The following is a 288,358-nucleotide window of genomic DNA, read 5'->3' as shown; positions in this document are numbered from 1 at the left end:
TGCTCCATCCTCTCCATTCCCTGGCTGTACTACACAAGTACACGTCTTCCCATCTCTCAAGCTGGCCAAAGAAACAAAATTCAAAAGAGGCCCTGCCATTAAATTCACAGGACTCCATCGCCCCTGTCCCTGCACTTAAAGGTTCCTCCAATGTGCCGACAATGCAAACCACCCCACTTTCTACCCACCTCCTTGTAAATATCGGATCAATGGAATGGTTTGTAATGACGACATAGATTTCTGAATTTGTAGGTATTCCAAATGTTCTCAGTTAATGACCTAGAGAGGGCATTAAGTCATATAGATGGGATGATCCTGGGTTAACTGTTTATCTCTGCTGTTTGCTGATTTCAGCTGTAACTCTAGTAAGGATGCTGTAACCAGATTGGATATTAGGATTCCCACCCCTTGTTCAGTATGAAGTCTACAAGTGTGAATTTTAAACTTGGGCTCATGTAGATATTATCGATGGCCAAATAGCTAGTGGACAGTCACAGTTTAAGCCCACGCAGGAACAATAGCTGATTTAGTAAGGCAATGGATGAACTAGCATCTTTAATTTTGGAGATAGCAGAATGAAAATTGACCAGGTCGTTCCTTGGTAACTCCCCAATTACACTTTTGGATGCCTGTTTCTCCTTTGAACACTCTGCCCTGTTCCATTGCTCTCATCTCTCCTTTCAACCCATGTGTGTACTGGCCCTCGATCTCTCCCTCAGGGGCGAGATTCTCCATTGGCCGGCGCAAAATCGGGAAAGGCAATTGGGCGGAGCATCTGTTCTGACGCAAAAATCGCAGGACGTGCCATTTGACGCCAAATCGCAATGCTCCAGCACCTTGACAGCAGTGTCAATGCATTCTGGAACGTTCGTACAGTAGACACCATTTGATTATCATGAGTGGGCCCAACCCGGTATTCTCTGGGGCCTCCGCGATTTCCCACCTCCGATGGGCCGAGGTCCCGACGGTGTGGTTTACTTGTGCTTTTAAAAACCGTGAAACCGGCTTGGCTGCTGTTGAGGGAGAGAGAGGGGGTACGAAACGTGTCCAACATCGCCATAATTCGCTGACAGTTGTGCTGCTGGTCAGGGCCGGGGGGAGTAGTAGGGAGTGGCCAGGAGGTGGGCTGTGGGGTCGGGGTGGACGGGCATGGAACACCATTACCGCAGCCGGCATGGCAGCCATGCAGCTGCGCACACCACTAACAGCCCACTTTGAACTTAGTGCCACAGGTCACATAGGTGTCCCCCTTGGTGCCCTCTGGCTCCAGCTGACCCATCAGCTGTGTGGGCATGCTCCAGGACAAGCAGTGCCATATTGTTGGCTGGAATGAGTGTGTGTGGGTATTGTAATGTGTGTATGTGCGGCTGCAGCTTGTCAGCCTCCCAAGAGTCAATCACGAACCTAGCGAATCCTGCCCCATTTTTCATTGGAATCGATTGTGTTCCATGCGGCGCAGGTGCCAGCCCCTTAATGGCAGCGGAATTGTTCCAGGTGTGCTGCCAGTTTTTCTGTTGTGACAATACACGAATTCTGCATTGGCGTCAACACTTAGGGCGCGATTCTTCCGAGTCACGAAGACTCGGGAAGCTGGCGTCAAAAACGGGCGGGTTTGACGCCAGCCTCCGCCCCCCGACCGGGAACCGATTCAGCTCACCGGTCGGGGCTAACATCGCGCGGCCGTGAACTCCGGCATCGCAGGCTTAACGAATTTTGTTAGCCAGAGTTACCGACGGCTGACGCGTCAGATGACGTCAGCCGCGCATGCGCGGATTGGACGACTCCAACCCGCGCATGCGCGGATGACGTCATCCCGCATATGCGTGAAACCCGTGAATGGATACAGCGGGGCAGCGGAGGGAGAAAGAGTGCGCGGGGTAAGTACCCGCTGCCCACGATCGGTGCCCACCGATCGCGGGCCCATGGCACCCTTGGCACGGCCGTGGTACTGCCGTGCCAATCGGTGCCATGGTTCCCCAGATCGGGACTTTACGGCCGTTTTTACGAACGGTCAGACCAGGTGTGTTTTACGTTCATAAAAACGGCCGTAAAGGCCTTGGAAATCGGCCCATCGGCCAGGGGTGAATCGCTGCTCGCCGTAAAAAAACGGTGGGCAGCGATTCGTGTCGGGAGGCGGGCATGGGGTGGGGAGAATAGCGGGAGGGCGTCGGACCAGCGTGGCCGTAAAAATTTACGCCGCCCGCTATTCTCCGCCCCGTCGTGAGTGCGGAGAATCGCGCCCTTAGTCTCAGAAACAGGGAATAACACCCTTGGTCTTTCCTTGAGGTAGCCTCCCTCCTATCCTCCCTCAGCCTCGACACTCAGCAGATCGTCACCCTGGATGATTTCAAGCTGCATCATGTTGTGTATTCATGGTATTTCTAGTGGTTCCTCACTGCAGCCTTGCAGTGGAACAGGGGCACTTTAAGTGATGTCATTGGACATCATCGGCCATTTGCGCGGACAAATGGGCAGTGTAAAATAGCAGTCTGAAGTGTTAACATCATGTCGTGGCTCGAGACATATACTGGAGGCTTCTGGTCGTTAACAAGGGGGTTTATTGGTGAAAGGCAAAGGTAGTTAAGTAACAGGCACAGAACACTATACAACAGGTTTTAACACTTCGGCTCCTAGGTCCACACTGCCTGGGGTTCTGCTCCGAGAACCCCGCGCAAACTTGCTGGTGGCTGGGGTTTGCACACTCCTGCGAGGTTGTCCCTGAACCAGTCACGTGGTCTGTGGGGCCTGCCCCCTCAAAGGGACCACGCTATTGCATCCCTCCCCCCTTAAGTCCTTGATTACAACTACCCTAAAAACTATATACAGAAGTTACAAATGTTCACAAAGACAACAGGCGAGTTCATCAAAGGTCAATTGGTCCGAAGATCCCTGGGTACTCCCAGACCTCCATAGCCCAGTCACAGGCTCGGCACTCTTTTGGGCAATCAAGAGGTCAACAATTGGTGTTACCTCAGGAGGCACCACCTCAATGACAGGTGAACTGGCCTCAATAAGCACAACTGGTTGAGCAGAATCAGGAGCCCCCTTTGGCTGGGCAGAGTTACAGAGTGTTCTCGTCGCTAGCTGCACTTGTCGATGCCAAGTTGGGGGTCACCACCACTCGACTCCTCAAGTGGTCGACCTGCTTTCTTATGGACTTCTCGGTAACACTGACCCTGACTGGGCCGCAACCCACCCTTCTAACCAACGCTGGTTTAAAGCAACATTATGGACAAAAAAACGGGTCTCCCACTAGGAACAATCCGTCGCCCCTCTGATCTAACCGCTGACTCTTCTGGGAGGCCCCCTCCCTGACAAAATTAGAAACATAAAATCCAGTCGGGTTCTCAACCAATGGCCCATGAGAAGCTCGGTTGGTGTGACCTTCATGGTGAATTAGTTGTACAATAACAAAGAAGTAGTCAATCACTGGCAAAGTGGTTTATCAGATCACTTTCTCATGGCATTCTTGAAAGTTTGAATGGCCCTCTCAGCCGGACCATTCGTCGCTGGATGGTAGGGGGCTGTCCTCGTATGATGCATGCCATTTGCTCGCACAAAAGGAGCGGTTGAGGACTCTGGGTCTGTACTTATTGGAGTTTAGAAGGGTGAAGGGATGATCTTATTGAGACTTATAGGACACTGAGAGGCTGAGATAGAGTGGAGGTGAAGAGGATGTTTCCACTAGTAAGAAAAACTAGAACCGAGGGCACAACGTTTGACTGAAGGGACGATCCTTTAAAACTGGGATGAGGCGGGATTTCTTCAGCCAGAGGGTGGTGAATCTGTGGAATTCTTTGCTGCAGAAGGATGTGGAGGCCAAATCACTGAGTGTCTTTAACACAGAGATAGATAGGTTCTTGACTAATAAGGGGGCCAGAGGCTATGGAGAGAAGGCAGGAGAATGGTTGAATGGTTGGGGCAGACCCGATGAGCCAAATGGCCCAACTCTGCTCCTAATCTTATGGTCTTAAAAACCAGAAAATCGTAACTGGTGAAGGGGGAGCTATTCCAAAACAATTGACTCAGAAAAGGATTTACGGATCAGCTCATAATCATCAGCCATTGTCATCAGTCACCATGTGGAACATCGGTTAGCACTGTTGTCTCAGTGCCAAGGACCCTAGTCTAATTCAAAGTTGGGTGACTGTCTGTGTGGTGTTTGCACTTTCTCTTTGTGTCTGCAGGGGTTTCCTTCGGGTGACCCGGTTTTTTCCCCACAGTCCAAAGATATGCAGGTTTGGTGGATTGCCCTTTCTAAATTGTCCTTTAATGCCCAAAGGTTAGGTGGTGTTATGGGGTTACAGGGATAGGTCGGGGGAGTGGGCCTAGGTCGGGTGCACATTCAGAGAGTTGGTGTAGACTTAATGGGCTGAATGGCCTCCTTGCACTGTACGAATTCTCTGATTCTATTGCTGCTTGACTGATTAGTGGTAATAACGCTTTGGTTTTCAACATGAATTCTTGTGACAAAAGTTAGTGAATTCTTAAATTTTTCTAAGAGAATGATTACTCTGAGAGCCTCATAGGTCATTTCAACTCCCAACCTGCCTATCCACCTATTAAAATTGTTCTGCTAAACCCTTTCAAAGTGGGCCTCAGTAGGGTGCTCGTTCAGAGGGTCAGTGCAGACTCAATGTGCTGAATGGCCTCCTTCTGCACTGCAGAAATTCTACAGTTCTATTCTATTCAATATGCACCAGAATAATCTTTTTTACCTCAATGTAATCCTTATATGACCCCTCTGACAGGGAAACATCAACATCCTGAACCCAGTCTGTCAGTTTGCTTTGCATGAAAAATGTCCACCTCTCCTTTGGCCACTCCATTTGAGTTGCTATTTTCTCAAATACCGTGAAAAATGCCTCAACATCCTTTTCTTCAAATTATGATAAGGCCTGTACATATTTAAACATGTCCTCACGAGGATTTGGAATGGGAAGGATTACTGCTCCCTCTTGACTTTCCTCAGCTTCTGCCTTTTACTCCAACCTTTAATTTGATATTCTCTCTCTCTCTCTCTCTCTCTCTTGTTCCCTAACTTCCTTTACTGATCTTTCTATTTCTACATCAGGTTTCCTCACTTCAGTTTTCTTCTGAAAAGGTCATCTTTCTCCTTTCTTCATCTTTTTCTTGCATCCCCAGTGCTCGTGTGTGTGTGTGGGGCGGGGTGGGAGTGGGGAACCTTCAGGGGTGTTAGGGTTGTTTGGCGGGGCTGGGGGGGTCCAGGTCGGGGATTGACTCAGGGCCGGGGATGGTGTGTGTGAAGGACTTTGCGTCTGTGAGGTCTTCAAGCCATCTTTCAATATTGTAGAGACCGATATCAGGGGAACCACAGCTGTAGCCTACCTGTCTTACCAATCTCTCCCAGGACAGAGTCCTGCTGTGTTGTGTATTCACGGTATTTCTAGTATTTTTCACTAGCAGGCTTGCTGTGGAACAGGGACACTTTAATAATTATAATAATAATCATTATTGTTACAAGTAGGCTCACATTAACACTGCAATGAAGTTACTGTGATAAGCCCCTAGTCGCTACATTCCGGCGCCTGTTCGGGTACATGGGGGCAGAATTCAGAATGTCCAATTCACCTAACAGTACGTCTTTCGGGATTTGTGGGAGGAAACCGGAGACCCGGAGGAAACCCACGCAGACACAGGGAGAACGTGCAGAATTCACACAGACAGTGACCCAAGCCGGGAATCGAACCTGGAACCCTGGAGCTGTGAAGCAACAGTGATAACCACTGTGCTACCATGCCGCCCATATTTCTAAGTACTAACCAGGCCTGAGTCTGCTTAGCTTCCGAGATCAGACGAGATCGAGCGTTTTCAGACGAGTATGGCCTTCGGCATTAGGTTTCATAGGCTGGTCAGAATTCCTGCAGCCAAATGGAGAATAATTCATTTGAATTTTCTGAAACGCATTGAACTACGGTTATTTTTATTCTTTGTGGTTCATCATTCTTGCCATGGTAAGACCACTGACAACACTGGGACTATAGATAAAGCCAGGCTGCCTTTATGATAATGTGGAAGATCTCCCAAATGGCCACATGAATGCTGTGGTGATGTTGAATTCCAAAAGATCCCACGCCCTTTGAGAGAAACCACTCTCATTCTTGGAGAATCAACCATTTTTGATCTAAATCAGTGGGCGGGTATTTCCACCCTGCTGCCAGAGGGATCTTCTGATCACGCCAAAATCAGCGGCTTGCTGCAGCCGCCACGGGGTTACCTGCCATGACAGAGCCAGAATATCTCGGCCGGTGAGTCTTAGAAGACGTAAAACGAGTCAGATTTGCAGCATTCCCACTGGCTCAGCTGATAGTTCATTGGATAAATGTATCATCCGGCAATGCAGTTAGAAATACAAACAAGACGGACTCCAAACATTTCACCAATGTTGCCTGACCTGCTAAGTATTTCCAGCATCTTCATTTTTGCCTTTGTGTGAATGAGATTCCTCGTTCAATCCCACATCTGGGATTGAATACTCATTCAGCCATGGACGTAGGATCAGGGACAAGTGAGACCACAACTTCCCCGCTATCAGCTGACGTGCCAGTTTGCCGACATGTTCCCACCTCTGGACAATTTTGGACCAGGCTGTTTTGAGGATTGGAGTTGACTACTATCCACCAGAAGCAACAGGTAGATACTTAAACCAACTAAATGGCCAATTAGGGCCACTTTCGAATGCTGACTGAGATTTTCCAGTCAGCAAGGTGGCCCTCACCCCAGTGAGGCTGCAAACCAGCCAATGAACAGCAGCAGCTTCCCAGTGGCCTCGTGAGGTTTCCTATCCGCAATGACAATCTAACTGTACTGGCCATTTTCTATCTTTGTCTGTTTGAAATTTCTTCAGCGGATGCCTCCATATTTAGGTGCCCTCTCTTTCTCCTGCCTATATCAATAGCATCAACTTCTTATGATGGGGTTGCCGATCTTTCAGTGCTGGAGGGCCTCCGATTGGACGGCAAGCATGCCATCTGGCCACAAATTGTCCACCATGGGTTTCCTGGTGGTGAGGGGTGCATTCAACAGGAAACCCCGCTTCTAACGGCAGGATTAGAAGACCCCGCTGCCGGCCAATAGCCGGCTGCCTCCGTCACCGTGAACCCCGCCCAAGGAGTAAGATTTGGGAAAGAGAAAAGTAATTACAATTGCCATAATGTTTAAATTTGAAGTGGACAGTAAAAAATATGGACAGCACCGAACACTTCCCTTCACCTATTGATGATGACATTTTATGTGAAATATGGGTAATGTGTAATGAAACAGAATTTCTGGAACTAACATTAGATAAAATGGAGCTTTGGAAAAATGATCTCATCCTAACTAAGTGAAAATAAAGCTCGACTTTACTGTAACAGTGACTAAGGAGGGACGTATATTGGGCACAGCAACTGTTTACTTGAAACACAGAAATGTAAAAAGGGCCTTATTTTCTATTTCAAATGTTAAGCTTGAGGGGGTTTAAGAGACCGATCGTGTGACATGATTAGAGATAACCTCATCGGCCATTTGCCTTCTTTCTCCACAGATGCTGTCAGGCCTCCTAAGATTGTCCACTATTTTCTGCTTTTGTTTCAGATTCCAGCGATCCGCAGTTATTTGCTTTAATCTTAGGGCAGTCTAACATTGCAGCCTGTGGTGCTTACATCTTCAAATAAAGCTCTTTATTTGTTTGAACCTCTGAGGCCTGCAGACTTAATTTTAAAATCACCATACATCAGAGCTCTCCCTCTCCCCTGAATCCACAGACATCGAGGATATACATGACACGTTTATGCAACCTAGCTGAGTCATTTAACCCTTTAAGCCCCGAAAGCTTTGTTCCAAGGTGAGTATATTCTTCTGGAGAAGTGGTGCTCAAGACTGAATGAATGGGGTATGACCAAGGTTCGAGCCAACTGAAGCAAAGTTTGTTTCACTTTTAAATTCATACCTCACCTTGAGATAAAGACAAATGTTCAATTAGCCATTTTGGTTTTGAAAACTGTGCACTCGCTTTGAGTGATTTGAGTGCCTGGCCACTTTGTGTCTCACAATTAAGAAAATATTCCAATTTGTCTTTCAATGACCTCCCCATATTGAATGATGTCTTTCATAGTTTTTCCCACTCACTTTGTCTGTCCCTTTGCAAGTTCTTGTTCTCATCCACATAACTTACAATGTCTTCTCGCTTAGTGTCACCTGGAGGTTTGAATGTATGATTGTCGATTCCTTCATCGAGGAAAATATATATGTATATATATAATATGTATAAATGTATATGTGTGTGTTTGTGTTGGAAACTCTGTTATATCCTCTATTGCAAATTATAGAAACTCACAGCACAGAGGGAGGCCATTCAGCCCATTGTGCCTGTGCCAGCTAAGGAGCCATCCTTCTTCTGCATTGTTTGGCCCATGTTGTCATGGGCCAATAACCTGGTGTGAAGGTGGGATTACTCTGAGCATCTCAGCTGCTATTTCGCACGACTCACAGACACTCCTTTTACCTACTGATGCTCAGTCTCTCCCCGTTCTCTTACCCACAAAACAAAAAGTACATTGCAGATGCCTCCAAAGAGTTCAGAATGTTTTACAAGCACCACTAGCTCGCCAAAATAGTGGAAGTCCCATAATGTAATACAATTCCCCAAAACTTTCCCGTGTTTTCATATGTAGAATTCCTACAGTGCAGATGGTTGCCATTCGGCCCATCGAGTCTGCACCGACCATTGGAAAGAGCACTTTACTTAAGCCCACGTCTCAACCCTATCTCTGTGACCCCATCTAACTTTTTGGACACTAAGGGGTGATTTAGCAAGGCCAATCCACCAAACTTGCACATCTTTGGACTGTGTGAGGACATCGGAACAGCCAGAGGAAACCCACGCAGACACGGGGAGAAAGTGCAAACACCACACACCTGAGGCCGGAATTGAGCCCGGGTTCCCGGAGGTGTGAGGCAGCAGTGAGCCATCGTGCTATTGAGAGCAGCTGAGTGTCCCTGTAAATATCACTGGAAATAGCTGCCCACCAACATATACCACAAATGATTAGAGTGGGCAGATGGACAGAAACACAAATGGCTTTGATGGTTCTAACATTGGCAGCACACCCCAGTCACACAATGTGTTAACCTAATTTTGGTCTGAACTCTGGTCCTTAAATTGCGGCCGATCCAAAAATACGAATGGAGAAGTGACAAATTGTGAGCCAAAGTCCCATGCGGTTGTGATCCACGTTTAAAAGGAACAAAAAAAAACTTGAGCTGGGATTTGATGGCATCACCATTTGAACCAATTAAGTGACTCAAAATATTTTTGGAAAATAAATACATTTAGATTTTAATTGGTGGTGTTAGGATCTCTCAAAACTTTTGGCTTGAAATTCAAACGTTTCCCCCGTATTATTACTCCATCAACTGAGAAGGACTTGCTGGATGTTCTGCATGTGTATATTTTGAACATATATTGAAACAACAACAAGAATGTGACTTTTCTGCTGGGATTTTCCAGCTTTCCCACAATGTGTTTCCCAGCATAGGGGGCGGCTCACCGTTGACTGCCAGACTGGATCTTCTAGTCCCGCTGAGGTCTAACGTTTTGGTATGGTCCGCATGCTCTGACTCTAGTGTACCCCTACACGGGGGTTGCCATCAGTGGGACTGGAAGATCCCGCCAGCGAGGAGGGCCGGAAAATACCACCCATTAGGGCAGATGACCAGCATCTTGCTCAAAGAGGTGCGGTTTCAAGGATGTCCTTAAAGGAGGAGAGAGAGGTGGAAAGGTGAAGAAGTTTAAGGAGGGAATTACAGGTGAAGACACAATCCCTGAAGGAACTTGGGGAATGCAAAAGAGGCCGCTAAGGATATTTTCCATGCACACAGAAAGCAGTGTCCCTTCTCTGTGCAAAGGCATTTCTCAGCCTCTTTATCTGAATGACTCCCAAACAAGCTGGAGAATTAATTCTCACTTTTCACTTTTCTGTCAGGTAAATGTAAACTATATAAATTGTTACCAATTACTTAACCTACCATGAACTGCGTGCTTTATTTCAGAGAGACAGCCTGGATCAGATAAAATCAGACAAAGATTAACAACACGTGTGCATTTTTGTTTAGACTTGGTAATCCAAAACAGTGACTCTTTATAGAAAATGGGTTTTCTCAGTGGATAGATCCTTACTTAGTTTTCCAGATGATTTTGAACCGGGCTAAAAGAAAATGTTAATTTTGTTTTGGGCTTTGCTGGCAGGGTTTCCATATAAATGTCTGGGCCCTCCTGAGTATCCATCTTCTATATCAATCCCAACAAGTCGACCAGTCTTCTCTACGGCTTGACAACAATGGTAGTTAATGATCATCCTCGTCGAAGCCAAGTTAATATTTATAATGTCAGCACTTGCGTCAGTAAAACAAGTTGGCAGATTGGAAGGTGCTGGCTGTGGGGGAGAGGGGGTTGGGGGGGGGGGGGGGGGGGGGGGGGGGGGGGGGGGGACCCCCTGGCAGAGGCTGTAAAGCCTGTCAAAAATATAGTCATGACCTTCAGACCAGGAAACCTAATCAGATCAGGGACATATATTTGTTCCAATTCTATTCCTGCACCTCGCGGTGCATTGAAGCAGACGTTTGTTTGTTTCCATAGCGAGGGTATTCCTGGAACAGGTCGTTAATCTGTCGCCAGAGTCTATTAGCTTGAGGAACGCCACTCCAGATCAAGCGTGGCTGGCCAGGAGTCTCTCCTGTTCTTACCGCCGGCCATGTAACCCAAATTCCACAGAAACGGAAAATCTGTGTTCTTCCCCTTGCATTAAAGAATGTTTTTCTTAATTTACCTGCATTTAATTTCACCAATCTCAGGGTTTGGCTCACAAATCACGACCCACCTATCACCATAAAGAATATAATCTGTCTTTACATGGTGAGCACACAGCACTGCACATATGTATGCAGGTTCTATGTTACACTCCGACCTGAATCTCCTGCAGAATTATCTTCAAATTCTTCTGCCAGGCTCGATTTGGTTTGACAGTTGAGGGGCTGAAATTTGACATTTAATCTCATGACTCACTGAGCCAGTGTACTAGATGAATGATTCTCTTCAAGAGATGATGAGAATGAATTAGACCATTTCACAACATAAGGTTTACTCAGCTTTCAACAAAATTTCTCAACAAAACTTGACACCAGTGGTCGGATAATTGCTATTGCAGGAGACAATTCACAATTGAAACATTTCTTTTAAATGTGCAATGGAGTACAAGACTTTTCATTTGCTGATAATACTTAATACAAGTATTTATGCAACAAGAAATGAAACAAAGAGGCAACTCTGGCAGTCATTTTCTTTTCATACATTTGCTGTCATTTAATAAATTATTGGGGCGTTTAAGCGAACTGAAGTTAAAATCTGCTGAACGGCATGTTTGGCTGTAACGCTGAGAAACAACCAGCTATCCAACTGCAAGTTGCCATTTCTTTTGGCTCGGTATATTCTCTCCGCTTCAGCTGCACCTAGACTGATTTGAAAGGTTCCTCACAGATCAGGGCGCCATTTTGTCCAGCAGCCCCAATACTCCTCCCCGCACTTCAGGTCCCACCCACTCTTATGAACCCCCTCATCCCCAACCTTGGGAAGACCCCAGGGAACGATCCTCACCCCCCCCCCCCAAAACAAGGCAAGGCTGCCCTGAGCCTGGACTCTTGGCAATACCAACCTGGCACCCTGGCATTGCCAGTCTGGCACTTCCATGGTGCCAAGCTGGCAGTGCAAAACTGGCAGTGCCAAGGTGACCAGGTGCCGGATACCAGGTACTGTTCACCTGGTGGTCTCCAATGGCCTGGAACTTTGGCATGAAGAGCTATAGTGAGGTGGCTAGCATTTGGAAGAGGCTGAATACAGCTGAAGAGCCTTGTAAGGCCATGTATAGGGTGGTCAAGCTGAACATTACCACAAAACCACATCAACATATTTTGCTTCCATCTCCTTTCTGCAGCCAGATAAATTGAAACTAGGCAAAAGTCAATGAGAATACACCTTGGTAGTTGATAGGGGAGGAGGTCATTTTCTGAGGTGTTGGGGTGGGGATGATGAAGAATGTTGGTTGTCAATGGGGCTTGAGAGGGAAGGTATGACCAGTGATCGCAGGAATGAGGAGAGCGAAGCCACAATCGACAGGGAGGTTTTCTTAAGAGGCCCAGGGCTGCATCCGGTCCTTCCAGGCCCACAAGCTATTGTATGTCATTTTCCTGTGGAGTGAGTGGACAATTTGAATGCCCAGCTCCATTAAATAACTTATGCGTAGCCTGCTCGTAAACCTTTGGGCTGCTGCATGATCAAATAACAAGAAAGAACACAATCCACAAGGAGTTTTTTTAAAAGGTACTTTTACAGAACTTGTGCTGCAACTGATTTAAAGATATTATTGATGTATCTCACTTCTCCATGGTGTTATGGGAGCGGCGTTTGCAGAACCCCAAAATGTATCATGGAGTTCAGCCAACCTCTCCCTTTAATGCATTGTTGCTTTTGAAGCACACGGCTTAGTCTCCAGGTGTGGTATTATAATTATGGACACATGGGTTTTTAAACTCAAAACAATGTTTATTCCATGAATTCAACTTAACCTTTATAAATTAACATTGGATCATTTACCGCCCCTTACTCCAAAGATAATCCCGAAAATAGTACAACACTAAATAATCCCTCAAAATGTTCCTTCAAACCTCCCAAAGACTTAACACCTTTAACAACAGAAACACATCAGGTTAAAGACATTACTATTACGAGTTTAAATCACCCAAATGATTCAGAGATAGTCTTTTATGGCAGAGATCACAGCAAATCCAGCTCACTGCAAACATAGACACACACAAGCTCTTTTCCTCAAAACTGGCTTTGTCCTTTCAAACAGCTCACAGCAAACCAGCCAGGTACTTTTCAGCTGCTCTCTCAAACTGAAGCCAAAACACTGCAAAATGGCTGAGCTAAAAAACCCAGCTCCACCCACACTCTGACATCACTTCAGTAATATGAGCTGCTCCATTTCTTAAAGGTACATTGCTTAAACATCCATTTCTTAAAGGTACTCTCACATGACAATGGCAAGAAAATCAGATGCCTCAAAACCTATCGCCATTAAAATGACAATGGATGGGAATGTGACAGATTGGGTTTACATGTTAAATTTTTACATTTTAATCTATGACACCAAACCAGTTCCCATCTGTTTGGGGAGAGGGCAGTGTTAACATCAAGGCCTTGTGCTGACAGATGTAAAATGTCAGTAATGGCTGAACACTGAGGGCAGCACGGTAGCATGGGGGGTAGCACAATTGCTTCACAGCTCCAGGGTCCCAGGTTCAATTCCCGGCTTGGGTCACTGTCTGTGTGGTGTCTGCACGTTCTCCCCGTGTGTGCGTGTGTTTCCTCTGGGTGCTCCGGTTTCCTCCCACAGTTCAAAGATGTGAAGGTTAGGTGGATTGGCCATGCTAAATTGCCCTTAGTGTCCAAAATTGCCCTTAGTGTTGGGTGGGGTTACTGGGTTATGGGGATAGGGTGGAGGTGTGGGCTTGGGTAGGGTGCTTTTTCCAAGAGCCGGTGCAGACTCGATGGGCCGAATCGCCTCCTTCTGCACTGTAAATTCTTTGATTGTATGGCAATTATTTTCAAACTCAGGGTCACGACCCGTGAGAGGGTCGTGGGCGGTTGACAGGAGGGTGACGGTGCCATCGGTTGTGGCATTCCTGATCGCAGGAATAAGTGCCCGACGGCCGCTACCGGTTTTAAAAAATGGCGGCCACGACTGGCTTTCAGAATGCTGGCCATCCCATGCATGCATACCCGATCAGCAATGCGCATTCCCGGAGCAGATTATTTCAAAATTTGATCGAGTCTTCTCTCCAGAAGCAACAGCAGAGAGCAGGTCACGTACCCCGTACGCTGATGTCACATGCTCTGAACGTGAGGGAGATTACTCCATTTTGGGAGCTGCCAGCAGTGCCGCTGTGTTCTCCTGGGCCTCTGGTGAACAACCCATTAAGAAGAAGCTGAAACCAGGAACCAATCAGTATAAAGATGATTTCTTGTGATATGGGTTTATTAATTCATAGAATCATAGAATCCCTACAGTGCAGCAGGAGGTCCTTCGGGCTATCCCCCCCCCCCCCCCCCCCCCCCACCACCACCAATCCCCATAACCCCACACAATCTTTGGGCACCAAGGGGCAATTTATCATGGCCAATCCACCTAACCTGTACATCTTTGGACTGTGGTAGGAAATCGGAGCACTTGGAGGAAACCCACGCAGACACTGGGAGAACGTGCAAACTCCAAGAAACCCAGGTTCCTTGTGTTGTGAGGCAGCAGTGCTAACCATAGTGCCATTGTGCTGTCCTTGTGCCAATGCAAATCAAGATGCAAAGATCATGTGTGTTTTATGCAGAGAAGTATTGGCAAATGAAAGATTAAAACCCTTAAAAGGCATTTGAAGACCAAGCATGGCGAGCTTGAGGACAAACCTTTGGGGGTGAATTGTCTGCTGGCTGTATTCTCTGTTTCGCCGGCAGTGCTCCCACACCCGCCGGTTTCCCTGAGGTGCAGAATGGCCGTAATGGGAAATCCCATTGGCTGGTGGTGGGAACCGTGAACCCTGCTGCCGGAAAGGGTGTGTCGCCAAGGAACATGCAGCTGGGCAACCGTAGAATCCAGCCCATGATTTTTTTCAAGGGATGCAGTGAGAACTTAAATCATCAACTGAAGTCCTTAGCAGAAATATAACATTAAATGACAAAACAAGTGCGATCGTGAGCACCAAACAGGCTCACTTGTCACATTAAAAGTAAGCAAAAATGGTGGGGAGCAAAATTCAGGCGGCGTGGGTCATGAAGATCGGCCGACGTAGGTCGTGAAGGTCGGCCGGCGTGGGTCGTGAAGGTTGGCTGGCATGGGTCACGAAGGTTGTTGAGCGTGGGTCGTGAAGGCCGGCTGGCATGGGTCATGAAGGTCAGCCGGCATGGGTCACGAAGGTCGGTGAGCATGGGTCGTGAAGGCCAGCTGGCATGGGTCGTGAAGGTCGGCCGGCATGTGTCGCGAAGGTCAGCTGCCGTGGGTCGTGATATTTAGCCGGCGTGGGTTGCAAAGGTCAGCTGGCGTGGGTCCTGAAGGTTGGCCGGCTTGGGTCGCGAAGGTCGGCCGGCGTGGGTCGTGAAGGTGGGCTGGCGTGGGTCACGAGGGATGGCAGGTTGGTAAAAATGGGCCCTGGGCAAAAACATTTGAAGAACACGGCTTTTTGGCGTTCCCAATTGTAATGGCCGGGATTCTCCGAGCCTGCGCCGGGTCAGAGAACTGGCGGGGGCGCGGAAAATCCCCGTCATGCTGCTCCGACGCCGGGCCGCCGATTCTCCGGCGACCGGAGAATATGCAGCAATCGCGCCCCTGTGGCAATTCTGTGCGGGCGACTGGCCCAACCCCCGCCAGCGTGGTTTACATCTGGTACCACCCAGCGGGTGCTCGGACCCGTGGCTGCGGTGGCAGTCCTGGTGGGGGGGGGTGGGGGGGGGAATCTGACTCCAGGGGGCGCCTCAGCGGTGGCCAGGTCCACGATCAGGGACCACCAATTGGTGGGCCATTGCGATCTGGAGGGGACTTACCTTACTCTGCGCGGGCAAGTTTCCCACCGCGTGCATGCATGGACCCGCTTGCGGCTGCCGTGCGCATACGCGGCCTCGCGGTCTGGACTGCAGGGCCCTGCCAGCAGCCAGAGCTGCGAGACGCACGCCGGGGCCCTTCTAGCCTCCTGGAAAACAGAGAATCACCCCGGACTTTCGAGTGATTCTCGCCCGTTTTCTGGCAGGCATGAGGACTCAGTCCCCAAAAGGGAGAATCCCGACCAATAATCCTATGTGTATTTATATATCAGACCCATATTTGATTATGGCAATGTCAAAGAAATAATCATAGTATTAATAAAAGATTCAATATGAAAAGACTTGACATCTCAGCAATAAAGGTTAAAAAAATACTGTTCCCCTTCCCCCACAGGTGCATATTGGTTACCTAGGTGATATCAGATTTAATTTCTCATTGGTTCGAACAGAAAGTGGATCTTTTTCTAGATCTATTTGGCATATTGTCAAAAGAATTTACAAATTGAATTGATGTGTGCCGTTCCACTTGAAGTGATTGGGGACCTGAGCCTGCTAAGTTGTCACTGTATTGTAAATGTCTCCACTGGTGTATTGCACAAATTATCTGAAATTGCAATCACTGCTGTTACAATTAGACGGACAAGAGGAAAGATTAGACCTAAACTCAAAACTGCTCTGTAAAAATCTGAAGTGGTAATCGGCCCTTTTGAATATTGATCTTTTAATTTTTTTTCACTATTATTCAGAAAACTTTGATCCAATCTCACTTTGGGTTTCCCTGGGAGGAAGTGGCAGCGGCCGTCAGCTCGGGAAATGTCACCAGTGCCGTAAGCAGATCAACGGCCTCCACTGGGCCGCACAGGTGGGTTGGCACCGGTCCCCTGGTACCAGCCCCACCTGCCACCCCTCCCCCCCCTCTCTGTGAGAATGTGCCTGGCACCGCACCTGCCCAGCACCGTTCCGTGCCCCAGCCACCATGTCGAGCAATTCCACACACGCCGCCCCTCCCAATTCTCTCCACCCCACATACTCCAAACCCTCACATACTCCCCAGCCCGCCATATGCCCCATCTCCCACCACCACCAAAACCTCCCCAAAACGCCATGAGCGATGGGTGCAACCCTCTCTGTTTCCCTGCGGGAGATGTTGGCCGACAACAGATGGGAGAGGCCCCAGACAGGGGTTAGGGACATCAAAGTCCTGACCCCCCAATGAGGAACGTGCCCTGGAGATTGCGGGGGGTGACCAAGGACAGATCTGTCACTGACATAGTTGCTGTATGTCGCAGAGGTGAGGTTTCACCGGCCCCCCACCCAGGTGACCTGTCACACATGGGTTGTTAATGTCATGCGGAGTGATCTAGCCCTCCCTCTGACCACATGTCCAATCTACCGCAGGATCCTCATTCGTCAGTGCCAGCCCATCTGGGGTGGTTCCTCCCCCCACAGTTCCCACACTCCAGCCTCCCATGAGAACACCTCGGAGGGGAGAGTTGAGGACCGCATCATGTTTGCAGCACAGCTGACATCCCCACCCTGCACCAGGGCAGAGACACACCTCGGTGGGCAACATGACTGGGCAGGCTTCTGGACACATTCTGGTGAGCACCACACAGTTGTAGATGCACAACAGATGGAGGCAGGAACCCCCAGCTGAGACAGCAGTTGGAGATTCCAGGGCCCAGCTAGGTCCCAGTCCGATGCTGAGCCTCTGGACTAGGTTTATCCAGAGCTGATGCGGATGATAGGGTGCTGCCGTGATATTCAGAGGGTGATGTCAGTCACACTCCAGCAGGTCCATAGCCATCTGGAGGAGTCCCAGGGGGTACGGGTGCAGGAGATGATGCCAGCAATGTGTGGCACCGAGACCAACACTGCCAGGGTGACGACTGCAGTGGAGCGCATGGTGAACGATGTCAGCAGCACGAGTGGTAAAGTCCAAGGCGTGGTTAAGTCAGTGACGGCCATGGTTAAGCGCCTCAACAGCATGTCCCATACACTGGGGTGTGTCCCAGTCGCAGGTGAACCTTGATGAGGCGCTGAGGAGCATATCCCAGCCTCGGAAGGGCATGTCCGAGGCCCGTCAGAGCACAGCCCGGTCGCTGGGGATATATCCCAGTCTCAGATGGGCACAGCGGGGCACTGAGGAACATCACAGAGGGCATTGATACTGTGCTGCAGACATTGGGGAACCGTCAGCAGATAACACAGGGGCAGCCGGGGCTTAATCCAACTGCTTCTGTCCCGAGGTGAGCCCAAGGGCCCGATGGTTACTGACTGGGAAGACGGAGTATTGGGTGCCAACCCGGAGCCACCATATGGAGTGGTGGCAGTTCCCCTGAGATCCACCTCCCTGACAACAGTGCCTCGGAGTCAGCACCAGAAACAGGGTAGTATGCCTCGGAGTTAGAACCAGAAACAGGGTGGCACGACAGGGCATGTGCCGCCGGCAAGAGGGCCGGGTCCCTTCTGCACCGGGGCCTCCAGAGGACGGCTGCTGGGGCATCGAAGGCCATGAGACTGGGTAGGCAGCAGGCTGCCTCCACTTCTGATGTGCATCCTGGGGATACGCCTAGAGGCAGTGATAGAGCAGGTCTAGGATCACTGAGAGGGCACGAGGGGGAGGGGGGTTGGGGGTAAGCTGGAGGATGCGATGAGGGGGGTGGGGGAGAGATGGGGGGGATGGTGGGGCTGCACCATCATGGGATTGGGGCAGTTGGGGACACATGTATAGCATTACAAAATGTTGTACTTGAGAAATACGATGCCTCTGGCACTCTCTTCCACAATGCGGGCCGAACACCGATCCCCTGCCCCACCTCCCCCAGGTATAGTGGTCCTGGATGCCTCTTTCCTTCCCCCCTGCCACCCCCTTCCACATCACCTAGGCACACCACCTGCAGGTGCTGGGTGTGAGCGAGTACTTAGCGGGCAGGCAGGTGTCAGACTATGACATAGTTTGAGAAGCACCAGCGCTTATCACTCAGCGGATTATCATTACGCCCCTCCCCTCGACAGTGACCCGCTGACACAGTCCCATCGCCTTGGAGTGGTGTTGTACAGACCGTGGGAGGGTGGAACAGGTAGGAGGGGAAGGGGGCTGAGGAACGGGAGGGAGAAGGGAGAGGGGGAGGGAGAGGAGGAAGTGGGGGAGAGGGACGGGGAAGGGAAAGAGGGAAGGAAGGAGTTGGAGGGAATGCTGGGGGGAGGGGGAAAAGATAGACAAGGCCACGTCCTATAAGAAGCGGGCGTGGGTGAGTATCTATGGTCCTCCGAACTTGCTGGACCCTCGCCACTGCCGCCTGTCCTCCATCCTTCTGCAAGTCCTTCCCGGGCTCGTCCACCAGACCCTCCTGATCTAGCGCCTCCTCCTCCTCGGAGATGGTCACATGCTCCTCCCCCTCCACCTCTTGCGCATCGCCCCGCTGCTGTGCCAGTTTGTGAATGGCACAGCAGACCACCACAAAGCAGACGACCCTCTGGGGGGTGTACTGCAGGTCACCACCGGAGCGGCCCAGGCATCGGAACCACATTTTGAGCAATCCGTTGCACCACTCAATGACCTGGGTGGTCACATGGGCCTTGTTGTATCGGGCCTCCGCATTGGTCACCGGCCTTTTCACCGGCCTCATTAGCCACGTTCTCAGCGGGTGCCCCTTATCCACCAAGAGACAACCGGCCATCCTGGGATGATCCTTGAAGTGGCTCACGGTTGTCCAACTGCCCCAGGATGTAGCTGTCATGCACACTCCCTGGGAAGCGCGCACACACGTGCATGATCTTCATGTAATGGCCGTACATGGGTTGGACGTTCAGGGAGTGGAACCCCTTCCTGTTAATGTAAGGAACCCTGATGGCCCGCTGAGCACAAGGCGACATGTGTGCCATCTATTAGCTCCTGGACCTGGCACATCCTGTCGATAATGGAGAATCCTGCTGCCCGGGCACCTTGTTGGTCCTGGCCGATATCATATTTTATATAGTTCGCTGCCCAGACAAACATGGCATCCGTGACCTCAGGGTTGCAGTTGTGTGCTTTGCCTTGTGAAATGTTGCACAATTCCCCACTCAAGCCCTTAGTCAACAGAAGTTCAGGGCTGTGGTGACCTTGGCAGCCACCGGGATTGGGTATAGAACATAGACTATAGAACAGTACAGCACAAAACAGGCCCCTCAGCCCACGATGTTGCGTCGACCATTTATCCTAATCTAAGATCAACCTAACCTACACCCCTTCAATTTACTGCTGTCCATGTGCCTGTCTAAGAGTGTAGCCACCTAAGATGGACACTGGGCTACAAAATGGAGAACTGCTAAGGCTGCAGGGAGAAAACAGTCTTAGCAAAGACAAGCAGTTTGGAGAAGGCTAATTAGCATTCTGCACGTACAGAAACCAGTTTATGGCCAGGTGCAGAATCTCAGCTAAAGGTGTAAATGGCAACAACGATTTGCATAGTAATGAGGTGATCTAGATCCAGGCCCACACAATAGAAACATTTAGGTTTGAATGGATACTTTGAGTAGACGCCCAGACGAAACGGCACCATAAGTATCCATCACAAAGCACCATAGAGACCGCCCCACCCATCGAGAAGCGACCCTCAGATTGGGGGGTTTGGAAAATATCAATTGGGAGAAGACCCAATCGATATACAGCAGGTAGAGACCGCCCCGAAGAGGCACGGACTTTGGGGGGACCTATAAAAGTAGACCCCGCACATGGTCCGGTCTGTTGTTGCTCCGGCTTGCTGTTGTCTTGGCTCCGGCTCTCTGCTGTCTTCATCGCTTTGCTGATACATCGCATCCTGACTCCAGTTCCATCACCAGCCGTTGAGCCACCAGCCATCGAACTGTAAGTTTCACCACAACGATCGCTACGTGAGCCAGACTTGCTAGACCCTGACGACCTTTAACACTCTGAGAGTTGCAGACCAAGAACGGGACGAAGGCCTCGCTCCCTGACCTTGCCTGTTCCTGTTTAGATAAGTATTTTAGTCGTTTAGTTGAGAAGTAACTTAGTCTCTTTAGCGTATGCATGTGTATTTATTATATTTGTTATAATAAATATCAATCGTTCGAACTTACTAATCGGTGTACAGATTTATTACTTTGAACCTGACCTTGATATACTTGTGAGGTGTCTAAATATGGCACCTGGCGACTCCGAGCATAATTACATACACAGAGCTGTAGTAGTGTTAAGCACACGGCCTTTAAACGGAGGAGTGTTAATACACTCCAATAAAACACGTAATACACTCAAGTAAAACGTGCAACAAAGAGTCGCTTAAATGTCCCTAATGACTCTGACTTCACCAGCTTTGCTGGCAGTGCATTCCACACACCCACCACTCTCTGTGTAAAGAAACTACCTCTGACATCTCCCCTATACCTTCCTCCAATCACCTTAAAATTATATCCCCCTCGTGACAGCCATTTCCAACCTGGGGAAAAGTCTCTGGCTATCCACTCTATCCATAGCTCTCATCTTGCACACATCTATCAAGTCACCTCTCTGCCTTCTTCGCTCCAGTGAGAAAAGCCCTAGCTCCCTCAACCTTTCTTCTGTAAGACATGCCCTCCAGTCCAGGCAGCGTCCTGATAAATCGCCTCTGAACCCGCTCCAAAGCAATCACATCCTTCCTATATTGAGGCGACCAGAACTGGACACAATATTCCAAGTGTGGTCTAACCAGGGTTTTATAAAGCTGCAGCAAAACCTCACGGCTCTTAAAATTAATCCCCTATTAATGAAAGCCAACACACCATACGCCTGATTAACAACCCTATCAACCTGGGTGGCACTTTAGAGGGATCTATGTACGTGGACCCCAAGATCCCTCTGTTCCTCCACACTTCCAAGAATCCTGCCTTTAACCCTGAATTCAGCATTCAAATTCGACCTTCCAAAATTAATCACTTCACATTTATCAAGGTTGAACTCCATCTGCCCCGTCTCAGCCCAGCTCTGCATCCTGTCAATGTCCTGTTGTAACCTGCAACAACCCTCAACACTATCTGCAACTCCACCAACCTTCATGTCATCGACAAACTTACTAACACACCATTCCACTTCCTCATCCTCATTTATAAACCACTAAGAGCAGAGGTCAAAGAACAGGGCAGCACCGTAGCATTGTGGATAGCACAATTGCTTCACAGCTCCAGGGTCCCAGGTTCGATTCCTGGCTTGGGTCACTGTCTGTGCGGAGTCTGCACATCCTCCCCGTGTGTGCGTGGGATTCCTCCGGGTGCTCCGGTTTCCTCTCACAGTCCAAAGATGTGCAGGTTAGGTGGATTGGCCATGATAAATTGCCCTTAGTGTCCAAAATTGCCCTTAGTGTTGGGTGGGGTTACTGGGTTATGGGGATAGGGTGGAGGCATTGACCTCGGGTAGGGTGCTCTTTCCAAGAGCCGGTGCAGACCCGATGCCGAGTGGCCTCCTTCTGCATTGTAAATTCTAGGAAACAGATCCTTGCGGGACACCACTGGTCACCAACCTCCAGGAAGAATAGTTTCCTTCCACTACAACTCGCTGTCCTCTTTCGGCCAGCCAATTCTGTATCCAGACAGCCAAATTTCCCTGTATCCCATGTCCCCTGATTTTCTGAATGAGCGTACCATGGGGAACCATATCACTGCCTTACTGAAATCCATGTACACCACATCCACTGCCCGGCCTTCATCAATGTGTCTCGTCACATCCTCAAAGAATTCAATGAGGCTTGTGAGGCATGACCTGGCTCTCACAAAGCCATGTTGACTATCTTTAATCAAATTATGTTTTTCTAAATAATCATAAATACTATCTCTCAGAATTCTTTCCAATATTTTGCTCACCACAGACGTAAGACTGATGGGTCTGTAATTCCCAGAGATTTCCCTATTCCCTTTCTTGAACAGGGGAACAACATTCACCTCCCTCCAATCACCCGGTACTACTCCAGTGAATAGTGAGGATGCAAAGATCATCGGCAACGGCGCAGCAATCCCCTCCCTCGCTTTCCGTAGTAACCTTGGGTATATCCCGTCAGGTCCAGGGGACTTATCTATCCTGATGCTTTTCAAAATTTCAAGCACATTTTCCTTCTTGATATCAACCTGTTTGAGTCTATTAACCTGGTTCACACTGTTCTCCTGTCCCTCTCTCTCGTAAATACTGAAGCAAAGTATTCATTTAGGGCCTCCCCCATCTCTTCAGACTCGAGGCACAAGTTCCCTCCACTCTCCCTGATTGGCCCTACTCTCACACTGATTATCCTCTTATTTCTCACATAAGTGTAGAACGCCTTGGGGTTTTCCCTAAGAAAAGGAGATATCCTCCTTCTCCACATGGTGCCAAGTCCACGAGGACATGGCACAGGTGGCGCACCAGCTTCTTGTTGAGGCGGAGCCTCCTGTGGCACAAGCTGTCCGTCATCTTTGCAAAAGACCAACGACGCCTGTACACCTTGGGCCATAGCCAGCCTCACCCTCTGGGTCCCTCACTGGCCTGATGGTCGGCCGGTCCTCAGGGTGTGAGGAGGGGCCCTGCAAATGGGCTGCCATCTTGAGCCTCTGTCGACGCTTCTGCCGTCACCTTCTCCAGCGTCTGGCCACCTGGCCTGCCAGCAGCAACACGAGGGCGGCCTCTGTGTGGTCCAAGATGTCATTAATTCCGTATAATATCGGGAAGGAATTAGAGAGGGCGTGAGACTGACAACCAGCGAAGCCTTCCACCCCAGGGCCTTCCATTCCCCATTGCTCTCCACGACCCCCTTCACACATCTCCTGCCATCTGACACACGCAGCCCATACACCCCCGACTGTCGCGGGGATCCCTGCTCACCGGACCCCTCACCCTGTACCCCAGACACCTGCACGTGATGTTATCTAGACTGGATGGTGGTCCCCTCACTGGTACACACACCCACCCTCTGGTCGCTGAAATGTCCCTGGTGCTGGGGCCCAGCCCCTGGGTGTTCGGATGTTGGCCCCTGCATCCATGGTGTTGCCTCCCTCAGTTTCAGGCACAGTGTGCAGGCATCACGGTCTGATTGGGATGTTGGGCAATAACTCCCACTTGCTATATCGCACGCCTACTCACAGGGATCCACTTGGGATGCGTGATGTGCTCACTTAACTAGGATTACCGATTCCCAATTGGCAATAGCCTTCAGCCACACGGCCAGAGGCCTCCGCCTTCAGTGGGAGTTATGGGTGGTCGGTGGGACAGACAGGCAGGAGCTGGGGTCACCTCCGTAATGAGTACACACAATCCCAGGGCGTGGCATGACGATACTGCGGTTGCTGAGACACCCATTTCCCCTCTTCCCCCCTCCCCCGCAGGCCATGGGCGGCATCGCCTGGGCTCCGCATCTCCGGGCTCCGCACCCCCCCCACCCTATCCCCCCCCCACCCCATCCCCCCCCCCACCACCACCCCGCCCCCCCTCCCACCGATGGCAGCCCACCCCAACTGAAAGTGGCCCACCGGGAGCTACCCCAACCTTTCCTCTGAGCACCAGGGCAGTAACCAGAGTGCGGGCTCTTTGTCCCGTAGCAAAGATGGCCACTCACTTCCTCAGCCTCGAATCCCCATAGCAGCCCTTCCGCCAGCTTCATGTGTTTAAATAGGCGTATTAATCGATGCCTGCTTGATCACTTTCTGGGGAGATGGTTAGATCACTGAAGGCCATTAGATAGGGGGTTGCCCCCGTTAATTGTATGGAGATTGGACTTAAGCGGTGATTATTGGTTTCTCACCGCACTGTGGCGGGTTGCTGATTTTGCCAACAGGAGCGGGTCAGTTAGATCACAAACCTATTGCCGCCCACGCGGATCTCGTTTTTGGTCTCTCCCGCGATCTAACAGCCTCGTCACGCTCTCGCTGAAGCGCAGCGTGGTCATTAAATCACGCCCTTAATCTTTGAGTATAATGATTTAAACAGGACAGATTCTCCTAATCAGTTTTCTGACCTATGTCATGCTGCCCCAGACTTTTCCTCCACACGATATCTTGTCATTGATGTAATTTTCTTCATCACCAGAATGTAAACAGCCTTAAAACAAACAAAAAGTGATTGAGAGGTAATCTGAATCAAAGGTTTGGATTCTTTCCCAGTACCTTCTCCAAACAGAATTGCGAAACTGCACAACAGGCTGATATTAGAATCCCGAAGGCATTTGTCTAAAGTTAAAGATTAAACCATGTATTATGAGTGGGAGGGTGCAGTATCAGCTAATGAGTCAATGCTGTCCTTTCAATGTAATTTGTAAAGGCATGTAAGACAGATCTATAGCACAGAATTAAATTGAACATTTTTATGAAGTACTTTTTGCCTACTTACACGATTCTTGACTGTCTGGAACTGATCATTTTGCGCCCCTTCCTTACATCTCTAATAAATGAATAAAATTACTTTAAAAATTCAGAATACTGCTGTTGCCCATTTCATGTCTCACAGCAAATTCAGTGAAGTTGTGCTCCCAGAGTGCTCCCAGCACACTGAACAGGTTCATATAACAGAGAATTGGGTAAAAATGTTATAATATCATCTCACAAGACCATGGGCGCGATTCTCTGATCCAGCGGCTAAGTGTTGACACTGTCGTAAAAACCGGAGCATTTTACGACGGCGTGAACGGGCCGCTGTGAGTAGCGATTCTGGCCAGCAAACGGGGCTAGGACGGGGGTGGGGGGGTGGAGCGACCTATCTGCCGTTGGATAGGCGCGACGCATTAATGACGCTGGCCCAGGGGATCCGAAGGGGAGGCAGAGAGCACAGAGTCTCACTCTATGCAGACGATCTGCTCCTCTACATCTCGGACCCACAAAGCAGCATGGACGGAATCATCGCGCTCCTGAAAGAGTTTGGAGCCTTCTCGGGCTACAAACTCAACATGAGCAAAAGCGAGATCTTCCCAGTACACCAGCAAGGGGGGGGGCAAGCACTAAAGGGGCTGCCGTTCAAACAAGCCCGACATAAATTCCGCTACCTGGGGATCCAAATAGCCCATGACTGGAAAGGGATCCACAAATGGAACCTCACCAGCCTGGCGGAGGAAGTAAAAAAGGACCTGCAAAGATGGAACACACTCCCACTCTCCCTCGCAGGAAGAGTCCAGACGATCAAAATGAACGTATTGCCCAGGTTCCTCTTCCTGTTTAGATCCATTCCGAACTACATCCGCTAGGCCTTCTTCATAGCGCTGGACAAACTTATCATGGCGTTCGTATGGGGGGGTAAAAATGCTAGGATCCCAAAGAAGGTCCTACAGAGCAGGCCTCCTGCATGGGGACCTCCCTCCGGGCCCTTGCCATGGCAGCACTCCCATCCCCACCCAAAAAACACTCCAGCAGCCCAGTGGTGACAGCCACCCTCCAATCCTGGAACCAACTGCGGCAGCAATTTGGCCTGAATAAAATGTCGGACAAGGCTCCCATCTGCAACAACCATAGGTTCAAACCAGCACTGACTGACGCCACCTTCAAAAGGTGGAGACAGGACAGGGGGACACTGACAGTCAGGGACCTATACACGGACGACAGGATCGCAACACTGGACGAACTGACAGAGAAATTTCAGCTAGCTGGGGGAACAGGCTACGGTACCTGCAGCTCAAAAACTTCCTACGAAAGGAGACAAGGACGTACCCACAACCGCCACGACAGACACTACTGGAAGACCTACTGGATGCAAGTATCCTAGAGAAAGGGAACTGTAGTGACATGTATGGCCGACTGGTAGATAGGGACGACACCGTACTGGACGCAACAAGAAGGAAATGGGAGGACGACCTGGGGATGGAGATAGGGTGGGGACTCTGGAGCGAAGCACTGCATAGGGTCAACTCCACCTCCACGTGCGCAAGGCTCAGCCTGACGCAACTAAAAGTGGTACATAGAGCCCACTTAACGAGAAACCGTATGAGTAGGTTCTTCCCGGAGATGGAGGACAGATGTGAGCGGTGCCAAAGAGGCCCGGCCAACCACGCCCACATGTTCTGGTCTTGCCCCAGACTTGTGGAGTACTGGACAGCCTTCTTCGAGGCTATGTCCAAAGTGGTGGGGGTGAGGGTGGAGCCATGCCCGATAGTGGCGGTCTTCGGGGTTTCCGACCAGCCAGATCTATTCCTAGGGAGGAGGGCGGACGCCCTTGCCTTTGCCTCCCTGATCGCCCGCCGTAGAATCCTGTTTGGCTGGCGGTCAGCAGCAACGCCCAGAGCTGCAGACTGGCTGTCCGACCTCTCGGATTCTCTCCAAATGGAGAAAATCAAATTCGCCATCCGAGGGTCGGACGACGGCTTCCACAGAACGTGGGAGCCATTCATGCAATTGTTCCGGGACCTGTTTGTGGCCAACGTACAAGAGGAAGAATAGTCGGGGGAAGGTAGCCGGCGGGGAGGGGGGGGGCTACGGGCTCGTTACGGGGGTTTGATGGCTAGCTAAGGCCCAAAACCAAACTAAATAAATGCCAATAAACATGTTGGGGAATGTAAAATATGTATGCCGGCGAAAAGGGGGAGGCCACAGTTATTACTACGAAGATGCTCACCTGTAAATATATATGTTAATTTTTGCGTGTTCTTTTTTTTTTCTCTCTCTCTAACAATTTGTAATTTGTTCAATATAAAACATGAAAACTGAATAAAAAACATTTATTAAAAAAAAAAATGACGCTGGCCCACGTCGCTTAAGGTGCGCGAGCAACGCTCAGTCCCAAGACCTGTAAGATGGCCGCCGCCCGCAGTGCTGCCCAAGATTCAGGGACCACAACCATGACGCACTGTCGGACGTGGTGGGGGAGAGGAGGGCGGTCCTGTGCCCCTGGCGTGGACACCACAACCCGCTCAGCACTGTCCGGCGTATGTGGAGGGAGGTGGGCAATGCCATCAGCACCGTGGGGCACACCCCACATACCGGCGAACACTGCCGGAAGAAGATGCATGAGGGCAGGCAGGGTGAGTACACAGTGACACGCCCTTGGCACCACCCCCTCATACCACCCACACATGTGAAAGGTGCCCCCCCACCCTCCAGGGGGAAGGCGCAACCCCCGTCCTGACCCACATGGGCTGCACCCACCTATGCCTGGCATTTTGGCTGGGTGCCCCATGCTGCCATGCCATCATTTACCCAACATCTGCGCTGCCTGCGTCTGACCGCCTGACACTGATGTTTGATTCCCTCCTCCCCCCAGGATAAGTCTGCCCACAACCACAGGGAGCGGGAGAGAACCGGAGGGGGTCCACCTGTACTGCACCCCCTCACCATCCATGAGCAGAGGGCATTGGACCTCGCCGAGGACCGTGAGGTTGCCAGCTGTGAGGCCGGAGGCGAACCTGCAACTGAAACTCCCCCCGCTTGACTCCACCCCCCCTCACCCCAGGGCCCACTGCACCCCCTCACGCCATGCCCCACTGCACCCTCCCACCCCATGCCCCACTGTAACCCCTCACCCCATGCCCCACTGTACCCCCTTGCCCCATGCCTCACTGCACCCCCTCACCCCATGCCCCACTGTAACCCCTCACCCCATGCCCCACTGTAACCCCTCACCCCATGCCCCACTGTACCCCCTTGCCCCATGCCTCACTGCACCCCCTCACCCCATGCCCCACTGTACCACCTTGCCCCATGCCTCACTGCACCCCCTCACCCCATGCCCCATTGCACCCCCACCCCATGCCCCACTGTAACCCTTCACCCCATGCCCCACTGTACCCCCTTGCCCCATGCCTCACTGCACCCCCTCAACCCATGCCCCATTGCACCACCCACCCCATGCCCCACTGTAACCCCTCACCCCATGCCCCACTGTACCCCCTTGCCCCATGCCTCACTGCAGCCCCTAACTGCCATCCGCCTGTCTAATGCTGTCTTGTGTTTTACAGGACCAGCCGCCGGTAGTCCCGGACCGTCTGGCATTGCATGCCCACGGCCAGTGCCAAGCCCAGTGGCCCCCAGGGACGCATGCCATGGCGGGGAGGCCAGATGCCATGGAACCCTTCCACTGACACAGAGACCCAGGACACTGAGACCCAGAGACGGACACCCGGAACACCGAAAGCCAGGACACGGACACCCAGGACCCAGATGCACACGACACCGGGGACACTGACTCACAGAGTACTGACACCGGGGACACTGACTCACAGAGTACTGACACCCAGGGCACTGACTCACAGAGTACTGACACCCAGGGCACTGACTCACAGAGTACTGACACCCAGGGCACTGACTCACAGAGTACTGACACCCAGGGCACTGACTCACAGAGTACTGACACCCAGGGCACTGACTCACAGAGTACTGACACCCAGGGCACTGACTCACAGAGTACTGACACCCAGGGCACTGACTCACAGAGTACTGACACCCAGGGCACTGACTCACAGAGTACTGACACCCAGGACACTGACTCACAGAGTACTGACACCCAGGGCACTGACTCACAGAGTACTGACACCCAGGACACTGACACACAGAGTACTGACACCCAGGGCACTGACTCACAGAGTACTGACACCCAGGACACTGACTCACAGAGTACTGACACCCAGGGCACTGACTCACAGAGTACTGACACCGGGGACACTGACTCACAGAGTACTGGCACCCAGGACACTGACTCACAGAGTACTGACACCCAGGGCACTGACTCACAGAGTACTGACACCCAGGGCACTGACTCACAGAGTACTGACACCCAGGGCACTGACTCACAGAGTACTGACACCCAGGACACTGACTCACAGAGTACTGACACCCAGGACACTGACTCACAGAGTACTGACACCCAGGACACTGACTCACAGGGTACTGACACCCAGGGCACTGACTCACAGAGTACTGACACCCAGGACACTGACTCACAGAGTACTGACACCCAGGGCACTGACTCACAGAGTACTGACACCCAGGGCACTGACTCACAGAGTACTGACACCCAGGACACTGACTCACAGAGTACTGACACCCAGGGCACTGACTCACAGAGTACTGACACCCAGGGCACTGACTCACAGAGTACTGACACCCAGGGCACTGACTCACAGAGTACTGACACCCAGGGCACTGACTCACAGAGTACTGACACCCAGGGCACTGACTCACAGAGTACTGACACCCAGGGCACTGACTCACAGAGTACTGACACCCAGGACACTGACTCACAGAGTACTGACACCCAGGGCACTGACTCACAGAGTACTGACACCCAGGGCACTGACTCACAGAGTACTGACACCCAGGACACTGACTCACAGAGTACTGACACCCAGGGCACTGACTCACAGAGTACTGACACCCAGGGCACTGACCCACAGAGTACTGACACCGGGGACACTGACTCACAGAGTACTGGCACCCAGGACACTGACTCACAGAGTACTGACACCCAGGGCACTGACTCACAGAGTACTGACACCCAGGGCACTGACTCACAGAGTACTGACACCCAGGGCACTGACTCACAGAGTACTGACACCCAGGGCACTGACTCACAGAGTACTGACACCCAGGGCACTGACTCACAGAGTACTGACACCCAGGACACTGACTCACAGAGTACTGACACCGGGGACACTGACTCACAGAGTACTGGCACCCAGGACACTGACTCACAGAGTACTGACACCCAGGGCACTGACTCACAGAGTACTGACACCCAGGGCACTGACTCACAGAGTACTGACACCCAGGGCACTGACTCACAGAGTACTGACACCCAGGGCACTGACTCACAGAGTACTGACACCCAGGACACTGACTCACAGAGTACTGACACCCAGGACACTGACTCACAGAGTACTGACACCCAGGACACTGACTCACAGAGTACTGACACCGGGGACACTGACTCACAGAGTACTGACACCCAGGGCACTGACTCACAGAGTACTGACACCCAGGGCACTGACTCACAGAGTACTGACACCCAGGACACTGACTCACAGAGTACTGACACCCAGGGCACTGACTCACAGAGTACTGATACCCAGGGCACTGACTCACAGAGTACTGACACCCAGGAAACTGACTCACAGAGTACTGACACCCAGGGCACTGACTCACAGAGTACTGACACCCAGGGCACTGACTCACAGAGTACTGATACCCAGGACACTGACTCACAGAGTACTGACACCCAGGGCACTGACTCACAGAGTACTGATACCCAGGGCACTGACTCACAGAGTACTGACACCCAGGGCACTGACTCACAGAGTACTGATACCTAGGACACTGACTCACAGAGTACTGACACCCAGGGCACTGACTCACAGAGTACTGACACCCAGGACACTGACTCACAGAGTACTGACACCCAGGGCACTGACTCACAGAGTACTGACATCCAGGGCACTGACTCACAGAGTACTGACACCCAGGACACTGACTCACAGAGTACTGACACCCAGGGCACTGACTCACAGAGTACTGACACCCAGGACACTGACTCACAGAGTACTGACACCCAGGGCACTGACTCACAGAGTACTGACACCCAGGACACTGACTCACAGAGTACTGACACCCAGGGCACTGACTCACAGAGTACTGACACCCAGGACACTGACTCACAGAGTACTGACACCCAGGGCACTGACTCACAGAGTACTGACACCCAGGGCACAGACTCACAGAGTACTGGCACCCAGGGCACTGACTCACAGAGTACTGACACCCAGGGCACTGACTCACAGAGTACTGACACCCAGGACACTGACTCACAGAGTACTGACACCCAGGACACTGACTCACAGAGTACTGACACCCAGGGCACTGACTCACAGAGTACTGACACCCAGGGCACTGACTCACAGAGTACTGACACCCAGGGCACTGACTCACAGAGTACTGGCACCCAGGACACTGACTCACAGAGTACTGACACCCAGGGCACTGACTCACAGAGTACTGACACCCAGGGCACTGACTCACAGAGTACTGACACCGGGTACACTGACTCACAGAGTACTGACACCCAGGGCACTGACTCACAGAGTACTGACACCCAGGACACTGACTCACAGAGTACTGACACCCAGGGCACTGACTCACAGAGTACTGACACCCAGGGCACTGACTCACAGAGTACTGACACCCAGGGCACTGACTCACAGAGTACTGACACCCAGGACACTGACTCACAGAGTACTGACACCCAGGGCACTGACTCACAGAGTACTGGCACCCAGGGCACTGACTCACAGAGTACTGACACCCAGGACACTGACTCACAGAGTACTGACACCCAGGGCACTGACTCACAGAGTACTGATACCCAGGGCACTGACTCACAGAGTACTGACACCCAGGACACTGACTCACAGAGTACTGACACCCAGGACACTGACTCACAGAGTACTGACACCCAGGGCACTGACTCACAGAGTACTGACACCCAGGGCACTGACTCACAGAGTACTGACACCCAGGACACTGACTCACAGAGTACTGACACCCAGGACACTGACTCACAGAGTACTGACACCCAGGGCACTGACTCACAGAGTACTGACACCCAGGGCACTGACTCACAGAGTACTGACACCCAGGGCACTGACTCACAGAGTACTGACACCCAGGGCACTGACTCACAGAGTACTGACACCCAGGGCACTGACTCACAGAGTACTGGCACCCAGGACACTGACTCACAGAGTACTGATACCCAGGACACTGACTCACAGAGTACTGACACCCAGGGCACTGACTCACAGAGTACTGGCACCGAGGGCACTGACTCACAGAGTACTGGCACCCAGGGCACTGACTCACAGAGTACTGGCACCGAGGGCACTGACTCACAGAGTACTGGCACCCAGGGCACTGACTCACAGAGTACTGACACCCAGGGCACTGACTCACAGAGTACTGACACCCAGGGCACTGACTCACAGAGTACTGACACCCAGGGCACTGACTCACAGAGTACTGACACCCAGGGCACTGACTCACAAAGTACTGACACCCAGGGCACTGACTCACAGAGTACTGACACCCAGGGCACTGACTCACAGAGTACTGACACCCAGGGCACTGACTCACAGAGTACTGACACCCAGGGCACTGACTCACAGAGTACTGACACCCAGGGCACTGACTCACAGAGTACTGACACCCAGGGCACTGACTCACAGAGTACTGACACCCAGGGCACTGACTCACAGAGTACTGACACCCAGGGCACTGACTCACAGAGTACTGACACCCAGGACACTGACTCACAGAGTACTGGCACCCAGGACACTGACTCACAGAGTACTGACACCCAGGGCACTGACTCACAGAGTACTGACACCCAGGGCACTGACTCACAGAGTACTGACACCCAGGGCACTGACTCACAGAGTACTGGCACCCAGGACACTGACTCACAGAGTACTGACACCCAGGGCACTGACTCACAGAGTACTGACACCCAGGGCACTGACTCACAGAGTACTGACACCCAGGGCACTGACACCCAGGACACTGACTCACAGAGTACTGACACCCAGGGCACTGACTCACAGAGTACTGGCACCCAGGGCACTGACTCACAGAGTACTGGCACCCAGGGCACTGACTCACAGAGTACTGACACCCAGGACACTGACTAACAGAGTACTGGCACCCAGGACACTGACTCACAGAGTACTGACACCCAGGACACTGACTCACAGAGTACTGGCACCCAGGGCACTGACTCACAGAGTACTGACACCCAGGGCACTGACTCACAGAGTACTGACACCCAGGACACTGACTCACAGAGTACTGACACCCAGGGCACTGACTCACAGAGTACTGACACACAGGGCACTGACTCACAGAGTACTGGCACCCAGGACACTGACTCACAGAGTACTGACACCCAGGGCACTGACTCACAGAGTACTGACACCCAGGGCACTGACTCACAGAGTACTGACACCCAGGGCACTGACTCACAGAGTACTGACACCCAGGGCACTGACTCACAGAGTACTGACACCCAGGACACTGACTCACAGAGTACTGACACCCAGGGCACTGACTCACAAAGTACTGACACCCAGGACACTGACTCACAGAGTACTGACACCCAGGACACTGACTCACAGAGTACTGACACCCAGGGCACTGACTCACAGAGTACTGACACCCAGGGCACTGACTCACAGAGTACTGACACCCAGGGCACTGACTCACAGAGTACTGACACCCAGGGCACTGACTCACAGAGTACTGACACCCAGGGCACTGACTCACAGAGTACTGACACCAGGGCACTGACTCACAGAGTACTGACACCCAGGGCACTGACTCACAGAGTACTGGCACCCAGGGCACTGACTCACAGAGTACTGACACCCAGGGCACTGACTCACAGAGTACTGACACCCAGGGCACTGACTCACAGAGTACTGACATCCAGGACACTGACTCACAGAGTACTGACACCCAGGGCACTGACTCACAGAGTACTGACACCCAGGGCACTGACTCACAGAGTACTGACACCCAGGGCACTGACTCACAGAGTACTGACACCCAGGGCACTGACTCACAGAGGATTGACACACAGAGCACGGCAACCCAGAGGACTAACACATAGAGGATGGCAACCCAGAACAGATGGGGGCAAATCAGGGCCCATCGGGCCAGGGGTAAATGCAGGAGACCCCGGACATTGGCTCCGACGACGACCTTGGCTTCTCGGCACAGCTATCTCCCACACCCTCCACCATCACAGAGACTGTCACCTTGGTTGGGCACTTTAGTGATGAGCCTTCTGGGACACTGACTCCTGTGCACCACACAACCGTACCGGCACCACAGGTAGAGATAGGAGCAGCCGAGGGGCCGGATGGTCGGAGGGCAGCCCAGCTCCAGCAACCAGCTGCTGCCCAGACGGTTCCCGGGTTCCTAGACTTACCAGACCCACCCATACACCCGATGCAGTTAGACACCCAGGGACTAGACAATGGGCTGATGGCCGGCTTCCAGCAGCTGCAGACACAGGTGGAGGAGTCCATCCGCGTCCAGGAGCAGGGAGTGGTGCCAGTCATGGCTGCCACCCAGGACGACACCGCACGGGTGGCATCTGCGGTGGAGGCAATGGGGACAACAGTGTCGGCCATGGGTCAGGTTATGCAAGGCATGGGCTTCATGTGCATGCATCATCCATGGCCCAGGACAGGCTGCCCTCTCACAGGCAGCCATGTTCCAGAGCCAGCTGGACATCTCAGCCGCGCTCCTCAGTCTGGCCGAATCTCAGCAGGCCATCACTGAGAACATCGTCAGCATTGTCCAGGTGATGGCTCAGTCTCAGAAAGCCATTGTTGAGAGCATCAGTGGCATTGCCCAGGTGATGGCTCAGTCTCAGCAGGCCATCACTGAGAGCATCAGTGGCATTGCCCAGGTGATGGCTCAGTCTCAGAAAGCCATTGTTGAGAGCATCGGCGGCCTTGCCCAGATGCTGGATGGCGTCGCACAAACCCAGAGGGAGGTGGCGCAGTCCCAGACAGGATGGGCCACCCTGAGCTCCATCGCTGCTGACGTAAGGACCCTGGACGATACCCCAGCCGGCCTCCAGGACTGGCAGCACCAGGTGTCGGTGGTGCCTCGGGGCACCCCTGTCCCATCGAGAGACCCGGGGGCCACTGGGCACCCCGAGGGAGAAGGAGGGGCTGGGGCCCATGCCGGTGACTCCTGCAGGGGAGGTCCCAGAACACCACAGCACCTTGGACTCCCCCCGTTCCGTCCCTGGTGCATCCGGTGAGCCGCGGGCAGAACAGGGTGGCACCACGCCATCCAGGACACCCAAGGAGCAGGCTGGCCCATCCAAGCTGGGCTGCCCTAGGAAACCAACGCCAATGGGGAGCCAAGTCATGGGGCAGAGGTCTCAGCAGGCCGCCTCCACTCTTGCTGTACCGTCCGGGGAGGCACAGAGACGTAGTGGTCAGTCCCGTAAGGCCAGGAAGTTAGACACCTGGTAAGTTGGCACGGGTGCAGGGCACAGTTGAGTTATAGGGGCTAGGGCACGTGCATATTACCTTTCTAATTAAACTCACCGTTACACCAATGCAAGCTGCCTCTGTGATATGTCCAATGATGGCGGGGTCGGGTACGGGACTGAGTGCCACTGTGGTCGAGGGGTTAGGCAACTTGAGCCCCGGTGGGTGTAATGTGCGACCCCCCCAGACGTTCACGCCACCCCGCCCTCAGCGATTCGACAGGGCCATGTGATGGAGTGTCCAGCACACATACAGGGACCACCCAGGTGAAGGGCGTAACTGTGGCCATTACAGCTGACAGCTCACCGCACAGCGGGTTGTCATCATCCTCCATGGCAATGACCGTACCCGCTTCTACAAGTAACCGTGTGAGCCCAGCCCTTTGTGCCGCAGGTGGATTTGTAATGGAGGGGTGTTGTGCATGAAGTTGTGTGGGAGCTAAGGGTGGTGGGTGGTGGGGGGAGGGAGTGCGGCGATCAACGCCTCGTGTGCTCGCTGGCCAAGCCAGTGGCGTCGTGCAGCCTCCGTCCATATCCAGCCCCCATGTTGCATCGATTGCCCCCCCATTCCCTATCCTCCTCATCTGGAGAGGCGTGCCCTTCCTCGGGCTCCCTCTCTGCCTCCTCCTCCTCAGCCTCCAGCATACTGCCCCTCTGCTGGGCTATGTTGTGCAGGATGCAGCAGACCACAACGATGTGGCTGACCCGCTCCAATAGCTACTGCAGGGCCCATCCAGAGCGGCCGAGGCACCTGAAGCGCATCTTCAGCATTCCAAAACACCTATCAACCACACGCCTGGTCGCTGCATGGGCCTCATTGTAGCGGGTCTCCGCGTCGGCCTGTGGCCTCCATTTGGGCGCCATCAGCCATGACCGCAACCCTTGTCACCCAGCAACCAGCCCCTCAGCTGTCTCTCGACCATGTCGGGGATGAACGATTGTGCCAGCATAAACAAGTCATGTACACTGCCCGGGTACCGGGCGCAGACGTGCAGGATCTTCTTCTGGTGGTCACAGACCAGCTGAATGTTCATGGAGTAGGACCCCTTCCTGTTCATGAACACATCCCTGTTATCTGCTGGTGGCCACATGGCGACGTGCACCCCATCGATTGCCCCCTGTACCATGGGTATCCTGGCCACGGCAGCGAATCCCACTTACCGGGCATTCTGGTCCCAGGTAACTGGATGTAGCGGGCCACGATGTCATACAGGGCATCCGTCACTGCACGGATGCACCGGTGCACCGATGCCTGTGAGATGCCAGACAGATCCCCACTCACCGACTGGAACGATCCCGGGGCATAAAGGTTCAGGGCCACCATCACCTTGACGGCCACCGGGAGAGCATGTCCTCTCCAAGTTCCACGCGGTGCCAGGTGTGCCATCAGGTGGCAGATATGGGCGACGGTTCCCGGCTCATCCGGAATCGTCTCCTGCATGCCCTGTCCGGCAAGTCCTCGAAGGACATGCGGCGACGGTAGACACGAGGCGTCATCGGGGGCCTCCGCCGCCGTGGCACCACCTCCTCTACCTCTTCCACCTCCTCCTCCTCCTCCTCCTCATCCTCCTCATTCCCCCCCATCCACATCGGAATCCTCATCCTGTGCCTAGCCCTCGCCATTGTCCTCCTCCTCCGCCTTCTCCTGCGCCTGTTGGGCGGGCGGTCCTGCAGCCTGAGCAGGTGCCACCTGGCCCTCTGCAGCCCGTCCCTCTGCTGCAGCCGCCGCTGCTGCCGCCTCTCTGAGCGGCCTGCGCCGACGCTGCCAGAGGGCTGCATACAGGGCAGCAGCCCCCTCCATGGCGGCCAACATCGATGGCTGGTGCCCAAGCATTATGATCTGCAGGGGGTGGGGGTAGACAACAGGTTTAACCATGGCGCATGGCCCTCCTCCACAACCATATGTCATGGACTGCATAGCCGCTCTGATTGACCAGTTGCACCACGCTTGAGTCACCCGCACGCTTGCACACCCACCACTGGCCACACCCTCCTGTTGCCCGTCCCTCCTGATAGCGCCACCATTGGATGGCAATGCCCTCACTGGGGGGATGCCATGTGTGCGGCTCTCAACCTACCCGCAGGTGGGTGCTGTCAGCTGGGTGGCCCGCCCCCCGGGAGGGGGGTCTGGCACCCATCCGCGCGGCCGGGGACTTGCGCTTAGCCAGTGCCCAGGGTCAGTGCCCATCAGGGATTCCCAGAGAAATTTCCTTTCCTTTTCATTTTATTGATCTATTTTTGTTGTTTTGTTTGATATTTTTTCTTTAAACTGTGAATTTTGTTCATATTTTGGGGTAATTAAAGGAGCAGATTGGAGGAATTGGAGGGGTCCCATAATTTGGGAATGGAATTTATTTTTATTCCATTTTGTTGGGTAAAATTCTCCTTTTGGGAGACGACGGGTACAATCCAATGGCCAAGCTGCACCCAAAAAGCAGCTTATTGTGGTGCAGCATGGCTGTTAAAAGCCGGGAGACCATGCTCCCGGGAAATACCCGGCTTGCAATGCCTCGCGAGATCCAACACATTCACCTTTTGACAAATCTGCAAATTAAAGCGAGACAGCTAGTCTCACTCCAATGTGCAGATGCCCGAGGGACCTGAGGCTTTAGGATTCATCCTTTTTCTCCACAACTGGGGACCAGATGAATGGCATTTGTGTGTCTCTGCGGCGATATTTTTCAACGCCCAGATGGCCCTCGTGCAGCTACTCTAGGACCAGCTGGCGCATGCTGTGCGGGATCACGATGCGGTCTAGCTTCAGGAGAACCCCATCAACGACCGGCAGATCGTCTCGAACGTTGTAAAATTGTGGGCATTGGCCCTTGAGCCACCCGTCCGTCATTAGGTGCATGACACGCTGTAGTAGGGGGTCAGCCGCTGTCTCCCGGCGAATTTGTACCAGCCGTGCATCTGATGCTGGCAAGTGGGAGTCAGCGAACTGAACTTGAGCGTCGACCTGGCAAACGAACCCTTCGTGATCGCATGGAGTGGACCGACCTAGAGAGGGCGTCGGCAACGATAAGGTCTTTGCCAGGGGTACAAACGAGTTGGAAATCATACCTCCGGAGCTTGAGTAGGATGCGCTGGAGGCGAGGCATCATATCATTCAAGTCCTTTTGTATTATGTTGATGAGCGGACGTTGGCCGGTCTCAACAGTTAGTTGGGGAAGTCCATACACATAGTCGTGGAACTTCACGACACCGGTCTATTTGAACGTAGTGCTGTTCCGTGGGGGTCATTGCCCGTGACACATACGCAACGGGGGCCCATGACGAGGCCTCATCACGCTGCAGAAGCACGGCTCCAATGCCAGACTGACTGGCGTCCGTAGAGATTTTCGTTTCCTTAGCCGGATCAAAAAAAGCCAGCACTGGGGCCGTGGATAGCTTGGCCTTCAGTTCCCTCCACTCGGGCTCGTGGGCAGGGAGCCACTGGAAGTCCGTTGTCTTTCGGACCAGGTTCCTGAGAGCCGTGGTATGCAAGGCGAGGTTGGAAATAAACTTTCCTAGGAAATTTACCATGCCCAAGAACCGGAGGACCGCTTTCTTGTCCTCGGGCGTTTTCATGGAAGTGATAGCAGCAAATTTGTCCTCATCCGGCCGCACAGCCAAATGAGAAATATGGTCACCCAGGAATTTAATGTCCGACTTGCCGAAAGAGCATTTGGCTCTATTGAGGCGGAGGCCATGCTCGTGTATGCGCTTGAAGACGCGCTTGAGGTGGCTGATGTGCTGCTGTGGGGTGGTGGACCAGATTATTATGTCGTCGACATAAACACGGACGCCTTCGATAACTTCCATCATCTGTTCCATTATTCTGTGAAATACTTCGGACGCCGAATATGATGCCAAATGGCATTCGGTTGTAGCAGTATCTGCCAAACGGCGTATTGAATGTGCACAGCTTTCTGCTCGATTCATCCAGCTGGATTTGCCAGAAGCCTTTTGAGGCGTCGAGTTTTGTGAAGAGTTTGGCGTGGGCCATTTCACAAGTGAGTTCCTCACACGTGGGAATTGGGTAGTGCTCCCGCATGATATTCCAATTAAGATCCTTAGGATCTATGCAAATCCTTAGCTCACCGGACGGTTTTTTCACACAGACCATGGAACTCACCCAGTTGGTCGGTTCCGTGACCCTGGAGATGACCCCTTGGTCCTGGAGGTCCTGGAGCTGTTGCTTGAGGCAGTCCTTAAGGGGCGCTGGGACCCTGCGAGGTATGTGTACCACAGGCGTGGCGTTCGGCTTGAGTAGAATCTTGTATGTATACGGGAGAGTGCTCATGCCCTCAAAGACATTGTGGTACTGTTGGATGATGGAGTCGAGTTGCGCCCTGAAGTCGGTGTCAGGAGAGGCAGACGTCGCTGGGAGAGAGAGAGTGAACCCTCTGCACCAATTTCAGCAGCATACATGCCTGCACACCAAGCAAGGAGGCTTTCGAGGAGGCAACGATCTCAAAGGAGAGTACAGCTGTGTGAGCACGGTGTGTCACCTCGAGTTGGCAGGAGCCACTGGCAGCGATGGCATTTCCGTTGTGATCAAGCAGTTGGCATGCAGATGGCAGAATGGCAGGCTGGACATGAAGGCTGCGAAGGTCAGATGACGCAATGAGATTGGCGGAGGCACCAGTGTCCAGGCGGAACCTTACTGGGGACCGGTTGACCGTAAGGGTGGCACACCACTCATCATCCGGATCAATGCTGTGTATCGGAATGGGCTTGGTGCTGCGCTCAGGAGACATCCTGTGCCTGGTTATGATGCCGACTTGGAAAGGGGCTTGCAGGTCATCGCTGTCAAAGTCGGAGGACAGGTCTGGGACAGGCTTGTTGAGTGTGGGCTGAATGGCCCGGTCATCCCTGCGAGGCTGGCTGGATCTTCGGAAACTAGCAGGCTGAGTCAACCAGCATAAAGCAACATAGTGGCCAAGTTTGCCACACTGCAAATATCGTTGGGTCTTCGCGGGACATTGCCGCTTTAAGTAGGCGGAGCCACAGTTGCCGCACGGCGTTGCCTCTGCACGTTCGTTACACCACCGCGCATGCACGGTGCGATCTAGCGTGGTGCGCGCCTGCGCAGTACGTTCTTCGACATCGCCACGTTCGTTGCGTCCCAGCGCGGGAGCCCGCGAAAAGCGCGCAAAATGGCCGCCTTCGTCCAGGCTTAGGCCCTGGAGCGATTTGATGACCTGGACCCGTTCTGCCTCGTGGGGAGCTTGCCGCGCCATTTCAGTGGCCTGGTTGCGGGAATATCGCGTGGAGGCAGGCTCGTGGAACACGCAGGTCTCAATGGCAGTGGACAGGGTGAGCTGTTTGACCTTAAGAAGCTGCTGGCGAAAGGGCTCCGACTGCACACCAAAAACTATCTGGTTGCGTAACATGGAGTCAGAGGTGGACCCGTAGTTGCAAGACTGCGCAAGGACAAGGAGGTGGGTGATAAAGGACTGGAAAGGTTTGTCATTACCCTGTAAGCACTGCTGAAAGATATAGCGCTCATAGCTCTCGTTTACCTCGACCTCGCAGTGGCTGTCGAACTTTAGGAGGACCGTCTTGAACTTTGATTTATCTTCCCCGTCAGCGAAGGTGAGCGAGTTGAAGGCATGGTCCCCGGCTGTGGAGAGGAAGAGAGCAATCTTCCGTGCGTCCGAGTCAGTGTCCAGGTCCATGGCCTCGAGGTATAGCTGGAAGCGCTGTTTAAAAATCTTCCAGTTGGAGCCCAGGTTTCCGGTAATGCGAAGGGGCGGCAGCAGGCGAACGCTGTCCATACTGCAGGATGACTGAAGACTTGTGGAAGGCTGATCACTGGAAGGTAGGTCTCAGAAGTTCTAACATCCCTCAACTACTGGTACCATGAAGTGTTACGCACTGTGGACTCGTGAAGCAGACATATGCCACCAACACTGAAGAAGGTTCAACACTATTTTATTAACTCTTATAAAATACTAGACATACTATAACTGTGGGTTTACACAATGCTAGTTTAACTAGAGACCTGTGCCTGTCCGGACCAGTTGAATCACACAGCACGTGATGTGAGTTTGTACTGTACTTGATGAGCTCTTGTGCTTCTGAGAGGCAGCATCCAGAATAAGCGGGAAAAGTGATGCCCTCTGTCTTTATAGTGCGTGTGTTCTAACTGGTGATTGGCTGCAGTGTTTATGCATGTTGATTGATTCTAGTGTATGTCCATCAGTGTGTGTCTGCACCATGATATACTGGTGTATATTATGACATGAGGTGGAGAATTCTGCCTGTAATGCTAAGCTGATTAAATCTTCCTGGCCACTTCTGGTGTTGAGGTATGGAAGTACTTTTCTCTGCTGATGTTATAGTCCTGTTTGAAGTGGATTTAGATACTCACAACACAATACCTTGCGAGTGTAAATCCAGGGCACTAACTGCCCACAACTCACTGCAAAATTATTGCAAAATCGATCATCTGATTCAATGAAGTATAAAGTTAGGTGGGAAAAGAACGCATGCACATGGATGTAGTGTGCGATGTTAGGGAGAACATAAATCCCAGATTGGATAAAGCTAAGATGAACAATATTATTCTAGTTTTTGCAGTCTCAGGTAAAGCAACCATTCTCACTGTTGACCTCGAAGCAAGCTGCCCACCAGGCTGGTTTAGCACAGGGCTAAAGAGCTGGCTTTTAAAGCAGACCAAGGCAGGCCAGCAGCACGGTTCAATTCCCGTACCAGCCTCCCCAAACAGGTGCTGGAATGTGGCGACTGGGGGCTTTTCACAGTAACTTCAGTTGAAGCCTACTTGTAACAATAAGTGATTTTCATTTCACAAAGATCCATTTTTCTCAGGGGCGATATGGTGGTGCATTAGTTAGCACTGCTACCTCACGGCGCTGAGGACCCAGGTTCGATCCGGGTCCCGGGTCACTGTCCATGTGGAGTTTGCACATTCTCCCTGTGTTTGCATGGGTCTCGCCCCCACAACCCAAAATATGTGCAGGCTAGGTGTATTGGCCACTCTAAAAAATTGCCCCTTAATTGAGAAAAAAAGAATTGGATACTCCAAGTTTTTAAAAAACGACCCATTGTTGTCAGTGGCACAGACTTTCCCAACGTAACTTAAACCTAGCATCAAGTCAAAGTGATCTCCAGGTATCCAGCAACAGTGATGTCAGCAAATAGGGGAAGCAACCAATCACAATCAAGTATTCTCTCAGACAGCAAATCAGGAAGTTAAAAGCACTGAGTCACTTCACTTTGAATTTAAATTTTCTGACAGCAAAATAAATGATTGTGTTTCCAGAATAGTACGGAGGTTAGAATATCATTTTTTTTTAAATGTTAGAGTACCCAATTCATTTTTTCCAATTAAGGGGCAATTTAGCATGGCCAATCCACCTAGCTGCATATTTTTGGGTTGTGGGGGCGAAACCCACGCAAACACGGGGAGAATGTGCAAACTCCACACGGACAGTGACCCAGAATCGTACCTGGGACCTCAGCGCTGTGAGGCCGCAGTGCTAACCCACTGCGCCACCATGCTGCCCCAGGTTAGAATATCATAACCAAACTTATAAAAATACATATTTTAAAAATATGGAATATTTTTTGATCATAATGGAGAAATGTGATATTTCACAAATCTAAAATTAACTTCCCAGGGCCAGGGAACCTGTTTCACAGCAATTATGAAGTTAGTATGCCATTAAACATGTTACTGAACAAGATATTATTTTTTGCAGAATATTTCTTCCCGGCTGGGTCACTGTCTGTGCGGAGTCTGCACGTCCTCCCCGTGTGTGCGTGGGTTTCCTCCGGGTGCTCCGGTTTCCTCCCACAGTCCAAAGATGTGCGGGTTAGGTGGATTGGCCATGCTAAATTGCCCGTAGTGTCCTAAAAAAGTAAGGTTAGGGAGGGGGTTGTTGGGTTACGGGTACAGGGTGGATACGTGGGTTTGAGTAGGTTGATCATTGCTCGGCACAACATCGAGGGCTGAAGGGCCTGTTCTGTGCTGTACTGTTCTATGTTCTATTTTACAGCAAGACTAACAGTGTAAAAATTGAAGTTTTTGTCAATTCGCTGATTGCTTATGGATTGCACTTTAGGAGAGACGCGAATCACTGAAAGCAGCTTCAGGATTTCAGCATCATTCTGCACATATATAGAGTCCAGAAGTTGCTGTCAATTTCAGTAGCATTATGTTTCTGAACACTAACAGTTTTGCGGTCATTACTTCTGCAAAACTCAGGATAATATAATAAGTAAAGGGGAAGTATTAAATAAGTTTTAGTTGAGCTAAAGGAGGAGGATGTGCCAGGGTCTGACAGGCTGCAGGGAAAGGTGCAATGGAAGAACTGATGGAGATGCAAGAAATTAGACTTGGCAGAATGTGCTTTAGGAGTAGCTTAAAAGTAGAGAAGGAGGTGGCAAGGTGAGGTGAGAGTGGGGATTTGGTGAGGAAATTCCAGAGCATGGGCAGAGATTGCTGAAGGCATCAGCACCATTAGTTGGGTGATGAGAGGAGAAGGGGAGGTGCAGACGAATTAGAGGAAATAAACCATTGGGGTGGGGGGGGGATGCAGGGAGCGGGTGGAATGTAGGGGAGGTAACTTGCATTGCTGAAAATAGTTACAATGATAAGCAGGCGAGGCCTTGTGGGCATTTCAACATGTGGATGGCAACACTAGATTAAAATGTTATAGGCATTGTGGAAACGAAAACCAATGTAGGTTGGAAGAGTTGAAGTTTGCAGCTGAAGTAGATGGACACTGGAGAATAGGAGGACAGCAAGATGTAACTCACTCTAAAGGTGATGAAAACATGAAACACGTCAGCAGCAGTTGGATTGAGGCGGGACAGAGAAAGGTAATTTAACGGAGGTGTTACTAGGTAGTCCTTTGAGAGGGGATATGTAGTTAGAAATTGAGTTTACTATCAGATAGGACACTAAGGCTGTGAAGATTTTGGCTCCACCTGAGATAGTGGTATAGTTTGGCCCTGGTTGGAACATTGGAAGGAGTTTTAAACACGAAAATTGAGGGGTGGGTGGGGGGGGTTTGGAGCAGAAATTTAAAAATTCTGAACTCAGGCCCCAACCTGCCCGTCTCCACAGTTTGAGAGACAGGGCAAGAGGCAGATAGCCAAAGTGTTCACAGGAGGCAGATTATTGGTCAGTTACAGAGGTTCATGAGGATGGCAGCTTCAGATTTAATCTGTTTTACAGTCCAACCCTGTCTGGCCAGGTTTCCCAAGCCTCAGGAGACTCAACAGCTGTGGTAAGACATGAATAACTTGAGGAAGAAAGAAAGGTCCTTTATAACACTACTTGTGAGCCAGTTGCTCACCTGACCCCCAACTTGAATCGCCACAGATTACGCGATGAAACATAGGCCCCTAGGTCAGCAACACCCCACAACCTCAGATCAGGACTGGAATGCACCCCTCCCATCCACTTCTCTGCCTTGCAAGGATAGGATTAGCCCCCTGAGAATGAGAGCTCTCTCCCCCCCCCCCCCCCCCCACCCCTCACACCAGATTTGACCGCTACCTCCAGGATTGGGCCTTCTCCCCCAGGGGCTGGGATTGCACCTACTTGGGACTGCAGCCCTCTCCAGCATTCTCCCCACTTGACTAGATGCCTGGCCTGTTATTCAGGCTCCACTGTATGCAGAGAAACCTGAATGCCAGATTCCCCTACAGGTATATGGGATAAGAGTGAGGATGTGGAACTAACTGGATTGCTCTTTGAAAGGCATGGCACAGACTCAGTGGACCAAATGTCCTCTTCTGTGTTGTACTAATGGCAGCAAGGACAGAGACAATTGATCTGGTCTTCCTCGTGTTTAGCTGGAGGAAATTGAAGCTTTTCCGAGACTGGATACTTGACAAGCAATCTGACACCACAGTGTCATTGAAAGAATTATGAGAGATGGCTTTGAGGTAGATTAGGTGTTTAGGTGTTATGAACATACATAAAGAGAAGGCTTGAAAGCTGAATTATACTCTATCTTTATTGTCAGTGGTGTGTCAGGATGTCCCCATCCTGGCCCCATAATTGTCCCTTCAAGTTCAGCATAAAACGGACCACATCCAATTTTTCCTCAAGTGCAGAAGAGTAATAATTTGTTGATTTAAATTCTTTCCATATTCCAAACCACACAATGAAGCATCCTTCTTGGTTTGCTGGTGAACAGCAAGTTACAATGTAAACAGAGGGAGTCCTGTGACTTGTTTTGTTTTGTCTGTTATTGATCTATTCCCTGGAAGTGGTTAGGAGGGAGAGGTGGCCTCTGCCTAGCTTTCATTGTAACTTGTTGGGAAGGGAGCGATTCATAGACACATGTTCTTTGGGGTGATCCTTGTTCAAATCTCACAATGATCTAAGGAGCTTTCTGATCTCCCTAAGCTTGTGGCCTTTTTTATTTTCACCCTTTAGATTGAGAACATCTGAGATCCGGATGTTTGGAATTTTGAAAACAAAATGAATCCAATAGTGGCCCACCTCGCACATTACATCACCCACACTGGTGCCCTCTGGGTGGTTTTATTTAAAGACCGTACTGTCAAAAAACAAAATGTCAAAGGCACCTACATTTCAAACCTAAAATCGCAGCAGACTATCAGGCTGGCAGCAGAGAAAATGGGATGTCAAAATGTTACAGATCAACTACATAAACTAAGCTGAAACTGTTGATAAGAAGGCCCCGCTAAATTCATAGGCTTGGCAGTCAAGTCATTCTGAAAACAGAGCTGACTCCAGATGCACAATTATCTGATTGAAACATAATCTGATCCAAGTATAGCATTCCAACCTAAAATCGCTCTTATACCTATCATTATATACAACTCCTAATTCAGACATAACAATGACTCTGAGGCAATTCGTGTTCTTAGGGTTTGATACACAGGAGTCTGTCAATTCAATATATGTTAGATGCTTCGTGCGGGCTAACAGCTTCTTGTTAATTGGTTTGCACAGTGTTTGTAGCTCTTGTTGCAACTGTTGTTGAACATTATGACAACAAGTGAGACATTTTTTCTCGAGGTTCCCACAGGCCATATATGCAATTACGTCCCTTAATTGGAAGTTTGCAACCATTGCTCTGCATTGGTTGCTAGTCAGCATACAACAGTTAAGTCTGGGTGGCTCCCTGATCGAGTTATAGAGGAATTGCATTGGATTTTTCATGTAACCTGCAGCATGTTTCACTGGTGTTGCAGGCAGCGTGCCATTGGCTAGTGGCGGTCCTGCCAACAAGGTTTCCCATTCTATGCACCAATTCCCCAACTTCTGGGGAATTCTGGGGAATTCTAATTCCATTGGTCAGCACTTGGTCCGTAGCCTTGTATGCTATGACGTTTCAAATGCTTATCTAATGCTTCTTAAATGTACGGGCTGCTGCCTCTACCACCCTTTCAGGCAGATTCCCACCAGTAGGTGTGCAAAAACCCTCATCAGCAAATTGTAAGTGCAAAGACATTATGTGCAGTAATGGTGGCAGAAGGGGCCACATTGAGCATGTTTGATGGAAAAAGTAACAAGCTTCACGTAAAAGTTGCAAAAAGCAAATAAATCAAATGGGAAGATGATTAAAGGAAAAAGCATCCACGTGATAGAAAAAGGATGAGAGAAGAACCATGATTCACAGTCCGAAGATGAACCGTCAGTAAATGTATGAGCTATTGCTGTCACAAAAAATCGATATTGGATCACTCCATGATTGGCCGGCCAGCCAGTGAAAATGGAGATGGATGTTGGGGCAGCCATTTTGTTGATTTCAGAAACCGTTTAACAAGGAAAGCACTGAAATATTGCTCTGCAACCCTCAAAGATAGTGTTAAAAATACATACTTGGAGAAGTGGTTCTGTTGAGGGGCTATATTGATGTAACAGTGCAATTAAATGGCCAGACAGCACATTTGTCCCTGCACATAGTCAAAGAAAATTATCCAGCACTAATGGAAAGAACTTGGCTGGAAAAGATCAGATTAAATTGGGCCGAGGTAAATCTCATTGCAGATTCTGAATCAAGTCTACCCAACATCCAGCACCGTGGCACAGTGGTTAGCATTGCTGCCTACGGCGCTGAGGACCCGGGTTCGAATCCCGGCCCTGGGTCACTGTCCATGTGGAGTTTGCACGTTCTCCCCATGTCTGTTTGGGTTTCACCCCCACAGCCCAAAGCTGCGCAGGATAGGTGGATTACTCCTTAATTGGAAAAAATAATTGGGTACTCTAAATTTATTTTTTTTAAAGTCTGCCCAAAATCCTGAAGAAACATGCCATTGTCTTCAATGGTGAGCTGGGAAGCCTGAAGGATGTCTCAGTAAAGCTGAAGATCAAGGAAGAAAGTCAGGTGAGTGCAATACGCAATCAGATCTAAGCTAGAGGCAAAATTAGAGTGGCTGGACAGAATGGGAGTCCTTGAAAACTTGCTGTCAACAAGGTGGAACCCTTACTTTTAAGAAGCATTTAGATGAGCACGTGAAATGCTATAGCATACAAGGCCAAGGACCAAGTGCTGAATGGATGTGAGTGATTGAGCTGCACTGATCATACTTGTGATGAAAAAAAACCCAGATCTGTTCATATTTGTGTTGATTTTAAGGTCAGTATTAATCCTACTGTGTGAGGAACACAGCCCTCTGGCCTTGATTGATGACTTACTTGTTGGGCTGGCTGGAGGCCAACACTTCAACAAAATTGTCCTCAGCCAAGTGTATCTTCAAATGAACGTGGATCCAGATTCACAACAGTCCTTGGCAATTGTGACGCACAAAGAGTTATTTCAATATAAAAGACTACAATTTGGCATCACTTCCGCACCAGCGTATGGACCAAATTTTAAACGGATTAGACGGAGTGCAGTGTTGCTTAGATGATATCTTGGTTACTGGAAAGAATGAGGTAGAACATCGCCACAATTCAGATGCCACACTCCAGAGATTACAAGTTTATGGAATAAGAGTCTGAAAAGACAAAAGTGAATTTTTCCACTCTTCAATCAAACGTCAGGGAAATGTCATCGATGCCAAAGGACTGCATAAGTTGCCTTTGAAAGTCAAAGCCATTCCCGAGACACCCACACCTCAGAATGTGAACTAACTTCGACCTTTCTTAAGATTACATAATTATTATTCACGGTTTGTCCCTAATCTGGCCACTATTCTAAAAGACTTATACAATCTACTGTGTCAAAATAGAAAATGGACATGGGTGGACCAATGTAAGAGAGCATTTGTGAAATCCAAAGAGGCGCTACTCAAGTCAGATGTCCTGACATATTTTGATCCAAATTTACCTCTGCAACTGGCAAGTGACACATCAACTTATGAGGTTAGGGTGGTGGTTTCCCACATATGTCCACAGGACCTTGAATAAGGCCAAAAGTAATTATATTCAGATAGAGAAAGAAGCCCTAGGAATCATTTTTGTCATAAAATGATTCTATCAATTCCATGAAGGGAGGAAATTCACTCTATTGATGGACCATCTTCACTAACAACAATTCTTGGACCTCATACTGGGGTTCTATCAATGGCAGCGAGCAGGATGCAGAGGTGGGCATTGCTCATGTCAGCACACACAGGCATATATACTTGATCAAGTATTGCCAGTCAAAGCTTCATGGAAATGCAGATGGACTCTCTCAACTACCCTTACCCTTTCCCTTACCTTACATTCACCTGAGGAAGGAGCAGTGCTCCGAAAGCTGGTGTTTGAAATGAACATGTTGGACTTTAACCTGGTGTTGTAAGACTTCTTACTGTTACCAAATAGTTCATCGATAAGCAGTTCATGTGGAAACATTTTCTACTTTGAGCACGTAGATGTCACTCTGTAACCGCAGGACAGGAAACATACCGGTAATGATCCAGTACTGTCACGTCATACCATGCTGCTTCGAGGAAAGACTTCAGGAGTAAACTCTGAGTTAAAGCCATAATCCACTCGAAGACTTGAATTATCCATACAGGCAGGTTGTCTCCTCTGAAGAGTGAGAGCCATCATTCAACCCAGGGCCGGCTCAAGGTACCGGCAACTCGGGCAGTCGCCCGGGGCGCCATGTGCTAGGGGGCGCCATCAAGGAGTGCGGGTCCCGCGCATGCGCAGTTGGGCCGGTGCCAACCAGCGCATGCGCGGTGGCCGCCCTCCCTCAGGCCGCCCCGCACAAACATGGCGGATGGATCCAGGCTCGCCGGTGGTCACTCCGGCACCCCCCCTCGGGCCCCCTCCGCCCCCCCCTTCGCCCCCCCCCCCCCCCGCCCCGCCCCCCCGGCCCTGGCCCCCCCAGGCCCTGGCCCCCCCCAGGCCCCGCCTCCCCGGCCCCCTGGCCCCCCCGCCCCCCCCCCCCCCCCCCCCGAAGGGCGCCGAAGTTCAGCTTGCCCGGGGCGCCAGCAACCCTAGGGCCGGCGCTGATTCAACCCCTACTAAGAAAACCTGAATTAAATCAATTGCACAAAGCCACTGTGGTATTGTAAGGAAGAAGGAGATAGCCAGAAGCTATTTTTGATGCCCGGGGTTAGGTGCTGAAAATATGTTAGTCCCGCCATCACAGCAATCAGTCTGGTACACCTTCTCTGCACTCCCTCTATAGCAAGAACATACTTCCACGCAAGCCATCTCTCACCGCTTCAACCACACATAGATTCTTTACGATTCATCTCCTCATCATAAAGCTCTACATATCCCAAAAAAAGAGAAGTATGAAATCAGTGCACAGATAAAGTACAGGATTGAAAGATGAGCAGAGCTAGGGCTCACGAAAACGCAGCTACTCCCACACTCACATCACTTGACCTCCCCTACCAATTACTTTGAAACTATCCCCATACTCCACAACCCCCTGCTACCGGTTACTGACCACTTAGCTGAGGGAAATAGGTCCTTCTTATCCATTATCTAGGCATCTCATAACAACAAGCCATAAATAACAATGTTTCCAATGTTTCCTTGTAGCTAAAATTCTCATTCATGGAAACATGTTTGTAAATCTCCTATGTGCCCCTCTAGTGCTACCACTTGTGTAATCCTTTCTGTAATGTGCACACATTGTGGCCTAACCATTTTTAAAAATGTTCTGCATAACCTTCCTCCTCTTTTATCGTATGCCTTGGCTAATAAAGGAAAGTATCCCGTATGCCTCCTTAACCACCTTAGCAACCTCTCCTGCCACCTTCAGAGATTTGTGAACGTGACCACCAAGGTCCCCCTGTTTGTCCACAATTCTCAGTATCTAACTACTTATTTTGTATTTCTTGGTAAAGTTTGCCCTAGTAATGCATTACCTCACATTTCTCTGGGTCACATTCTATTTGCCACTTTTCTGCCTGCCTGACCAGTCCATTGATATTTTCCTGTCGTCTACAGCTTTCATCTCCATTATCAATCAGCCTATTTTTGTTTCACCTGCAAACTTCTCATTCATGCTCCCAAAATTTAACTCTGTGCCATCAATTTACCTTTGGATGCCAGCTTTGAGCTGCTGGAATGCTGTCTTCCAGCGATGTGACCTTGGGTTTTCCTGCCAAGCACTGAAGCTGTTCATTTTTGTTCCTGGAGGCCACATATTTGAGCATCAATTTTGTTGAACCAGTCCTGGTGACAATGCTCGAGCTTAATGGTGTGGGACAGGTAGCTAATACAGTTGACATTATCTCTTCAATTCTGCACAAGAAATTTGGCCTGTCCTCGAATGTTGCCAAAATAAAACTTGTAGATCAACCCACACCTGGTCAGCCAAATATTCCACCTCCCAAACAACAAACACATCTGGCAAGTCAACAAAAATCCTAGTGTACAGACCAGTTGTGGTCACCATGCTCCTGAACTGCAGTGAGACCAGGACTGTGCAGCAGTGATATATCAGGGTGCTAGAAAACTTCCATCAGCAATGTATCCACTGCAGTCTCCAAATCCATTCCCCAACCAATTTAAACAGTCTGGCACCACTTCAGTAGCAACAATGGTTATTATCCAACCCGCAATCCCTCACTCTCCCACTGCAATTAGCTTTCTATTTACCATTTGCTTCTTTGCTGTTCAATCTTATTGCAAACCCAGGTCACATGCACATTCCTTGCAACCCAATGTCATAATCAGAAAACAACTAACTCTCCTTCAAAGTACTCATCAGCACTTTTTGATCTTAAAGGGGCATTGCACAGAAGAAAATACTAGCAGGTGGATCACACCATCCAAATGCCTAAACATTCCAAATGAAACAGAAGCACACCTTCTCTAGGCATATCCTTTGTTTCTTTTCTTGCCCATCACCACTCAAACAAACCATTGTTTGCAGCAAATTACCCAGCCTTCAGAACAGCAACCACAACACCACAAAACCCTGCCAGGGTAATCTCTGCAAGACATGCCAGATCATCGACATGGACACCACCATTACACGTGGAACACCCACCCCACATGTACGCTGCGCATACTCGTGCGACTCGACCAATGTAGTCTACCTCATACGCTGCAGGAAAGGATGTCCCGAAGCGTGGTACATTGGCGAGACCATGCAGACACTGCGACAACGAATAAACGGGCATCGTGCGACTATCAACAGGCAGGACTGTTCCCTTCCAGTTGGGGAACACTTTCAGCAGTCAAGGACATTCAGCCTCTGATCTCCGGGTCAGCATTCTACAAGGAGGCCTTCAGGAGACGCGACAACGCAAAATTGCTGAGCAAAAACTTATAGCTAAGTTCCGCACGCATGAATGCGGACTCAACCGGGATCTGGGATCATGTCGCATTACATTCGGCCCCCACCAACAAGCCTGGACTTGCAGAGGCCTACCGACTGAACTGGCTTGGGACAATTCACACCTCTTTAACCTGGAGTTACCTCTCTCTCTGCATCTTTGATGATTTGATTGCCTGCAGGTGCTCGCATTCCGGGGCATCTCTGACTGTGTCTATATAAACATTTCTGGAACAAGCCTTTCCATTCACCTGAAGAAGGAGCCGTGCTCCGAAAGCTCGTGTTTGAAACAAACCTGTTGGGACTTAACCTGGTGTTGTAAGACTTCTTACTGTGCTCACCCCAGGTCCAACGCCGGCATCTCCACATCATGGCTAAAACAGTAAGGTTAAGGGGGAGTTGTTGGGTTACGGGTATAGGGTGGATACGTGAGTTTGAGTACAGTGATCATTGCTCGGCACAACATCGAGGGCCGAAGGGCCTGTTCTGTGCTGTACTGTTCTAAATCTAAATCTAAATCACCATTCCTTGAAGACTAACTCTTCAGTTTTCCATTGACAAAGTTTTCATTCTATATTTCATGTTTTCCACCCTATCAAGGACCTTCCTTTGGCCTGGTCCCATCCAACCCTTGCTCAAATGGTAGTACGTTTCTAACTTTTCTCAATTCCAATGAAACATCAACTTGAAATATTAACTTTCGCTCCCCACAGATGTTACCTAACCTGTGTATTTCCAGCATTTTGTTTCAATTAGCAATTTACATACACTCTGTTTTCCATATATCTTTTATATATACTTAATATAGATTTAAAAAATTCTCAGAACGTTCTGATTGTGTAAAGTGAAAACCCAATGGCAAAATTGGATAGCCCTTGAAAATGGGCATGGGGATTGTAACGCATATTAATCTGTACCTGTTCCTTCCACTGCAGGAACAGCGCAAACTGTATGATGCCTGAGCATTGAAATGCTTGTAGCATGCGGCCAGTGTGGGTGCGCTGTTGTGTGGTCACATGCCTGAACATGGGATGCAAAATCATGAGGTAGCACAGGTTAGGCTAACCTGTACTACTTAAAGGCAGACTGCACTTCTTAAAGAAGCAGCTCCCAGACGTCAGTCAAAAGGCCTTTGAAATTATACAGGAATGCTGTCCTTCAAAATGCTGTACTGCAGCACTGGAGGCCACAGTCCAGGCAGGAGACACACAGGAGGAAAGAGGTGCTCTATCCAAAGGGGACCAATTGGTTCTCTAGGCAGGCGCCGCAAAGGCAGTGGGAACAAATGGCTGTCGTGTGCAATGCCAGCAGTGTATCCCCGAGGACCTGGATGCAATGTCGTAAGAGGTTCAATGACCTCACATGAGTGGTCAAGGTCACCTTTAAAAATCACTTTCTACCAACAACAGCACTGGACTCACACATTGTGCGATTCACCACCATTCAATGCCTTTACAACTATCATCAATCTCTATCAACTAAGACATCTTTGGGTTATGAGGGTGAGATCCATGCAGACACGGGAGAATATGCAAACTCTACACGGACAGTGACCCCGGGATCAAATCCGGATATTCGGTGCCTTGAGGCAGCAGTGATAACAATTGCGCCACGTGCAGCCCCGAGTTTATGTATCATTAAGAGCAATGATTATGCCAACTGAAGGTTCACAGCTCTTCAGCCCCAGTGGCACCACTGAGTGCGGTGGTCTCTGCTGGTACTGCAGCCAGCCAAGACCAGCAACTATGGAAGAGGCTCCAGAGCCCAGGTAAGTGGAACAGGCTCCCTGATGTCCTGTTAGACAGGGCCTGGCGAGTTGGGGAGGAGGTCATTGGTGAGGATTGGGAAGGGTGTTTCAGAAGAACAGCCCTTGCCATGCAGGGGGATATCCATGGGCCACAGGATCCCTGATCAGGAGGGCAACCCACTCCAAACAAGCAGAGAGGATGCCAGCTTTTACTAGGTAGCCTCCCCGGCTGAAAAAGAGCCCCTCAGCCACTGGGTATTCAATCAGAAGCAGCATGGTGAGGCTTTTAAGTGACAATTAATTGGTCACTTTAGAGCCTCAATTGATCTCTGGGCAGGAAGGCCATCCTCAGCTTTCTCTGCCCTTGACATTAGTGGGGAGTCAGGAAGGCAATGGGCATTCCACCCTTGCCATCCCTCTCAATTCTTCAGATTCATCCCCCCACTTCCCAGCCCATTCTGTGGGCAGGATTAAATTCTGCCCAGTGTTCCTTCCTTTGTTTGATGTAGGAGAATTGCTCCCTGAAGAGCCTGGGTAACCTCCTGCTGAGAGTCCATCTCCCCCTCCCACTCCTCCTTCTCCCTCTTTGTGAAGGTTAACCTCTTCTCTCTGAACCCTCAGGTCATTCTCCCTATTATACTGCAGGGCCAAGGGGGGATGGAAACTATTGCGCCAAAGACTGGGTGGAAGTAGTCTCAACAGAAACCTTGAAGGGAGAGCTAAGATCTTCAACATGTGCCTCACTTCTCCCCTCAGACTTCACCAATTTTCCATAGTTATACAAGCCTCCAAACACTTCCACTAATGGACATAGCCAGTACTCATCAGTCAGCACCTAATCTGACAGTGGTTCATGATCCCTTTAAATAGATCTGGAGTGGGGTCCTGTTTGTAGACAGCACATGCTCAGCTGTGCAAAGTTAAGAGAGAGCATCAGCTAGAGTGTTAAGTTTGTAAATGGCATCTCTCGTGTCAAATCAGTGTTACACACTGACTACTTTGGCTCCTTTTGGTGCATGGTCCCAGGACCTGCACTAACAACCGACTAAAATGACATCTGACAGGGCCTATATAGAAATGTTCACAGGTAACATGTGTGGTGATATATATATAGGCTGTTACATAAAGGGTTAACAACTGGATCACAGAGTAAGACAACCACTAGACTGCAGCAGTAGATTCATGTATAAAAGTGTGAACCTGGAAGATCCTCCCTCTCTTCAAACCAGGAGTGACTAGACAGCAGTTAGAGAGATATATAGCTCAGTTAATTCTTATAGTTAAATACAGTTAATCCTTATTTTGATTTACTTTATTATCAGTGATATCTCTGAAGAGTTTTGAATTGAGAATTTTAAAAAGGGGCAGCACGGTAGCATGGTGGTTAGCATAAATGCTTCACAGCTCCAGGGTCCCAGGTTCGATTCCCGGCTGGGTCACTGTCTGTGCGGAGTCTGCACGTCCTCCCCGTGTGTGCGTGGGTTTCCTCCGGGTGCTCCGGTTTCCTCCCACAGTCCAAAGATGTGCGGGTTAGGTGGATTGGTCATGCTAAATTGCCCGTAGTGTCCTAAAAAGTAAGGTTAGGGGGGGGGGGTTGTTGGGTTACGGGTATAGGGTGGATACATGGGTTTGGGTAGGGTGATCATTGCTCGGCACAACATTGAGGGCCGAAGGGCCTGTTCTGTGCTGTACTGTTCTATGTCTATGTCTAAGAGTGAACAAACTCATTATTATTTAACTTGTTATTCATTAAACCTATTTTGGTTTGAATTGAAGACTGGGGGCGCGATTCTCCGCTGTCCACGACAGTCGGAGAATAGCGGGAGGGCCTTCCCGACATTTTTCCCGCCCTCCCGCTATTCTCCCCCCCCCCCCCCCCCCACGGCCGCCCCACGACACGAATCGCTGCTCGCCGTTTTTTACGGCGAACAGCGATTCTCCCCAGGCTGATGGGCCGAGTTCCCAGGCCTTTACGGCCGTTTTCACGAACGCAATCACACCTGCTCTCACCGTTCGTGAAAACGGCCGCAAAGTGCCGTCCCGGACAACCATGTCACCGATTGGCAGGGCCGCACCACAGCCGTGTCAAGGGTGGCATGGGCCTGCGATCGGTGGGCACCGATCGCGGGCAGCGGGTCCGATACCCGCGCACTATTTGTTCCTCCGCCGCCCCGCAGGATCAGTCCGCGGGGCAGCTGAGGGGCATAACGGCCCGCGCATGCGCGGGTTTGAAGCATCTGCGTGATGACGTCATCCGCGCATGCGCGGGTTGGAGCCGTCCAACCCGCGCATGCGCGGCTGACATCATCGTGCGCGTCAGCCACCGTGACGCTTGGCGCGCGGACTTAGCGACGGTCACTAAGCCCACGATGCCGTGCTTCACGGGGCCGCGCTGCTAGCCCTGCCCGGGGGGGAGAATCGGGTCCCGGGAAGGGGTGTGGAGACTGCCGTGAAACACGGCCAGTTTCACGGCAGCCTTTACGACTCGCCGCATTTGCGGAGAATTGCGCCCTTGGTGTTTCTGTGAAATCTAACCATCAGATCATTCTGGAAGTAAAGCAAAGAGTAACGACATATTACAAACAAGTAATATAACAACATGAGCATTTTTTTGGACGTGAATTAGCACCAATAGCACTGAAAATTTAGGCGCTACTCAGCCAAATTTTGTGACAGGTCTATTTAGTTAAATAATAATTAGTAATTTTTCTGAGATATAAGTGGAATTTTTTATAAATAATCCTGAGATCCCGTGATGCAAAATAACAATCCATGGTAAATTATAGTGGTTTATATATTTATTAAGATTCAGCCATATTCATAACTTCTAACATCTAAATATACAAAGGATTACAACAGTACTTGAAAAATCAACAGAGATATTGAAATTCATTTGAGAAATTTCTATATGGAAATACATTGTGACAGCAATATTTATTTGATGGTTCTCTGCTGTCCTACCTATTTAAATCCAATCAGTGCCACAACATTGGTGGAACAATGCAAGACAAGCAGTAACTGTGAATCCTATTCTGGCTGTCAGGAGACAACGTTCTATTTCACTCCTCAAGGTACATTTTAAAGCTTATAAGACTGCAGGTGGGACCATCTGTTTTTTCAACTGTTTAGAAAAATAAGTTCCTCCTAAGTTTGCAGAGTGGTGAGAAAGGCCAGCAAAGGTGCCTGCGTAATTTTAAAAACAACTTTTCTCACACAGCACAGGAGCCTAAACCCTAAGCGGTATGAGACATCTTATCTGAGGGCCGCTCACATCACTGTACTCTGTAATCAGATCGGAAACCAGAGGTATGGGGTCTTTTATGGGTGAGTTTGGATCCGGTGAGGTCAAAGTGTTAAAGTTCTGAATCCCGATTCATAATCTGCCTCCAAACCAGCCAGTTTTGCTTGTAATGAGGTGCATTATATTCATTTCCAAAACATTGATTGCAGCCAGAAGCATTTAAGTAATTCGCAATTACTTGCAGTGAAGGCAACAATATCCCTTTTCAAGAAATGCTATTCATTTTAACCTTACGAAATGCAAAGGCAACCAGTGCATTTTGACAAATGCACAAGAAAAGGTAAATCACCCTCAGCCTCGAGAACTGTCTCATCTTCTGTGTGGTAAACATTTTTGTAAACTAACAAGGACATCAGCTTGAAAGAGGGCAGCCATTTGAAATTGAAAGCTTTGGTTTTCTGCATATTTTTTCACTTTTGCAGATAATTGAGTGATGTCTCCATATTCCCAGTATGACTTCTGTAAAAAGTGGGCTGAATATAGATTAATGACAAACATTTCAACAAGCAGATGCTGTGTGAGTCTAATAGTTGAATAAGGTTTACTGAATAAAACATTCAATTGAATGTTCCTCTTACAGTGTAGAAATGTCCATCATCTATCTGTGTATGTATATATAAATATACATATTATACACACACATATATATATATTTATATACACACTATATATATATAATGCTATATATATATATATATATATATATGCACACACACACTATATATATAATATATATATATTATCTCTGTCTCTGTAGAATTTATATATAACATACATAACTCTATATAATCAAGGGCAGCACCGTGGCGCAGTGATTAGCAATGCTGCCTCATGGCACCGAGGACGCGGGTTTGATCTCGGCCCCAGATCACTGTTCGTGTGGAGTTTGCGCATTCTCCCCGTGTCTGCACGGGCCTTACCCCACAACCCAAAAAGAAGTGCAGAGTAGGTGAATTGGCCATGCAAAACTGCCCCTTAATTGGAAAAATGAAATGGGTACTCTAAATGTATTTATTTTTGAATTCCGTATAGTCGACTTCAAAGCTTACCAGTACGACAATGGAGTAGACTGATATCTCCTCCATTCCTCTGTTCCCTTTCAGTTTAATATTTATAAACTAAGGCATTGAAAGAAAAGTTACATTTGCACAGTAGTTACATTATTACTCACAATCTTGCTCCTATTGCCTTAGATGCTGGTGATGAACATCATAACAATGTTGAAATGTCAGGAACAGTCTAGCTGTGTGAGAAATGATGCTGTGCTTTGCAGCAAGTAAAATTTGATTGTATATCACCTCCACTGGAAGAAATAATAAATGCTGAACTACAAGCACAGCCATCTGGTGTTATGAGTCACATTTTCATGCAGGTTTTTATGACCTGCAGTTTTGGGTGTGAAACTTTGCTGCGATTTTATAGCATGTCACTTTCACAACTTTGTACCCTGACATGATAAACGCATTAGATTTTATGACATATACTTGTCTATTTCCCAGCAATAGTAAATCACTATTTCAATGTACCTGGTGGCTCAGGGCATACTTGTTCCTAGATACAATAAATAGCAATGCTGGCATTTTGAAAATCGATCTTACCTTGTGCATTATGACAACTGGTAACTGATTCAATGAAGAATGACTGCTGCAACACTAAAACCTCATCCATATCGCTTACGAAGCAGATCACCATAGCTGCTATTTTTGAGAAATAGGTGATCAGTTGCAACTATTGATTGTCTGTATTGGGCTTTTGATAGTGATATCTTGCTTAATTACTTATTTCCCAGCTTCCTAGTCCTGGACGCAGCATATTTTATTCACCGTTCGTTTTCAGTGCTGTGACATTGCCAGTGCTCATTGCTTTATTATTAAAAATATTATTTATCTGTCGACAGATTTTAGGTTTCAAGTCAATTCATTCTCTTCTGGATAACACATTTGAAAAAGCTCAGTTTCATCTTGATGGCTCCCAATTAAGAATTGAATATGAGTTTATCATTAGCTCTTCAGTTGCTGAGCTGTGCGGGCTAGGAATGTCCTAGTTTTGATCTTTGGTTTGTGGCGCATTGACTGATATCAGTTGGAACAGCAGTCAGGGTGCGAGAATTCCATCATTGCCCTTGGATTCAGGATTTGAAAATCGCCTAGACTTCATACTCCTGATTACTGTGAGGTTAAAGTTGATGTGACAGTTCACATTGATGAGGATAATGTTGCTCGTTCTGGGTGAGTGTGCTTTACACTCAATTTAGCTCTGTTTTATTCCTTAGCTCTAGAGTCGTCAGGTATCGTTAAGATACCGCCACAAGTTTCAAGTTCAAGTTCAGACCAATAACTCAATACACCAGTTAGTAAGTTCAAACAAGACACGTTTATTATAATACAGTTATCTACTAATTGTGCATATAAAACTACAAGACTAGGCTAATCCTACCACTAACAGGCCAATACTTATCTGGAATAAAGGAACTGCCGGATCAGGGAACAATGGCCTCTTGCTTTGTCCTGGATCCGCAGGCTTCCAGTCAGTGTGGACTAAAGGGGTCAGGAGTGTCTACTCTCGTAGCATGCGTTGCATGACACTTACTTGATGGCGGCTGCTGACCAGGCCTCTCCTTCTCAAGGTTCTTCGAGAGCTGCTAAGATGTTCTGCTGGGAGGGCCGGCTAAGAGAACTAATCAGTCCTGGGACCTGACTTTTATAGGTCCCAGGGGCTTCGCATCCTTCAGGGCGGACCCTCTATAAACCTGCAATCGATTGGGTCTCTTCCCAATCGATTGATTTGAATTTCCCCAATAACGGGGCCGTTCCTCGATCACCGGGCGGTTCCTTACACCTTATTGGTGTCCTTTGAGTTAGACTCTACTGCCGCCGAATGTCTGGCCTTCCATAGAATGTTTAACTGTTGTATCCATTGTGCTTGGGAATCACCGTAAATCGCTTCATTAATATGCGCAGCTTGTTAGTTACAATTCTGTCGGGTTTCTGTGGCAGCTAGAATACAGGGGATTCTGCAGACTGCTTGTTTCTTTGTCAATGTCCATTTTACCCTGCAATCTTTGCGTTCTTCCATTTTGTGTGAGGAAGTGGCCAACCCAGGTGGCTACAACAAGAACAAGTTTGGAATGATGTGCATAACAGTTGATAAAAAGCAAGAGCTGCATTTATTGGCACCCTTCAAAATCAGCAACAACTATTTGCATAGCAACTTTAATATTATACATATCTCAAAGTTATCAATGGTTATAAAGCCAAATGTATGGCTAAACCACAAAAGGTGATATTAGGGCAGATAGTCAAAAGCTTGGTCAAAGCCTTAGAGTGCGATTCAATGGCTGCGGCCATTGAATCTCGCGAAAGGTGTCTTGCGAGATTTGCGATGCTCAAAACACCTCGCGAGATCCAGATCTGCTTATTTAAATTATCCTAAAAATATCCATTTGCAAGTTTCTCCTGGCGACAGACCTAATATACGTGGACCAGTCGTAATGGCACCTGCGGGAGTCTCCCTGGCCATTAGAGACCCCGGGTGGTAGGGGACAAGGCAGGGTGGCACTCTGGCACCTGGGCACCTTGACACTGCCAGCCTGGCACTCTGGTAGTGCCAGCATGCCAGGTTGGCACTGCCAGCCTGACAGGGTGCTGTCAGGGCACCAATATGGCGGTGCCTGTGTGCCGGGATTCAAGGTTGCCACTACCAGGGATCGAGCCCAAGGGGGCCTTACCAGGTGGAGGGGGTGTGAGGTCGCATTCCCAGGGCCTCCAAAGGTTGGGGGAAGGGAGGGGTCGAAAGCGAGGGTAGCTGAATGGGAGGGGGGGGGGGTGGGGGAGATCAGGGCGGGCAGACAAAATAGCATCCTGATCTTCTAGGAGCTTTTCCTGCTGGGTTAGTCAGCTGGACCTGACTCAAGTGCTGCCTTGGTGGCAAGAAATACCATGAGGCTAAAAAAGTGCCGTTGAATAGCGGGGTATTTCTCGACTCTGCCACTAATGAAACACCCTGCTAAATGCACCAAAAACTGGACATAGGGCATGATTCTCCCTACATTTCTAAGTTAATTTGTGACGGTATTTCAGGGTGTTCCCTGCCGGCGAGTTTCCCACTGCTATTCAATGACACTCAGTCACTTTTTTGCGCCCTGGGGAGTTTCTCACTGGTTTAGCCCACACTTAGGGCGGGATTCTCTAGCCCCATCCGCCAGGCTACCGGAGAATCCCGCCCGAGATCAATGTACTTTTCCATTGTCCGCGTCTTGCCTGTGCCATTCTTGCAGCGAACAGGGTGAAAGAATCCAGCCCTTAGAATTTTTTTCACACTGGGGAGCTGAACTCAGAGGTCTGGCTGCCATTTTAAAAGGGTGCCCCAACCTCTAAGTGAGCTTGTGGACATCCCCATCCATGGACAATGTCGCCCCCCACACACATGGACACTACCCCACACCTCCCAAGTGAGGACACTCTGCTATGGGTCCCTGGAGGACCCCCTCTTCAGTCCAGCCCAGGCCCCCTTAAAGTACCGCCACCCTTCTAGGACTCCCCCCCACCCATCACCCCGCCTAACTCCCGGAGACCCCTAATTACCTTCCTTGCATTCCCTCACCCTTCAAACACCTCCTCCACCCTAATTTCATGGGCATGGCCCCCTTCAGCCCTTGACCCTTGGCAGTGCCATCCTGGCACTGGGGAACCCTTGCACTGCCATCCTGGCACTCGGGACACTGCTCCTTCTGGCTTGGCAATGTCATCTGGGCACCTTGGCTGGTGCCAAGGTGCCAGATGGGCAGTGTCAAGGTGCCATGTTCCAGACGGAGGGGCCAGGGAGCCACCTGTACTTACCCTGACCACCGAGGGGTCTCCGATGGCTTGGGAGACCTCCCGGGTGCCGTTCCACCTGGTCCACATTTGGGTGGGCCAGCACTGATTGGCGCCTTGCTTCAGCCTCCCTGGGAAGACCGGTGAATCAACAGAGGGCAGTGGATCTCAGGCAGGTAGGTCGTAATTAGGTTTACAAGCTACTTCCGGGAGCGGTGTTTGGTCATGCCTATTTGGGGTGGAGGTCCGACTCCGACGTTTCATGGTACTTCGGGGAATCTCGTGTGGTGCTGAGGCTGACGGGGGCTGGCTGCAGTCCTCTCCCTGGATTCTCCGGCCGTGTTGTACTCTCGCTTGAGCACAACACGGCCGGTGAATCGCGCCCATAGATTATTTTTTCCATTAATTCGCACCCTAAAGCTTTAAGCAGAATTTTAAACAAGCAAAGAGAGAGAGCCAGAAAGGTTTAGGGAGGGAATTGCAGAGTTTAGGGTCACCGTGGCCACCAATAGCGGAACATTTAAATCAAGGGGCCACAATTGGAGAAGTACAAATATCTCAGAGCGTTGTGGTGCTGGAGGCGATTACAGAGATGGAAAGGGACGCGTACATGATGGGATTTGGAAACAAGGCTAACAGTCCTAAAAAAAAATTTTTTTTTAAATTTAGAGTACCCAATTCATTTTTTTCCAATTAAGGCGCAATTTATCATGGCCAATCCACCTAGCCTGCACTTCTTTGGGTTGTGGGGGCGAAACCCACACAAACACGGGGAGAATGTGCAAACTCCAGACAGTCAATGACCCAGAGCCGGGATCAAATCTGGGACCTTGGTGCCGCGAGGCAACAGGACTAACCCACTGCGCCACCGTGCTGCCTTAACAGTCCTAAAATGAAGGCATTGCTTAAGAATATAAGAACCAGGAGCAGGAGTAGGCCATCTGGCCCCTCGAGCCTGCTCCGCCATTCAAGGAGATCATGGCTGATCTTTTGCAGACTCAGCTCCACTTTCCGGCCCAAACACCATAACCCTTAATCCCTTTATTGTTCAAAAAGCTATCATCTATCTCTATCTTAAAAACATTTAATGGAGGAGCCTCAACTGCTTCACTGGGCAAGGACTTCCATAGATTCACAACCCTTTGGGTGAAGACGTTCCTCCTAAACTCAGTCCTAAATCTACTTCCCCTTATTTTGAGGCTATGCCCCCTAGTTCTGCTTTCACCTGCCAGTGGAAACAACCTGCCCGCATCTATCCTATCTATTCCCTTCATAATTTTATATGTTTCTATAAGATCCCCCCTCATCCTTCTAAATTCTAACGAGTACAGTCCTAGTCTACTCAACCTCTCCTCATAATCCAACCCCTTCAGCTCTGGGATTAACCTAGTGAATCTCCTCTGCACACCCTCCAGTGCCAGTACATCCTTTCTCAGGTAAGGAGACCAAAACTGAACACAATACTCCAGGTGTGGCCTCACTAACAACTTATACAATTGCAGAATAACCTCCCTAGTCTTAAACTCCATCCCTCTAGCAATGAAGGACAACATTCTATTTGCCTTCTTAATCACCTGTTGCACCTGTAAACCAACTTTTTGCGACTCATGCACTAGCACACCCAGGTCTCTCTGCACAGCAGCATGTTTTAATATTTTATCATTTCAATAATAATCCCTTTTGCTGTCATTCCTACCAAAATGGATAATCTCACATTTGTCAACATTGTATTCCATCTGCCAGACCCTAGCCCATTCACTTAATCGATCCAAATCCCTCTGCAGACTTCCAGTACCCTCTGCACTTTTCGCTTTACCACTTATCTTAGTGTCATCTACAAACTTGGACACCCATTAATCCCCACTCTTTGCTTTCTATTAATTAACCAATCCTCTATCCATGCTACTACTTTACCCTTAATGTCATGCATCTTTATCTTATGCAGCAACCTTTTGTGTGGCACCTTGTCAAAGGCTTTCTGGAAATCCAGATATACCACATCCATTTGCTCCCCATTGTCTACCGCACTGGTAATGTCCTCAAAATTTCCATAAATTAGTTAGGTGCGACCTGCCCTTTATGAACCCATGCTGCATCTGCCCAATGGGACAATTTCCATCCAAATGCCTCGCTATTTCTTCCTTGATGATAGATTTCAGCATCTTCCCTACTACTGAAGTTAAGCTCACTGGCCTATAATTACCCGCTTTCTGCCTACCTCCTTTTTTAAACAGTGGTGTCATGTTTGCCAATTTCCAATCCGCTGGGTCCACCCCAGAGTCTAGTGAATTTTGGTAAATTATCATTAGTGCATCTGCAATTTCCCTAGCCATCTCTTTTAATACTCTGGGATGCATTCCATCAGGGCCAGGAGACTTGTCTACCTTTAGCCCCATTAGCTTGCCCATCACTACGTCCTTAGTGATAGCAATCATCCCAAGGTCCTCACCTGCCATAGCCTAATTTCTATCAGTCACTGGCATGTTATGTGTGTCTTCCACTGTGAAGACCAACCCAAAATACCTGTTTAGTTCCTCAGCCATTTCTCATCCCCATTATTAAATCTCCCTTCTCATCCTCTAAAGGACCAGTATTTACCTTAGCCACTCTGTTTTGTTTCATATATTTGTAGAAACTTTTACTATCTGTTTTTATATTCTGAGCAAGTTTACTCTCATAATCTATCTTACTCTTCTTTATAGCTTTTTTAGTAGCTTTTTGTTGCCTTCTAAAGATTTTCCAGTCCTCTAATCTCCCACTAATCTTTGCCACTTTGTATGCTTTTTCCTTCAATTTGATACTCTCCCTTATTTCCTTAGATATCCACGGTCAATTTTCCCTCTTTCTACCGTCCTTCCTTTTTGTCGGCATAAACCTTTGCTGAGCACTGTGAAAAATCGCTTGGAAGGTTCTCCACTGTTCCTCAACTGTTTCACCATAAAGTCTTTGCTCCCAGTCTACCTCAGTTAGCTCTTCTCTCACCCCATTGTAATCTCCTTTGTTTAAGCACAAAACACTAGTGTTTTATTTCACCTTCTCACCCTCCATCTGTATTTTAAATTCCACCATATTGTGATCGCTCCTTCCGAGAAGATTCCTAACTATGAGATCATAAATCAATCCTGTCTCATTACACAGGACCAGATCTAGGACCGCTTGTTCCCTCGTAGGTTCCATTACATACTGTTCTAGGAAACTATCGCGGATATAAACTCCTCCTCAAGGCTGCCTTGACCGATCTGGTTAAACCAATCGACATGTAGATTAAAATCCCCCATGATAACTGCTGTACCATTTCTACCTGCATCAGTTATTTCATGGTTTATTGCCTGCCCCACCATAATGTTACTATTTGGTGGCCTATAGACTACTCCTATCAGTGACTTTTTCACCTTACTATTCCTGATTTCCACCCAAATGGATTCAACCTTATCCTCCATAGCATCGATGTCATCCCTTACTATTGCCCGGATGTCATCCTTAAATAACAGAGCTACACCACATCCCTTACCATCCACTCTGTCCTTCTGAATAGTTTGATACCCTCGGATATTTAACTCCCAGTCTTGACCATCCTTTAACCATGTTTCAGTAATGGCCACTAAATCATAGTCATTCATGATGATTTGCGCCATCAACTAATTTACCTTATTCTGAATACTACGAGCATTCAGGTAAAGTATACTTATGTTTGTCCGTGTGGAGTTTGCACATTCTCCCCGTGTCTGCGTGGGTTTCACCCCCACAACCCAAAGATGTACAGGGTAGGTGGATTGGCCACACTTAATTGCCCCTTAATTGGAAAAAACGAATTGGACATTCTAAATTTATTTTAAAAAAAGAAAAAAAAAGAAAAAGAAAAAACAAAGTTTACTTAGGTTGGCTTTTATACCTCTGTTTTGAATCTTAACACCTCGATCAGTAACCTCTCCTGAGTTATATTTCCTCTTAACTTTTCTCCTAATTTTCCTTGTCGTTGAACCCATATCTTCATGTAACAACCTGCCGCATCGCTTACCATTTACGTTTATACTTCCCGTTTTATTCCTTTTAGTACTACTGGGCCTATTCACTGAGCTCCCTCAGTCACTGTACCTTGTACTGTCATCCTTTTTGATTTTTGACTATGGCTTCTCTGCCTTACACTTTCCCCCTTACTTCCTTTTGTTTCTGTCCCTGTTTTACTACCTTCCGACTTCCTGCATTGGTTCCCAATTGGTTAACAGACAGATATTGTAGGTCAGTGAGGTTATAGGTAAATGAGACTTGGTGCAAGTAAGGAAATGGACAGCAGAATTTTGGATGACCTCAAGTTTATCCCCATAGTCACGACATAAATATTTTTTAGCAGTGTAGTCACTACTGTAATGTAGAGAATATCATAGTTAACGTACACACAGTAATTATGAAACAACCAGAAAATTTGCTTAGTGCTGTTGATTCAGTGGATAAATATTGGCTACAATGCAAGGAAAACATGGGTGCTTTTATTCATATAGTGCCATGTGATCTTTTGCATTCCCCTGAAATGGCAAATGGTGCCTTGGTTTAATGTTTAATATAAACAATTAAACTTTTGTCAAGGTGGTATACCCTCAGTGTGCCTCCAGCACCACACCGCTCTGAGATATTTGTACTTCTCCAATTGTGGCTCCTTGATTTAAATGTTCCGCTATTGGTGGCCATGGCTTCAGCTGCCAAGACCCTAAACTCTGCAATTCCCTCCTTAAACCTTTCTAGTTCTCCCTCTTTCCTTCTTTAAAATGCTGCTTAGAACTTTAGAGCGCGATTCAACTGAAATTAAAAATCTATGGATACAATTCTCCAGCCGCGTTGCACTCAAGTGAGAGCACAACACAGCTGGAGAATCCCGGGAGCGGCCTGCAGCGAACCTCCTGACAGCTCCGCACCTCACGGGATTCACTGACGTCCCGCGAGACGTCGGAGTACGAACTCCGCCCCAAATGGGAAGCTCCCGGAAGTAGGTTGTAAACCTATTTATGACCTACCTGCCCGAGATCCACCGGCTGATCCTTTCAGTATCAGCTTAGATATCTATGCTCAAGTGGGACTGGAACACACAACCTTCCAACTCAGACAAAAATGCTACTAAAGGGGCAACAGCAGGAAAATACCAACACTCATAGTGTTGCACGGTAGCACAGTGGTTAGCACTGTTGCTTCACAGCACCAGGGACCCGGGTTTGATTCACACTTGGGTCACTGTCTCTGCGGAGTCTGCACATTCTCCCCTGTGTCTGCGTGAGTTTCTTCTGGGCGCTCTGGTTTCCCTCCACAAGTCCTGAAAGACGTGTTTGTGAGGTGAATTGGAAATTCTGAATTCTCCCTCAGTGTACCCTGAGTGCGACGATTAGGGGATTTCCACAGTAACTTAATTGCAGTGTTAATGTAAGCCTACTTGCGACACTAATAAAGATTATTATTATCATCACGATTTACACACAAAAAGTGGCCTAACAAATACCCAATTCTCTTGGCCCAGGAAAGGGGGCAAAAAAGGCAGGATTCCAAACCTGACAACGCTTGTTAAAAAACATGTTAGAGGGCAGCACGGTGGCGCAGTGGGTTAGCCCTGCTGCCTCACGGCGCCGAGGTCCCAGGTTCGATACTGGCTCTGGGTCACTGTCTGTGTGGAGTTTGCACATTCTCCCCGTGTTCACGTGGATTTCACCCCCACAACCCAAAGATGTGCAAGCTCGGTGGATTGAACACGCTAAATTGCCCATCAATTGGAAAAAAATGAATTGGGTACACCAAATGTATAAAAAAAAGTGTTAGGGAGGGGTTCAACATTGGGTGAGAACAGGTTACGATGCTTCCACAATCACCTAATCTACTGACAATGTCTAGGTTCCAATATAAAGAATGGCCAGCTGGACAATATGCTGAAGGGCAGCCAGGATATGTGAAAGCACACCTCCTGACAAGAAAAAAACTACTTTCCATAGAGTCAGTTGAATCTGAAATTTAAGCAAGTGTTATCCCTAAAAATAATAAAATTGACCAGTCAGGGCCATTTATTTACTGCTACGAATTTTACTTTTCATAGTTTCACTCACGGAGGTTGTGGGGATGTATACGTATTGTAAATAATTATTTTTATCTCCGGGATATGATACCATTGCAAGGCCAGTGAGATAGAGAGCAGAAGACTATCTTCAATCAGCCGGTGCTATCACCACTTATTGTTCTGCACTGGTAATGTGGTAATACATGGCTGATGCATCTGAATCTTGGAGCTAAATGTTTGACATTGGTGAGATTTTGGATCTTGTTTGAGGCCAGTGTGGATTGAACCATTTTCTGTCTGTCCTGTAAGATATCCCCACTCCTGGGGGTAATTTACTGGAGGTGGGGTGCAGTATTGCAGCAAGGGAAATGGGAAAGAGGGTTGGTGCAATGACACAGCCTTGCTTCAATCCAATCCTCACTGAGATGGGGTTTCTTAGCTCTGTTGGTGAAGGTTATGGCTTCAGTCAATGATCATGGCCATCAAGGAGTAGACAGAGGATAGTGACAAATTTCTGAGGGCAGCCAAATTTGAGGAGGATATGTCATGAGCCTTAATGGTTCACAGAGTCAATGGGCTTCCCTGAGTTCAAAAAAGGCCATGTAGAAATGAAATGAAATGAAAATCGCTTATTGTCACAAGTAGGCTTCAATTAAGTTACTGTGAAAAGCCCCTAGTCGCCACATTCTGGCGCCTGTTCGGGGAGGCTGGTACAGGAATTGAACCGTGCTGCTGGAGCGGTTGGTGCCACCAGGGCCAGCTCAAGGTACCGGCAACTCGGGCAGTCGCCCGGGGCGCCATGTGCTAGGGGGCGCCATCAACGAATGCGTGGCCGGCGTCAGAGACCTGCCGACAGAGAGACCGGCCCGCCGATCGGTGAGTCCCGATCATATACCAGGTCACTCCGGCCCCCCCCCCGACCTGACCCAACCCCCCGATCCGACCCCCCCCGACCCGACCCCCCCCGACCCCCCCTCCGCCGCCCCCCCCGACCCCGACCCCCCCCCGCCCGCCCGACCCCCCCGACCCCCCCCCCCCTCCGCCGCCCCCCCCGACCCCGACCCCACCCCCCGCCCGCCCGCCCGCCTCCGACCCCCCCCCCCAAGGGCGCCGAAGTTCAGCTTGCCCGGGGTGCCAGCAACCCAAGGGCCGGCGCTGGGTACCACTCCTTACAGTTTAAAAAAAATGTTTGCGCAGTGAAGATCATGTGTATGGTGCGCCTTGATGGGTAAAAGCTGTGCTGAAACTCGGAAGCATCTGCTGTGCTCAGAACCCGGTCATGGCAGAGGACTCCCGGGGAACAGTAGAAACCCTTCAAAGCAGCCCTGAAGAAGTCAACCATTTCTGCCGACTCGTGGGAGCTGCTGGCTTTTCACGGAACACATCAAGAACTTTGTTGGGAACGCGCAGAATTGAAGTTGGAGACAGCACACAATCCTCCAAACAAATCGACCCAATCCTCCAAGAACCACCTACCCTGCCTTTGGCTGAGTCTGCAGACTGCACGTTGGACTTATCAGACATCTCAGGACCCATGGAATTGGATTGGAAGCAGCCTTCTTGATCACGAGGAACTGCCTAAGGACACGAAGAGCTGAAGCAACTTTAGAGGACCGCAGATGCGTCTGCCAGGGATTAGACACGTTCACATATCTCCAAAAAAAGCGATTAAAGTAATGCCAACAAAAATCATATCCAGTGAGTAGAAACTGTGGCACAAATGGCCACAGTCTTAGGGAGAAAAAGAAGCGAATTTCCTCAGGGATTTTCCTGTTGCGCCATTGAAACATTGACAGAGGTTTGGTGGAAATCGAGTTTGCATGTGTAAACAGGGCTTTGGCCCTTGAGCCTTAAGAAAATTCACCTACAAAGCATCATTAAGTAATTTAAAATTACCTGCAGATCCGTCAAGCCTCTTTTTTTATTAATTTCAGCTGTATTTCCCATTCGATATTGCAGATGCTAGTGTGCCTTTATCATTGCACACAAATTGAGGGATTTTTGCATTGGCTGAGGTGCCAGCTTTTAGATTGAAGATTAAATAATGGGCCAATATGCCTGGTCGGGCATTTTAGGTGGCTATTAAAGACCCCATGGCACTGTTCAAAGTCATCAGGAGCCCCAGTCAACATTGCTTCTATAACCAACACCACTAAAAACAGATTCATTTGTCATTCAATACGTGACTGTTCTTTGAACCTAATTGTGAGAAAGCTATCTGTTGCATTCGCTTATAGAATAATTTCAAAGTCATCGTTTCAAGAAACATGATCATTTTGAATTGTATTTCACCTCTTTTAATTTTTAACAACCAATGCCATGGAAAAAATGTTCTTGCTGCATCTCACCTTGGCTCTAAAAATCAGATGCCCTTTCACTCGCTATCTGCGGTAAAATATCAAGCAGGTAAATAAAAATTGGATTTAAATGTTTTTATGCTGCAGAAAATAAAATCAAAAAAATGGTGCACTGGCCTTAGATTCATATGAAATGAGTTGTTTGAGAACTGTAATACCACAGGGAAAAATCCCAACCACTCTTAGCTGCAGACACCCATTGAATAATGTATTTTCTACTTCATTTGCTCTCAGACAAAAGCAACCATTTAACTGAGAGAGAAAAAAATCATGGGCCACATGTTCTTATTTATATTTTGAAAAACTATTGCCTGTGTCACAAAATCTTTGCTGCTGTCAATGCTGAAAGAAAAACGGCTACAAATATGGCAACAGATGCTTGGGTGAAATAGAGAAATTGCCTCCTGACACAATGGAACAGTTTACCAATAAAGCTTTCCTCAGCTGCACGGTGCTGTTCAATAGCTCTGACAGCTGTCAGGGAGCATAGGGACACCTTTGCTGTGCCTCCAACATTTTAATCACATTACTTAGCAAGCTGGAAAACAAATATACGTTTTTGGGTCTCGTTTCTTGGTGAGTGAAGCCCTCAGTTTCCTGATTTTTGAGAAAAAATTTGCCACCCTGATGCCTTTTAAAAGGCACCCCTCGAATTGTTGCAGGTAAAGGGTAAACTGGCTGCACAAACAGGACACGGATCCCTGGCTCTTCATATCTGAATGTCAATTTGAGTTTGGTGCAAAATGTCCTGCTTAACACCATTCAAACTATTAATCGATGGCCCTTTCTTCCTTCTTTAGGATAGGGAGAATCACTCAATTTGTACCAAGGCCACTAGCATGCTCTTTCTTGAATGCATTGAAAGGGACTGAAAGGGTTTGCCCTTAGTGATAATCTGCCAGATAGGAATGCCCAAAACAATGGGATTAAAACCAGGCAGCTATGGCAGGCAGGTGATCGACTCCATCACATCACTGTCCCAGACAAGGAGGACAATTTTTTAAAATCTCAAAACCCTTCAATATGGAGGCATCACAATTCTGACCCTCTATCATTACTGTAATTTTGGAAGTAACGTTGTATGCCCTGGAGAGGGTTTGATTGCCTGAGGTGGTCGGAGAGGAATTTTTAAAGTATTTATCTGTTTTTTTTTCTTCCCCAGGAGATTATATGGTTACGGGAGGTAAGGAAGTATCTAGTTATTATGCTTCAGGTATCATGGTGTGGGGCAGGCCTGATGGACCAGCTGGTCTTTTCCTGGTACTGGATTTCGATATTTATCAGCCTCCAGAGGGCAACCTTGCTACTTTCTCTTGGTAGGGGAATGCAGCCTGTCCAATTATGTTCATGCTATAATGTCATACACTAGGCCATTTTTGCAGCTACAGAAAAGAGCCTGAAGGAACAATCAGTTTAATTCCTTTCTAAATCCATTTGGATCTATAAATGTAAGGATGAAAACAGCTAGGATTCAGAAATATGTACTGAAATATGATACATATGTGGACCACTAAAGATTACGAAACAATAATTGGCATGTAGACAAAGAAGGTGAAGTAGAGTGAAGACTACTATCCTTCACTGTTGTCACTGTACATGGGAGATAATAAACATATGGAAAACTTTAGCAGTATAACCAAAACTAGTTTTGCAAAAGACTTGAATTTTTAAAGTGGCCTTTAGTCCAAATTAAATTGCAAGGGCTTTATTACATTATAAAACCTCCATATACAAATAAGAGCCAATTGAGGCCAGCTCCATGTGCTTGTATAGTTTGGCAGGGGCTGAGAAAAGCCCACAGATGGGCAAACAAAGAAGTAATTACACTATCTTTCCTATACTAGCTTAGCAATGAGTTCAGGGAAGCCATGCTGGTGATGTTTAAAGATGAGGGAATCCCCTGCCTTAACACTCGTAATACTTTGAGTAAATCAGTACACAAAGACCCTGAGGATAGCAATAGATGTTTCAGTTGAAGTCTGACTGGGAGTGCCCTTAAAATTTTTGTTCCTTCCTCCCAAATGCTTATGGAAGGAAATTTCAAAATAAATTATGTATCTAATGTGCATATTGTGTTTATGAAACAATTCAACCATCGTTGCAACATGTTTTCTCCAGAAAGCACATTCATATTTATCCACTCTGATGCATCAGTGGTGCCAGGTGCTTTGATTCTGACTTTAACAAGAAATAACCTGAAATATTCTGAGGAAATTCTGCTTGCTTTGAAATGAAGGGACAGAGAGTTCACATTCCATTGTCTTGTGCGCGGAGCAGTTGAAAACAAGTGAAGCTTGCAATTTCTTACACGTTTTGTTTCCCAACCCTAGCTGCAGTGTTTTAGGAAAGAGCTAAACGGAGGTGAGACACCTTCTCACAGGGATTAATGGAAATCAAATCAAATCAGGGCACTTGCACACAAACTTTAGCAGCTCATGCAGAAGAATCAATGGTGATAGAGAGCAGATTATCTGCCCGCTACCTTGGACAGGAATGGCACATTATGTGGAATGAATGGAGGCAATAAAAGGAAGAAAACAAACAACAGGAACAAAACACTCTCAATTAACTGTTTTGTTGAAACATCGCCTTGCATTATCATTAATTTTGGATCATCTAAAAAAAGGTGAAACCCACCCTCCAACGTATCTACTAGTTCACAATGCTGGCTACATTGTAATAAAGAAAATATTTTCCTGTCAAACATTCCATCCACGTTATACCGTGAATAGCCAAGCCATTCAGATAAGTCCCAAATAGAATCCCTGTGCTGAGCTAAATCATTTCAGCTGAGCTTGCAGTAGGAACTGTACAATTGGATTATTTTTTTTTTCTTTTTAATAAATTTAGTGTACCCAATTCATTTTTTCCAATTAAGGGGTAATTTAGCGTGGCCAATCCACCTAGCCTGCACATCTTTGGGGTGAAACCCACGCAAACACGGGGAGAATGTGCAAACTCCACACGGACAGTGACCCAGAGCCAGGATCGAACCTGGGACCTCGCGCCGTGAGGCACCAGGGCTAACCCACTGTGTCACCGTGCTGCCTACAATTGGATTATTGAACCTGAATTAGGAAGGGGAAATTCAGCTAAACTTTCTATTAATCTCTATGGAGTGGCTGAGGCTGAAAATATCATGGGTAGGATTTTACTTTGCCCCTCCCCTGGCAAAACATTGATGATGAGCACACTCTCAGTCTGGTGGGTTGCCCCACAGGCATATAAGACTTAGCATGGCATTAATTGGTTCAAAGTGTCTTTTCCCTGGGCAGGAAGCACAACATCAGAGAGCTTCTGGCAAATTAAATGCTAGCTGCTCTCTGATCCCAGAAGCGTTGCTGGGAGCAGTAGCTACTGCTGGGAAAGAAGGCAGTACCCAACCGAGATTACCACTGGAGCCATATAGAAAGAGTGGTTGGGGATGAATGGTTTCAGTGGGGTCAGGTGAGAAACCCTGATGAGGGGGGAGGGGTGGGGTGAGGTGGGTGAAGAGTTGGGGGGAGCAGCGGTGTGAAAAGGCCAAGGCCAGGGGAAATCCTGCAGAGGCATGTCTTGTGAGAGGGTGGGTTCACCAATGTGCCCGGGGATGTTGCCATTAAGGATGAACCACCCCCCCGTTCTTGCCAACAGCCTCAGGTGTGAGACTGCTGGGTTTCACCCACCATGGGAAGAACAGTTGTGGGGGGTAGGCAGAGGCCCTCAATTAATTGGCCACTCAAGGATCCCATTAGCCCAAGGGTGGGTGAGCCAACGCCACCTCACTAAGTATTGTGGTGAGTCAGAAACAGACTGGTAGACCCCAGGAATGGTGCTCATGGCACTGCACTCAATTTTACGCCCTCCACCATCTGCTAACCCATCCCAGCAGAGTGTAAAATTCTGCTCCGTGTTTGTGGATGTTAGATGAGGATAGGATTAAGCTTGACTCTTGTTGAATAGCCTGCTGATGCTAATTGCCTGTGTTACCAAATGGATAGTGTCACTGGATACGGTACTGGAATCCTGCTAGTGTAGCAGCATTAGACAATGCCTGAAACAGAGGAAGTTAAATGTTTTTAGAAACTTTATTTCCCATGACTTACCAGTTTCTGTCTTCATCTCCATGTATGGCACAACCACTTGGTTGTGTAGCTATTCTCACTCGCCACAAATGTTATTTTGAAATAGCTACAGTAATTTTGCAAGCGCAGCTCATCCTGGAGGAGGTGCCTGGTCGCCATGCTGTGCCTCCTCACAGAGACAGCCTGAGACAAGGAAAGCTAAACTGATGCCAACACAAGTGCAGTGCCAGGAACCTGGGTTCAATTCCCCCCTCTGTGACTGTGTGGAGCATGTACGTTCTCTCCGTGTCTGCGTGGGTTTCCTCCAGGTGCTCCAGTTTCCTCCCACAGTCCAAAGATGTGCAGGTTATGTGGATTGGCCATGATAAATTGTTCCTTAGTGTCCAAAGGTATGCAGGTTAGGTGGATTGGCCATGATCAATAGGTGGGGTTACAAATATAGGTTGGGGGAGTGGGCCGATGTAGAATGCTCTTTCGGAGGGTTGGTGCAGACCCATTGAGTCGAATGGCCTCCTTATGCACTGTAGGGATTCTCTGCTTGGTCCATCCATCAGCACATACAAGTTAAATCCTGTTATGCTTATAGCTGGATGTCACTAGGATTCTGAGACCAATTCTCTGCAAGTTCTTAATTTTCTAAATCTTGTAGAGATCACATGGGTGCATGGGCCATTTATACAGCACAGACTATCCTATTGCATGTGTGTGAAATGTCCAGAATCAACATATTTTCCATAATAGTGACAATAATTTTCATTTCATTTTCAATTTCAATAACATGAAACTTTTTAAAAATAGTTTCCAAATCAGAATCAATCAATAATCATCAATGTCAATGTTTAACTAGTCGCATACATCAACTTACTTGTGTTATGAAACTTCTTTGTAACCTGATGCAAGCATGTTGATCTCTCAGGACGACACAGCATGTTTCCAGGTCAGAGGGAGAGCTGTTTTTCAGATCTGGAGATCCAAAAGAATGTACATGTCCAACCTACCACACCAGTTTGGTAAAGTCATTTACATTTAGGAGTGTTCATAACTGCATGAGACCCAAGCATTGGCAGACTATTGATGCAAAACTATTTTCAGACCTTGAATAAAAGGGTTAATAATTGGACTGCCTTTTTTCCTTCAGTTTTCGGACAAAGCAGTATTTATAATACCACAACATCACTCCAAGATTTCACATTCAAATCACAATCTGAAAAAATCAATACCAAATAGAATCAAGGATAGACACACATAATTTTTGTTCTGTCTCTTGTGACTGCTGCCCTTCAATTCCAATTCAATTAAACTTTGAAGTATAGTGACATTTCTTAAACCACTGCATATTGACTCTGCCTGTTCATTTAGTTAGTACTCTGTGTTTAATCTTCAGCAGTTAGACATTGCCAAGTGTATCCTTGTTAACATAAATCTGCTTTTGAAATGCTTATTGTTTTAATTTTTTAATGAAAAAGGATTTTATATATCTGCTTTGCAGAAAAATAGCATCCAATGCTACCTGTATATTATCTCAAGGCTTGTTCTTCTGTCTAAAACATGCTAGAAACACTAATTAATCTACATTAGAAAGCTACAAATATTCAAGTAAGCAACCCAATCAAAGAGAATGCGAATTATCTTTGGGCAAAGACAAATTTTCTCTGCTGCACAGCATCAAAAGTGTAATCTTTCACTTAGTATAATTACCATTGGTAAAAGGGAAGAAATATTTGGTGTGGTTTTACTGCCATATTTTTTTCAAGTATTACAAGACAGATCATAAAAGCCAGAAATATAATCCCTGTATTTAGCATATGTAATTAAAGCAATAGGCTTACCCCAAAACACATTTTAATGTATCTGGTTCTAAAGACACTTCAACTGTTCTGGATGGAGTCACAATTTCTCTTAAGTGGTGTGGTTTATGCTGTAATATTCTTTTGCTGTTATGCTGGGTAGTGGTTCCATGTAGTGTTACAAAGCTGAAATGTCTAAACAAAGGTCTGTGAAAGGACTATTTCATCTTGAAGGGCGGGGGAGAAAAGTTCTTCCATACCAAACACTTCACAAAATTGATTTGGAGTAACTGTTACTTTAATCCCACGGTTTAAAGTTGTGCGCACCAATTTGGACAACAGAAAGGTTTAAGGCTATTAGGAGGCTTGCTGACCCCAATGGGAACATGGGAGGTGAGTGGCAATACTATGTGGGTTGTGAACAATGCAGATGTGTGGGTTGATGCCATCTGCAACATAGAGGCAAGTGAAACAAAAAATGTGGGGGATGAAGAGAATTTCTCAGAGATATAATAGTGAAGAACTGAAAGTAATCAATCAGGGCAGTGACACAAATGGTGAAACACAACAACGCTGATGCGACGAGATGTCCCAGATGTCAGCATCGCCCGCAGCGTGTCAATCCCCAGGGTACCTCTGCTTTATGTATTTCACCTCTGATATTAACCAAAGTTCACTTCCATTGGCCCATGCAACTTTGCAATGCCGCTTCTTCTTGCGCTTCCTAACACGATCTTTATAATTGCGCAGCCTTACGTGCTTGAGTACATTTATCTTTTGACCAACGTTGACAGTCACTTGTAAGGAAGATGCTGGATCCACCAGATGTTGCACGGTCCCACAATTACATAGGGATTATTTCAACGGGGCAACAATCTTGCAACAATACAGATGGAGCGTACGTACAAAGAATGCCCAGAACCTCAGCAACTGACACAATACGCATTTTTCACAAATTTGCCTGAAGCTGTTCTCCTTGACTAATGTTTTTATTTCTCGCTCGTATTCAAGGAAAGCACAATTGTGATAACGTTCACAAAATAATTCACACCAAAATAATCCCAAGAAACAAATCTGCAATGCAAACCATGAACATTCAAGGCAATTACGCTGCCATTCTATTTTGTTGTCACCCACATCAGAATGCATTTGTGAGCATTTGTTATTGTAATAAAGACAGATAAATTTGCATTGTTCTGTTTAAGCATGTTGGTGAGAGAGATATTCGACAATAATAGGACGATAAGATCCAGGAAAAGAGGAACATTTACTTCACATTTGGCCACATTTCTTAGTTGCAACTCAAGGAAACCTTGATGGTGTGGTTCTGGAAAACTTGATCCACTAAACATTTCACTTTCTGCAAAGAGGAAAGAATGTTTACTATTGAGCAGCCCCTTAAAGAAATATGGATAGGAATCACGAGGAAAATAATATTCTTGAAACTGTGCTTTCGGCCTCCGCCAATGTCAAGGAGTCGATCAGTATTATTTCAGGGGATGTTTCCCGCTTACAGATTCATCACTTTCCTGCTCTAATTTTGGAATTCCATGTATCCTGTCACCAGATTCTAAATTCAATCAGCTTTTTTACCTGACATTTTGACCCCAAAGCACCAGTCCCTCTTTTCCAACAGACTGCTTGTCAATTTTATCAATTTCAAAAACAGCCCACCGCTGATTGTTCTGTGCTTGTGACTGGTGTAACTGTAGAACATTAGTAAATAAATTAATGCAGTACAGCTTAAAAACCTTAAATAAATCATTCAGAAATTCAGCTGTGAATGGTGAACATTCTGATGTGTTGTAGCCTGAGACACCGAAACGGGTGATTTTTGAGCTCAGTTCCAGCAATTGCTGCAAAATGCAGAAATTATTTTAATTAATGTTTTTAAATTTCCTTGGCATTCTCTCATAATTGAGCAAAAATATTTTCAGCTGATCTGTGACCATCTGAAAGATCACCTTAGATTTGATTAACAAGTTACACAGTTTGCATCATATGCCAAAAATGTTCCTTCTGTGGTGGCAACCTATAATTAATCCCTAATCTTAAACAGAACACTAAAGAAATTTGAAACTCCTTTAATTGAAGTTGGCTCCTTCTATTTTTTTTTTGAATAAAGGCAGAAAACAAGTTCCTTTAAAAAGTAAAGTTTTTTACTTTTTCTTTATTTCATGTTGTCAGCACAGAGGAAATAAGTTTTTAATGATCTCAGTAACAATATCAGCAACAAGTACTCAGTCATCGCACACACTGTACAACTCCTTCTGCATTATCATGGCAATGTCAAGTATGGATTTAATGCAATTTGAAAAAATAAAGGGTGTTCTGGACATTTCAGTGTATATTTGAAAGGAAACAAAAGCGAGTACAGTTAACTCACACTGTTCACAACTCCCGTACCGTGAATTTCATTGTACACCTTAGTGCTGTTCACGACCCAAATCTTTGTCCATCATGATTTAACATTTCAATCTTACCACCTAAACATATGTTGGTCCTGAAAATGATGTTTTTGTCTTGTCTTTCCCGTGTAGAAAGAGAAAGTGTGCACTGTACATGTGCCACCTCCAACTGCGTGTGGTTTTGTTATGATTTACAGTAACTCCTGATCATTATTTTACAGTATAGGTATAGTACAGCATTTTACTAAAAACGGGCCAAGCAGAAAACATCCCAGGAAAGTGATGGCACTTGAACAAAAAATCACAATCTTAGGTTGACTGAAAAATGGTGTGAGTGCCAGCATATTGACCAGGGCATATTCTGTCAATGCATTCATAATCAGATACATTTGGAAGTCTGAGGAAGAAATGAGGGCCAGTGTTAGTGTTTAGCTCAACTGGCCGTATAGCTGGTTCATGATGTAGAATAAGGCCGCAACCTCCACAACCCAAAAAGATGTGCAGGGTAGGTGGATTGGCCCAGCTAATTTCCATTAATTGGAAAGAAAAAGAATTGGATATTCTAAATTTCTATTTTTTTAAATATAAATTTAGAGTACCCAATTACTTTTTTCCAATTAAGGGGCAATTTAGTGTGGCCAATCCATCTAAGCTGCACATCATTGGGTTGCGGGGGTGAAACCCACGCAGACACAGGGAGAATGTGCAAAGTCCACAAAGACAGTGACCCGGGGCCGGGATCAAACCAGGGTCCTCAGCAACGTAGGCAGCAGTGATAACCACTGCGCCACCATTCTGCCACTTGAAAAAACTTTTTTTTTTAAATAAGGTGATAAGATATAGGAGCAGAATTAGGCCATTTGGCCCATCGAGTCTGCTCTGCCATTTGGTCATGGCTGATTTCATCCTGGCCTTAACTCCACTGTCCTGCCTGTTCTCCATAACCCTTCAACCCATTACCAATTAAAAATCTGTCTAACTCCTCCTTAAATTTATACATTATACCAGGTTAAATCAACACCAGGCAGCTCTCCCCTTCAAAGGGGAAAGCAGTCTATAGCCATCTGGGACGATGGTGAATTTACAGAAATGTACTGTAATTTGGAAAATTGAGTGGTTGACACATTTCACGTTGTTCTTGTTTTCTTACAATGTCAAATAATTTCTACAGTAAAATTGTCTTGAATTTACTCAAAATGGTTCTTATTGCCTCCTTTCCTTTAAAAATGTTAATTTGGGGATGGTTGTAACCTATTAAATGTACGTCCATTATTAAGCATATTGACTATTTGTGATTTCACTCCTTGTGAGGTTTTGTGGGAAGATAGCCCCTGCAAACAGTGGGACTTTACTGAAAGTTAAATCTAAAGGCTAATTTACTAGTGCGAGGAGTACTAGCAGCTGTTCAATAATGGTTACTTGACTAAACACCTGGAAATGATAGGAACATCGTTGGGAGATGAAGGAGAACATAGTCCAGGAGAAATAATCAAAAAATTAAAGTAAAATAACTAAAAATGTCATAATATTTTGGATTGCTTTCAGAAATCCTGCTATGGAGACAATGACAGAAAAAAGCAGCAGAGGCCTACAACGTTAAGCTACTTAAACATTCAAATTTTACAAGCACTGTTTACAATGTAATCATGTATTGTGGAGTGGTTTAGTGTGATTGTAAAACACAAAGAGCTAAAATGTAACAAATCAAAAATAAATAAAGCTTCATTTTTTCCTGGAGACATGTCAAGCTGATTATCTGAAATAACAAATTGGCATGTCAAACTTATCTGCGTTGCTTTACCAAACAAACCTACATATGGTTTCTATTCCTTAATGCACTTTTCTTTTTCAAATTAATAGACAGCCTGAAGTAGATTATAAGCATAACTGAATTGAACAAAAACTGCATTCACTGAAAAATGTTTTTGTTCGCATTTATGTTTGGATTGTCAAAACACCGAAGATGGCACCTTGTACTTTCTAGTCTTTATTTTCAACACAATATGCTTGCATGGTTTCTTTTTCAACATTTAGGAAAACACAACACATTAGAGATCTTGATATTAGTCTCTCTTACATTCAGTGTGTGGGTGAGAAATTCACTTCCTACTTATCACACTTTCTGGTCCAAACTTGACATAACTACACTAAAATATCTGTACCTACCATTTAATCTGTAATTTGTCAAATGCAGAGAAAGAAGTTGGACATGTTTCATTTTTTTAAACTTCTTTCTTATTAACAAACTAACTTGACCAAGCATCCATAAAATAATGCTTGTACAAGATACTTTGTACAGAAGAAAACACAATTGCATGCCATTGAATGCTTCAGAGTATGAATTTACCAAAATAATTTGGGAAATCAGACCCATAAATTTAATTAGAAGGAAAACTTTCAAGACAATTTCCAAGTCTAGAATACAGGCCATGGCAGAAAGAAAGTGAAGGAAAGACAGAAGAATCATTCAGTGTCTCAGAATAATGATATGTTTGAATGATTTAAGAGATAGTATTTATACGGGGCAGATAGATGGGGGCCGCCTTAAATTAGGAGGAAAAAACTCAGAAACAATTGCCCTTTAGTGCATGGATGGAGGGCTGATTAAAAGTCCTGGCAGCTACACATAAGGTTACCTAAAGACATATTTTCAAATAGAGAGACCCAGAAGTTGCCAAACACTGTTGATTCAAATTGAAATACGCACATTAGCAAATTTAACAAAGCACCCAGCTGAGATATATCAAAGTTTATCAACCCTGACAGATCCTGATCGCTCTCCCAGATTATACCTTATAGGTCTCAAACCCAGCAGTGCTCACCTCGCTTAAACAAAGTTCTTATGTAAATTCTGTTTGTGCTGTATAGCAAAAGCTTACTTTTATATCATTTATTCATAAGCACTGTCCTTCAGACAAATGAAAGCTTCAGATAAAAATCATGCAATAGGGTGGCACAGTGGTGCAGTGGTTAGCGCTGCTACCTCATGTCGCCGAGGACCTGGGTTTGATCCCGGTCCTGGGTCACTGTCCGTGTGGTCACTTCTCCCTGTGTCTGCGTGGCTTTCATCCCCACAACCCAAAGATGTGCAGGGTAGTGTATTGGCCACGATAAATTGCCCTTAATGGCAAAAAAATTAAACAATTTTTTTTTAAATCATGAGATTAGTTCATCATTGTTCTCCAAATCCACAACCTTTTCTAACCAACAAAGTGATTTGTTGACCTTGTTGTCCCAATTCCAATATCATAAGCAAACTATTTTTAAACAAATTTAGATTACCCAATTCTTTTTTTTCAATTACGGGGCAATTTAGCTTGGCAATTCACCTACCCTGGACATAATTTTGTGTTGTGGGGGTGGGACACACGCAGACACGGGGAGAATGTGCAAACTGCACATGGGCAGTGACCTGGGGCCAGGATAGAACCCGGGCCTCAGCGCCATGAGGCAGCAGTGCTAACCACTGCGCCATCGTGCTGCCCACATCATAAACAAACCTCACAGCAATAAATAATTTGGGGTATTTAATTCATCATAATTGGAAGATTAAATTGGTTGGAAAGAGTGGAAGAAATTGTACATGATCAATGTAACAATTGGGTAGCACAATGGTTAGCACTGTTGCTTCACGGCACCAGGGTCCCAGGTTCGATTCCCGGTTTGGGTCACTGTCTGCACGTTCTCCCCGTGTTCGCTTGTGTCTCCTCCGCGTGCTCCGGTTTCCTCCCACAAGTCCCGAAAGACGTGCTGTTGGTAATTTGGACATTCTGAATTCTCCCTCTGTGTACGCTAACAGGGCCGGAATGTGACAACTAGGGACTTTTCACAGTAACTTCATTGCAATGTTAATGTAAGCCTACTTGTGACAATAAAAATTATTATAGCTGGTCAAGTAGCTATTTGGGTTCCATCTTTCAATCCATTCTTAGAAACTGTAGCTTGATTTAACAAAAAGCCAGAAGTCAACAAAGACCAATATTTTTATTCTAAAAACACAATGTATATTTTTTTGCTGGGTTGGTTGTGGTGAATGAGTGGGTGGGAAAAGTGGGAAGCAGAATTGACCAAAAGACCATACTTTCCGATTTAGCTATCTATTTTTAGCAGTTCTATGTATTCTTCAGTGCTGGGAAAAATGTTACAACACTACAATGTTAAGTTTTTTAAAATCATGAATTATGTATAAATATAGCTGCATAACCACATATTGTTTCTGCATTATACAAATTTACAACAGGCTATACATTTTCAAAACGGATGATTGTTTAACGCTGCAGTGATTATGTTTCTTATTTAAAAACATATTTCGCACCAGAAAGGGAAACTGTGACAGGCACAAAGTGGAACTAACTTCTGACCAGCAAAGCTGATGTGAGTACAGCAATTGTGTAATGGGACAACTGTACTTGCATTCATTACGCCCTGGAATGTATTTGCAGAATAAAGCACTACAGGGTCAAAGTGAGTAGGCGGTAAAATAGCCAAGTGGGCACAACATGAAGTGAATAAAGAGACTGATTTGACACTTTAGAGTTTGTGAGATTGCATATCGAGGCAAACACTTCTGTGTCTCTTTTTATCCATATTCAGGAATGGGCCTGGGGGAGGCCAGCACACACAAAGTCTCCCGCTGGGCTGGTGCCTGTCATTGGCTGACAGCACAGATCTGTGGGGGAGATGTAAAGCTCTAAGTAGGAGTAAGTTAGCTGCATTTAGAAGAGTAACGGAAAGAAAATATTTTTAAAAACAAGCATCACCACTGCTCTTAATGCAAGAATACATCTATTTATCTGATAATCATTAATCAATTCCCTTAAACAAATGGCCAAACTCTGCCATATCCAATTTGAGGGATGTGCAAATGAATAAAACAGTCCAACTGCAGCAGAAATTACAATTGGATTTGAGTTACAAATGTGAGTAACCAAACTTTCCATGAACAAACCAGAGTGAAGTCTGAACTTATTTTTTAAAAAATAATTTTTATTGAAAAATTTTGAATTTATACAGCAACATCAAACCATACTAAAATACCAACGATAACAGTAATGACAACAATCATGAACCTTCGCCCCTCCTCAATGAACAACCCAACATATTAACAACAACTTATGTTAACACAATGTTGTTACATAACCGTAGCGAAAAAATATATAAACTATAATAAGGAACACCCCCCTTGCCCCCCCCCCCCCCCCCCCCCACCCCGGGTTGCTGCTGCTATTGACCAAGATACCTATCTTTGAGCCAGGATGTCCAGAAAAGGCTGCCACCATTTATAGAACCCTTGTACTGATCCTCTCAGGGCAAATTTGACCCTTTCCAACTTTATAAATCCCGCCATGTCATTGACCCAGGTCTCCACACTTGGGGGCCTCACATCCTTCCACTGCAACAAGATCCTCCGCCGGGCTACTAGGGACGCAAAGGCCAGAACACCGGCCTCTTTCGCCTCCTGCACTCCCGGCTCCACTGCAACTCCGAAAATCGCGAGTCCCCACCCTGGTTTGACCCTGGATCCAACCACCCTCGACACCGTCCCCGCCACCCCATCCAGAATTCTTCCAGTGCCGGGCATGCCCAGAACATATGGGCATGATTCGCTGGACACCCCGAACACCTGATGCACCTGTCCTCACCCCCAAAGAACCTACTCATCCTAGTCCCGGACATGTGGGCCCAGTGCAGCACCTTAAATTGGATGAGACTAAGCCTCGCACATGAAGAGGAAGAGTTGACTCTCTCCAAGGCATCCGCCCAAGTCCCGTCCTCTATCTGCTCCCCAACTTCCCCCTCCTACTTAGCCTTCAGCTCCGCTACTGATGACTCCTCCACCTCCTGCATTACCTTATAGATGTCAGACACCTTCCCCTCTCTGACCCACACCCCCGAAAGCACTCTGTCCATCGTCCCCCGCGAGGGCAGCAAAGGGAATCCCTCTACCTGTCGCCTAGCAAACGCCTTTACCTGCAAGTATCTGAACATGTTCCCTTGGGGAAGCCCAAATTTATCTTCCAGTTCCCCCAGGCCCGCAAACCTGCCGCCAATAAACAGTCTGAACTTATAACAATTCTCAGAAGCATTCCAAGGAACATCACAATCAATTCATTACTTTTAATTCCATTCCAAGTAGCTAATTCCAAGTGCACAGTGGGATCTCGAGAATGACCAGTAAATATGTTTGTGTGTGGCTTTTGATAAGGAAGCAATGTTGCTTTTGGTTGTGTGGTGGGGGACGGGGTGGTTGGAGGGTAGGAGTGTATGGTTGTGAAGGAATGTTAGCCAATTCATTTCCCTGCTCTTTCAAAAGAAAATAACCCTATTGGATCTTTAAAATCCAGCTGAACCAGAAGAGAGGAGGGGGGCTTTGGTTTACTTTGTATGGCCACAGACAACCCCTTGGATTGTCAACCAAGATTTTTAAATTCTAAATTGTTTCTTAAAGCCACAACTCGGAAGTAAGAATGCTGCCATCTTATTCAAATTAATGTCGATAATTTTAAAAAATAAATTTAGAGTACCCAATTCATTTTTTCCAATTAAGGGGCAATTCAGCATAGCCAATCCACCTAACCTGCACATCTTTGGGTTGTGGGGCAAAACCCACGCAAACACGGGGAGAATGTGCAAACTCCACACGGACAGTGACCCAGCGCAGGGATTGATCCTGGAACCTCGGTGCCGCGAGGCAGCATTGCTAACCACTGCGCCGCCATGCTGCTTAATGTCGATAAATTTAACTAATGGCTTCAACCATATTTTAAAACTGGCTCTTTAATTTATTAGCAGCACTTCCGTTTGGATTTCTGCAAAACCTTCACTTGATTGTAGCTTCAGTCAATCATGATGAACACGTTCCATGAAAAGGACCCATAATTTACATATGAGCTGCCAATTTCCAGCATTTAATTATAGTAACATCTCTTTAATCATAATGCCTCCTTTACAGGGGCAAGAAATTCCCTCTCTGCATTGAATGACCTCAAATGCATCTATAGCCGTGTGTAGTAAATAAATACGGGCCCCACAAATGATTAGACAATATTAAATGGAAGAAGATGATTCAAGTTTAAGTGTTTGTATTGTTAGAACTCATTAGCCTCCTGTTAATTACTGGCTGTTGGTTGAAATGCGAGATTTGATTTATGTGCCTTTACCCTCCGCTGTCACTGAGACAAAAACATGTCGAATCAAACTGCCATCCAAAGACTTTTGCTCGCAAATGAACATAAAGTTTGATTCCGTTCACACGTTTTTTAAAATAAACAAGTCGAGGAGAGAGATCCCTCCCTTAAGAACGTATTGACCACAAATCAGTGTAACGATTCCACGGGGCGGCGCTGGTGGGTCAGCTGGGAGGCGAGTAAACCTCCTCTGGTCCTCTGGTTTCAGGGATTCAGCGGGCAGCAATCATTCGTCACATAGATGGAAATGGTGCAAGACGATAAGTTGAGAAGACAGGTTTGGGTGAGATGAGAAGCAGGCGTTAGATCCCAGCCATCTGGACCCGAGACTAATACATTTTGCAACAACTTCTGAAAAGTTATACGAGAGGCACCAGATTTCGAAGTGTTTTTTAAAAAATATAATACACCCTCCAGTTAAACGAGATTTGGAAATTTGGAAATGATTTTTATTTTGGCCCTGTACACCCCGCAGCCATACCAGGCTGGCCATGTACTGATATTGTACAGTTCTCGCATATCCAGTGCATTGTTGCTATTCAATTGCTCCAAAGTCAAGAGACTTGACTGAAATGTTTCTCAGGCGCAGCTGAAAGGGGGAAAACGCCAGGGCATTGCCTGTCTGGAAGAATGCAGTCATTCAACCTGATTTGAATAGTCAGTTTGAATCATCTTTGCAAGGTGAAACACGGTTGATCGTGTGACTGGCTACCTGCGATTAAAGAGGGCAGAGAGCCTCCCGCCTACCATCAGATGTTCTCGGGACCGCTGAGGAAAAAAATGAAAAAAACGTTTATGATGTCCCCCCCCCCACCGCAGTCCAAAACAGAGTGAACGGATTTACTGCATTTAACTTTCACCCAGTGGGGAGAAAATGACAGTAGCTGACTCAAAACTTGAAAACGCGTAGAGAACGTTGACAGAATGCCTTTATTTTCTCCATGTTCGCAAATGTCCAAAATCTGTGTCCCCAGACCATTTACAAAGGCATATATACCTTTGGTCCCTCTCCTCCCTCCAACACACAGAGCACAACTTCAAAAATTTCAATTCCCTCTGTAATGTTTGTTTGGGTGGGGGGGGGGGGGGGGGGGGCGTCCTGGCACTGTCACTGATAATCTCTGTAGACCTGCAGCCAGACACACCACTTGGCAGAATGAAAGGAGATGTCCCTCTCTGGTGAGAAACTGGGACTATTTGTGGGTGGTGTGGACAGCAGGGAAAGGCCTGGTGATTACAGGAGATATATTTGGGAGGTGTGGTTGGGGGGGGGGGGGGATTGCAGTTTGAGGAAAGGTCTGATCAGCCAGAGAAGTATTTTGACTGGCTCCATTTGATTGGCGGCTGACGTCAGGTGCTGACCCCGCCCCCTCCTCCTCCCCACGCGATGTCTACAAACTGCAGCTTCCCAAACTCCAGTCACTATTCCACCGGGAAAGAGCGATCCAAAGTGAAGCTCAACTGTGCAGGGCTGACAATAATAATAATAAAACTGAGCCTAAACCATGGCCGGGATTGTACAGTTAACCGCCTGGGCGCTGGTACTCGGCACTGCTGCAGCGTTCTATAACTCAAAGGTCCATCCGCCCAACCAAGGTAAGTTGGCGATGAGAGAAACGTTTTGTCTTTTGTGCGGATCTGTGAACTTTGTCGCCCCCTCAGCAGCCACCGAGTGCGATCGGGGAGACTCGGGAGGGGAGAGGAGAGGGGCTGGTCACAGTCAGAGAGGCAGATACTGAAGCCTGCCCGGGGCAGGGAAAATGAGCTGCTCACTCACCTCCCAGCGCTCGCCTTGTTTCCCTCCTCACCGTGCGGGAGAAATGTGTTTTGCCTTCTTGAACAGTCTCCCCGGGCAATTCTGCAGGAGTTTCAATTTTTGAAGCGGACGACAGAGCTTGCTCCCCGACTCCTATTTACCAAGGGGGATGGTGAAAGTGGCCCGCTTGGCCACCCTCACATCTCTGCTATCAGCTCCCCTCAATGTGTGTGTGTGTGTGACCAGCTCCAAATCCAGTCCAAGCTGGGATAGCGGATAACAATCTTTACCAGTTGCTGAAATAGCGAATGGAAGTCGCATTGGAGTGAGACGGGGGGGGGGGGGGGGGGAAGTGTCAGTTTCAGCCTGCAGTTTCGCATTGTGAGGGGGGGGGGGGTGTCGGTTTCAGCCTGCAGTTTCACATTGTGAGGGGGAAAGTGTCAGTTTCAGCCTGCAGTCTCGCATTGTGTTGGGGGGGGGGGGGGATGCCAGTTTCAGCCTGCAGTTTCACATTGTGGGGGGGGGGGGGAGGGGGGAGGCCAGTTTCAGCCTGCAGTTTCACATTGTGAGGGGGGGGGGGGGGGGGGGGTGGCAGTTTCAGCCTGCAGTTTCACATTGTGAGGGGGGGAAAGTGGCAGTTTCAGCCTGCAGTCTCGCATTGTGAGTGCGCCCTGCAATCGGAATGAGATTTGACGACTCATTTTAATGAATTTCTGGGAACTCCCACTTTTCAGGGCCCCCAGCCTCGGCTGAAATGCAGCGGGTTCACTTCACTGAAGTAGTCCAATTGTGAGGAAAGGTGCAATAACAAAAAAAAAGGACACAAGTTATTCGCTGATGGCAGCCAGGTTTGCGGCGGCCGTTCTTAACATTCAGTCCACGTCTGCTCTCCATTCTGAAGCAGGGGATTGAGTCCTCATTGCGATCCCGCAGTGTGAGCTTACCTTCCAGTCACCCACAGGGACCAGGCATGGAATTCGCAACATGCTTGCAGTGCTGGGGGTGGGGGAAGGGGGGTGGAGGGGTGCTGTGAAAGGTCTGTGGCATTTCAGCTCCCTCACTCCCCTGAAAATCGGAATGAGATGCCAGTCAGCAAGAAGTCAGTGGGCGCTTTCCAACGGATCCTTGAATAAGATTTACGAGTGTGTTTCAGGCTCCTAACACGACCTGATGACCATCGCGGGTGCTATTCCAAGCCCCCTTGAAAACTTGGGGAAAACACTGCTGCTTATGAACTCGTTACTAGAGAATATCCCCTCCCTTCTCACCTAAACCTATATACATGTATATAAAGAAAGTGTTTGGCAAGTGTGCAATGCAGACGGCATTACAACCGTTCCATCTCTCTGCACGGCTCCCACATTACCACTGAAATTACCAATAAAGCTGGCACTGCCTGTCTTATTATTTAGTTTCAATTTCACACAAACATATTCAGCAGTCCAAACGGAGGCCCCCTCATGTTGCTGAGAACTGCATTGCAATCGAACTCTGCTCAATAAATGTAGCAATGACTCCGAATGTCAATCCAATGACATTTCAAGTCGAACTGTAAGTGTATGCACAGCAATATCAGACGATACAGCAATATCAGACGATACCTGTCCGGTTCCAATGCCGGGGTGATGTTAAAAAATAACAGTTGATAAAGTTGGGGCAGGACAACAGGACGGGTTGGGTTGGTCATTTCATTCCCATTTGAAAGGATTTGTCCGGTTTATTCGCAATGTTGGCAAGTTGTGGAGACGCTTAACATAGGGAGGTTGAGAACCATGTATCCACTGCTGCACTTGTCCACTCCTAATGGCTTTGCTTTTACTCCCAACAGTTATTCTATTGGATTCCCGGTCTGTTCAAGGGGAGCTGGGTTGGGAAGCATTCCCTGCCGAAGGCGGAGTGAGTATTACAACTTGAACTATCTCACATTGAGAAGTATTCGGTTGCCGGGCTAATGGGAGGATTTGGAGCTGATCGCGGCGAGGCAAGGTCAGGTTTCCAAAAATGCTGCCGTGAGCTGAATTAGCCTTTGTGAGGAGAAATTATATCCTCCCCTCGGAAAACTCCAGCAATGCAGGACTGGAAACCCGAACGGCCAGGGTTAAAGCCGAGCTGGTTAAGTAGATAACGGATCTCGATTCAGAAAACCACTTGAACTGTCCAGAGCAACTATAGGGCACTTATTGTGCGAATTTTCAAAAGCTCTCAGAGCGGGTGCCCCAATACAAGGTCGCAATGCCTAGTTAATGGAAATGGTATTAGAACATCGGGAAAAAATAGTCCTTGCATTGACGACAGCGAAGGACTGAGGAGGGTGTCCGGTTAACCAGGTGTGAGAGGGATTATCATGGGGAGAGGAACTCCCTCAGGGTACAACCGGCCTGGGGTGGTTAGGGGTTAGATCAGAGAGGGGAGGCAGAACAAGCTGATCTGCTGTTGGGGTTGGGATGGGAGCTCGGGGTGGGATTATTAGCAGGGAGTCTGCACACGGTCTCCATTTCCAGATAAGTGAAAAATGTCAAAACAGAACGAAAAGGTGCGCCTTAGATTTCTGCCAGTGACAAGCCCATCTTCCCAGCCTCGCTGACCTACCGCCTGTAACTCCTCACAAGACACAGGCTGTCAATTCACTGATCCTGGACCCCAAAATTAAAAAAACGACATATTTTCTTTCCAATTCCCCTTCAGCAAAATACTCTTAAATGTATCATTTAAAGCAAACATGAATGCACTCTGCATCCAGGTAGCTCCCCAATGTTTTCTTCCACATAGGAAGGTCATAAAGGCTCCTGGGTCACAATGCTTCAGTAGTAATTAAACAAACACACCCCACCTCCTATCTCTAGTAAGGATTGCACTATTGATTCGATTTCAATGGATTCAGATCCAAACACGAAGGAGATTGATACGGTTTGAATGAGCTGCACTTGAGTTGTAGATTTCCTCTGCGGCGTGTGCATTTGCACGTTGCTGGTCTTGGGACTGCGAGCTGCCAAGTGCCGGTTGATTGACAGTTAGCCGGCAGAGTCGGGAATGGACCCTTTGCTGGTGAGGGGGGTGGGTGTCGACCAGCATCATCCCAGCAACAGTCACATTTCCCCTGGACAGCCAGCACCCAGACAAGGTCACCGACTGCAGAGGCCAGGCCGCAGTGAGGGAGGGGGGAGGGTGGTCTGCTAATGATAGTCGTCTTGAATGAAATGGTTCCTTAGGCGAAGGGTTTGGGGTGTGATGGCTGAGCCATTTCATTAAAGCTGGTGGTGGGGGGGGGGGCTTATTATTTACAAAGCGGTGTTTAATGTTGAAGCTTTCCACCTAATTGAGAGGTTAGTTGCTTTCATAACATGCACTTCAAACCTATTTATAAACACTTGTGAAAAATTAAACAGCTCCTTGCTCCTCCACCGCACAAAGTGCACTTGAGACATTTCGATTTCTCTGGGCCAATGTTTTATTACAATATGGTGCACAGGGAAATATGCTCTTCTGGCTCTAATGACACCTTCACACAATTTACAACAATGAGCACGAGCAATGTTTAAGGTGGGATTTACAGTAAACAAAAAAATGTTTAAATTACAACTGTACCGTTGAGAATAACTGATAGCACCGAACATTAATTAATAGGGGCGGCGAGGGATTCCAATGATTCCAAGTGCACACAGTTAATGAAGCTGGTGGGCGAGGGGCAGACACGAGTGACCCTGATGTGTAGCTTCATTTAAAGCCAGCTTCTAATGAGAGTTTATCGTTTTGTCGCTAACAAGATTTAACACATTGCGCTGATAAATTAAACCCTGGAACTGTCTCCCGGGAGCTCAGAATGACGCGATGGTCATTGCTTCTTTATTAATTCCCCCCGCAAGTCAGGGTAATGAGGAGAGATTATGGGGCCGACATGAGGACTCATGTGTGGCCAGCTCGGCCAGATAGCAGGTGCCGCTCGCCGCCTCCACTTTCTTTTTCTTCTTAAACCTAACCAGCCACATTGACAAAACGCGGGATGAAAGGGTGTTGCTCAGGGGATGGTTAAATACTATCCAACATTCTGACTTCTCGCTACCCTGTACAAAGAACTCATACTGTCCCATTTAGAACAAGTTTGTGAAGACTGATTTTGAATACAAACGTGAGGTAATGGGCAACATTTAAAAAAGAAACATTTCAAGCAAGGTTTTTAATATAAAAATATTCAACCTGACACATTTACAACAAGTTTAAAGTTTTTGCTTTACGGAATGGAAACAAGTTATTGTTCAGGACTTTATCCAAAAAAGTAGATTGGTTCTATCCTACATAAATTCTAACTCATACAAAACTCATCTGTTTTTATGCTATCACCTTTGCCTCTCTGTTTGCTGATGATCCCTAGTTCACCAAAGTCCTTGTTTACCTTTACAAATCTATCCCAGCCATACCCCACCCTCTGTCTGCAGCCTCCTCCAACACTCTCTGCTTCCACCCTCTGCTGTTCTAAATCTGGGTTCTTGCACTTTCTCCCTCGGCCCATGGGGACTCTCTCCCTCAACCTTCCGGGTTATTGTATTACACCCCATCTTCCAGAACCTTCTGCAAACCTATCTCTGACCATCAGTTATCTCCGTTAACACGTTATTGCTCCTTGGCATCTGCCTTTCCTTCAGGAAGCATTTTTGGGTGTTTATGTTATTGAAGGGCAATGCAAACGCGTGCAATTATTAAAATTTCTCACTTTAACCAACCAGTTCCACTCATTGTTGCTGCATGGATACAAAGCAGATCTGGGCAGGTCTTGGGGGATGCAGAGAAGTGCACTTTCTTGTGGCAGATATTTCTTAAAAAACGTTCATTTTACATTAATCAACAAAAGTAATCTGAAATACTGTCCCAGTGGCACAGTGGTTAGCACTGTCCAAAGGCTAGGTCGGTTTACTGGGTTTACAGGATAGGTTGGAGGTGTGGGCTTAAGTAGGGTGCTCTTTCCAACGGCCGGTGCAGACTCGATTGGCTGAATGGCCTCCTTCTGCACTGTAAATTCTATGATTCCACAATAATATGTGTACGGTAGTAAAAGATATGTATATTTTGCTTTAACAGTGGGAGGAAGTGAGTATAATGGATGAGAAGAATACGCCAATCCGTACATACCAGGTCTGCAATGTGATGGAGGCAAATCAAAATAACTGGCTACGGACTGATTGGATCCCTCGTGAGGGAGCCCAGAGAGTTTACATAGAGATTAAATTTACCCTTCGGGACTGCAACAGTCTGCCAGGTGTCATGGGCACATGCAAAGAGACCTTTAACCTATTTTACTTTGAGTCAAATAATGATAATGAGTGGTATATCTCCGAAAACCGGTACATAAAGATTGACACCATTGCAGCTGATGAGAGTTTTACACAAGTAGACATTGGTGATCGGGTGATGAAACTGAACACTGAGGTGCGGGATGTAGGGCCGCTGACTAAAAAAGGCTTCTACTTGGCATTCCAAGATGTAGGTGCCTGCATTGCCTTGGTATCTGTCCGTGTTTTCTACAAGAAGTGCCCACTGACAGTACACAACTTGGCACAGTTCCCTGACACCATCACAGGCGCTGACACTTCATCCCTTGTGGAAGTGCGTGGTTCCTGTGTGAACAACTCTGAGGAGAAAGATGAGCCAAAAATGTATTGTGGTGCGGACGGAGAATGGCTCGTGCCCATTGGTAACTGCCTGTGTAACACTGGATATGAAGAACAGAATGGAGAGTGCCAAGGTAGGATATAATACTGTGTTTGGACTAATTCCATTTTGACTTTATACATAAGTAATTTAATTAGTGATGGGACAATATGGTGTAAACAGGGATAATTAGCTGCTCCAGTGGGACATCATAAGACAGAACAATGTGATTAACAATTCTGTCAGTTCCAGGTGGTGTTTCTTTGACTCCATAGTGTAACAGATAAACTGAAATACAGAAGGAAAATGACTTGTTTAAAAATAGTTTTGAGAATGTCATTTATCCCATCAAAATTAGAGTTGTGGAAATCGTGTTGAATCATTTCTTAAAGGAATAAAGTTAGGCAAGCACCAAATGTCATAGAAATAATTCAACATAGCACATCCCTAACATATTTAATACTTAGAATAGTTTGAATACCTATTTCAATGCCAGTGATAATGCCATTGAGCTTGTATCCCATTCCTTAATGTAACCCTGTATTGTTTGTAAATAATTGGTCATGATGGATGTCATACTGAACTTTCTCCAACACCACCATTCAAAAGGATCCAGCTCACAATGACATTTTAGTACCTCTATATTTTTTAAAGCCGACAATTTAAGCTAATGTAATTTCCAAAGTAAGATAGAACAGCAGAGCTTTACAACTGATTTCTTTTCAAATTGCCACAATGCCCTCACTATTATACTACAGCCAAGGTGGAGTGCTGCATCATGTCTCTCAATATCATACAAATTTAGTAAAGTATTAGAATTTTTTTTCTAAATTGTTGAAGAACTATTGCTGTAATTTTCCTGTTGAATTTCCATTGTAGTTAATACATCTAATGGTAAGTGTAAAACCAAAGTGACTTTGCAATGGAAGCAACAGAGTAGACATGATATTGATTCAGTTTTAATAGAGGCTTTAAATTAAGGAAAATTTTACACTCAATTCAGCAGAAAGTAATTTGATTTCTGCTAAATAAATAAAAAATACAAGAGGTGATTCAAAAATCGATTAAAATGACGTGAAACGGTTTTTACTTTATTAATTTAATTTAATTTTAGAAATCGTTGACGAATTTTTGATTATGAACTGCAACAAGTAGAAAAATAACATAATGATAGTGCTTGTTCAGAACATAATTCCTTTAATGGAAAGTAAATTTATACTTTAAGAAGAAGCTGGAAAACCATGGAAACACAAAATGTCTGTCAAACTAATTTAACTGTCATTTAGAAATGTTGTAGTTATGTACTCTATGCCTTTAAATATTCCTATGTTCGCCTTTTCAAATACTGCATGATATTAATATCATCATGTTTTCATTGTGGTAAAAGAAATGCAAGTTACCTTTCATAGATTTATAAGCTTTATGTGATCAGTTTGATTTGGCCACTCAAGGATACACATGGACTCAAGATCTGTAGCAAAATGGGCCGCCATTGGGTTGTCCTGATTAATGATAGAATAAAAATGGGCAGAATTCTCCTTTCCTGCGCCAACGGAGAATCTGCAGGTGATTCATGAGGGGAAAATCGGCATGAATCCCTCACCGATTCTGGTACCTGTGAGGTGCCAGCACCGGCACGGCGTGGAACACACGGGGATCGCGTGGAATATGGCCGGAAAATTGCTGGATCCCTGGCCGCGCATGCGCAGGGCTGACGAACTGCACTAGTCGCGCCAGAAAACATGATGGAGAATTCCACACAAGGTTTTTAAAAAATATATTTTATTAGCTTTGCACCCAGGTTTTGTGTAGCTAATTACGTTGCAAAGTTCAAAAATAACCTTTCGTAACTTCACCCCCCACCCCCCCCCCCACCCACCTAAACAAATCCTTTAACATAGCCAAAGGTCTCATTGAGTGACGAACTCCAAATACTTGTTGCAGATACAATACAAACAGAATTCATTTTCTGATCATTTTTTTGTAATCACAATATCGTTTAAAAAGGATAAATCGGAATTATGTGTTTAGTGATCTAGAGATCAACTGTTCCCCATTTGCAGTCTTGGTTTTCCAGTTCTTACTAAGTAAAAAAGAAAGCAAGCAAGTTATAGGAATAAATGAGACTTAAGGGGATAATTCAATATTTAATTTCTTTATTCAAATTGTAACCACTTTTATTGCACGAGAGCAGCGGTTGCTTGGTGAAGACGAGTCAGTTAGGTTAAGTGCAGTGAAATGATGGTGCACATTCCTGCAAAGTTAAGGGTCATTTCCTTATCTTTTATCGTCAATCTGAACTTCATTTTATTTTAGAAAGTAAATAGATTATTGTTTTTTGTAAATGTAAAAATCTACCTTTGCTGTGGCAGGACTGACAAGGTGTCACAGTAGGGAACCAGGATTCTCCCCAGCACCTCACCCCCATTTAATTCAAGTAACACTGACTGTGTTTGAGTCTTTTTGAATGGGAACTGCCCCTATTGTTTCTGCAAGAGAGAACTCTGACGGGACAATTATGGAGCAGGGGTCAAGGGTCACTTACTTCCTCATCCATCTTCCTCCTGTCATTGGGGGTCAGCGTTAGATTGATTAAGATCTCATGGTGTGACAAAGGCCTGGCAATCAGCAGTGGTGGGTGCTTATTGTTATTGCAGTCACCAGCGCTGGTCATCTGCTGGGTCCTGAGACCTCATGGGACAGAATTACATTTCCTCTTCCAGTTGTCACTTTCAACAGAATGTGTTAATACTTGAAAGCATTGAAAGATTGGAAGGGACAGATCTGAGGCCTCAAAGTGACAGACGGGTATTGTCTGCGCCACCTGCAAGTTCATCTGAAAGGGGAAATGATGTCTGACAGACTTCGCAATGAGAAAGCATTTAGAAGAGAGTCCAGTGATATCATTGTATCACTGATCAAGTGTTACTGAAAATTGATCAAAACATTTGGTTTAGAGAAACTAAGAAAATAACTCAAATGCAGCCTTGCAAAATCTCAACTTTAGCATGTGCTGCACACAAGGGTTCACAAGTTGTTTTGAAGCAGTTTACAGAACAGATTCCACTTGCTTTATTGCAGGATGTTGAGTCAGTTCAGAAACTCCCGATTAATCCCTCTTTAATTATTGGCCCAATCCTCAGTTTGAATGCAATCTCTTAATTATGATGCTTTGTGCTGTGGGTTTTATTAATCCAGAGAAACCTTATTCATGTTTTAGTGATGAAGCATTAATTGTTTTTTGTTAAGAGAGCTAGACTTTATAACATTAAGATAAAGAAACCATTTTTTTGGGGGGGAGGGGGCATATTTATTACTTGTTTTGACATGTTAGGAGGAAACTTAAAATCATGAAATATAAAATTGGGTAAGTGAGGAATGTGGGGCTGCATCATTTCCGAGGAGCGATAGAATGGTGCACCAGAAGGTACAATTATGGCTAAATTATGGAATGAGTAATCAACAGCCAACGGGCTTTGTAAGCAGCACTTACACAGAAAGGCAGTAATGGCAGCCTTCAGTCTAATAGTGTAACAATCTTTGACAAAGAGTCATCCAGGTGCGAAACGTTAGCTCCTTTCTCCCTCCACAGATGCTGTCAGACCGGCTGAGATTTTGCAGCATTCTCAGTTTTTGTTTCAGATTCTGCACTAATTTGCTTTCAGTCTTGCGAGGGAACTGTCGTTATGCGAAGATGCTCAACAAATATCTGTGTTTGCATTTCCCAAGTCATGTTTGCAGCTGATGTGCAATCTTATGAAATGATCACTTTTTAACTTGTATCCGATATTATGCTGAAAGTTATTTGCAACGTTCATGGTTTGCCTGGAATCTGGAGCATTTCTGTTCTGTGACTCAGATATTCATTTGCTGATATGTAGGTGGAATTGCCAAATGTTTTATTCATCAAGGTGTTGTTTCTTTGAAGGCAGTTGCACTTGTTCTTGTGATATAAAAATAATCTTTTTTAGTGTCACAAGTAGGCTTACATTAACACTGCAATGAGGTTACTGTGAAAGTCCCCTAGTCGCCACACTCCGGCACCTGTTCGGGTACACTGAGGGAGAATTCAGAATATTCATATTACCTAACAGCACGTCTTTCCAGACTTGTGGGAGGAAACCGGAGCTCCAGGAGTAAACCCATACAGATATGGGGAGAATATGCTTTGATTTGATTTGATTTATTATTGTCAAATGTATTACAGTAGTATACAGTGAAAAGTATTGTTTCTTGCATGCTGTACAAACAATGCATACCGTACATAGGGACACCGCAGACAGTGACCTAAGCTGGGAATCGAACCTGGGATCCTGGCACTGTGAAACAACAGTACTAACCTTTGTGCTACCCACTGGTCACAGTTCCAGTTTAGTAGCACATTTCTGGCTCTTTAAAACCTGTTTTTGGTACATTGAGATAATATTTGACAAATGATTCAAAATCTCTAAATACTTCTCAGATTGAAGGGATAACCACACAGAATATAATCCTTTTTAATGTGTAAACCAAAGCTACTTATTTGGGCTTATTAAATAATTAGAAAGCTGTCAGACCAAAGCAGAGTTTAATTATCCCATTGATGTAATTTTGGAGACAGCGCAGCTGCCTCACTGTGCTGAGAAACTGACTTCGATCCTTGCCCTGGCTCACTGTCCGCGTGGCATTTGCACATTCACCCTGTGTCTGCATGGGTCTCACCCCCACAACACAAAAAGATGTTCAGGGTAAGTGGATTGGCCACGCCAAATTGCCCCTTAATTGGAAAAAATGAAGAATTGGGTACTCTGAATTAAACAAAAATGTAATTTTGGAGAAAAAACACAAAGACATTTTGCTTCTTGAAGTTGCCTGTTTTTACCAAATGGTGGAAGCGAGATATATGATTCAAGATGTATGTTAAATTTCCTAACCAGACAAGTGCAGTGGCTGGCTGTAATTTTAAAATGCTGCAGCTGATAAATAAATCCTTCTGAACTCAGTACGTGGGATTCACATGCAGAACACTTGTGTCTTACTGTCAATCAATGCTGAAAGATCAATATGATCTTCTTCAATGTCATTGTCATACTGACTCCCACCCCATTCATCTATTCCGATGAATGAACATTGCAAACAGGCTAGCCTGCACTATCTTGCATACATCAGTGTTCTCATTTGGAAATATCTTACACCGTGTTTTGCAAAATAATATGTGCCATTTCCTTTTCCACAAAGGAAAGGAACTTCCTTTGCAAATTGTGGCCAAAATACTCACAAGATGAATGCAATTTGGAAACTGTCTGTATGTAGATACATTGGAGCCAATTTAAACTCTGTGCGTGATCTTGCTTGGCTTGAGGGCTGTGAAGAGCGGGGTGGGGTCAAATGCCGAAATCTGGGAGCTGGAATTCTGAAAGCTCATGGGGCCTGCTGTTAAAGTGACTAGGCCCTCGTTTACAGTTGATTGGAGGCCAGGTTGGACAATTATGCCAGCAGCAGCTGTGAACCCATTGGGAATCAGGCAACTATCTAACAGGTGAATCCACCTCATAACAGTAAGTTGCATTTATTCAATGTGAGTCATTTGAGTGACTTGTGTCATGTGGATATACCTTTAAGAAGCGAGTGTTTATCAAATAGCTGCTGTGATGTCAGTGTGTGGGTGGAGCTAGGCTGTCTGACTTATACTTTCGTTTTGAGCGAAAAAGCTGCTTTGTGGCTATGTTTTTGGTTTCGGTATCAGTGTTGGAGAGCTGCAATCAAAGCAAGAAGCTGTTCTGATCTCTCTCTCTCCAAGCTAAAGAATGTTTTCAGCTCTCTTGATGATTTCAAAGGGTAATACCTGTTCCTGCAGAGAATTTAAACCTGCCATCTTTGTTAAAAAGAGTTTAACTTATGGATGTTGCTAGGAAAGGTATTAAGGATTACCTATAGAGTATTGTATTTGTGGAGTTACGTGTGTTGGTAGTTGATAAGATGTTTACTGTGTGTTTATAAAACCAAAATCTATTAAAAGTTGTGGGTCAGGTGGACTCCATGATATATTTTGGGGTTTTCTAAACCCTGGCCCATAACACTTGTGTCTTGAGGATGGTTGCTGAGAGAAGAAGGTTTGTTCCCAGTTTAATAAGGACATGGGGCATCCACACCGAGTAAAAAAATACGTAGTTTTATTTACACACAATATTGACACTGCCCAGTAGATCCCTCCGGTTCCTGTTCTGCTCAGTGCCCTACTGAGATCCCTGTGCCTAATGGGGGAGCTTGCACTCCGCAAGGACCACAGGAACGATAATCATTCCCACCCTATAGGCACCGTGAGGGTTCTTACATTCCTCCCCATCCTCTCCCCAAAGACCAAAGACCCCCTGTGATGACCCATCAGGCAGAGGACATCGCATTATTTTTGGCCTAGGCAAATAGTCATTGAGCTGATGTGCCAGACCGGTCAGCGTATACCTTTCCAGTGAACGTCACCTGTGGAAGATAAAACGTCAGGTATGTCGGTGCTGTAAAGGTGTCACAGCAGGCTGATTCGGCAATGGGCCCAGAGGATCCAGGACAGGTTTCCTTTGAGGAACCTCACGAGGGAGCAACCACCGGGAGTGAAGATGATCCAAATGCCGTTGCATCATTTGTCCCCGGATCTGAACTTGGTAAGAGACTGATCCTGTTTGACGGACAACTATCACAGTGAGCCATCGAGCATCGCCATTGAAGTTACAAATGAACACTGTGCCGTCAGATGTGAAGTGTCAAAGAGGTTGATGTTGAACTGGGCAACGGCCGTGCAAATCTTGGTTATGGCACACTTTTGCGCTAATGTCCAGGGTTATCAAACTCAGTCATGTGCGAAGCCTACGACTCATTTACATCTCAGCTGGGGGCACCTCAGTTACTGCATATGGCGTCACCCTGTATGAGGACAAAAATGTTGCCAGCCTGGTGTCCATCAAGCCCAATGTGAGTTACATTAGCCCCATTTAACCGTTTGTATGGCCATCTGTGTCAAGCTATTTGATGCCGAATGGGATGGGGCAGTGCGGATATGGTGAATCCTGTTGCCCTTCATAAAAGCGGCAAACTCTTCACTCGTGAAAGTGGCCCCGTTATCTGTCAGGGATTCTGTGGGTGCAAAAGGAAATGTGTAATCGCTCAATAATCAGCCAGAAGATGATCAACATCTTCGAGTGGGCCTTCACCAGGATGAGGGACATTGACCCTAGGAATGAACCGGCAGAATCGGCATGCACGCGAGCCCAGGGGCGTGCTGCTGCTCCCATGGGTGGAGGGAGAGGTGCTTCCTCAGGGAGCCTCTGGTGCTCTTGACAGATGGAGCACTGCCCCAACCCATCCGGCATCGAATGACTTGACACAGATGGCCATACAAGCAGGCTGACAACATTTTGTCCTCATACAGGATGATGCCGCATGTGCTAATATTTGGTGGCCAAACCCAGCCACCAGATGTAGTTTCTCGCTGGCACCTTCATTTTGGCACTCCAGGTGCCCGTTGTGAAGGTCCTTCAACACGACTGCATAGTCCATCGACGGAACATCCCTCATGCCCTACAAGAGGATATCATCTTCCACAGTCTGCTCCGAGAACAAGAAAGCTTTCAACTCCTCTGGTAGATGTCAATGCTGCAAACTCTATGGCACCAGATGCGCACCTTGACAAGGACGGGATCGGTCTGCACCCAGCCACGAATACACGACGCAGTGATCAAAATCCATAAAATTCAGGACAGCAACCCACGGGACGGGGGTCATTTTGATGGCTCACACTTTCTTGGCGACTGGGTACAGGCCTTCCCGGTCCCCCCGATACCCTAAATATCCTTCCTTTGTGTGAAACATGCACTGTGCTTGGCGTAGGTGGACCCCGTACTCCGAAAAATGTTTCAACACTGTCTCGAGGTTCTGCAAGTGTTCTTGCTCTGTGGTCCCTGTGACCAGCCGTCATGTAAATAAACTGCAATGCACAGTAATCCACGCCGGATGTTCTGTCATGACACGTTGGCAAACACGCCAAGGATACTCTGAACGGGAGCCGGGTGTACTCACAGAGTCCCTTGTGTGTATTGATCGTGACATACTGGAATGATGGTTCTTCGAGCTCCAGCTGTAGATAAGTGTTGCACATGTCCAATTTCGTAAATTTACAGCCACCAGCCAATGTTGCATACCGATCCTCGATGCTGGGTAAAGGGTAAAGGTCCAACCTCAAAGCCGTGATCACTGTCAACTTACTGTCTCCACAGAGACGGACTGTCTTATCCGGCTTTGTGATGAGGACCACTGGCACTGTGCACTCAGTGAAGCACACAGGCCTTATGATGCCCAAACTCTCCAAATGATGAAGTTCACTCTGATTTTCTCCACTAAAGTGTAGGGAACTGGGCAGGAACAAAAGTATTGGGGTTCGGCCTGTGGGTCCACCTGGACCTTGGGCATGGCCCCTTTAATTGTACCCAAGCCAGGCTGGAAAACCTTGGGGAATTTGCTCAGTACTCTACACTGACCACCAGAACCCACTGGGAGGACATGTTGCCAATTCAACTGTAGCTGATGTAGCCAGTCGTGGTCCAACAGGCTAGTCCAACTCCCACATCAAATTCCATTTGGAACAGATGACCATTCACCTGTATCAGTGCACGAATACATGCCCACATGTCACACAAGGGCTGGAATCGCCTTCAGTCGAGTCCGGCGACGGCGCATGTCTCGGCAGCCGGCTTGTGACCCAGAGGCCGGAGTTGTTGCCGCGTTCAGTCAGGGCCGTGGGGATGCCACGTGAGCGGTAATGCTCCAAAATGTTCACCTCCATCTCTTGTATCTCCTGGACGCCACTTTCGCGGGACAATGAGATTTGCAGTGCCTCCTGAAAGGTCAGGGAGATTTCAGCCAAAAGGTTTTTTCTGTGTTTCCATATTATTTACACCACAGACCAAAGAATCGCAAAGTTTATCGGATAAAGCAATTCCATACTCAAAAACCGTGGCTATCTTTTGTAGCCATGATTCAAACTCGGTGACCGACTCACCGGGGACCTCTCCGCCGCATTAAACCAACATCTTTGAATGCTTACTGACGGGGTCTGGTTAAAGTGTTGCGGCACAAGTGCCACATGTTGGTCGAGCGATTGTGTATCTGGCGCCGCCGGGTACGTGAGACTTTTGATCACCTCAAACATGTGCATTCCACAGGCCATCAACAAGATAACCGTCTGGTGCTCGTTCTCGTAATGTTGGCCAAGAAGAAGTAATGCATCTTTTCTGCACACTGGTTCCAGTCTTCAATACCAGCGTTAAATGCATCTAATCGCACAGAGACATGGCAAATTAAGTAAATCCAAGCCAGGGTCCAGAAAATCGGGGAACCGGCTCAGTCGAGTAGGTTGCAGCATCGACAGTTAGCCAGTTTACTCCTCATCGCCAGTTTAATGAGGACACTGAGACTCCACACCGTGTGAAATAAAGAAACTTAGTTTTATTCACACACAATATTTATACTGCCCGGTCGATCCCTACCGGGTTCCTACTCTGGTCAGTGCCCTATTGGCTGATGTTTTATACACCAGTTAATAGGGCATGGGAGCTCGTACTCCCCAAGGACCATGGGATAAGATGGGAATTCACCTTTACATAAAGTCGCAAGAAAATGCCCAACAGCGTTGCCAGGATTGTTGGTGCCAGAGGAAGTGAGTAGTGAGTGGATTACCCCAAGGATTTAATTACAGTGCCTAGAATAAAAACAAAATACGATAGATACTAGAAATCAGAAAAAAAACAGAAAATGCTGCAAAAACTGCAGGTCCGGCAGCATCTATGGAGTGGTGAACAGAGGTAATGTTTCGAGTCCATACGACTCTTGCTCGGAGCTGAAGGGAGGTAGAAATATGATTCATTTTATACTTTGAAGGTGGGGTGGAACAAAATAGAAGGTCAGGATAGGTGTGAGTTAAGGAGAGATTTGACAAAAATGTCATGGACACACGACAAAGTGAGCATTAATGTTTTTGTTAGAGACTAAAGAAGGTGCTACAGTAATAGTGGCCTAAAAGCAACATTGTTGAATGTGCTCAGAATATAAAAGCAGACAGCAAAAGATTTTACAAATATATAAAGCAAAAGAGAGTGGCTAAGGTAAATATTGGTCCTTTAGAGGATGAGAAGGGAGTTTTAATAATGGGAGATGAGGAAATGGCTGAGGAACTGAACAGGTTTTTTGGGTCGGTCTTCACAGTGGAAGACACAAATAACATGCCAGTGACTGATAGAAATGAGGCTATGACAGGTGAGGACCTTGAGAGGATTGTTATCACTAAGGAAGTAGTGATGGGCAAGCTAATGGGGCTAAAGGTAGACAAGTCTCCTGGCCCTGATGGAATGCATCCCAGAGTGCTAAAAGAGATGGCTAGGGATATTGCAGATGCACTAATGATGATTTACCAAAATTCACTAGACTCTGGGGTGGTCCCGGTGGATTGGAAATTAGCAAACGTGACGCCACTGTTTAAAAAAGGAGGTAGGCAGAGAGCAGGAAAGTATAGGCCAGTGAGCTTAACTTCAGTAGTAGGGAAGATGCTGGAATCTATCATCAAGGAAGAAATAGCGAGGCATCTGGATAGAAATTGTCCCATTGGGCAGACGCAGCATGGGTTCATAAAGGGCAGGTCGTGCCTAACTAATTTACTGGAATTTTTTGAGGACATTACCAGTGCAGTAGATAACGGGGAGCCAATGGATGTGGTATATCTGGATTTCCAGAAAGCCTTTGACAAGGTGCCACACAAAAGGTTTCTGCATAAGATAAAGATGCATGGCATTAAGGGTAAAGTAGTAGCATGGATAGAGGATTGGTTAATTAATAGAAAGCAAAGAGTGGGGATTAATGGGTGTTTCTCTGGTTGGCAATCAGTAGCTAGTGGTGTCCCTCAGGGATCCGTGTTGGGCCCACAATTGTTCACAATTTAAATAGATGTTTTGGAGTTGGGGACCAAGGGCAATGTGTCCAAGTTTGCAGATGACACTAAGATGAGTGGTAAAGCGAAAAGTACAGAGGATACTGGAAGTCTGCAGAGGGATTTGGATAGGTTAAGTGAATGGGCTAGGGTCTGGCAGATGGAATACAATGTTGACAAATGTGAGGTTATCCATTTTGGTAGGAATAACAGCAAACGGGATTATTATTTAAACAATAAAATATTAAAGCATATCGCTGTGCAGAGAGACCTGGGTGTGCTAGTGCATGAGTCACAGAAAGTTGGTTTACAGGTGCAACAGGTGATTAAGAAGGCAAATGGAATTTTGTCCTTCATTGCTAGAGGGATGGAGTTTAAGACTTGGGAGGTTATGTTGCAATTGTATAAGGTGTTAGTGAGGCCACACCTGGAGTATTGTGTTCAGTTTTGGTCTCCTTACCTGAGAAAAGACGTACTGGCACTGGAGTGTGTACAGAGGAGATTCACTAGGTTAATCCCAGAGCTGAAGGGGTTGGATTACGAGGAGAGGTTGAGTAGACTGGGACTGTACTCGTTGGAATTTAGAAGGATGAGGGGGGATCTTATCGAAACATTTAAAATTATGAAGGGAATAGATAGGATAGATGCGGGCAGGTTGTTTCCACTGGCGGGTGAAAGCAGAACCAGGGGGCATAGCCTCAAAACAAGGGGAAGTAGATTTAGGACTGAGTTTAGGAGGAACTTTTTCACCCAAAGGTTTGTGAATCTATGGAATTCCTTGTCCAGTGAAGCAGTTGAGGCTCCTTCATTAAATGTTTTTAAGGTAAAGATAGATAGTTTTTTGAAGAAAACGGTGTTCGGGCCGGAAAGTGGAGCTGTGTCCACAAAAGATCAGCCATGATCTCATTGAATGGCGGAGCAGGCTCGAGGGGCCAGATGGCCTACTCCTGCTCCTAGTTCTTATGTTCTTATTAATAGCAGCAGGAGGGTCAGCACTCTAAGAAAGCTTAAATTCATTGGCATCAACAGATCAGGAATGATAAGTACACCTCTTCCTTTCCCAATCTCTGGCATTGTCTCTGCTCACCCTCATATCCCTCCTACACTCACCTGATGAAAGAGCTGTGCTCCGAAAGCTAGTGATTCCAAACAAACCTGTTGGACTTTAACCTGGTGTTGTAAGACTTCCTACTGTCTCCACCATTCAGACCTACCCTGCCTGTCAACCTTCCCTCATCACTGGTCAAAACAGCTCTCCTGACATACTGTCACATGCTATAGTCATTGTTCCTACAAATGGCATGCTCTTATTTCATACTATTTACACTGCAGGAGGAGGCCATTTGGCCCATTGAGTCTTCACCGGCCCTTTGAAAGAACACCCTACTTATGCCCATGCCTCCAACCTACCCCCGTAACCCAGTAACCCGAACTAACCTTTTGGACAGCAAGGGGCAATTTAGCATGGCCAATCCACCTAACCTGCACATCTTTGGACTGTGGGCGGAAACCGGAGCACCTGGAGGACACCCACACAGACACGGGGAGAAAGTGCAAACTCCACACAGACACCCAAGGCCGGAATTGAACCTGGGAGCATGGAGCTGTGAGGCAGCAGTGCTAACCACTGTGCCACCATGCCACTCATAATGACCAGTACACCTCCTTCTCTTCTCATCAACTCTCAACTGCACTTTCTCTTGGCACTGCCTCCTTACTTTATATTCAACCCACTCACTTCCCACTCAGCACAACCCCATTTTCTTAACATATTGCTTCATTCTCTTCTCAGCTCCTCTGTACAAGTCACGCACTCATGTCTACTTTCTCTTACTGTAGCCACACATAATTCTCTCCTTCCCTCTGCAGAAGGCTTGTCAAAGTGTTTAAGTACAATGGATGTTGTTTAATAAAAAAAAATCAGAGTTTGTTCTGGGTGGGATTGTTCACAACACTTGTAGTGCCGGGAATGACCCCACTATCTAATGACATTTTGTTGCTATTTCGGCACTCGGCAGTGAACCTTCCCTGAGGCCACACTTTTTTAAAATAAGTTTAGAATACCAAATTATTTTTTTCTCCAATTAAGGGGCAATTTAGAGTGGCCAATCTTGCACATCTTTTGGGTTGTGGGGGTGAAACCCACGCAGACACAGGGAGAATGTGCAAACCACACGGACAGTTACCCAGGGCCAGGGTTCGAACCCGGGTCCTCAGTGCCGTAGGCCGCAATGCTAACCACTGTGCCTCATGCTGCCCTCCTGAGGCCACACTTAACATCATTTCCTGCAGAGGAGCTCCGACGAGTGGAGCTCCCCAGTGCAGTAAGAGATTGAATGCCACTTTTGAGTGGCGCCGTGATCACTCGACACCCCCCCCCCCCCCCCCCCCCCGTGCAATCCCTGGACACCCCAGCACCCCAGTGCCCCAACTCACCTATAAGGGAAACCCCATTCACCACACCTCACACGGGCAGGGCACCCCTGGGCGTGGGGAAAATGCCAGCCTTGCACATCGGCTTTGTCGTTCTAGCACCCTGGCAGTACCCCTGCCAGCCTGGAATTGCCACCTGGGCACCCTGGCAGTGCCAGGCGGACACCCAGGTAGCACCATCAGTGCCAGTGTATCACCCTGCCCAGAGGCCAACCACCCGCTTCCAGTCGCCTGAGAGATCCCCCTCCCGATGTTGTTCTGCCTCAAACCCGTTTGTGGGGACCAGTGCTGAATGGCACTCGGCTAGGGTATCCTTGGTGAGGCCAGTAGATATTGGGTGGCTGTTCAATCAGTCATGGACATGGTTAGGGCTTTTTAAGTTCACTTAACAATGCAAGTATGGGTCCTGCCCGTTGTGGGCAGGATCCAGATTGCATCGTCCCGCGAGGTATAACGACCATCGGGAATCCCTAGAGAGATGTCTTCTGGGATCTACTGGCCTCATCTAGTCCTGATTCCAGCAGGACATGGCCGGTAGATCACGTCCATGTCTGAAAATACAGAAGGCCCTACTTTAGTGTGCGCAGCATTGTTTCACATGGCATTTCCACTCATTTAGGGGAAGTGTACCAATGCTATGAATTTTTCGGTCCTCGTTGTGACTTTTATCTATTTAAAAGGAAATGTGCTGGCTAATCTTTGACAGTGCATTGGTAGCTCAGTTGACCAAACAAATACAAAATCTTTGTAATATAAGCAATCATAGCCTAAAGAAGCCTTCGGCACAAGAAGTGAGAGTAGTGGTATTGACAACCATTGGCATTTCATGGACTCCTGGTTGACTAAGCAGCAGGTTTTGCTGCAAGAGACTGCAGAGGTTAGACAGCTTGGAAAAGTGTAGCCTCCTTTGCCACTGTTCTTCACAGGTTGAAAAAGGCCACTCTCGACCTGTCAATCCTGATGGGTGGGTGAGCTCTTCTGCAAACTGGTGCTCTTGGCTGTTGAGTTTGAAGAGGCCCAGGTTCAGCTGCTCCTTGTATGCTTTGGTCATTGCTGCTCTTCCTCTTCCTGCGCTCAGTACAGTGCACATGGAGCAACCCCCATCTTTATCTGTTCCAGCTTCTTAAAGGTTGGTTGTCAGAAACCTCCAATTCTAAGTCAAGTGCTCAAAGTAAACAATTAATCAACTGCTTGAACACTCCAAATCCAAAATGCTCAATCCGCTACAGCTGATTTGAATGCCTGCAGCATGTGGCCACTTGCGATCCTGCATCTATTGCTCTCAGCAGCCAACTGCAGCAGGTTTCCCTTACTAGCCGATGAAGTGAGTCCCAATTACATCATAGGGCTCAGATTTGCAAAGTACTCATGAAGCTCCCGCCTGCCTGCAATAGGTGCTATGGCTGACTTGATGGTTCAGACATAAAATGTTGCCAAGAGGAAATGAAGCAGGTTCGGTAGATTCAGCAGGCGATTTTAACTCCTCCCACATATCGTTCCCCCTGGCGCGGGTGGTTGAGGTAGAGTGGGGTGGGCAGTTCGAATTGATTCAGCAACCCTTTCATCGCTTACATTCACACTGCAGCCAAAATCTACCTGCTGTAGCTATTCTCCGTCATCGTTTAGTGTACATTTGATTTCCATTCCGTAATGTGCACTGCTTTTGGATATTACTTGTTTAGCTGTCCATGTGCAACAGATATACAGAGCTTTATTTATTAACACTGAAGTTTTTACCTATGAACTATTTCCTGGAAAATTTTAGGATAACTTCATGCCCTTTGAATGTTATGTATATTTGTCATTATTAACCATGTTAAAGATGAGGGCCATTGCTTCTTGGCCTTTATGCTGAGATCAAGCCCAAGATGAGAGACAATTCCTTTCCTTGTCAGCGAGGATTTTGTATGTCTCACTTGTGGAGACCATGAATTGGCTTCAATTTGAATTGTTTTTTGGAGCAACCAATGAGATGGATTAAGGGTTTGCCCTATTCACTCTACGCTTTGGCTTTGTAACTTTAAGAACGGGATAAAAAATGTCTTTTAAAAAGCAAAGAAGATGAGGACCAAAATGAAGTTAGCAAAACATGATAACCTTATAAATAAGTCTTAATTTTATTTTGCTGCAAAATATCTGGCAGGCAAAGGGCAACATTATTGCTTTCTTTAATAATGCAGATAATCCAATTGGTTCCGAGTTAAATGCAAAAACTAACAACCGTGCTCCTTGAGGATTATAAAACAGTCTTTAATTTATGGGCAGTGGAAAATCAGGTATGTCAACCTACACCATATGGGAAAGACATAATTATCCTTGCTGCCAACTGTTCCTCACTGGCCATTTTGTATCTATTAATGTCCAGCATAAAGTCCAAAAGAGAAAGTGACTTCAGCAACATAAATAAGTGCGCAATATGCTGTTTTCTGCCTGGTTTTTTCCTGATCATTTCTCATGGTTTGTCTCTGTTAATAGCAGGAGCATCAGAGACTATCCAGTATAGAGTTGTTTTGACAGTCTGATCTCCTGCCGTTTGCCATTTGACTATATTCTGACATGGCTCCAGAACGTCTCCTTGTTTCTTTCAACTACAGGGGTCAGGGGTTAACTGAAAACTCATTTTTCCCCAGCGGTGATAATTCTGGAAATCGGCAAATATTAAATTCTTATATTTCTGATTTGATTGGGCTGGTACTCAAACTTGAATATCTGTCTAACCTAGTGTTTGACATAAATTTATTTTTGTGGTGAATGAACAGTTGTCATTTTGTACATCTTAAAAGTATGACTTTTTTAATTCTGATTTTGTTCCAAAATTGAGTGGTCATTATGGTAGGGGTTCAAATTATAAAATTAACATGGACTCTCTTTTTTGCTCTGTTCTGGGTTAATGACGGCACTATTCCTGCTAATTTTGATGAACAAATTACTGCAATTAAGGAGCTAATTGTGCCTAATTTAATTGATTTCCATCTTAACCTCCGACTTTCTTAAATATACAAAATGTAATTATAATTAATGTTGCATTGAATAGCTCCTAATTGTAAGTGATGTGTTTCTAACAGACTCCCATTTGAAACAGCTACTTCTATACTTTAGTCTCATGGGGCTGTTCTGTTTGAAATTGAATGATGATATAAGACAAAAGTCTGCTTTGTTTTCATGAGTAATAATACAAAAAGTAATGATTTGTAAATAGATTTGTCTAAAAGTCTCCAGCCAGTGAACTTGACAGTAGAGTGTGTTTGTTTGTAAATAAGTGCATTCTAGTTGAAAAAGACATCCCAGCTTTGAAAAATGTCCCATTTTGAAGCGTGCCAGAATGGGAAAGTGATTAATGCAGGGGCGAAGCAAATTAGCATGTCAAAAGCTTTGAATCAATACCAGTATTTTTTTGCGCTAGATGCAGCGGGAAAAAGCCTGAGAAGCACCAGAAAGCTCTTGACAGCTGTGCCAATGTGCAAAAGAGGCTGTCGATGGTAATGCAGACATGGAAATGATCTAGCAGTGAGGCTAATCCCAAAAAACGACTAGAGCAGATTAGTTGAAAAGTACTTCAAAGAACCTAATTGCCTCAGCTAGCAAGGTGGAGAAATTGTGAACAGTGTATAAAACAATTGGTGGTCAGAATATAGCTAACACTTGATAGGCTCAGCATTAAATATTTACTCTGCCCGTCTTTTGTCGAAATAATTAAACAAGACCACTCCAGAACAAAGAGCGTGGCACATTATTATAAGGCATCGAAATTCTGGTAATAGGCAAATATTCATCTTTTGTTTTTCAGATTGAGACTGAACTTGAATTTATAAATGTCTAGATTTGATAGATAAAGTTTGGGCATGAATTTATTTTTGTTACATCTGATAAATTTGATATACATCTTTTTAATTTGATTTGCTGAAACTTTCTTCTGGTGATGACCATACATTTGTATCATACTGTTGCATAAAGCTGCGCAATTCATTTAACTCATGTATACCATTCTATTGTTGCATATGTTAATACCACCAAACCATCTCCCTTGCAGCTTTTTGTCAGTTGAATATTTCACTTAGTGATACAGGCTCAGTAAAATAACTTAGACAATGTGCTTGCTGACCTTTATTGGCTTCCAGTCCATCAAACTCTTGATTTTTAAATACTCAAATCCCTCCCTGGCCTCATTCCTCCTATCTTTGCTATCCTTGTCAGCCTTACAACCCTCCGAGAACTCTGCATTCCTCCAATTCTTACCTCATGTGTATCCCCCACATCCTTCTCCCAATGCGGATTTGGCTGTCTAGGCCCTAAGCTAGAATTCCCTCCCATTCCTCTCTCCTCCTTTACAATGCTTCTCAAAGCCTCCCCTTTGACCAAGCTTTTTGACACCTATCTTAATGTCTCCCCCTCTAGCTTAGTGTCAATAGTTTTTTGATAATTGCTTCTGTGAAGTGCTTTGGCATATTTTATTCTGTTAAAGGTGCAATATAGGTACTATGTACATATTGTTGCATGTAGCTGAAAGTGAATGATGTGTCCACAGAGTTTACTGGAGTAGTGACCAATGTCCCCCCAAACTGCATAGCAAGCTGAAAGTTTTGGTGTAGGCCGCATTTAACTTACCTTGTATGTGCAACTGCACAAAACATTTGAAAGGGCCTGAGAAATACAAAAAAAGAGAGGCTCCATTTGTCATCACCATGACAGTGTTGCTCTGATACCTGTGAAGTTGAAGAAGTTAATTTAATTTTGTTTTTTGAAAATGTATCATCTGAGTTGAAAAAAGCACATGCTATATGGGTTTTTGTGAGCTGAACATTTCACTTTGTGGTACAGACTCAGCGAGCCTTCTCAGCAAAGTAGCTTGAACAATGGGAATGTAGGCCCCGTGCCCACTGACCTACATTAGTTCTGGATTTGAATTCAATTTTGAACACTTTCCCTATTGATCCAGGCTGCAGCTTTGAGCCCTTTCAAAAAGGTAACTTATTTTATTGTGAACGTTAGCATGTGTTGAATGGTTTCTTCCCAGTTTGATCATCTGGAATGAGTAAATTTGTGCTGTAATATGATTACCACAACAGCAGAAATCTTACCTGTTCAACACATAAAATTCTCAAAATGAATCATAGTCCATCTTGAACCAAACAAATAGAAGTTGACATGAACATATTAGTAAACTATAATAGGCAATGTGTAAAATTTTAATACCATGTTCATTTGTATTGGGGAAAACACCTGCCAATATACTTTGTATTTTGTCCTTCTATGTTTTGAACTCAACACAATAACACAAAAAATAGAAGCATGAGTAGACCTCTAGGCTCTTCAAGCCTGCCCCACCATTTAATACGATCATGGCTAATCTGTGCCAGCCTCAACTCCTTTTTCCTCTAACCCTCTATTCTTTGATCTGTCAAATATTTATCCACCTTCACTTTAAATACTCCTAATAATCCAGCCTCCACCACCCTCCGGGGCAGAGGGTTCCAGAGATTCACCACCCTCTGTGAGAACACATGTCTACGCACCTCATTTTGAAATGACTGGCCCTTTACCTTATAGCTATGTCCCCTTGTTCGAGACGCTCCCACTAGTGAAAACATCTCACCATCTACACTGTCAAGTCCCCTCAGGATCTTGTGTGTTTGAATAAGGTCACCCCTCACCCTTCTAAACTCCAAGGAATACAGAAGTATAAAGTTAACAGCTGTATAATACTAAACAGAAGTAATGGTAGTTACGGGCCTTTCAGTGCTGTGTGTGGTGGTGGCTCAAGCAATTTGTAATGATAAATAAAGGGGCACTTCTGTATTTCATGAGACTTGTGAGTGTTCCCCAAGCACAGCTTCCATACAGCCATTGCAAGCCAAATAGTGAAACTCCTGAGGCTTGCTCAGATCTTTACTGGCAGGAACATGGGTCTGGATTCTTCGACCCCTCGCCGGGTCGGAGAATTGCCAGGGGCGACGTGAACCCCGCCCCCGCCGTCTCCGGCACCAGAGATTCGGCGGGGACGGGAATCGCGCCGTGCCTGTCGGCGGGCCTCCCCCCCCCCCCCCCCCCCACAGCGATTCTCCGGCCCACGATGGGCTGAAGTCCCGCTGCTGTAATGCCTCTCCCGCTGGCATGAATCAAAACACCTCCCTTACCAGCGGGACTGGCGGCGCGGGCGGGCTCCGGGGTCCTGGGATGGGGGGGAGCGCGGGGCGATCTAGCCCGGGGGGGTGCCCCCACGGTGGCCTGGCCCGCGATCGGGGCCCACCGATCGGCCGGGGGGCCTGTGCCGTGGGGGGGCATTTTTTTCCTTCTGCGTTGGCCAGAGCCTTCACGATGGCGGATGCGGAATTAACCCCCTCCCCTGCGCATGCGCGGGGATGGCGTCAGCAGCCGCTGATGCTCCGGCGCATGCGCGGACTTCTGCAGGCTGGCGAAGGCCCTTCGGCCCCGCCTTGCGTGGGACCAAAGGCCTTTCCCGCCGGCTGGCGGGGCGCCAACCACTCCGGCGTGGGCCTAGCCCCTCAAGGTTAGGGCGTGGCCGGTTAGGGGAGAATCCCGACCATGGTTTTTAAAAATCCCCTATGGAGTTTAAAAAAATAAATTTCAAGTACCCAATTTTTTTTGTTCTAACTAAGGGACAATTTAGTGAGGCCAATCCACCTACCATGCATGTCGTTGGGTTGTGGGGGTGAGACCCACGCAAACACGGGGAGAATGTGCAAACTTCACACGGATAGTGACCTGGGACCAGGATCGAACCCAGGTCCCCAGCGCCGTGAGGCAGTAGTGCTAACCCCATGCCACTGTGCCCACCCTCCCTCCGGATTTTAATAACTCTGCTGATTATGTAACTGCAGTTTCTAAAATTGGCTACATTTCATTGTTTTGTCTTTTAGTGTAAGTACATGAGTAGTTTTGCATTGCTACTATCGGATGAGAACATCAACTTTTTCAAAAAACCTCCCAGTTCTTTGCTGTGGTTTGAGCTTGCTGCGTGTAAATGCACCAATTCACTGCAGACAATTTCAAAGTGCATCAGCTGGATGCAAATATATTCCCCACTGACTGTACAAATGGAACGTTGGCTCTGGGGAGTTTGGTGTGTATAAACAATTGTAAATCTGGTTCAGTCAGAGTTAAAATTAGCCCTCCATCTTCTCCATTCTGCAAAACATCAATGTGCCACAGTTTAAGTTGCCCATTTTCCCTTCAAATGACTGGAATGAACAGTGAAAAGCAGACAAATTTCAACATGTAAAGGACACAGTGCTGCAAACATAATTCCAGCCTGTTCTTATCAGATGCCCTGCTGAAGCAGCTTTATGATAAGAATAGTACAAAGTAGTTTGCCAAGGCAACTAGAACCTATCACTTATACACAATGCCCCAGCCAATTGGGCGGCACGGTGGCACAGTTAACTTACATCAGTGGTACATCAGTTAGCATTGCTGTCTACGGCGCTGAAGACCTGGGTTTGAATCCCGGCTCTGGGTCACTGTCTATGAGGATTTTGCATATTCTCCCCGTGTCTGCGTGGGTTTCACCCCCACAACCCAAAGATGTGCAGGTTAGGTGGATTGGCCATGCTATATTACCCCTTATTTGGAAAAACTGAATTGGATATTCTAAATTTATTTTTAAAAATGCCCCGGCCAATGAAGGCAAGCATGCCGTATGCCTTCTTGACTACCTTCTCCACCTGTGTTGCCCCTTTCAGTGACCTGTGGACCTGTACACCTAGATTTCTCTGACTGTCAATACTCGTTGAGGGTTCTACCATTCACTGTATATTCCCTATCTGCATTAGACCTTCCAAATGCATTACCTCACATTTGTCCGGATTAAACTCCATCTGTCATCTCTCGCCCAAGTTGCCAAATGATCTAAATCCTGCTGTATCCTCTGACAGCCCTCATCGCTATCCGCAATTCCACCAACCTTTGTGTCGTCTGCAAACTTACTATTCAGACCAGTTACATTTTCCTCAATCGTTTATATATTGAACAAACAGCAAAGGTCCCAGCACTGATCCCTGCAGAACATCACTAGTCACAATCCTCCAATCAGAAAAGCACCCTTCCATTGCTACTCTCTGCCTTCTGTGACCAAGCCAGTTCTGTATCCATCTTGCCAGCTCATCTCTGATCCCGTGTGACTCCACCTTTGTACAAGTCTGCCATGAGGCACTTGTCAAAGGCCTTACTGAAGTCCATATAGACAACATCCACTGCTCTACCAGCCTCAACCATCTTTGTGACCTCCTCGAAAAACTCTTATCAAGTTAGTGAGACACGCCCTTCCCTTCACAAAACCGTACTGCCTCGCACTAATACGTCCATTTGCTTCCAAATGGGAGTAGATCCTGACTCGAAGAATTCTCTCCAGTAATTTCCCTACCACTGAGGCTCACCGGCCTGTCGTTCCCTGGATTATCCTTGTTACCCTTCTTAAACAAAGGAACAACATCGGCTATTCTCCAGTCCTCCCAGACATCACCTAAAGACAGTGAGAATCCTCAGCAATTTCCTCTCTTGCGTCCTTCAGTATTTTGGGGTAGATCCCGTCAGGCCCTGGGGACTTAGCCACCTTAGTATTTTTCAAGACACCCAACACCTCGTCGTTTTGGATCTCAATGTGACCCAGGCTATCTACACACCCTTCTCCAGACTCAACATCCACCAATTCTTTCTCTTTGGTGAATACTGATGCAAAGTATTCATTTAGTACCTTGCCCATTTCCTCTGAATCCACACATTGATTCCCTCCCCTGTCCTTCAGTGGGCCAACCCTTTCCCTGGCTACCCTCTTGCTTTTTATGTATGTGTAAAAAGCCATGAGATTTTCCTTAACCCTATTTGCCAATGAACAGTGGCAACTGTGTGTACTATCTAAAAGATGCATTGCAGGAACTCACCAAGGCTCCTTCAGCAGCACCTTCCAAACCCATGATCACTACCACCTCGAAGGACAAGAGCAGCAGGCACATGGCAACACCATTACTTGGAGGTTCCCCTCCAAGCCACTCACCATCCTGACTTGGAAATATATCGCCGTTCCTTCACTGTTGCTGGTTGAAAATCCTGAAACTCCCTCCCTAACAGCGCCATGGGTGTACGTACACTACATGGAGTGCAGCAGTAGAAAACAGCTTATCACTACCTTGTGAAGGGCGATTAGGGATGCGCAATAATAAATGCTGGCCTAGCCAGCGACACCTACATCCCACGGATGAATTTTTAAAAAAATTCTGATGCTGATGCACATCAAAATATTTGGAAGCCTGCCAGAAAGCCTGAGGCAGGTGCGTGCAAGTGTCCGGCACCAACTTGGCAAAGCTTGAAGACCATCCTTTCCAGCACGGGATAGCTAGCCAATTCCACTCACATAGTTGTCGATCCAGACACAATGGTCGATATCTCAGCTTCTGTTGTGACACCCAACAACATCTGAATGCTGCATTGGACTTCTGTCATCATGGGTGTGAACAATATTGTGCAAAGGTATTTGCATAGTGTCACAGACTGCATTCCAGCAATCTATCCTCTTGTCAAATCACTAGGAACGCTGAGCTGGATTGGCAGTGACTCCATCGTTGTGCGCTGATTGATGTCATGATCAGCCTGCTCTGCTAACATCTGATGGATGTTCACTATATGTGGCTAAAGCAGTCTGATATCGGGTGGGAGACACGTCTCAAGTAGGCGCATGCATTGCGGCCACCATTTTAGAGTTTTAATTTTATTAATATATGGGTGCTAATGAGCCCATATTTTCCCCCATTCCCTTTTTTATTAAGGTTGCATTTTTCCCTCTGAAATGCAGAGCAAGTTTACACTGGTCACAGTTCCACTTAAAAACAACAGTGTAGCAGCGTGGAGAGGATTCAGGTTTGTTATTTAATGCATTGCGGAAAAGGACCTTATAATATGAACCTTCCAGGATAACTACAGCTCCATCGTTTTTCTCCTGTAATTAATACTTTGTGATTCAATGTCAATGCTATACCAACAAAATAAAAAAGAATCTGCTTTCCTTTAAGATAGAAAACAATACAGTATCAGATCATGCTTTGAGGAGTTCTTTTTATATTGAATAGAACAAAGCATTTATCTTCACTTCTTCTGTTATATGTTACCCTATTTCCCTGTGTGACTCTGCATCGTTGCACTACATTTTTGAGATGGGTTTTTTTCTACGAAAGTTATTGTTCAGTGGGAGCGGATTAATGGACCCTTTGTTGATATTATCCTCGCACAATATCAGATTAGCTTCTTTTATTGGCGACAGAATTCTACACCTCAGTATCATGTTTTCAACCAAAGAAACAAATACAAGTTAAGGGAAAAATCAGAGTCCTTTCCAGTTCCGTAGGACCTGCAGATTTCTTGACTCAGTGGCCTGCTCCGGATTTTTTGGCCTACAGCAAGGCAGCGCACTCAACATCCATCATGCTTACAGTTGCCTGCAGACTTTATTTGGAATTTTGAGCAGTGAGCTTCTGCGACTGGGTGTCAGTGCAGTGCCCTCCACCGGGGGGTCTGTGGTCTGTGTGAACAGGGAAAGCAGCAGCCTGTCTTTTCAACCAAGCAGATGAAGTATCCTCACTGGGACATCCATGGTGGAAATCTACCAGCAACTACATAGGGCACGATTCTCCAGCCTCGCTGTGCTCTCGCTCAAGCATAACGAGGCCGGTGAATAATGGGAGAGGCCAAAAACGAGATCCGCGCTGGGCGCCAAACAGTTTGCGATGCAACCAGCCCACTCCTGTAGGCGACACCGCTATCTCTCCATAGCATGGCGAGAAACCAATTATCACCACTTAAGCTGCATTTCCATATAATTAATGAGAACGATCCCCTATCCAATGGCCTCTCGTCATTCAGCAGCCTCCCCAGCAAGTGCTCACTCTGACGCTAATTAGTACTCCTTTTGAAGAACATGAACGTGGCAGAAGGGCTTCTATGGGGAGCCGAGGAGGTGAATAACCATCTTTGCTCACAGGCAAAGAGCTGGGGATGCTGGGATTGCCACCCCAGTGCTCGGCGGGGGGTCCTTCGGCTGGGGATAGGGGACTCTCCACAGGGGGGCGACCACTCGCGGCACCACCATGCCAACCCTGGATCTTATTTACCCGTTCCTGGGGCAACATTTGCCCGTCTGCCCCACCGATCACCCATACCCCCACCGACTGCTGAGGCCTCTGGCTGCATGGCTGAAGGTTATTGTTGGTAGGGAATTGGCAATCGTGGTTAAGTGAGCACTTCACACATGCCTAGTAGATTCCCGTGTGTGAGCGGGCCATGTAGCATGTGGGAATCATTGCCTAGCATTCCAATCACACCTTGATGCCTGCACACTGTGCTTGAACACTGCGGGAGGCAACACCCCACACACAACATCCAACCACCCAGTGGATGGGACACTGATCCGGGAACATGTCCATGGCCGGAGGCGTGATGCCTGGAGAGATGGGCAAAGGGTCCGGGGGTCAGACTGCATTGCAGAAGAAAGTGACAGAGGCATCATAATGGTTGTGCAAAACGGAGTTCATTGTGCTGTACAATACCCCTCTCCCTTTGGTGCCACCCCCCCCCCAAACTCCAACAATCACTCTACCTACCCCCTTCCCAGTGCCCTCGATGATCCTTAGTGTGCCTGGCCCTCCTCGCTCTACCACTACATCTGGGTGTTTCCCCAGGATGCACATCTGAGGTGGAGGCAGCCAGCTGCCAACCCATGTGCCGTGGCTCTCGATGCCCCTGAGGGACGTCCTCTGGAGGACCTAGGGCTGGAGGGCCCCAGCTCACTTGTTGGCGGCACATGTACAGTCGTGCTACCCTGTCCCGTGTGCTGATCTCGAGACGCGGCCTCATCAGAGGGGTGGAACTCAGGGGAGCTGGTGGTCACCATCGCCACTCCATGGGACAGGTCTGGGTTGGCTCTCAGTGCACGCTCCTCCCGGTTAGGGTGGCGGGGCAGCTGGTTCGAGCCATGGCTGCCCCTGCATCATCTGGCTCTGTCAGTCCTGGCGGTTCCCCATGGTCTGCACCATGGTGCCGACGCCTCAGTATGCACCACAGTGACTGGGACATGGTTGGGGGGGGGGGTGCGGATCCTCTATTATTGGGGGGGGGGGGGGCGGTGTTGGTGGTTACTCACTCGTGCTGCCTGGTGTTGGTCGTTAACCTTTTTCCGGCACTGAAGGCCATTCCACCTGGTCACACTCACTGAGCAGATAGCAGCTGCCACCTCACCCCTGGCAGCTCTGACTGCCTTATGGCTGACCCTCCAGTACCCTCGGGAGAACAGGGCATCCTTCCTGGCCTCCACCGCGTCCAGGAGCCTACCTAGGTCAGCATTCCCGAATCTTGGGGCTGGTCTTCTCGGTGCTATTTTTGTGAGATATCTGGGGTTGGCTGAGCAAGTGCTGGTCAATCTAATTAGCGGGGGGTGGGGAGGTGGGGGGGGGGGGTGGGGGGGCGGCGCTGGCGAGCACGGTCCTGGCGAATCAGCTGTCCAGCCTTCATTTATGGCAGGAAGCCTGTGATGCCTGAGAGGCAGGACAGAGCCATGAAGAGATTTGTAAACAACGATGCAAATATTAAAATCAAGATCTTTGAATGGCCAGGGGCTAGTCTAAGTCATGGAGCAAAGGGATGAAAGGTAATGGGCATGTTGAGACATGGTAAGCAGAGTTTTGGATAAGCTAACGATTGTGGACCCTGAAAACACTGGCAACACTAAAGCGAGTTGAGGACTGTTGGATCCAGCAGCTAAATGCCTCTCAGCTTACCTCCTGGATCTAGTTTACCTATTTGCATTGCCCCTTTCCATGTCTCAGTTCCCCTGTCCCATGACTGGACATTCTCTAGAGCTGCCTGTTTTTTCCCCAAACTTCTAATAGGTGTCCATTCTCCTCCATCACCAGCACTACTGACCTCCCTTCAGGGTCTTCCGACGTCCCTCCTGTCCTTCCCCCACAAAGGCTCTGATCCCCTCCACCACTAGCCCCTTTGATCTCTCCCCCTCCTAGACCCGTGATCCCTCCCTCTCTCCCCTCCTATGCCATTCCCACCTGGCAGCTAATTACCCTCTCAATCTCGCTGTCTGTGAGCAGGAAAGAGAGCTTAAAAATATTGATTGAGTTCTGCCGTTAAATTCAGTGCTGCGGAGTATAAACCAAGAAGATGGTGGGAAACGGGGGTATGGTGGCAATGCCACTGGACCAGTAATCCACAAGCCCAGGCTAATGCTCTGGGGACACAGGTTCAAATCCCATCATGGCAACTAATGTAATTAAAAATTCACAGGAATTATGACCATGAAACGATTGTTGCTTATTCCAAAAACTTATCTGGTTCACTGATGCACTTTAGGGAAGGAAATCTGCCATATTTACCTGCTCTGGTCTCCACAAGATTCCAGACCCACAGCAACTGTCATCTACAATGGCCTAGCAAGGCATTCAGTTCAAGGGAAGTAAGGGAAGGGCAAGAAATGATGGCCTTGCCACATCCCATGAAATAATTTTTTTAAAGTTTGAATTAAAATACTTAATTCATTGTAAAATCATGTACAGAATGCTGAATAGAGTGAAGGAAAGTTAAGAATGAGAATAAAGATACAAAAGATTGCAAGAAAAAGTAAAGAAAACTCCAATAATAATTAAATACTAAAGGAATGAGACTCCACGCTTGTAAAATTAAATTTCCATGCCAGTGAGATCCATTGACCGTGACGCAAGAGTTTGCACACTATTAAAATTTAATTTGCATTGATGCAATCATACAGCCCGAAATTTCTCTGGCATTGGGTAACTAATGGGGGAGTAATAGCAACTTAATGGCTTTACATAGATTTTAATACCAAGACAATGGTAGTGGCGTAGCACAGCTTGAGGAGGGCCAAAGCAAACTAAACTGCATCTTCTGATTTCTACATTTGACTGTATTTTCAGACTTTGGAAGCCAAGATTGGATTTGCTTCAATAATAATGCTGAATGTTGTTAGCCTCACACAGCTTTAAAAAAAAATAAATTTAGAGTACCCAATTAATTTTTTCCAATTAAGGGGCAATTTAGCGTTGCCAATTCACCTACCCTGCACATCGTTGGGTTGTGGGTGCGAAACCCATGCAGACACAGGGAGAATGTGCAAACTCCACATGGACAGTGACCCAGAGCCGGGATCAAACCTGGGATCTCGGCGCTGTGAGGCAGCAGGGCTAACCCACTGCGCCACCATGCTGCCCACACAGCTTTTCCTAATGCAAAATGAGCCACTATGACTTGTTACTTACATTTTGTAGCTGAAAACGGCTTTAGTTTGGGAAGTTCAGATCCTCCAAATGTACTGCACTTCCAAGATACTTTTCAAAGTCATCACTGGCATCATAGACAGCAACTACATTCAGAAGATGTGATCAGTAATTGGGCCATATGATAGCATTAGGAACTAATCAGTGTGAAAGGTTAGTGGGTGGCAATCCACAGAAATCTTTACACAACCATTTCCTTGTTGAAGCTGGAGCCCTAGCACAGAAATCAATAAACTGGTTGTAAATGGGTTTATGTGAAAAGTGAAACATTCCAGATACTGTGCCAGTGGGGATTGGGATGTAGGATAAATATAACCTCCCATTCAGCTTTACACCATAAGTGCTCATTGTTAATAGAAATCAGTACATAGTTAACAACCTTTGATAGCCTCAAAAAAGAGCAGTTATTGAGACAATTCTTGGTAAAATAAAGTATAACTGCAATGGCATGCAGCAATATGAATAGCTTCAGTTCACTGTTTAAGTATCACATTCTTCTACGAAACAGCATCAGACTTTATTATCTTTGGCTATAATTGGACTGATTCCTCATCCAGATTCAGAAGAATAGTATTGTTACCAGCTGTTGATAAACCAATCCAAAAGATTATGGAAAAAGTACTTGAGTTGGAGATGAGTTGAGGAATGGGGTTGTTCCTTGGATTTATAACTTTGCATTGGTCCTTTATGCCACATTAAAATTAAAATTTCATGCTTAATTTAACTTGTCTCCAATTGTAATCATGCATCCATAGCAACAAGTCAAATGAATGTATAGTTTGCAGCATACTTGCATTTTCTACACTACGGTACGCATTGAAATGTAGGAGGGAGGCAGGGATTTGGCAGCCATCCAAATGGAACATTTCAAATACATCATAGATTACACAAATACAGCTTGATTGGTTTGTGGATGTCATGTGAACCCTGATAATGGATTACAGCCTTCAACCATTCCCCAGACCTTTATTGTTTTTGATATAATACAGCGATGCTGAATGGCATGAAGTAAATCATTCTGACACACCAACATGCTGAGCATGGTTGCAAGGTTGAAGTAGCATGATGCTTGACTGGAAGATATACAGCACCTTGTGGTGGGTACTGCTGCACTGTGACAACTTCCTCCTTTGCACTACATGTTCAGGATTAGCATTGTTCATGGTAGAATGGACAGTGCTGGGTTTTAGACAGATTCAAATGGAAGTGATCAGTTCACAGCATATTTTCCTTGATAGATTTGGGATTGGACTGGTCCAGGGAGCATACAAGTGATGTAGACCGAAAATTGAGTGGAACTTGTATTCAATGTAGTGTAGACAATTCAACACTAATGTTACAATAGGCAAACAAAGTCTTGAATATTCCAGGAGAACCTGGAAAGATATCTCAACCCATTAAGCGACATTTTAATACAGTGATCTTTAGAACAGGCATTGTCAAACTCTTGGACGCGACCTGTAGGTGGGTCGTGAGCGGGTGTCGGGAGGGTCGCGGAGCCGTCTGTCGCGGCGCTCATGATCATGCAAATCTGCACGCAACAGCCGCAGCAGCCAGCTGTTAATAATGCCGGCTGCAAGCGGCCTTCAAAATGGCCGCAAACATGTAAAGAAATGCTGCCGCACTGCGCATGTGTGCCAGATCATCGGCACGGATGCGCAGTGCGGCCCTTTTTTTTAAAAACGGTCGCATCTTTTTGTTTTACAAGTTCGGGGGGGGGGGGGGGGGGTTTATTCATTTATTTATTCATTTAATTTTGATTTTTTTTTTTCATTTTATTTTATTTTATTCATTTTATTTTTATTTTGTTTTACAAGTTTGGGAGAGCTTTATTTGATAAATTTTACAGGAGAAAAATGCAGAACTTTGGACAGATGGAGGCTCCATACTTTCCGACACTGGAAAGCTTCACCTTCATCCAACAGGTTCCATTGGAGGAGCGTGTACGAGGGCCAAAGGAACCCAAAACCATTTCCTCCATTTTTGTCAGCAGCAAACAAGGTAACCGAAAATGGTGGGTCGCGCAGGTCAGCCGGCGTGGGTCGCGAAGGTCGGCCGGCGTGGGTTGCGAAGATCGGCCGGGTTGGGTCCCGAAGATTGACTGGTTGGTAAAAATGTGTCCCTGGAAAAAAAGTTTGAAGAACACTGCTTTAGAATACAGCCTAGTTTGAGAGAAATGAAAGGCACCTCATTTTAACCACTGTAATGATTTTAAATAGTGATTTTAGTGATTTTAATGATTTAAATGGTTTTAGTTTCAGTTCACAATGTTGATTGGCAGTAGCATTTTAAAAAATGCCCACAGAATAACCGTGTCAGAGAGGCCATATAATGTGGTCATTGGAACAATCTACACTGAGGCGCTTATGAGTTTGGAGCTGAGTTATGTTATTTTGAAACTTGATTCTGGATCTAAATGCTAAATATTCAATGCAGAACAATTAGATTTAGCAAGTTCCTGTCATAAGATGAAGCTATTCTGATTAAAATATATCAGGTTTCCCTTTTCAGACTTCATTGAAAAAATGCTACCCGAGATAAGACATCACGGTGGTTTATCCAGAGATTAAATTATTTGTTTTTATTTCTTCTGGATTCTGATTTCATATTTTGGCCTTTGCCAATACTGATTTTTGTGATCCTTGAAAGGAACTGATTACCGTTGACAAGGCCAGCATTTATAGTCTATCCCAAATTGCCCTTGAGAAGTTGGTAATAAGCTTTCTTGAACCGCTGCGGTCATTGTGGTGAAGATACACCCACAGTGCTGTAAGGGAGGGAGCTTCAGGAATTTGACCCAGTGACGCTGAAGGAACTGTTAATATATTTCCAACTCAGGAGAATAGGTGAGTTGGAAGTTGTGGTGTTCCCACGCACCTGCTGCCCTTGACCTTCTAGGTGGTAGAGGTCACACATTTGGGCGATGCTGCCAAAGGAACTATGGTGAATTGTTGGAGTGCGCTTTTCTAAATGATTCTACGGCCATTGTCCGCCGACGATGGAGGGTGAGATAAAGTTTTAGGTGGTGAATGGGGTGCCCATCAAGTAAGCTGCTTTGTCCTGAAGGGTGTTGAATTTTTTTTTGTTTTGTTGGACATGCATTCATCTGAGAAGTAGAGATTATTCCATCATATTCCTGACTTGTGTGTTGTTTTTTGTCTTTCTCCTATTTCTTTCCCTATCATTATTTCACTTTCTGTACACAAGTTAAAGCTAGTTTTTACTTTTTGGTTTAAACACTGCTGAGGCGAGTGAACCCCCCCCCCCCTCCCCCCACACAAACCAGACAGGCTAACAAACCAGACAGGCTTCGGTCAATTAAAATATTAAATATCAGAAACCTGGGGCGGAATTCTCTGATAATGGAGCTATGTCCCCATACCCGCAAGAAAATGGGCACAAATCACTCTGGACTTTTTTCTAGAAAGGCCAGGTGATTTTCCGTTGAAGGGGACAACATGGCGGACCCACACAGTGGGCCGACCCAGACAATATAGGCCCCGCCCCAGATCACCCGCACCCGCTGATCAGTGGCCCCTGATTGCGAGCCTGACCGTCCTGGAGGCCCTTCCCGGTGACAAATCTCCCCGCCCCCCCACCAGGGCGGCCGCTGACTGTGTCCGCAGCCGCCAGTCTGAGTGCCCGCCGGGTGGAACTATGAGTGAACTACATCGGCGGGAACTCGGCCAGTTGCCGGTGGAGAATCGCCGCGGGGGCCTTTGAATGGCCCCCGATTGGCGCTGCGTCGACCGTATGCGCGCGATTGCCGGTGATTCTCCGGTCCCCAGAGAATTGCGGGAAGGCATCGGAGCCGATCGCGGGCCTGACGCCCCATCCTCCGCCCCCGGGCCAAGCGTGATTGCAGTGAGGAGGCTCGGAGAATCCCAGCCCTGATTCCAACCTCTCCACTTCTGGTTTTAATTGAGGCTGCACAACGGTGGGAAACCAAGCTCCTCAGAGAACGTGAGTTGCCAATTTAAATATTAAAATGGGGTGTGGTACCTCATATTTAAGCACAATTCGAAGTTCAACTCTTTTTAAAAATAAATTTAGAATACCCAATTTTTTTTCACAATAAGGGGCAATTTAGCATGGTCAATCCACATAACCTGCACATCTTTGGGTTGTGGGGGTGAGAACCACATTATCACAGGGAGAATGTGCAAACTGACCCAGGGGCTGGGATCGAACCCGGGTACTCAGCACCATGAGGCAGCAATGCTAATCACTGAGCCATCGTGTCGGCCTAAGTTGAAACTTGACTATGTTTTTCAGGAAACCCGCTGGCAAAATGCGAGGTGAGGAATGCTGGATCTCGGCAGGAAGTCACTTTCTACTTACCTGCTGGATCCGGTATAGCTGCTTCATCCAACCCTATTATCAAACACATTTCCACCCCCCTGCTTGTTCCGCCACCCCCGCCAAGCCACTTGCCAAACCCCCTCTGCCCACTGGATCCTTCCATTTTCCTTCATAACATCTTCAAACTGCCTTTGGTTTGCGCTCTTCCTTGATCCAGGCCGTTGAACTGCTTCAGGATCCTGATATTCCCCAACCCCAGCCTTCCGAAATCCCAGCCATTGCCTGGACCAGGAAAAGGTACGGAAAATGCTAATCAGGTCCTGATACTAGGTTTGTTGGAACCATCAGGCAACCCATTCTTTGGGGTTTCCTGACCTCAGACTAGACTCTCCAGATGCAATAATAGATATTATAGGTGCCCCATAAAAGGGCACCTCACTGGATCTGATGCCAGATTAGAGCGCTATTCCTATACCGCTGAATGGTCTTCACTGGACCTCTGGAGAAAGCAAGCAGAGAAAGAACAAAAGAGCATTTACTTATATAGTGGCTTCCACAACGTCAGGATTTTCCAAAGCATGTTACAACCAATAATATACTTTTGAAGTGCAGTAAATTGAGGATAAAGACAACATTGTACTTCAGATGAATAGATTAGACAAGGGAAACTAAAGCATTTATGAAACTTTAACACAATTCCGATATGAATCTTCAAATCAGAGCAAAAAATGCTACATCTCATGAAAGACTTTTTTTCCTGTTTGGGATACATATTCCTTTCGAGGCATAAAATGATTTTAAATTAAAAGTAGCAACGAAGAATGTCACTCTGAACTTAAAATGATCAACCTCATTCATTCAGATGGGCAGCACATTGGGTGGTTGACTCTACTATAGATGTGAGATCCCATCCACTCATCAGCTTCTATGTGCTGCATCCAAGTGATTCTTTATGTTGAAGTGTAGAAGGGCATAGTCTGTTCTGATCTGCCCCCAAATTATGCCACATGAGAATCCAGTCACGTAGCTGAGAGCATTATTATCTTGATGGTCAGCTTGGGTTAGTGGTAGCACCCTCGCCTCTTGTATTAGAAGGCAATGAGTTCAACCCCCCTCTAGAGTCTGAGTACTTCATCCAGGCAAACACCACAGTGCATTAATATAGCATCTTTCTCTAGTTTGCTGTCCCAAAGTGCTTTACAGCTAATAAAGTACTTTTGAAGTGTACCCACTGTTGCAAGGTAGGAAATACAGCAGCCAATTTGCACACAGCACTGTGATAATGACCAGATAGTCTATTGTTAGTGATGGTGATTGAGTGACAAATATTTCCCAGGAGAGCGGAAGAGCTGCATTGTTGGAGGTGTGGCCTGTCTGATGATGTATTTGCCCTCTTAAGTATTTGTAACAGCCTTGAGTCAAATGAAGAGCAGGGAATTCCCTGGTACTTTGGCCAGCATCTATCTGTCACTATTCTTAATATTAAAGGTCAAACTTGTAAATGGCAGATTTGGATAGTTTTGAAATGGTTTGCCATTGTATTAATCAGTTTCTGTAATATTCATGCATCAACTTCACACAACACACCAGGCATTTCAGAAGGATGGATGGCATAGTCTGATGTTTAACTAAATGTATTAATTTTGAAGCGTCACATAATAGCCAAGCACTGTTCAAAGGCATTCCTAGTTTATACATACACAGCTTCACCCTTATGTAGCCTTAATAATAGTATTCAATAATTACTTCAAAATTCAGATTATTAACGACCGCTGCAGAGTTTATCCCGTATTCCAAAATTTCCACTCTTTTTATGAAGCGGTAAAGTCAAATCTGTTTTGCAATTACAACATGGCAAACAGACACTTGTGGGAATAACACAATGGTCTCTTTGAAAGAGATGCATCGTTAACATTAACTTTCAATGTACAGTTATGTTTTTAAGCCAGCTGCACCACAACAAGCGGAAATTTAGGATTAGGCTCAGGATTTTTCAGCTTTTAACATTTACCATGTGCTCATAAGTGCCTTTCAAGGCGATGTTCCATTTTGTACTGTGATGAAATCGGTCTTTCATTTCTTTAGGTTCAGATTTGTTCATTCTTGTAGAATCTTCAACCTAAAGTTCGTTTTCTCAACGGAAATCTTAGCCCAGTTATCTGTGACAAAGTTAGCGACTACTAAATTAGGGCCATGAAACAGGAGAGTTTCAGGTGACGCATTCTAATTAACTGTCGAGTTATTTGAGGAACGCAAGCCATAATTAAAAACTCGCCTTACTTGCTTTGGCAGGAGAAGTATGCAATCAGACTCCACAACCTGGACTTGCCAAATAACTGCCATTGTCATAAATGACATCGTAACTGACGGAAAACCTTCCCTCCTTGTTCTTCTCAATGTGTTTGCAGTCTAGGACATGGTTGGCCAGTGTTGACCGTTCAGGAGATTGGACCCGTTCTCTCTAGTATTGTCCATGGAATCCACTGGGCAACATCCCTGAAATTTCAAATCTGGGCTGCACCCCCAGGTTTAAAGCTTCTGTCACATGTTCGGTGATATAAATTACTCTTCTGGAGCTCCTACTTCTTTTCCACATTCCCGTCAAGGTTTGGGAATCCCCATCAGCAACTGTGCCGGCACTACCCCAATTATATCATGTGGCGTAGTCCAGTAAGTAAATGGGAACATTGCAAGCTTTGTGCCAACTGAGCCCGCAGTCTGTTTTACCATGCCCCGTTTATATGTCTGGACTGCCTATTCTACCAGACCTTTTGAAGATGGGTGATGTGGAGCAGTTCAGATGTGGGTCACCCTATTTGTGTGCATAAATTCTTGACATTCCTCACTGGTAAAATGGGATACCATTGTCAGTGACATCACCTCAGGAATCCTGTGGGTGTAAATGGTCTGGTGCAACCTCCCCAAGGAGGCTTGGAAAGTTTTGGAATACATCCGGTGCACGTCCAGCCACTTTGAGTGGGCGTCGATCAGGGGCAAAAACATTGACCGCTCAAAGACCTGGCGAAGTAAACATGCAAACGCACCCAGAAGCATCCCGGCAACTCCCACAGGTGGAGCGAGTCTGATGGGGGAAGCTTCTGATTCTCCTGGCAAGCCTCATTTTGCTACAGCATTCGCACAATGTCCCAGTCGAGCCCAGCCACCACATGTAACTCCTAGCGAGCATCTTTGTTTTGAAAACTCCCGGGTGTCCACAATGCAGAAAGATGGTTTGTTGACTTGGTTTTGGGATAACCACATGGGCTTCTCACAGGATGATTGCCATCCTACACGCTGAGCTCCTGCTGTCTGCTCACACAGGCCCACAGTTCACTTGGGAGCGTCCTCTGCAATCCATCATATAGGATTACGTGGCACCGTTTTGCCAATGTCGGTCCTTTTGGGTTCACGTGCGGATTTGCAGTTCTGTAATGAATAATGTGTCTATACAGTTTAATGCAAAAGCGACTTTGTCTGTTAATGGTGGGGACAGGGGGCTTTCAGGCAGCAGGAGTTGGCTAAGTGCATCCACATGCGCAAGCTGTGCACCTGGATGATATTGAAACATGTATTCATTAAAAAAAAATTTAGAGTACGCAATTCATTTTTCCAATTCAGGGGCAATTTAGCATGGACAATTCTCCTAACCTGCACATCTTTGGGTTGTGGGGGCAAAACTCATGCAAACACGGGGAGAATGTGCAAACTCCACACGGACAGTGACCCAGAGCTGGGATCGAACCTGGGACCTCGGCGTCGTGAGGCAGCAATGCTAACCACTGTGCCACCATGCTGCCCTCAAACGTGGATTCACACGCTGCCAACGGCAAAGCCCAATGTTGGATCTGGCTGAGGCTATCAGCGGTATCAATTGATCCTCTTTGTACAGGCTTATGGTCTGTGATTACTGTAATAATAATAACCTTTATTATTGTCACAAATAAGCTTACATTAACATTGCAATGAAGTTACTGTGAAAATCCCGTTGTCTCCACACTCCAGTCCTACTTTTCCAATCTGTACATAGTGGAGCTCCGCATATGACCAGAGATCTGGATGTGTAGACTATCGGCCTTTCCGTCCCATCATCCCACCAATGGGACAACACTGCCCCAATGCCATATGGAGAGGTGTCGCACGTTAGGATGAGCAGCTTCAACAGGTTTAACTGCCCTGATAGCAGTTGTTGCTTCACCCTGGTGAATGCTTCCACTTGTGGCGCTTTCCTTCTTTTTAAGAAGCGGGTGTAGAGGTGCCAACAAGGTAGAGAGGTTTGGGATGAACTTTCCGCAATAGTTGACAAGCTCTAGGCATGACCTCAGCTCTGTCGTGTTTTCCAGTGTCGAGGTTCCCTTGATGGACCGGACTTTTTACTCCATTGGTGCAACCCGTTTTTATCAACATAGTATCCTAAATACGTGACCTCTTTCTCACGGAAATCGTACTTGCCCCTTTCAAGGCCGACACCCACGACGGAAAAACGATGGAGGATCCAGGTGTTGTCCAGGTGTTCCTTCTCAGGGTGCCAGGCTGGTCGGAGAGAAGCAGAACATTTAGAATGACAGGTGACTGGAAGCTCAGGGTCACTGAATGGAGTTGTTCTGCAAAGTGATCACACAAACGTAAAGTAGACCACATACAATATGCTAAATTGAATACCAAATACAATCCATTACATTGAAAGAATTACAAGTAAATTGGTGTTTCACAGAGAAGGAGTCTTTTGGGCTTTGGATGGTGGAAAGGGAGGAGGCAAAGGGCAGGTGTTGCATCTCTTGTACGTGCATGAGATGGTGCTGTGGGAAGTAGAGAGGGTGATGGAGGTGATTGAAAAGTAGACCCGGGTGTTGGCAGGGAATGGTCCTTTTCGAGTGCTGAAAGGGGAAGGAGAGGATAAGATCAGTTTGGTGGTGGCACCATGCTGGAAATGTTGGAAATAGCAGAGGCTGATCCACTGCATGTTGTTATTGTGTCAGCCATTTATACTGGACATTTACCATTTCAATACATATCAGTGACAAAGGCACTGGTTATACCTTATGAAACATGTGGGCTCAGTCAGCTATTGAATCACGTGTTGGCACCCAATAATCTTGGCTAGTGAATTCACGTAATTACAATTTGTACTGACGCAGCTGACTGTCATGGTTAACATGGCTGGACAGAGAAATGCAATGAGACTCAGCACCAAATTTTACCTTCTCAACAAGATGGATGAATACAAAACACCAACTAAAATGATTTGGCTTATTGTGATGTATTTGTTTTCCCCAATCCCTTCCACTAGTGCACAATTCCAGAGCAAAAAGGGATAGAAATAGAAATAGAAATAGAGAAATACAGCACAGAACAGGCCCTTCGGCCCATGATGTTGTGCCAAACTTTTGTCCTAGGTTAATCATAGAATTTTGGACACTAAGGGCAATTTATCATGGCCAATCCACCCAACCTGCGCACCTTTGGACTGTGGGAGGAAACCGGAGTACCCGGAGGAAACCCACGCACACACGGGGAGGATGTGCAGACTCCAGACAGACAGTGACCCAAGTCGAAATCGAACTTGGGACCCTGGAGCTGTGAAGCAATTGTGCTATCCACAATGCTACCGTGCTGCCTTTAAGAAGAAATTAATCTACACTCCATTATTCTACCCTAATCCATGTACCTTTCCAATAGCCGCTTGAAGGTCCCTAACGTTTCCGACTCAACTACTTCCACAGGCAGTGCATTCCATGCCCCCGCTACTCTCTGGGTAAAGAACCTACCTCTGACATCCCCCCTATATCTTCCACCATTTACCTTAAATTTATGTCCCCTTGTAATGGTTTGTTCCACCCGGGGAAAAAGTCTCTGACTGTCTACTCTATCTATTCCCCTGATCATCTTATAAACCTCTATCAAGTCACCCCTCATCCTTCTCTGTTCTAATGAGAAAAGGCCTAGCACCCTCAACCTCTCCATTCCAGGCAACATCCTGGTAAATCTCCTTTGCACCTTTTCCAAAGCTTCCACATCCTTCCTAAAATGAGGTGACCAGAACTGCACACAGTACTCTAAATGTGGCCTGACCAAGGTTTTGTACAGCTGCATCATCACCTCACGGCTCTTAAATTCAATCCCTCTGCTAATGAACGCTAGCACACCATAGGCCTTCTTCACAGCTCTATCGACTTGAGTGGCAACTTTCAAAGATCTATGAACATAGACCCCAAGATCTCTCTGCTCCTCTACATTGCCAAGAACCCTACCGTTAACCCTGTATTCCGCATTCAGATTTGTCATATGGTGGAAAGCCTCTCCCAGACTTCTGTTCCTGCAGTTTTCAGGTCTTAGGCAATAATTACCTATTCCTTCCTGTTAGATAGCTACCAAAATTAGTCAGGGCAGCACTGTGGCACAGTGGTTAGCACTACTGCCTTACAGTGCCAGGGACATGGGTTCGATCCCGGCCCAGGTCACTGTCCGTGTGGAGTTGGCACATTCTCCCGTGTCTGTATGGGTCTCACCCCCACAACCCGAAGATGCACAGGGTGGGTGGATTGGCCATGTTAAATTGCTCTTTAATTGGTCAGAGACATTTACAGCCTAGAAGGTCACTATTCAGCCCATTGAATCTATGCCAGCTCTCCATGTAGTAATCCAGACAGTTCCATTTCCCTTCTCTATCATCACAGCCCTAGAAGTGACAATCAAGTTTCCTTTTGAAATCATTGATCATCTCTGCTTCCGCCTGCCTCACGGGCAGCGAGTTCCAGGTCATTATGACTCACTGTGTAACAAAAGGGTTCTTCTTCACATCCCACTGCATCTCTTACCCAAAACCTTAAATCCGAGTCCCCCTAGTCCGTCTACCATTAGTTAATAGGAACATCTTTTCCTTGTTTACCTTATTCAAACCTGTCAGCTGCTTATACAAATTTCATCTCAATCACCTTTGGTCTAAGAGAGCAGAATGTGGCGCAGTGGTTACTGTGGCACTGAGGACCCGGGTTCGAATCCCGGCCCTTGGTCACTGTCCGTGTGGAGTTTCCACATTCACCTCACAACCCAGAGATGTGCAGGGTAGGTGGATTAGCTACGCTAAATTGCCCCTTAATTGGAATTTTTTTGAAAAAGGATTTGAAGGTCCTTGAGAGAAAGTGCAAAACGGTTGCATGGATGGTGTTTTTACTTACTATGTTAGGTTGGAGAAGTTGGAGCTATTCTTCTTAGACCAAAGATTTTTTTTTAAATTTAATTTTTTTTTAGAGTATCCAATTATTTTTTTTGGGCTGGGATCAAACCCAGGTCCTCAGTGCAGTGAGGCAGCAGTGCTAACCACAGCGCCACCCCATCAAATCAATCTTATAATGTGGTGACCAGAACCAGACGTGATACTCTCGTTGTAGCCTAACGTCGGAGCCTTATGATGTTCAGCATAACTTCCCTGCTTTTGTCCATAATTTTTTACTATTTATGAAACCCAGGATCGTATATACTTTGCTAATTACTCTCTCAATTTGTCCTACCACTGTCAAAGATCCATGCACATGAACTCCCAAGATCCATTTCCCCCAGTGCACTCTTTAAATTTCTGCCATCCTCTCTGCTAAAATGAATCACCCCACAGCTTTCTGTATTACATTCCATCTGTCATTTTTCCTGCTTATTTTGCTAGCCCATGTTCTGTTAGTTGACTCCTATCATCCTCACTGTTTGCCAGACCTCATCATTCAGTATCATTGGCAAAATTCTGTATTCTAATGCCGAAGTCATTTATACATATCAAAAAAGCAGTGGTGCTAGCACTGAACCTTGGAGAACACTATTGACTACCATCCTCCAGTCTGAAAAGAATGCATGCATCAAAACTCACTAATTTCTGTCCTTAAACCAAATTTTTATCCACTGAACACTAAGCTGAACACTAACCGTCCTATTTCATGAATCACAGTTTTATTAACCAGCCTTTTATGTATTACTTTGTCTAAAATCTATCTAGATGTTACCCATTATATTCCCTTCAATGACCTATTCTGTTACTGCATCAAACAATACAATTAGGTTAGTCAAATTTGATCTACCTATTACAAATCCACGCTGGCTATCCTTAATTAACTCAAACCTCCCCAGGTGTCTGTGATTTTCTTTCCCTCATTATTGTGTCTTAAACCTTACCCACCACTGATGTTAAGCTAAAAGAACTCTAGTTACTAGGATTGTCCTTAAACCTTTTTAAAATAAATTTAGAGTAGCAATTATATTTTTCCAATTAAGAGGCAATTTAGCTTGGCCAATCCACCTAACCTGCACATCTTTGGGTTGTGGGGGTTAAACCCATGCAGACATGGGAAGAATGTGCAAACTCCACACGGACAGTGACCCAGGGTCTGGATTCAAACCCCGGTCCTTAGCGCCGTAGGCAGCAATGCTAATCACTGTGCCACGTGCTGCCCCCCCTTAAACCTTTTCTTGACTGAAAGTGCCACTCCCCAATATTCTGGAACTTCACCTATAACTAGGGAATATTCGGCTCAGAATGTTTTGTTGCTCAGGCGGATGAGCGCCCGACCTGGAAGCCCGTGAAATTGTCTGAGAAGCCATTGGGCGAGTGTCCCGACGTAACTGCGCACTCACGCGATGTTTCGCTCGGCAGGAATGAGTGGGTGTTGGCTGCTCATTTGCTGGCAATTAAGCGGCCAGTAAAAGGAATTAAAAGTCCGAATGATTGGAATTATACATTGCCACATGTGATTATTAGGTCAGTACTCAAGCAACAAGGGCCGGCGGCCATCCTGTTTTTCACTTTTGTCATCCAAGGGTGGGGTAAAAGGGGGCAGGAGCACTGGCTGTGTGAGTTGTGAGGAGTTCAGGTTAAAGTTTGCTGTGGCATTACTGTGCCAATTTAGACCTTTTCCTCTGGTTTCTGGTGGGGTATATGATTTGTTAACCTTGTTCTGAGGACTCTTTTGTTGTAATAATTCGGTTGGAGCATTTCAACCCATTGCAGCCTCCAGTACATAGGGTAGTGCCACCTGCATTTCAGCAAATGGGGATTGTGTACTACTCTGGGGGCACCTCCTCTGACAAGGAACGGAGGAGCAGAAGGGATTGGAGGCCAGGTGTTTGCAGGCAGCATTGCAGGGAGAGATCTTTGGGAGGAGAGGTGCAGGAACAGCAGATGCAGGACCAACAGGAAGGACAGGCCCATGGAAAGCGCCACTCTGAGTGTACAGGCAGTGATGCAGCCACCTCAACATGTCCAAGGTCCAGTGCCACAGGAAACTCTGCCTCACCATGGAAGCCATGACATCATTATGCCTCATGATTGGGCTAAAGATTACTTTGAACTGTGTGGGTGGGCACACAATGCCAGTGACTCTGAAGGTCACAGTGTGCCACAATTTTTATGCATCCGGATCATTCCAGGGTCAGTGACGGATCTGAGCAGAGTATCCCAATCAGTTGTCCATAGCTGCCTCAAAGCTGCCTCAAGCTCATAACATACTCTGTTCAGACAGGTTAACACATTACTGAATGAACCAAGCCAGCTAGCCTGAGCGAGCCAGAATCTATTGCTGGGTTCACACCCGCATTCAGGGTGCCAAAGACATGTGACCCTCAAAGCACCACAGACCAGCCAGGCACCCTTGTTGATAGGAAAGGTTATCACTCCATGAGCATCCAGATAGTATGTGACATCAGGACCCAGATTCAGCAAGTCTATATGGGATACCCTGGCAGCTCCATGATGCATGTATCCTGTGACACTCCCAGGTTCCAAGGATGTTCCTGGCTTCAGCTCGTCTGGGTGATTGGTTGTTGGGTGACAAAGGTGGCTCACAGAAGCATGGTGGCACAGTTGTTAGCATTGCTGCCTCACGGCACTAAGGTCACAGGTTTGATCCTGGCTCTGGGTTACTGTCTGTGTGGAGTTTGCACCTCTCCCCATGTTTGCCTGGGTTTCGCCCCCACAACCCAAAAGATGTGCAGGGTCGGTGGATTGGCCACGCTAACTTGCCCCTTAATTGGAAAAAAAAATGAATTGGCTACTCTAAATTATTTTTTAAAAGTAGAGTAGAAAAGGTGGATCATGATGCTACACTGGCACCCTCGGACTCAGCTTCCTCCTCCTTAGTAAACACTGATGCAAAGTACTTACTAAATGCTGAAGCCTTGCTCAGCACCTCGAGGCATATCAACCTCTTTATCACGAAAAGGAAACACCACAGCCCCACCGTTACTATTGTCAGGTGAGAGTACCTTTAAGAAATGGGTGTTTAAGAAATGTACCTTTAAGAAATGGGTGTTTATCAGTGATGTCAGAGTGTGGGTGGAGCTGGGCTGCCTGTCAGCTTTTTACTTTCATTTTAGGCTGTTTGCTGCAGGGTGTGTTTTAGTTTCGGTTTCAGTGTTGGAGCTGAAGCCAGACAGAGCAGGTGTACTGTCGATCTCTCTGCCATGTAAAGACTGTCTCTTGATAATTTGGTGAATTCACAATTATAAATGTTTTCAGTAGTGAATGTAAACCTGATGTGCTTCTGTTAAAAGGTGTTTCTTCTGTCTTCTGGATGTTGTTTGGGAAGTTATTAAGGATTACTTAGTGTTGTATTCTTTGGGGGTTGTATTTGAATTGATGGCTGCTAAGATGTTCACTGTATGTTTCAAAAAGGTTCATAGAATAAACATTGTTTTGCTTTAAAAAATACTTTTCCAGGGCAGCACGGTGGCCTAGTGGTTAGCACAACCGCCTCACGGCGCTGAGGTCCCAGGTTCGATCCCGGCTCTGGGTCACTGTCTGTGTAGAGTTTGCACATTCTCCCCGTGTCTGCGTGGGTTTCGCCCCCACAACCCAAAAATGTGCAGAGTAGGTGGATTTGCCATGCTAAATTGCCCCTTAATTGGAAAAAATAATTGGGTACTCTAAATTAAAAAAAAAATACTTTTCCATTTCTGCTGTACCACACCTGTAGAGTGGGCCGTGTGCTCCCCGTATCACAATCTATTAAAGGTTGTGGGTCAGGTGAACTCCATGCTACATTTTGGGGTTCTCTAAACCCTGGTCCATAACACTATTTACATGTCAGTAGAACATTTTGGGGTTCCCTTTCATGTTGACTGCCATTCTATTGTCATATATTCTTTTTGTCAGTCTGATTTTTCTTACTTTCGGCCCATTGTATTTGACCTGTTTCTTGCTTGAGGAATTCATTCAACACATAAAACAGCTCATCTGAGCCTTGGAATTTATGGAATAAGAGATCTGAATGCTGCTCTGTGGTACGCTGGTTGGCATGCCAAAACACTGCGCCAACAAGTAATCTGATAGCTTATGTGTTTTCAATTACTTCACAGTATTAGTGGTAGTTTATTGAACTACATCTCATCCAATTGGCCATTCTTTTACTGTGAGTTGAGATTCTGAGCGTGTTCAACTGTGACGGAACTTGTGCAATTCCTCCTGAACATCCACACGTACTTACTTTGCAACAGTGGTCGCTGGACAACAATTAGACGGGAACCCAGGGTGATTTTCTTCATAAAAAACGTAGCTTTATTTTGAGCAATTGCCAGCTCTCAACTCCTGCTTTCATTGTCATTAGCTAATTTAGTGCAAATTTGGAATTAACCGTGGGACCTTCTAATCAACTGGCTTGGTGGCAGTTACCTTTGCCCACCAGGCCATCAGAGGTGCCTATGTCTTTAATTTTGACACAATAAACTGTTGCCTTTGTCTTGGGAAAATCACTGACGCACATATCAAGTAAGTATTTGTTTAATCCTGCCAGAAGTGGCAATATCTTCTCTAAATGCCAACAGTTAGGTAAACCCATGGGAAAAAAATATTTTTGGTTGTATGGGATTACTACTGTTCCCAGCGAGAAGTATCATAGGAAGAAATAATGAGATAATACCCATCCAACTTCTGTTGCAATTAATCAGGAACGGCATCCATTCTATTATGAACTCAACAAAAATAAATCAATTGCATTGGCCGATGATGTTGAATGGAAATTCTATACCTGGCTCTGGCATGGCGCCATTTTCTTCATAAGCCTAGGCGTGGGTTTAGTCTTTGATTTTCTTCCGTGACTCCAGGCAAGAAAGAGGTTTGATGGGATGGTGCAACATTGACATTTTAATTTCACACCCGTGTAACCAGAGTTTATAACTTTTGAGACTTACGCATTACAAACTATCTGTCTTTTGGATGAGATGTTAAACTGACAAGTCGTTTGCATCAGTGGACATTAAAATCCCAAAGCGCTATCAAAAAAGAACAAGCTAGTTCTTTCTGGTAAATTAACCAAAATAACCAAAAACAGATCTGGTCGTCTATTTCACAGCTGGGATTTTGCTGTGTTTCCTGTATGACAATAGCAACTATGGGCACAATTTAATGGAAATCAAATGGAGTCCTGTTTTGGGTGCATTTAGCCGGGTATGTCCCAGGGCTTGCAGCACCGAGAATGACCCTGCTATTAAATGGGACTTAGATTCCTTTTTGGACCCTAGCGAGGAACTCTCTGCCATGGCCACACTTTGGCTCATTTCCTGCACCAATGAGCTCAGCTCATCAGCGCAGGAAGCGAAAATGGCTCCCCAATCTCTGGACCCTCCTACCACCCCCCAATACCCCCAACTTACAAATTAGGGAGTACTTGAATCTCCACACCCCACCTCACAGGGGCAGGGCACGCTGCGTACCACGATGGCAAAGTTATGGTGCCCGGCTGATATAGGGGGTGCCAGGGCACCCCTTGCCCAGACCCTGACCACACAAGGGCCCCTGATCATCATGGTGCTCTTCTCCCCCCACCCCACCCCCCACCAAATGCAGGTATACCTGGTCCACGTTTGTAGAAAGCAGTGCTAAACGGCGCCCGCTCGTGGGGCGGAATTCTCCCATTGGGAGACAAACAGCCGACGCCGGAGTGAAACCCGGAGTGTTTCACTCCGGCGTCGGAGGCCGCTCCTCACCCCCTATTCTCCCCCCCCCCCACCCCCCCGGGGGGCTAGGAGCGGCGGCGCGTGAATTCCACGCGCCGGGCCTTGACACTTGTGTCAAAGCGGCGCGCCGGGAATGATGCGGCCGGCGCCGCCGAAGTGACGTCAGCCGCGCATTCGCAGGTTGGCCGGCGCCAAACCACGCATGCGTGGTTGCCGTGTTCCCCTCCGCTTCCCTGCAAGACATGGCAGCTTGATCTTGCGGGGCGGCGGAGGGAAAAGCTGCGTCTTTTAGAGACGCCGGCCCGACGATCGGTGGGTACCGATCGCGGGCCAGACATCTGCTGAGCACGCCCATGGTGCTCGATCCTCCCTCCGCCCCCCACAGGCCCCACACTCACTGGTCGCGTGCTGTTCACGCCGGCAGCGACCAGGTGTGGTTGGCGCCGGCATGAACCGGTCGGGTTCGGCAGGCCGCTCGGCCCATCCAGGCCGGAGAATCGCCGGTCGCCGTGAGAAACAGCGAGCGGCGATTCTCCGAGCGGCCTGTCGCAAAACGCGAAATGCCATTTTCGGGGGGGTGGGAGAATCACGGGGTATGCCAGGGCGGCATTGCGTGATTCACCCAGCCCTCCCGCGATTCTCCCCCCCCGGTGTGGGTTGCGGAGAATCGCGCCTGTGGTCTCCGAGGCGAGGCAGTTAAATCCCATTAGATCTCACAAGGTGTAACGAGTTTCATAAATCTCGTGAGAGGCTTTTCGCGGGATTTACCGGTCTCGTTGCATACCCGGAGATCACACCCATATTTCAGAAGTATTTGGGACACTCTTGAGGCCATGAAAGATTCAATGGTAATACACGTCATTGTTTTAATGCGTGAAGAAGTTTGTCTTCACCATATTCTACTATTGCTTTGAGGATATAGGGTGGGATTTTCTAACCATGCCTGCCACCGGGATTGTCCAGTCCTGCTGAATATCAATGGACTTTTTGCTGGTGGGGCTGGAAAATCCTGCCCCAGAGTCAGATACCTTGGACACAATATGAATGAACGTACATTCGATGGTTTGGCACAATATTTCAGTAATTTCCCAATACTCAATATTTTCCTGATGATACAATTTTCTGTGCTCAGGATAAATTTACATCATAATCTGGTCGATCCCAACCATCTGCTAGTCAAATGGTTACATTCGCAGCAATGTAAAATTACAATCCAAGACAGAAAGCATTCATTCAGCACAACTTCTAAAACTAACTGTTAAGTACCCCATAAAATTCTATTGTACAGAATCTGGACAAGTCTAAAGTGGCAAGACATTCAAGAAATGTGACCAATTTTAACTTGGAATACAGGGGGCGATTCTCCAATATGGAGCCCAAGTGTTTGCGTCGTAATGAACGCTGTCGCTCGGGTACGACCGATTGGGGGCCAGCACGGCGCTGGAGTGGTTCACGCCACTCCAGCCTCCTTTTGTGGTGTCAAATGGACACCAACCCGCGCATGCGCAGTTGGGCCGCGCCAACCTGCGAGGGGGACTTCTTTAGCACGTCGGCCCCGACTCAACATGGAGTTTGTGTTCAGGGGCCGGCCTCACCAGAAAGTAGGCCCAGTGGGGGAGAGGCCGCAATCGCGGACCAGACCCCATCGGAGGCCCCCCCGCCCCCAGGTGAAGGAGCCCCCCACAGGCTTCCCGCGACCGTTTGCGCAGAGTTACCACCGGCAGTGACTAGGGGTGAATGGCGCCGGTGGGACACTGTCGTATCAGAGCGTCCGCTCGGCACCTCGGAGAATCGCATGACGGCGTCGGGGCACCGTGGCGCGGTTGCGGCGATTCTCCAGCCCGATGCAGGGCTTGGAGAATCGCCCCCGCTGTGTCTGGAACACAAGTAATTGCTTTTCATGTTTAAAGGTAAAACGCATAGCTCTTCTATGATTTCTTCTTCTGTGCAGAAGAGCTTCATTATTTATTTTTCAGGTGGTAAGTTAACCCTGTCTTTAATCTGGCAAAGTCAGACTCTACTAACCTTTCAAAGTCTCCTGCTACAATTGAGCCATTGGTGACATAAGACTGAATTTTATCAGCTGCCGAGTAGCAGAAGGAGGTGGGGCTGGTCAGAGAAAGGGCCCCTGTGCCAGGATAGTCCCCCATTGCTGTCTCGCTGTCGGGAAAGCTTCCTGACAGTGGAAAGAAGGCAGGCTGCAAGGTGTCAGATTGACTGACCTGCACAATTAAGATCAGCAACTGACCTGCACAATTAAGGGCCAATTTCAGGCCGTTTGCGGCTGCTGCCATTTTTCTAGGGATGACGCAACCCTGCCATGTGAGGCAGTCACCAGCTTCATAGAGACAGGGCAGACCAGGGGCCACGGGCGGAAAAGGCAACCCTGTGACCCAACAGTCACCCTAGAGGGCTTTTGTCTCAATCCCATGGGGCCTGCGACTCTTGAACCTGAATCTTAATTTTTTTACATCCCTATCTGTCGGTGCTCCCTGTTGAAGTGCCCTCATTGTCTCCCAGCTGGCTCAGCAGTGCCCATTTCTCCGAGGACAGTTAGCTCAGCATGTCATTGGCAAAATGTTAGAGTCCAATCTAAAGGATGTAATAGCAGAGCATTTGGAAATACATAATATAATAAAGCAGTGTCAGCCTGGCTTCATGAAGGGGAAATCATGTCTGACAAATTGCTTATAATTCTTTGAATTGGTAATGTGCAGTATAGATAAAGGAGAACCAATAGATTTCATATACTAGGATTTCCAAAAAAAACTTTCAATAAGGTACCACACAAAAAGCTCCTAATAAGGTATTGGTGGCAGTATATTAGCATGGATGGAGAATTGGCTATAGGAGCATTTTCAGGATGGAAACCTGTAACTAGTGGAGTGTCACAGGATCAGTGCTGGAACCCGGGCTTAATTCCAGCCTCGGGTAGCTGTGTGGAGTTTGCACGTTCTCCCCTTGTCTGCGTGGGTTTCCTCCGCATGCTCCGGCTTCCTCCCACAGTCCAATGGTGTGTTAGGTGGGTTAGGTGGGTTGGCCATGATAAATTGCCCCTTGGTGCCCAAAAGGTTAAATTGGATTACAGAGATAGGTGGGGATGTAGGGTGCTCTTTCTAAGTGCCAGTGAAGACTCAATGGCTCAAATGGCCTCTTCTGCACTGTAAATTCTATGATTCCATGACCACAATTATTTAGAATGTATATTAATAACTCGGACAAGGGAAGCAAGTGTGCTATTGCCAATTTTGCATATGACACAAATATATGTGGGATAGTAAGTAGTGAGGATGATGCAAAGAGTCCACAGAGGGATATAGACAGGTTCGGGGCGATTATCAACGTGAACGGCGATGCGGGCGGAAAATCCCACGAGAATCGGAAAATGCGATTTCCACCGACAACATAGTGGGCGGGATTTATCCACCAGCCCGCCGTGTGTTTTTCAGTAGCAGTGTTGGTTGTACAGTGGGATCTATCGGTCCATTGTTGGCAACAGAATTTCTCATTGACATTACCCCTCATCGCCGGGAAACATGTGCACCAGCTTGGGACTGGAATTTCCCACTTGCGCGAACAGCCGGTAAATCCTGCCCAGTGTTTTCCGATTTTGCATGACCGTCATCGGTGATTTAACGATGTTCACACCCAGAAAGACGCAATCCTCCTTGTAATACATTTTCGTATACTTACCGAGCCACCCGTCACATGATCCCACCCACTGAATATGACGTCAGATCGACGAGGTTTACAGCGGGTTTGGAAAAACGTGACTTAGTCAAAGGGGTCTCCCCAGGGGTGCAATGGTAAACATAGCTCCCAGGGGGTGAAGGACATGTTTGGGCAGTGCCCTGTCAGTGTCCCTGGCAAAGTTTGGCACCCTCTGGTGAGCCCCTTGGGGGTGGTATATTTGTTTTGGGGTTGGAGACCCCGATGCCAATGTTTGTGTTGGGGATGGAGGAGGTGTGTGAGAGCCCCAATGCTGTTGCTTGTGGTGGGGGTGAGAACTCTGATGCTGATGATGGGGTCGAGAGTGAGAGCCCCAATGCAGCTGGTGGTGGGAGGAGCCGCCCACATTGCTTCTGTGTGTGTGTGTGGGGGGGGGGGGGGTTATTTTCTATGCTGATTGGGGCACCTTTTTTTGAACGGCACCCCGATCTCTGTGGAGTCAGCCTTGCCAGGTCTCCGTCCCACCACAGTTAAATACACCACAGAAGTTTATTTCCCAGAGAGGCTCAACATCTGGACTAAAAGCTCAGCTGTTCAACTGAAGGGCTACACGCTGGGTTTCAGTCTGAGCCTGATAATATATGGGAAAATTCCGCACGTTAAGTGAGTGGCCAAAAACTTGGCAGGTGTAATATCATGTAGGAAGATGTGAAGCTCTGCACTTTGGTAGGAAGAATAAAGAAGCTAAATATTATTAAATTGGAGAAGACTGCAACAAACTGCAGCACTGAGGGATTTGGGTTCCTTGTGTATCAATCACAAAAAGCTAGCATGCAAGTTCAGCAGGTAATGTTGAAGACAAGTTAAATTTTGGCCTTTATTGCAAAGGAAATGAAGTATAAAAAATGGGGAAGTCTTGCTGAAACCAAACAAGACACTAGTTCGATCACACCTGGAATATTGTGAACAGTTTTGTTTCCATTTTCTAAGCAAAGAAAGACTGGCATTGGAGGAAGCCCAGAGAAGGTTCACTGGATTGATCCCAGGCATGGAGGGATTTTCTTATGAGGAAAGGTTGAGTTGGTTGGGCCTGCACTCATTGGAGTTTAGAAGAATGAGAGGTAACCATACTGAGACATAGCGGTGGCCTTGACAGTCTAGATGCTGTGATAGAGTCTAGGATCCAGAAGGCATAATCTCAGAGACAGGGGTTGCCCATGTAAAACAGATGAAGAATGTCTTTACCACAGAGGGATTGAGAGGCTGTGTCTTTAAATATGTTCAAGGATGAGATAGACGGATTTTTAATCAGTATGGGAATCTAAGGTTATGGGGTTAAGCGGAGTTGAGGATTAACATATCAGATCAGTCCTAATGGCAGAGCAGGTTTGATGAGCCGAATAGTCTACTCTGCTCCCACGCCTTATGGTCTTACAGTTGCACTGCTGATGTTACAGAGCTGTTGGTCCACTGGTTGGACAGGAGCCTACCTGCTGTCTTCAATTAGACGGTAAGCCCACAGGCAGCGAACTAGGAGGCTACTGTGATAAAATTGCCAAGAGTCCCACTGCCAGCAAGTGTGGACTCACTTTATGACTAGACGCTGGAGTCCTGAAGCCCATGGGAAAACTCATAGAACATAGAACATACAGTGCAGAAGGAGGCTATTCGGCCTATCGAGTCTGCACCAACCAACTTAAGCCCTCACTTCCACACTATCCCCATTATCCCAATAACCCCATCTAACCTTTTTGGACACTAAGGGCAATTTATCAAGGCCAATCCACCTAACTCAGCTAATCATGTCCAATTAGTTCCAGTAAATGAATTATTATTGGTCAATATATTGATCAATAAGGAATTCACATTTTAAAAATTGATACTTTTCTCATGTCAAACAATATTGCAATAAAATCAGATCATATTTTCATTTAAATGCTGATAACTCTTATAGAATATATTTTTTTAACTTGCAGAATCTCTAAATTAAACATTGCATATAAACCCACATGGGGTTCACAGATGCATTCGGAAATATCTGGTAGAAAGCTACATATAGTTGGGGAGCAAGGTGATTTTTCTGAAATTGGTCAAAAGGCAAGGAAAGAGGAAGTGGAAGAAAGTATTTTTAATTGAGCGTTATGTCATTTACTGCGATCCTGTGGAGCAGTTTACAAATCTGCCAGATTGTTAACGCAGTTACTCTGAGAGAAGTGTCATCGTGGAGGAATTTTAATTGTAGTTTTTAGGACATTTTATTATCAGCAAAGGAGATTAGAGGCGCACAGTTGGGAAACAACCCTTCTCATAGCACGAGGGGTAGTGCACAGGATGGCTAATGAACTCTTTTAGGAAGGCAGATAAAGTTGTTTCAGTCAGCGCAGTATAAATCAATGGATTATCATAGAATTGCAATTTACCTGCTGGCAGTATTGGCTAGGAGCCCATTCCCAGGGAGTTGCTTTAATACAGAGAGCTATGCAAACCTGCCAAAAAAAAAAAATTCCTTATTTAGCCCCAAGGTGAAAAATCAAAGCACTCCAAATATCAGTTATGAGTGACTTAAAACAGCATCCTAAAAGCACTTAGCTTGCTCTGCTGCATCTTTTTACAATACTGGAAGTAAAATTATAATTTCTCTTAATGGTTTTCTAAAGAATGGATTTGCTGTTCTTTCCCCTTTGAAAACAGCATTTAAATCCAGGGCGGAGTGAAAGTTCGCCTCTGCTCATTTAAGGCTTAAACTGGTGGTTGGCATGAGTTCATCATAGCAAACTGCTATATTTCAGCATTAATTGGTACTCCAATACATGTCTCAATCAGAGATAACACAAGGATGGCTGCTGCTGGTAATGGAAATGTCACACTAAGCAGTAGGAGGTGGTTTTCTGGGACCAAAGTACATTGTTGGGGTAGATTAAGGGAGGCTTACCCGACATTCCCAAGGACTGCTTGATGTTGACAATTGGTGAAAAGGGTTCCAAAGAACTGATGCCCCTCACCTTAATACCCACAAATTATATCTGCAAATGTTTCACATGATTATCCACTGACAGAGACCTTCATTACCTATAGGTAAATACATGTTTGATTTAAAATTGCTGACGTTGCTAAAGGGAATCTATTTTATGCTCTGTGTTTCTTCTTTGTATATTTAACAGAAAATAGATTTATACTCAAGTACTTGTTAGAAAAGTTTATCTTTAATTTAGAGTTAGTTAATTATACTTGTCTAAAATTGTACCAGATGTTGAGATGAATTTTTGTTTCATCTCAAATTACCTGAAGAAAATAATTAGTTCTGGATAACTATATGGTACAAAAAAACATCTAAAGTTGGTAGCTGTTCAGAATTATGTCAGATCTTTTCATTCAATAACTGTACACTAGCTTTGCGATTGGGGGCGGCACCATAGCGCAGTGGTTAGCACTGCTGCTTAATGGCGCTAAGAGCCAGGGTTCGATCCTGGCCCCGGGTCACTGTCCGTGACCAATCCACCTACCCTGCACATTCTCCCCATGTCTGCATGGATTTCACCCCCACAACCCAAAGATGTGCAGGATATGTGGTTTGGCCACGCTAAAAAATGTGCTTTGCTGTTGAAGAAGAAACATTAAATTAGAAATTTGGTTTAAATTGAGAGAACACCATTTGTTTAAAAAAAAACTCAACTTCTTTCCCACCCTGGCATGTGATGACTTATCCTAGAACCTAGTTCTGTCTATGGCAGAGGATCTTCTGCGCTTAACTTGACTGCCCATTATTTGTGCGTAGATTGACCACACATTTGTGAGGTGTCAGTAAAGTTTCCTTCATTTGAATTATGTTGTGCATCTTTGCTAGCTGAACTCCACCTGATTTTCCAAGGGTCAAACATTCATTGGGCGGAGCTTTCCAGCTGTTCATGTCAGCAGGATCTTCCAGCCCTACCAACGGCGCACCATTGCCACAGGTTTCCCAGTGGCGAAGGGTTTATTCAACGCGAAACCCCACTGAAAACAATGGGACCAGATGATCCCGCCGCCAGCCAATAGCGGACTGCCTCGGCGAAAAACGTGGCGGGTTGTGTGGAAAATCCCACCCACTGCATTTAATTTTGCTGCAAGGTTCTGCAGGTCAGTCTGCAAAAGCACTTACACACTGTCACTTCCCTAATTGGGATGTTCATGATAAACTGCCTGCATACCTCACTGTCCACACACACTTAACATTGTTCCTGTCGATGGAAATTATGGCTTTAATATGGCTTTTACAATGTTGTGCCAGCCAATCACAGTGCTGACATATCAATCACAATGTGATTAATTCCAACTTTTAGCATTAAATATAAACAGTTTGGCTGAGTATAAACTAAAGTGAGCATATAGATCTAAGGTACTATCTAAATTGAATGTTTCACACTGTTTGTTGAAGGATAATTCATTACCTCATGATTGTTAACTTTTCGAATAAAATGGACCAAGTCTATTAGTTTAACCATCAATTACGCAAGTAACAAGTCCTTTGTGCTGAAATGTGTATACTTAGTGAGTGACCTAGTACTATTTTGGTGTTTGATTTTAGTTAAGTGTGGAGTGGGAGAGCATATTTAACCTTTGGTGTCAAGATACTAGGCTTTTAACTGAGAAAAGATTAACCAGTGTATATATTTCTTTATCTCTTGTCTTCTTCACTTTTGCAGCAGGGAAAAGAATGCTACATGAAAATCTGAGAAATAAGCAAATGATTTATAATGAGCATCCTTACTAGCTAGGCTTTCAACCCTTCACCATTTCCCACCTCAGTTAGTGCACATTAAACTTCATGACTGTATCATTGAGTACACCTATGTGACTGTATCTGATTCAACAAAAAACTTGCTAAACTTCAAGGATGATCTCTCACAGGCATAGACTGATGGCGTTCCTACTGGATCATTGAATAATAACTGTTCTTTGTTTCAATAACCTAGCTCCTCGGGTTGATCCCAGCTGCTCTCTGAGTTTGGGAGTTAAATGGCTTTTTAAGGATCAGTGTGGCTTAAAAGATAATCCCAGGCAGACTAGCCAGCTTTTTAAGATATGGATCTATGCTTCCTTCACTTTTCATTGTTCCAGGAGTCATGTAAATGATTCTCCTGTCGCAAGTGTGAGATCAGTATAATTTCTTAGAGTGACTATTATGACACAGCATTATTGATGGATGATGTTTTATTAGTCAAAATTACCAGCTCAATTAATATCCGGCTTCAGTTTATTTTTTTTGCCCAGATGCCAAAGCTGGAGGAGAAAATAGTTTAAATAATAGAAGATGCTTGTATTTCATGAATTACTCTGATATGTGGTCCGAACACAATCTACACTGAGCGCCAGCTTCGATACTTGTGAGGCATTTTTTCTGTCTCAGATAAGGCTTATTTACATTAGCAAGCTGAATGCCTAATCTCTGACATACCCTATTAGTTCCACTAATTTAAATCTTCCCATTTTCCTTTTTTGCTCCAAAAAATGTATTTAATCCTGTGCGAGCAGGGTCACGTTAGCACTTGGCTCATTAATATGAGTGAGGGTAGAAGGCCTGTCTGTTCTATTTAAACACAAGCCACAGGCTGAAAGCATCTGTGGGGAAGTATTTGTCCCAGGGACAGCTGAACAGTATGAAAGGCTGACTGTACAGCTCAGCTGGCCAATCATTTCTGAGCTTTGGGCTCCTAAGAAAATCAACCTTTAAATGCAAAAGCAAATTATTGCAGATGCAGGGGAAATCTGAAATAAATACGGCAAATGCTGAAAACACTGTGTTCCGCCAGGATCTGTGGGGAGAGAAACAGAGTTAATGCTTCAAGTCGATGGCCTTTTATCAGAAAGGCTAAAAAATGTCTGTGAATGTTAGGGGGCGCGATTCTCCCAAAGGGAGACAAAGTGCCGACACCAGAGTGAAAACCGGAGTGTTTCACTCCGGTGTCGGAGGTCGCTCCTTGCCCCCTATTCTCCCACCCCCAGGGGCTAGGAGCGGCGGCGCGTCAATCTCGCGACAGGGGCCTTGGCGCCCACGTCAAAGCGGCACCGCCTGAATGACGCGGCCGGCGGCGCCTAAATGACGTCACCCGCGCATGCGCGGTTGCCATCCTCCCCTCCGCCGCCCCGCAAGACATGGAGGATTGATCTTGCGGGGCGGCGGAGGGAAAAGAGTGCGTCTTTCAGAGACGCCGGCCCGACGATCAGTGGGCACCGATCGCGGGCCAGACCCCTCCTGTGCACCCCCCTGGTGCTCGATCCTCCCTCCGCCCCCCACAGGCCCCACACGAAGCAGTCGCGCGCTGTTCACACCGGCAGCGACCAGGTGTGGTTGGCGCCGGTGTGAACTGGTCGGATTAGGCAGGCCGCTCGGCCCATCCGGGCCGGAGAAACGCCGCTCGACCGGAGTGGCGATTCTCCGAGCGGCCTGTTGCAAAACGCGTGCGGGTGGCAGGGCAGCATGGCGTGAATCGCCCGGCACTCGCGCAATTCTCTCACCCGGCGTGGGGGTCGGAGAATCGCGCCCAGGATCTTTCAGTTTCATTTTAGATGTTGGATTGTGGCTGCTCCCATTTAAATTGTGCTTCATATATACATATGGGTATGGGTATCAAACATTCATGGGATGGTACACTCCAGCAGTGACCCCATCAAATTTTGAAAGGTTAATGGGTCCACCGGTGCCCATGGCACATCACAAATGCCCATCTGCCCTGCAGTGCTGGAGGCTCTGCCAGTTATTGGGGAGGGAGGGTACAGCATCGCTTCCCAAAAAAATATAATGCTGCCATCTTCTCAGACTAGACTTCTTTTCTGGTCTGACATCCTAACCCCAGTGGTATCCGCTGAACCCGCTAAGAGGTTGACCTCATCTGATCAGGCAGCATGGCCACTATTCTTGCGGTGGATTCTTTATGGGCCTGGGAAGCAAGAATTTCCAAGGAAGTCTCTGGCCTGGATTCCCCGCCACCGGTAATGGGAGAATCGGAATTGGCGCCAGGCATCGACAGGTGCCGATCCAGATGTGACTGCGGCTGGATTGAGGTTCCTGCCCGCATGCCAATGGGAGGAGGATGTAAATGAAGGCAAAAGGGTCTTAGTGACCCATTTTCATCCATTTGGCGTCCCTGGCACACTATTCTCCAGCCTGCCATGATTTTCCGGTCTCCTGCGTCGGGAAGCACATCACCGGAGATTACTACAGGTCTCATCAAACACGAGCCTGACGTGGTGGACCTCATTGTGGGTCAAGGAGTTAACCCCTTAACGGAGTTGCCCCCAAAGTCCATCCGATGGTCACCCTCTCCCCTCCCACAATGCACTACCTGCCAAACCCCTCATCCCCCCCAAGAGACCCCCTTAATAGGGAAACCTCCCCCAGGAGTCCCCTAACTAAAGGAATACCCCCCTTCGAGACTAGCTTGAGGAACCCCCTTCAGAGACCCCCTAACCAAAGGAAAATCCCCACATAGACCCCCCACAGACCACCACTCCCCAGAAAAGAGACTCCTGTCTGGAAGCTACAGTCCAGACAGGGGTACGGAAAACAATTATAGCTGTAACACTTACCTGGAAGCTCACGTGTCCATTCCTGGAAAGAGAACATCCATGACTTGTGTTTAAACTCCTCACATTCATCAGCTGCAAGCCATTCATTCATTTCTAATAGTGGGCTATGATTGACAGCTGTCACAAAACAGCTGCAGCCTTGATTCATTCATCTCCCTTCGTGGATGAGTGACTCTATAAGTGGTGAAACCCCAATGTTTATCGTGAGATCTCACGAGGTGTTCCCAGTATAGCACTCGCGAAATTCAATGGCCTCAAAGCTTCACTGAGTCGGGCGTGACAAGGCCATTCTATTGCACCACCTGACTCTCTTTTTCTTTTTTTTCTTTTTTAAATTTAGAGTGCCCAATTCATTTATTTTCCAATTAAGGGATAATTTAGCATTTCCAATCCACCTACCCTGCATATCTTTTGGGTTGTGGGGCCGAAACCCACGAAAACACAGGGAGAATGTGAAAACTCCACACGGACAGTGACCCAGAGCTGGGATTGAACCTGGGGCCTCAGCGCCGGGAGGCAGCAGTGCTCTCTAACTCTCAAGTGCTTGCACACTGTCTTCTCTCTGAGATATGATTTAGCAAAATTGTAACCCAATCCGATAATGGCTTCCTATGGATTCTTTATTTCTCTGAGCCCATCTCCATGGCAATGTAAGTCACTTGGGCTTTGCATCTGGGTAGAAATGTTAATTTCACTACCTCCCTGCGACCAAGGAGACTAACTAACTATCCATTGTCTGCATAGCTGCTCTGGCCATTGTCTACAGGTATGAATATCTTGCGCTATTTTCCTAGTTAGACAACATGCCGTCATCATCTCATCTTGAACACTCAAGCCACCCAGGTTAGTTCCCAACAGAATTCAGAACAGGTCACATGACCCTTTTCATTCCTCCATTTTATCTTAAATTAAAGACCGAGTCGCAAAGCATAACAATCTTCTTCACCTCATATCTGTTCCATTAAATCTCTCCCAGAGTTTCCTCATTTTCCCTTTGCAATGATTGCTTACTGAATACCTTACCCCAACCTAAAGCTCTCAAGATTGTACTGTGATATTTTAGAAGACTGGAAGAGCACAGCTTCTGCAATACTGCACCTGCCATTTTCTATGATTATCCAAGTGATTAGATTGTCATCTAAGATTCATAACTCCGTGCCATGTGCAAATGAAATACTGCAGATGCTGGAAACCTGATATTAAAACAGAAAGTTCTGGAAAATCTCAGTAGGCGGCATCTTGTTGAAACCAAGAGTCCAACCTGCTGACTTGGGGATCCGGCAAGACACCAGAATTGCCTTTTTCTGGCAAAGCCCGCTGAACCACAAGCCAATCAGGCAATGGCAAGGCTTCCCCTGGAATCAAGACCCCAATCAGAGGCTGGCATCTCTTTTGCTCAGCAGCTCCAGTGGGGGTTTGTGGCAGGCTGCTGGTAGGACAGCCTCCAGTGTCCCAGGATCACAGAGCAACCCAGACCACAGGTAATTAATGTGGGGTTGCGGTGGGGGTTTTACATGGTGGGGGTCATGGGGGGAGGGTTGCAGCAGCATTAACAGCAAGGGCAGGGAGGTGGCTGTCAGTGGGTTTGGCGTCAGGCCCACCTGCCACTGGACTAATACCAGTGGTGGGGTGATGAGGCCCATAAGTGGTCAATAATTGAGGGCCTCAGTTGGCAGCAGGGCAGGATGGTCGACTATGGGCATTCCCACACACAACATAATTCTTGCAACAGTGGGGAGGCAGTGGGGGAGTTCAGTTATCCCACCAGCTCACCTAATTATATGCCCTTCCTGCCTCCAAGCATGCCACGAGAAGTCTCTGCCCAATATTTTGATTTCAATATGACACGTCTTAGGAACAGTAAGAGCTGGATTCAGAACGTTAACTTTCTTTCTCTACAGGTGCTGCTGGACATGCTGAGTTTTTCCAGCACTTTCTGTTTCGATTTCAGTTCTACATGGGGCGGGATTCTCCAATCCCCCAGCCAATATCTGACGTCGGCGTGAAAAGCGGCGCCAACCACTCCGGCATCAACGGTCCTCGATCATCCGGTATGCTCCCCTTCCTAGGGGGATAGATCGACGCCAGACTGGTCTCCGCAGCTCCAGCCGGCGCGAAACGGCAACCGTAGGTTGGCGCAAGCGCGTGGGTTCCCGTCTCCGGGCCGACCCCCGGGCAATATGGCGGAGCCCTACAGGGGCCCGGCGCGGGGTACATAGGCCCCCACAGAACCAGGCCGCCCGCCGATCAGTAGGCCCCGATCGCGGGCCAGGCCACCGTGGAGGCCCCCCCCCTCGGGGTCGGATCCTCCCGCCCCCCCACCAGGACAGCCCCGCAGACACACCTTTCAGGTCCCGCCATGTGGGATCATACGTAACTCACGCCGGTGGGACTCGGCCCGTTTCTCGCGCCCCCCCTCCCCCCCCGAGAGATTCTCCGACCCGACGTCGTTATCTGAAGTGGTGAAACAGCTGCTGCTGGGAAGGAACCCTGATTACTGTTTAGGTTTGGTGTTTGTTGCTCTAGGGATTCCAAGGTTGCATAATCAGTGATGTTACTACTGCTGTAGATTATTTGGTTAAGCGGTTGTCGCATTCATCTCATGAGAATTAGTATCAATCAGGGCAGCACGGTGGCCTAGTGGTTAGCACAACCGCCTCACGGCGCTGAGGTCCCAGGTTCGATCCCGGCTCTGGGCCACTGTCCGTGTGGAGTTTGCACATTCTCCCCGTGTCTGCGTGGGTTTCGCCCCCACAACCCAAAAATGTGCAGAGTAGGTGGATTTGCCATGCTAAATTGCCCCTTAATTGGAAAAAATAATTGGGTAATCTAAATTTAAAAAAAAGAATTAGTATCAATCTAATGAAAAATAAAATTCTTTTTCTTAAAGTTTCAAATTTATACTTCCTTATCTAAATTGAAAGGTTGTAAAAAGCAAATAGTAAGTTAAAAACCCCACCCAATATATTACAAAATAATTATCAACCAAACTCCTCGGCAGTCTTTTCAGGAAAGTACATTTTCCTTCGAATTAATTTGCCCAGTCAGTGCTTTACATGAGATTTAATGGTACATTCAATTTCTTTACTTTAATCTTTTTAAAACTGGTTTTGGCTGGTGTGCAAGTGCCCTATTTGGTAATGTTTTAAATTAAACAAATCAAAAAGGCCCTTGATTCAAGTTCTTGTCAATGCTGAGAAAACTGGGGCTGGATTCTCCCCTACCCGGCGTGGCGGAGGGTCCCGGCGTAGGGGAGTGGCGCCAACCACTCAGGGGTCGGGCCTCCCCAAAGGTGGGGAATTCTCCCACCTTTGAGGGCTAGCCCCGCGCCGGAGCGGTTGCCACCAGAAGACCGGCGCAAAAAACCGCCGCCCCCGGCAGCGGGGCTGGCCGAAAGGCTTTCTCCGGTCCGCGCATGCGCCGGCAGTGACGTCAGAGGCAGCTGGCCGCTGACGTCACTGCCGGCGCATGCGCGATGTGGGGTTCTCTTCCGCTTCCGCCATGGCGAAGGCCGTGGCAGCCGCGGAAGAAACTAGTGCAGCCAGGGCACTGGCCCGGACTCTGAGGGGGGGGCCCCGATCGCGGGCCAGGCCACCGTGGGGGCACCCCCTGGGGTTCGATCGCCCACCCAGGATCCCGGGGGCCTGCCCGCTGTTCCAGAGGTGGTTCAAACCTCGGCGGCGGGAAAGGCCTCCCAGTGGCGGGACTTCGGCCCATCCGGGCCGGAGAATCACCGCAGGGGCCTCTCCGATCGGAGTGGCGAGATTCCGCCGCCGCCACTTCCCAGGTGGCGGAGAATCTCTGCCACGGTGGGGGCGGGATTTTAGGCGCCCCCAGGCGATTCTCCGACCCTGCTGGGGGTCGGAGAATTTCGCCCATGAGCTGCAATACAGCTGGGTGGGGATAATCAACAAATCTTGATTGTTATTTAGTGACTAATACTGGACTAATTCTGATCAAAGTGGAATCCGTATTTGCTATAATAGCCTCTCAGATGAAGTAGCTCATCTTCATCCAAGGATGTGATTTACAAATTCTGATTGTCCACCTGTGGCACTCCTAGAATCACCGAGTTAGTGGGGCCGATTTTGCTGGAGGGAATATTGCATGCACCCGCCCTCCATTTGATAAAAAAGGCTGGGCACTGTTGTGTTCTTTGTTTTAATTCTTTCAGGATGGCGAAGGTTGAAGTGCAAACAAAGAGCAGCAAGCTGTGTTTAATAAATAAAGCTAATTTATTATAATGCACTGAATTAGATTCAAACATATTACTAAGGAATTAGCTAGGTGTCACCGTAGCACAGTGGTTAGCACTGTGGCTTCACAGCGCCAGGGTTCCAGGTTCGATTCCCGGCTTGGGTCACTGTCTGTGTGGAGTCTGCATGGGTTTCCCCCGGGTGTTCCGGTTTCCTCCCACAAGCCCCAAAAAAAGACGTGCTGTTAGGTAATTTGGGCATTCAGAATTCTCCCTTTGTGTACTGAACAGGTGCCAGAATGTGGTGACTAAGGGCTTTTCACAGTAACTTCATTGCAGTGTTAATGTAAGTCTACTTGTGACAATAAAGATTATTATTATATATTATTAAGTAAAGATTACACTACGCATCTACACTCTTAACTATACTATTAGTTCAACTATCTCAAAACGACTGTCTTCCACTCTATCTCCCAGAAATCAAGGAGGCGCTTGATATGTATATGGTTGCTCCATCTAGTGATTAGAGTAGCAACATTACATTACCCCCTATGTGCTTTACAATATCCACATTTTGTGACAGGCACAATTTAATCCAAAAATATCAGAGTCCGTTCTGGGTGGGATTAGCCGGGTCATTCCAGGTGCTTGTAGCGTTGGGAACGACCCGCTATCTAACAGCACTTAGTTGCTATTTCGGCCCCGGCGGAGATCGACCCCCCCACATCCCCTCGAGGCCGCACAGTGTCATTTCCTGCACTGAGCTTGCCAGAGTAGGAAGAGATCTCTCGAACACCACCCTCCCACCGCCCCAAAGCCCAAACTCACCTTTGAGGGAATCCTCGGGGACCCTCCTCACCCCATCTCACACGGCAGGGCCCGATCCCCGGCGTAAGCAAAATGCCAGCCTGGCGCCCTGGCAGTGTCAAGGTGCATGCTTTACAGTGCCAAGGTGCCCGGGTGGCACCAACAGTGCCAGGGTGCCAGCCTGCCCAGATACCAGCCATCCAGAGGTCTCTGTTCGCCTGGGAGATGCCCCCAAGTGCCATTCCGCCTAGTCCCTGTTTGAGGGGACCAGTGCTAAACGATTTCCTCCGTTTGGCCAATAGATGCCGGGGAGCTGTTCGATCCAGCGTATGCACTTTACTGTGCAAGATTGGGTCCGCCCAGTGTGGCCGGGATTTGATTCATGACATCTCATGAGATCTGGTTAGATCTCGCAAGGCGTAACGATCATTGTGGATCCCGGAAGAGGATCCTGGTAAATCACAACATGCTGTTAGTGGCCTGAGCAAGCAGAGAGTGGGACTTCCACCCCTCAATGGCCCTGCCTGTGTGAACCGTCACCCAGTCTAATCAATCAGCAGTTCTAGCAGTTCTGGCAGCTCCAGAATTCAGTAGTGAATGCTTCTGGGATTGCAGGTAGTCCCATGTTGAAGAGAGCAATGGATCCTGAAGGACCTTGACCCAGGTAAGTCCTGGGGCGGAATCTTCCCATCTGGGACTAAACCCGTTGGTTGGGGTGAGTATGAGGGGTGGTTTCATGCTGCAAAGGGTACCATGTAAACACCCCAACTCTTCTGGCTAGACCTCATAATTATGCAATTGGGTGTTCTGTGCCTTATTTTGTGGTGGGGCTGACCTGATGATGCTTAGCCTGTCATCCTACCTGGGTGCCATATTGAGAATGTGCCCAACGCCACCGACCCACTGTTGAAGAAAGAAGGTTGACCTGAAAAGGAAGTTAGGTCTCCTGGAACACTCTGAGACCACATTGTCCGAAGGGTGTTTTGTGCCGGCAGTGTTTCCCACTGGCACCGCAGAGAACCTCATTAGCGAGATGCAAACAAATTTAACGCCGCCCTCCAGCGGGTTTCTCAATCCACAATGGCGGGCACCAGTGGATGATCTGCAAATGCACGCTGATCTAAAAGTGATTTTTGGGCCTCCCGCAGAATTCTCACTCCTCTTCCTGCCATTGAATCTGCCAAGGGGAGTTTGGGAGACCTGCCCCTGTATTTTCCCATGTAATCCTTACAATGCAGAAGGAGGCCATTAGGCCCATCAAGTCGCACCAGCCCTCCGAAAGAGCACCCTGCCTAGGCCCACTCCCCCGCCCTAACCCCGCATTGACTGTTGTTCTCAGTCAATCTACCTAACCTGCACATCTTTGGACTATGGGAGGCCCAACTGAGGCTTTCGCGTGGCTTGTTCGCCCTGCAACCTGGATACCCGCTTCAAGGGGTCACCTTCTACGGCGAATGGAGTGGGCCAGAAAATCCACCCTTGAAGGTGTGGTTGAGGCAGGTTGAAAGGGAATTCGACGATTATCTGAACAAGAATAGGTAGGACTATGGCAAGAAGGCACGAGAAAGGCACAACGTCAATTGCACATTCAGAAAACTGGCGCAGATACGATGGGCTGAATGGTCTTCTTTGCACTGAACCAATTGTGGGATTCCACCCAGCTACGGAGAGTGGCATCACAAAGAGTCTGGCCCTGTTTCTTCAGTGGGTTACTGCCAGTTTCTATTCAAACACCAAACCAGTGCACTTTTCTAATTATCATTAAAATACAGATAGAGCAGATATCTCCCTAATAAACATTTAGATTAGAATTTGTATTTCTCTCAGTATAAGCACATTTCACATGGAAAATACTGGAAATGCACTGCAAGTCAGCCAACAGGTGTGCGCGGTTCTGATGAAAGATTACACTGAAAAATATTTTTTTCTCTTCACGGATGCTGACTGATCTGCTCTGTACTCCTAACATTTTTTATTTCAGACTGCAGCGTTTGCAGTTTGTTTTCTTGTTTTATTTTCTATTTATTAAGGAAATATTTAAGGTTAGAAATTGGCAAATTAGAACAACTACCTTTTTGTTCAATTGCATATACTCTTGCCTTTTAGATTAAACTTGCTAACAATCTCGGGCGCGATTTACCGGCTGCGCCCTGCCGGAATCGGGAAGGGATGCGGCTGGTAGATCTCCGGGGAGGCCTCTCCCAGGATTCCCGATGGTCATTTTGCCTCGCGAGATCCAACGAGATCCTGTGAGACATTACGCTCTGGTTCAATTTATAGATTCATAGAATTTACAGCGCAGAACAAGGCAATTTGGCCAATCAAGTCTGCACCGGCATTTGGAAAGAGCACCCCACTTATGAAAAATATGAAAACCGCTTATTGTCACGAGTAGGCTTCAATGAAGTTACTGTGAAAAGCCCCTAGATTCCAGCGCTTGGAATCGAACCGTGCTGCTGGCCTGCTAGGTAAGCCAGCGATTTAGCCTAGTGAGCTAAACAAGCCCACACCCCCACCCTATCCCCACAACGCAGTAACCCATCTAACCCTTTTTTTGGAAACTAAGGGCAATTTATCATGGCCACTCCACCTAACCTGCACATCTTTGGATTGTGGGAGGAATCTGGAGCACCCTGTGGAAACCCACGCAGACACCGGGAGAACGTCCGCATAGACAGTGACCCAAGCCGGGAATTGAACCTGGGACACTGGAGCTGTGAAGCAACTGTGCTAACCACTGTGCTACCGTGCTGCCCGGCCACAATGGCAGCATCCAGACTTGCAAAGTTAAATGAGATTAAAATCCGCACCAGACAGAACCAGCTCCCGGGATCTATCGGCCTCCCAGAGGAGACCCCAGCCAAGCGCCATTCAGCACTGGTTCGCACAAATGGGGACAAGGCACAACAGCACTTGATTGGGGGGCGTCTCCCAAGAAATCGGAGGCCCCCGGCTGGCTAGTATCTGGGCCAGGTGGAACCCTGGCACTGCTGATGCCATCCCCGGCAGTGCCGCCTGGGCACCCTGGCAATGCCATCTAAGTGCCAGCCTGGCACTGCCAGAGTATCCAGATGGCACTGCCAGGTTGGCAGGGACACTGCCAGGGTGCCAGGATGGCAGTGCAATGGTGCTGAGGTGGCATCAGTCCTGCCCTGGGAATCGGGACCGGGGGTGTCCTTCACGTGTGAGATGGGGTGCGGAGGGAGGGACTCGAGGACCCCCCCGACAGGCAAGGTGGGCCATTGGGGGAGTCCGGGGTCACATCGGGGGGATCAAGAGATCGGAGCACCCTTTGAAAATGGCAGCCCGATCTCTTCCTGTAACGAGAAACTCCGCCCGTCGGAAATTCCACTAAATGTGGCTTCGGGGGTGGGAGGTAAGGGGGGAGAGGGGGATGTGTGGGGGGATCCCTGCCAGGGCCTGAAAACACAACAGAATGCCTTTAGATAGCTGGGTCAAATGACCTCTCGAATTCCTCCAAGAATGGACTCTTTTTTTGGTTAGATCATGCCCCAAGACTAATGAAAAAAGCTTATGAAGTTTGCATTTAGTTTGTCTCATCAGTGTAGTTTAGCAGTAGGATGCAATACTTTATTTTTAAATTTTAGAGTACCCAATTACTTTCTTTCCAATTAAGGGGCAATTTAGCATGGCCAATCCACCTAACCTGCACATCTTTTGGGTTGTGGGGATGCAAACTCCACATGGACAGTGACCCAGGGCCGGGATTCGAACCCGGGTCCTTAGCGCCGCGGTCCCAGTGCTAACCACTGTGCCCCATGCCGCCCTAGGGTGCAATACTTGATGTATATTTAAGATGTTTCACAGGAGGTTTTACTATATCAGTTTCCACTTCTGCATTATTTTTTTGAAAATTAACCAAATGAGGAATGTATGAGCAACAATAGTGTTTCCATACATCTGTTAAAATCAGTGCATTGGAATGCTCAATGCTAACGGGACAATGTGCTTCACACTCTCCATTTGTTTAATCTGACAGCCTTCCTTGCCCACTTGAGCTGTATTATTTGTTTTTGGGATTTCTTAGGTTAGCCTTCTTTGATGTGGAGGGAAGGCTTTGACCTTTATACTTTGTACTTTTCTGTGATTCTTCATTTTTTTTCAACACAATCCTGGAGCTGCTGAACTATAGCCAAAAGCATCTTGCAACCTTATGTAACAATGCTGGTCCCATAAATCTTAGTCACTTCAGTTATGGATTTGAAACCAGGCCCAGGCTAGATTGATTGATAGTTGTGGTTAATCAGTTTTTTGTGCAGTCGGAAGAAGTTTATTGTACCAATTAAAACTCTGGATAATTTTGTAACCAGCAGGAAGGATAAGTAACAAGAGGAGATGAGTTTATAACTTTCAGGCGACATAAATGTTTTAAATCCCTCTTGTCGCTTTTGTTCAAATCTCTGCCTGTTTAAAGTTAAAGAAACATAGCCTAGTGATGACAAAATAAAGACATTCTGACCAGAAGAACTATTAAATCTGAGACACAAAAACTGATGGCATGTAAATGTTTTGGAATCCATCCCTTTACTCCTCTGGTTATTTACATTAACACTACATTTCTCTTCCATTAAAAGTCAAGTGTTATCCCACTTTGGAGACTTCAAAAATATTACCAGAAGGTTCTGCATAAAGCTATATAAATAACGTGGTGACACTTCCATTCTTTCTTCCAGCTTGTAAAATTGGATACTACAAGGCCTTGTCGACAGATTCAAGCTGCTCAAAATGTCCACCGCACAGCTCTTCCACCCAGGAAGCTTTGACATACTGCATCTGTGAAAGGGGTTACTTCAGAGCTGAAAATGATCCCTTGTCCATGCCTTGTACAAGTGAGTCTCATTTTCATTTTACGTTTGGTCTCAATTGTTTTTCGAAGTGTAATTAGGTCCCTTATTCTGCCTGTGATTCCAACAATGAAGCAATTTTAATATCAAAAATGTGCTGTGGTGCATTAAAGATCTAAAAAAAATGAATGAACAGTTGTGCTTTCATGGAATTTAAATCTGAACGGATTTTCATCTTTTGTCAACAAAGGGGATTGCTGGCATATTTAATTAAATTTTGCACTTAAAAGAGGACAGAGCACGTATTAGTTTGAAATGAGCTGTCAACAGTGGATATTTAGGTGTTGGTAGAGTAATAGGGTGTATACAAAGTAAACTGCATTGTGTTTAATTACACATTTAATTCAAAAAGAGGCAAGTGGGGGAAACAGACGCTGAGCAGTAGTGGTAGAAAAAGAACCACAGGGGATGGCCAAGAGCAATGATGAAAGAGGTTCTTTCAGGAGACCTTTGAAAGTGGGAACGAACTATGAAGAGAAAAAAGCTTCAGAGTTCAAGGTCACGGTGGTTAACAATTCTTCTGGCTTTCATGACTGGTTGATTGAGCTGCACACTGCATACACTATGATGCATTTTCAAAGATCGTCCCTATTGGGATCTCTGTTGTGTTCATGCCCAAAGTACCGGTCGCACTTGGCACACAAGAGTGGAGTGAGGGAATGGGGAAAGACATCAGTAATCCAGAGCTGGAAGAGTCAAGGACCCATGCTGAGATATGTAGGAAGGTGATGATGAACTCTGTTAGGAGAAGACACAGACAGGGTTAAGTCTGTAAATTGGATTATTTAGCCATAATGTATGATCGATGGACCTGCTGTCCCTTTTGATGGAATTTTTAGCTATTGGATACCCCAAGAACAGTAATGAGAGAAGCTGTTTTCAGTACTACCCAAGATAGAGGTGCTAACATGGACCCTGGAAACTGTCTGATGGATGATTCAGTGTCGATAGACTTTTTGTACCTATGGGACTATATATTTAAAACTAAAATCAATTTGATTTAATTGAAAATGACTTGGGGATTAATCCTGAAATGAAGATTTTCCAATTCACTAAAGCATTGTCAGAATGATGTTAAAGTAACCTGAGTTTTATAGAACATCAGATTGCTTCATTCATCTCATTGGATGGGTATTAGATCTAAAAATGAACAATAATTTGCACAATAATTAAATGTAATCATCAGTGACTTTGACAAGAAAAGGAAATGCCAACATGATTATCATATTGCAATAGAGTGGGGAGCAGCACGGTGGCGCAGTGGTTAGCATTGCTGCCTCATGGCGCCGAGGTCCCAGGTTCAATCCTGGTTCTGGGTCACAGAGTTTGTCAAGTTTGCACATTCTCCCCATGTTTGCGTGCGTTACACCCCCACAACCCAAAAGATGTGCAGGGTAGGTGGATTGGACGTGCTAAATTGCCCCTTAATTGGAAAAAATGTATTGAGTACTCTAAATTTATAAAAAAAAAATTAAAAAAATATTGCAATAAAGTGGAATTAGTATCGTTTGATATGTGTTTCTAATACTAAATAGTAGACTATAGAATGCAATGCTATGTTTTAATTATACTTTCAACTCAGAAAACAAATCACATTCATTGGTTCAATATCCATGATTCGTCACACATGTTTAGAATTTGCATATGTTCCTTAATCTGACACCTGCAGATACAACTTTCTCAACAGTTAACTTTTTTATAGATAAATTGTTAATTTTTCAATTATGGAATTGAATTGTGGGAACCTTTACACAAAGGAGCAAGGGCTGAATCCTCCACCCCGCCACGCCACATTTCTACCCCGACCTGCCGGCAAGATTCTCCGTTATGCCGGCCGGTCGATGGGGCAGCCCCACGCCGTCGGGAAATCCCCGGGCGCCGGCAAAACGGAGAATCACACCGGCGGAGAATCCTGCCCCTGCGTTTTAGAAACCACATTGTATGTACCTGCGATTTCTTGACCTATACACATTTGAAAAATGGGACCTTGATAAAGAACCATGTGCAGCTAATGTTGGTGCAGAGACAAATTCTGTAGAAGTATCTTACACCTTTAATGTTGCAGATTTTACAGTCCAATGTTTTTAAAGGAACAATTTTCAGAAAAGTCTTTAATCTAATCAAAATGTTTTGCTAAAAGCATTAATTACTGATCAGCTCCAGATTATGCCGCTAAAATCTTTCCAGTATTTACTTAAGATTGTTTTTCTTGATGTGGAAACACTGAGAGAAAATATTGACAGGCTGTTCAACTGCACCTGAGACCAGCATCGATCAATGAGGACAGGTGTAATGGGTAAATGGGTAGATGGGTAAACCTCATATGGGACAAACTACAAAGATTTGAATTGGCTAACGTTTGTGGAGGTAAGAGATTGGAAGGCTAGCCCAGAGAGCTTTGGAGAAATAGAAGAGTCTGTAGGTGATAAAGGGATGAATGTGTGTTACCGCAGAGGTGTAAAAAGATGACTACAGTATTATGAAGCTGGAATTAGTCAGCCTTTGTGAAGGAGAAGATGCGTTAAAACCCTTGGGTTTTGTAAAGATGAAAGATGGGTTTTGCAAAGTGTTGGATAGATGGTATGCCCAATCCTTTAGCCTAAATCACAGCAGGTATTTCCAAAATAATAAATTATAATAATCTGTATCAGTGTCACTGCAATGAAGTTACTGTAAAAGTCCCCTAGTCGCCACACTCCAGCTCATGTTTGGGTACACAGGGGGAGAATTCAGAATGTCCAATTGACCTAACAAGCGTATCTTTCAGGACTTGTGGGAGGAAATCGGAGCACCCAGAGGAAACCCACACAGACACGTGGAGAATGTGCAGACTCCACACAGACAGTGACCTAAGCCGGGAATCGAACCCGGGTCTCTTGTGCTGTGAAGCAACAGTGCTAACCACTGTGCTACCGTGCCACCCCATATTTTCCACACAATTATCTGACATGGTACAAAGGACAATTGCCTTTTCGAAATGCTTTCTTTTGGCTGCCTCGGGCTTTCTAGCAAATTATAGATTTAATTTCACTGATTTTTAACTGGTTTTCTAACAATTCTCCCCCCCCTTAAACTTTGCTTTCTTGGAAGACCATTCCTGAATGCTGTCTGTTAATGGGGAGTTTATTGTTTGCAATCTTGCTTGTGCCCTTTTGTACTTTCGATTATATTTTCTATCATCACTGACCTTTCTCTCAGGCACTTGTGCCCTGCCCTCTGGAACACACTCCTTCAACTTTGTGTAATAATTCCACTGTAAGATTGTTCAAAATGGTGATATGTTTGGTAAAAGAGTCAAAACAAGTGACATGCTGAAAGCCAGTTGTGTTGTTGCTAAGTCGGCAACAGGATCTTATTCAGAAAATGTTTGTTAACAGACGTTCAGTGAGAAATTTATTACCCTTTTCCAGCCTGAAATTGGAAAGAAGCATTAAATGTAAATCTGTTTCTCATGTTGAATGATAAATGGTGCAGAATGCCAAAGAAACTTTTGCTAACAGGTAATGTAATCTGAGCACCACCATTTGAATAAACTGGCCTCCAGCAAACTAAACACTTTCCATATCTGTTGAAAGAAATCTAGTAATGCTGGTGTTATGTGGATCTGTCAGGAAAGAAGCAAAAACAATACAGTGATCCTTTAAGAATATTAAAATAACTTATTTCTCTTGTTTACCATCCTTCATTTCCACAGAAATATGCCTTTCTGCTTTAATGAGTTGACAATATTTATCAGTTGATTTTACAAGCCATATCAGCTCATGGTCAAAAAATGGAGGGTATCAGCTGGAAATGATGAAATTAAAGAGATTCTGAGATCATTCATAAAATCCCTTCCAAAACTTGAGATGTAGGCTTTTGAAGACCAGTTTTGAAATCCATATGAATAAGGAGACTTTCTTCTTAATTGAAATTTTTCTCATCTCCTTTGCGTAATATACTTGCAATATGCTCCAGTGATGGAACGTTTTTCTCCTCTACACCAAATAGCTTCCACAGATAAAGCATGGAGCAGATGTAAAACAGTAGAATTTGCATAATGTTATTACTTTCTTCCTTTTGTTTACATCCCACATCATTCACACACAACATTTTCCATTACTTTACAAAAGGCTGTGACTCAGTCGAGGTATTGTTCCTCAGGCATCCCTCTGGTGTCTTGACCAAGATTGGCCCTTCTTCATATTTGAGCCTGGGAAATTGAGTGGTGGTAGACTGTTTGGTCGTGAGACCATTCATGGACCCTGTCATCACTAAATTTCTGTATGCATACTTCAGCATGGAAACCACAATACTTCAGTAAGGACGAGTCAGTGGCTCAGGAGGTGAGGGTGGTGTGGAGTGGGGTTTGAGGCACGGAGGGGTAGAAGAGAGAACCAAGGGAGGACAGAAGGTGTGGCCAAGGGTATGGAGGAGTAAAGTGGGAGGGACCTGGTGTCCTAGATGTGGTGAGTGTCGGGGTGGTGCATGGGAACAGCCAGTCAAGGTAAGAAAATGAGGGGCCAAAAGATGGTGTTAGTATTGTCTTTGTGTGCTCTTTTCAGGGTGTTGGCTGGCAGGGTCCATGCTGGGATTTGAGTTTGCCTGTCACATTTCAATTATCCCCATTTAGAGTGCTCAGACAATCTCTGTTACAATGCATAGAAATGAGGGCCGACTGAGTCTGCATGTTCGACCATGTCCCACAGAGTGGCAAGTACAACATTGGATACTGACATGAACATTCACTAAAGATTGAACAGGAAAGATACAACATTGTTTCTTCCACAATAAAGAAAATGTCCCAACTCTCCTGTAACCATTAATACGTGCCAACCATGAGGCCTTCCAGTTAAATTTGGCTCTCTAACTAAGCTAGTCGCAACAAATAATGATGATGCACACACGAATAAAGTGAAACCAGTGTAATCTTGAAAAATACCCTTTGTGCTTTCAAGCCTGATAGCAGGGCAGGAAGGTTTGGGCCATGATGCAGAGCATCCTTGTTTGACCAGAAAGCATAAGGTCATAAGATGCAGGAGCAGAATTAGGCCACTCGGCCCATCGGATCTATTCTGGCTTTCGATCATGGCTGATTTGTTCCTCATCCCCATTCTCCTGCCTTTTCCCCATAACCCCTGATCCCCTTATTAATTATTATTAATAGCTGCTGGGTTTTCAACCGACAGCGGGTTTCATTACTGAAAAGCTCCCTATGCCGCAGAGCTGCACATCTACGCTGCTGATGCTTCCAATTCTAATTGTAATCGCATGAGAAATTGGACAGAGCAAGAGAGTAGAAGTACTTCCACTTTCAATTTTTGCTGTCTGCCACTGACATAATTCTGCCCAATAGCGGCTGAATCTTGAACTCAATTTAGTGTGTGCCTGAGTATATACCAATTAAATTAGCTGCTATTTTCCAACTGTGACTACTTTTCAGAAATACTCAACTGGCTATATTGAGCCTTGTGTTATCCTGAAGTTGTGTAAGGCACTATATAAATGCACGTTCTTGCTTTCCATTAACCATCAGGGAGCCATATTCAATCTTATTTTTACAGATTGTTGCACTGCATTGAATTTGGATTGATTCCTGGTAGATGTTATCTTTCCAAATAGTAATCCTATTCACTCAATGTAAATCAGCAGGCTTTATTTCAACGTTGTGCTGTTTTTACAGGACTGGGTTAATACATTTTTTGTTAAATTCATGTTTGGATATTTTAATCTAGCCAGTAATCCATTGAGAATAAGCACAAAGCATTAACTAGTGTAATCAAAATAGTGCGTAGAAGGAAGTAAACCCTCACGATGGCAGGAGTCATCCTTGCTCTGTTTTATTATTTAATGTTTGTTATTATCCTGTAACAAGTTCTGGAAGTACTCGTGAAATATACAGTACTTGTTAAAACATTTCCTTCTAAAATCATTCCATTTTAATTATCTTTAATTTTTCCCCTCAATGAAGATCAATACCAGTAGTAAAAACACACAATGCCACCGATCTTTGCTCTTTGAACCCAGTTCCTAACAAACTCAGGACCAAGTGCAAAGCCAAGGAATTCGAACACACAAGCTGCATGTTACCAGCATCGATTTCCTTTGGTGAAAAAAGAATTATATGGGTACTGTCTGCAAGGATATGTTTTTACAGTGAGGCTTGTACATGTTTATTGGAACAAAATGTAATTATAGTACAGTGGAGCATTAACCCCATGTCACTAAAAGTAGTCCAAGAGGTTCTTACAGAGGTTTTTTTTAAATCTTACGTTACACATTGCATTAATTCATTTCATTTCAAAATAAATGTTCAGCATTAACTGCATAGTCCCATTTCAAAGTCTGCTAACGAGATTTGGTAATGGTGTTTCAAAGTTACATGGCATGCAAACTATGCTTTTCCAAGGGCTTAGCAAACAACCCCAAAAGACATTCTAGCAACATCAACATGGCCGCTTGACTTAAAATTAAACTATTTCTTGCGCAAGAACAGCAAAAAAAGGATTCAGTTGCTATTTATAAACTTAATTGAATTAATAATGGGGTGGTTGTAACTGTGCACAGCTCGCAGCTCTAGCTGGCTTAGAAATGGCTACCCCTTCAGTACAAGCTGGTGCACAATGCAACTTTTCCTTTTGCTGAGCTTCATGCTTCCACTTTGTTGTGTAACCATGTCTCTCTTCTTTAGTGTGCTGCTCCTCTGCTCTTGCAAGCAGCTGCTTCCCAGTTTTACGCCTCACTGGTTCCCTGTTTAGACTCTGTCGTGCCCTGTCCCACATAATAATTATTGACTTTTGCTTCCAAAAAGCTCTTATGCAGTGTGGGACATTTTCCCACGTGAACACAGAGCATTCTGTTGTGATGCAGTCTGAAAAGTCCAATCCACAAAATGAACCTCTAATAAACTAGAAATATTTCCTTCCAATCTTTCAACTACACATTTATCCCTCTGATTATTGTTCTGAAAGCGCGGTCCATGCTCTTGTGTATTGAGAACCTTAAAAGTGTTTTTGTTGCATACAATTCAGAGTGCAATGGAAAGGTTTACCAAGTGCAGTCAATTGTTGCATCTGAACAAAGATTGATTTGCAGTAATTTATGCTGTACTTTTGTCTAGGGTACGACAAAGATACACAAAACAGAAATAGTTAATTTTGACAGTGCTCTGTAAGACTGCACCAGTTTTGCTGATGTCACTGAAGCAGATTATATTCAGTATCTGTGAGCTTCATCTCGTGGCAGCTTTATGTTTTTACTTGCTTTTTTGCCCTTGGCCATTACATAAAGTATTAGAAATCCAAGATAACCAGGTTAATATGAATGAACTGGAAGGTAGTCCCTCAACCAAGATGATAAAACAAAAAGCTTCATGTCTATTGTGTTTCAAAATATTTGACAGTGATTTATTTTCAACAAATGCACTTAAGATGTCTTAAAAAGGATTAAGTGGATTGAATATTGTATCAAATTTTTCAAGCACAATGAAGTTGTCATTCACCAGATTTCTCCACTCTAACCAGGACCACCCTCTGCTCCGCTGAACCTGATTTCCAACATCAATGAGACATCTGTGATCCTGGAGTGGAGTCCTCCCCAGAACAACGGGGGCAGGCATGACGTTACCTACAATGTTATCTGCAAGAAATGCACCAATGATCTCAGCCGCTGCAATCCATGTGGGAGTGGGATTCATTTTGTTCCCCAGCAGACGGGCTTGAAAAACACCAAGGTCTCCATCACTGATCTTCAGGCGCACACCAATTACACCTTTGAGGTTTTTGCAGTAAATGGAGTCACAAACCTGAATCCTAACCATGACCGATCTGTCTTAGTCACTGTCACAACCAACCAGGCAGGTAAGAGTATGAAATTGCACAATAAGTCCTGCAATTATTGCTGTATCATTTGTCATTTTAAACATTATTGCTTTTGGGACCTTTTGAGAACTATCAGCAAGGGAACCTGCACTGCGTCAGAGGTTACCTTATGAATATTCAAAACTTAAATCAAATTATTTGTTTTTTAATTTTTTTATCAAGGTGAGGCTATTGGTATTGAGATACAGAATGCATCCCATTTCTGTACCCACTGGGCACTGTGTACTCAGAGGTCAGGTAGAGCACAGCCAGAGTAATGTAGAGTAATCCTCTTCCTCTACTGTTTCATTAATATCTGTCAGCTCGAACCTCAGAGGTGCATCTCCTTCTAGGCCATCTTTTCCCATTCCCTACACCAACCTTCCTGTGGTGTATCTTAATCGAAATTGCCAATCAGGAAGAGTTTTTGCCCTGTTAAGCTTATTAGCTGCCTGTATTCATTCCACATTGGCCAGTAACCAATGAAGACAGCTCAGTGTGAGCTGGATTTGAAGCGAGGTGAGAAGGGTAGTGGCAAACCCCTAGGTTCCTGGCGTGAGTACATTTTTAAAGTGATTTATTTGGGAATTCAGCAGAATTATGTTTGATCCTCGCACACAGTAAAAGGTCATGACCGACACAATGGGCGGGACTTTCCACCCCCCACACCACCGCATGCTTTGCTGCAGGCATTGAGATAGACCCTGCTATACGTGTCCAAAACCCAACCTCTGTTTTTTTGCACATTAAATTGTGCCCAAAATATGTAGTGAGCATGAAGTTCTCCTACTGTCCAAATGAATCATACTTGAATATCGCAATTATAGATTAAACTGTTGGAATTGGTTCCATACCGCACTTGAACAACGACCAGCACTGTGATGATATCCCCATCTGCTTATTTGTGAAATGCTTCAATTATTTTACATCCTCCATGTATTTCCTGCTATGGATAGAAAACAATTCAAAGCAAAGCAGTCATTTTAAATACTAGTTCTAAAGCATGTCCTTGGAGTGTGGCTTTTCATGCAAGCTCAGTAATGCAAGTATCAATTTTTATTTATTGTACACTGTCTAGACTGCTCCAGTTACTAGATGTGGTTTACCTCTTACAGAACACAGACAATAATTATTATTCAAAGCACAGATCATGTTAAAGAATACAGCTATGCATAAACAGATTGATTGGGCGGGATTCACCTCTACTGGTGGGGTGGGCCGTGCCGGCGCCGAGGAGTGGCGTTAACCACTGGCGGGGTTGGTGCCGTGCCAGCCAGTGCGGAAGGGCTTGGCGCCGTGTCAACCGACGCCGAAGGGCCTCCGCCGGCCAGCGCGAGTTGACGTATTCGCGGGAGTGCCAGCATGTGCTGGCGTCAACCCAGCGCATGCGCAGGGGGTTCTTCTCCACGCCGGCCACGGCGGAGGTTGACAGCAGCTGGCGCAGAGGGAAAGGACCATGGCACAGACCTGCCGCGGATCGGTGGGTCCCGATCACGGGCCAGGCTACCGTAAAGGCAGCCCCCGGGGCCTGATCCCCCTGCACCCCTCCGAGGACTCCGCAGAGCCAGGTCCCGCTGATACGTACCTGGTTTTATTTATGCTGGCAGGACCGGCCAAAAACGGGTGGCCACTCGGCCCATCATGGGGTGGATAATCGGCAGGGGCCACTGCCAACGGCCCCTGACCGGTGCGACGCGATTCCCGCCCCCGCAGATAAACCGGCGGCGGAGAATTCAGCAGCCGGTGTCGGAAGGGTGGGACGGGATTCACGCCGCCCCCCCCAGTGATTCTCCGACCTGGTGGGGGGTCGGGGAAGCCCGCCCATTATCTTTTTAAAGAGCCATGGTAGTAATTTTGTGGGGGCGGAGGAAGCAGCAGACAGTTGGATATTCCTGAAAGATTCTTTTCTAAGATGTCTTGGCATTAATTACTTCAGTGAAGTGAACATAACTTAGCAGGAAGATGCCCATCTGCCTCTCTGGCAATGATGTGAAGACTGCTTTAATCATTTGGCCGCCATCAGTAACGAGTTATGAGTAAAGTCAGCTGATAGTGAGCAACTACCCTGGAACCTTCCCTTTTTCTAAAATATGAGGAGAAAGATTTTGATCATGGCCTCGGTGTCTGAAGACTTTGAAAGCAAGCCTTTCAAAAATATAGTGATGTAGACATAGGGCGAGATCAAATGGTGACGCTGAGCCCGAAAAGCAGCGCGCTGTGGCTAAACGCGGCCGATAGAAGTCGGGGACGCCGCTCCAGATCTACACAGCTCGCAAAGCCTCGCGGGATTTAACGCGATGTTGCGAAACGTTGCGATGTGAATGCTTCCCATTGTAGGCGGGATCACCTTTTGTCAAATCTGCATATTAGAGCGAGGCAGCTAGTCTCACTGTAATATGCAGATTCCCGAGGCACCCGAGATGTTGGGATCTATCCTTTTTGCCTCGGAGACTGTGGGCAAGCGCTGCTCTGTACTGGTGTCCACGATTGAGGACCAGACAGAATGGCACTCGTGGGGTTCTCCCAGGTGATTGGAGGCCCCAGGTGTATGCCCTTTGGTCAGAGTGGTACCCTGGCACTGCTGGTGCCACCAAACCCCCTTTCAGTGGCAACCTGGCACTCTGGTGGTGCCAACCTGACATTGCTCAGGGGCACTGCCAGTGTACCAAGTTGTCACTTCCAGAGTGCCATGCTGGCATTTTTCATGTGGTGGCAATTGAGCTGGTACTGTCCTGCGCTGATGTGGGAGGGTGATTTGGGGGGGTGCTGGGGAGACCCCCTCATAGTGGGTTGGGCCTTGAAGGGGGTCTGGGGTCACGACAGTGGCTCAAGAGTTTGGGACGCCATGTAAAAATGGTGACCCGATCTTTCGCTACATGTTCTGGCATATGGAGCTCCTCAGTGCACAAAATGGGGCTATGTGTGCCCTCGGACGGGGGGTTTCCTGCTGAGCCCTCTCCATCTATCCTGAGTGATGTTCAAAAGCGTTGTGTTTCTTGGCGTTGTGAGCGTCGCAACATACGCGGCTAAATGCACTCGCCATGTGGCTTTGCACCCTTGAGATTTGAAACACTTGCATTTAAGTACTGTGCTCATTGCAGATTTTGCTTTCTTTTAATATTTAATTTAAAACGTCATGGGCCGGATTCTCTGTTCCTGAGACTATGGTCGCGATTCTCCACGGGACGTCGGAGTTGGAACCCCACCCCAAGTGGGCCGGATCGAATGACACTCACGGAAGTTGGTCGTAAATCTAATTACTTCCTATATGTGCGGGATCCACCGGCCTCTCTCAATTCTTCGGCCTCCCAGGGAGGCTGCAGCCTGCGGCGATCAGTGCAGGTCCACACAAACATCAACGAGGCGGAACGGCACCCGGCGAGTCTAAGTACAGGGTGGCCCCCTGGCCTTCACACTGGAACGCGGGCACTTTGGCTACCCTTGCACTGCCATGTTTCAGGAGCACTGCCTATGTGCCAAGGTGGCAGTGCAAGGGTGTCCAAGTGCCAGGATGGCACTGCCAAGGGCTAGGGGGCGAGGGTGCAATGCCCGTGAAATGAGAGTGGGGAAGGGGGGGGGGGGGGGTTAGAGGAGTTGGGGTGCAGGGCAGATACGTAGAGGACTCCGGGAGGTTTGGTGGGTGATGGGTGGATGTCCTAGAAGGGAGAGGGTGCTGTAAGGGCCTTGGGGGGCCTGAAGAGGGGGGGCTCCCAGGGACCCCATAATAGGGTGTCTTCACTTGGGGGTTTGGGGTAACGTCCATGTTTGTGGGGAGTGACATTTCCCTATGGTGAGGGGTATGGTGGAACCCACAAGCTCACTTAAGAGATCGGGGCACCCCTTTCAAAATGGCGGCCCGATCTCTGAGTTCAGCTCCCCAGTGCTAAAAAAAGTATTGTGAGCTAAACTGGTGAGAAACTCCCCAGGGCCCAAAAAAGTGACTAAGTGTCATTGAATAGTCATGGGGAACTTGCCAGCAGAGCCGATGGGAAAGCCCCTGAAAAACCCGCCACAAATTAACTTCTAAATTTTTTTGGAAGAACCGCGCCCGTGTTGATGCTGGGGCAGGATTAGTGGAGCTGGCAGCAAAACTGGCACCACACCGGGACCAATTCACCAACCGTTAAGAGACTAGCACCGGGACCACGCGGAATATGATTGATTCCAACGGGAAATGGTGCCAGATTTTCCTTGGTTCGGGATTGACACTCAGGAGGCTGACAAGCTGCAGCCACATGTTAGCACTCCTCTTCCCACCCACACTCATTCCAGCCAACAAGATGGCACTGATTACGCTGGAGCGCGCCCATCCGTTGATGGTACTGAGGGGATGGCTGGGGGTGATACCCATATGACCCGTGGCAGTCAGCAGCGTGCACAGCCACATGGCTGCTTGCTGGCTGCGGCAATGATGTTCCGTGCCCCTCCACCCACAGCCCACCTCTTGGCTACCCCCGGATACACCCCAGGCCCTGGCACATTCTCTGCAAAATAATGAGGAAAGACTTTGTTAAACCTTTGCAGCACATTAGTAAATGTGTTGCCAGGTTGTTGTTTCAATGGGCTTCCGGTGGGGTTTGAGGGATGTGAAAGTTCAAGACTTTCTTGGGCAGGCTGACCTCAAACTAAGTTGGGGGGGGGGGATTCTCCAGCCCCACTCATGCAGGTGCAAATCGTATTATGGCCGGAGACCCTTGCGAGAGGGTCATAATGCAATGTGGACCAGGAAGAAATCATTTTGAGCTGCACCCCGCCTCCAGCCAGTGACATAATCTGGTTCACGTCCTCGCTAGGTGTGAACTAGATTAGCATATTTACATCGTAATTTAAATGTGCAGAATCATCTTAAAGCCAAATTTACTGGCCCTTCAATTCTTCCTCCTGCTGAGGGCAGCACGGTGGCGCAGTGGGTTAGACCAGCTGCCTCATGGCACCGAGGTCCCAGGTTCGATCCCGGCTCTGGGTCGCTGTGTGGAGTTTGCACATTCTCCCCGTGTTTGCGTGGGTTTCTCCCCCACAACCCAAAGATGTGCAGGCTAGGTGGATGGGCCATGCTAAATTGCCCCTTAATTGGAAAAAATGAATTGGGTACTCTAAATTTAATAAAATGAAATCCCGCCAGTACAATGTGAAGCTGGCAGAAATGGCAGGACAGATGTGATGACCACGCCCGGGATGCCCTGGGGCCACTGGATCCCCCGGATGGTCAGGGACATGGCTGAAAAGTGCAGCATTAGTCTGAGGAGCCACGTTGCCGGCAACTTTAGGCCCCGCACATGTCTTTTGCGACGCAAATCACCCCAACCTCTAAAAAACGTCAACGAGTAGGTGGGCTGTGATCGGTATCTCGCTGAGCCACACAGTGGGAATCGCACCTCTTTCTTGCCGGTGACCACACCTTGAAATTTTCCGGGAGAATTACACCCAAGATCAGGTATAGCTATCAACAGCTAGCTTCAGAGCCATGCCAATAATGCATTTTTAACTAAAAATAGGAAAAACATGAACTGTTTCTGTACTGTTTTTTTTAGGTCAGATTTTGGGAGATAAGAAGCAATGAACCAGCTTCTTTATATGGTGACAGGGCTTAGTTTTGCATTGTAAATCCCAGAAGGTAGCTTAGAGTCTCTGGAGATCCATACTGAACAAATGGCAGCAAAAGATGTGGCTATATTTGGTATAATACTGCAGTCAAGTAATTTTCTGTGTGAAGTACTTTCACACACTCTGAGAACAATGTTCTGCCAATTCATGTGTTTCTAAAGGTAACAGTATAATACAGTTGAGACCTTGCCCAGCATTTCATAATATCTCTATTTTCATGGCCTGATTTTAAGCACAGATTTGAACAAACAAATTTTAATGCTATGTATCATTGTGTACTGGTTCCTGCAGTTTTATACTTCCTCTGCGAGAGCAAGATAGATTTAAAGATACAAATAATCCCCATTGTCTGTCACCAACAAACAAGCACAATATAGTACTTTCATTAGTCAATGAGAACTGGTTTTAACAAAGTGAATTACTACTTAGCATAGTTGGGAGTGAATGCCCTCCAGTGCTTCAGTGAGTTAGACCATCATGTGCAGAATTCAGAAAGTTCAGTTCACAAACCTTTGCATCATTTCGGTGAGAGGTTTTAACGTCACACATATCACAAATCTGTAGTATAATTGGGTGTGGCTTAATGCAAATTAGAGGAAGTGTCTTTGAGGAAGTAGTTCCACACTGCTTCGTCTTTAAGATAACGGCAGTGTAATTGTAATGAAGCACGGACCACTTGGGAATGTTGTGAACCTCATAATAATAATCTTTATTAGTGTCACGAGTAGGCTTACATTAACACCGCAATGAAGTTACAATGGAGTGAAAACCCCCTCGTCGCCACACTCCGGTGCCTGTTCGGGTACACAGAGGGAGAATTCAGAATGTCCAATTCACCTAACAAACACGTCTTTCGGGACTTGTGGGAGGAAACCGGAGCATCCGAAGGAAACCGCGCAGACACGGGGAGGAAGTGCAGACTCCGTACAGACAGTGACCTAAACCGGGAATTGAACCTAAGTCCCTGATGCCGTGAAGCAACAGTGCTAACCACTGTGCTACCGTGCCACCCATGTGTGTTGGGACCTTAGTGTTTTTTTAGTGCAGTGCCATTTTAGTTTTTGCCAAAAGCAAGCTGGTCAGATGCACCATGAGCATTGGCGAACACTCAAAATGAAAGCAATACAGAGCTGGAAATATAATTCAGATCTGTTAGCTCTGCAACAATGTAAACAGCGACCGATAGCAAACGAGAATTGCAAAATACTCTTGCATGTGGATTATGTTTTCTTGAACTTCATTTGAATGTTCAAATTAAGGGCCGAGGTGGAAGGGGGTGGTGGTGTGGAAAGGTTGCATGGTTGAGTGTTACGACCCCCTCAGGGCCAAACTCTATATTGTGTTTGGATCCAGTCCTACACTTTGGGGAATGAACTCCCTAATTGGGAGGAACCTCACAGGGTTTAAACCCCAACAATGGAGCAGGTCGGGGAGTGTGACCTTGCGGGGTGAGGTGTAGTGTAATTGTAGTATTGTGGGTAGAGTAAACAAACCTAGTTGTGGCTGGGCCCCCTCGCACCAGGAGGCCTTCCAGGAGGTCAAGCGGTGCTGATCGTCAAATGAACTACAGACGCATTTCAACCCGGTCAGCTGGTCAAAATGGTGCCTCGCCCTGCGAGGAACCTCTTCGCCAACAGGAAATACCGCTTCATGAGTGACCTTGGTGGACAGAATCTCCCCAAGGCCAAAAAAGCAGCAAAGTGCCATTGAATAACTTGCTAAATATACCGTACAGTAGACTTTAACTCAAGCCCATGATCACACCCCATACATTTTCATCCTAATTAAAAGTCTTGCTTATAATTAATGACTAAATCTTGAAAAGATTGCAGGATGAGATAGTTTGCAAAACAGGATTTGGCTGCAGTTAAATGTGCATCGTTAAAGGTTAGAAAATTATTCCGAGCTGTAGCTTTGAATCAATAACCATGTAAACTGCTGCAACTGCATAGTGCCTGCCTAGTTTTTCACTCTACTATTACATTATTGGCTTTTTGGACGCAAACAGACCACAAAATTGGGCACTGGTCGTTGGTCATTTTGGCAGAAACCTGTCCCTCTAATAGCAGCGGAGACACCACCATTTTGTGTTGGTCAACTTAAGCACTGGCCAACACTGTGGAGGTCCACAAAATCACTTTGCTTCAACTGGCTTGCATGAACCTTCCCCAAACATCATGGAGGTATGGAGGTTTGTGGGAAATAGCCACATTCAAGAGACTGTTAATGTAGGTACATTCATTGTCTGTAATCACAGACACATTGCCAGAGCAGCAGCGGGGGGCAGAGATGAGGGGCGGGATTCTCCGACCGCCCAGCCGGGTCGGAGAATCACCGGGGGTCGGCGTGAATCCCAACCCCGCTGTCCTCCAAATTCTCCGGCCCCCTAAAAGTCGGCGAGGTGTGAATCGCGCCGCCCGCATCGGAGAATGGTGGGGACCGGCGCGACTCAATGGGCCCCGGGGCAGCCCGAATTCTCCGGCCCGCGATGGCCCGAAGTCCCGCTGGTTTTTTGCCGTTCCCGCTGGCGTGGATCAGATTAGGTCCCTTACCGGTGGGACCTGGCGGTGTGGGCGGGTTCCGGGGGGGGGGGGGGGGGGGGGGGGGGCGCGGAGTGATCTTGCCCTAGGGCGTGCCCCCATGGTGGCATGGCCCGCGATCGGGGCCCACCGATCCGCGGGTGGGACTGTACCGTGGGGGCACTCTTTTCCTACGCGTCGGCCGGGTCAGCCTCCGCGATGGCCGACGCGCAGGTGAACACCCCCGTGCATGCGCGGGGATGACGTCAGCAGCTGCTGACGCTTCCATGCATGTGCGGACAGTCGCCGGCCGGCGGGGTCCCTTCAGCCCTGGTTGGCATGGCGCCAAAGGCCTTCAACCCCAGCCGTCGGGCGCAAACCACTCTGGCGCCGGCCTAGACCCTGAAGGTGCGGAGGATTCCACACCTTTAGGGCGGGGCGGCGCCGGAGTGGTTCAAGCCACTCCGTCCCGCCGGGACCCCCCGCCCGCCAGGTATGGGAGAATCCCGCCCGAGGTAACCTTTTCGAAGGGAATGATAATGTTTGTTTCTGTGCTTAAGCCCCAGGTCACAGGTTGATTTGGAGAATATTCAATAGTAACTTTCAAAAGGGAACTGGATAAATACTTGGAAGCCTGATGGGCTGCATGGCTTCCTTCTATATGGTACGAATGTCTGATTCTCCACAGGTGCATCAGAGAGGAGAAGGTGGCAAGAGTCAGGGAGGGAGTTACTTACACCTGAGGTTTAAAAAAGCTGCTGCAAGTAAAAATGATGACCAGGGAAACATCCCATAATATGAACAGCAATTCTTTCCTGACCATGGGTGCCATCAGTATGAAGGATAATGGTTTATTTAACTTGGAACATAAATCTGCCCACATCAATAACTATCTACAATCACATTCCCTGTTGGGGCAACCAACATGCCAGTCCCTGCTCAGGCCGGCTTTTATGCTCCGTTTAATGAATCCCAGCTAAGTGGTCCTCCGCCCCTGCCTTTGAAGCCTGTATTCCACCAGCCTAACGGGGAGATCAATAATGGTTTCCCCTTGGGCATCCTGGGGGTGATGACAAATTCCTCCCGCATTGAGTCACAATACAGAGTGTCATTGGAACACAGATCATTCATTTGCAACTTGTACTAAAGTAGCTCCATATATTGAGCATAAGTGACTCATTGGCTTTAAAGATGGCCAGCCACTTATAAAGGACAGAGGAAGTCGACATAAGGTATTAAATAGGCAGACTCTACATAGCTGCTAAAATGTGAATATTTGGATGTTTAAACAAATATAGGGAATTTTAGAATTTCCTAGACGGTCAATCCTCATTAGAACAAGCAAATTGAAATTTAATTAAATGAAATGAAATGAGAATCGCTTATTGTCACAAGTAGGCTTCAAATGAAGTTACTGTGAAAAGCCCCTAGTCGCCACATTCGCCACAGCCTGTTCGGGGAGGCTGTTACGGGAATTGAACCATGCTGCTGGCCTGCCTTGGTCTGCTTTCAAAGCCAGCAATTTAGCCCTGTGCTAAGTGGTATTGCTCAACAGTTACACTCAAAAAGGGTGGTACAGTGATTAGCACTGCAGCCTCAGTGCCAGGGACCTGGGTACAATTCCAAAGCGGGTGACTGTCTGTGTGGAGTTTGCACGTTCTCCCCTTGTCAGCATGGGTTTCCACCGGGTGCTCTGGTTTCCTTCCATTGTACAAAAATGTGCAGATTAGGTGAATTGGCCATGCTAATATTTCCCAAAATGGTAGATGGGGTTATGGGATAGGGGCGGGGGATTGAGCCTAGGTAGGATGCTCTATCGGAGCAAAGGGCTCTGGGCCGAATGGCCTATTTCTGCACTGTAGTGATTGTACGATCTGAAAAGCTCTCCACAGGTGCTGATTAACCCAATGTGCCTTTTTCTTTTACATTTCCAGAATTGTCTGATAGGAGGTTTGCTTGGGGAGGGCCCGGGGCGGGTGTGTGGTTGTGATGGCTCTGCAAATATTCCTGACAAAGCAGTGTCAGTCATTTTCATTGTTACAAATAGAGAAGACTGCTTGTAGGTAAAAGAATGCAATGATACAAAGAGGGAGCGTTCAAACATACATTAAAAGCTGTTTTACTGTTAGACCTGGAAGAAGTGAAAAGGTTCACATACCTTGCGCAGATTACTGCAGATGATGAGAGCTGTGATTCGGAGATCTGAAGGAAATTTGAGGGGTAGCGCTGACCAGCTTTGTCAGAATAAAGGATGTGTTAACATCAAAGAAATGGAGACTCAGTTTTTGGAAAAGGTGCTGAGGTTTTACAGTTTGTCTTCCATGTTATATGCCACAGAGACATGAACAATAAAGAAAGAGACTATTGATGAGCTAATTGTATTCAAGATGTGGGCATATAGGAGGCTATTCCATATATCCCTACAGAGATAAAAACACTAATGCTGGAAATGCCTCGAGAAAAAAAGAGGAAAATAGTGCATAATGTCAGAGGGAAAGATACAATACTTCAGCCACATCATTAGAGCAGAAGATAGATAGAGACAGTTATTGGCAAGGAAGATTGATGGAAAACATAGGAGAGCGAAACTGAGGCAAAAGTGAATGACTGACATAGTGGACTGGATGCTGTTGTGTGTAAGGGCAGCACAGGTAGTGGTGAAGATCCATGACAGTCAATCTTCCAGGAAAATGACGATACCAACAAATGAATGAACTGTTAGTGGTTGACCTTGGAAGAGTGAGGTTGTAACAACCACTGTGTGACATTTTCCCTGATTTATACTGATCATCTGACCTAACTCCATGGTAGCCCACGTGTGAATGAGGCTAAATTTCTGTAGAAGTTCCAGTGCACACAAATACAGTAGCTGTCTGCATGCGTGCGCCTGCGTGTATTTGTGTGTGCGCATGTGTGTGTGTGTGTCCAGGATACAGCAAATCTGACAACAGTTTATGGAATTCCGTTATCAATAGAACACAAGAGGTTTTACCCTTTTTATTTGAAAAAACTGTAGATGTTGGGACAACAGCATGTTTCAATCTGCATAAAATGTACATTCCTCAGATATCACTGGATTGGATTCATTTATTGTCACGTGCGCCGAGGTATTGTCCTACGAACAGTCCAGACAGATCATTCCATACATGAAAAAAATATATAGGGCATACAGAAATATGCAATGTAAATACATAGACGTAGTCATCAGGTGAGCGTACGGAGTGCAGTACTACCCAGTAGAGAAGATGTGTGATGAGATCAGATCAGTCCATAAGAGAGTTATTTAGAAGTCTGGTGACAGCAAGAAAGAAGCTGTTTTTGAATCTGAAAGGGCGTGTTCTCAGACTTTTTAATCTGCCCGGTGGAAGAAGTTGGATGAGTGAATAAGTCGGTTGGGAGGGGTACTTGATAATGCTGCCCACTTTCCCAAGGCAGCGTGAGATGTACGCAGAGTCAATGGATGGGAGGCGGGTTCGCGTGATGGACTGGGGTGTGTTCATGAATCTCTGTAGTTTCTTACGGTCTTGGGCCGAGCATTTGCCATACAAAGCTGTGATGCAGCCAGATAGGATGCTTTCTCTGGTGCATCTGTAAAAGATGGTAAGGGTCAGTATGGACATGCCGAATTTCCTTAGTTTCCTGAAGAAGCATAAGCGCTGTAGTGCTTTCTTGGTCGTAGCGTCAACATGGGTGGACCAGGGCAGATTATTGGTGCACACCTAGGAATTTGAAGCTGTCAACCATCTCCACCTCGGGACCATTGATGCAGACAGGGATGTGTATGATACTTTGCTTCCTGAAGTCAATGACCAGCTCATTAGTGTTCAAACAAAGATTCCTTTGGGGTAGAATTGTACATGGGTGAATATATGCCGGCAATAGTACTGAAGACTTCTGCTCCAGAACTTGCTGCACCCCTAGCCAAGCTGTTCCAGTACAGCTACAACACTGGCATCTACCCGGAAATGTGGAAAGTTTCCCAGGTGTATCCTGTACACAAGAAACAAGACAAATCCAACCCAGCCAATTACCGCCCTATCAGTCTACCCTCCATCATCAGCAAAGTGATGGAAGGAGTCATCAACAGTGCTATCAAGCAGCACTTACTCAGCAATAACCTGCTTATGGATGCTCAGTTTGGGTTCTGCCAGGGTCACTCAGCCCCACAACCAATAGATTTGCAGGTTAGGTGAATTCGCCATGCTAAATTGCCCCTTCATTGGAAAAAAAATAATTAGGTAGTCCAAATGTATTTTTTAAAAAACATCCTGGGGGTTACCATTGATCAGAAACTGAACTGAACTAGCCATATTAATACTGTGGGTACCAGGGCAGGTCAAAGGCTAGGAATCCTACGGCGAGTAGCTCACCTCCTGACCCCACAATGCCTGTCCACAATCTACAAGGCACAAGTCAGGAGTTTAATGGATACTCTCCACTTGCCTGGATTGCCTGGATGAGTGCAGCTCCAACAAGTTCGACACCATCCAGGACAAAGCAATCGGCTTGATTGCTCCCCCTTCCACAAACATTCAAACCCTCCATTGACGAACAGTGGCAGTCATATGTACCATCTACAAGATGCACTGCAATAACTCACCAAGGTTCCTTCAACAACAACTTCCAAATGCATGACCACAACCATCTAGGACAAGAGCAGCAGATACCTGGAACCTCACCACCTGGAGGTTCCGCTCCAAGTCACTCACCACCCTGACTTGGAAATATATCGCCATTCCTTCACTGTCGCTGGGGCAACATCTTTGAGCTCCCTCCCGAACAGTACTGTGGATATACCTATACCTCAGGGACTGCAGTGGTTCAAGAAGGCAACTCAGCACCACTGTCTGACGGGCAAATAGGGATGGGCAATAAATGCTGGCCTAGCCAACGATGCCCACATCCCTTAAATTAATTTGAAAAAACGTGGAATTGCTTTGGCCTCTTACACATTTCACCCTAGGATTCTGTTCCATTACCTTCAATCGGACTCGTGATATAATGGTCAGGCAATTCTTTAGGTGCTGCCATTTCTCCAAATAAAAATGAATTGGAGGATAGAGGCTCATGGTTCACATTGTTAAAAGGAGTTCTGAGATTGCAAAGCTCATAAAAATATAGGTGCCTTGTGCATTTACATCTCTAACATTTTTGTCATTTACCATCAAGTGCTATACGACTGCTGGCAAAGGCACCCCTTCATATAATAGATAGGACGATGGATAGGTTAGAAGCCAACACTTCTGATCGTGTGGGCAGCACAGTGGCACAATAGGTAGCACTGCTGCCTCACAGCACCCTCACTGCGCCCCACCTCACACGGGCAGGGCAGCCCCCCAGCTCAATACCCGCCTTGGGAAAAATGCCAGCCCAGCAGTGCCCCTGGCAGCTGGCAGTGCCATGCTGACACCCAACCAGGGTTGCAAGGCTGGCAGTGTCAAGGTGGCCTGTTGGCATCAGCAGTGCCAGGGTGCCATCCTGCCCATAGGGCACACACTTGGGGGCCTCCGATCACCTGGCAGACCACCACTACTGCCATTTGGTCTGGTCCCCATGTGTAGGGACCAGCAGTGAACGGTACTTGCCCGAGGTCTCTGAGGCAAAGCGGTTTGATCCAAGGGGGCTCTGTAGATCAGGGAAGAGCACCTTGTCTCACTCTAATATGCAGATTTGCCAGATAGTGGGTGGGCGGGATTCAGATTGTGACGTCTCGCAAGATCATATTCGATCTCATGAGGTGTAGCGAGCTGGGTAGATCTTGGAAGAGGGATCGTCCAACATCAACCAGCCACTCTGCCTTTCGGGCACAACCTGGCCAGTAGATCACGCCAAACAGAACCATCCTCACCTCCGTAAGGAGAATGAGGGGCGGGATTCTCCGTAGCCCTTCGTAACGCGGGTTGCCTGCGAAAAAAATCGGTGTTAATCACTCCGGCGTCGGGGCCTTCTTTAAGGCCGCTATTCTCCGTTCCCGGAGGGGCTAGCAGCTGACTGACGCGATACGCGTCAGTTTCTCCAGCTGCGGAAGTGGTGAGACCCGGCGTATTTTGGAGGAGGAGGAGGAGAGAGACAGACCCGGCAGTTTGGTGGTGGGGGGGGGGGGGGGGGGTGGTGGTGTGTTCCGGCAGTTTGGGGGGGGGGTGGTGTGTTTCTGGCAGTTTGGGGGGGGGGGGGGGGTGGTGTGTTCTGGCAGTTTGGGGGGGGGGTGGTGTGTTCCGGCAGTTTGGGGGGGGTGGTGTGTTCCGGCAGTTTGGGGGGGGGGGGTGGTGTGTTCGCAGTTTGGGGAGGGGGGGGTGGTGTGTTCCGGCAGTTTGGGGGGGGGGGGGTGGTGTGTTCCGGCAGTTTGGGTGGGGGGGGGTGTGTTCGGCAGTTTGGGTGGGGGGGGGGTGTGTTCCGGCAGTTTGGGGGGGGGGGTGTGTGTTCCGGCAGTTTGGGGGGGGGGGTGTGTTCCGGCAGTTTGGGGGGGGGGGTGTTCCGGCAGTTTGGGGGGAGGGGTGTGTTCCGGCAGTTTGGGGGGGGGGTGTTCCGGCAGTTTGGGGGGGGGGGGTGTGTTCCGGCAGTTGGGGGGGGGTGTGTTCCGGCAGTTTGGGGGGGGGGGGTGTGTTCCGGCAGTTGGGGGGGGGGAGGGGAGTGTGTTCCGGCAGTTGGGGGGGGGGTGTGTTCCGGCATTTGGGGGGGGGGGTTTGGGGGCAGCAGGGTGCAGAGGGGGGGCGACGGTGCGTTGGCCCCGGGCATCCGTCGCCCCCCTCCTCTGCACGCCGCTGCCCCTACCCCAACCCCCTCCCCTCACCACCCCTACCCCCTTCACCACCCCTACCCCACTCCAACGCCGCACCCACCCCCAACTAACGCCGCACCCCCCCTCCCACTAACGGAGGAAGGAAGGGGGGGAGGAGGAAGGAAGGGGGGGAGGAGGAAGGAAGGGGGGGAGGAGGAGAGAGGGGGGGGTGTGGGTACCGGCCTTCAGAGGGAGGGGGATGGGGTGTGGGTTGCGGCGTTGAGGGTGGGGGGTTGCGGCGTTGAGGGGGGGACCCGGCGTTGAGGGGGGGGGACCCGGCGTTGAGGGGGGGGGGTTGCGGCGTTTGCGAGAGATGGGGGCGGCGTTGGAGGGGGGTAGGGGCGGTGGGGAGGGGGGGTAGGGGCGTTGGAGGGAGGTAGGGGTGGTGAGGGGGGGGTGCGTGGTTAGGGTAGGGGGCAGCGGCGTACGAGGGGGGGGGCGACGGTGCGTTGGGCCCCGGGCATCCGTCGCCCCCCCCTCTCTGCCCGCCGCTGCCCCCAAACCCCCCCGATTGCGCACAACCCACCCCCCCCGGATGGCCGCAACAACCCACCCCCCCCCCGATGCCGCAACACACCCCCCCCCCGATGCCGCAACCCACCCCCCCCGATGCCGCAACCCACCCCCCCCCACGGATGCCGCAACCCAACCCCCACCCGGCTGCCGCAAACCCACCCCCCCCCCGATGCCGCAACCCACCCCCCCCGATGCCGCAACCCACCACCCCCCCCCCGATGCCGCAACCCACCCCCCCCCCGATTGCCGCAAACCCACCCCCCCCCGATGCCGCAACCCACCCCCCCCCCCCCCCCCCGATGCCGCAACCCACCCCCGACACTGAACGGCGTCAACCATCATCAATGGTTGACGCCGTTTTAAATCAACTGTGATTTTCGCCGACGTGACCCGTGGCCACGTCGGCGGGACTTCGGCCCATCCGGGCCGGAGATTAAGGTCAGTGCAAACAAATGAAATCCCGCCGGCGCCAGCTGTTTTCACAGGCTGCCGGCGGGATTTGCACAACGCCGGTTTTTTACCGGCGGGAGAATTCGAAACCTGCGGGAGCGGAAATAACGCCGCTTCCCGCCAATTCTCCGACCCTGCGTGGGGTCGGAGAATCCCGCCCGAGGTCTGAGAACAGGGGTGGAATTCTCCGACCCCCCGCAGGGTCATGAATAGGAAATGCCGCGCCGATCGGCGTTCCCCCCCGCGGTGATTCTCCGGCCCGCGATGGACCGAAGTCCCGCCGCTGACAGGCCTCTCCCGCCGACGTGGTTTCAACCACCTCTAGTGGCGGCGGGATTGGCGGCGCGAGCGGGCCCCCGAGGTCCTGGGGGGAGCGCGGGGCAATCGGACCCCTGGGGGTGCCGCCACGGTGGCCTGACCCGCGATCGGGGCCCACCATGGTGGAGGCGGAAGAGACCCCCCCGCGCATGCGGCGGTGGTGACGTCAGCGGCGCTGACGCACCGACGCATGCGCGAACCGGCGAAGACCTTTCGGCCAGCTCCGACGCCGAGCGGCGGGCGTCAAAGGCCGTTGCCGCCGGTTTTGGCGCCAGTCGGCGTGGTGCCAACCACTCCGGCGCGGGCCTAGCCCCTAAAGGTGCGGAGAATTCCGCACCTTTGAGGAGGCCCGACGCCAGAGTGGTTGGCGCCACTCCACAACGCTGGGACCCCCCTGCCCTGCCGTGTAGGGGAGAATTCCGCCCCAGGTTTCTGACTACTCTCTTCACACTAGGCAGGGGACGGGATCTAAAAATAGAACTGAAGCTACAACTTTAAATAATTAAATAAGACTGAAAATGAAATGGAAATCTTATGTTATTCTATACTGGCAAATAGAAATGCTGACAAATTTATTCCTACTATAGACCACAAAACCATTTCTGGAATCTACGACTCATGCTGGGGTGTTAGGTGGTAAAATCCCACAAGAACCTGTGCTAATGCTCATTTAATTTGTGGGAAGCTAGACAGTTTAATAATAATCTTCATTAGTGTCACAAGTAGGCTTACATTAACACTGCAATGAAGTTACTGTGAAAATCCCGTAGTCTCCACACTCCAGCTCCTGTTCGGGTATACAGAGGGACAATTCAGAATGTCCAATTCACCTAACAGCACGTCTTTCGGGACTTGTGGGAAGAAACTGGAGCATCCAGGGGAAACCAGGCAGACACACGGAGAACATGCAGACAAATTGAATATGAGGGACATAATGCTATCGTTATTCACGGCCCAAATAAAGCACTCTTTTGAACAAATGCCACTGGTTAGATACCACAAACCAAAATTCTGGCAGAAGTCTCTTTCCTATTCATGCAGAGTAAGAAATCTTGCAGCACCAGGTTAAAGTCCAACAGGTTTATTTGGAATCACTAGCTTTCGGAGTGCAGCTCCCTCATCAGGTTCATCACTCACCTGATGAAGGAGCTGCGCTCCGAAAGCTAGTGATTCCAAATAAACCTGTTGGACTTTAACCTGGTGCTGTAAGACTTCTTACTGTGCCCATCCCAGTCCAATGCCGACATCTCCACATCATGGCTATCTTCAAGCAGCGGAACACAACTGCAGTCACCCTGACATGGTCCAGCAAAGATCACATCAAAATAGTCCTGTTCTGTAATGTGCCACACATTGTGCAACATTTATTCACTGAGGAACTGAGGTAAATCTGACACTGTCTTACAGAAGTACATTTAGGTATTAACTGCTAAAACTCGATTGACAAACGCAGCTCCCTTCATTTCTGCTGAACGGCCTAAAATATTGTAAATGGTTAAAACTAAATGCAATCACCAGAAAACTTTCATTATTCCACCCCCCTCTTGCCCCACAACTGTCCCCATAGATCCATGCCCCCCTTTCCCATCCTCCTTCCCCCCAAAAAAAAGCATTGCCAATATGGCCCATGCCTTCAGCCATCTGGCTCGCATGATCCAAAAATTTTTCCCTAAACCCACGTGCTTCTCCATTCGCGTCCTGCATCTCCTCTTAAAGGACTTCTTTAAAACTTCCCTCCAACCAAATTTTTTCATCATCCCTTCCTTATAACCCTGTTTGCTCGGCATCCAATTTTGTTCATGATTACATCTCTGTGAAGCACTTTTGGAAGTTTTTCTACATCAGTGGCATAATACATATTTTGCGTCAGTGTGAACTCAGCTGGGAGATCTATCCACTTTAAACTAAGAAATACTTTGAACAAAATCCCTTCCCAATTTTCTTTCACTCACTGGCAGCAAACATTGGATTGGAGAATCGAAGCACCTTTTAAGCAAACTCCTCTTGACTCACTGTTTGATGTAATTAATAATCTTTTGATTTCACCAACACTTCTTTCTGTGAACATATCAAGCCAGGCTGGAGTCAGACTATTAGATTGCAGTCAGGTTTACCTCACCGCACGGTTGTCCCAAATATCTTTGATTTTCTTGCGCATAATGGACATTTTATTGCTCATAAAAAAAGGCTTTATGTGATCTGACTACAAACAGAACAGATGGCGGGATAGTTTCAGGCGGAAAGTGACCACATTCTCAGAGTACATAAAGCATCAGTAAAGAGGTTACAAAGTTGCAAGCTCAATTTAAAAAAATTTTTGCATCAAGAATTCCTCCAAAAATGTTACTTGCCCGAGAGAACTCAATCAACCGCAATATCAGTGTACGGTTATGGTACAGCAGTCGATTCCTATCAGCATAACTTCTATTTAAAGGAAACTGAATTTAACATGTTGCATATTTGTGCTGATTGATAATTTATCCCCAATGAATTAAATTTACACTGAACATAATATTTGATTAAATTCTTTTTTTTTTAACCACGCTTAATTCGTAGTCCTTTATTTGGAAACATCGATTTTTCCTAAAGTATTTTTTAAAGCCTTTCCCAGTTTTTCAACAGTAACCAACATGTTCTGAGCAAGAACGGGAAGAATAAAAGATGATGTGTTGGTGCACTAAGTGCATTTCTTGGCATTTTAAAGAATTATACATGGTTAAATAGTGATTTTACTGGTTCTGTGTTGGCCATTTCTCAGGGAAACAATATTAACAAATTGCCGAAACTTGATTTTCAGCCTTTTTTTGTTTCAGTGGTTTCATTGGCTCTGTTCCAAAACAGATCTGGCCTTGAATTAGTATTCCTCAGGGAAACATTCCTGATTTTACGATTACTATCCTACATTGGCTGAGTAATTATACCTGATGTAGATAGCTTGGCTGTGCAGAATAGCTGCTTTGCTCGTTTCCTGAGTGCGAACGACAGTAAAGACATTCACTCTTTGCTCTTGTGGCAATAAAGACGTGTTTCCTCGATCCTGTGAAAGGTTTAAGGCGATGATTTGATAATCTCTGTATTCCACAAAAGTTTATTAGCACGAGTGTCAAGTTTTTAGAAATGGTTATTTTCTCTAAAGAGATAGACATTTCCGATAGCCATTTCCTTGTAAGAATACAAATTATTCATGCAAGCACAGTGTTGAAATGGTAGTGGTGCTTTGTGATGCTGATAAAAGTTTGACCTGAATTGTTTGGGCTCCCTGCGGATGAGAGTTATTAGCATATTCCACCCATTTAAAGTACAGGAAGTAAAGCTGTCTTGTTTAGATTGATTTGCATGTTTGAGGTGTGAATGCAGAAACCCAGGTAACAACTCATCTTTCAAAGTTCACTCGCTATGCCTATAGAAGTGGCATTTCTGACCTGATGTGCCCTTTACCAACCACTTGACCTTGCTGACGGCAAACAGGAAAATGGGTTAATTGAACAACTGTTAAGAATCCACATCTCAGGGTGGGCACGCTGCACAGTGGTTAGCACTGCTACCGACGGTTCTGAGGACCCGGGTTTGATCCTGGCCTTGGGTCACTCTCATGTGGAGTTTGCACATTCTTCCCGTGTCTGTGTGGGTTTCACCCCCACAACTCAAAGATGCGCTGGTTAGATGCGCTGATTGGTCACGCTAAATTGCCCCTTAATTGGAAAAAAATAATTGGGTACTCCAAATTTATGAAAAAAATAATCCACATCTCGAGAATTTGGGAACATTTATCTCTAAGGAGCATGAAAAAGACTGAGCTAACTATAAATCCCCATCACCTTTCATGATAAAGTACTGGAGCAACAAATGCTTTCAATATGGAAAAAACATCCCAAGGTATTGAGTTTCAGATGTCACAGAATTATTCTTAATTTGAAAAATAGTACCAGGCAGTGTGGTTTTCTTTTTTTTACATGATTGAATTGGTCATTAAAATGAACACTCATAGGGCAGCACGGTGGCATAGTGGTTAGTGCTGCTGCCTCACGGCGCCGATTCCCCAGTTCTATCCTGGCTCTGGGTCACTATCCGTGTGGAGTTTGCACATTCTCCCCACGTTTGCGTGTGTTTCGCCCAAAATGTGCAGGATAGGTGAATTGGCCACACTAAATTGCCCCTTAATTGGAAAAATGAACTGGGTACTCTAAATTTATTTTTAAAAATGAAAGTGTCAGTTATTTAACTAGAAAGAGGCATATTTCTCTCCAGAAACACGAGTTTTCAGACCAGCTTTTCTGGCACTTAGTGTACAGAAAATCTGGGAGCATGGTTTGTACCATCACTCTGGCAGGGCTTGATAGAGCAGGCAAGGCTGGCTCAGGGTGCCCTGATCTGCTCTGAAAGTAAGTTCTCCCAATACCCACATGGACACCGAACACCACCCTCACAAGCATTGCGGCGACCCCCCCCACACCATGAAGGTGTTGGGGAGCCCTCTACCTCCTTTCCTCCCATCCCCACCCTCCCAGCTATGGAAGTATCAGGGTGTGCTACCCTTTCACCCCTCCCCCGCCCCCATGGTGTCATCAGGGCTCTCCCCTCTTTACCACCCCCCCATCCCGTCCCTGGCACTGTCATCGGGGCTCTCCCCCCACCCCACCCACAATGGAGGAGGGTTAGACACCTTGCCGGAGGCCACTTTAGTGCTAACCGGGCACTACCCCAGCACCCTGACATTGCCAACCTACCAGAGTCAACCTAGAAGTGCAAAGTTAGTAGTGACCTGCCATGTCCCTCAACACCTGGGGGCTATACTCACATCCGCGCCCCTAGCGTGGGGGTGTTCTGGTGTTTGAAAACCAGTAGTGATTCGCGCCGGCTTGACATCATTCCGATTAGGTGCGACAATAAGGCATGACTGGATGTTATGACGTCCAGCCCGGTAAATATATGTTAAAATATTATAATTATGAGAAACCAGTTTACAACTTTTCTGGGTGAATTTGATCACATCACCGGTTGGGGGAGGGGGGGGGGGGGGGGGGGGGGGGGTGAAGAGAACTCAAACTGGGATCTCACTGGTGCAAATCTTATTATGGCCCTCTCGTGAGATTTAGCGGCCTAAATGGGATTTGCATCTGCGGCCGATGACCAAAAATTCCATGCTGTTTTTTTTCCCCCCATGTCTGAACCAACAACAAGTACAAAGAATGTTCAGACAGTCCAATGCCCATGGGCTGATGTTTTAAGGAACATTTGACTTAGCTAGTTTCCTTTTTGAAGAAGTAATCCACCCTGCTGCTCTCCTAAGGCTTAATTGATAAATAATTTGTGTCAGCTTTGGCTCAGCGGCAGCTCTCTTGCTTCCTGAGTCAGAAGGTTGTGGGTTCAAGTCCCACTTGGGAGATTCGAGCATATAATCTAGGCTGACACTTCAGTGCTGTGCGAAAAGAGTGCTGCGCTGCCAGAGGGCCCAACTTTCAGATGAAACATTAACCAAGGTCTCGCCTGGCCTCTCAGGTGACTGTTAAAGTGCCCTATCACAATGCAAAAAAGAGCAAGGGAGTTGTACTGGTGTTATTATCAGTGCTTCTCCTTCAAGAAACACCTTAAACTCACAATCTTGTCATTGATGAAATTGTTCATTGTGGATGCTGGTGTCTTCATTTCTTCTGTTGCAACAATAAATACACTTCTAAAGTACCTCATTGTAAAGCATTTAAGATGACCTGACAATGCAATGCACAAATATAGTTCATTCTTTCTTTTCCTTTCCTCCAACCATCATGTTATTGAGACATGTACATCAGGAAAAGCATAGGTTTGATCCCCAGACCGTGATGTATTTTGTTTTTAGCAGGGGTGGCCGGTACACATAGATGGGGCGGGCACTGGGGGAGGGGGTAGTGGTTTGCTGGGGGGATGGATAGCAGTGTGGTGTGTCTTGTTCCCATTCTTCATCAATGTAGAATTCGGGCAAGGGCAGGATTGGACCTGGAGTAGCTCAGTAGAAATCACGATCTGAACTCTCTCCAGTGTAAATAGTTATTTGAAATAATCAAAATTTAAAATGTGAGGTTCGATTTCAGCCTCTAATTTAGGAAATTATCAATGTACAGTTACTGTAATCAAATTAAAAAACACCCCTTTGACATTCATTTTTATAAATCGCTGATAGAGAAACCTCTAAACATGCAATAAATAGCCAAGTACCTCTCACTAAAATACTGGACTTTGCATCACCCTTTTGACTGGAAACATTACTAGTCATTTTTACACTATCTGAAAAGCTGTTCCCATCTCTCAAGTGTGATTTCTGCTTCCCTGCCTAAATGGAGCTGGCTGGCACAATCTTATTATAATGGCAGATGAAGAGCCACACTTTGGTGGCACTTCAATGTTGATGTGTCATTCACACATGGACTGCAACCAATATGTGAAGAATGGTGAGTCCGCCATCAGCTGAACTCACTTCACATAAAGTGTTCCTTTTAATTATGTTACAAGCTGCATTCAGTAACACATCGTTGTCAAGAAATGAGGCACTTAAGCAGGAACTGACATTTTGTTCTGCATAAAGATTTAATTGATGGGCATTTTTAAAATACAAGGTAAATGAGTTAAGGGTAGCAGTGTTATGTAAGCTAATGTTTAGAAATAGCCTCAGGTAGGGCAGCACGGTGGCACAGTGGGTTAGCCCTGCTGCCTCACGGCGCCGTGGTTCCAGGTTCAAGCCCGGCTCTGGGTCACTGTACATTTGGAGTTTTGCCCCCACAACCCAAAATATGTGCAGACTAGGTGGTTTGGCCATGCTAAATTGCCCCTTAATTGGAAAAAATGGATTGGGTACTCTAAATTTATTTTTTAAAAAGAAGTGGCATGCGCCCAGCGTTTTCCTATCACTTGAGGCACATGCTCACTTAAAAAAAAATAGCCTCAGGTTTACCATTATGTTTTATGTCATTAGAACACTTCTCAAAGCTCCACTCCATTTATCCATTATTTCATAGCTGTATAATCTGTAGGCACATATCGTAAGTGGACAATATTAACATGCTTTGGTACAGAATTACTTGAACATAAGATACAGAGGAAGGCGTCACTCAGGAACAACAGGCAAGAAACATGAAAATTGCTAAAACCAGCTGTTTCTAGCCTTGTGCTATTCAATCAGGGGAAAAATCCAAATTGTTGTATACTTTCGAATGTCCCCAGAGGTTCTCAAATTCATTTTTTGCTGATTTGTTTTGACATGATTGATTTGTGAACACAAATGGCAGTGCTTAATTGTTAAAGATAGCCATAACACATTAGAAGTACAGATGACATATTTCGACCAAATCTATTTACTGGAACAGAACAGCAGTTCCAGCAAAATGATCGATGGGTTGTACTTCTTGACTGAAAGGTGCAGTAATAGATTAACTCTTTACTTCATGGTTTGTATTAGGACTCTGTTTAATAAATTACAATTACTTTTTAAAGGCTGAAACAATTAATGAATTTTCGATTTGATTTTAAGCAACGGCCTTTTATTCCTATTCTGCTGTGATCTTATTTTTCTCAGCTTAATGAACAAAATACATGCACTCATGTGGTTAAGTAACATGAAACAGTCAAACAAATATTGAAAATGCAGCAGTTCTTTAAAAACTTGTCATCTGCAAATTGCTTTCCGACAGAGTGCTTTGTTTCGATATTTAGTTTAGAATCAAGGCTAAATCTGAAGGAAATATATGCAGTAGCATGCCATGTTTCTCTTGGCAGGTCGTAAGTCTTCATTACCAGATTTTAAGAAAACATATTGCATTTGATGGAGAGAAGTAGCAGAAACAAACCAACAATGTTTACTGAGTTCAAATACATTTTAATGCAAGACTGTGAAAACCTCAAGCGTAACATTTGAAATAGAAAATAATGCCATTTCTACATTTCCGTCTTTCAAGTAAACAGTTATTGTGCCCAATATACATCCTTCCTTAGTTGTTGTTACAGTAAAGTCGACCTTTATTTTCACTTAGTTAGGATGAGATCATTTTTATAAAGTTCCATTTTATCTAATGTTAGTTCCAGAAATTCTGTCTCATTACACATTACCATAATTTCACATAAAATGTCATCATCAGTAGGTGAAGGGAAGTATTCGGTGCTGTCCATATTTTCTACTGTCCGCTTCAAATTTAAACATTATGGCAATTGTAATTACTTTTCTCTTTCCCAAATCTTACTCCTTGGGCAGGGTTTACCCTGCAACCTGCTGCAGATTTTGCATGACAGAGGCAGCCGGCTATTGGTCGGAAACGGGAGCGTCTAGTCCTGCCGTTAGCAGCGGGGTTTCCTGTTGAATGCACCTCTCACCACCAGGAAACCCATGGTGGACAATTTGTGGCCAGATGGCATGCTTGTCATTCAATCGGAGGCCCTCCAGCACTGAAAGACCGGCAGCCCCATTATAAGAAGTTGATGCTATCGATATAGGCAGGAGAAAGAGAGGGCACCTGAATATGGAGGCACTCGCTGAGGAAACTTCAAATAGACAAAGATAAAAAATGTCCAGAACAGTTAGATTGTCATTGCAGATAGGAAACTTCACGAGGCAGCTGGGAAGCTGCCGCTGTTCATTGGCTGGCTTGCAGCCTCACTGGGGTGAGGGCCACCTTGCTGACTGGAAAATGTCAGTCAGCATTCGAGAGTGGCCCTAATAGGCTGTTTAGTTGGTTTAAGTATCTACCTGTTGCTTCTGATGGATAGCAGTCAACTCCAACCCTCAAAATAGCCTGATCCAAAATGGCCCAGAGATGGGTACATGCTGGCAAACTGCTGGTAGCGGGGAAGTTGTGGTCACACATGTCCCTGATCCTACATCCATGGCTGAATGAATATTCAACCCCAGATGTGGGATTGAACAAGGAGCCAGCCTTCACACAAAGGGTCTGGTTTATCACAGTGGGCTAAACAGCTGCCTCTCTTTCGCCTGCCTATATCAATAGCATCAACTTCTTATAATGGGGCTGCCGATCTTTCAGTGCTGGAGGGCCTCCGATTGAATGACAAGCATGCCATCTGGCCACAAATTGTCCACCATGGGTTTCCTAGTGGTGAGGGGTGCATTCAACAGGAAACCCCGCTGCTAACGGCAGGACTAGACGCTCCCGTTTCCGACCTGCTAAGTATTTCCAGCATCTTCAGTTTAATAATAAAAATTGCTTCTTGTCACAAGTAGGCTTCAATGAAGTTCCTATGAAAAGCCCCTAGTCGCCACATTCCGACGCCTGTTCGGGGAGGCTGGTACGGGTCTTGAATCTGCGCTGCTGCCTTGTTCTGCATTACAAGCCAGCTGTTTGTATTTTGAACTGTATTGCCGGATGTTGCATTTATCCAATCAACTAGCAGCTGAGCCAGTGGGAATGCTGCAAATCTGACTCGTTTTACTTCTAAGACTCACCGGCCGAGATATTCTGGCTCTGTCATGGCAGGTAACCCCGTGGCGGCTGCAGCAAGCCGTTGATTTTGGCGTGATCAGAAGATCCCTCTGGCAGCAGGGTGGAAATACCCGCCCACTGATTTAGATCAAAAATGGTTGATTCTCCAAGAATGAGAATGGTTTCCCTCAAACGGCGTGGGATCTTTTGGGATTCAACATCACCACAGCATTCATGTGGCCATTTGGGAGATCTTCCACATTATCATAAAGGCAGCCTGGCTTTATCTATAGTCCCAGTGTTGTCAGTGGTCTTACCATGGCAAGAATGATGAACCACAAAGAATAAAAATAACAGTAGTTCAATATGTTTCAGAAATTCCAAATGATTTATTCTCCTTTTGGGCTGTATGAATTCTGACCAGCCTATGGAACCTAATGCCTAAGGCCATATTCATCTGCAAACGCCTGATCTCGGAATCTAAGCAGACTCAGGCCTGGTTAGTATTTAGAAATATGGGCGGCATGGTAGCATGGTGGTTAGCACTGTTGCTTCACAGTGCCAGGGTCCCAGGTTCGATTCCCGGCTTGTGTCACTGTCTGTGCGGAGTCTGCATGTTCTCCCCGTGTCTGTGTGGGTTTCCTCCGGGTGCTCTGGTTTCCTCCCACAGGTTCTGAAAGACGTGCTGTTAGGTAATTTGGACATTCTGAATTCTCCCTCAGTGTACCTGAATAGGTGACGGAATGTGGCGACTAGGGGCTTTTCACAGTAACATCATTGCAGTGTTAATGTAAGCCTACTTGTGACATAAGATTATTATTATTATCAAAACCAGGAATTTGCTGCTGGGCAATAAGTAGCCCCAGCGTTGCAACTGTTTATTTCCAGCTTTCTGTCTTATTTACCATTCTTTGTTGGATCAGTTTTCTTACTTATGTACTTTGGTCTCTGGGGCAACCCCAACTGGTTCTGATTCTTGAATCGCTTGAAGAATTACTTTACAGTGCTCGCAGCGTAGAATGAAGCTGCTCTCATACTGAAAATGAAAATCTTCAGCTCAGGAAAGCAGTAATAAATCTGTTGATGGTGTTGAATAGCAGATCATTGAGGAAGTGAATGGAGGCAAATGGAGTTTGTTGACATCTGCAGGGAATGTAGTTTGGGAGAGCTTTGGATGGAACAAGGTGAAGATTCCAAATTCTGTGCTGCGTTTTGTTAAAATGAAATACGAGAAAGGCATATTCCAGCCACCTGGTAATTATAACATTCCGTGAGCCTAGGTGTTTTTTTTAATTTAGAGAACCTAATTCATTTTTTCCGATTAAGGGGCAGTTTAGTGTGTTCAATCCACCTACCTTGCACATCTTTGGGTTGTGGGGGCGAACCCATGCAAACACGGGGAGAATGTGCAAACTTCACACGGACAGTGACCCAGAGCCAGGATTGAACCTGGGATCTCGGCGCCGTGAGATTGCAGTGCTACCACTGCGCCACCGTGCTGCCCTTGGTGAGCCTAGATTTACAAACCATTCCAGAGCAGTATTCAAGCAGGCCAGAGGGAGTAAGCTGGAAGAGGGAGAGAGAACAAAAGTACTGTGCTACAAGCAACTGTAAAATTTAATTTTCCATGCCTCTTTTCTGGATTTTGTTTCTTCCTCATCAAACTGTTCCCATTCCCTTCTCCAGACTTTAGATTGGGGTATGACATTTTGGGTACTAGTTCCTTGACCGAGTGATAATTTTTTGACAGTGAGCCTCAGCTTCTGATTCAAACATGGAGGTATCGTGGGCCAGTCTGATTATGTCCTTAACAGTTCCAGGGTGTACAAAGAGCAAGATTTGGAAACGCAAATTGATTTTTCCTCCAAACTAGGATGCTTCTGTTGTTCTATGACTCATAGAATCCCTTCAGTGCAGACGGAAGCCTTTAGGTTCATCGAGTCTGTACCAACCCTCCTACAAAGCACCCTTCCTGGGCCCATTCCCCTGCCCTTTAGTGGTAAACCCACCTAACATGTACATCTTTGGACTGTGGGAGAAAATCAGAGCACAAGGAGGAAACCCAAGCAGACATGGGGAGAAAATGCAAACCCCACACAGAGAGTGACCTGAGGCCAGAATTAAACTCTGGTCCCTGTCGCTGTGAGGCAGGAGTTCTAACCACTGTGCCACCATGTCGATTCAAATATTTACTTAAGGTTATCCACCAAAAGAGCATGAAAATGTTTCTTGAATGGACTAATGTATGTATGTCGGTTATGGAATTCATTAGCTACAAAATATTGCTCTCCAAATCTCAGCAGAAATTAACAAAAGTTTTTGCTTTACATTGCCATTTGCGATGTGGATCCTGTTGATTAACTTAGCAATTGTTGGGGCAGCATGGTGGTGCAGTGGGTTAGCACTGCGGCCTCACGGCGCTGTGGTCCCAGGTTCGATCCCAGCTCTGGGTTACTGTCCATGTGGAGTTTGCACATTCTCCCCATGTTTGCGTGGGTTTTGCCCCCACAACCCAAAAATGAGTAAGTGGATTGGCCACGCTAAATTGCCCCTTAATTGGGTACTCTCAATTTTTAAAAAACTTAGCAATTGTTCAGTTAGGTGACCATTTCTTTCCACCACCGTGCTTTGATAAGACTATGCCAAGAATATTTGGTTTAGGAAGCTGTGACAATTGCTTTCTGTTTACTTCTATCTGGAAGTAGATCGACCTTTTCCAGTCAGAGAAGTTGGAATCAATGGTAGCATGCTTTCAATGAAAAACTGTGGCTCTATCAGACTAATGTTGTTCTTGGTTGATCTCAGCCCATCAATGCATCTAGAGAAACTGACAAATAACAGCAGGGGCTAGATCCCTGCTAACAGCGAGGAATCAATCTGCAATCAATGAGAATTCATTTCCACAAGCTACAGAAAGACATGTTGATCAATTAGCCTGTGAATGGGATTCTCAGGAAGACAACATTCTTAAAAGTAAAAACTTGGCACATTGCGTTCAGCTGTTATTTTTTTTTTAAACACAGTGCTGTGTGTTTGTTCCCTTTTTGAGGCCAGATGTCAAAATGTTTAGATTCAGAATGTACGCCGCTTTATGGATTGCAAAACAAGAATATTGGGGAAACGCCAAACCAATGAATTGACTTTTATTGTGTGTCCCGGATGTGGAGATTTCAGATCGGCCTGAATATTGGGGAAACTTTCCAATATAATAAAATATTTTTCTAAACTCTCTTCCTGTACTAAAATTCATTACATTTAAAAATAAATTGGCTCCGCACTGAATAGAGTATATAAGGGATTAATTATATTTGAGATATTTTGTTTAGTTTAAAAGTTAGGTTTGAAAAGTAAACTAATATATTTATTCCACTCAGCTCCATCTTCAGTTGGTCTAATACAAGCGAAGGAGGTAACAAGACATGGCGTTTCTTTGGTCTGGCCTGAGCCCGAGAGGCCAAATGGTGTCATTCTAGAATACGAGATCAAGTACTATGAAAAGGTTAGTAGTGATCAACATCTGAGACTGTCAATATTTCATAGTCACAGAATAACACAGCACAGGAGGAGACTTTTGGCTGCCGAGTCTGCTCTGACTACTCTGAAGGGCATTCGTACTTGTGCATCTAGGATGTAAATCAGCCTTTTAAATAATTTGTTTCCATTCAAAGTTCTTGTTAAGATCCAGGGAGAGCTACAACTTAATAATAAAAGTAGTAGTGAACAATAGGTCGGTGTTTAATAAACTCATCTCTCTATCAATTGCAGTTCCACTATATAAATTGAAGATTATGTCAGTAAACATCTGACCAGAATTGACAGGATAATAGCTCTTCACTTTAACAACTTCAGTTCTCATGTAGATTTCTTATAGCTGCCTTTTCTATGTTGCCCACATCTCGTAAAAGCAGTCTTTACAGAGACCGCCGTCTTCAAAAGTCTTTGGCTTTATGAATGGAGCACTGACTGAGCAGTAAACACAGGACATCCCTTTTCTTCTCTAATATGCGCACATCCTGAAGACAAAGCTAAAGCCATTTACTCCCATTTGAGTACCAGCCTATTGTTTTAACCGTTTACTTTCTTACACACTTTTTGGTTTGTATCTTTGCACAGGATCAGAATGAACGCAGTTACAGGATTGTTAAAACTCTCTTGAGGAGCACTGAAATCAAGGGCCTGAACCCCTTAACAGCCTACGTGTTTCATGTTCGTGCACGGACTGCTGCTGGATATGGCGAGTTCAGTGCTCCATTTCAGTTTATAACAAACTCAGGTATGAACTGCTCAGAAAGCTTTCAGCTAAATGCTGGTCCCATTGATTTTCTCAGCGTCTTTTTGAAATGTAAAATATTATTATTTGAATCAAGCCGGGTAAAGATCTGTGGAAAGCCTCCATTCACTACTTTCCCAAGAACCTTTTATTATGTGTCACCCCAGACAATCAGTGTGAATCGGTTATTCAACTATACCAGCATCACATCTGAAGCTGAAACTGTCCTCAAGCAATGTGCTGGCTTGCACTTTCTAGCAGGGATTTGTGAATAGCTAACAGTAGCTAAACTCTGTTTTAGCTGTTCTCCTCAGCTGAGGAAGCTCAAGACCAATCCTAAACCCTTGTCCTGGTTGAGATAGAACATAGAACATAGAACGATACAGCGCAGTACAGGCCCTTCGGCCCTCGATGTTGCACCGACATGGAAAAAATCTAAAGGCCATCTAACCTACACTATGCCCTTATCATCCATATGCTTATCCAATAAATTTTTTAATGCCCTCAATGTTGGCGTGTTCACTACTGTTGCAGGTAGGGCATTCCACGGCCTCACCACTCTTTGCGTAAAAAACCCACCTCTGACCTCTGTCCTATATTTATTACCCCTCAATTTAAGGCTATGTCCCCTCGTGCTAGCCACCTCCATCCGCGGGAGAAGGCTCTCGCTGTCCACCCTATCTAACCCTCTGATCATTTTGTATGCCTCTATTAAGTCACCTCTTAACCTTCTCTCTAACGAAAACAACCTCAAGTCCATCAGCCTTTCCTCATAAGATTTTCCCTCCATACCAGGCAACATCCTGATGAGCCTAGCTTAACACAAGAGAGCCAACCTGGGACAAATGGGACATTCCTTTTTCAACTGGGCAATGGGAGAAGCTAAAATATTAAAGTTTAATGAAATTGAATTGTTAACCACCAAATGCCCACATACAGATTAAAACAGAAAGTGTTCTTTATAATTACTTTAATATTTTGATATGTGTCCAATGATAAGATCTGATCTGTTGACTAAGAAACTAATGTACTTTTTGTGTTTATTACCAGCTCCATCAGCTATCATTGGAGATGGTGCCAGCCCCACTGTTTTGCTTGTGTCTGTGGCTGGCAGTGCAGTTCTAGTGGTGATACTGATCTCAGCGTTTGTTATAAGCAGGAGGTAAGTCATGATGCTTTTTAAACAAATGCACAGGGAACAAATCCACCACAGCTGAAAACTCATATTTGCCACAGATTTATTGATATAAACATACCCATTACTGAAACCGGTCACAAGGCACTTGTGCAGTAGCGAACCTCCCCATCCCCCAACATTACTCTGCTAGCAGAAATAGAAACTATTAACAGTAATTACTCTAGCAACTGAGAAGATGTATGTTTCTCACGGGCCTCGTGAATTGCGCTTGGATTCACCAGCTTTGCTTTTTGCCCCGTTTCTCATGGAAGATGGCACACTGTGGGATTATAAAGGGCGAGAGGAGCATTGGGAAGTCAATATATCACTACTGCCCCGAATTAGAATTGCAAAGCTAAGTGCTCTTAGTCAGCACTAAAAATACATATTTGTTGGTGCTGTTTGAAAGTTGACTGAAGGTCCATGTTATACTCGACAGCAGGATTGAATTTCTGGTACTTTTATGCTCTGTTCCTTAAATAATGCATTGTTATTCAAAAAAAAAACCCCGGATGGGGGTAAATAAATAACACCACAAGGTTTTGTTTCTTTCAGATTTCATTGACTCAGGTCAGAAATAACCTCAGAGCATGAAGAGTGCATTGGACTAATAGCATGTTTCCACAAGGGATGCTTATTTTCTGGTCTACGTGAAATTAGCTGATCTCCACCAGTAAAGCGGGGATGCACTAAAAGTGGAGGGAAAGTTTAAAGTCATGGGGCTGAATTCTCCGCTGGGGATGCTCCATTTTGCCGACAGCCCGGGGGTTTCCTGACAGCGTGGGGCTGCCCCACAATGGAAAACCCCATTGACCGGCCTGCGTAACAGAGCATCCCGCCGGTGGGGTGAAACAGAAATGTGGCAGGGCGGAGAATCCAGCCCCTGATTTTGCTATCCAGTGATCCTTGTTGTAAAATGTTCCTGCCTAAACTTCAAGAGCAGGATTGTGCCTGTCTCTCATCCTTCTTCCACATCTGAGTGTCTTTATACTTATAGCGGGGGTAAATTCATCCTGGCTGGGAACGCAAAATGTGTCCGTGCGAATTGGGAGTCCGTTTTATTCTCAGTCTTCTCGATTGAAGAAAGGTAGATGTTGTTGGTTATTTTTAGGATGTGGGGTACTAGTGCCTCTTGAGATGTATTTTGGATGAGAAAAGAAGGCAAGAAAGTTGGGAAAAAAAGGCCCACCTGTTGTGGTAATAATGATGATGAAACTGTCATCATTTGCCATCATTACTCCTCTGTGCATGTGCGTAGCACATGCGCAGCTCCCATTGGTGCTGCACATGCACAGTTCCCAACATTCCACACATGCGCAGTTCTCAACGTGCACTGAACATGCACAATTCCAAATGTTCAGCACATGCATACTTCCCAACATGCACCGCACATACGCAGTTCCCAACGTCATCACATCTGCGCAATATATTCCAAATTCAGAAAAATTCCAAAATCCGATACACACTCTGCCCCAAGCATTTCGGATAAGCAATGCTCAACCTGTACTGGCCTAACCTCCCTGCTTTTATGTGTTATGTCCATTGCCTCATGGCGCTGGGGACCTGGATTCTTTCCTGGCCCCTGGGTTACTGTCCATGTGGGGTTTGCACATTCTCCTCGTGTCTGAGTGGGTCTTGTTCCCACAACCCAAAGATATGCAGGGTATGGATTGGCCACGCTAAATTGCCTTTAATTTGATAAAAAAAAAGAGAATTGGGTACTCTCAATTTTAAAAAAAATGTCCCTGCTTATTAAGAAAAGTACCCATCTTACTTACCAGTCCTGCTACCTTCGAGATTTTGCGATCATGTCCACCAAGGTTCCTCTATATCTTAGTATCCTGCCATTTATTGGATATTACCTTGCCTTGTTTTCCCTCACCAAGTGCATTACCCCCTTTGGATTGAATTCCATTTGCCTCTCTTCTGCTCACCTGTTGCACATCCTCCCACCCCAAATTGTCAATTAAAAATCCATGAACTGATGAGAATTTCCACTCTTATGCTCTTAGGTTTTCTGCAAAAATCCTTGAAAGTGTTACACCATGTTGAGTGAAGTATAACCGTTTTTTAAAAAATAGAGTACCCAACTGCTTTTTTTCAATTAAGGGGCCATTTAGCGTGGCCAATCCACCTAACCTGCATATCTTTGGGTTGTGGGGGTGAGACCCACACAGACACGGGGAGAATGTGCAAACTGCACACGGACAGTGACCCAGGGCCGGGATTCGAACCCAGGTCCTCAGCGCCCGTGCTAACCACTGCTCTACATGCCACCCTGTATAACCGGGTTTTTAATAGTGTACTAAGTTCAATTTACTGCCTCACTGGCCTAAAAGAGTAATTTTATATTTGTTGAACTTCTCCATTATTTTTATAAAATCTACATCCTTCTGAAATATTTTTTTTAAAGTTCATATTTTAACATCTACCTTAACCCCGTTTGCATGACCCAATCATTTATTTCTTCAAAATTTACAAATGAACTTCCTGGTTTGCTTTCTGTGAGAATACCTTAGTGCGATTGGCTGCATACCCATGCTTGATGACCTCACTGTTGCTGCATTTACTGGAGATGGCCTTGAGCAAGGGCCACATTCAAACTAACACGAGGAAAGAGGAATTCATGTCAGTGAAACCGCCAGTCTTTGCGGGCAGCCTCCCTTAAGACCAATGGAAAGCACACTTATTTCGCCACTGATTGCAAAATCCAGTTCACTACGTCCAGAATCTACCCGGTTGTGTGAGGTTTTCAATAGCAAGTTTCAAACTGTTGCCAAAAAAATATTTTTCTAAACCTTTTTAGGTTTTCAGCCTTCTGTAAATCTCCCAGTATTCCCTAAACCTTATAATACTGAGAAAGGTCTATATCTCTGCCGACACCAGGGAAGCCATCTCAAAACACAATTTTACATTGATCTTTTAAAATTTCCAAAATACTCTGCGGCTTACTGGTAAAGACATATTTTTCAAGGTACAGCTTTGGTTGTACATCATTGTGGTTCACCTTGAAACGTCTGAGAAGTTCCATTATATGAAGGCTGGTATGATGAATAGTAATTTTGCAGGGCTTTTCTAATCTGCAGCACTTTTTGGAAAAAAAAGCAAAATATAACTGACAGCGTAATTCAATGAGAAAAATGTATTTAAATATACTGTAATAGAAACTAGCAATGACAAGGATGATGGCATAATATCACTTCCATTCATATTGGTGATTTTATCATTTAAGGCAGAATTGATGGCATGATTCATTAGAATTCTAATTAGGACCCGCTACCTATGAGCATTGAGATTGTCGAAGATGTTAATTCCGTCTTTTAAATATGGTCATTTCCAATCTCTGATAAACAGGATCTGATGATTGGCTCTCAATGGATCACTTTTAGAAAATGAAATGTCAACCTTTGGCATCTCATTGATTTTTTTTGTGTCAGACAGAAAATTGTCAAAAAAAGCTGGCAGTGAACCAAAGTCAGGGGCAAATTTGCCAGTGTAGATAATAATTTTAGTTCTGGCTTCAGTTGTCTTGTGTATTTGCTGTTCAAAGGTGAACTACTGTTTACATTAGCGCAAAGGAGCCGTAAATCTGGTGATAACAGCTATGCTTGTGGCTTGCAATAAATCAAGGGTAGGAATCAATTGAATTCTGCCTTTTAAAGATTGCTCGTATTTAGAGTACTTCAGTGTTGTTTACCGACTGCAGAGACAACTAATCTGTCGAAACCCAAAAATTGACAGCAGAACTAATCTGTAATATGGGAAGAAACAAATGGGGAATGTTTACAAGACTGGGGGACAAGTCAATAGCGGACTAAGTAACAGCATTAGACAGGGAAACTCTGGAGGTAACCCAAGCCTGCATTCAATTTTTAAAGAAATCACAGGCAGGTGTCCGGGGACTGTTATTTCACAGGTTGAAAAAGCTGAGCATGAAAAATATATGAACTCTGATTTTTTTTGTTTCGGCTGCCTTTTTCATGTTGAAATTTATTGAAAATCAGGATTTGCGGAGTCATGGAAAATGTTAATGATTTATCACTAGGTTTTCGATAGATTGTAAGGGTCATCAACGTTCCATCTAAACTGCAAGGATGGGCAGTACGTTGGTGCAGTGCTTAGAATTGGTCCCAGGTCCCAGATGCACCGAGGTCCCAGGTTCGATCCCCGCTCTGTGTCACTGTCCGTGCAGAGTTTGCACATTCGCCCTGTGTTACAGTGGGTTTCGCCCCCACAACCCAAAGATGTGCAGGGTGGATGGATTGGCCAAGCTAAATTGCCCCTTAATTGGAAAAAATAAATTGGGCACTCTAAATTTATTTTAAAAATGAAACTGCAAGGATGTGTGGCCATACATTACTAATGTGCTAAGCTAGGGACTAATAGACTGCAAAAAGTTGCAGCTCCTTTAATATGCGCACCTGAATTGCCACTCAGAAATCTTTCCAGGATCATGGCCAGTGAAGGGACATTAGAGGGAACACTGAAGGCATATGAAATTTGTGTACTTACTCCACTTAGACTTAGAAACATAGCAAGGAGTATAATTATCACCTTTTTCCAGGCAGGAACAATTTAATCTGCTAGAATTCCCTCCCTAACAGCAGTGTGGGTGTCATGGCTCAGAGGCAGAACCTGTATTGTGATATACCGACATATGGGTTGCAGTGTTTGAAGAAGGCCGCCCACCACAACTTTCTCAATGGCAATTGGAGATATATAATAGATTCTGGCTTTGCTGGTACATCCCATGAATGAATATAAAAAAGTTATGTAACAGAGTGAAGTGTTGTGGTTTGCAGGTAGAGGGAGGAAATATTAAGAATGATTAATTAAGAGCATCATACAAAAAGGGTACTAAGACCATAAGAAATTGGAACAGGATGGGTGGCAAGGTAGCACAGTGGTTAGCACTGCTGCCGCATGGCTCTGAGGACCTGGGTTCGATCCCAGCCCCGGGTCACTGTCCGTGTGGAGTTTGCACATTCTCCCCATGTCGGAGTGGGTTTCAACCCCACAACCCAAAGATGTGCAAATTAGGTGGATTAGCCGTGCTAAATTGCCCCTTTATTGAAAAAAAATAATTGGGTACTCTAAATTTATTTTTTAAAATTAAAGCGTTGGAGAAGGGAAAGCTGCCAGAGTCACTGGCACGGTCATTGATCACACTAATTCCGTAGATGGGGAAAGGATCCGAGTGTGGGTCATATAGGCCCATTCCGTTGCTCAACACAGACATGAAGGCACTGGCCAAGTTGCTGGCGGGGAGGATAGAGGAATGTATGCCATGGTGGTTGCTGAAGATCAAATGGGTTTTGTTAAAGGTAGGCAGCTTGAAGTTTGTGGCATGGGTAGGTCTGTTATATATATTGGTCTGTTATATAAAAGTTATATATAGGCCCAGTGGCAAGGGTATATAGCAGCAGCACGGTAGCATTGTGGATTTTTATTGTTAGTTTGTGAAGAGACTTCTTTGTTTGGGAATGAAGAATCAAAACAGTTATGCAATATTTTTATACCCAAAGCTGAAAACACGAGGCTTGCATTTATATCGTGCGCTGGATTCGGCGGTGCCCCAACTACATGCCATTTATGGTGCTGGCCGATTCTCCGACCCCCCTGACTCAGATTCTGGTTAGAATAAACAGACTTAGATGTTGTGAATTTTTAAATGTGTTTTTCTATTACTACCTTCGCGTTTATGACTTAACCACGAACATATTTGACCCGTACTGACTCCGATGAGTTAAAGCATATCTAATGTGTGATCATTATAAATTATTTCACATAAATTAAAAATGTGACACTTTCCAGAAAAGGTATTTTCTAACTAACTTATTGAATATGAGGATATAATCATCATATTCTTATGAACATCAGTATGGCAATGATCACATTGTTGTCTATGGAAGCTTGCTTTCTACAAATGGGCTGCTGCATTTCCTCCATTACAACAGTGACTTTGGGATGTGCTGAAGTCGTGAAAGGTACTGGACAGAATTTACCGGCCATTGGATTCACTGTTCCCACCGGCAGTGCAAAGCCCACCTGCACATTGCCTGGTAACGTCTTTAGTGGGAAATTCCATTGACATTGACCTCACGGTAGCATGGTGGTTAGCATCAATGCTTCACAGCTCCAGGGTCCCAGGTTCGATTCCCGACTGGGTCACTGTCTGTGTGGAGTCTGCACGTCCTCTCCGTGTGTGCGTGGGTTTCCTCCGGGTGCTCTGGTTTCCTCCCACAGTCCAAAGATGTGCGGGTTAGGTGGATTGGCCATGCTAAATTGCCCGTAGTGTAAGGTTAATGGGGGGGATTGTTGGGTTACGGGTATACAGGTTACGTGGGTTTAAGTAGGGTGATCATTGCTCGGCACAACATCGAGGGTCGAAGGGCCTGTTCTGTGCTGTACTGTTCTATGTTCTAAGTGGCAGAAGTAGAGTATCCCAGCACCATAAATGGCATGTAGTTGGGCACCGCCGAATCCAGCGCACGATATAAATGCAAGCCTCGTGATTTCAGCTTTGGGTATAAAAATATTGCATAACTGTTTTGGTTTTTCATTCCCAAACAAAGAAGTCTCTTCACAAACTAACAATAAAAAGTTCATTCTGTAGAAATTTGATTAACGGTTTAAAACCTCCCTAATATCTTTCACCAGCTTCTATTCAATTACCTACTCTAGAATGTATTCCCGTAATGAATCTTTGATTATTGTGCTGCAGTAATCAAATAAACAGTAATCAAAGTTAGCTCTCCTTTTGTTTCAAGCAGAGATAAAAGTTGGAGGCTTGGCAATGTTATCAGCTGTTTACCCATCCCCAGTATCTTTTATTCTGTTCATTATCTTTGCTTTTGTGTATGATAATGGAACTAACAACAAAGCATTGGAGCTTGAAACCCCAACAGCTCTGCCACGTTGAGTGAATCCACAAGTACCATTTTAATGCCCTTTTGTGTTGTTCTGCTGTAGACTGCAGAGAATACCTCCCTCTGTCTCACCTACAGACCTGTTGGCCTCTCTGACCCCTGCTGCTTATCAAAGCACTCTCTACCTGGGCCCTGTCATTCCGCATAAACCTTTCTAATTATATAATTCAATCCGTTACAAAGGCTTCCTTATTCCATTTCGGCTTAGTCGAGTAAGCCATCTCCGAATGTCAATTTATTTTCCAAGTCTGCAACTGGCTATTAGCATTCATTTCCCTGACTCAATGACTGACTAATGAGTTCTTCAGTTTTCTCAGTGGTTAATGATACACGGTAGTGTCATGCCCCAGGCAGAGTTCAGCAGGTGACAGTCATGCAGGTAGGGTACGGGAGGGGTAGGGGGGGTTGGGGGAAGGGGGGAGGGGGGGGGGGCGGTGCAGACCTGTAATTATGAAGCAATAAGGTACAATTGACTGTTTGAACAGCAAGATGTGGTGCATTCCCAGCTAAGCAGGTGGTCCTGAATTCTTATTCCCTTCTATTGTCATTAATCTTCATGCTGTTTTTTTCCTGTTCCTGCAGGCGCAGAAAATACAGTAAAGCCAAGCAGGAAGCAGATGAGGAGAAGCATGTACATAATGGACAAGGTATGTGATAATCAGACGCATTTGTAGAAAGACAATGCAGGTGGTTTTGCATTTATGGAGTTTAGGTTAACGATTTTACACTGCATAGAGATTAACCCGAGGTGGAATTTTCCGGCCCATCCTGCCAGCAGGATCTTCCAGTCCCACCGAAGTCAACCCCTGCCATGGGTTCCCCGGCAGTGGGATCGGCCAGCAGCAAGCCTCCTCCACCACAGGACAATCCATCGTGGGCGGGGGCTGGAGAAATCTGGCAATTCTGGCCGCCTTGTCCTCCAAGTCTGCTGCAGTAGGAAACAGGAGCATACTGCATTAAAGCTTCTTTTATACTGGTGCCATTTTATTTTGGATTCCATGGAGATGTCTGTACCAGCTTCCTCTTTTTGGTGCTAATCCCAGCTTCCTTGGCCCAATGGCAAGCTGCAAATCTACATATAGGTCGGGATTTTCTAACGGATGCAGCGAGCCAGCCGTAGATCCATTAATTTCGTCGGAAGAGGAGATCCAGCCTCTGGGCGGGAATGGAAAATCCTGCCCATAATCTGCTGTCAGATAAGGGAGGCAAATTTAACGCCATAAACACTGGGGCTGGTTCATCGATACCATTTTCTCAGGAATTGAATTGAAGGTGTGTAAAAGTTATTGACACCTCACCTGAATTCACCAGGTGACACTCGTCTATAATGCTGATGCTCTGAGGTGAGGAGAAATTTGGAGCTTTCTGCGCAATCAGCCTCCTTCCTTCGGCAGCACACACTGAATGCAGCTCTCTGAGATGTCACATTGTGTGCCTGTATCTGGGTTGGTGTTTTGTACCAAAACCAAAAACAAGTCTAAAACACATTCTTTAACAGTCCAGTCAGGGGAAACTGTGTGAATGTTGCTTCCAAATGGATTGGTTTCTGGTGTTGCAATACTGAGGTAAATTCTCCGCCTCCCCAGCCGCGTGTTTCTTGGTGGTGCAATGTCACCGGCAGCGGGATTTTCTGTTCTTGTTGCTGCCCAGTGGGATTTCTCATTGTAGCCACCCACGCTGCTGGGAAACTTGCGGGTGGGGGAGAGCTGCCGCGGAAAGGAGAATTCCACCGGCGGAGAATCCACCCCACTGTCGTGGTGCCATGTTTATGCCATTATTGATGTCAGTTCAAATTCAATTCTTTTATCAGCCTCCTTTGTGACAACTTACATTTACACAGCACTTTATTGTCGGAAAATGAAGCGTAATCAGACAGAGGGCGCGATTCTCCACACCCCACGCCTGGTGGGAGAATCGCGGGAGGGCCGGGCGAATCACGCCACGCCGCACTGGCACCCCCCGCGATTCTCCCACCCCCCCCCAAAAAATGGCGTGTCGCGTTTTTCGACAGGCCGCTCGGAGAATCGTTGCTCACCGTTTCTCACGCCGACCGGCGATTCTCCGGCCCGCATGGGCCGAACGGACTGGCGAACCCGACCGGTTCACGCCGGCGCCAACCACAGCTGGTCGCTACCGGCATCAACAGCGCGCGACAGGTGAGTGTGGGGCCTGTGGGGGGCGGAGGGAAGATCGAGCACCACGGGCGTGCTCAGGAGATGTCTGGCCCGCGATCGGTGCCCACTGATCGTCGGGCCGGCGTCTGTAAATGAAGCACTCTTTTCCCTCCGCCGCCCCGCAAGATCAAGCCGCCATGTCTTGCGGGGCAGCGGAGGGGAAGACGGCAACCGCGCATGCATGGGTTGGAGCCGGCCAACCTGCGCATGCGCGGCTGACGTCACTTCGACGCCGCCGGCCGCGTCATTCCCGGCGCGCCGCTTTGACGCAAGCGCCAAGGCCGGGCGTTCGGGATTCACGCACCGCCGGTCCTAGCCCCCTGGGGGGCGAGGAGCGGCCTCCGACGCCTGAGTGAAACACTCCGGGTTTCACTCCAGCGTCGGCACTCAGACTCCCGTTGGGAGAATCGCGCCCAGAATGTTTTATAATACATCTATTCAACAAAGGTCATATGAAACAATAAAATAAGAAAATAAAATGAAGTTGTCACATAGACACTCATGCTCTGCAAAATCCTAGTATGTAAAAAAAACTGTGTATCCTCGCACTAAAGCGTATGCACCAGAGGTGCTTGGTGAGATAATGGTTAGGTGTCAGATCTGACTCGAGTTAGGTCACCTCAGCTTCGGCAGCTTCGAGAAGTACAATTTGGCTCAGGTCCCTGAACAAAAATCAATTTGGGTTCCCTTTCCAGATTGCTAAGCAGTTACCATACTGCACACTGTCATATGAAAACAGCTTTGGACTTGCTCTAACCCTTCAGTGGTTGAATAGCTAGCTGACATTAACTATCTGGGCTCTCACATGTGAATGAGGTATGATAGCTATCTAATCAGGTCTATGTCAGCAAGCATCAGTGCCTTCAGGATAACAAGGTGAAGCGAAGAGAGGAGATTAGGGAGGGAAAACTCTCATCTTTTAATGACCTGGGAAATGTATATGTCTAAATGCTGGGGAAAAGACAGGATTTTGGTGGTTTATTGTGTACACTCTCTTCACAAGTTGATAGAGTAAATTGAAATAAAAAAGTAAAAATGTCTTTGTATGTTTTGAAGGAGTAAGGACATACGTCGATCCTTTCACCTATGAGGATCCTAATCAAGCTGTCCGTGAATTTGCCAAAGAAATCGATGCATCATGTATAAAGATTGAAAGGGTCATAGGTGTCGGTAAGTTATTCAGACAGATTATTTATAGATTGATCCAGAGTGCATATTTATGGTCAGCTTTCTGCAAAGTGTAAGGATTTTTTTAAAAGTTCTCTTCTGAAGTTTGTGCTCATTAAAGCAAGGCTGTAAATGCCATTAATTTAGCACATTCTGGTGCAGGATGTTCCCTGTGGGCTTTGGAATCCAACCGCCATGGTCAAATGGTGCTTAAAATCCCGCACTGTTTGGGAAACAATCACCTTGCTCTAATTTTCCCCATCACGTTGTCGAATTAAGGATAGTGGGCGGGCTCTCAAAGCTGGAGGGCCAAAAGAAGAGCTCACACTACTGAAGAAGCAGCAGGCTTTCAGGAAAGTGAGGGAGACGGTGCCCGAAATTGGAGGCGCCCTCTCTCAAACTTTTTTTTAACTTTAAATTAAAAGTTGTCCTCAGCAGCCGGGTCACCATTGTGGATCCCCTCCATAGGGTGGCGTATGGGTGCAGTTGAAACCAGACCTCTAAGTATGCCAGGAGCTCTTGCACGCCCGACGCACGGTCTACCACTTCCAGCAGCTGCACTGTTTTCCAACTTCTTCGGGGACCTGGAGGCTGAGTGGTAAATTCTCCAGGTACGGGATGGAACTAGGGAATTGGCTCACCAGCCAGCAGTGTGAACGTACCCCTACTTGATTCATCAGGGCCTAAACCTGCAGCCCTAGGTTTCAGGAGTGAATACCTCAAGGGATGTGGCATTTAGATTATAAAGTTTCCATTGCTCTAACGCTCATACCTAATCTCATGAGCCTTACCTCAGTACATTTGTCACATTTCTTTCTGGCTCTCTTGCAACCTGCCTGAGTGAGATGGTCAAGTGCTGCAAAATTGGGGACCATTGGGATGTGAGCCCATGCCTAGATTAAGACTACTCAAATTCATTCCACATAGGTCCCTTGCAGATAGAAAATACACTTGTCTCATTAGGCTGCACTAGATTTGAGTTAATGTAGTTATGATAAGCAATTACATTTTATTCCCCTTTCTTCGTCATAGGTGAATTTGGTGAAGTATGTAGTGGACGCTTGAAGATGCCGGGCAAGAGGGAGATTTGCGTTGCCATCAAGACCTTAAAAGCTGGCTACACTGATAAACAGAGGCGGGATTTCCTGAGTGAAGCAAGCATCATGGGCCAATTTGATCATCCCAACATCATCCACCTGGAGGGAGTAGTCACAAAATGTAGGTCCAGTGATGGGACCAAGCATAAAAGTTGCATGTATTCATCTAAAAATGACAGATGGACCATCTATTGATAAATAACAAGGGAGAAGATCTGGAATAGAAGTCATTAATCTTTGTGGCAGATTTAAATGAGTTTATGGTGTAAATTGACATTCTATCCTCAGACAGCTTGTATTAAGATTTGCAGTGAAATTAATATCTAGGTCTGTGTGGGCCAGGATATTTTTGAATCTGTGACAGACTGGGCTGGGTGTCATTGGATAGGTGAAAACAGATGGCAAGGAATTTGATATTAAGCATCAAAACTATTTTTCCCCCTAAATCATACCAAAGATTACTCGGCCAAGAGAGGATGCAAAATTATAAATATTCTTGCATGAGAAGTCCTTTCTTCCCCAGCGACTAATATAGTGAACTTAGCAGTAAAACTAACAATTGAACATTACTGCTGTGTTTACCGATGAGTTGTAAACGAAAATGATTCATTTGCATAAGTAGTTGGCAGTAATTTTTTTTTTTAATTGTCATTTAAATTTGCAATATGTAAAAGCTGACCTATTGTGTCCTGTTGCTTGATTCCCAACAGGCCGTGCCCAACTGTAATGAGCTCTGTCTCCCTCAGCACTCGCTTTTCTAATGACTGTCATTTAATAAAGCATTTATATCAGCTGCTCCTGTCTAGGTTTTGATAGATACGATAAATGGCAATATTTAGTAAACAAAAATGAAAATGCAAATGAAGCGTCAAACATTGTTTTCGAGCTTTATTCCAAGCTGTCGCTTCAACAACTTTTGTTCCTGCCTTGAATACCAACGTGGCCTGCATCGCCAGGGTTACGTGCCAGGCTGCAACTTGCAATCACCTTTTTTTTCACTGCCCTCAACAAAAACGTCTACTTATGGATCAATTGTTCACGAAACGTAAATCATTTCTTGGAAATTCCTATGATAAAGTTTGTAATTGGGGCTAAATGCCTGCTGTGAAAGACCAAGGAGGTCTTTCATCTCCGATGGCTCAGCCGGGGTGGTGATTCCAGTGGGTTTGAGCACCCCTAAACTGGTGGAGGGAGGAGAGCCAATTCACTCAGGGTTCCTGGTTCCAATTGCCATCCAGTGACTCGTACTGAATAAGTGCAGGTTTGTGAGCATCAGGTTTGGACAGGATTATGCCCGCCTGCTGAAACACACTGGCTTCTCGCACACATGAAAAGTGGTTATTTGGACGAGGTGCTGGAGGGCTGCTCAAAACTATGAACCAAAATCAAAACAAGGGGCAATGGGTATATTTTTAAATAGTGTACAAAATAAAAGAGAAATACCTTCAGTTAGGTATCAGGAATTATATGAATCTGCATAATGTGCAGCACCATATTTGTACCTGACTGCAAGCGGTGTGGCTCAGCTAGTAAGCATAGATTAAAATTGCTGATCTCTAAAAGTTTAACCCTGTATTTTCTACTTCAGCGTTCGATGGTGCTGGTGGGGGGGTCATTTTCCCATTTGATATGGACAGTGCATTGACAGTCATAGATTGGTCATGCTTCACGCCTAATATTCCTTCTGAACCCTGTCTTTTTATCACCCTCACCAGAAAAAGAATAACAGTGCTCGTTAATAGATGCCGCTTCAAGGGGGACTTGTGAATTCAATTTGGCAACACGTCATGTTCTAAAGCAATGCGATTATGATCCCATGAGTCAGGGTGAAGTAAGGGAGGGAACGCTGAGATTCTTCAGACAAATAAACCCTGGAGACATGCTGCAAATTACACAAGACCTTGTAAATATATGGCTAGCAAGGGTTAATCTGGCAGATGGTGTCTAACATGTTGTTCAATAAATCATCCGGACTGCGTTGCAGCTAGGGCATAGATTTTGGCATTTTTAATTAAATTAGATCCCTCAAGATAAATGATGGTACAGACAGTGTAATTCTCAATATCTCATTTTCATCTCATTAATGGAAGCATTTGGCAAGTAATTTTGTTTTTGTTTGAAACTCTAGGTAAACCAGTAATGATCATAACTGAATACATGGAAAATGGATCTTTGGATGCATTCCTTAGGGTAAGTCATCCATCAGACTCTGAAGGAAGTGCATTTTTCAGAAACAGTCACTTTCCAAAATGTTGGGACTTAATTGGTAGTTTACTGCATTATATGTCAAAAGTGAATGTGATTTGTATTGTTTACAGAAGAATGATGGCCAGTTTACAGTGATTCAGCTGGTGGGAATGCTGCGAGGAATTGGTTCAGGAATGAAGTATCTCTCTGATATGAGCTACGTGCACCGAGATTTGGCTGCGCGGAACATTCTAGTGAACAGTAATTTAGTCTGCAAAGTTTCAGACTTTGGCATGTCCCGAGTCCTTGAAGATGACCCAGAAGCCGCTTACACCACGCGGGTAAGGCAACGTGCACTTGCCAATCATCAGTTAAAAATCGGTGCTGGGAGCCAATGTAAAGAAATGGGAGCCATTTCTCCTAACTGATCTTTGAACTCTCATCTACAGGGTGGGAAGATCCCAATCAGATGGACAGCACCTGAAGCAATTGCTTATCGCAAGTTTACCTCAGCAAGTGATGTTTGGAGTTATGGAATTGTTATGTGGGAAGTAATGTCATATGGAGAGCGGCCATATTGGGATATGTCCAATCAGGATGTAAGTTTACTTCTCATGATCCTACTCATTATTTTGGAAACCAATAGTCCATGAATTTAAATGTTTAAGGAGCTTAACACCGACATATTTTTTCCTTGCTTGTACTTTTATAAAAATGACAGCCTCCCTTCATAAACATTCTCAGCACTGGAGGCCATTTAGAACAGTACAGCACAGAACAGGCCCTTCGGCCCTCGATGTTGTGCCGAGCAATGATCACCCTACTCAAACCCACGTATCCACCCTATACCCGTAACCCAACAACCCCCCCCCCCCCCCCCCCCCCCTCTCTCCTAACCTTACTTTTAAGGACACTACGGGCAATTTAGCATGGCCAATCCACCTAACCCGCACATCTTTGGACTGTGGGAGGAAACCGGAGCACCCGGAGGAAACCCACGCACACACGGGGAGGACGTGCAGACGCCACACAGACAGTGACCCAGCCGGGAACGGAACCTGGGACCAATTTGGCCAACTCCAATTCACATTTAAAATACTCCACATTCTCTTTCCTTCCTATCTCTTTCACCTTGTCCAGCTCGACAAACATCTCCACCTCTGCTCTGTTGTGCATCCGCATTTCATTTTTCCCATCATTGGCAGGTAGTCCTTCAGCCATCTGGACTCCACACTCCAGGGGCTGGATTCTCCCCTACCCGGCGTGACGGAGGGTGCCGGCGTAGGGGAGTGGCGCCAACCACTCAGGGGTCGCGCCTCCCCAAAGGTGGGGAATTCTCCCCACCTTTGGGTCCAGCCCCGCGCCGGAGCAGTTTGCACCAGAAGACTGGCGCAAACACCCGGCGCAGTCGGAAGCGGGGCTGGCCGAAAGGCTTTCGGCGGTCGGCGCATGCGCCGGCAGTGACGTCAGCGGCAGCTGGCCGCTGACGTCACTGCCGGCGCATGCGCGATGCGGGGTTCTCCTCCGCGTCCGCCATGGCGGAGGCCGTGGCGGCGCGGAAGGAGAAAGAGTGCCCCCACGGCACTGCCCCGCGGAGTGAGCGGGGGGCCCCGATCGCGGGCCAGGCCTCCGTGGGGGCACCCCCCCGGGTCCGATCGCCCCCCGCCCCCCCCCCAGGACCCCGGGGGCCTGCTCGCGCCGCTGAGCCCGCCGTTCCAGAGGTGGTTTAAACCTCGGCGGCGGGAGAAGGCCTCCCAGTGGCGGGACTTCGGCCCATCCGGGCCGGAGATTGGAGGTAAGTTTTTAAAAAATGAAATCCCGCCGGCGCCAGCTGTTTTCACAGGCTGCCGGCGGGATTTGCACAACGCCGGTTTATGACCGGCGGGAGAATTCAAAAACCTGCAGGAGCGGAAATAACGCCGCTTCCCGCCAATTCTCCGACCCTGCGTGGGGTCGGAGAATTTTGCCCCAGAATTGCAATCTAAACTTCTCTACCTCTCCATCTCCCTTTCATCCTTCAATACCCAGTTTATCAGTCATCCCACCAAATATCGCCTTCTTTGACTCAGAGTCCATTTTTGGCTGGTAAATCTTGAGGAATTTTACCACACTTTATAAATGCTAGTTGTTATGGTTGTTCCTCCTCCTGATTGCTGCCTCGGTACTCTTATCCAAAAGTGCATGCCTGGGTATATCAAAGGGCACGTTCAGGCTTGGCTGTAATGTCTTAATTTCCCCCTCATTGGAACACACTGTTTGTAGGGCTGGTCTATGTTTCCATGTATTTGGGTGAGACACAATCACTGATCCATTAGTGCTTAGGTTGAGATATTGCATTATGTCATTGCTTTCAGGAAAGTAGGAATAATGGGAGAAATCCAAGAACAAGTATCATAGAATCCCTGCTGAAGGAGGCCATTGGCCCATCGAGTCTGCACTGACTCTTCAAAATACCACCCTACCTAGACCCATTACCCCACCCAACCTTTGTGCACTTAGGGGCAATTTAGCATGGCCAATCCACCCAACCCACGCAACTTTGGGAGGAAACCGGAGCACCCAGAGGAAACCCACACAGCGAGAATGTGCAGACTCCACACAGTCACCTGAGGTCAGAATCGAACCCGGGTCCTTAGCGCCATGAGGCTAACAATGTTAACCACTGTGCCACCATGCCGTCCTCACTTTGAACTGGGAGTAGGTGATTTCGCAGCTGATAAATGTCGTTCACATGAAATTCGTCTGAGTTCAAATCTAAGAATGTGATTGTAATGTGGGATAGATGGATATCAATTATGCACCTTGTTGCAGGTGATTAAAGCGATTGAGGAAGGTTATCGATTACCTCCTCCCATGGACTGCCCAGTCTCCCTCCACCAGTTAATGCTGGACTGCTGGCAAAAAGAGCGCAATGACAGACCCAAATTTGTGCAGATTGTAAATATGCTGGACAAACTGATTCGAAACCCGAGCAGTCTGAAAAGAACAGCAGTGAGTGAGAGCACAAGGTGAGTGTTTAAAATACTTCAGACAATGTTGTCATGTTATTGCCATAACTCAGTATAAAAGTAGATTTTAAATTCCTCTCTGCAAATCATAAATTATTATTTCACAGTGTACATGGATATTCCCATTGTGTACCGTGTAATTTTAATACCTCCAGCACTAAGCTATTGTGAGCTCAACCATTCCCCCTCTCTTAATCCTCTCAATCCTTCAAATACACTTAATTCCTTTATTCACAAAATGCTAGAGTATTGATACTTTTCTTTATCTGAAATTGAAACAGCAATTTAACAAAATCAGCATGTAATCAGTACAGGAGCAGTTATTTGTCTTGTATTAATGTTTCAATGGGTATTATCACTTGTGCCTCACATCCAATGAATGACTGAAGCAATTATCAATTTGTATTTTAATGGATGTCCTTTACTGTACATGAATGCACAGTCACTGGACAGACTGTTCTTGGTGATGCTGTCATGTTGTGTAGCAGTTACATATTGCTGGCTTACTGAGGCCATTATTGACCTTTACGTAATTTGAACAGGTAACAACCACCTTGGGGCCATTAGTACATCTTCCTTCGTACTGATTTAATTGTGGCAGGGCAGGGGCCCATCTTGCATCCACATGATGCAAGTTAATTACTCAGAAAGAAAGAAGTTATCCTGTCAAATACTTAAACCTGTAAGCCTGTCCTAAACCCCAATATTGCAGTACATTATTCAACTCAATCAACTTTCACCTTAGAATTCCTGCACTTCTGCTTCCAGACACTAAACATGACAGAATATCATCAACAGAAGCCTGGGTAAATTTATGTACTTTCTTTCAACGTAACCACTTAGAGCATCACAACAGTTGGGAGTATATGGGTAGGCGCCTGTTGTGATTGTGGATTGAATGGATATTATAATGATAATTTTGTTAAGTGATATAAAAGCCATAATTGTGTTTGCTAATATCTATTGTCTGGTGTAATTAGTGAAAATCACAGAGTTTAAGCGAATCACAAAGCGAACCACTCAATATATGGGCCGGGATTCTCCCTTTTGGGGACTGAGTCCCCACGCCTGCCCGAAAACGGACGAGAATCACTCCGGACTTTTTCCTCGAAAGTCCGGGGTGATTCTCCGTTTTCCAGCGGGTTAGCAGGGCCCCACCGTGCGTCCCGCGGCTCTGACTGCCCGGGAGGCCCTGCAGTCCAGACCAGCCGGCCGTGCATGCACGCGGCGGCCCATTTCGGCGTGGGCGCCACTGATATGGCAGAGCCACACAGCGGGCCCACACGGAGGAAGGTAGGCACCCCCCAGATTGCGATGGGCCGGCAATCGATGGCCCCGCTGGAGTCAGATCCCCCTGCCCCCCACCAGGACCGCCACCGCAGCCGCTGGTCTGAGCTCTCGCCGGGTGGTACCAGATGTAAACCACTCCGGCGGGAGTTTGGCCGGTCGCCCGCAGAGAATCACCATGGGGGCCTATTTCAGAAGTGCCGCGGCAACCGCGATTGTCGCCGATTCTCCGATCGGCAGTCAATTGGCGGCCCAGCCTCGGAGCAGCGTGGCGTGAATTTCCTGCGAACCGGCGCAGGCGCGGAGAATCCCGGGAAATATGTCCACGGGGCCCTGCTAGCCCCCTGGAAAACTGAGAATCACCCCAGACTTTACAATTTCTGGATTTTGATTTTGGGAGAAAAAATGGAAAAGCAGAATATGTTTTAAAAGGGCATGAAACTGAACTGTTAATGTTTGGAGGGGCTTGGATGAACTTGCACAAGAAACACAAAGTTACATGCAGGTACTGCAAAAATTAGGAAAGCAAGACGGGCAGATCCACCTCCCACGATCATCATGTGTTAAGCATAATGATTTTCAACCGACAATAAGTCATACAATCTCCTGGAAATGGGAATAAATGGTTAAACCAAAACGATGGCCAATTTAGCGAGGAAAGAAACTCAAGAAAATTCCTTGCCAACCCCCTTCATTGATCAAAATTTCAGGAGTTCATCAACAGGAAGAATTCTGTCATCAGGCTAAAACATGGATGAAAAAAGCCGCATGTGAACTATCACTCAGTGTGATTTTCCTAAGGCAGCCATTTAATGGCCGGGGGTGCGAGTGTGGGGGGAGAGCTCAGATGGGCTCTCGAAGCTGGAGGGCCAATCTGAGGCCTCCCAGCTTCAAAGGAGCAGCAGCAGGCTGCAGTGGAAACTATATGAGAGAGGGGGGAGGCCATAAAATGGAGGGGCCCTCCCTCCAACTTGTAAAAATTTAAACAAAAGAGTTGTTTTCTATGCAGGTCCCGCCGGCGTAAATTGGAGTTGGTCCCTTACCGGCAGGACCTGGCGGCGCGGGCGGGTTCCGGGGTCCTGGGGGGAACGCGGGGTGATGTGGCCCTGGGGGATGCCCCCATGGTCGCCTGGCCCGCGATCGGGGCCCACCGATCCGCGGGCGGGCATGTGCCGTGGGGCACTCTATTCCTCTGCGCTGGCCGTGTAAGCCTCCGCGATGGCTGCCGCGAAACTGAACCCCACCCTGCACATTCGCGGGGATCACGTCAGCAGCCGCTGACGCTCCCGCGCATGCGCGGACCCAACCCAGCCGGCGGAGTTCCTTCGGCCCCGGCTGGTGCGTCGCCAAAGGCCTTCCACACCAGCCGGCGGGGCGCAAACCACTCCGGCGCCGGCCTAGCTCCTGAAGGTGCGGAATCCGCACCTTTGGGGCAGCCCAACGCCGGAGTCATTCCCGCCACTCCACTACGCCGTTTCTGCCTGCCCCGCCGATTCCCGGAGAATCCCGCCCTAAGTTATCCTGCTGAAATTGAATTGCTGGCTGGAATCCCGATTCACCACGTCTATGCTGCAAACAATATCCACAATATGTGGACATTGTAAAGCACATCAAGGGTTAATATAATGTTACTACTCTCGTCACTATATGGTGCTTTCGAGCAACCACATAGATATCACACGCCTCCTTGATTTCTGGGAGAAGGATGAGAGACAGGAGAGAAAAGAGAAGCAAGACAGAGTTGTTGTGAGATAGTTGAACTAATACTCTGGTTAATAGTGTGGATGTGTAGTGTAATCTTTACTCAACTAATGCCTTAGTAAAATGTTTGATTCTAATTCAATATAGTGTAATCAATTAGCTTTATTTGTTAAACACTGCTTGCTGTTCTACATCCTTCATCATCCTGAAAGAACTAAAAACAAAGAACACAACTTGGCCCTCTTGGGCGGGCATGGATGAGTGCTGGCCAAGAGCAATTCACTCTCCCTTGCCATGCTAATTTATTTATTTTTTAGTTTAAAGTACCCAATTCTTTTTTTTTCCATTAATGGGTGCGATTCTCCGAAATGGAGACAGTGTTCTTGTCGTCGTGAACGCCATTGCATTTTGAAACTGCGCGGGCACTACTAATTCTGGTCCCCACAGAGGGCCAGCACAGCACTGGAGCAGTTCAGCCCACTCCAGCCTCCCTTCCCGGCGCCAAATGGGCGCCGCGCCAACCCGCGCATGCGCAGTTGGGCTGCGCCAACCCGCGAATGCGCGGGGGGCTTCCTCAGCACTCCAGCACTGACGCAACATGGCGTGGGGTTCAGGGGCCGGCCCGCCGATCGGTGGGCCCCGATCGCAGGCCAGACCCCAATGGAGGCCCCCTCGCCCCGGTGAAGGAGTGCTTTTCCCCACACCACAGCCCCCCCCACCCCCCGACCCTAGCGCAGAGTTCCCGCTGGCTGCGAGCAGATGTGAACGGCATCGGCGGTACTCTGCCGTTTCAGCGCTGCGCTTGGCCATCAAGGCCGGAGAATCGGTGTCCCAGCCACGGACAGCAGCCCACAACCGGAGAATCGCCTGCCAGCGTCGGACCGGCGACGCGGGAAAAAATGGCGCGAACGGCGATTCTCCCGTACGGCGCTTCCCATAGTGTGGCTAATCCACCTACCCTGCACATCTTAGGGTTGCGGGGGTGAGACCCACGTAGACATGGGGAGAATGAACAAACGCCACATGGACAGTGCCTCGGGGCCAGAGCCGGGTCCTCGGTGCCGTGAGGCAGCAGTGCTAATCACTGCACCACCATGCTGCCCTGCCATGCTAATTTATGCATGGTGGGGAGCTTGGGAAATTCCATTCGGAATCCCACCAGCAGCCTGCCATTTTGAGCAGGCAGACGATGTTGCAGTCCAGCGGATTCTTCCAACCCCCCGCCCTCCCCACCTTCTGACAAGTAGGGATATCCTCCCCACCACCACAGAATTAATATATAACGTAATAATCTCTATTGTCACAAGTATGGTTGCATTAACACTGCAATGACGTTACTGTCGCCACATTCCGGTGCCTGTTCGGGTACACGGAGGTAGAATTCAGAATGTCCAATTCACCTAACAGGCATGTCATTTGGGTCTTGTGGGAGGAAACCAGAGCACCCGGAGGAAATCCACGCAGACAAGGAGAGAACGTGCAGACTCCGCACAACCAGTGACCCAAGCCAGGAATCCAACCAGGGACCTTGGCGCTGTGATGCAACAGTGCTAACCATTGTATTACATTGCCGCCTTTATAGTTCACCCCCACAGCGTGCACCCCCCCTAAGCACGCACTCATGAGGATGACCTGAACCCCTCCCCCACCCGCAGGACCCTCAAATCGAGGTCACAATGTTTATAAACATCTAGGAGTTAAGTGCCTTCATTTTTTCTTTTTCATGGCAGAAAGCACTTAACTAGTTTTGCTGTGGTAAGGACCTGTCAATCATAGCTAGATGTTTATAATCATTGTGGTTAGATTCACTGCAGGATCCTTGAGATGCATTCAAGCATGAAGGAAAACGGCAATAAACAATCCAGACACATGGAAGCTATCACCCTGTCAATTACAGCTAAAAGCTATTTCTCTTTGAAAGTAAACAGAAACGTCGCAGATCAAAGGATCTTAGTGGGTTTAAAGCCTTTTGATGTATTTTGGCTTTGTATGAAGCAACATCCACTGCTGTCTACATTTCTGTCTGAAGCAGTGAAGAAACAGTGATTTTTCATGTTGCTGCCTGGACTGCTCTTTAGCTTCCAGGCAGGGGTGACTGATTGGTGGGGTCTCTGATGAGGGGGAGATCTGGGAGTGGGTGGGCAGGTTTGCATTGTGGGGGGGGGCTCCAGTTGACTTTGGGGGCAACGTATATACCAACCCCCTTGACCCTCCACCTTAGCGTAATGCTGGAAAATAATTGCACCAATCCATGTCTGCCCAAGAGGGCCATAGCATCACTGGCATGGTGAATTGGACTTCCAGCCCGATGATCGGATGCAAATTGTTTCCAATGAACCATTTGCATCCTCCTGCTGGCAGAGGACGTGTAGCTTGCTGCCGCCGCCAGAGCATTGCAAGGTGCCAACCCCATTTTTAGCCCGATGCTTGATTCTCTGCCACATCAAAAACACTGGCACCACGGCGGGCAGCGGAGAATCCAGCCCACCGTGCTTTTTTTATTGCCTACCCACCTCTTGATGGGGTTGTGATGGAAATTGTGCACCACCAGCCCTAATGGGGTCTAAAAATCAAAACCACCATTTGCACTCTTGTAGGTCTTGTGGCGCAGTGGGTAGCCCGCTTGCATCTGTGTCAGAAGTTCCGTGTTGGCGTCCCACCCTAAGACTTGAATGCCAAGAAAGGTGCGCTCATAACGTGGTAAAACAGGTTTGAGTATCAACTTTCAGAATCCTTCCAACACACCAATGGCGGACAGTAAGAGTAGGAGAGACTCCTGGTCAGCCATGCTTGATGCGGAGTGACACCCTCAAGCTAGAAGCCTATAGTGACCTGTTCCAGGGGGAAAAAAAACTATGAGAACAGATGAATGTCTGCCTTGGACACCACCAGGAACAGGAAGAGAAATAGCAACAGAGTAATTCCACTTGAAGTTAGTCCAGCTCTCTTTTGAAGGCATGTCGAAAATTAATTTCCAGTGCGTGAGCCAGTAATTTGTTCTGTAAGTCCACAACTATAGCAATTTCACTTGTTGCTACAGCTGCTTAACATTTATATCCGCTGTAGTATAGATACATGACGTGCACAGATGTACTTACCTCAACTTATTTTGCTGACGGAATTTCTTTTTTTAAAAAATACAGACCCTCCACTGCATTATTAGACCCAGGCACACCTGACTTCTCAGCTTTGGGATCTGTTGGTGATTGGCTTCAAGTTATCAAGATGGACAGATACAAAGATAACTTCACAGCAGCAGGATATACCTCCCTAGAGGCAGTGGTACACATGAACCAAGAGTAAGTGTGAGATGTTCTACTTGGATCTGAATGAATTTCAGGTGCATTTGCCATTAGAGTTGTAATAATTTTTAAAATGTTACAACCTAAACACTGGAAAGTGTGTTATACCTAAAGGCTACGCCACTTATATCACACCTATGAATATCCACATATATTTTATTTTGTACTAAGATTGCTCACTTAGCCCTCTCCAACTGTTGCACACATGAAGGTAAGAGTTTAGTATGTGTGGTGGTGTGGTCAATGTTATAGCGTTTGGGCGTGGGGTGGGTTTGAACCTAGTTCAGATTGAGAGAATGCAAAGGCTCTTGGATGTTGCCTATAAAGATCATACTGGAGTTACATCTGAGCAGCATTAACTCAGTTCATGGTATAGGTTAAGAGCACAACCTCTCCTGATTGGATGCTAATGGACAATTTCACTCACAAATCATAAGGGTGGTTGGTATGTGTGTTCTTCAGAGTTTTGGATAGTCAGAAAAACATATTTCTCTGTCTAGTTATTCTAGATATTTTGGTTCTAAGAAATGGGAAAGCTCCATTTACTGCCATTAATGTCCCTCAGGTTGTTCCGAAAGATTGCATTTATATAGCTCCTTTCATCTCATTGGGTCATTCCAAAGTGCTTCAAGTGCACTAACTCTTGTACTGTAGGCGCACAACACAGTCCCACAATCAGTAATTAGATCAATTACCAATTAATCTTTTTTGATGGTGTTGCTTGAGGGTTAAGCATTTTTACAAGATACATGAAGACTACTCTTGCTCTTATTTGACAGCTGCCATGGGGCATTTCATGTACACCTGTGAGAATAGACATGGTTTGGCATCTGAAAGTCCATACTTCCCGCAGTGCTACACTCTCAGTACTACACTGAAGAATCAACCTAAATTATGTGTTCAACCTATACAGAGGCAATGGTAGGGGCCTCACGGTAGCATGGTGGTTAGCATCAATGCTTCACAGCTCCAGGGTCCCAGGTTCGATTCCTGGCTGGGTCACTGTCTGTGTGGAGTCTGCACGTCCTCCCCGTGTGTGCGTGGGTTTCCTCCGGGTGCTCCGGTTTCCTCCCACAGTCCAAAGATGTGCAGGTTAGGTGGATTGGCCATGCTAAATTGCCCGTAGTGTAAGGTTAATGGGGGGGATTGTTGGGTTACGGGTATACGGCTTACGTGGGTTTAAGTAGGGTGATCATTGCTCGGCATAACATCGAGGGCCGAAGGGCCTGTTCTGTGCTGTACTGTTCTACTGTTCTATGTTCTATGTACTACCACTGAGCCAAGGCCAAACCCTTAGCTCAAGGTTTCACTTAACTTATGCTAACTTAAACTCAATTCTGCAGCAACCATCATACAGTTATCTGCGCAGTGAGGCATTGAATCTCCATGGCGTTGTTTAGCACCGGTTTCCACAAATCTAAATCTAGCAACAGTACCTGGGGGAGGGGGGGCTGCTCCCTGGGCAGGATGGTACAACCGCTTGTGTGGCACTGCCAGTCCAAGGGGTGCCTTTTCCTCAAGAGGTGGGGTAAGGCTTCTTGAAGACCCTGTAAGAGGCAGATTGGGTGCAGTGGGGGGGTTCGGAGGAATGATGCCTCTCTGAGGCCAATAAAAATGGCAAAGTGCCGTTAAATAGCAATGTCGTTCTCGGCATTTCAGGCGCCGAGAAACTCCTGCTAAACACTCCCAAAACAGGACTCTGTTTCTGTCCTGTTAAATCGTGCCACTAGTGTAAGTTCTCCAATGCCCAGAGTCAATTAGTGGCCTGTCAAGCTGAAGGCACCTGTTATATTGCTGAGGTAAGGTGAAGAGAATTGTCTTCAGCCTTCACTACCTCAGACACATAGGCTGCAGAGGCTGAGTAAATAACCTGAAATTTCTTATTGAGTATGATTGGGCAGAAAATCCAGAATTTAGAGGTTAATGAATGCTGTGAGATTAAGGCCGGAATTTGGGATTCTCTGTTCCCGCTGGCAGCACACCACCACCAGTGGGTTTCCCCGGAAATCCCATTGACAGGCGGCAGGAGTAGAGAATCCTGCCACCAGAGAACTGCATGCCAGAAATCCAGCCCCAAGTTTGCTTGCAAGTTTATCACAATTCTCAATAATGCCGACCAGTAGAAAACTCCTGGTGGTAATGTTAAAGATCGTCATCACTGAAGCTCTAAAGGAAAAGGTATGATGGAACCCTGGGGTCAATTTGCTTGGGTACATTTAGGGTAGCAAGGTTTTCTTTCTCTATTTTATGAGCAGTACATGTGATTTGTACATGGTCGATGTTCTGACTTATGTCTTCAATTATGTGTTACCACAGTGACTTGGCCCGAATTGGAATCACAACAATGGTGCATCAGAGCAAGATCCTGAGCAGTGTCCAGGGAATGAGGGCCCAGATGCAACAGATGCAGGGAAGAATGGTTCCCGTCTGAGCCAGTGCAAAAACTGAATGAAATTATTTTACCTCATCCATGCACTTTAACAGGAATAAACTGCACTTTTTTACTTCATTGTGGCCCTTTGATATAAGGATATTTTGTCAGCGGTTTTGCCTGATTTGAGGACAGAGTGCTGAACTTTATGACCACTGTATGGCAAATACAGAGACCTTCGTCTAAATAAGAGGAAACTGGATCACACATATATTTGTTTTCAAATTCCTGCATCTCTTGGATGAACTCTTATGAAGGAGCCAATCGAATAATTTCATAATTACTGTCAGATTTCAGTTTTTTAACAATCACTGGATCGAAGGTTACTTTTACTTTTGTGGGCTTCCTCATGAAGGACTTGTATAAACTGATTAGAAGCTCTCCGAGGCATTCCAGTCAAGACAGTCTTTATTTAAGCAATGAATTGATCAACATTGAAGCCCTTCATAATGACTGCATCCTATGGAGGTTGCTGTAAACTACCAGTATGTTCTTCCAATCATTTGCTGAAATGAGCAGGCAGCCTTGTGGATTACCGTTTGAACTATAATGACTTTAATCCAATGTAACTTTTGTGGTTCCCTACACAAACATCATGGAGATTCCTTCCATCACAAAATGTCTAGGTAGATTTATAGAATGGAAGACCCCAAACTTTTTGCTAAGGAACTACCAATTTACGATCCCTTTGAATGCTGAAGGGAAATTGCTGCAACCAGCTACAAAAGATGACAAGGTAAAATGAAACTCGGTCAAACATCAATTGACTGATCACAAGTATTAACATTTGTAATGAGTATTATCTTGTAGGTTGCTTTGAATAATGTCACAACATAGATTACCCCCTTCCCATTAAATCAACTTCTTCTTTGCTGAAAATTCCGATTCATGCTGGATGGTGTTCTCCAGGATCCCAGCAGCCTTGTTTGTACCTCAACCAAGTGACATTAAGTATTGGCAGCCGATTTCTAAAAAACAAACAAACAATTGAGCTGCTTACAAATGGTGACAGGATATATGGCAGAGGAAAGAATTAAATCATTTGAAATGTTTCCCTAGAAGCACGGTAGCACAGGGGTTAGCACTGCTGCCTCGCAGCACCAGGGACCCACATTCGATTCCAGCTTTGGGTGGCTGTGTGGAGTTTGCACTTTCTCCCTGTGTCTGCAATGGTTTCCTCCCACAATCTATGCAGGTGAGGTGGATTGGCCATGCTAAATTGCCCTTCAGTGTCCAAAGATGTGCAGGGTAGGTGGGGTTACGGGGATAGGGGCCTAGGTAGTGTGCTCTTTCAGGTCAAAGCAGACTCGATAGGCCGAATAGCCTCCTTCTGCACTGTAGAGATTCTATGGATAAACAACACTCTCAGATCCATGCTCAAGACTTGGCCAATTGCTGTAGCATATTTCTGGAGCCAATTTTATATCCACAGTGATATTTAGAAAAATAACCTATTTTCATACCATGAACTCATTCAGCTGCATCCCACCAGGCATATGCTCTCCACTTTATGGGGTGTTGTACCTTGTTAACAACAGTAGGTGAGCTCATCAGGTGCAAGTAGGCATCGCACCAGACTGAAATAAGTGCTATGTAAATAACTTCTCAGTAACCACAACACTTCAATGAATATGTGATCATTTCCAATTTGATGCACTGGCACTTGGCTCAGCCCATTACACTTTCGCGGATTAAATGTCTTGTCAAAATTAAACTTGATTTCTTTTGTAATAACAGAGTCAATTCCCATCTACAAAAACAAAATTCTACAGATGCTGGAAACTGAAATAAGAACAGAAAATGCTGGAAATACTCAGCAGATTTGGTAGTATCTGTGGAGAGAGAAAGAAAGTTTGGGCGGGTTTCTCCGCCCCGCCGCCACACTGTACCTCCTGCCAGCCAATGGTGTTTCCCATTGTGGACAGCTCCATGCCGTCGGGAAATCCCGGGTGTGAGTGCCCTGCTGGTGCAATGGAGAATCCCGCCAGCGGAGAATCCAGCCCGTCATGTTTCAGGTCCTTTCATCAGAACTGAGAAAAGTTAGAAATGTGGCAAGGTTTGAAGCATGTTTTTAAGCTGACTTGCTTAAAACCTGTTACATCCCTTAACGTTTCCCAGTTCTGATGAATGGTCAGGCACCTGAAACATGGGGCTGGATTTTCCAGTCGCCGCCCCGGCCCTCACGACATGTTTGCCGATGCTAGAGGCACCCCGCCATCGGCTGCCGACCAGCCGGATCTTCTGGGCCAGCCGATGTCCACGGCGCTTTGGATGACCTGTAGCCTTTACCGCTCGGGAACCTGCTGCAGAGGGTCACCTCAGCAGGGCAGGAAGTTCCAGCATGAGGAGCTGGAAAATTCCATCCACAAACTCTGCTTCGCTCTACACAGACGTTGCCAGACCTGTAGAACATTTCCAGCATTTTCCGTTTTTATATTGTGACAGACAGGGGTGAGATGATAGAGATGGTTCTTTCTTTTATACCTCTTGATTGACCGAAGGCAGCACGTTTGGAAAAAGGAAAAAAATATTGTAAGCCCCCTGAGGGCTGTTTCTGTCAGCATCAGAGAAATAATAGGTTTTCTCACAAATGTTGAAAGAAAAGGTTTATCGTTCAGCACCTGAATGTATAGACAGCCATAGCCACACATTCAGGCACACATGCACACACATTCAATAACTAAATTGAGATTACAAAAGATAGCATTTAGCATGTAACATCTTAAATGTTCAAGAGTTCTTTGGTCACACTTGCTTTTCCCCAGCGACTTGAAAACAATGCAAGCCTGTCATCCTTTCGGTCCACTGAAGGGTTCAGGGAGATGGATACATTGTGGCTTATTGCTTGCAGCAAACTTCTCTTGTTCCACACCAGTTGTCGTGCAACCAAAGCCCTGTAGGGAAACACTGGTTCATTTCCTAAGTGTCTCTGCCCATTGATGGTTCATAGGCATGGTCTTGTTCCTTCACCGCTATGGATGTTTCTGCTCCAAAAATGTGCCTTCTTAAATCTCTTTTTTAAAAAAAATTTAGAGTACCCAATCTATTTTTTACAGGGGCAATTTAGCACGGCCAATCCCCCTACCCTGCACATCTTTGGGTTGTGGGGGCGAAACCCACGCAAATGGGGGAGAATATGCAAACTCCACATTGACAGTGACCCAGAGCCGGGATTGAACCTGGGACCTCAGCGCCATGAGGCAGCAGTGCTAACCACCTAAATCTCTTTATCAGAACCTAGGGCACCCGATTACATGGGAGGGGGGTGGAGAGGGGGTTGATGGCTCATCTCGCTGGAAGCAAAGTAAGCATGTAGCCGACCTACTTCCACAGCAGCCTGGCCTGCAGTCATAATGGGCCGTAGGTGAACTAAATTGCAGCAGTGTGGCACTTGCACTGTGCACTGGGGAAGAACTCCTATTCTCGGGAGCTGCCAACCAATCTGCTTGGTATGCAACTCCATCAGTCCCGGCAGTGCAACGGGCACATTAGTGGGCATGGCCGGGATTGCAACCAGGAACAAGAAGAAGACCCATACACCATGGAGCCAGATTAAGTCCAGGGTCTTGAGCATGGTGGGTTTGGGCAGTTTAGGGAGGAGGGGGGCGCTCGCTTCGGCAGCACATATCCTAAAATTGGAATGATTCCGAGAAGATTAGCATGGCCTCTGCGGAAGGAGAAAAAAAAAGTTTAGGGTGGAGGATGGGGATGGTGTGTTTTAAAAAGCTGGCAGATAGGCAGAAGGGGGTAATATGGGTGGCACAGAGCACCGTGGTTAGCAGTGTTGCATCACAACTCCAGGGATCCAGGTTCGATTTCCGTTTTGGGTCACTGTCTGTGCAGAGTCTGCACGTTCTCCCCGTGTCAGCATGGGTTTCCCTCGGATGCACCGGTTTCCTCCCACAGTCTAAAGATGTGCAGGTTAGGTGGATTGGCCATGCTAAATTGCCCCTTAGTGTCCAAAAAGGTTTGGTGAGGTTACTGGGTTATGGGGACAGGGAAGAGGTGCAGGCTCAAGTAGGGTGCTCTTTCCAAGGGCCGGGTGCAGACTCGATGGGCCGAATGGCTTCCTTTTGCCCTGTAAATTCTATGCTGCTCTCTTAGGGGGCAACCCCACCCCCCCAAAGCACAACGGGTGACAACTTTGTTGGCAGCATATTATCAAAGTCAATTGACTTGTTGACAAGCTCAATTTATGGGCAATACGGTGGCGCAGTGGATTAACATTGCTGCCTCACGGCGCCGAGGTCCCAGGTTCGATCCCGGCTTTGCGTCACTGTCCATGTGTGGAGTTTGCACTTTCTGTCCGTGTTTGCGTGGGTCTCACCCCCACAACCCAAAGATGTTCAGGTTAGGTGGATTAGCCACGCTATATTGCCCCTTAATTGGAAAAAATGAATTGGGTACTCAATTTACCCCTAATTATTCATTTAAATATGCTGGGCAGGGTGCCGAATTTGGGACCCACCCATCCCAACTCAGGGGGTGGACGGGAAGGTGATGGGGGGAGGGGGGGGCACATAATACGCATGCCTTTGTTTTTGTCATGTGTGTGAAGTATTTTTGTCCACTGTCCTCACAAATAATTCCTGAGGCTAGGTCATTGTCAAATAGTGGGGTTTGACTTTCACCCCTTCACAATCCATCATAATAGTCTCACCTATTCTCACCTATTCTGTGGATTTCAGCTCTGAAGTTGAAAATTCTGCAAGCAATATTGTTGTGAAAATTGTTTTTTTGATTATTTTGAGCGGAGTAGTCATTAACCACAGGAAAGCTCTTTTGCATTTTAATGACTTCTGAAAGATGGGCCCCAAAAGGTCATTTACATTTTAATGACTTGAAGATTATCTCACGGGTCTTGTAATTCCATGGGTAGGATTTTAAGGATGCATCTCGAGAGTCTGTACATAACATGCTACTGCCGACTCTCAAAATTCCACTGACATGTAACACTCAATTGGGCATTGATTGGCACTGGGCGGAACTCCCGTCTGTCTTTGGAAGGAAGTACCACCTGTGAGAGCTGCCGGCGATCTGATTGGCCGACAGCTCTCCAACCTGGGCAGGCACAATGCTGTAGTGGCCTGAGGTGGAACTGCAGCACCCACGGGTCTCTGGGCGGAAGGGTAGGGGATGCCCTGGGCGTTGCGAGGGGGGCAATCGCAGCATCGGGAATAGACGCGAAGTTCCAATATCCTGGAGTGGGGGTGGGGGCATCTCTGAGGTGGCCTACAGATTGAGGCGTCCTCCCGTTCCTGCCCGAGATGGAGAACAATATTTTGGCAGTTTCCCACCCTGCACTCTGCACTCACACCCGCCAGCCTAAAAATTAAGTCGAGGTGGGAAGAGGCCAGTAATGGCCACTGAGGGTGTTTATAAGTGGATGAGGTGGTTTCCTGCCCGAGGTCCTTCCAATCCCAAGCATGCAATTATGTCTAGGTTTTGATGGGCGTGTTCCAATTGGGGGAAATCCCATCCATTCAATCAAAAGCTCACCAACACCACAACCTCCCAGCTCTGAAACCGACTTGGGGGGAGTGTAAAATTCTATCATGTGTATTGATGAAAAAAAGTCACCTGACCTCTCAATTCCATTTTCATTCTTTGAATTTATCCTTCATAAATCCATATTGTGTGAGCATAATATCAATTTCCTTCACCATAAAATATCTGAGAGAAACATGTATTTTTTGCAAGTGAGCAAATTCAGGGTCAGCCACCAAAAGACCCAGATAAACTCAGTAAATAAGATAGTTCCATGATATTTATGTTCTCCTCTCCCAAAGTCATTGGGCGGGATTCTCCCATATCGTAATCGCCAAGCGGGTGGAGAATAAACTCCGACACACAAATCAAGGTCGACGGCGGTTTGATGCTGGTCAGTATGCTCCACCCCCTCGGAAATAGAATAATCACGTCGCGCGCCATTGCAATGGCGTTGGCGCGTCATCGGCCTGCCCTCCACGATGCTCCGCCCCCAATGGGCCAAGTTCCAGACGGCACGAGACATGTATGGTCTCAACAGTTGGGAACCCGGCGTGGCGAATGCGGACCATATCCAGCGCCGCCACACTTGGCTGGGATCTGTGAGTTGGCCAGGTGGGGGGGGCTTCCACGAGGGCTGGGAGGGGTGGCCTGTGGGGACGCAGATGACGGGTAGGGTCCACGCACGGCAGGGGCATGTTGTGCGGCGCGACCGCTGCAGGACATCAGCCGTGAGCATGCGCGGTCAGGGACCCAGCCATTCTCCGGCCGTTTTTGGCGCAGGATTGGGAGTTTTACCAGGCGCCGCTGCTCGCCCCTCACCGGTACCAGAGTTGGCGTGGGGTTCGCGCTAATTTTTTTCGTGTAGACCTCCCACAAATTCGCCGTTCGAGCTGGCCCTTAGCCTCTGAAATGGAGAATCCAGCCCATTGTCTCTTTATGGCTCCATTGCTATTTGGTGCTTTCTAGCATCACACCTGAGTGACCATTCCTCATATGTGGGCACATCTGGTTCTTTGGGAGAAAGTTGACATAAATACTTTCCTGGAGGGTCCATTTGATGAAGATCAAATGCACTTGATTTTTACACTCCTTAACTGAAGTAAACAATGGTCACCATGGCTGAGATCACATCACAAAGTACAGGTCAGAAGTCAGAGCCACAGCCCCATGTTCCTTAAGAAAAGAAGCATTGCAACTGATACTTTGTTTGTTCTCAATGGAGAAATAACTTACGACGCCCTTAATGTACCTCAGGTCTTGGATTTCAGTTAAGAGCAAGATACCTGAGGAGGCTTAACATGTAAAAGTTCCGAGAAACTGGGGCTGGATGGTAATTCTTAAAAGAAAATGTCTCACCTGAACAGTAAAGCCAGTGATTAAACTAAATGCATTATTAAATAAATATCATTAAAAATAACAGATATAGAACAATAATTTTCAAATTTAGAGACCAATACAGGCAGGAAGGGAAGGAATCTGGGGCGGAATTCTCCGACCCCCAGCAGGGTCGGGGAATCGCCCGGGGCCGGCGTAAATCCCTCCCCAGCAGTGGCCGGAATTCTCCGCCACCCGGGAATCGGCGGGAGCGGGGATCACGCCCCGCCAATCGGCGTGCCCCCTGCGGCGATTCTCCGGCCTGCGATGAGCTGAAGTCCCACCGCTGACAGGCCAATCCCGCCGACGTGGTTTAAACCACCTCTGGTGCTGGCGGGATTGGTGGCGCGAGTGGGCCCCTGGGGTCCTGGGAGGGGCGCGGGGCGATCGGACCACGGGGGGTGCCCCCACGGTGGCCTGGCCTGTGATCGGGGCCCACCGATTGGCGGGCGGGCCAGTGCCATGGGGGCACTCTTTTTCTTCCGCCACGGCTCGGACCATGGCAGAGGCGGAAGAGACCCCGCCTACCGCGCATGCGCCGGTGGTGACGTCAGCGGCCGCTGATGCACCGGCGCATGCGCGGACCGGCGAAGGCCTGCCGGCTAGCCCCGACGCCGGGCGGCGTAGCGCCAAAGGCCATTGCCGCCGGTTTTGGCGCCATCGGCGGAGCGGAAACCACTCTGGCGCGGGCCTAGCCCCTAAAGGTGCTGAGAATTCCACACCTTTGGGAAGGTCCGACGCCGGAGTGGTTGGCGCCGCTCCGCTACGCCGGGACCCCCCGCCCCGCCGGGTAGGGGAGAATCCCGGCCCTGATCTGTGTAAAATGTTCCACCTTCCTTGCTCCACATTCCCCAGTTACATTCCTTTATCCAAATGTTTGCTCAAGTCGGGCTTGATATTACTCAACCTCAGCGTCCTATTGTACCTGATCTGAACAAACTCCGCATCATCTCCAACAAAAGAGGCTGTCTATTTCTCCTTTAGTAACTCGGTTTCTCACCAAATACCATTCTGCTGGCAGCCTTGTGAATGCATTTGAGACAAGACTGTCTTCTTCACACAAAAAAATCCTGTAAGTAGTTGCTTACAACAATCCACAACTGTTTTTGTTGCAATTACAGAAAGACGAAAACAAAAATCATGTGACCTGTGCCCATTGTGATTCAGAGTAGTGACTTTGATTGATGATAACCTAGGGGATTATGTGTAGCTGATAAAATTGTTTCCAGCAAACAATACTCTATAAAGGCAAACTGGTATGGAAGAAAATGAACGCTAAACTAAATAAAATTGATTTAACGTTTAAATATGACATGAAACCAGCACTGTTATATTGTGAAACAATTAAAATAAGTCAATCATCCATTATTTTACTTCAGAACTGACTCAACTGCCTAATCAACCTCTGCGTGCAGCCTCTGGGATCTCCGAACAACAATCAACATGAAAAATCCCACAGGACCTAGTCCCACTAAGATCAGATCCAAGAAGGAACTTCACAGCTCTAAAAACATCGGCTTTAGACAAGCCCAAGTTCAAAGCAAAAAAATAAATCCCATGCTTTAAATATATAAAGTTCAGCATCTGTTCTGGAAAGTCACTAGAGGAATGTAGTGTGTAAGATAACTAACCTTTGTGGACTTCTGCATGTCACTGCTGCGCCTAGTGTGACAACCTGTTCAAAATACTATTAGGTATTAATAATGTATGGAATCTGTTATATAGGAACAGATCCCTGGACCTTTCACTGAGCTGTGTGTGCGTGTATTTTATTGAAGTAGCATTTCAAAATGTGCCATTGGAATTTACCATTATTTTGTATACATTTGATAATGTCAGAAAATTCTCAGTCATATCCAGCAGTCTTGGTCATTTTCTTTTCAGACCATTTTTCTAGATACTTAACAACTTGGTGTAAACTTTTGTTATAATATGTGACAAATATGTCATCATTCTTTCAAAGGTATCACAAACTGTAACCGATACTTTCAATTACATTTCACAACCTTCTTCTCTGTCTTGAACAGTGTGCTTCTTAAATGCTGATTTTAAACAAATGACATAGATCTATTTTTTGTATGCCTGCTTGGACCTGATTGGGTATATGCAAGACTATGGTCTTCTGAATAAAAGTGTACAGCATATTTTAATTTAGTTCAAACTGGAATTCTTCTAACAGTCCAATTTTTCCCCTTTGTACCTTTTTTTGATGAGTTAGGCATAGATTAATTTTTTTTCCGTTTTAATTTTTATTTTTTTTATTTGAATTTTAGGTACATGTAACTTATGTCATTTATTTATGGTCTTGAGAATCTTTTTGTACCTAGTTTGTACATTGTAAAATAAATAGTTACAAAAGGTGCACAGGAAGTGCATTCCAAATAAAGTAGTTACAGCACAATTCTTGGCTTGGGAGAATTATTAATACACAAATTGGCATAATTGGTTTCTGCACTTTTAGATTCCTTGCCGGGCAAGTTTCCACTCTCCTGGGCAGCTAGTGGTGATGGTGGAGAGAAGAGGTAAGACTTGGGCAATGTTGGGCTAAGGGAAGAAGGAGCAAGAACACAGAGAAACACTTCCCCTTGTAGGGGAGTCAAAGTGACATGATATTTTAAATCAGGAGCCATTAGGGGAGAGAATGTAAGAAACACGTCATCGTAAGAATAGGAGAAACTTGAACTCCTCTCTAATACAAAAAGCAGTAGATTTGATCTCAAATGTGAAATTGATAGATTTTTGCTAGTCAAGGCTGTTGAAGGGTGGCATGGTGATGCAGTGGTAAGCACTGCTGCTTCACAGTGCTGAGGACCTGGGTTCAATCCGGGCTCCGCGTCGCTATCCGTGTGGAGTTTGCGTATTCTCCACATGTCTGCGTGGGCCTCGCCCCCACAAACCAAAGATGTGCAGGGTAGGTGGATTAGCAGCTAATTGGAAAAAAATGATTGAGTACTCTAAATTTTAGGGCAAAAAAGACTATTGGTGGCTATCGAACCACGGAAGGTAACGGAGTTGAATCACAGGAAACATAATCTCACTAAATGGTAGAATAAGCTCGAGGCTGAATGGCTGACTGCTGTTCCTACCTGACCAATCATTTCATCAATGAACTTCATGTTTCACAGATAGACAAAGGAACCATTGAAGCCCAAAGCACAGAATAAGGCTGTCCAACATATCACAATCCCTTTAATCACACAATCTAAAAATTTTGTGTAGCCGTGCATCTCCTCCTGCTTCAAATATGAAACGATATTGTAGTCTCAGCCACTCTCTAAATTGTTCAGTGAAATTTGTTAAAGTCACTCAGTGATTTTAAACCAGGTCACTCACAGTTGGAAGATTGGACAGCCTTTGTAAAAGTGGCCATTTTCATCCATGTGAATAAAAACTGCACTCTTCAATGAACTGAGACAATGTGGTCTGAACACCTGTTACCCCTTCCAACGACATGTACAATGGGCTTGCCATTATCGCCTGGTGACTTATCCATTGGGTTCTACTCACTTTTTCAGAATTGATTTCATTTTTACTCATCTCTAACAATTCACAGCTAAATAGTTTATATATATATCTATGTATGTATTTTTGTCTTTTCTATTCGTATTCACTGTACTTGCCGACATTCTCCCTCCTGTGCTGAAGAGCTGACTACTTATTGGAAAACAATGGGTGAGATTCGCCATTTGGAAGACTATGGGCCGGATTATTCTGCACCGCCCGCCACACAATTGCCACGGGCCATGTACAGGTCTATTGACCTCGGACTGGAATTTCCAGTCGCCGGGCGGGCATGGTCAGAGAATCCCACCCTACGTTCTCCCACTGGAGGAGAATTGTTACATCAGGAAGAAATTCAGGGCGGGATTCTCTCAGCCCACGCCAGGTTGGAGAATCGCCGGGCCGGATGCGAATCGCATGACGACACCTGGACGGCGGTCCGCCGATTCTCCGGTGAGCAGAGAATCGGCGCCATTGGTGCTGGCATGGCGCCGGTCGGGGGCCGCTCTACGCGTACTTCCCCCGGTGATTCTCCGCCCGGGCTGGGCCGAGTGGCTGCCCAAAAGTGCCCGAGTTCCGCCTGCACTGTTCACATCTGACCTTACGCGGCGGGACCTCGGCATCCATCCTGTGGGGGGCAACCTGGTGAGGGAGACGGGGGGTTCTGACCCCGGGGGGGCCTCCACCATGGCCTGGCCCGCGATCAGGGCCTACCGATTGGCGGGCCGGCTTCACGTGGAGGGGGCCTCTTTTGCTCTGCGCCGACCCCTGCAGCCCTACGCCATGTTGGATTGGGGCCGGCGCAGAGAAGGGAGCTACCGCATATTCGCGCCGGTCGCAGTCCGCATGTGCAGACTGGCGGCGCCCATTTGACACCGGTATCGGCAGAAGTGCTGAGCTGGAAATTTACAGCACATAACTCTTGGTGTGGTTGATGTTTGTAAACATGGTTACAGCTCTTAAAGAGCGAAGAAGATAAATGAAACAAGGCTAACATTTGTTTTGTGGAAGGTGTCAATCAGATTCCACTATCAGAAATGAATCAATGGCTTGCTGCTAAAAGATCTGAGGGGTTTAAACACATGTCACCACTATTCCCTTTCCAGGGATGGACACGTGGTGCTTCAAGGTGAGTGTTACAACTGTAAATCTTTTCTACTGTCCCTGTCTGGACTAGAACATAGAACATAGAACATAGAACAGTACAGCACAGAACAGGCCCTTCGGCCCTCAATGTTGTGCCGAGCCATGATCACCCTACTCAAACCCACGTATCCACCCTATACCCATAACCCAACAACCCCCCCCCCACCTTAACCTTACTTTTATTAGGACACTACGGGCAATTTAGCATGGCCAATCCACCTAACCCGCACATCTTTGGACTGTGGGAGGAAACCGGAGCACCCGGAGGAAACCCACGCACACAGGGGGAGGACGTGCAGACTCCACACAGACAGTGACCCAGCCGGGAATAGAACCTGGGACCCTGGAGCTGTGAAGCATTTATGCATTTCTAGCTTCCAGACAGGGATATCATTTGTTGGGGAGGGTCCCTATTCCGGGGGGGGGGGTTCCCTATTCAGGGGCTCCCTGACTGTGGAGGGGAGGTTCTCCCTAGAGCATCTCTGTGGGGGGTTTCCTGTGGTGAGGTGGTTGCTGGGGGGGAGGGAGAGTGGCCTTCGAGTGGACTTTGGGGCAAGTTCCCTCAGGAGTTATCCCCTTGGCTCACTGCGAGATCCACCATGTCAGATTCATGTTTGTAGTGATCCGCGTGCGCCCGCTTGATTCCCGGACAGAAAAATTGCGAGAGCCCAGAGACTTTGGTGCCGGGCCAGCTAAGTAGATCCTCCCACTGGCACGGGGGCGTGAACCCCAATCTCGCCGCCAATGGGCGGCTAAAGCATCGCTGTTGTTTCAGCGCACGGAGCAAAGCTCCATTTCAGCTGGACGCCTGATCCTCTGCTCGATCGCGATCCACATTGCCGGCGGAGAATCGAGCTCTGTTTCTTTGGAGCTCCAGTCGTGCTGCAGTACCTTGGTCAGAATTCTCTGCCTGTTGCATTCACTTTCCCCGCTGGCATCGGGTTTCCTGTCGGCATGGGGTGGCTTCAATGGGAATTCCCATTGACAAGTGACGGGAAGATAGAATCCTGCCCCCAGCAAGCAGCATGCCACTGACAAACAGACGGCTGGGGAATTGGGAGAATCCAGCTGCTTGTCAAGTGGCCATTAATGGTGTATGATCCCTCGCTGTGTCAGCAGGCTGATTTCTTGCAGGCAATCTCATAGCCAAGTCCAATTTTGTCAGCTAATCTCCAGAGTAATACTTTTCAGCGACCCTTCAGGGAGATTGAAGCACTCCAGCCTCTGTTAAAGCACTGGCTGAAATTAGCCTAAAGCAGAAGAATAGGATTCACCTCTGATCATTTGGACCTGTATGATTCAGCTCGTCCATGACAACCTGGGTGAGCCAATGGAGAAACAACGTTGTTAAAAAGTAATACATTTGGTCATTGTTGCATGCAAATTGGCTGCTTGGTTTCCTACATTACAGAACTAACCATATTTCAAAAGCATTTCACTGGCTGTACACTTTGTATGGCCCCAAAGTCCAGGAAAGTAATACGTAAAGACAAGTTTGGCTTCAATAATTTATTTCCAGAGAATATGTCGAGCCTGTTTGAAATATACAAAATCAAGAATAATGTTGGAGGTGCGATTTTAATATTTATCACTGGGTGTAATATGGTTTCCTACTTTATATTGCATCCAATCAATAGAAAAGAAAATCAATATATTTTCCAAAAATATACTTTATTCATAAAATCTGGAAAAATACATCCAAAAACATTTCAATTTGGGCATTAGAGAAAGTGCAATAAAATTCAACTTCTCTCCATATCAGCATTTTGTACTCTGAGGTGTCTCAATACAACTGCAATGCACACAATATTTGTCATAGACATTCCGTGTCCAGGCTACAGCCTGAGGTCATCCCTGAGATCAGCCCATAGAGCACCAAAGTGCTGCTCAGGATGTACCTCCACAAAATCTACTGCATCACCTTCCAGATTTTCTTTGCAAAGGAACATTCCAGGGGGAATGTGGGTAGCAGTCTCTCCCCCAATCCAGTGGCTAAGAGAACAACACTGAGACTTTAGGTGTGTAGGAAGAATCTGACAGGTAGGGCCTGACTCATCACCAGTCAAGCTACATCTCTGTGTTTGAAGGTTCTGGTGATGAGACATTCTGCCAAATGACATTGACAGCCTGCCCAGGGTACAATCCGGCATAATCCGCCATCTTTTCCCACAGAGCATTGAGGACATTATGCGCGGACCACTGTCAGATGGAATTGTTGTCAATAGTATTTTTCCACAGAAATGTTTCCATGAGGACCAGGTTGTATGGCATGGTTCAACTGTTTGGAGCCATCAGTGACAACGTGGCAAAACCCATTCATCACAAGACTGGGGACAAGTAAAACCACAATATATAGTGACACTTGTTTGCGCATCAAGGGTCTATGCACAGCTTGATGTAGCTACACAAAAGGTGGCCATCAGAATGAGTGTGACATTGACCATTTTCTTCCTCCTCTATCAAGAGTTTGTACATGGTGCTCCTGCAGGAACAATCCCTCTTTAATCTCCTATAAAGTGGAAGATGGGCAGCACGGTGGCACAGTGGGTTAGCCCTGCTTCCTCACGGCGCTGAGGTCCCAGGTTTGATCCCAGCTGTGGGTCACTGTCTGTGTGGAGTTTGCACATTCCCCCCCCCCCCCCCCGTGTTTGTGTGGGTTTCGCCCCCACAACCCAATGTGAAAGGTAGGTGGATTGAACACGCTAAATTGGCCCTTAATTAGAAAATAATGAATTGGGTACACTAAATTTATTTTAAAAATCAAATATAAAGTGGAAGATGGCTTAGATACAGGTAAACAGATAATGGAATCTGAGTGGGATAAAGATGATGTAATTAATGGGAGGAGGCATGTCTGACTGTAGTCTGATATAGATTTTTGCGGTCTGCTAGCAGTATTTAGGTTAAGCAGCAGTTTTACCAAATGCTGTCATGTTGAACAGGAGTCATAAAAAGACAGAAGGATTTGCAGGCTCTTCCTGAAAGGGTTTCTCTCTACTTTTGTGGAAGGGAATCGCTACAGAATAGTATAGCAAGTATCCCTGTGTTTGCTAACTTTATTTAGAACTGGCTTTTGATCTGTAATCTGCTTTGTTTCATTGGAGATAGAGATAGTATAAGTTAGTAGTTAAAGTGTTGCCTTTTGTTTTAAGAATTGTTTAACTTAAAGCTATTTTTTGTGATGTTAATGTGGTTATTCCTGTGTTAATACTGTAATAAGGTTTGTTGTGATATAAAAGATCCCTATTTGTCAGTGGAATCACTCCTGGAACAAAGTATTCTTTCCTGAGTTTTATACATTGAAAGAACTGTTGGGATTTTGTCAGGTTTCCCAACATAAATTGGGGTTTGGTCCCGTACCGAGGCAATATAGATATCAAATAGACATTCAACCACTCCACCACCTTACCATAACAATATAGATATCAAGTAGACATTCAAGACCTCCACCACCGTACCATAACAATGTAGATATCAAACAGACATTCAAACGCTCCACCACCAATGAACAGTGGCAGCCGTGTGTACCATCTACAAGATGCACTGCAGTAATTCACCAAGGTCTCTTCAAGAACACCTTCCAAACCCACGTCCACTACTATCTAGAAGAACAAGAGCAGCAGATATCAGCAGAACCCCACCACTGGAGACTCCCCTCCAAGTCACTCACCATCCTGACTTGGAAATATATCGCTGTTCCTTCACTGTCGCTGGGGCAACATTCTAGAACTCCCTCCCAAACGGCACAGTGGGTGTACCTACATCTCAGGGACTGCAGTGGTTCAAGACATCGACTCACCGCCACCTTCTGAAAAATATCTAGGGATGGGCAATAAATGCTGGCCTAACCAGCGACACCCACATCCCGTAAATGAATTTTTAAAAAATCATTATTGCGATTCCTAAAATTTTAAAACTAGACAAAGATCTTTTAAAATGGTTGAAGCTATCTTTGTCTGATCCTTTGCCCTTGAACAAAATGAGCTTCATTGCAGTATCAGGGAAACTTGCCACTCATTAACTGTGAACAGACGCGAGCAACGCCCTTGTGGGGATGCACAGAACTAGTTTAAAGTGAACTATATGAAGGCTTTCTGCATTTCCTAATCCAGGTTGACCAACCAGAGTCTATTTCGGATCCAATGGCACTCCTCCGATTCTCTAGGGACTGGAGAACCGCCGGCAATCGCGCGCGCAGTTGATGAGGTGCCGGTCGAGGGCCATTGAAAGAGTCCCCCGCGGCAATTCTCCGCCGGCAACTGGCCGAGTTCCCACCAGCATAGTTCACTCATGGTCCCACCCAGCAGGCACTTGCAGTGGCGGCTGTGGACTCAGTCTGCGGCCGCCCTGGTGGTGGACGGGGGGGGGACCCGTCACCGGCGAGGGTGCCTCCAGGATGGCCAGGCTCGTGATCAGGGGCCGCCTATCAGCGGGCATGCGTGATCTGGGGGTGGCCTATATTGTTGGGGCCTGTCCGCAGTGAGGGCTCGCCATGTTGCATGGGGCTGCCGCCGGGCGCATGCGCAGACCCCTGGCCGGAAGTGCAGAGCCCTATATCAGCAGCCAGAGTTGCGAGAACTACTCCGGGGCCCTGCTAGCTCCTCTCAGGCAGGAGAACCACTCTGAACTTTCTCCAGGAAAGTCCAGAGTGATTTGTGCCCGTTTTCTCATGAGCATGGGAACATCGTCCCATTATCAGTGAATTCTGCGCACCATCTCCTTCCTCTGCAGTCTCTGCACTGTAAATTTTCATTTTCTCTATCCCATCTCCCATGTTTTGAGAGTTCATCCTATCTCTAGTTTGCAGTGAGGTTGGGTCACACCAAAATTGAGGGGCTGGGAAGTATGCCACTGTTTACACAGGGGGTAACAGACCAAAACACATTTCTGTTTATGGTGAAAGCAGAAATTAGTGCTGTTTAAATTAACCCCTTATAACACCTTGGACAGAATTTTGTAGTCCACATTCAGTGGTGAAATAGGCCAATTTCCTTATTTTTCTCCTTCTGCTGAGTGGAGGAATATGATGCTTTTGCTCACAGATTCAGGCATGGGGCCGACCAGATGTATACTCTCATACACTTCCAGCACATTGAGACCTCTCCAGTTCCACAGAGCCAAATAGAACTCCGCTGCTAAACTATTGCTTCCGGGAGTTTTACTCCTCTCTAAGGACCTGACGACCTTTGTCAGCTCATCTACAGTTAAAGGTTTGTCCAGCTTCTCTCGTTTTCTAAGCCCTCCGTGATTGAAGACAAGAAGGAATGGCAGGTCATGCTGTCCATGAGTTTTGTGATACACAATCCGGTACAGAAGGATTTGCTGATCCTCAGTATGTCAGTCTGCAATGGCATTACTTAGCTGTCTTCTTCCAGGCTACTGATCACAGAACTCTCTGTGTGTGCATTCATGTGCATATCTCACCCAGCTCCACACAGTGGATCCTGGACTGGGAGATGACCTTGGAGGCCTCCAAGATAAGAGCAAGACATGTTTGCTTCTCACCTCATTGAGGTCCACCTTGACATCAACCCCCATCAACTGCAGCGGGTGCAGAATTTGCATGTTTTTCAGCAGTTTAGACATTTCCCCCATCTCTCGCTATCTTTTCAATTTTCTGAACACCTTTGATGATAAAGAACCTCTTCATGTTTGCCTTGATCACATACTAAGAATTATGGAAAATTAAGATTTCATAAATGAAATCGGGGTAGATTAAAAGGGGAATTGTTAGGGGCAGCAGGGTAGCATGGTGGTTAGCATAAATGCTTCACAGCTCCAGGGTCCCAGGTTCGATTCCCGGCTGGGTCACTGTCTGTGTGGAGTCTGCACGTCCTCCCCCTGTGTGCGTGGGTTTCCTCCGGGTGCTCCGGTTTCCTCCCACAGTCCAAAGATGTGCAGGTTAGGTGGATTGGCCATGCTAAATTGCCCGTAGTGTCCTAATAAAAGTAAGGTTGGGGGGGGGTTGGGTTATGGGTATAGGGTGGATACGTGGGTTTGAGTAGGGTGATCATGGCTCGGCACAACATTGAGGGCCGAAGGGCCTGTTCTGTGCTGTACTGTTCTATGTTCTATCTGTCTGAAGGGGTTTTGATATGCGAATTAACATACCAGTGAGAAAAGCAAGTGTTTGCCGATGTGACTAAGAGAAAACAATGGGGTAACCTCAAAGTGGAGAGAAAGGGCGCGATTCTCCCAGAGGGGGAGAAATCGTAAGGCTGGCGTCAAATCCGGGCGGGTTTGACGCCAGCCCCCCCCCTCCCTGACCGGGAACCGATTCTGGTCCCCGGTCGGGGCTAGCATGCTGCCGCCTTAAACTCCGGCATCGCGGGCTTAACGAATTTCGTTAAGCCCGCTTGGCAGAGTTTGCGCCGGCTGACGCGTCATATGACGTCAGCCGCGCATGCGCGGATTGGACGACTCCAACCCGCCCATGCGCGGATGACGTCATCGCGCATTTGCGCAAAACCCGCGCATGCGCGGGCCGGGATGCCCCTCAGCCGCCCCGCGAAGTGATACATCGGGGCGGCGGAGGGACAAAGAGTGCGCGGGCATCGGACCCGCTGCGTCATATGACGTCAGCCGCGCATGCGCGGATTGGACAACTCCAACCCGCGCATGCGCGGATGACGTCATCGCGCAATTGCGCGAAACCCGCGCATGCGCGGGCCGGGATGCCCCTCAGCCGCCCCGCGAAGTGATACAGCGGGGCGGCGGAGGAACAAAGAGTGCGCGGGCATCGGACCCGCTGCCCGCGATCGGTGCCCACCGATCGCGGGCCCATGGCACCCTTGGAACGGCCGTGGTACTGCCGTGCCAATCGGTGCCATGGTTTTAAAATCGGGACTTTACGGCCGTTTTTACGAACGGCCAGACCAGGTGTGTTTGCCGTTCGTAAAAACAGCCATAAAGGGCTTGGACTTCGGCCCATCGGCCAGCTGAGAATCGCTGCTGGCCGTAAAAAAACGGCGGCAGCGATTCGTATCGGGAGTCGGGCGTGGGGGGGGGGGAGAATAGCGGGAGGGCGTTGGACGAGCGTGGCCGTAAAATTTTACGAGCCACGCTATTCTCCGCACCGTCGTGAGTGCGGAGAATTGCGCCCAAAGAGAATTAGCATTTGCGAGCTAAAAAGCCAGGTCCACAGGGTGGGTAACATCAAACGTAAAGAATGATATATCCATAGCATAATAACTGGAGAAAGGGATACAGAAGAGGCAGCTACCATCACAGCCACACCCAGCTGCAGCAAACTGTCTCTCCTGAAAACAGGTTATCGCTAAAAGGATGGCCGCCTAAAATAAAAATCTCAAACCGCGAAGATAACGCCTTCACTTTAACTGAAGATGGTTTTCCCAAACGTAGCCAAATAACCTGTGCATGGTAATTATCTGTTGGGTTTAGCTCATAGTTATATAGTATTGCATGTTGTTTTGGAACAAGGGGCATCTCAGAGTTCAGGAAACGGAGTTCGTTGGAAACAAAGTAGTAACTTCATGTAATACTATGAAATCATAGCCATCAGTATAGTTGTAGTATATTATAGTCCTTCATGTCATGTGTTTTTCTTGAAAGTTAATAAATATTCTTAATTAATTGATCACAGAGCGACTGTACTATTCCTCCCTGGTTTGCATCTCTTTTCTCACAGTATACCAAATTGAAAATAGAGACCATTAAGAACCGGTATTCCAGGTTATCCTACTAGGTTTTGGGATACCCTCGCATGTAACATCAGCAGAGTTCTTAACACACTTTCCACCATGTATCAAGATTCAAAGGGGGTTCTCATGGTTCTCCAAACTTTGTAACTCTTTTTGAGTTCATCGGTGTTTCCTGGGTTCAAAATTGTCATCTGTTAATAGCGAGGAGTAGGCAGCACTGTGGTGCAGTGGTTAGCACTGCTGCCTATGACGCCGAGGACCTAGGTTCAATCCCAGCCCTGGGTCACTGTCTGCGTGGAGTTTGCACATTCGCCCCATGTCTGCATGGGTCTCATCTGCACAACCCAAAGCTGTGCAGGTTAGGTGGATTGGCCACGCTAAATTGTTCCTAAATTGGAAAAAAATAATTGGGTACTCTAAATTTATTTTTAAAAAGTTAATTGCCAGAAACGAAAGGTTAAAATTCATCTCTCTGTCCAAATTCTTTTTTTTTATAAATAATTTTATTGAAGTTTTTACAAAATACAAAATATAAACATCATAACTCTATTAACGTACACCCGCGGTAACACCCCGTAAGCAGTGCCCCCCAGCTGCAAGAGCAACTTCAAACAAAAGGAAAAAAACAAAAAAAACAAAAAACAAAACAGAAACCAAAAGACAGAGAAAAGAGAAAAAGAAAAAAAAAACAAGGGAGAGAGATAGCACCCTCCACAAACCCATGTGTACAGTTCTCCCTCTCTCCCCCCCCCCCCCCGTCCTTACCCCCCCCCCTCCCCCCCCCCCCCCATCCCCCGCCGGGTTTGCTGCTGCTGTCGGCCTATTTCCCTACCGTTCCGCCAGGAAGTCCAGAAAGGGCTGCAAACCGCCTGAAAAAACCCTTGTACTGCTCCCCTCAGGGCAAATTTCACCCTCTCCAATTTAATGAACCCTGCCATATCCGAGATCCAGACCTCCACGCTTGGGGGCCTCGCATCCTTCCACTGGAGCAAGATCCTCCGCCGGGCTACTAGGGACGCAAAGGCCAGGACCCCGGCCTCTATTGCCTCCTGCACTCCCGGCTCCACTGCCACCCCAAAACTTGTGAGTCCCCAGCCTGGCTCGACCCTGGATCCCACCACCCTCGACACCGTCTTTGCTACCCCCTTCCAAAACTCCCCCAACGCTGGGCACGCCCAAAACATATGGGCGTGGTTCGCTGGGCTCCCCGAGCACCTAGCACACCTGTCTTCGCCCCCGAAAAACCTACTCATCCTCGTCCCGGTCATGTGAGCCCTAAGCAGCACCTTGAACTGTATGAGGCTAAGCCTCACACAGGAAGAGGAGGAATTCACTCTCTCCAGGGCATCCGCCCATGTTCCCTCCTCAATCTCCTTACCCAGCTCCTCTTCCCATTTACCCTTCAGTTCCTCCACCGAGGCCTCGTCTACCTCCTGCATCACCCGGTATATGTCCGAGATCCTCCCTCCTTCGACCCACACCCCCGAGAGCACCCTATCCCGCACCCCCCGTGGAGGCAGCAAGGGGAACCCCTCCACCTGCTGCCTGGCAAACGCCCTCACCTGGATGTACCTAAACATGTTCCCCGGGGGAGCCCAAACTTCCCCTCCAACTCCCCCAAGCTCGCGAACCTCCCCTCCACAAACAGGTCCCTCAACCTCCTAACCCCTGCCCTGTGCCAGCCCCGGAATCCGCCATCAATGCTCCCTGGGACGAGCCGATGGTTCCCCCGTATCGGGGCCTCCATCGAGCCCCCCATTTCTCCTCTGTGCCGTCTCCATTGCCCCCAAATTTTGAGGGTAGCCGCCACCACCGGGCTCGTGGTATACCTCGTTGGAGGGAGCGGCAACGGCGCCGTTACTAGCGCTTCCAGGCTCGTGCCCACACAAGACGCCGCCTCCATCCTCTTCCACGCTGCCCCCTCCTCGCCCATTACCCACTTACGCACCATCGCTGCGTTGGCCGCCCAGTAGTACCCACAGAGGTTGGGCAACGCCAGCCCCCCCTATCCCTGCCTCATTCCAGGAACACTCTTCGAACCCTTGGAGTCCCATGCGCCCACACAAAACCCGTGATACTGCTGTTGACCCTCCTGAAAAAGGCCTTTGGGATAAAGGTGGGGAGGCACTGGAACAAGAACAAAACCTCGGGAGCACCGTCACCTTGACAGACTGCACCCTCCCCGCCAGTGACAGCGGTAACATATCCCACTTCTTAAACTCCTCCTCCATCTGCTCCACCAACCTTGTGAGGTTGAGCTTGTGCAGGGCCCCCCAACTCCCAGCCACCTGGACCCCTAGGTACCTGAAGCTCTTCCCTGCCTGCTTGTGGGAACCTACCAATCCCCTCCTTTTGATCCCCCGGATGCACCACAAACACCTCGCTCTTGCCCAGGTTCAACTTATACCCCGAGAAACCCCCGAATTCCCCCAGGATCCCCATCACTTCCCCCCCACCGGGTCCGCCACATACAGCAGCAGGTCGTCTGCGTACAGTGACACTCGATGCTCCTTCCCCCCCCCCCCCCCCCCCCCCCCCCCCCCCCCCGCACCATGCCCCTCCAGTTCCCTGACTCCCTCAATGCCATGGCCAGGGGCTCAATTGCCAACGTGAAGAGCAAGGGGGACAGGGGGCACCCCTGTCTCGTCCCCCGATGCAGCCGAAAGTACTCCGACCTCCTCCTATTCGTGGCTACACTTGCCATCGGGGCCTCGTAGAGCAGCCTCACCCACCGAATAAAACCCTCCCCAAACCCAAACCTCTCCAACACCTCCCACAAGTACTCCCACTCCACCCGATCGAAGGCCTTCTCCGCGTCCAACGCCACCACTATCTCCGCCTCCCCTTCCACCGCCGGCATCATAATGACATTGAGGAGTCTTCGCACATTTGTGTTCAGCTGCCTTCCCTTCACAAACCCCGTCTGGTCCTCATGTATGACCCCCGGCACACAATCCTCTATTCTAGTGGCCAGGATCTTTGCCAGCAGCTTAGCATCGTCGTTCAGCAACGAAATCGGCCTATATGATCCTCACTGCAGAGGATCCTTGTCCCGCTTCAGGATCAAGGAAATCAGCGCCCGCGACATAGTTGGGGGCAGAGCCCCCCCTTCCCATGCCTCGTTAAAGGTCCGGACCAACAGGGGGCCCAACAGGTCCAAATACTTTTTATAGAATTCCGCCGGAAACCCGTCCGGCCCCGGCGCCTTCCCCGACTGCATGCTCCCTATCCCTTTGACAACCTCCTCCAACTCGATCGGCGCCCCTAGTCCCTCCACCCGCTCCTCTTCCACTCTCGGGAAACGCAACCTGTCCAGGAAGCGCCCCATTCCACCCTCCTCCACCGGGGGCTCAGACCGGTACAGTTCCCCATAAAAGCTCGCAAATGCTAATTCTCTTTGGGCACCATCTCCCCTATCAGTCTCTCCCTCTCCCTCTGCTCCCCCCTCTCCCTATGGGTTCGGATGGAGATCAATTCCCCCCTCATCACCGCCTTCAATGCCTCCCAGACCGTCCCCACCCAAACCTCCCCGTTATCATTGGCCTCGAGGTATCTCTCAATACACCCCTGAACTCTCTCGGCCACCTCCTCATCTGCCAGCAGCCCCACCTCCAAGCGCCAGAGCGGACATTGGTCCCTCTCTTCCCCAGCCCGAGGTCCATCCAGTGCGGGGCATGATCCGAAATGGCAATGGCGGAGTATTCCACTTCCTCCACCCTCGACACCAGCCCCCTGCTCAGGACAAAAAAGTCAATCCTCGAGTAGGCTTTATGTACATGGGAGAAAAACAAGTATTCCCTGGCCCTTGGCCTCGCAAACCTCCAAGGGTCCACCCCCCCCGATCTGGTCCATAAATCCCCTCAGCACCTTAGCCGCCGCCGACCTCCTACCCGTCCGGGACTTGGATCGATCCAATGGGGGATCCAGCACAGTGTTAAAGTCTCCCTCCATGATCAGGCCCCACACCTCCAGGTCCGGAATGCGGCCCAGCATACGCCGCATGAACCCCGCATCGTCCCAATTTGGGGCATAAACATTCACCAACACTACCCGCTCCCCCTGCAGCTTGCCTCTCACCATCACGTACCTCCCACCACTGTCAGCCACCACCTTCAACGCCTCAAACGACACCTTCTTCCCCACCAGGATCGCCACCCCCTTACTCTTCTCGTCCAGCCCTGAGTGGAATACCTGGCCCACCCACCCCTTTCTCAGCCAGACCTGGTCCACCACTCTCAGGTGTGTCTCCTGGAGCATGACCACATCCGCCTTCAGTCCCTTCAGGTGCGCAACTACTCGGGCCCTTTTGACCGGCCCATTCAGCCCCCTCACGTTCCAGGTTATCAGCCGGATCCGAGGGCTCACTGCCCCTTCCCCTGCCGATTAGCCATACCCCATCCCTTGCCCACCCCTGGCCAGAGTCCCACGCTCTGCCAGTTTCCCACGGCGGCACCTCCCCCCCTCCAGCACCCCCTGCGTCCTCCAGCTCCTTCCTGACCGTTTCAGCAGCAACCCGGTAACCACCCCCCCCCCTCCCCCCCCCCCCCCCAGGCTAGGACCCCTCATAGCCACGCCCCCCCCCCCCCCCCCCCTCTACAGCACTCCCGTGAGCCAGCTATCTTCTGCTGACCCCGGCGGCTCCCGCCCTACTTTCGGCTCCTCCCAACGCGGGACTGCCCCTCCTCCATAGTGCCCATCAACCAGTCCATCCTCCCCCGCTCTTGCGCGGGAAAAGAAAACCCCGCCCCCTCCCTCTACCAGCGCGGGGACCCCGCAGAAAGCCCGCGGTTTCGCCCTGCCGGGCCCCGCCTACTCCAGGGCCACTCCCATTGTCAGTCCCCCCCACCAGCTCCCCAAACACCCCGTTTACCCCTCAGTCCAAACCCGTCCACCCAACTCCTGCTAGAAAACCCATAAAGAAAACACCCGTACGGCATCACCCCACCCACCCTACGGCCACCCCACATCATACCCTAAACCCCGCAAATACACATACAGTATAAATAAATACAGTATTCTACAGCATCCCCCATCCGGGGGACCCTGAGTTTGTGTCAAGTTTCTCGGCTTGCACGAAGGCCCACGCCTCCACCGGGGACTCAAAATAGTGGTGCCGATCCTGGTAGGTGACCCACAGACGCGCCGGCTGCAGCATTCCAAACTTCACCTTCCGTCTGTGGAGCACTGCCTTCGTCCGGTTAAACCCGGCCCTCCGCCTCGCCACCTCCGCACTCCAGTCCGTGTTCTCCCATTTGCTGCTCTGCTCCTTCTTGGCCCACCGGAGCACACACTCACGAAACGGTGGAACCTCACCAACACTGCCCGCGGCGGCTCGTTCGGCTTGGGCCTCCTAGCCAGAATTCTGTGGGCCTCCTCCAACTCCAGGGGCCCCTGGAAGGACCCAGCCCCCATCAGCGTGTTCAGCATCATCACCACATAGGCCGCTAGGTCCGACCCCTCCAGCCCCTCCGTGAGGCCCAGGGTCCGTAAATTCTTCCTCCTCGACCGGTTGTCCAACTCCTCGAACCGCTCCTGCCATCTTTTATGGAGCGCCTCGTGCACCTCCACCTTCCCCACCACGGCCACGACCTCGTCCTCCCTTTCGGAGGCCTGCTGCTGCAACTCCCGGATCGCAGCCCCCTGGGCCGTCTGGGTCTCCATCAGTTCCCTGTTGGTTACCTTGATGGACTCCAGCAGCTCCACTTTCAGATCCTGGAAGCAGCGCAGCAGAGTCGTCTGCTGCTCCTGGACCCACTTCAGTTCTTCAAAACTTTCGCCGGCCGCCATTTTGTCCTTCGGGTCCCGATTTTTTTCAAGAGTTTTTCCTCCCGATTCTCTCCCTGCTCCGCTCCTGGTCTGCACCATGGGACGTCTGGGGCGACTCCTGGCCTCTTCCCCAGTCGGGATTTGCCTCTTGAGCTCCGTTGGGGGCCTTTAAAAAAGCCCCGATGTCCGTTTTTATCGGGAGCCTCCGAACGTGCGGCTCAGCTGGTCATTGCCGCTACCGGAAGTTCGTCCAAATTCTTAAACACTCTTGAAGTACTCGATTTAATTTTGGTGATTAAATGTTGAATTCTTAAAGCAGCCTTACGAGTAAATGATTTATATGCTGTGGGATTCTCCATTGGTGGAATCCTCTGCCCTGCCGGCAGCACACCCATGCCCGCATCTTTCCCGATGGCATGGGGTGGTCCACAATGGGAAACCCCATTCACCGGCTGCGAGAATGGAGAATCCCGCTGCTGGCTGATGCGTGCCGTGCCGGAAACCGAGGCTGCGGGATGGAGAATCCCGCCTTAGAGATAGAAAAATTAAACGGTGGTATCATTCAACTTTTCATCATACATGGGCAACACGGTGGCACAGTGGTTAGCATTGCTGCCTACGGCGCTGAGGACCCGGGTTCGAATCTCGGCCCTGGGTCACTGGCCGTGTGGAGTTTGCACATTCTCCCTGTGTCTGCGTGGGTTTCACCCCCACAACCCAAAGATGTGCAGGGTAGGTGGATTGGCCACACTAAATTGCCCCTTCATTGGAAAAAAATTATTGGGTACTCTAAATTTATGAAAAAAAAACTTTTCATTATACACGGAACTGGCTATATACCAACAATGAAAATAACCCATTGATTAACATAGAAGGTGGAATATTGACTGCAGGAGATTTCCTTTGGGGAAAGTGTAAACCCCTGAACATATATTTCAGAAAAAGATTTAGGATTTAGCTGCAGCTCGTGAACAAAGGAAGTCTTTGCCCACATTTAATAAAAGGGCAACTCTAACACTCATTCCTTTATACGTCATTAGCATTCTTAGTTGAGTGATTATTGATAACATTAAAATATGAATTTTCTTCGAACCATTATTTCTTCATTTTAAGGCAGAACTCATTTCTGTTTAGTTGGTTATGTTTTGTGAACAAAATGCAGCAACTGCCAAGCCTATCTGCTGGGTAGGTAATTCTGCCAATCTCCACACCCAGTTCTGACAGTTCAGCAGTGACTGATTACCGCCAGCAACAAAAGCAATTCACTGCAGCTGCCAGGTAAAATATTAAACCTGTGATGATTTAATGCTGCATTTCACTCAGTTTTCAAGCCTTTCACTGGCTTGCAGGATGATAACAAAGATGCGATCAGGGCACCAGAAAATACATCGAGATTGGAGTGCCACGGTTAAGGCGTGGGTTTTTCACTTCTTAATCCAAATGAAAGTCTCCTCTGCTGTCAGGGTCTGTTGTTAAAATCAGTTTAATTATTCACAATCTGTTTTCTCGTGGGTTTGGACTCACAGCACAGAATTGTTTCTAGTTCAGCAATAACTTTTATTCGTGTCAAAGAGAATTGAATGCACAAAGAGGAATGCTCAGGAGGTTTTTGAAGCACACAGGGAAGTGAAGAGTTGAATTGGGAACAAATTCTGGAGCAGAGGATCATAGTCATTGGTGGAGCAGAGACCCCTTGCAGTCAATGGAGAATCCTTTCAGATCAATAGCGAAGTGAGGCCTCTGCCAGCATGTGGAGATAGTGGGGGAGAGCACCAAGAAGGGGAACTGGTTGGCCCTCTGTGCAGAGAGAAGTATTCTTGGCAGGATGAAGGAGAGGGGTGGGGGTGGTGGGCTGAGGCGGGGTGGGGGGGGGGGGGGGGTTAAGGGGGAGCAGAGGCAGAGGGCATGAAGAGAGTCCCATGACTTGTAAGTCACAGTGTGGTGACTCAAGCTCATGAATTGGGCACCTCAAAGTTCAACTGTTACTGCCCCGGGATGGCTGCTGATGTTGATGACGACTGAAATTGTGAGATGTGTTTTGGCCAAAGCAGGGAAGCGGCTTAACCCCAGCATGGGATCCGTGTTGTCACTGAGCCATTGGAGGTCCTTGCAATGGATTTCACATTTCTTGACAGTAATAACAATGGGCATGTTCTCGCACTTGTAAATGTCTTCACCAAGTTTACACAGGCCATTCCGATCCGCAACTAAAAGGCTGCAACTGGAGCGATTGGTTCATTCATTTCAGTGTGCCATGTCGGATCCACAGTGACCAAGGACGCAATTTCATGAGTAGAATCTTGCAAGAGCTCTGCAAGGTGTATGGCACGGTCAAGAACGGCACTATCCCCTCCCATCCAGAGGGTCATGGACTCTTAAACTGTACTCTGCATGACCAATTGTGCAGCTTGCCTCCTGTGAATAAACACAAGGGGCGGGATTCTCCAACACCTGCTGGGTCGGAGAATCGCTGGGGGGGGGGGGGGGGGGGGGGGGGGGGGGGCGGCGAGAATCCCGCCCCGCCGCTCCGACGCCGGTTGTCAAATTCTCCGGTGCCGGTTTTCGGGCAGGGGTGTGGATCACACTGCGCCGGTTGGGGGCCGTTGGCAGCGCACCCGCTGGCAATTTCCCAGGCCCCGATGGTCCGAGCAACCGCCCGTTTTCGGCCAGTCCCGCCGGCGTGAAATGGACATGGTCCATCCCGGTGGGACCTGGCTTGAAGGGCGGCTAACGGAGTCCTCGGGGTGGGGGGGCGGGTGCGGGGGAATCTGGCCCCCATGGTGAGCTGGCCCGCATTCGGGGCCACTAATCTGCAGGGGGCCTGTGCCGTGCGGCACTCGTACCCTCCGTGCCGGTCTCTGTAAGGCTCTGCCATGGCCGGCACAGAGAAGAAACCCCCTGCGCATGCGTAGAAAACACGCCGGTGGTTCTGCGCATGCGCCACCTTGCACCGGCCCACGGCAGCCCTTTGCCACCATTTGGCGCGGCGCCAACCCCGCCGGTACCGGTCTAGCCCCCGGAGGTGTGGAGGATTCCACTATTTCTGGGCGACCCAATGCCGGAGTGGTTCACGGCGCTCTTGGCTCAGTGTCTCACATTCCTCCCTAGTTTACAGACCTTGCCTTGGATCATCTCCTTGGGCTCACCACACATTTAGGCAGCGGTGGGCAATTTGACAAGAGGATTGGTGAGCATCAAGTGAGGCTAAACAAGGCATTCAAGGCCGTGTCCAAGAGGACTGAGAAAGAAGCACTGCAAATAAAATGTTGAACAATCATAAGGCTGACAAGGTGGACCTTCCAATTGGCATAAGAGTATTCTGGATTGGGAATATCAGGGATTTGAATAAGGTGCAGGGGGCTGGATTCTTCGTTGCCCGACGCCGATATGATAATCGGCGATCTGGCGGAGAATCTCTGATTATGACCGAATCAGGAGTGGCGCCTGTTTTCGGATGCTCCACCCCCTCCAAAACGGCATCTTTAATGGATGGCCTCAGGACATTAGCTGAAGGCCCTGCCCCGATGCTCTGCCCCGATGCGTCGTGTTCCAAACCGCGTGGGACACGTATGCTCTCAGTATTTGTAAACCTGGCCTGCTGGCTGTGGACTGTGTCCAGCAGCGCCACAGTTGGGCGGGAGCCGTGCTGCTGGCCGGGGGGGGGGGGGGGGGGGGGGGGGGGGGGGGGAGAGATTCAGGGAGGGCTGAAGGTTACTGGCGGGGGTGGCCCGGGGGGTGGCAAGGGTGTGTCATGGGGGGGCACTATCTGGCAGGTTGGGTCCGCGTGTGGATGGTGCCATGTTGTACGGTGCTACGGCTGCCGGTCGTTGCTTTGCGCATGCGCGGTTCACGGACCCGGCAATTCTCCAGGCGTTTATATCGGGAAGGCTGTGCCTTTTATGTGGCACGGCTGCTAGCCCCTCACTGGTTGGAGGATCAGTGGAGGGGTGGCACCAATGTTTTCATCGTTAGACCAGACACATCGAGAATCAAAATCGGAGAATCCAACCCAGGATGTTTGAGATCCCAGACCACACAAAGTCACCAATCAGCTTTACACTAGTGGTTGTAGTGATCTGTATATCTGCTGGTATGTAAAGGGTTAACAACTGTATCATTGTGCTCCGACCACCAGATGGCAGCACCAGATCCATATATATATAAACTGAACTCAGAGCATCTTCCCGCCTCTTTGAACCAGGAGTGACTAGATAGCAGAATGTTAGCGAGATATAGCTTAGTTGGCATGTGTAGTTAAACATAGTTAATAATTCTGATTTACTTTATCATCAGTTATAGTTGTGAAGAGTTAACAAACTCATTAGTATTTATATTCGTTATTCATTAAATGTTATTTGCTTTAAATTGAAGACTGATAGTTTCATTGAACTACAACCATCAGACCATTCTGGGAATAAGCATAGAGTAACGACGTATTACAATCACGTAATAATACAGTGGCCACACCTACATTGTTGAATCAGTAGCTGAAGGGCAGCCTCAAAACATAGAGGGGAATTCACAGAGGGGAATTTCTCGAGACCTGAAGTCTGGTGGATGATGTGGAGGCAGGTAGCCACTCAATGACATCGCTGAGCCAACAGGCAGTGGCTCGATGAACAGTAGCCAGATGGAGAATTCTGGAATGTGTGTGTCAGGGATTTTGGAGGTGCATCCAGTGTGAGGAGGCCGACTCCAGTGCTGGTAGTCAGAAGGTACAGAGATATCAGGGAGGAAGGTTGCAGCTAGAGCAACCAGTGCTTCTGATCATGCTGTCCCTGGAGGCATGGCTGATCTGGGCCTGTATGTGGCTGACCCATTACACAGCCTGGGTTTGTTGGATGTACCAGGAGAGTCTAAGAAAGTCATCTCAAACAAATGTTGGATATTATCCCAATCGTTATCGTTGGCCCAAATCGGTGATGAATGAAGGGAATCCTGCCGCCAATGTGGACTCAGATATGCTAGATCAATTGGACCTGCTGATCACGGATTGCTCAGTAAACAGTCACCATGTGCTGTGTAGTTGTTGGGACGGAAACTCTTAAGCATCGAAGTGTGTAGTGGGGACTCCACCAGCAGGTAGGGAAAAGCAGGGCAGCATGGTGGCGCAGTGGTTAGCTCTGCTGCCTCACGGTGCTGAGGTCCCAGGTTCGATCCTGGCTCTGGGTCACTGTCCGTGTGGAGTTTGCACATTCTCCCTGTGTTTGCGTGGCTTTCGCCCCCACAACCCAAAAGATGTGCAGGGGAGTTGGATTGGCCACGCTAAATTGCTCCTTAATAAAAAAAAGTAGGGGAAAGCAATAAGCAGGGTAACTAGTCAGCCTCTGTGGACCCTTCTTGCAGGAATCAGTGTCTTTGGCAAGCTAAGGGGCAGGGTGTAAGGGCTGCGGTAAACAGTAAGGAGCGTAAGTCTAGGACTTGCGAGTTGCAGTGGTAAGAGCCAAAGTCACAAATAGGGCAGCTTCAAGGGCCTCTGACAGTGGTTAGAGTACCAGGAAGTGACAATGGAGCAGGCATGCAGCTGCTGGAGATGGAGGTAGACTGTCTGGTTAACACCCCTGAGTCTGAGAAACCCCACGTAGAGGAATTTCCCTGATGTCTAGGAGACATGAGGGCAGCACGGTGAGGCCGCAGTGGGTTAGCTCTGCTGCCTCATGGCGCTGAGGTCCCAGGTTCGATCCCGGCTCTGGGTCACTGTCTGTGTGGAGTTTGCACATTCTCCTCTTGTTTGCGTGGGTTTCGCCCCCACAACCCAAAGATGTGCAGGCTAGGTGGATTGGCCACATTAAATTGCCCCTTAATTGGAAAAAATTAATTGGGTACTCTAAATTTAAAAATGTCCAGGGGACATGGTAATCTGGTTCATGAGGTCATGGGAAATTATCAATAGGAGCTCTACCAACTGACCTTTATTAGCTGGCTAATTAAAGATCAGTCTTTAGTCTTTGACTCTACCCTGGTGTATCTGAAGTGCCGCCATGATTATCCATTGTAAATACTTGTTCCCCGAAGTTAAGCTTTTCAATTAATGTTTGTGAAGACTTGTGTCAGTTTATGTGCATTAATTACAAGTTACAGTATGACCAGAGAGATTTTCTCAGTTAGGGGGCAGGATTCTCCGACCCCATGCAGGGTCGGAGAATCGGCCGGCAGCGGCGTTATTCCCGCTCCCGCAGGGTTTTTAAATCTCTGACCGGCCAAAAACCGGCGCTGTGCAAATCCCGCCGGCAGCCTCTGAAAACAGCTGGCGCCGGCGGGATTTCATTTTTTTTTTAGATTCCACAAATCTCCGGCCCGGATGGGCCGAAGTCCCGCCGACGTGGCCACGGGTCACGTCGGCGAAAATCACAGTTGCTTTAAAACGGCGTCAACCATTGAAGATGGTTGACGCCGTTCAGTGTCGGGGGGTGGGTTGCGGCATCGGGGGGGGGGGGGGTTGCGGCATCGGGGGGGGGTGTTGCGGCATCGGGGGGGTGGGTTGCGGCATCGGGGGGTGGGTTGCGGCATCGGGGGGTGGGGTTGCGGCATCGGGGGGTGGGTTGCGGCATCCGGGGGGTTGCGGCATCCGGGGGGGGGCATCGGGGGGGGGTTGCGGCATCGGGGGGGGGGGTTTGGGGGCAGCGGCGTGCAGAGAGGGGGGGCTACGGATGCCCTGGGCCAATGCACCGTCGCCCCCCCCCCTCTGTATGCCGCTGCCCCCTACCCCAACCACCCCCCCTCACCACCCCTACCTCCCTCCAACGCCCCTACCCCCCTCCCACCACCCCTACCCCCCTCCCCACCACCCCTACCCCCCTCCCCACAACCCCTACCCCCCTCCAACGCCGCCCCCCATCTCTCGCAACGCCGCAACCCCCCACCCTCAACGCCGCAACCCCCCCTCATCGCCGCAACCCCCCCTCTCAACGCCGGGTCCCCCCCCTCAACGCCGGTACCCACACCCCGTCCCCCTCCCTCTGAAGGCCGGTACCCACACACCCCCCCTCTCTCCTCCTCCCCCCCTTCCTTCCTCCTCCCCCCCCCCTCCTTCCTCCTCCCCCCTTCCTTCTCCGTTAGTGGGGGGGGGTGCGGCGTTAGTGGGGGGTGGGGGGTGGGGGGGTGCGGCGTTGGAGGGGGGTAGGGGTGGTGAAGGGGGTAGGGGTGGTGAGGGGAGGGGGTTGGGGTAGGGGCAGCTGCGTGCAGAGGGGGGGCGACGGTGCGTTGGCCCCGGGCATCCGTCGCCCCCCTCCTCTGCACGCCGCTGCCCCTACCCCAACCCCCCCTCACCACCCCTACCCCCTTCACCACCCCCACCCCCCACTAACGCCGCACCCCCCCCCCCCACTAACGGAGGAAGGAAGGGGGGGAGGAAGGAAGGGGGGGGAGGAAGGAAGGGGGGGGGACGGAGGAAGGAAGGGGGGGGGACGGAGGAAGGAAGGGGGGGAGGAAGAAGGGGGGATGGAGGAAGGAAGGGGGAGGAGGAGGAGAGGGGGGGGTGTGGGTACCGGCCAGAGGGAGGGGGACGGGGTGTGGGTACCGGCGTTGAGGGGGGGGGACCCGGCGTTGAGGGGGGGGGACCCGGCGTTGAGGGGGGGGGACCCGGTGTTGAGGGGGGGGGGTTGCGGCGTTGCGAGAGATGGGGGGGGCGGCGTTGGAGGGGGGTAGGGGTGGTGGGGAGGGGGTAGGGGTGGTGGGGAGGGAGGTAGGGGTGGTGGGAAGGGGGGTAGGGGTGTGGGGAGGGAGGTAGGGGTGGTGAGGGGGGTGGTTGGGGTAGGGGGCAGCGGCGTACAGAGGGGGGGGGCGACGGTGCATTGGCCCCGGGCATCCATCGCCCCCCCTCTCTGCATGCCGCTGCCCCCAAACCCCCCCCATGCCGCAACCCCCCCCCATGCCGCAACCCCCCCATGCCGCAACCCCCCCCCGATGCCGCAACCCCCCCCCGATGCCGCAACCCCCCCCCCGATGCCGCAACCCCCCCCGATGCCGCAACCCCCCCCGATGCCGCAACCCCCCCCCCCGATGCCGCAACCCCCCCTCGATGCCGCAACCCCCCCCGATGCCGCAACCCCCCCCCCGATGCCGTAACCCCCCCCAAATGCCGGAACCCCCCCCAATGCCGGAACCCCCCCCCAATGCCGGAACCCCCCCCCCCCAAATGCCGGAAACCCCCCCCTCCAAATGCCGGAACCCCCCCCCAAATGCCGGAACCCCCCCCCCCCCAAATGCCGGAACCCCCCCCCCCCAAATGCCGAACCCCCCCCCCAAATGCCGGGTCTGTCTCTCTCCTCCTCCTCCTCCAAAAAACGCCGGGTCTCACCACTTCCGCAGCTGGTGAAACTGACGCGTATCGCGTCAGTCAGCTGCTGGCCCCTCCGGGAACGGAGAATAGCGGCCTAAAAGAAGGCCCCGACGCCGGAGTCATGTACACCGATTTTTCTCGCCGGAAATCGGCGTTACGACGGTCTGCAGAGAATTTCGCCCAGGATGAGAGAGATCTACAAGTAAGAAAAGGATTGTCAAATGGATTCCCTCGGATACAAGGAGACCATGGAACTTGGCAGAGATGGGCATGTGGGAATCTGTACTGGTTGTCAGAGTTCCAGATTAGCTAGAATTTATGAAGTGTGTAACATGGTGACCGGTGAGGACAGTTTTGGAATCCTGTGTTGCATTCACGGAGTAGAATTTCCACAGCTGTAGAATAGGTGATGGAGGAATTGCAGAGGCATAAGCAGGCAATGTTCCAGAAGAAAAAAGCGATCTTAGCATTGACTGAATATGAGGTAGAAAATATAACACTGTCTCAAAACAGAATGTCAAGGTTGTAAATCACTATATTTGCTGGAAGGAGATAGCCAGGCAGGTTGATTGAATCAAGGCCAGTGCTCCGCAAATTCTCATAGGAGACACAAAGGACGGCTTCTGGCTTTCCAAGATTGAGTTAAAGAAAGTTTTAGTTCATCCATGACTTGATGTTGGACAGGAAACTGGAAAGTATCAATTAATACTAAATTAGCAAACTCAGTCTGAAGCCACGGGATAACTGGTGTGAAAAATGGAAACTTAACAATGGTACAATAGAGAGTGCTGTTCTGAAGTTGGATTGAGGTGAATTATTGGGATAGAGTAGTGGGAGCTTTACTCGGCATCAAATCAAATCAGAGCTTTCAATATGATTTAAAACATTCAAACTTGTGTGCTTTTATTCATTTTCCTAACTGGCTTGTTAGAGTGTTCTATGGGGACTCAAATATATTAAACAAATAAATCAGCTTTCTGTCTCCACTCCTTCGAAAAGAAAAAGTTTTAATTTTCAGACGGTTGCTGACTGATGCAGTAGACATAAAACCTACCCAAAAGCAAAGCAGTAACGTTAAACATCAACGCGAAACCTTCTGCTTTGGAAGAATGTTACCATTAAAATTCTAATCTCAAGGTAATGAACTTGGATTGTTTGCCCACATTTGAATACTTGATTTCACATCACATAAAAACTATTTCTAGCATATTGGAGATACAGTGAATACACCTTTCCTACTTCTGGCTGTCTAATTTTACACAGTGCCTCACCGAAACAGAATTATTAACAAAAGAATTGCCATCGGACCAATTTTAACTCAGGCAGGAATCAGACGGTTGGGGGTGGGAGAGGGCCCCTGATGTTGCAGACTGGCGACTGCGGAATTTGAACTCCTAGTCCGAATTACCTTTTCACTGATCATGTTTTGATATGGGTAGCCCCCTCCCCCACCCACCGCCCCCCCTTCTGCACACGATTTCTGCCGCAAAACACCTGAGGCCTATGAGGCGCTGCTCTCCAAGCGATTTTGGTTCCCTGTTTATCGTTTTGTTGTTGTACAATTAAGCAGCCCCCTCCCACCTATGTATTTCTTTTTTTGAAATAAATTTAGAGTACCCAATTCTTTTTTTCCAATTAAGGGGCAATTTATCACAGAAAGAAATACAGCGCAGAAAAGGCCCTTCGGAGTCTGCACCACAGCATGAAAGGCACCTGGGGCAGGATTCTCCCAACCCTGAGAATCTCCACGACCAGGCCACGCCGCCCTGACGCCGGCACGTGATTCCCCGTTCTGCGGAAAATCGGCGCCATTGGCACCAGCTCGACGCGGCCGGCCCACCGATTCTCGGGCTGGGATGGGTCGAGCGGCCGTCGTGGAAACGCTGAGTCCCACCGGCGCCATCCACACCTGCTCTCAGCTGGCGGGATCTCAGCGTGGAATGGTCGAGTGGTGGCGTGGGGGGGGGGGGGGGGTTTGGGGGCTCCGACCCCAGGGGGGGTGCCTCCGATGCGGCCTGGCCTGCGATCGGGGCCCACCGATCGGCGGGCCGGCCTCTCTAGCTGGGGGACCCATTTCCTACGCGTCGGCCCCTGTAGTCCTGCGCCATGTTGCGTCGGGGCCGGCGCGTTGAGGGAAGCCACTGCGCATGCGCACGTTGGCGCTGGTACCACTGTGCATTCGCGGATCCTGCGGCGCCCAGTTCGCGCCGGGATCGGCAGCTGGAGCTGTAGAGGCCAGAATTAGTCCTGGGAGTGGCCCGTTCACGCCATCGTAAAACGCGACGGCGTTTACGACGCCGTGGACACTCTGCAGCAGGATGAGAGAATCCAGCCCCCGACTTGCCTATCTTAATCCTATTTGCCAGCACTTGGTCCACAGCCTGAAATGTTAAGACGTGCCAAGAACTCATCTAGGTAGTTAAAAAAAAATTTTTTTTGAGTACCCATTCATTTATTACAATTAAGGGGCAATTTAGCGTGGCCAATCCACCTACCTTGCACATCTTTGGGTTGTGGGGGGAAAGACCCACTCAAACACGGGGAGAATGTGCAAACTCCACAGGGCCAGTGACTCAGAGCCGGGATCGAATCTAGGACCTCAGTGCCGTGAGGCAGCAGTGCTAACCACTGCACCACCGTGCTGTCTCAGGTACTTTAAAAAGGATGTGAGGCAACCTGTCTCTATTGCCCTCCCAGGTAGTGTGTTCCAGACCATCTCCACCCGCTGGATAAAAAGGTTCCCCCTCAAATCCCCCCTGAACCTCCCGCCCTTCACCTTGAACTTGTGAACCCACGTAACTGACGCTTCAACTCAGGGGAACAGCTGTTTATGGTGGTCAATCCACCTACCCTGCACATTGTTTTGGGATGTGGGGGGGACGCAGGCACGGGGAGTATGTGTAAACTCCACCTGGAGAGTGACCTGGAGCCGGGATCGAACCTGGGTCCTTGGCGCTGTGAGGCAGTAGTGCTAACCACTGCGCCATTGTACTGCCCACCTCCGTATTGCTAATAGGTACAGCTGCTGCTTGGACTACTCTTGAATCTTTTTGCCCGAAGAAACTCATCATAAAGGCTTGGAATTTACAGCACAGAAACCCAGGGTAAGCACAGACATATTTCTGAGGTGATCGGTCAACAAAATGTGTGAATGAAGCTATCTGGAAACTCTCCTGGAGATCCCGCAGCAAAAGGATCCTCTCTGACCCACTGAGCTGAAGCTGAGAGCTCCTTTGTTTGTAGCTTCCGTGACCTGGCCAGGTCTTCTACTCTTAATTATTATCCTGCGCACATGTGTGCCTGTGGTTTGAGGAGGATTGGGCTCGGCTGTATTGCCTCCTATCAGGCCTCACTTTGGTGAGAGAGGTGAAATTTCACCCCAGATAGGAATTGATGACTTGAAGAAAGAAAGAGAAGAAAAAGACTGATGGGGGAAAAATACTTTTCACGTCTGCTCGATCATGTCATTATAATTATGTGTATTCCACAGCGGCAAGTTACAAGGTAGAGATTTACACCACAAAAATTATTCTGTACATACAGTATTTTCTATAACAACCATTTTACTGGGAAAGAAACTGGAAATGTCTCCATGTTTTGTCATTCCCTCCTAACCTGTTGATCTATGTGTAAGGCCTCCTGTGCCAAGAAAAAAGTTAATAATTTTGCTTGAAAGTTCCCTATAGAGAGGCAGCCGCAGATATGAATGTTGTGCAATGTAATGGGGGTGAAGATACAATCCACTCAGCCGCAAGTCTGGTTAAAATGCACTTTGCAGAGTGATAACTTCAGGCAATCCACATTGTAAGGTAATGGAAGTCTCGGTACTGGCGGTTATTTCCGAGCATTCGTCAATTAGCTTGTATTCTAGCTCATTGATGCACCATCAATTGGAATCGAGTCATAGTGAAGCTCCAAACAACAGGCTTTAATACGCTAGATGTGAGCCAGGCAGTGGTCGTACAGAAAAAGGCCAACTGCCAGCCAACACAAGCTCTTATACCCCGCCTTGTAGGCGGAGCTACCAACCTCTCAGCCAATCGGCGAGGAGTCACATGACCAGCCACAACCAATTGGCAGAGAGGTACATGACTTGCCTGGGCCAATGGGCAGCGAGGCTGCTGTACCAATGGCAGCCTGGTTCTCCGGTAATATGATCTCTCTAGTCATACTACCACATTCACCCCTTGTGGAGAAAGAAGCGGGGGGAGGGGGGAGGAATGGCGGGAGAGACGGGGGGGGCGGGGGTGCATGGCCCAAAAAACTGGTAGTATGACTAGAGACCTTCTCGGGTAGTACCGAGGTAACTAAAGCTGTCCACTGGCCCGTGACGAACATGCAAGAAAACCATTCTATACACAGTGTACAAGAGAGAAAAAAACAACAATAACCATAGTAATAATAATTTTAAAAAATCAACGGCAAGGAACATGTGCAGTACATGAAAGTCAATAAGGTCCATCAAATTGACTCGATCAGCCGGATGTGTGCTTTCGGTGTCCTGCCGGACCTGCGCAGCAGCGTCGGTGACGTTGGAGCGGTGGTCGTCCGTGACTCCGGGAGCTGTGGTCGTGGTCCTGTGTCCGTACCCCTGGTCGGAGTTGGTGGTAGCCGGGCCGGGGGGAGGGGTTCCTGTGCGCTGGGTTGCGGGGGCGCTGGGGTCGCCGGGTGCGGTCGGAACTGGGGGGAGGGTGTTGGTGTTGGGGGGAGTGGCCGCACGCCGGCGGGTGCCAGGTCCCGAAGGGAGACCGTGTCCTGTCGTCCATCGGGATACTCCACGTACGCGTACTGCGGCTTTGCGTGGAGTAACTGGACCCTGTCAACCAACGGGTCGGACTTGTGCACACGCACATGCTTCCGGAGCAGGATGGGCCCAGGGGTGGCCAGCCAGGTCGGGAGTGGGGTCCCAGAGGAAGATTTCCTGGGGAAAACAAGAAGACGTTCATGGGGTGTTTGATTCATGGCAGTACAAAGGAGGGACTGAATAGAGTGGAGGGCGTCTGGTAGAACCTCTTGCCAGTGGGAGACTGGGAGACACCTGGACCGCAGGGCCAGTAGGATGGTCTTCCAGACCGTACAGTTCTCCCTCTCGACCTGACCGTTACCCTGGGGGTTATAACTGGTCGTCCTGCTAGAGGCGATGCCCCTGCTGAGCAGGAATTGACGCAGTTCGTCACTCATAAAGGAGGAACCCCGGTCGCTGTGGATGTACGCGGGATAACCGAACAGGGAGAAAATGGAGTGGAGGGCTTTGATGACAGTTGAAGTGGTCATGTTGGGGCAGGGGATGGCAAAAGGGAAGCGGGAGTACTCGTCAATCACATTTAAAAAGTAAATGTTGCGGTTGTTGGAGAGGAGGGGACCCTTGAAGTCCATGCTGAGACGTTCAAAGGGGCGGGAAGCCTTTACCAGATGCGCCTGCTCGGGGCGGTAAAAGTGCGGTTTGTACTCTGCGCAAATGTGGCAATCCCTGGTCACGGTCCGACCTCCTCGCTGGAGTAGGGCAGGTTGCGGGTCTTAATGAAATGGTAGAAGCGGGTTACCCCATGATGGCAGAGGTCCGCGTGGAGGGTGCGGAGGCGGTCTATCTGCGCGCTGGCGCAGGTACCGCTGGACAGGGCATCAGGAGGCTCGTTGAGCTTCCCAGGACGATACAAGATATCGTAGTTGTACGTGGACAACTCGATCCGCCACCGCAAGATCTTGTCGTTCTTGATCTTGCCCCGCTGTGCATTATCAAACATAAAGGCCACTGACCGTTGGTCTGTGAGGAGGGCGAACCTCCTGCCGGCCAGATCGTGCCTCCAATGTCGCACAGCTGCTACTATGGCCTGTGCCTCCTTTTCCACCGAGGAATGGCGGATTTTGGAAGTGTGGAGGGTCCGGGAGAAAAAGGCTACGGGTCTTCCCGCTTGGTTGAGGATGGCCGCCAGAGCTACATCAGACGCATCGCTCTCGACCTGGAATGGGAGGGACTCGTTGACAGTGCGCATCGTGGCCTTTGCAATGTCAGTTTTGATGCGGCTAAAGGCCTGGCGGGCCTTCATCAAAAAGGGGAACATGGTGGATTGGATGAGGGGGCGGGCTTTGTTGGCGTAGTTAGAGACACACTGGGCATAAAAGAAAAGAAGCCCAGACAGCGTTTGAGGATTTTGAGGGAGTTGGGAAGGGGGAGTTCCATAAGGGGGTGCATGCGTTCGGGGTCGAGGCCTATCACTCCGTTACGCACTACGTAGCCGAGGATGGCTAGACGGTTGGTGCTAAACACACAGTTATCCTTATTATACGTGAGGAGGAATTTATGGAGGTTGGTGTCGTGGTCCTGCTGGTCATGGCCGCAGATGGTGACATTGTCGAGATACGGGAAGGTGGGTCGTAAATCGTATTGGTCAACCATTCGGTCCATCTCCCTTTGGAAGACCAAGACCCCATTCGTGACACCATAGGGAACCCTTAAAAAGTGGTAGAGTCGCCCATCCGCTTCGAACGCAGTGTACTTTTAGTCACTCGTGCGGATGGGGAGCTGGTGGTAGGCGGATTTAAGTTCCACCGTGGAAAAGACTTTGTACTGCGCGATCCTGTAAACCAGGTCGGAGAAACGGGGGAGAGGATACGCGTCCAGCTGCATAAACCTGTTGATGGTCTGATTGTAATCCCCAGTCTTAACTACCAGCACTTGTGCTCGCCAGGGACTGTTGCTAGCCGCTATGACCCCTTCCTTCAGGAGCCTTTGGACCTCGGACCTGATGAAGGTCCGGTCCTGGGCACTGTACCGTCTGCTCCTGGTGGCAACGGGTTTGCAATCCGGGGTGAGGTTCGCAAACAATGAAGGGGGGTCGACCTTGAGAGACGCAAGGCTGCAAACAGTAAGGGGGGGGAATAGGGCCGCCGAATTTAAAAGTTAGGCTCTGCAGGTTGCACTGAAAATCCAGTCCAAGAAGTGCCGGTGAGCAGAGGCGTGGGAGGACGAGGAATTTATGATGTTTAAAAACCCTCCCCTGGACCGTGAGGTCCGCTACGCAGCACCCGGTGATTTGGACGGAGTGCGAACCAGATGCCAGAGCTATTTTGTGCTTCACGGGGTGAACGGGGAGCGCGCAGCGTCTTACCGTGTCGGGGTGGACAAAACTGTCTGTGCTCCCGGAGTTCAGTAGGCAACTTGTTTCACGACCGTTGAGGTGGATCTGTCTGGTCGCCATGGAAAACGTGCGGGGCCGTGTCTGGTCCAGTGTCACCGAGGCGAGTCGTGGCAGGAACGCAGAGTCGTCATCCAGGACGGAGTAATCGCGTGCGGGGTCCTCCGTGCTGATCCAAGATGGCGGCACCCGTCGGCCGCACATGGTGGGGGATGAACAAGATGGTGGCGCCCTGGGGTCATACGTGGAGTCGGGGGCACAAAATGGCGGCACCCGGGGCCCGCACGTGGCGTCGGGGGCCCAAAATGGCAGCGGCTGTGGATCACTCGTGGCGGTGGGGGTGGAGGCAGCGAGGTCCGCGGGCCGCACAGGGCTCTAGAGGAGTGCAGGGGGGGGCCCCGCGGTCGCTTTCTGGAATGGCAGCGACCGACTTAGAGAGGCAGACGGCCGCGAAATGGCCCTTTTTGCCGCAGTTCTTGCAGACTGCGGTGCGGGCCGGGCAGCGCGGGTGGGGGTGCTTTGCCTGCCCGCAGAAATAGCAGCAGGGGCCCAAGGGCTTGTCAGTGCATCCTGCAGCGCAGGTCTGGGGGTCCGAGTCGGCAGGGGTAAGGGGGCTCTGCCACGCTGCCCAGGGGGCTGCCGCGCGGCAGGGGACATATGCGCGCGTGTTGCGGTCAGCGACTTCCAAAGAGGATGCAAGGGTCCGTGCCTCTGTGAGGCTGAGAGCGTCCTTCTCTAACAGTCTCTGCCGTATTTGGGGTAACTGCATGCCCGCCACAAGGCATCCCTAATCAAGAGTTCGGTGTGCTCCGCAGCAGTGACCTGCGGGCAGGCACAGTTTCTCTCTAGGACAATGAGGACCCGATAGAATTCATCGAGGGACTCACCGGGGAATTGTTGCCTTGTTGCCAGGAGGTACCGTGCGTAGACTTGGTTTACTGGCCTGATGAAGTGTCCTTTTAGGAGATCCATGGCGATATCATAGTCCAGTTCGTCCTTTATCATCGAGTAAACTGCGGTGCCCACGCACGAGTGGAGGATGTGGAGTTTCTGCTCCTTTGTTGGTTGATTTTCTGTAGTGGAGAGGTAGCTGTTGAAGCACGCTAGCCAATGTTTAAAAGTTGCTGACGCGTTTGCAGCATGCGGGCTGATCCGGAGGCATTCTGGCTTAATCCGTAGTTCCATTTTCAAAGTCTAGTGTATTAAATTGATGCACCATCAATTGGACTCAAGTCGTAGTGAAGTTCTAAACAACAGGCTTTAATACGCTAGATGTGAGCCAGGCAGTGGTCGTACAGAGAAAGGCCGACTGCCAGCCAACACGAGCTCTTATATCCCACCTTGTAGGCGGAGCTACCAACCTCTCAGCCAATCGGCAGGGTCACATGACCAGCCACAACCAATTGGCAGAGAGGCACATGACTTGCCTGGGCCAATGGGCAGTGAGGCTGCTGTACCAATGGCAGCCTGGTTCTCCGGTAATATGACCTCTCTAGCCATACTACCACACTCATTTATTTTTATTTTTTTATATAAATTTAGATTACCCAATTATTTTTTCCAATTAAGGGGCAATTTAGCGTGGCCAATCCACCTACTGTGCACATTTTTGGGTTGTGGGGGCGAAACCCACGCAGACACAGGGAGAATGTGCAAACTCCACACGGACAGTGACCCAGAGCCGGGATCGAACCTGGGACCTCAGCGCCGTGAGGCGGTTGTGCTAACCACTAGGCCACCGTACTGCCCATACTACCACACTCATAAAAACTGTTTGTTTTCTTACTCCTGGTATTCTTAGAAGGGCACAAGCTCAAGAAAAATCCGTGCTAACAGGGCAACAGTGGCCTCAAATTGAGGTCTGTAGCCTTACTGCCCCATTAGTAGTGTCCCGTCAGTAAATACCTCATGCACCATCAATTACACACAAGGCAAGTTGTAGAAAACAAAGGAATGGTTTTAATACTATAAGATGTAGCCTATCTGCTGCTGAACCCAGACTGGAGACTGGGCTACAGATCAGGCAACTATATACAACACCCAGTGGGGCAGAGCCACGGAAGAACAACAATATATAACACAGTGAGTAACAGTGGAACAAACAGTAACAGGGAATATATGCAGTGCTGTAAGCAACAGTAGAACAACAGTGGAACTACAATAACAGTGGTCATCACACTCACCCCCTGTTAAAAAAAAAGTCCAGCGGGAATGAAGCAAAGTTATAGATTAAGTCTATCAGTAGCTTTAACCTTCCGCTGTGATCTCCTTAGTCCCGGCACCGGCGACTCCGGGAGCGTGTCATCCTCTTCTTCTTCCGGAAGCGTTGACAGAGAGGGAGACGGTATAGGTGTGGGGGCAATGGTAATGGAGGGAGACGGTGGAGGATTGGGTGGGAAACCAGTGGGTGTCAGGTCCCGGAGGGTGACTGTATCCTGCCGCCCATCGTGATGTGCCACGTAGGCAAATTTTGGGTTAGCGTGGAGAAGCGTAACCCGCTCGACCAGGGGATCGGTTTTGTGGTTCCTCACATGCTTCCGGAGGTGGACAGGCTGTGTGGCTGTCAGCCAGGACGGGTGCGAGACCCCAGAGGTGGACTTCCTGGGGAAGGCAAATATACATTCGTGAGGGGTCTCGTTGGTGGCAGTACACAGAAGCGACCGGATAGAGTGGAGCACATCGGGAAGGACCTCCTGCGAGCGGGAGACTGTAGGGCCAGGAGGACGGCCTTCTAGACCATTGCGTTCTCCCTCTCCATCTGTCCGTTTCCCCAGGGGTTGTAGCTGCTTGAGGCGATGCCCTTGCTGAGCAGGAAATGACGCAGCTCATCACTCATGAACGAGGAGCCCCAATCACTGTGGATGTAGGTGGGAAACCGAACAAGGTGAAAAGGCTGTGCAGGGCCTTGATGACAGTGGCCGAGGTCATGTCAGGGCATGGGATGGCGAAGGGAAAACGTGAGAACTCATCAATGATGTTGAGGAAGTACACATTAAGGTCGGTGGAGGGGAGGGCCCTTTGAAGTCGATGCTGAAATGCTCAAAGGGGCGAGAGGCCTTTACTTGTCTGGCCGATAGAAGTGTGGTTTGCACTCCGCACAGACCTGGCAGTCCCTGGTCATGGTCCTGACCTCCTCGATGGAGTAAGGCAGGTTGCGGGCCTTGACAAAATGAAAAAAAATCGGGTGATCCCCAGGTGACAGAGGTCATTGTGGAGGGCCCAAAGTCGGTCTACTTGTGCGCTGGCTGGGGGCTCATTGAGCTTCCCAGGACGATACAAGCTGTTATAATTGTAGGTGGAGAGTTCGATCCTCCACCTCAGAATCTTGTTATTTTTTATCTTGCCCCGCTGTGTATTATTGAACATGAAGGCTACCGACCGGGCAGCAGGGTAGCATGGTGGTTAGCATAAATGCTTCACAGCTCCAGGGTCCCAGGTTCGATTCCCGACTGGGTCACTGTCTGTGTGGAGTCTGCACGTCCTCCCCCTGTGTGCGTGGGTTTCCTCCGGGTGCTCCGGTTTCCTCCCACAGTCCAAAGATGTGCAGGTTAGGTGGATTGGCCATGCTAAATTGCCCGTAGTGTCCTAATAAATGTAAGGTTAAGGGGGGGGTTGTTGGGTTACGGGTATAGGGTGGATATGTGGGTTTGAGTAGGGTGATCATGGCTCGGCACAACATTGAGGGCCGAAGGGCCTGTTCTGTGCTGTACTGTTCTATGTTCTATGACCGTTGGTCAGTGAGGAGAGTGAATCGCCTGCCGGCAGGTAATGCCTCCAATGTCGCACAGCTTCCACAATGGCTTGGGCTTCTTTCTCGACGGAGGCCTGTCAAATTTCGGAGCCCTGGAGGGTACAGGAAAAGAAGGCCAAGGATCTGCCTGCCTGATTGAGGTTAGCGGCCAGGGCAACATCAGACGCATCGCAACGTCTGCCTTAATGCGGTTCAAGGCTAGGCGGGCCTCAGGCGACAAGGGAAAAAGGATGGATTTGATGAGTAGGCGGGCCTTGTCTGCATAGTTGGGGATCCACTGGGCATAGTACGAGAAGAGCCCCAGGCATCACTTCAGTGCCTGGGGCAGTGGGGAAGGGACAGTTGATGGAGGGGGCGCATGCAGTCGGGATCGGGCCCTAGGACTCCGTTTTCCACAATGTAGCCGAGGATGGCTACGTTGTGGAAAACGGCTAGGCGGGTCGTGCGGAAAGCGCACTTCTCCTTATTATACATAAGATTAAGGAGCTTGGCGGTGTGCAAGAGGTTAACGGCATGGTCCTGCTGGTCATGGCCACAGATGGTGACATTATCCAGATACGGGAATGTGGCCCGCAGCCCGTACTGGTCAACCATTCGGTCCATCTCCCATTAGAAGACCGAGACCCCATTGGTGACAACGAAGGGGACCCTGAGGAAGTGGTAGAGGTGCCCATCTGCCTCGAAGGCAGTGTATTGGCAGTCCTCCGGGCAGATAGGGAGCAGGTGGTACACGGACTTCAAGTTTACCGTGGAGAAGACTCGGTACTGCGCAATCTGGTTGACCATGTCAGATAGCGGGGGAGGCGGTAATCATTGAGCTGCGTGTACCGGTTGATCGTCTGACTGTAGTCGACGACCATCCGGAGCTTTTCCCCAGTCTTGGCGACCACCACTTGGGGCTCACCAGTGACTGGTACTGACCTCTATGATCCCTTCCCGCAGGAGTCGCTGGACCTCTGACCTGATAAAGGGCCTTGTCCCGAGCACTGTATCATCTGCTCATGGTGGCGACGGGCTTACTGTCCAGGGTGAGGTTAGCGAAGAGTGGGGGTTGGTCGACCTTAACGGTCGCGATGCTACAGACGGTGAAAGGGGGCAGGGGTCCACTGAACATTAAGGTCAGGCTTCGGAGATGGTATTCGAAGTCTCGGCCTAATAAAAGGGGAGTGCAGAGATAGGGGAGGACGTAGAGTTTAAAGTTAACGTACTCTATGCTACGTATCACAAGAGCTGCGACACAGTACCCCCGGACCTCAACAGAGTGGGATCCGGAAGCCAGGGAGATTGTCTGGGATGCAGGAAAAATTCGGAGGGAGCAGCACCTTACTGTATCCAGATGGACAAAGCTATCCGTGCTCCCGGAGTTGAATAAGCAGGTGGTCTCATGCCCGTTGATCCAGACGGTCATCATGGAGTTCTTGAGATGACGGGGCCGGGACTGGTCGAGGGTGACGGAGGCGAGCTGCGGAAGGTGACTGGTCTGGTCAGTGTAGCGGGTGGCGTCAACGATGGCGGCCAAGATGGCGGCCCCATGAGTCGCACATGGCGGGTCGCGTAGAAGATGGCGGCCTAGATGGCGGCCCACACGGGTCACACGAGGTGCATGACGCGTTACAAGGGGGCGGTCCCGACAGGCAAGATACCATGCGGCGGGATTTGAATGTTTTAGGCCGGGCCTGGCAGACTTTTGCAAAGTGGTCCTTCTTACCGCACTCGCTGCAGGTCGCGTTCCGAGCTGGGCAGCATTGTCTGGAGTGCTGACTCTGGCCGCAGAAGGAGCAGGACGGTCCCCCGGAGTTGGCGGGCTGCCACGCGGCACAGGCTTGTGACACCCCCGGATCAGGTGATGGCTGCGCCCAGGATGCCCATGAGGATGCCGCGTGGTCGGGCGTGAAGACATCCATATTCTGGAAGTCCACTTCCAAGGAGTTTGTGAGCCGCACTGTGTCGTTTAGGTCGAGGGTACCCCCTTTAAGCAGGTGCTGACAGATGTAGTCAGACCTAACGCTCGCCACATAGGCGTTTCGGACCAGGAGCTCAGTATGTTGAACTGCCGTTACTGCCTGGCAGTTACAATTCCAGGCTAGTATCCACAGGTCACGCAAGAACTCGGCCAAAGATTCACCTGGGCACTGACGCCTCATGGCGAGGATGTGCCGGGAGTACACCTTGTTTACCGTCCTCATGTACTGCCCTTTGAGGAGTGTAATTGCCTCGTCGTGCGTGGCCGCGTCTCTGATGAGGGTAAATATTCTATGGCTCACCCGGGCATTGAGGACCCGAAGCTTGTGCTCCCCTGAGACGGCGTCAGTGGAAGTGTCGAGGTAGGCCTCGAAACAGCTTAGCCACTGCTTGAGTGACTTATCCATCGTACTATCTTAGAGTATTAAATTGATGAACCATCAATTACAGACGAAGCAAGTTGTAGAAAACAAAGTAATGGTTTTAATACTCTGAGATGTAGCCTGCCTGCTGCTGAACCCAGATCAGTCAACTATATACAACACCCAGTGGGGCAGAGCCACGTAAGAACAACAACATATAACACAGTGAGTAATAATGGAACAAACAGTAACAGAGAATATATGCAGCACTGTAAGTATCAATGGAACAACAGTGGAACTACAACAACAGTAGTTCACCTAAATAAAATTCTGAAAGGGACCATCCCTGGGTCACGAGTAGTGCCTGTCCATGCCCAGAAATTGGCTCCTTCATTTCCCAATTGGGATCCGAATTATGTTATTCAAGAAAGTAGAAAGCATAAATTGGACAAGGCTGTCCATGTAGGCTGATCTGCAATTGTTCATTTACCCCAATTCTCCACCCCAAGTTAAAAGTGCTCCCCATTTGCCCGGAAGTTGAGTGGTTGAAACAGTATTGCCTACAGCAGTCAAAAAGTCCATCACTACTCCTTTCAGCTCGTACATGAAGAATGAACACTTGGTGCAGCCCTAGAGAGCTACAGACACTCTGGGAGCCAGAATCCAGTGTGTTCCAGTATCTTCAGCAAGGGCAGAAAATGGAGGATATGGGAGGAGGGACAGTATAAAAGCATTGATTGCAATATAAATGTTCCCAAAGGGCCAGCCTTATGGCAGTGCTCTCACTAAAGGCTTGTCATGGCTCTTTGCCCAGAACTGAACATTTCCTATTGACTTAGTCCCAGCCTTCTTCAGCAGGGAACTTCGCCAGAAGACATTTTTGGATTGTTATCATACAGGCTGTGGTTCTCTCGCTTCTTAGCTCATCTATTCAGAGTAAAATATCTGGACAACAACTTTGTTTATTTAGACAGAATATATAACACAGGAGAGGATTCAGCTGAATGTATAATGGCCTGATCTAACTGCATCAATATTGAGCAGATTTATAAGGAGCCGTTTTGGGGTTAAAGGTCATGCTCCCTTTCTGGTAATGGTGTCTTACCAGAATTCCAATTTTCATCCATAACAACATTCCCATATTTGAATAGCAGTAGGATTTTGTGGTTGCCTACAAACATGATTCAACCATTGATTGGTTACCAACAGCTGTCTCTTCTAGAACAAATCATTTGACCTCGTCATAGAAGCTGTCTGGATGGTGGTCAGTGACTAACCTATGAGCCAGCTGATTACTTGAGCCCTTGGAGCATAATGTACAAACACCAGGCCAAAATCCAAAATAATACTACACTCCCAATTCTTGCACCATATGGGTTTCATATTATCATTGAAACTAAGATGGAAATTAAGTACATTATTGATGCAGGTAGGGCAATGGATGTTGTCTATATGGACTTCAGTAAGGCCTTTGACAAGGTCCCTCATGGCAGACTGTACAAAAGGTGAAGTCACACGGGATCAGAGGTGAACTGGCAAAATGAATACAGAACTGGCAAGGTCATAGATGGCAGAGGGTAGCAATGGAAGGGTGCTTTTCTGATTGGAGGGCTGTGACTAGTGGTGTTCCACAGGGATCAGTGCTGGGACCTTTGCTGTTCGTAGTATATATAAATGATTTGGAGGAAAATGTAACTGGCCTGATTAGTAAGTTTGCGGACGACACAAAGGTTGGTGGAATTGCGGATAGCGATGAGGACTGTCAGAGGATACAGCAGGATTTAGATCATTTGGAGACTTGGGCGGTGAGATGGCAGATGGAATTTAATCCGGATAAATGTGAGGTAATGCATTTTGGAAGGTCTAATACAGGTAGGGAATATACAGTGAATGGTAGAACCCTCAAGGGTATTGACAGTCAGAGAGATCTAGCTTTGCAGGTCCACAGGTCACTGAAAGGGGCAACACAGGTGGAGAAGGTAGTCAAGAAGGCATACGGCATTCTTGCCTTCTTTGGCCGGGGCATTGAATATAAAAATTGGCAAGTCATGTTGCAGCTGTATAGAACTTCAGTTGGGCCACACTTGGAGTATAGTGTTCAATTCTGGTCGCCACACTACCAGAAGGATGTGGAGGCTTTAGAGAGGGTGCAGAAGAGATTTACCAGGATGTTGCCTGGTATGGAGGGCATTAGATATGAGGAGAGGTTGAATAAACTTGGTTTGTTCTCACTGGAACAAAGGAGATTGAGGGGCGACCTAATAGAGGTCTACAAAATTATGAGGGGTATAGACATAGTGGATAGTCAGAGACTTTTCCCAGGGTAGAGGGGTCAATTACTAGGAGGCATAGGTTTAAGGTGTGAGGGGCAAGGTTTAGAGGAGATGTACGAGGTACGTTTTCTACACAAAGGGTAGTGGGTGCCTGGAAACACGCTGCCTGAGGAGGTGGTGAAAGTAGGGAGGATAGTGACGCTTAAGGGCATCTTGAATAATAATAATAATCACTTTTTGTCACAAGTAGGCTTCAATGAAGTTACTGTGAAAGGCCCCTAGTCACCACAATGAATAGGATGGGAATAGAGGGATACGGACCCTGGAAGTATAGAAGATTTAGTTTAGACGGGCAGCAAGGTCGGCGCACGCTTGGAGGGCCAAAGGGCCTGTTTCTGTGCTGTACTTATCTTTGTTCTTTGTTCACCCGGAGGGAACCCATGCAGACGCAGGGAGAACGTGCAGACTCCTCACAGACAGTGACCCAAGCTGGGAATCGAACCTGGGACCCTGGAGCTGTGAAGCAACAGTGCTACCCACTGTGCTACCGTGCTGTCCATTAAAAAAGTTGAGGATTGTTTTATTCATTTAGAGTACCCAATTATTTTCTTTTCTCCAATCAAGGGGCAATTTAGCGTGGCCAATCCACCTAACTTGCACATTTTTGGGTTGTGGGGGTGAAACTCACACAGACATGGGGAGAATGTGCAAACTCCACACGGACAGTGACCTAGGGCTGGGAGTCGAACCCGGGGCCTCAGAGCCGCAGTCCCAGTGCTATCCACTGCGCCACATGCTACCCTAAAGTTGAGGGTTATTAATGTCTCAATAAGCAGACAAATTTGTGAGAGCTTTTGGAAAGCATTGGATGGCATCTCAGCCTATTATCAGCTTTAGCTTAGGGCTGTTTCTGCGGACACATGATGGAATAGCACAATAATCAACTGTAATGGCTGGTGAAGTGGAGGTGATATTGTCTGAGGTGATTGTGAAAATGTTTGCTCCATGCGCTGTTGTACGGTGCCATCTTTATACATTAGCAACACACAACAGGATGTAGAGCCACATTTACAGCTGGCCAATACTGTCAATGGATGTGCAAGTGCTACATTGCTTAGTAACTGCAAATGTCCTTGCAGCAGATGACACAAATTAGAACAAAGAACAAAGAACAATACAGCACAGGAACAGGCCCTTCAGCCCTCCAAGCCTCTACCGGTCATGATACCAACCATTGCCAAAACCCTCAGCACTTCCATGTGCCATATTCCTCTATACCCATCCTATCCATGTGTTTGTCAAGATGCCTTTTGAACACCGTTAATGTATCTGCTTCCACAACCTCCCCTGGCAACGCGTTCCAGGCACTCACCACCCTCTGCGTAAAAAACCTGCCTCGCACATCTCCTCTAAACTTTGTCCCACGGACCTTAAACCTATGCCCCCTGGTGACTGACTGCTCCACCCTGGGAAAGAGTGCCTTCCCATCCATTCTATCCATGCCCCTCATAATCTTGTAGATCTCTATCAGGTCACCACTCAACCTCCGTCTTTCCAATGAAAACAGTCCAAGTCTATTCAGCCTCTCCACATAGCTAACACCCTCCAGACCAGGCAACATCCTGGTAAACCTCCTCTGTACCCTCTCCAAAGCCTCCACATCCTTCTGGTACTGTGACGACTAGAATTGTGCGCAATATTCCAAGTGCGGCCATACCAAGGTTCTATACAACTGTAGCATGACTTGCCATTTTTTATACTCAATGCCCCATCCAATGAAGGCAAGCATTCCGTATGTACTTTGATTGAATCTGCCTCTCTGCTGACCCACACCCTAATAGGACACATGCCATTCCTTTGTAGGCACACGAGTGCCCGCAGAAATAGACGATGGCACCTTCACAAACACGGAGGGCACATGGTAGCACAGTTGTTAGCACTGCTGCCTCACAGTGCTGAGGACCCATGTTCGATCCCGGCCCCGGGTCACTGTCCATGGGGTGTTTGCACAATCTGAGGGAAACATGTGTCACAGTGGTTAGCACTGCAACTGTGGCGCTGAGGACCCGGGTTTGAGTCCCGGCCCTGGGTCACTGTTCGTGTGGTGTTTGCACAGTCTCCCCGTGTCCCCACAAACCAAAGATGCGCAGGTTAGGTGGATTGGCCGCACTAAATTGCCCCTTTATCGGAAAAAATAATAATAATTGAGTATTCTAAATTTATTTTAAAAAGTGTTTGCACATTCTCCCTTCTCCCTGTGCCTGCGTGGGTGTCACCCCCCAATGGATGTGCAGGTAAGATAGATTGGCCAAGCTAAATTGCACTTTAATTTGAAAAAAAAAGAATTGGGTACTCTGAATTTTAAAAAAACCTTTGCAGGCACGTTCAGTCAGGAGCATTGCTGGACATGCGTTCTTCCATTCAGTGTCACTGAAAACATGATGGGATAGATTCTCCATTCAATGCTGCTTTGATCAGGATTCCCAATCAGGTGGAGAATGGAGCGTCAAGAGAAAAGGCAGCAAATCCGTGGTGATGATCCGATCCCCTGCCGGCGGCCTCAGCGTGCTACCAGCTCCGCGCCAGAAGGTCGATGCAAATCAAGCATTGAAATAAATGTTAATGTCATGAACAGGCTCAAGGCCTGAGTCTTCACACAACCCCCGCCTCCGCCCTACCCCAGTCCCTGTTATGCTCCAACCCCCACAGGAGGAAATCCACCAGCTGGGGTTTGGTGCAAGTTTACCAAACTGTGGCCTTGACATGGTGGAACCGAGGTGGCTCAAAGGGGTCAGAGCACAACTGAGGTTCCCCTCCAAAGTCCATCGGAAGGCTCACCCACAACACAAATCCTCTCCCAGGAGAATAACGTGTCACCCCCTCACAGCACGCATGCATGAGGGCAACCCAACCCCCCATGACCCCGCAAAACACTCAAAAGACCCCACCCTATCTGAGGCCCCCATCAGAGCCCTCTGCATGAAAGCCAAAGAACAGGCCAGGCAGTAGATTGAAAAACCAGTGCATTTCCACTTACCTTTCCTTAACACTTGCTGACTCAGACATAAGTGTTTAAAGCAGCAGCTGTTACAAGCGTCAGAGGCTTCCTCGAAAGCCAAGTACACGTCAAAGGGCTTCAAGTCCCTTGACAGCCTTTGAAACACAAATCTTCCATTCAATTTCACAGAGCAACATATTTCACTAGCCAGTGAGCGACAGTTTTATTGGTCCAGACAGAGCTGCTTCGGGGATTTGTTTATTTATCTTTCTGGCGGGGTAAGGGGAACGTTGAGCCACACCCATGCTTGTGTACTGTGGTGGGGTGATCCATATTCCCATGACGGGGCTGGGAGAGGATGTCGCTATTTGTCAGCATGGGGGGGAGGGGGCAGGATTTGAATTGTCGGGGAGGGGGGCCGCCGCTGGACATTAGTTTCCTACCACCTGCTCAAAATATCGGCTTGATACTGGTATTTGGAGGAAATCCGGCGAGCTCTCCCCCATGCATAAACTTGTATGATAAAGGGGAGTGATTTGCTTTACGGAGCCGCTCCTAGCGCCAGAGGAGACCGTTCGCGATTCTCTGCTGGTGGGAGCTCTTAGACTCCACAACAGAAAATCCCGGCCGATATAATTTGTTTGAAATAGTTCTGAGGAAATACGATTTGGCATTCTTGCGCCTTAGTGATGACATTGGATCTGCTGTCCCAATATGTGTAGTGAAGAAGAAGCTTGACAACAGCTAATCATCTGCCAAAATAAGGTATTTTGCATGTGTGGAAGTACACCAGTTGGGACAGCAGCAGTGGAAGATCATTCAGGAGAGAAGTTAGGAAATATTCTTCACACAGAATGGTAGAAGCGTGGATCTCCCCCACAAGCTCCATTAATAATTTTAAATCTAAGACTGATAATTTTTTTTCCAGACAAGGAGTTGGGATACAGATTAGCCTTCATCTCTTTAAATGGTGAAAAGATTTAAGGTGGATGAATGTCCTACTCCTGTTCCTATGTCCCAAGAACAAGGAGCGAGGCTTCATTCCATCTATATTTCACTGGGAGGTAAAGATACAGCCAATGAAACAAGGTAACATTTTAAGACATCTATCTGCAAATACAGAGCAAACTTAAACATCTGTGTGCACGTAATAAACGCCTGGAAATATCTATCTGTGTAATAAAAATGTGGAGATAATGCTGTGTGTAATAAACACCTGGAGAAATCTATCTGTGTAATAAATACTTGGAGTTATCTATTTCTGTGCAATAAACACCTGCCGATCTCTATCTGTGTAATACACACCTGGAGATATCTATCTCTGTAATAAACACCTGGCGATATCTCTCACTGTTTAATAAACACCTGAAGATACCTATCTCCGTGTAATACACACCTGGAGATATCTATCTCTGTGTAATAAACACCTGGAGATATCTATCACTGTGTAATAAACACCTGGAGATACCTATCTCCGTGTAATACATGCCTTGAGATACCTATCTCTGTGTAATAAACACCTGGAGATACCTATCTCTGTGTAATAAACACCTGGAGATATCTATCTCTGTGTAATAAACACCTGGAGATACCTATCTCTGTGTAATAAACACCTGGAGATATCTATCACTGTGTAATAAACACCAAGAGCTATCTATCTCTGTGTAATAAACACCTGGAGATATCTATCTCTGTGTAATACACGCATGGAGATATCTATCTCTGTGTAATACACGCCTGGAGATACCTATCCCTGTGTAATACACGCCTGGAGATATCTACCTCTGTGTAATAAACACCTGGAGGTACCTAGCTCTGTAATAAACACCTGGAGATATCTATCTGTGTAATACACACCTGGAGATATCTGTCTGTGTAATACATGCCTGGAGATAGATATCTCTGTGTAATAAACACCTGGATATATCTATCTCTGTGCAATAAACACCTGGAGGTACCTATCTCTGTAATAAACACCTGGAGATATCTATCTCTGTGTAATAAACACCTGGAGATATCTATCTCTGTGTAATAAACACCTGGAGATATATGTCTGTGTAATACATGCCTGGAGATATCTATCTCTGTGTAATAAACACCTGGAGATATCTATCTCTGTGCAATAAACACCTGGAGATACCTATCTCTGTGTAATAAACACCTGGAGATCTCTATCTGTGTCTTAAACACCTGGAGATATCTATTTGTGTAATACACACCTTGTGATATCGATCTCTGTGTAATAAACACCTGGAGATATCTACCTCTGTGTAATATACACAGGGAGATACCTATCCCTGTGTAGTAAACACCAGGAGATATCTATGTCAGTGCAATAAACACCTGGAGATATCTACCTCTGTGTAATATACACAGGGAGATACCTATCCCTGTGTAGTAAACACCAGGAGATATCTATCTCTGTGTAATACATGCCTGGAGATCTCTATCTCTGTGTAATACATGCCTGGAGATCTATCTCTGTGTAATAAACACCTGGAGATACCTATCTCTGTGTAATACACGCTTGGAGGTACCTATCTCTGTGTAATAAACACCTGGAGATCTCTATCACTGTGTAATAAACACCTGGAGATATAAATCTGAAATAGCGCAGCACGGTGGTGCGGTGGTTAGCACGGCTGCCTCACGCGCTGAGGTCCCAGGTTCGATCCTGGCTCTGGGTCACTGTCCGCGCGGAGTTTTTGCTCATTCTCCCTGTGTTTGTGTGGGTTTCGCCCCCACAACCCAAAGATTTGCAGGGTAGGTGGATTGGCCACGCTAAATTGCCCCTTAATTGGAAAAAATGAATTGGGTACTCTAAATTTATAGAAACAAAATGTCTATCTCTGTGTAACAAACACCCGGAGATATTGATCTGCAATAAACACCCAAAAATATATCTGTGTTATAACAACAGCGACATAACAGTCTGTTTGTAATAAACACCCAGACATATCTCTGTGTAATAAACACCATGAGAAAACTGTCTCTGTATAATAAACACCGAGGAATATCTTTCAGTGTGTAATAAACACCAGGAAGTATCTCTGTGTAATAAACTCTGGGAGATATTGATCAGTGTGTAATAAACACCTGGAAATGATTGTGCAGGTGGCAAGGTGGCGCAGTGGTTAACACTGCTGCCTGACGGCACCGAGGACACGGGTTCGTTCCCGGCCCCGGGTCACTGTCCATGTGGAATTTGCACATTCACTCTTTGTCTGTGTGGGTCTCATCCCCACAACCCAAAGTTGTGCAGGGTAGGTGAATTGGTCATGTTAAATTGCCTGTTAATTTGGAAAATCGGGTAGTGTAAATTTATTTTGAAATATTTTAAAATAATTGCGTAACAAATACCGGGTGATAGCTAAACACCCAGATATATCTATCTGTGTGACTTCTTTTTGGTGTTCACTCGGGAGATACCTATCTCAGTGTAATAAACACCTGGAGATATCTATCGCTGTGTATTAAACACCTGGAGATATCTATCTCTGTGTAATACACACCTGCAGATATCTACCTCTGTGTAATATACACAGGGAGATATCTATCTCTGTGTAATAAACACCTGGAGATATGTATCTCTGTGTAATATACACAGGGAGATACCTATCTCTGTGTAATAAACACCTGGAGATATCTACCTCTGTGTAATATACGCAGGGAGATATCTATCTCTGTGTAATAAACACCTGGAGATATCTATCTCTGTGTAATATACACAGGGAGATACCTATCTCTGTGTAATAAACACCTGGAGATATGTATCTCTGTGTAATATACACAGGGAGATACCTATCTCTGTGTAATAAACACCTGGAGATATCTACCTCTGTGTAATATACACAGGGAGATATATATCTCTGTGTAATAAACACCTGGAGATATCTATCTCTGTGTAATATACACAGGGAGATACCTATCTCTGTGTAATAAACACCTGGAGATATGTATCTCTGTGTAATACACACCTGCAGAGATCTACCTCTGTGTAATATACACAGGGAGATACCTATCTCTGTGTAATAAACACCTGGAGATATGTATCTCTGTGTAATACACACCTGCAGATATCTACCTCTGTGTAATATACACAGGGAGATACCTATCTCAGTGTAATAAACACCTGGAGATATCTATTGCTGTGTATTAAACACCTGGAGATATCTATCTCTGTGTAATACACACCTGCAGATATCTACCTCTGTGTAATATACACAGGGAGATATCTATCTCTGTGTAATAAACACCTGGAGATATCTATCTCTGTGTAATATACACAGGGAGATACCTATCTCTATGTAATAAACACCTGGAGATATGTATCTCTGTGTAATACACACCTGCAGATATCTACCTCTGTGTAATATACACAGGGAGATACCTATCTCTGTGTAATAAACACCTGGAGATATGTATCTCTGTGTAATAAACACCTGGAGATATCTATCTCTGTGTAATATACACAGGGAGATACCTATCTCTGTGTAATAAACACCTGGAGATATGTATCTCTGTGTAATATACACAGGGAGATACCTATCTCTGTGTAATAAACACCTGGAGATATCTACCTCTGTGTAATATACACAGGGAGATATATATCTCTGTGTAATAAACACCTGGAGATATCTATCTCTGTGTAATATACACAGGGAGATACCTATCTCTGTGTAATAAACACCTGGAGATATGTATCTCTGTGTAATACACACCTGCAGAGATCTACCTCTGTGTAATATACACAGGGAGATACCTATCTCTGTGTAATAAACACCTGGAGATATGTATCTCTGTGTAATACACACCTGCAGATATCTACCTCTGTGTAATATACACAGGGAGATACCTATCTCAGTGTAATAAACACCTGGAGATATCTATCGCTGTGTATTAAACACCTGGAGATATCTATCTCTGTGTAATACACACCTGCAGATATCTACCTCTGTGTAATATACACAGGGAGATATCTATCTCTGTGTAATAAACACCTGGAGATATCTATCTCTGTGTAATATACACAGGGAGATACCTATCTCTATGTAATAAACACCTGGAGATATGTATCTCTGTGTAATACACACCTGCAGATATCTACCTCTGTGTAATATACACAGGGAGATACCTATCTCTGTGTAATAAACACCTGGAGATATGTATCTCTGTGTAATAAACACCTGGAGATATCTATCTCTGTGTAATATACACAGGGAGATACCTATCTCTGTGTAATAAACACCTGGAGATATGTATCTCTGTGTAATATACACAGGGAGATACCTATCTCTGTGTAATAAACACCTGGAGATATCTACCTCTGTGTAATATACACAGGGAGATATATATCTCTGTGTAATAAACACCTGGAGATATCTATCTCTGTGTAATATACACAGGGAGATACCTATCTCAGTGTAATAAACACCTGGAGATATCTTTTTTTTTATTTTTTTTTTATAAATTTAGAATATCCAATTCATTTTTTCCAATTAAGGGGCAATTTAACGTGGCCAATCCACCTAACCTGCACATCTTTGGGTTGTGGGGGTGAAACCCACGCAGACACGGGGAGAATGTGCAAACTCCTCACAGACAGTAACCCAGGGCCGGGATTCGAACCCGGGTCCTCAGCGCCGTAGGCAGCAATGCTAACCACTGTGCCACCGTGCCGCCCCTCACCTGGAGATATCTATCGCTGTGTATTAAACACCTGGAGATATCTATCTCTGTGTAATACACACCTGCAGATATCTACCTCTGTGTAATATACACAGGGAGATATCTATCTCTGTGTAATAAACACCTGGAGATATCTATCTCTGTGTAATATACACAGGGAGATACCTATCTCTATGTAATAAACACCTGGAGATATGTATCTCTGTGTAATACACACCTGCAGATATCTACCTCTGTGTAATATACACAGGGAGATACCTATCTCTGTGTAATAAACACCTGGAGATATGTATCTCTGTGTAATAAACACCTGGAGATATCTATCTCTGTGTAATATACACAGGGAGATACCTATCTCTGTGTAATAAACACCTGGAGATATGTATCTCTGTGTAATATACACAGGGAGATACCTATCTCTGTGTAATAAACACCTGGAGATATCTACCTCTGTGTAATATACACAGGGAGATATATATCTCTGTGTAATAAACACCTGGAGATATCTATCTCTGTGTAATATACACAGGGAGATACCTATCTCTGTGTAATAAACACCTGGAGATATGTATCTCTGTGTAATACACACCTGCAGAGATCTACCTCTGTGTAATATACACAGGGAGATACCTATCTCTGTGTAATAAACACCTGGAGATATGTATCTCTGTGTAATACACACCTGCAGATATCTACCTCTGTGTAATATACACAGGGAGATACCTATCTCAGTGTAATAAACACCTGGAGATATCTATCGCTGTGTATTAAACACCTGGAGATATCTATCTCTGTGTAATACACACCTGCAGATATCTACCTCTGTGTAATATACACAGGGAGATATCTATCTCTGTGTAATAAACACCTGGAGATATCTATCTCTGTGTAATATACACAGGGAGATACCTATCTCTATGTAATAAACACCTGGAGATATGTATCTCTGTGTAATACACACCTGCAGATATCTACCTCTGTGTAATATACACAGGGAGATACCTATCTCTGTGTAATAAACACCTGGAGATATGTATCTCTGTGTAATAAACACCTGGAGATATCTATCTCTGTGTAATATACACAGGGAGATACCTATCTCTGTGTAATAAACACCTGGAGATATGTATCTCTGTGTAATACACACCTGCAGATATCTACCTCTGTGTAATATACACAGGGAGATACCTATCTCAGTGTAATAAACACCTGGAGATATCTACCTCTGTGTAATATTCACAGGGAGATACCTATCTCTGTGTAATAAACACCTGGAGATATGTATCTCTGTGTAATACACACCTGCAGATATCTACCTCTGTGTAATATACACAGGGAGATACCTATCTCTGTGTAATAAACACCTGGAGATATGTATCTCTGTGTAATACACACCTGCAGATATCTACCTCTGTGTAATATACACAGGGAGATACCTATCTCTGTGTAATACACACCTGGAGATATCTACCTCTGTGTAATATACACAGGGAGATACCTATCTCTGTGTAATAAACACCTGGAGATATCTATCTCTGTGTAATACACACCTGCAGATACCTACCTCTGATCAGGCCCCCCGATCAGGGAACGAGCCAGTGCCATGGGGGCACTCTTTCTCCTCCACCGCCGCCACAGCCTCCGCCATGCCGGAAGCGGAAGAAAAACCCACAGCGCGCATGCGCCGGTGGTGACGTCAGCGGCAGCTGGCCGCTGATGTCACCGCCGGCGCATGCGCGAACCGGTGAAAGCCTTTCGGCCAGCCCCGCTGCCAGGCGGCGGGCCTGAAGGGCCGCTGGCACCGGTTTTTGCGCCAGTCGGCGTGGTGCCAACCGCTCCAGCGCGGGGCTAGCCCCCAATGGTGCGGAGAATACCGCACCTTTGAGGAGGCCCGACCCCGGAGTGGTTGGCGGCACTCCCCTACGCCGGGACCCCCCGTCCCGCCGGGTAGGGGAGAATCCCGCTCATTGTCTTTGAGGAGACAGAGAATGTTGATGAATTTCTCTGAACAGCTGCTCGTCCATAGCACACCTGGAGATGTCTCTGTCTGTATGCAGAAAACACCTGGAGATGTCTGTGTGGATTACACACCTGGAGATGTCTCTGTCTATATGCAGAAAACACCTGGAGATGTCTGTGTGGATTACACACCTGGAGATGTCTCTGTCTGTATGCAGAAAACACCTGGAGATGTCTGTGTGGATTACACACCTGGAGATGTCTATGTATGTAAAAAAAAACATCTGGAGATGTTTGTGTGTGTGTACTAATCACCTAGAGATATCTATCTGTGTGCAATAACCACCTGGAAATGTCCCTTTCTATGTAATAAACACCTTGGTGATATCTGTGTGTAATAAACACCCGGACATATCTATTTGTGCAATAAACACCTGGAGAAATTTCTCTTGTGTGTAATGAACATCTGGTGAGGTCTCTGGAATACACTGTCTAAGAAATCTCGCTGGATGTAAGGAATGTTCTGAGGCATGTCTCTGCATGTAGCGCGCACTGTGTAGCTTTGTGCAAAGATCATTTGGAGTTGTCTATCTGCCTGCAATGAACACACAGAGCTGTCTCTCTGCATAAAATAGGCACTGTACATAATAAGCAGTCTGAAACATCTTTCTGCATGTAATGCGTACTTGGAGCTGTCTCTTGGCATGTAATGAACACTCATGACAATTCTACTTATGTAATGGGTGCTCAGATATCTCAACATAATGAGCACTCAGAGACATCTTCCTGAATGTAATGTGTACCCTGAGACTCCTTTATGTACAATGAGCACTCTGAGAGATCTCTATGTGCCATGATTGCAAAGGAAATTTGTGTTGTTGTTAATATGCAAGGATAATTGATTTTTGATGCCTTCATACTCCAGTTCAGTGTACAGTTCATGTGACCATATTATGAAAATACTTGCGTCATCTGTATCTTTAATTTCATCAGGTGTAGCTGGTGACTATATGCTGCCACAACAAGGCTGTTCAAGGTGATTCCGTACTAATGAATTTAAGTACTTTTCCATGATCAGTTTACCAGAATATTGTTAATTAAAAGCTTCCAATGGGATATTTGTGAGCCAATATTGTCACAGCAGCAAAAAGTAATGTCTGATTTGTGACTTTGGCAACTGAACACATTTTGTTATAAAAGCAAAATACTGTGGATGCTGGAAATGTGGAATAAAAATGAAATGCTGGAAAAACTCAGCTAGTCTGACAAGCACTGTGGAAAGAGAAACAGACTTAACATTTCAAGTCCAACATGTGTCTTCAAAATGATGTTTTTGTCATTCAATGCTTTCATTTGCAGAGGGTAAGGTCTAAATTTTGAAATCAGACCTCAGTTGATATGATATAAAGATATAGGGCGGGATTCTCCCAACGGGAGTCTAAGTGCTGATGCCGGAGTAAAAACTGGAGTGTTTTACTCTGGCGTCGGCGCCCGTTCCCAGACCCCTATTCTCCCCCCTCCGTGGGGCTAGTAGGGGTGTCGCGAGGTTACGGGGCCTCGGCGTGGGCCGGCGCCAACTAGCGCATGCGTGGTTACCTCGCGGAGCGCTCCGGCTCCTCACCAACATGGCGCCAGGGTTCTGGGGCCGGCCACGGAAGGAAGTAGGCCGGGGGGGAGAGGCCGACCTGCCAATCGGTGAGCCCCGATCGCAGGCCAGACCCCATCGGAGGACCCCCGGGAACGGAGCCCCCCTCGCCCCCCCCCCACAGGCAGCCCCCCAAGCCTTCGCGACGAGTACCTGCCAGCAGCGACCAAATGTGGATGGCGCTGGCGGGACTTGGCCATTTACGCGCGGCTGCTCGGCCCATCTGAGCCGGAGAATAACCGCTCGCCATTTGCGGCGATTCTCCGAGCGGCCCGGTGCAATTCGCACGCCGCTGGTTTCGGGGGTGGTGGGAGAATCACGTGCTGGTGCCGCGGCGACGTGATTCGCGCGGCGCCCCGGCGATTCTGCCACCCCATGGGGGAGTGGGGGAGAATACCGCCCATATATTAGGGGTATTACGGTACCCAGGTTGATGCTGGAAGACCATTGGTGTGGGAGGTACCTGAGACAGCAGTATCATTGGTGAAGCCTGCCTGCTGGTTCCGCCCAGTAAGGCGGAGTACAAGAGCCTGTGTCTCCCCAGCAGCTGAATTCTGTACCTGCGCTGCTGGGGAAAACATCTAATCCAATAAAGCCTTCAATTGTCGTCCAATCTCGCTTCTGGAGTCATTGATCGAGCATCAATTTATCGGGCTAGATTTTAAAGAATGGAGCTCCGAATCAAGCCGGAGTGTCTGCAACTCAGCCCCCACGCGGCAACCTCAGCAGCAACCTTCAAACACTGGCTGGCGTGCTTCAACAGGTACCTCAGGATGGCCACAACTACACCCACGGAGGACCAGAAGATACAAGCTCTCCACTCGAGGGTGAGCCCAGAGATCTACACCCTCATCGAGGATGCGGACAATTTCGAGGCCGCGATGGCCCTGTTGAAAGGACACTATATTCGCCCAGTAAACCAGGTCTACGTCCGACATCTGCTAGTGACGAGGCGGCAAATCCCTGGGGAATCGCTACCGTGTGCTCCTGGTATTAGGTAGGAACTGTGACTGCCCGCAAGTTTCAGCCATCGACCACACAGAACTTTTAATCCGGGACACATTCGGTGCAGGTATGCTGTCCTCCCAAATCCGCCAGCACTTGCTGGAGAAAGAGACACTAGGCCTCAAGGAGGCATGGGCCCTGGCTAACTCCCTGGATGTGGCCTCCCAAAACGCCCACGCGTATGTTCCTGACCACGCGGCAGCCCTTTGGGCAGCATGGTACCCCCTCGCGGCAGACCCCATCCCCCCACAAGCTTGTGCCGCACGGCTACCAGGCAAGCCCGGGGGGCGCCGCTGGTATTTTTGCGAGAAAGCCAAGCACCTCCAGCAGCGCTGCGCGGCCCACTCCTCTACCGGCAAAGGGTGCGGCAAAAAGGGCCATTTCGTTGTGGTATGCCAGGCCCGGGTGGTCGCCGTGGTCCCCGGGGGCGAACCGGGACCGCCACCACCACTCTCTCCACGAGCCACGTGTGGCCAGTGGGCGCCACCATCTTCCTCTCTCAGAGCCACGTGCGGGCCCCGGACGCCACCATCTTGTTCCCCAGGGATCACGTGCAATGGATGGGCGCCGCCATCTCGCACACCCCCAGCCATGTGCGACCAGTGGGCGCCTCCATCTTGGCTGCAGTCTCAGGACCCCGATTCGGATGACCACACACCGCCCGAGGAAAATCTCCAACTTTTGCCATGATTCACCTTGGTGACCCTGCACCAGTCTCGGCCCCGGATGCTCTCGCCCGCACGACGACTATGCTCATCAACGGGCGCAAAACATCCTGCCTGATCGACTCCGGGAGCACAGAGAGCTTCATACACCCCAACACGGTAAGGAGCTGTTCTCTTACCATCCACCCAGTTAAACAAAGAATCTCCCTGGCCTCCAGGTCTCACTCTGTAGAGATCAAAAGGTTCTGCGTAGCGAACCACACGGTCCAGGGAAGGGAATTAAAAAGTTTCCGGCTCTACATCCTCCCTCACCTCTGCGCTGCCACGATCCGAGGGTTAGACTTCCAATGTAACCTCCAGAGTTTAACTTTTAAATTCGGCGGCCCTATACCCCCCTCACTGTCTGCAGCATCGCGACCCTCAAGGTCGATCCGCCTTCCTTTTTGCGAGCCTCACCTGGAGCAGATGGTACAGTGCCCAGGACCGGACCTTCATTAGGTCGGAAGTCCAGCGGTTACTGAAGGAAGGTATTATCGAGGCTAGCAACAGCCCCTGGAGAGCTCAAGTAGTGGTTGTAAAGACCGGGGAGAAGCATAGGACGGTCATCGATTATAGTCAGACCATCAACAGGTATACGCAGCTCGACATGTACCCTCTCCCCCGCATATCTGATTTGGTCAATCGGATTGCACAATACAAAGTCTTTTCCACGGTGGATCTAAAATCCACCTACCACCAGCTCCCCATCTGCCCTAACTACCGCCAATACACGGCATTCAAAACGGATGGGCGGCTCTACCACGTCCTAAGGGTTCCCTTCGGTGTCACAAATGGAGTCTCGGTCTTCCAACGGGAGATGGACCGAATGGTTGACCGGTACGTTTTGCGGGCCACGTTTCCGTACCTCAATAACGTCACCATCTGCGGCTACGACCAGCAGGACCATGACACTAACCTCTGAAAATTCCTCCATACCACAAAAATCCTTAATCTAACCTACAACAAGGATAAATACGCGTTCAGCATCGACCGTCTAGCCATCCTCGGCTACGTAGTCCATGATGGAGTTATAGGCTCAGATCCCGAACGCATGCGCCCCCTTATAGAGTTTCCCCTCCCCCACTGCTCCAAGGCCCTGAAACGCTGCCTGGGATTTTTTTCATATTATGCCCAGTGGGTCCCCAACTATGCGGACAAGGCCCGCCCACTAATTCAATCCACAGTTTTTCCCCTGTTGGCAGAGGCCCGCCAGGCCTTCAGCTGCATCAAAGAGGACATTGCAAAGACCACGATGCACACAATCGATGAATCCCTTCCCTTCCAAATTGAGAGCGACGCGTCCAACGTAGCTCTGGCGGCCACCCTCAACCAAACGGGCAGACCCGTGGCCTTCTTCTCACTCACCCTCCACGCTTCAGAAATCCGTCATTCCTCAGTTGAAAAGGAGGCCCAGGCCATAGTAAAAGCTGTCCGGCACTGGAGGCATTACCTGTCCGGCAGGAGATTCACTCCTCGCTGACCAACGGTCAGTTGCTTTCATGTTCGATAATGCACAGCGGGGCAAGATAAAGAACGATAAGATCTTACGGTGGAGGATCGAGCTCTCCACCTACAACTATGAGACCTTGTATAGTCCCGGGAAGCTAAACGAGCCTCCTGATGCCCTATCCCACGGCACATGTGCCAACGCACAAGTGGACCGACTCCGAGCCCTCCACGAGGCCCTCTGCCACCCGGGGGTCACTCGATTCTTCCATTTCGTCAAGACCCGCAACCTGCCCTACTCCATCGATGAGGTCAGGACCGCCACCAGGAACTGCCAAATCTGGGCGGAGTGCAAGCCGCACTTCTACAGGCCAGAGAAAGCGCACCTGATAAAGGCTTCCCGTCCCTTTGAACGCCTAAGTATGTACTTCAAAGGGCCCCTCTCCTCCACCGACCGCAGCATATTTCCTGAACGTGATCGACAAGTATTCCCGGTTCCCATTCGCCATCCCCTGCCCCGACATGACTGCAGCCACCGTCATAAAAGCCCTTCACAGTATCTTTACACTATTCGGTTTCCCCGCCTACATACACAGCGATAGGGGGCCCTCCTTTATGAGCGGCGAACTGCGTCAATTCCTGCTCAGCAAGGGCATTG

The 288,358-nt window shown here is 47.6% G+C and overlaps 1 protein-coding gene and 1 pseudogene across 1 annotated transcript; both read left to right on the top strand.

The window, feature by feature from the left end:
- Window positions 1-87,379: 87,379 nt before the first annotated feature.
- Window positions 87,380-232,817, top strand: epha4l (eph receptor A4, like). The gene is made up of 18 exons (XM_038815627.1): window positions 87,380-87,577; window positions 89,566-89,633; window positions 92,811-93,474; window positions 159,228-159,383; window positions 166,901-167,236; window positions 196,197-196,321; window positions 196,936-197,095; window positions 198,143-198,254; window positions 205,781-205,845; window positions 208,429-208,542; window positions 209,572-209,757; window positions 211,765-211,826; window positions 211,955-212,164; window positions 212,273-212,422; window positions 214,635-214,831; window positions 220,963-221,118; window positions 223,438-224,288; window positions 231,796-232,817. The coding sequence occupies exons 1-17, from the start codon at window positions 87,487-87,489 to the stop codon at window positions 223,550-223,552; spliced, it is 2,967 nt and encodes a 988-aa protein (XP_038671555.1). The 5' UTR covers window positions 87,380-87,486; the 3' UTR covers window positions 223,553-224,288; window positions 231,796-232,817.
- LOC119976892 lies at window positions 227,158-227,273 on the top strand (annotated as a pseudogene).
- Window positions 232,818-288,358: the final 55,541 nt, after the last annotated feature.

Source organism: Scyliorhinus canicula, chromosome 13, assembly GCF_902713615.1.
Source record: "Scyliorhinus canicula chromosome 13, sScyCan1.1, whole genome shotgun sequence".
In the NCBI taxonomy this organism is placed as follows: Eukaryota; Metazoa; Chordata; class Chondrichthyes; order Carcharhiniformes; family Scyliorhinidae; genus Scyliorhinus; species Scyliorhinus canicula.
The sequence above is the reverse complement of the archived record's forward strand: the minus strand, read 5'-3'. Positions and strand labels throughout refer to the sequence as shown.

What these genes read in the sequence shown, in the direction of transcription:
- epha4l (XM_038815627.1), top strand. Translation starts at nt 87,487, where the DNA reads ATGGCCGGGATTGTACAGTTAACCGCCTGGGCGCTGGTACTCGGCACT. An exon ending in CATTCCCTGCCGAAGGCGGA is followed by an intron (nt 89,634 to 92,810) that starts GTGAGTATTACA and finishes TTGCTTTAACAG; the next exon opens with TGGGAGGAAGTGAGTATAAT. An exon ending in GCAGTGAGTGAGAGCACAAG is followed by an intron (nt 214,832 to 220,962) that starts GTGAGTGTTTAA and finishes TAAAAAATACAG; the next exon opens with ACCCTCCACTGCATTATTAG.